Below are 235,537 nucleotides of genomic sequence, written 5' to 3'. Positions count from 1 at the left end.
TGGCTCCCAAGCCTCCTGGGAAGGAAGGGGCCGTGGCAGCATTGCCGTCATCGTGGCCAGCCGTGGGGCTCCACCCAGGGCAGAAGCAGGCTGTGGAATGAGCTGGACCCAGAGGTAGATGCACAGCGGGGCTGCTGAGAGTCCAGGCATGAATGTAGCTTGGGTCTGGTCTTCATGGGGAGAGGGGCCAGGCTGCAGAAGTGTCGGGAGCTGGGAGGCTGAGGGTGGGGCTGGTGTTCACTGCTCACGCCCAGCAGGTGGGAAGGGGCACCCAGTGCAGCAGGAGCCAGGCCCAGCCTGAGTGCAATGGCCCATGTCCATTATGGTGGCTCAGGGACCAGCCATGGCAACTGTTGAGTATTCTCAATGTCCCCGTTGGGGAGTAGGCCATTCAGGACTTGAGCTTTGTGGGGGTTCTCTGAAAATTGCCTTGTTCACCTGCAGCAATGGGGTTCATTCAGCATTTGTGCTGTGTGGTCCCACCTCCCGGTCACAGCTGATTGGGTGAGAGGTGCACAGCTGAGCCAATCAGATCTGTCCTGGGACTGGAGACTGTGTGCTGCCTGTCACCTTGGTGTGAAGACAGAGCCAGCCAGCCCCAGCAGCCAGCCCACATGGCTTTAACTAGGTTCCAGTTAGGTCTCTTGGGAGGCCTGCCAACCCTCCATGCTGCCCTGGATTTTAATGAAGGCAGCTATTCTTCCATGTGTTTGCCTCTTTTGCCTGAAGTGCCCCTGAGTGCTTTCTAGCTCTTCTAACCCAAGGTGCTGTAGTTTAAGCCTGGTCACAAGGGTGGAGCCGTAGGAAGCTGCATTGGTAGAAACAGAGTCTGGGCCGGGTACGGTGGCTCACGCCTGTAATCCCAGGAGTTCAAGACCATCCTAGCCAATGTGGCGAAACCCCATCTCTACTAAAAATACAAAAATTAGCCATGCGTGCTGGCGTGTACCTGTAATCCCATGTACTCGGGAGGCTGAGGCAGGAGAATTACTTGAACCTGTTAGGCGGAGGTTGCAGTGAGCCGAGATCGCACAATGGCATTCCAGCCTGGGTGGCAGAGCAAGACTCTGTCTCAAAAAAAAAAAAAAAAAGTAATTGAAGTAAAGGCTGAGCATGTTGGCCATGCCTCTAATCCCAGCACTTTGGGAGGCCAAGGTAGGAGGATCACTTGAGTCCAGGAGTTAAAGGCTGCAGGGAGCTGTGACAGTGCCACTGTGCTCCAGCCCAGACCAGAGACACAGCGAGACCTTGTCTGGAAAGAAAAGACGCTTTCGGGAGAATGAGTGGACCTGTACCAATGACAAGAAATGGCAGATGGGCAGTGCCCTCAGCTCACCCTCTAGAGCGGCAGTGCTCCCCCAGAAGGAAGGTCCAGCTGCTTCCCAGCAGGGGCAAAGCCCCTTCCTTCCTCCAGGAAGTCAGTATCAATGCTCCTTGATTTTTTTTGTTTGTTTGTTTCTTTGAGATGGAATTTCTCTCTTGTGGCCCAGGCTGGAGGGCAATGGTTTGATCTTGGCTCACTGCAGGCTCCGCCTCCCAGGTTCAAGTGATTCTCCTGCCTCGTCCTCCTGAGTAACTGGGATTACAGGCATGAGCCACCACACCCAGCTGATTTTGTATTTTTAGTAGAGTTGGGGGTCTCTCCATGTTGGCCAGGCTGGTCTTGAACTCCCAGCCTCAGGTGATCTGCCCACCTCAGCCTCCCCAAAGTGCTGGGGTTACAGGCGTGAGCCACGGTGCCCGGTCGATGTTCCTTGACTTCATGACTTTGAAGGCCCTGCTACAAACCAGCGGGAGCTGATGTCTCGAAGGCCCAGGATGAATAAGACGTGACCCTGCATTGAGGGGCTCCTAGCCTGGCAGACATGAAGGTCACCCTAGTGCTCAAGGACTCAGGCTGGAGGAAGATGATCATTCATTCAAGAGCACTAACCGAGCACCTCCTGTGCTCCAGGCACTGTGCTGGGAGCCCAGGGAGTCGTGGTGAGCTTCCAGCAGGGCAGCGCACCCTAAACAGGCTGGCACTGCACCTTTCCAGGGAACTGTGAGCTCAAGTCCCCCGGGCCTGAAGCTGCAGAGTCTGGGAGAGAGACTGGTCCTGGCGGGAGCACGGCTGGGCTGGTTCCTGGGTTTGGGCAGTGAGGAGGAGGTGCAGACACTCCCGTTTCAGGGCTTTCAGCCTCAGGGAACATCTGGTCTTCCCCTAAGGAAAACGGAGACTTACACTCAGGACAGGCAAAACCAGGTTTTGTTTATTTGTTTGTTTTGAGAGCCAGTCTCACTGTCACCCAGGCTGGAGTGCAGCCACACGATCTCAGCTCACTGTAACCTCTGCTTCCTGGGTTCAAGTGATTTTCCTGTGTCAGCCTCCTGAGTAGCTGGGACCACAGGCACCTGCCACCACACGCGGCTAATTTTTATTTTTGGTAGAGACAGGGTTTCACCATGTAGGCCAGGCTGGTCTAGAACTTCTGACCTCAGGTGATCCACCTGCCTCGGCCTCCCAAAGTGCTGGGATTACAGGCATACGCCACCATGTCCTGCTAATTTTTGAATTTTTTTTTTATTTTTAATAGAGACAGGGTTTCACCATGTTGGCCAGGCTGGTCTCGAACTCCTGACCTCAGAAGATGCTCCCACTTTGGCCTCCTAAGGTGCTGGGATCACAGGTGTGAGCCACCACACCTGGCCCCATTTTCATATTTTTTTGTAGAGTCAGGGTCTCACTATGTTCAAGACTGTTGGTCTTGAACTCTTGGGCCCAAGAGATCCTCCCGCCTTGGCCTCCAAAGTGCTGGGACTATAGGCATGAGCCTAAAAAAAATTAGCTGGAGAGGTGGCATGCACCTATAGTCCCAACTACTTGGAAGGCTAAGGTGGGAGGATTGCTTGAGCATGGGAGGCTTAGGCTGCGTGAGTGGTGATGGTGCCACTGCACTCCAGCCCAGCAACAAAGCCAGACCCTATTTTTAAAAAAGGTGGGCTGGGTACAGTGGCTCATGCCTATAATCCCAGCGTTTTGGGAAGCCAAGGCAGGTGGATCCCTTCAGGCCAGAAGTTCAAGACCAGCCTGGCCAACATAGTGAAACCCTGTCTCTACTAAAAATACAAAAATTAGCTGGGTGTGGGGGCAGGTGCCTGTAATTCCAGCTACTCGGGAGGCTGAGGTCGGAGAATCGCTTGACCCTGGAAGGCGGAGGTTTCAGTGAGTCGACATGGCGACACTGCGCTCCAGCCTGAGTGACAGAGGTCGACTTCATCTCAAAATAAATAAATAAACAAACAAATAAAATAGATCATATCAGTTGGCCAGGCGTGATGGCTCATGACTGTAATCCTGGCACTTTGGGAGGCCAAGGCAGGTGGATGGATCATTTGGGGTCAGGAGTTCAAGAGCATCCTGGCCAACATGGTGAAACTTCGTCTGTACTAAAAACTACAAAATCTTACTGAGTGTGGTGGCACACACCTGTAGTCCCAGCTACCCCAAGGTCCAGGCTTGCTGGCGGGAGGCGTTCTGCCTGGGGACGGTGTGGCTCTGCTGCAGGTGTGGAACATTCCCCAGGATGAACTCTGCCGCCAGTAACTGCCAGCTTGGGGACAAGGTCAGCAGGTCAGGTTGGGAAGCTCGAAGGAACCCAAGCGGGAGGTTCTCGGTGGACTTTAGGGTGGTTGGCCCACGTGGCAAACATATCTGTGGGAGCACTACCCTCTGGGGGTGTGGGAGGCCGTCTCTCTGGGGTTGGCCCTGTCCTCAGACCAGCTGCTATTGAGAGTGCCTCGGAAACAACACAGGCTTTCCTGATGGGGCTCTCTCACTCCCGAACGTCCAGAAAGCAGACCCCGAGGCAGAGGCTTCCTGCCAGGACTCCACTGGGGTGGGCAAGGCCAGAGCAGTGTGAGCAGTGGAGAGAGCGAGGCAGGATGGACAGGAGCCCACGGAAGGCGCGTCCTGGAGCTGGCTGTCTCCACGTGCAGCCAACTACACAGCCACACACGAGGTTCCTCCAGGCTGTGGGGGAACTTGCCTTGGGCTGTGCAGGCAGGAGAAGTGTTTCTGCACCAGCTCTCACTGATGGAGGGTCAGCTATGCTCCCCTCTGGATGGCACCCCTGGGTGTGGGTGGGTCCTGAGTGTCTCCGCCTCCCTGACAGTGCAGAAGCCCTGAGCAGAAGGCAGGGGCAGGAGTGGGCAGGGGAAGGACTCGACCAGGGCCAGGGCCCACGTGACGCTGCTGCCTGTGGACACGCTGAGCTGTGGCTCGGTGGCTGTGGTCAGTGGTCAGTCATCTGCAGTGGCCACTGACCTCATGCCCACTCTTCAGGCATGTAGTGAGCCTCCTCGTGGCTCTGGGGGTACAGTCACCTGAGATATAGCTTTAGGGAACCCCAGGCCCAGGGCCACAGATGGTTACACCCCAAGGACATGCTAGGGGGCCTCAGGGGGTCAGAGCAGAGTGAGGTGAGCTCTGCACAATTAGGAAGGGCTCAAGGGTGGGGACTGCTGGAAGGCGGAGGAGGTGTTTGCCAGGTGAGGGACAGCATTCCAAGGGGCTGCAGGACTGAGGCCCTGGGGGATCCCATGCCCTGTGTGGTTGGTGCAGTGCTAGGGGAGTGAGCATTGAGGAGGGGGTGGCCACTGAGCTATGCCGAGAGGAGAGGATGAAGACAGGAGAGCCGTGTCCTGCTCCCTTGGGCCTGAATGCCACTGGACCTCCTGTCTCCCTTCTCTGCTCTCAATTAGAGCCCCAGGGCAGTAGAGGACACTACCCATGCAGGGCTCCATGCCTCGCTGCCCAGAGTGTGGCTGGTAAGGGGCTGCTTTCCGCCTGTCCCTGAGTGCCCGTCCATCTGTGGGATCAGCACGGGGCCGGGGGCTCCAGAGCCAAATGTGCGTGGGAGTGTCAGAGTGTTTGGGCTGGAGGAGGCGGGGCTGACTGTGAAACCCTCCTCTGTCCTGAAAGCCAGGACTCCAAGGGCCCTGCGTTAGCTGCTCCGCCCTCGAGCCGCCCAGAGAGTCTGGACCCAGGAGTGTGGGCAGGAAGGACATGGCAGGCGGCAGGGGCACCCCAGTTGCACTCGGGCCAGTCGGTCCCCTCTCAGCTCTGACCAGGCCCCTAGGAAAGCCAGCCACGGAGTGGGCCACAAGCAGGCAGGTGAGTCAGAGGGCAGAGGTCCCAGCAGGCACCCAGCTGGGGGCCAGGCTGGTTTGTGGGTTCCAGGACTTTCTTCTCGTCATCCATGATGCTCCGCTCATCCCCACTGCAGCCTGGGGCAGCCAGCGATTCTGTGCTCACCTGAGCAGGACCCACGTAGCCACCACCACTTCTCAGAGACCCTACTGGGGCCGAGCTTGGAGGGTGGGTGGATCCCGGTCCCATCCCCCCTGTGCCTGTCTCTGAAGCCCCAGCACTGCACTTACTTCACGAGACCACAAAGGGCCATGAGACCGCAGGGGCTGCTGCAGGAGGGCCCTGGGTTCATCTTCAGTGGGAGCAGAATCCTCACTCAGGCCTGCGCCCTTGGTCTCCAGCCCAGGGTCAGCCCCGTCCTTCCAATCAGCCCATCCAGTTGGGCTCTGGTTTTACTGCCAGGGCGGGGGCAGTGAGAGCCAAGGATGAATCAGTGTCTCACCCCAGCTTCCTTGCTGCCGTTTGGAGCCCTCGGGACCCCCTTTGCTGCTGGTCAGGGTTTGTCACACAGCTTCTGGCCACACTGCAGGGTCCTAATGCCAACCTACTAACCCTCAGCTGCCTGCTGAGGTCAGCAGGCAGGTTCCAGGCCAGACTTCAAGCCGCGGTGCCAGGCAGGTGCGCTGCTGACTCACATGCAGTAGCACCCTGAGCATGGGTGGAGCAAGAATGGAGGCAGGGGCCTGCAGGTCAGCTCCCAGTGGGCAGGTGGGTGGGAGAGGACAGTTACTGAGGACAGCCATGGGGGATGAGAGTGAGGGTTCCCCTCCCCTCTCCCCCTCCCCCCTTCCCCCCTCCCTTCCCTGTGGGATATCACGGCATATCATGGCTGCTGTGTCTGATGCCTGCTAAGTTCCTGAAGTCTGTGTCCTCCCGAAAGGCAGGAGAGAACTTTCTGTTTCCCAGGCCTGCTCCATGAGGGCCTCTTGCTGGACCCCGCTCTGAGCAGCAGCAGGCAGGCCCCTTGCTTTACAGGGAAGAAAGGACTGAGGGCCCTGGGGCTCTGTAGCTTGTCCAAGACCTCAAGGCAATGGCCAGGCGTGGTGGCTCCCGCCTGTAATCTTTGGAGGCCAAGGCGGGCGGATCACCTGAGGTCAGGAGTTCAAGACCAGCCTGACCAACATGGTGAAACCCCGTCTTAAATAAATAAATACATAAAAGACCTAAAAACCCCAAGGGGCACAGCTCAGGACACACTGCCCAGCTTCAGAGCTTCCCTGAGGACCAGGTCTGGCTCCCGCAGAGGCAGGCGGTGACAGCAGTGATCCGAAGGCTTCCTCCCTCCGGTGGGGCTGGGAAAGCGCAGAGGGATGGGGCGGGGGCCGGGAATCAGATGCACGAGCAGTGGGAACCTGTCTGCTGCCTGCCAAGCAAGGGCCTTTTGGAAGAAAGTGCCTTTGGCCTGTGTGGTCTGCAGAGCCCCCAGCTTGGTGCGCCAGCTAGGAGCAGCCCCTTAGAAGAACCAGGGACCCTCGGCAGGAGCAGGTGCGTGCTTGTGCCCTGCTGATCAGTTCCTGTTCTTGGTTTCCAGGAAAGGGAGCCTGAGGAACTCAATGGGAATTCGCTCAAGGAAATAAAACAAGAAGTCCCCAAATCTCGCAGTCCCTGGCCAGGAGTCAGGAAAGCAATAAGCAGAAGACACAGAGACTGTGGCTGCCTCTGGGGAGGGACCCGGCTGCTAGGGAGGCTGCCTCTGGGGAGGGATCCAGGCTGTGAGGGAGGCAGAGAGTTGACTGAAAATTGTTTCTGTATTTTTTTTTTTTGAGACAGAGTTTTACTCTTCTCACCCAGGCTGGAGTGCAATGGTGTGATCTCTGCTCACCACAACCTCCACCTCCCAGTTTCAAGCGATTCTCCTGCCTCAGCCTCCCGAGTAGCTGGGATTACAGGCATTTGCCACCACACCCTGCTACTTTTTGTATTTTTAGTAGAGACGGCGTTTCTCCATGTTAGGCTAGTCTCGAACTCCTGACCTCAGGTGATCCGCCCACCTTGGCTTCCTAAACTGCTGGGATTACAGGCATGAGCCACCGTGCGCAGCCTGAAAACTGTTTTAACCATGTATATATTTCTTAAAATGGTCTATCATGGTAAAAATGCATAATATAAACATGCCTTTTAAATAATTTTTAACTGCCCAATTTAGAGGCATTAAGCGCATTTACAATGTTGTATACCCACCACTATTTCCAGAATCTTTTTCTCACCCCAAAGAGAAACTGTCACCATTAAACAGAAGCTGCCCACTTCCCCCTCTGGCCTGGTAACCACCCTCCATTCTCTGTCTCCATAGACAGTTCATGTATGAAGAGCCACATGATGCGTTCCCTCTGTGCCTGGCTCCCTGCCCTCCGTGTCCTGTGCTCGGGGGCATTCCATCCCTGTGCTGGCACAGTGGCTCACACCTGTGATCCCAGCACCTTGGGAGGCCAGGCAGGAGCATGAGCATGGGAGCTTGAGACCAGCCTGGGCAACATAGCAAGACCCATCTCTAAGAAAAAAAAATTAGCTGAGTGTGATGGTGCATGCTTGTAGTCCCAGTGGCTTGGGAGGCTGAGGTGGGAGGCTTCCTTGAGCCTGAGAGTTCCAGGCTACAATGAGCCATGATTTTACCACTCTAGCTTGGTAGCCTGGGTGACAGAGTGAGACCCTGTCTCACCAAAAAAAAAAAAAAAAAAAAAAAAGCTCCTCTCTGTTGTAGCATACTCCAGAGTTTCATTTCCTTTTCTGGTTTTTATTTCTTTTTAAATAACATTGGATTTTATAACAGATCACTTTTTTTTTTTTTTTTTTGAGACGGAGTTTCGCTCTTGTTACCCAGGCTGGAGTGCAATGGCGTGATCTCGGCTCACCGCAACCTCCACCTCCTGGGTTCAGGCAATTCTCCTGCCTCAGCCTCCTGAGTAGCTGGGATTACAGGCACGCGCCACCATGCCCAGCTAATTTTTTGTATTTTTAGCAGAGACGGGGTTTCACCATGTTGACCAGGATGGTCTCCATCTCTTGACTTCGTGATCCACCTGCCTCGGCCTCCCAAAGTGCTGGGATTACAGGTGTGAGCCACCGTGCCCAGCCCAGTTATTTTTATTTTTTTGAGACAGGGTCTTGATCTACTGGCCAGGCCGGAGTGCAGTGGTACCATCACGGCTCACTGCAGCCTCCATCTCCTAGGCTCTAGCAATCTTCCTACCTCAGCCTCCTAAGTAGCTGGGACCACAGGCAGGCACCACCACACCTGGCTAATGTTTTCTTTTTTGTAGAGACAGGTCTCACTGTGTTGTCCAGGGTGGTCTGCAACTCCTGGCCACAAGCCATCCTGCTTCAGCCTCCAAAGTGCTGGGATTACAGGTGTGAGCCCCCTCACCCAGCCTAAAATTAATTTTTAAGTATAGACAAGTAATGATGGCTATATTATGTTTGGGGGAAAGTTACAACCTGCATGATAAAGCTCAAAGTCCCTCTGACCCCTCTTGTCCTGACTTTTCCTCTCTCCCAAGGGGACGTGACCACTAAATCACCGGCCTGGTGTGGTGGCTCACGCCTGGAATCCCAGCAGTTTGGGAGGCCAAGGAGGCCTGGAGTTCAAGACCAGCCTTGCCAACATGTTGAAAGCTCGTCTTTAATAAAAATACAAAAATTGGCCAGGTGTGGTGCTGCACGCCTGTAGTCCCAGCTACTTGTGAGGCTGAGGCAGGAGAATTGCTTGAACTTGGGAGGTGGAGGCTGCAGTGAGCCAAAATCATGCCACTGCACTCCAGCCTGGGCGACAGAGCGAGACTTCATCTCAAAGAAATAAAATAAAATTTAAATTTAAATTTAAAAAATCACTGCTTTTTTTTTTTTTTTTTTTGAGATGAAGCCTCCCTCTGTTGCCAGGCAGGAGTGCCATGGTGCGATCCTGGCTCGCTGCAACCTCTGCCTCCTGGGTTCAAGCGATTCTCCTGCCTCAGACTTCTGAGTCGTTGGGATTGCAGGTGCTGGCCAGCACACCCAGCTCATTTTTGTATTTTTAGTAGTGATGGGGTTTTGCCATGTTGGTCAGGCTGGTCTTGAACTCCTGACCTCAGGTGATCTGCCGGCCTCAGCCTCCTGAAGTGCTGGGATTACAGGCATGAGCCACCATGCCTGGCCAAATCACTGTTTCAAACAGCAACAAAAATAAAAAGCAACAGCAAGCTGAGAAAGGGCCCCTGTCTGTGGAGCAGTGGGACAGGAGTGACTCGGACTTAGAATCTGGAAGGCTGGGTGCAAGGCTGGGCTATTCCTTTGGCAAGGCTGGGCTATCCCTCTCTGGCGCTAACTCAACCACAGGGGTTGAGTGAGAACACGGTCCAAATTCCTGAATGGGTCATAGACTGGGCACAAGAGGAGATGCAGCCAGACGCACCACAGCTGCGGGAGAGGTGGGCTCCCGTGCCCCTGCCCACCCCACCTCTCCCTGCCCGGCAAGCAGAGATCTTCTTCTGAGTGTTTGTCTCCATTTTGTTAATTTTATTTTGTGAATAAGTGAATTATGTATAAAGCAAAACATTAGAACAGCACCAAAGGGCGGGGAAGACAGGCCTCCCTCCCACCCCAGGTGGGTGACAGTGGCTCTGAGTGCACCCAATTGCTTTTCATTTTCATTGTAACATTTTCATTGTTACAATTTAACATTTTCAATTCAAGATACAATTGTAACACTGTATCTTAGCAATTGTTCTTCCTGCATAATGGAGCATTTGCAGGTTTCTCTCCTACTGCTGCTACACAGTAACACTGTATCTTAGCAATTGTTCCATGTTGTTACAAAACGGCTCAAGGGATTCTCTTTACTACTGTGCAGCCCTCCACTGAGAGATACACTATCATTTATTTCCCAGGCTGCTGTGGGTGGCGGTTTTCCCCGTCTAGAGCACCTACATCCAACACCTCTGCAAAGTCCATCTGCACAGCAAGCCCCCAGACTTCCCCACCTCTGTAGCGACTTTTCAAAGTCAGACCAGAGAGTGAGACTTGGAGAGAAAGCAAATAAGCCTTTAAATACTAAACTTCCCATGAAAAACCCCAATTTCTGGCTTGCTTATTTATTTATTTATTTATTTATTTTTTGGGACGGAGTTTTGTTCTTGTTACCCAGGCTGGAGTGCAATGGTGCGATCTCGGCTCACCGCAACCTCCGCCTCCTGGGTTCAGGCAATTCTCCTGCCTCAGCCTCCTGAGTAGCTGGGATTACAGGCACGCGCCACCATGCCCAGCTAATTTTTTGTATTTTTAGTAGAGACGGGGTTTCACCATGTTGACCAGGATGGTCTCGATCTCTTGACCTCGTGATCCACCCGCCTCGGCCTCCCAAAGTGGGCTTTTTTTTTTTTTTTTTTTTTTTAATGGAGTTTTGCTCGTCTCCCAGGCTGGAGTGCAATGGCATGATCTCGGCTCACTGCAACCTCTACCTCCCAGGTTCAAGTGATTCTTCTGCCACAGCCTCCCGAGTAGCTGGGATTATAGGCATGCACCACCAACCCCGGATAATATTTGAATTTTTGGTAGAGACGGGTTTTCAGCATGTTGGCCAGGCTGGTCTTGAACTCCTGACCTGAAGGGATCCTTCCTCTTTGGCCTCCCAAAGTGCTGGGATGACAGGCCTGAGCCACTGCAACGGCCTCGCGTTCTTTTGTTTTTGTTTTATGAATGAGAGCTTCTTATGTTGCTCAGGTTAGCCTTGAACTCATAGCCTCGTGTCCTCAAGCTCCAGGACAACTGGAGCGGCTCCCGGTTTTTTTTTTTTTAAGGTTGGAGGGTAGGCTTGTGCTGGGCTCTCTTGTGAGTTGCCAGTGTCTTGAGGCTCAGCGGCCACAGCCCCCCAGACCCCAACCCCTCCCTTCTGCAGCTGAGTTTGGGGGCCATCGACTGAGCCCAATTAAACGGTGTAGAGCCCTTCCCCTTTTCCTTTCAGTGCCTCCCGTCAAGGACAGACGAAGGCCAAGCCGAGGTGGCCTGGGTGAGGGCAGGTCTGGGTGAGGGTCCCAGAACACCCTGGGTTCAGACCCCGCCTCTCCGTCGCTGGGCGCCGCGGCAGCAGGTGCACAGGCCGTGGCTCCTCTCACGGTCTCACAGCAGAGCGACCCCGGCAAAGCCGCCTGCGGTGGCCAGCGTGGCTGGGAGCAGCCCCCAGGCCCCCTTCAGACCCTCGCTGACCTGACCGCGGCGCCGTTGGGCCTCAGCATCCCGCGCGCTCCCTCCGGGACCAGCAGGCCCGGCCGCTGCGGGAACTCCGAGCCTCCCCACGGTCCCCAGGGGGCGCTGCGTGCTCGCGCCTCCCGGAGTAAAGCGAAAGTCCCTTGGGCACGCGGGGCGCAGTTGCGCGTGGGGCGCTGCCTGGGGGAGCCAGGCCCGGGGACCCTTTATTTAGCGCCCGGGCCCCAGTCCCGGCCCGGCCCAGAGAGAAGCGCGCCTGCCACCGCCAGGCACACTCGGGGCCGCGGGGCCAAGGCTGCGGGAGGGCGGGGGGTCCGCTTGGGGCCAGCGCGGGTCGGGGGCCCCCAGGCAGCAGCGCAGGCCGGAGGGCGGACGGGCTGCGCGGGGCAGCGGAGGGGGTGCCTGGGCGCGCCGGGCCGTCGGGGCAGCGCGGAGGCGGGCACGCCGGGGAGGGCGGGCGGGGGCCGAGCTTATAAAGGCCCGCGGGCGGGGGAGGGCGGGAGCCGCCGTCCGGCCCAGCTTGGCCCCAGTGAGCCGCGCGCTGCGCTCCGCCGAGGGGCAGGGCGGACGCCTGAGCGAGCGCGGGCCCGGGCCGTCGGCACCGGCGGGGCACAGCGGGCCCGGCCGAGGAGGAGGAGGAAGAGGAGAAGGAGGCGCACGCGGGTCCCCGCGGGTCAGCCATGGCGCGCCAGTCCCGGGGCCCCCGCACCGCCCCATAGCGCCGCGGCGTCCGCACGGACCGGGCCGGGCCCTGGGCCCTCAGGATGGAGCCGCACGTGCTCGGCGCGGTCCTGTACTGGCTGCTGCTGCCCTGCGCGCTCCTGGCGGGTGAGTAGGAGCCGGAGGGGCTGCGTCTAGGCTCCCCACGGCCTGATCACCTGGCGACGCCGGCCGGGGCGGGCAGGAGGGCGGGCGCGGAGATTCCCCGGGACGCGCGGCCCGGGCGCCCGCATTCCTGAAGCATGAGTGCGCCAGGCGGCGGGGCTCGGGTCCCAGAGTCGGGCTGGAAGGGCGGCGGCGGGGGGTGGGGGGGAGACGGCACCGCGCGCCCACGGGGCGGTCGGGCGAACGCCGGGGATAGCGAGGCTGGCGTCTCCGCCGGGGCCTGCGGAGAGGGGGCCCCCGGGCGAGGGGGTGTTTGCCCCGGTGGGAGGTGCCAGAGCGCTGTGGGGTGGGGGGGGGACCGCGAATCTCTTTTTCTCTTTCGTGTTTAAAAAAAAAAAAAGCGCAGACTTGCATCAGGACTTCCTGACCAATCTGGGAGCAGGCGGGCTTCCTGCCTGGAGCTGTTTAATTTGGAGCTTCCCGAGCCCAGCCCCGCTTCCACCGCGGCACCCCCTCTGCCGGACTGAGGCGGTCCCATACTTTGGAAAAAAATAGTGTGGGTTCCTCCCTGCTCCTCCCTTGCCCTACTGGGCTCCGTTTCGCAGGGGCGGGGGCGGCCTCTGCCCTGGTGTGGGGGAGGGGACACCCCGGAGGCTGTGGCCTGGTGTCAGGGCGGGCAGGGGTCCTCAGTCCTGGCCTCTGTGTCCCCTGCTTGCTGGGCAGTGGTGCCCCTTATGGGAACCGCACCCGGGTGGTCTCCACGGCCTGGCACCCCTACCCCTTCCCAACCTGGGTCTACCCAGGACCCAGGGCGGGTCCCCTCCTCCCGGGTGCGCTCCTCGTGTGCCTGAGCGGGAAAGCAATCAGATGAGATTAAACCACGCGAAAGTGGGATGATTTGCAATGGGAGTCCGCTGTGTCCGTCGCAGGTGTGGGGTTTTCATTCTAAAAGCCCTTCCACAGCCGTTGCCAGCTTCAGGTGGGAGCTCGCCCAGCGCTCGTGTTGGGAATCAAGAGCCGCCTGCGTGAGACTCCCAGACAGTGCGTTTGGATCAAGTAGCCCAGAAAGGTGGTGACACTTGGGGACCGTGTTCTAGACAGGAATCACTGGAAACCGTCAAGGTTGGAGAGGAGAGGTTTCGAGCAACTTGCTTCAGTGCCTCAGCCCTGTGTGGCCTGGGTGGCCTGGGACCTGCTGCCAGCACTGGGTCAGATGCGCCGTAAACAGGGCCTGGCCGTGTTCCTTCCTGTGCCTCAGAAACAGGACAGCACAGAGGCAGAGTCTGGAGCTTACGGGCCCTAGAGAGGGAAACAGGAAAGCTTCTTGTGCGGTTCACACGGAGCGTTCGCGTTTCCTCCTGTGTCTGAGGGGACTTGGGGCCCTTCCTGCGGGGAATGTCCCCTCTCAGACAGTGGCTGCTCCTTGGGCAGAGCTGGCAATGTTTTTCTTTAAAGGGCCAGATAGTAAATATTTTCATGTCACAAAATATTCTTCTGGTGTTTTTTCCAGCCATTAAAAAATGTAAAAGCCAGTAGCTCATGGGCTGTACCTAAACAACTGTTGGGTCAGATTCTGTGGCAGTGACCTGACCCCCGAGCGTTGGTCAGGGGCCTGGGTTCCTCTCCCGTCCCCATTGCCGTCCTGGTGGGGGATCCCGGGGAGGGATCACGTTCTTCTTACTGTTGGCTTCCTTGGGGAGGAGGTGGAGGTAACCCAGGGGTCCTCACCCTGGCCATGTGTCAGTTTCCTGTGACAGTTTTAAAAAATCTTGATGACTGGCTCTCTGTATGGTACTTTCTGTAAACCTAAAACTGCCGCTAAATAAAATCTATTAAGGTAGGAGATGCTGAATCCCAGTCCATCCCCCACACTGATTCTGTGTCTGGCATGGGGCGTGGGGCGTGGGGCGAGGGGTCTGGGCTTCAGTGCTTGTCGCGGGCGCCTGCGGGAGGTGGATGTGGAGCCAGCCGAGAGCCCGACCCGCCTGCTGGCTGGGACTCCTGAGTCAGGCTCTCTGGCCCTGGGGTGTGGGCAGCTCCAAGGGACCGTGGATGTGCAGGTTGGGCCGGCCGGGCCGGAGGCGGGACACTGGCGTTGCTGTCTTCTGAGGCCCCCTCCCTCTCCATCTCTGGCCAGCTTTGGCTGGAAGCTGTTAGTTCTACTGTGTTTTGGAAATGAATGAGGCCTTCAGAAGGCGTTAGTCAGTGTGTGCCTGTGCTGGCTCAGACAGTGCCTGGTGAGGGTTTGAGTCATCCTGCGTGCCTCTGGCCCCCACGCCCCTCCCCAAGTACAGGATCATTACCAACAAATCTGACAGAGTGCTGCCCTCACCCACAGGGAGCAGCAGCCTCCTTCGACAGCCTCACCTGCTCTTCCTGGAGGCTTGGGGGATCAGGACCAAGCTCTTCTAGAGAGATGTCAGCGCAGGGCTGGGCGCAGTGGCTCGTACCTGTAGGCCCAGAGCTTCAGGAGGCAAAGGGGGGAGAATTGCTTGAGCCTAAACGTTCGAGACCAGCCTGGGCAACATAGACCCCCATCTCTGAAGGAAAAAATTTTTTTTTTTTTTTTTTTTTTTTGAGATGGAGTTTCACTCTTGTTACCCAGGCTGGAGTGCAATGGCGTGATCTCAGCTCACCGCAACCTCTGCCTCCTGGGTTCAGGCAATTCTCCCTCCTCAGCCTCCTGAGTAGCTGGGATTACAGGCACGTGCCACCATGCCCAGCTAATTTTTTGTATGTTTAGTAGAGGCGGGGTTTCACCATGTTGACCAGGATGGTCTCAATCTCATGACTTCGTGATCCACCCGCCTCGGCCTCCCAAAGTGCTGGGATTACAGGCTTGAGCCACTGTGCCCGGCCTGAAAAATATTTTTAAATGAACTGGGCATGGTGGTGGTGCACCTGTAGTCCCAGCTACTCAGGACGCCAAGGTGGGAGGATGGTTTGAGTCCAGGGGTGGTAAGCCATGACTGTGTCACTGCACTCCAGCCTGGGTGACAGCTGCTGTCTCAAAAAAAAGGGGAGGAGGCAGGACATTTATGATTTGGATAGAACGGGACTGCACCTCCTGCTCTATCAGTGGAATAACTAGACAAGGCTGCGGAAAGCCAGGCGGTGAGAGCGTGGCCGTGGTGGGGCTAACCGTGGGACACGCACGTGGGCTGACAATATGGCTTCTGCTTTTCAGGGTGCCTCGTGGCATGGCCTGGGGGCACACCCACAACCGGCAAGCGGGGCGTCATCTGTTTCAGGCTGATTGTGAAGTGTCGCCAGTTAGCATGGGGGACGCTTCCTCCTCTTTCAGACCATGCTCACCATTGCAGTCTCACCAGCCGTGGGAGGCAGCCCAGAACAGGTCTTTTTCTGCCTCAGGGATGTGAACACGGAGGCCTGGGGGACAGCAGACACTTGGTCACAGCACTTAGCAGTGCAGACCCACCCAGCCCAGGATTGCAGTCACCCCTCAGAGGTCTGTGCTGGGGTCTCAGAGCCTGTGCAGAACCCTGGCCTGTCCCATGCGAGGATTCTGGGAAGAGCATAGCCGTGGCAGAGTGGGGCGGGGGCTGCGTTCCTCTGAGGCTTGGGGACCTCTTCCGAGCATCCGCTTGCTGGCGTGGCAGAGGGGCACGCTCTGTCTTCATGCTGGGCCTGGAGGCTGAGTGAGTCAGCAGGAAGGAGGGGGCCTAGCTCCCAGGGCTGCAGGTGCGAGTGTGCCCATGCGTGAGTGTGCATGTTTGGGGAAGGAGCAGGGACTGCCCAAGAGCTGAGATGGGTCACGGCAGGTGGTCATCATGAAGGGGTTGCTGGTGCCCAGGACACAAAGCTCCAGCCCTAGCTGCAAGGGTCCCACAGAGAGGAAGTGTCCTCTGGGGCGGGCAGGGGTACACCGGCTCTCATCCTGGCCCCAAGGCTGCTTCCTGGGCGGGTTCTCTCTTGCGCTGACTCAGCAGTGCATTTGCTTTCAGTGCTCAGAGACTGCGGGGAACCCTGTGGGTCTCGGACTCCGCCTTCACGGCCTCATCTGCCCTCTGCAGCCTGCTCCTGGGATGGGGCCACCACAGTCTGCAGGGTCCTGTGAGAGCCTTGTCACGCAGGAAGCCATTCCTGGCCACTCTGGCCTCAGAAATCCCCTTTTCAATTCAACAAAATGTTGCTCTTGTCTTTAGCTATTTTTATTTTTCTTTATTTATTTTTATTTATATTTTTGAGACAGAGGTTCACTTGTTACCCAGGCTGGAGTGCAATGGCGCGATCTTGGCTCACCGCAACCTCCGCCTCCTGGGTTCAGGCAATTCTCCTGCCTCAGCCTCCCGAGTAGCTGGGATTACGGGCACGTGCCACCATGCCCAGCTAATTTTTTGTATTTTTAGTAGAGATGGGGTTTCACCATGTTAACCAGGATGGTCTCGATCTCTTGACCTCGTGATCCACCCACCTCGGCCTCCCAAAGTGCTGGGATTACAGGCTTGAGCCACTGCGCCTGGCTTTAGCTATTTTTAGAAATAGACAACTAGATGTTTTTTCCCCCCAAGACAGATGCTCAGTCTGTCGCCCAGGCTGGAGTATAGTGGCATGATTTCAACTCACTGCAACCTCGGCCTCCAGGGCTTGAGCCATCCTCCTGCCTCAGCTCCCTCAGTACCTGGGATTACAAGTGTGCACCACCACACCTGACTCATTTTTGTATTTTTAGTAGAGATGGGGTTTCACCATGTTGGCCACGCTGGCCTTGAACTCCTGACTGTAAGTGATCCACCTGCCTTAGCCTCCCAGAATGCTGGGATTACAGCTGTAAGCCATCATGCCTGATGACAATTAGAGTTTTGCTTCTTTGTTTATATATGCTTTTTCTTCTGGTTCCAAAAAGGCACATTTGCCCTTCCTTGTGGTAGAGGATCCTAGCTCAGAGCAGTTAAGAATCAGCGCAGCATCCCACACACACCTCGGACATGGACAGCCCCTTGCTGGGTGTCTGTCCTGTGTTATTCTGAAACGCAAGCCGTAAGACCAGGCAGCTCTTGTGCCTCTGCCTTAGCCTGCCTTGAGGCCTGAGTCTCCTGGGTGAGTGTGGGGTGGGACCCTTTCCTGGCCCTGCTGGCATCCTCATCCTCACACCTGCCTTCTGTGGGTGTGGCGGGACCCTCTCCCGGCCCCGCTGGCATCCTCGTCCTCACACCTGCCTTCTGTGGGTGTGGCGGGACCCCCTCCCGGCCCCACTGGCATCCTCGTCCTCCCACCTGCCTTCTGTGGGTGTGGCGGGACCCTCTCCCGGCCCCACTGGCATCCTCGTCCTCCCACCTGCCTTCTGTGGGTGTGGCGGGACCCTCTCCCGGCCCCACTGGCATCCTCGTCCTCCCACCTGCCTTCTGTGGGTGTGGCGGGACCCCCTCCCGGCCCCACTGGCATCCTCGTCCTCCCACCTGCCTTCTGTGGGTGTGGCGGGACCCCCTCCCGGCCCCACTGGCATCCTCGTCCTCCCACCTGCCTTCTGTGGGTGTGGCGGGACCCCCTCCCGGCCCCGCTGGCATCCTCGTCCTCCCACCTGCCTTCTGTGGGTGTGGCGGGACCCTCTCCCGGCCCCGCTGGCATCCTCGTCCTCCCACCTGCCTTCTGTGGGTGTGGCGGGACCCTCTCCCGGCCCCGCTGGCATCCTCGTCCTCCCACCTGCCTTCTGTGGGTGTGGCGGGACCCTCTCCCGGCCCCGCTGGCATCCTCGTCCTCCCACCTGCCTTCTGTGGGTGTGGCGGGACCCTCTCCCGGCCCCGCTGGCATCCTCGTCCTCCCACCTGCCTTCTGTGGGTGTGGGGCGGGACCCTCTCCTGGCCCCACTGGCATCCTCGTCCTCCCACCTGCCTTCTGTGGGTGTGGGGCGGGACCCTCTCCCGGCCCCACTGGCATCCTCGTCCTCCCACCTGCCTTCTGTGGGTGTGGCGGGACCCCCTCCCGGCCCCGCTGGCATCCTCGTCCTCTCACCTGCCTTCTGTGGGTGTGGCGGGACCCCCTCCCGGCCCCACTGGCATCCTCGTCCTCCCACCTGCCTTCTGTGGGTGTGGGGCGGGACCCTCTCCCGGCCCCACTGGCATCCTCGTCCTCCCACCTGCCTTCTGTGGGTGTGGCGGGACCCCCTCCCGGCCCCGCTGGCATCCTCGTCCTCTCACCTGCCTTCTGTGGGTGTGGCGGGACCCTCTCCCGGCCCCGCTGGCATCCTCGTCCTCCCACCTGCCTTCTGTGGGTGTGGCGGGACCCTCTCCTGGCCCCGCTGGCATCCTCGTCCTCCCACCTGCCTTCTGTGGGTGTGGGGCGGGACCCCCTCCCGGCCCCGCTGGCATCCTCGTCCTCCCACCTGCCTTCTGTGGGTGTGGTGGCGGGACCCCCTCCCGGCCCCGCTGGCATCCTCGTCCTCCCACCTGCCTTCTGTGGGTGTGGCGGGACCCTCTCCTGGCCCCACTGGCATCCTCGTCCTCCCACCTGCCTTCTGTGGGTGTGGGGCGGGGCCCCCTTCCGGCCCCGCTGGCATCCTCGTCCTCCCACCTGCCTTCTGTGGGTGTGGCGGGACCCTCTCCCGGCCCCGCTGGCATCCTCGTCCTCCCACCTGCCTTCTGTGGGTGTGGGGTGGGACCCTCTCCTGGCCCCGCTGGCATCCTCGTCCTCCCACCTGCCTTCTGTGGGTGTGGGGCGGGACCCCCTTCCGGCCCCGCTGGCATCCTCGTCCTCCCACCTGCCTTCTGTGGGTGTGGCGGGACCCTCTCCCGGCCCCACTGGCATCCTCGTCCTTCCACCTGCCTTCTGTGGGTGTGGCGGGACCCTCTCCTGGCCCCGCTGGCATCCTCGTCCTCCCACCTGCCTTCTGTGGGTGTGGGGTGGGACCCTCTCCTGGCCCCGCTGGCATCCTCGTCCTCCCACCTGCCTTCTGTGGGTGTGGCGGGACCCCCTCCCGGCCCCGCTGGCATCCTCGTCCTCCCACCTGCCTTCTGTGGGTGTGGCGGGACCCTCTCCTGGCCCCACTGGCATCCTCGTCCTCCCACCTGCCTTCTGTGGGTGTGGCGGGACCCTCTCCCGGCCCCACTGGCATCCTCGTCCTCCCACCTGCCTTCTGTGGGTGTGGCGGGACCCTCTCCCGGCCCCGCTGGCATCCTCATCCTCACACCTGCCTTCTGTGGGTGTGGCGGGACCCCCTCCCGGCCCCGCTGGCATCCTCGTCCTCCCACCTGCCTTCTGTGGGTGTGGCGGGACCCTCTCCCGGCCCCACTGGCATCCTCGTCCTCCCACCTGCCTTCTGTGGGTGTGGCGGGACCCTCTCCCGGCCCCGCTGGCATCCTCGTCCTCCCACCTGCCTTCTGTGGGTGTGGCGGGACCCTCTCCCGGCCCCGCTGGCATCCTCGTCCTCCCACCTGCCTTCTGTGGGTGTGGCGGGACCCTCTCCTGGCCCCGCTGGCATCCTCGTCCTCCCACCTGCCTTCTGTGCGTGTGGCGCGGGACCCTCTCCTGGCCCCGCTGGCATCCTCATCCTCCCACCTGCCTTCTGTGGGTGTGGGGCGGGACCCCCTCCCGGCCCCGCTGGCATCCTCGTCCTCCCACCTGCCTTCTGTCCTGCGCTTGAGCTTGGAGCTCCTCTGTCAGCCCCGGTGCGGCTGCTGAGCCTGTTTTTTGGATCAGGACTCAGGGAGAAGGAACTTCATTCACACACCCAAGACCACACTGGTGGGAAGGAACAGGCCCAGGGCGGAGGCTTCTCCTCCCCTTGGTGAGTGAGTTCCACACCTGCTGGCAGAGGCACTGGAGGAGACATTGGGGTGCAGGGTCACTGGGAGGACGGGGCGGGCAGGGGCTTGGCTGACTTGGTGCAGCTTGTTGTCAGTAGCTGCCTCTGTCCTGCTCTGAACGTGCTGGGCCCTCACCCCACTCTCCAGGTCTGGGTTTCCTCCCCTGTAAGTCACACCATCAAAGCTTCACAGCCGCTTCCAAGTCTCGGGTCTCTTGGGTTTTGGATCTCACGCCCAGGCTGGGTGGGAGCACGGGCGGGGCAGCCCTCCCCCAGGAAGGCCGAGACTTCCTCACACAGTCATGGGGCCAGGAGACCCGGAATGCAGGCTTTCCCAGCTGTGCCACAAGCCCCCGTGGCCAGCGGTCCGTTGGGCCTCCATGGAGCCGAGGGGAAGGGGCCACTCACCACCAGGTCCCGGAGCACACAGGGCAGGTCCCAGGAGCAGAGGCAGCTTGGGACCTGCAGGGCTGTCGGTCTCCCTTATGCTCCACACACAGCGTGTCCCCAGGGGTGTCTGCAGCCCGGCTGTCCCCGTCCCCACCCCCCACCCGCCGCAGATTCCTCTGCACACAGTTTCATTCATGCGTCCTCTCATGCAGGTCCTGTGGGACTGAGCTCTGGGCAGCTGCCAGGAGTCTTAAGTTCTGGTTCAGGGCCAGGGAGGTAGATGTTGAGGGGCTGGGGCTCCCTGGTCTCCCTCCCAAGCCAGCCGGGAAAGGAGGCTGTGGGTTCCCGCATAGTTCTGGATGCACCATTGCTGTTTATACACAATTGTAAACAGTGCTGAGCACAGGCAGGGAAAGAAAGGGCAACTGCTGTCAGGAAACGGGGCTCCCGTGACCCAAAATTGGGTCCCCGGCCGGGCACAGTGGCTCACACCTGTAATCCGGCACTTTGGGAGGCTGAGGCAGGTGGATCACCTGAGGTCAGGAGTGTGAGACCAGCCTGGCCAACATAGCAAAACTCCATCTTAACTAAAAATACAAAAATTAGCTGGGCATGGTGGCAGGCACCTGTAATCCCAGCAACTTAGGAGGCTGAGGCAGGAGAATCGCTTGAACCCGGGAGGTAGAGGTTGTAGTGAGCCAAGATCGTGCCAGCCTGGGCAACAGAGCGAGACCCCATCTCAAACAAAACAAAGCAAAAAACAAAACGGGGTCCCCAGGATGAGATCCCCAACACTGCCATCCAGGATGGCACCAAGGCCCTGCCCCAGGTGTGGCCGTGCAGGCAGTGGTGGGCAGAGGAGCCCCTCGAGGGTGTGGGGCTGTGGGAGGTGCACTTGGGGGTGGGCTGGGAACCAGTCTGGCCACAGGTAGTGGAGGAGGGGGCTGTGTGGCAGCTCTGGGACCCCAGACCTGTGGCATGTCCCATACCAGGCCCTCTGCCTCTTGGGAGGAACTGAGCTGGTGGCCTGCTGGCTGGCGTGCTATGGGAGAGGGTGTTTCTGGGGTGATTCTAGGGTCCAGCCCTCCAGGAGGCAGCGAGCTGGAGACCCCTGCAGAGCAGCGCTCCGCAGCTGAGGGGACTCGGGGCCCCGGGGGGAGGGGTGTCTGAGGCTGGATCCTCCCAACCCCCATTTTATTTTGTATTTAGTTTTAATTACACAAGGAATATATAAATACTTTTTAGTTAAACAAGTGGAGTCTTAGATCAGATTAAATTCCCTTTTTAGACCTTTGAATCTCTCCCTTGTTCCCACCAGCGGGAGGCCGCTGCTGGGCTTGTCACGCACCCCCTGTGCTCCCGCTCTCTGCGTCTCTCTGAGCTGGATCGGCCACTCCCCCAGGTGCCTTCCCTGGGCCCCAGCCTTGTGCCTCCGTGGCTGCTGGAGGCCTGGTGTGGGTGGCTGCCGGTGTCTGGGGTGGCACGTGCCCTCTGTGTGGGGTCACGCACTCGCCGCAGGCCATATTTTTGCTCATGTTCGTCTCCACGGTGCACGCTGGGCTGCAGAAACCCTTCCTGTGTGCAGGTGAGGATCTGGGTAGTTGCTGGTGCCGGGCCCATGGAGACATGACCCTCCCAAGTGCCGGCTGAGGTGTGTGGTGGGCAGCCGTCCAGGCCAGGCCAGTCCCTGCTGGGCGCTGCCAGGGCCCCTTCGGCCGACGTGCATGGCCACCCGACTCCCCGCTGTTGTCTCGGGAGCCTTTGCTGAGTGGGGTGGATCAATTTTTCGGGTGTGTTTTAGTAGCATAATTACAGGGAGTATTTCAGGCTCCCTCTGACGGGCTGTTCACCAGGCTCCAATCTGCACGCTATTTTTCTGTGGGTATATATAGCTGGGGCCGCTTCTCCTGCCTCAGCTTCAGGCTAAAGAGGGACAGCGGCCGCCTCAGCCACCCCCTGTGGTTTCCTTTGCCTGTGGATGGGCTGCTAAAATGGGCCAGGAAGAGTGAGGAGCAAGGCTGGCTGTGGGGCCACAGCTCTACCCCCCAATGCAGGGAGGGGCTAGGACCATGCCCATCTGTGAGCCACGCAGGTTGGGGGAGTGGCCTCAGACAGGGGAGTCCTGGACCCCGCAGTGCCTGGCTGTGTTTGTCTGTCCTCCCTCCCGTGCGTCTGGAAGACTCCAGCGTAGGGAAAACAACGAAACCCAACCGTGAGTTAGATTCCCAAGCCCACAGGAGCCCCCGAGGCCCGTGGCTGTGGGCAGACCTGCGGGGCCATACAGGAGGGGCAGGCCGCCTGCCCAGGAGGGACTCGAGGACCCCAGGTCTGGTCTTGGTCTCACTCACCGCCCGGACTCCCCAAGGCCTGCAGTTTGCAGTCTCTCAGCTGGGACCCGCTCCCTGCCTCTGTGCGGGCTCAGCCACCGTGTGGCCCTCCCTCATTCACTTGATTTCTGTTTATGGTTAAGGCACCTTTTAAAACAACGCATCATTACAGCAACTTGAAAGGGAGTTTTGAAAAGGGAAGTGATCATCCTTCCCACCGCCCCTGCCGAAACACGGGTCTGCTTTTCCTTTCCCTCTGGGCGGGTGGCAGTGAGGACCCGACGTCGGCACCTGCAGGGCTCCTGCCCCCACTTCCACGGCCTTTATCTCCCTCCTTGGACGGAGCTCATCCTTGTGCTTTTCCTAAAAGAGCAGGTCCTCCAGGCACAGTGGCTCGTGTTTATAATCCCAGCACTTTGGGAGGCCCAGGCAGGTGGATCCTGAGGTCAGGAGTTCGAGACCAGCTTGGCGAGCATGGTGAAACCCCCTCTCTACTAAAAATACAACAATTAGCTGGCTGGGGCAGCGGGTGCCTGTAATCCCAGCTACTTGGGAGGCTGAGGCAGGAGAATTGCCTGAACCCAGGAGGCAGAGGTTACAGTGAGCCAAGATCGTGCCACTGCACTCCAGCCTGGGCGACAGAGCAAGACTCGGTATCAAAAACAAAAAGCGAGTCCTCACTCCCCTGAGAGAGTGAGGCTGGAGGCAGGGTTGCCGCCTCCCACAGAGTGACCTCCATGATGCAGGCCTTGTCTCTGTCCACTTAGGGAGCTCTGGGCACCGTGGCCAGGGTGCCCTCTCCCTCCGGCTTCTCCAGCTCACCTGTCCCCTGGGCATGGCACTGTGCACCACTGCCCCGGACTCGGTCAGCTGCCCCAGCCCCTGCAGCCTGTGCCTGTTCCCATAGCCATTGCACCCTCTGGCCTAGATGGCCCCAGCCTCTGTGCTGTCCCTGCCCTTGGCTCTGGTTCTGTGTCCAGGCACATCCCGCAGCCACGGGGTCCATCCGAGCCCATCTAAGCTGCTGGTCTCCACATCAGCACCTGAGACTGCTCACCGCCCACCTTGAACAGCCTGACACCTCCGCCTGGTGCAGGCCCTTCTCTCCTTCCCATCCCTGATGAGAAGGGAGCCGGGCTCAGTTCTCCTGCCAGCCGGGGGGTGGCAGGCACCCATGATGCGCATACACATTTCCTCTTGGGACAGACGGCGGCAGCAGCTGCCACATTGCACACACGATGCGCAGGCTCAGGGCCGTGGGTGGCAGAGTGGCTGTCAGCAGCGGACTGGCTCGCCCCAAGCCAGGCTTCGGCCCCACAGTTCTGTCCCAAGCCGTGGCCCTTCCACGGTCAGTCCCATCGCTGAATCCCCTGCTCCGCCCTCCCCCTGTGTGGGGCCCCTCAGTTCCCTCCTGTTTGTTCCCCGCTAACCTCCAGCAGCTTCTCCTCCCCAGACGCCCTGAGCACACACGCTCACCCTTCCCTCCCCTCCCAGATGTGCACAGAGGAGCTTCTCACACCGGTGCAGCCAGCAGAGCCCTCCCAGGGGAGCTGAGCCCCGGCAGTGCCTTAACTGAGCTGCCAGATCCCAGCCCTGCATCTCAGGTCCCCAGTGACACGTGTTTAACCTGAAAGGAAACTGCCCCTGGGTCTGAGGCCCCAACTGCCCCACGGCCGGCCCTGCACGTGCTGGAGTCGGGCTCTGGCCGTGGCCTCCCGTGGCTTTGAGCTGCCTGAACTGGACGCCTCACGAGGGTCTCATCTGTGTGTGCGGTGCCTTCTGAGGAGTCTCAAGTCTCCCAGGGGTTTAAATGACGGGGTCTTTTGTTCTGACCTGTTCGTACTGTCAGCCAGCCTCCTGCGAGTGCTCCCTGCCTGAAGCCGCCTCTCCCTTGTCTTCGCCATGACTTTGTGTGTGTGTGTGTGTGTGTGTGTGTGTGTGTGTCTGTGTCTTTGTGCGTGTGTTGTTGTTGTTTTGTTTTTGAGACACTCGTGCTCTGTCTCCCAGGCTGGAGTGCAGTGTCTTGATGTCTGCTCACTGCAACCCCTGCCTCCCTAGTTCAAGGGATTCTCCTGCCTCAGCCTCCCAAGTAGGTGGGATTACAGGCGCCCACCACCACACTCAGCTAATTTTTTATTTTTAGTAGAGACGGGGTTTCACCCTGTTGGCCAGGCTGGTCTCAAACTCCTGACCTCAGGTAATCCACCCGCCTCAGCCTCCTGCCATGCTGGGATTACAGGTGTGAGCCACTGCGTGGCCCCACCACGTCTTTTTAAAAGCAGGTGTTTTATTCAGATGAATCCCAGACGATCTTGGGGGGTTCTGGTCAGGGGCTCCACCTGCCCCTCAGCGTCCTCTCCCTGCGTGGGCGGCTGTGGCATCTGGCTTGCACTGGGCCTCTTCTGCCTGGCTCCTGGCCACTGGGACTGCCCTGGCATCCTCTGTGTCCCGTGTGGGGGCCTCTGCCTCCTGCAGCAGCCTGTGCCAGGCGCTCCTGCCGGCTGTTGGGCATTCCTGCTCACCGTCCAGCAGCCAGGCCTCTCCCCAGGGCCTGCGGCCTGTCAGGGTCAGGGACAGCCCCTCCGCTGTGCTCCGCAGCCCCGTCCCCTCACTCCCTTCCATCCTGGGTGTCACCAGCACGACCGGGACTCTGTCGTCCCCAGTGACTGGGCCGGGGCCTCCATGGGTGTCTACCAGATGGAGCAGGTTCCTTTGGGTCCTCAGTGGCCGGGCCGGGGCCTCATGGTGTCTGCTGGGTGGAGTGGGTTCCTTTGGGTCCCTGCAGAGTGAGCCTCCTCCCAGCACCGCCCCGTTGTTACGTAGCGACCGTCTTTGTGTCTGTCTTTCCTTCCTTTGAGGGGTTCCCTGGGGTTAATTCCCAGGGCTTGCAGGCCCATGTCCGAGGGACTGGATGGTCTCAGTGCCCCAGAGGCTGTGCTGAGTGGGGTGTTTTAGACTGTGTGGGCACTGCTCCCTCCTGCACAGCTGGCTCTGGGTGCCCCGTTTCTTGTTGAATCCTCCAGGGAGCCCCAGGGGGCCCAGGAGCGCTCTCCCCAGTCCCTGTGGTATGAGACAAGTGGTTCCTTCACCCTGGATTCTGTCCTTGTCTGGTCGGTCACTCCTCAGGGGCTCAGTGTGGCCATTTCCAGCTTCCTTTTCAGTCTTTCTGGAGCCCCACTGAGACCTGCAGCTGGGCCAGTGGCGCCCACCCCTGTTTCTCCTCCACGCAGTGTGCAGAGGTGCCTGGACAGCTGCAGGGCACATGGGCGCCCAGAAGTGAGTCTCCTTGACCCTGAGCTGCCCTGGCTGGGCTGTCACAGCTGGAGGCTGTTTTCCCCCATTCAGCACCCATGGGTGTCTCTCTGCAGTTTATATTACTTTTTATTTATTGAGACAGAGTGTTGCTCTGTCGAGTGCAGTGGCACAGTCTACTCATTGCAAAGTCCGTCTCCCAGGTTCAAGCAGTTCTCATGCCTCAGACTTCCCAGTAGCTGGGATTACAGGAACCTGCCACCACACTGGGCCTCTAGTTTATATTATTACAGCCTGGTCAGGGTGTCACTGGGTGTCGCTGTCCTTGGATGGGAAGGGCGTGCAGGCAGAGAGGCTGGGAGGAGGTGACAAAGGTGCGCTTTGATGCTTGGGTCCCAGGACATGCCCACCCAGCCCTGCCTGGTGACTTGTTCCTGTGGGGCTGGGAGCTGTGTCCCAGACCTTATCGGTGGACACAGACCTTTCTAGCCAGGGGAGAGAGTGGCCTGGAAGGGCCCCAATCTCTGAAGGTCAGCAGTGCCTGGGGGGAGGAGGATTGCGGTGCTGAAGGGACTTGAGGGACCTGCCCGGAGGCATTGGCGATCAGGGATGGTGGCACCTGAGGGGACTTTCAGCAGGGCCAGAAGTGCCCAGAGCAAGCTCCGGTGGGACCCTGCACTGGGGGGCTGAGGTCGAGTGACCCTATTCCTAAGACCACCCAGGAGGACACCGGTGTGGGATGGCCAGACCCTTCTCCCTGCATGGAGAAGCTGCTGTCTACACCCCTGACCTACCTGTCAGCCCTTGCCTATCAGGCTCTGCCCCTAGGAGTCTAGATGCCTCAGGGGTGGCCTTGAGCCCCTGGGGTTTTTTTAGCGGGAAGCACCAGCCGCTGTCTTCTCCCCTCCCCTAGTGAGGCCAGGCTGTGCAGGGCCATGTGGAGGCCGGCTGCCCTGCACTCAGATGCCTGGCTTCCTGCCGACCCTCGGCCCCTGGCCACCTCTGGTCTCAGGCAAGGCCCTTCTCCCTGCCCACCTCCTCTCTGGCCCCCAGGCCGGGTGGACAGACCTCCTCTGCAGTTTCTGTTCAGGGGTCCCTCGTTGGCTTCCCGCTACTGGAGGAAAGTTCTGTCTCCCGGGCCTCCCCTCTACTCCGATCCCCTGAGTGAGAGCCTGGGCTTGAGGCCAGGAGTTACTGGGGGCCGGAGGAGGAGGCTCAGTCTGAATCAGTGAGACCAGAGAGGGAGGAGGCTCGTGGACCTGAGAGCTGGCTGGAGCCGCTGGTGACAGATGGAGGAGTAATTGCTCCTCCAGAGCACAGCCAGCTTGAGCTCCCTGGAGTGCCAGAAGCTTCTGGGTGGACAGACAGGCCGAGTCACATTCCAGAGGCTGACAGAGCCTGCCAGGCACCCCTGGGGCCAGCTGGAAGCCATGTGCCTCCACTCACATGTCCCATGGGCATTTGGAGGGGAGGCTGTCCCTGCCATGGCCCATCCCAGCCTTCGGCCTCAGGAGTATGTGAAGACTGGACCAGGGCTGCTGTGGGCATTCCCCCTCAGAGAATGGGGAGGAGGGGGCACGGGCCTTTTTATGGGGGAGGAAGCCATGCCCTCTGCCACACTCTGGCCATCTCTCTGCCTGTAGACTTGGGGCCTGTAGGGACAGTGTGAGTGAGGGCTGGCAGGGGCCCTGTGAGTGGGGCCTGCCCTGTGGCATGGGTGGGGCCAGCAGGGGCCCTGTGAGTGGGGCCTGCCCTGTGGTGTGGACGGGGCCGGCAGGGCCCTCAGCTCCAGCATGGCTGTTGGTTATTTGTACCTGAGCCTGAGGCCCACATGGAAAGTACGTTCCGAGCGGTCGTTCATGGCGGTGGCTAGGCCACAGGAGCCCGCTTAGCTGTCCCAATCCCCAGCTCACTTGTTGGGGTTCCAGGCCCTCGTTCCCAGCTCAGACACACACTTAGGGCTTCAGCACTGGACGCAGGTGCTGGATCCCGGGGTCTCAGTGGCACCAGAGCTGGTCATTCTGAGAGCTGTGCCCAGAGTCTCAGGAGGGCCTGGGGCCCCAGCTGGATGGGCATCTGGACATCGGCCCCGCTGGTGTCACCTCTGCAGCCTTGTCCCACCCAGGACCTCCGTAGGGCCCTGCTCTGACTGGGCTGAGAGGGACACCCATGGCTGTTTTGGGACTCCCGCTGGACACTGTCACTCCTAGAGTGGCCCCGCCAAGGTTCGACTTGGGCAACCTCGGTGTGGCCCCTGAGCCCAGCAGCGGCTGGAGTCGTGGCAGTGCCCCCTGCTCAGTAAAGCTTCGTGCTCCTCCCTGCCTGCTGGACTTGGAGCCCACGGGTTGGGAGCCCCCGCCTGGCCTGGTTTCTTGTCACTGCTGCCTCAGCTCGCACCTTCGCAAGGGGGTGACATGAAGACTGGACCAGGCTGCCGCACAGGCTGGGAGCTAGTGTCAGACTCGGCGCCAAGTCCTGGCTGTGCTGCTCAGCACTGTTGGGCCAGTAGCCGGGCAAGTCCCTCGGCCTCTCTGAGCCTCTAGCACTTCATCTTTAAGAAGGGGACTGGCCCGGTCCTCCCGAATGGGGTCACTGGGTGCAGAGTTCCTGCATTGCTGGGCCCAGTGCCAGCAGCAGTTGCTGTGTCTGTGGGGCCCTTCACAAGGTTGATTTTTATCTCCCTGTGAGCCGGCACTGGGACAACCTGCCAGGTGGCGGGCCGGAAGGACCTTGCAAAATGCAACAGGATGTGAGGGGTGGAGCCACTCCACCCAGGCCCCGCCTGCAGACGACAGGACCGAGCCTCTTAATCACCTGCACCCAGGGCGTGTGAGGGCAGGGGGTCCGTCCAGTGCCACCCACTGGCTCCCTATGGTTAAGGAGCGCCTCACCCAAGCCCTCAGGGCACCCCAGTGGCCTCCCAGGTGAGGATGTAAGGCCAAGACCTCTGGTGGTGGCCCAGTGGGGGTTGGCTGGCCCGGGCCTGGCTGCTCCATGAGAACTGTGGGGCGTGCTCAGCATGACTTGGTGGGGCTGGGCTGCTGACTGGCCTGGCTGAGTCACTGGCAGAGAAGGCACCATGTGGTGGATGTGCTGGGCAGCCGGCAGGAGAGCACCCCCACCCAGGACCATGTTCAGACAAGGGAAGAGGCAGGGGCCTAGGCAGGCACCATCCATGGTGGGCCCCGGCGCTAACGGCCACCTCTCCTGATGGACTGCAGCTGCAGAGCGCCCCTGAGGAGAATGCCCGGCCCAGTGTCCTGGCAGACTGTCCCCATGTCCCCAGCTTAGATACTCCCAGGGCGGTGGGCTCTACCCTGCTTGAGGTAACAAGCTGCCCCTGGGCCAGGGCTGGGAGCCGCTGACGGAAGGAGTGAGACCTCACCTGCCCTGGACTCTTCACTGTGCCGTCCTCGAAATAGCCTGGCCAGGCAGCCATGGCATCCCCCATCCCACAGGCAGGAGCTGTGGGCTCCTGAAGGTGGAGCTGGCTCCCAAGTCCACAGCCAGAAAGTGATGCAGGCGGGGCCTGGCTGTGGGGCAAGTGTGAGCGGGTCACGGGGAGAGAGCAGGCTGTGCGCGGGCGTCAGGCTCCGAGGTCCCTGGGGCGCGTCCTGGGAGCCGCGTGCTGGAGCCTCGTCCTGAGTCCTGGGAGCCGCGTGCCGGTCGTCCCGTGGGGCTGCCTGCAGGCCTCCTCTGGCTTTGGCAGGTTGTCTGGACAGACTGAGGCTCCGGAGGACTGGATCGTGCACTTTCTGCCGGGAAAGAGGGTGGGGAGGGCTGGGGCGTGCGGGCAGGGAGGGCATCAGTCCCTCTCCCTGGAGACTGGCTATGCGTCTGAAGCTGCTCACTTCCTCCCTTGGGGGCAGAGGTGTGGGGGTCCTGAGGCTCCAGGCTGGAGGGGGTTAGCCCCTAGATCCCCCCGCTGCCCTGCCATCTGGTATTGGAAGGGGTATGACCCCCAGGGGATCTGTTTGCCACACTCTGCCCCATGCTGTCCTCTCTGTCCCCTCTTCCTGCTTAGGAGCAGGGCCAGAGCTGAGCTAGCAGGGGGGGACTTGAGGCCCGTCCTGGCCCCGCCCACACCCAGGCTGCCCTGCCCCCTCCGTTTCCCGCCACACTCTGCCCACCAGAGCCACATGCGCTGTTTGAACCTTGGCCCCAGATCTGGCCCAGGTCCTCAGGAGGAGGCAGTGACAGCCAGGCCTGGGCTCCTCTCCCTGCTGTTGACGGGAGGCTGCAGGTCCCCGGGCTTGGTCCTGACCCTCAGGAGCGGAGGTGGCTGATGTGGGGGGGGGGGCTCTGGTTGGGTGTGGTGGCACAGCTCCGTCACTGCTGAGGGGCTCAGGCCCAGGCTGGGTTCAGGTAGGCGCTCCACAGGTCTGTCTTCATGTTGGAAAGGAAAATGCCAGGACGCTGTAGGTGTTTTATTCATCCCTGTCCCTGAGTCCCAGGTCCAAATCCAAGCAGAAAATTCCACACCTGGCCTCATGCGCCAGGTCACGGTCAAAAGCCAGAGTTACTGAAAATATGCAGCCGGCGCGGTGGCTCACGCCTGTAATCCCAGCACTTTGGGAGGCCAAGTCCGGGCGGACCACCTGAGGTCAGGAGTTTGAGACCAGCCTGACCAACATGAAGAAAACCCATCACTACTAAAAACACAAAATGAGCTGGGCGTGGTGGCAAGCCCTGTAATCCCACTCTGGAGGCTGAGGCAGGAGATTCGTTTGAACCTAAGAGGCGGAGGTTGCCGTGAGCCGAGATCGCACCATTGCACCCCAGCCTGGGCAACAAGAGCCAAACTGCATCTCAAAAGAAAAACAGAAAACTTCGGGCAGTATGGCCATTTTCACGATATTGATTCTTCCTAAAACACACACACACAAAACAGGATCAGGGTATGGTGGCTCACGCCTGCAATCCCAGCACTTTGGGAAACCGAGGCAGGAGGAGCACTTGAGGCCAGGAGTTTGAGAGCAGCCTGGGCAATGTAGTGAGACCCCCGTCACTATTTTCAAAAATAAAATTGTGTGGCTGCCTTTAGGGTATGTGTAGAAGATATATGTGAAATGTAAATAGAATTCTGCGTGGAGACCCATCCCCAAGGTAGCTTATTACGTATGTGCTGATATTACAAAATTCACAACATCCAGAACTGGAGGCACTTCTGGCCCAAGCCTCGCCCTGGACGGTGAGAGTGAGGAGTGTGGGTGCGCTGCTGCGTGCTGGCAGCTTTGCCAGTGCCTCTCGGTGTGTGGCTTTGAAGTGAATGGGGCTGGCATCCTCCCTGTGCAGATGAGGAAACTGAGGCCCAGCTTGCCTTGCCAAAGTGCAACTGGCCATGGCTGTTCTGGCTCCAAGGCCCAGGGTCTGCAGCCCCGACACCGCTGTGCCCCGGGCCACGTCCTGCAGCTAGAGGCGTCTCTCGAGCTTTCTGACCCGCCCATTGTGGGCAGCACCCCCTCCCACCCCGCAGACTGGCCGAGGCCTGGAGGGAGCAGGGCCAGGCTGAGGCTGCAAGGGTGGAGACCACGGCCAGCCAGCCCCTCGCTGCCAGGAAGGGCACATCCATCCCGGCCTCTCCCCAGGGAGGAGGGAGGAGTGGCTGAGAGGGAAGCGCTGATCTTGCCCCGGGGACCGAGGCCTCTTCTGCAGCAACTAGAAAGCCCCCGCCCACAGGCTGCTTGTCAGGGCCGCCCAGGACCCCCGGGAGGTCGGCTGCTTGCTCTGCTGTTCAGAATCAGATTAGTTTTCCATAAAAACAGGATGTGGTGGGTGAGAGGGCAGTGTGTCCACCTTTCTCACTCCCCTTTTCCAGGAACTGAGCGCATGCATAGGCTTTAGTGAGGACAGCCCAGGCCCTGCTGCACCCCCACAGGGAACAGCCAGCTCTCCTCTCTTAAGTGGACACTTAATCAGCTTTTCCTCCTTGCCTGGGGAGCTTCTTGGAGCCAGCCTGCCATGGTGGGGACACCATGCTACAGGGTCCAGGAGCCGAGCTGGGGCATGGGAGGAGGGGCCGTGAGGCCCGGGCAGTGTGCCAGGCTGCAAGAGGGGCTGAGCCACTGCCCCGACCCGCTGGCAACCCTGCATCGAGGTTGGGCCTGTGAGGTTGGCTGGTTCCTGGACCCCTCTCCCCAGGACATGCCCGTGGTGACACATGGCTTTGGGGGCTCGTGGGTCCCACATCACAGGCCTCTGCTCTAGAGGGCCCAGTCCATGGGGTTCTCTGTGGAGGGCCAGGCAGGAATCTCAGGGAGCTGGGGGTGGGAGTGGGAGGAGCATGTGCAGGAGTCTCGTGCTGTCAGGGAGCCGGGAAGTCTGCCAGGGTTTGGGGGTTGTGCTGGGGAGTGTGGGTTTTGCCCTGTGGTGGTGGGAGCTGCCTCCAGTTCCGATTCCCTTGAGGCTCTAGTCCTGAGTCGGGCTGTAGGGCAGGGCAGGGTGGGGTCACCCTGAGGGGAAGGCTCCGTTAGGGAGCGCTTGATAACCTAGGGCTCTGGGGGCCCTGAGAGAGAGGGGAGGGGAGCAGAGGTTTGCAGGGAAGCTGGCGGCTTCCTCCGCAGCCACTTGAAGGCCGTGGTGGAGTTCCGAAGCTGACTGAGGCTCTGACCCTGTAGCTGGTCCCCTTCCCTCCTGCCTCAGCTGTTCTGGTCTCTGGGGGATCAGAGCTGGGTAGGGGGGCTCTGGGCTATGGGGGACTGTTTATGTGACTCCAAGCTCCCTCAGCACAGCCCCCGGAGCTCCTTCCTCATGGGCAGGGCCTGGCACAGCCGCAGGCCAGGGATGCCCTCGCAGATGACCCTGGATGGAATTCCAGAGCTCAGAAACAGCTCTTTCCCGTAAGGCTGTCCCAAAACTCACAAGAGTGTTTCCTTTTGGGGAGATGAGTGAAGAGTGCCTCAGCTTGATCCAGGATGAGGCTGATCGATCAATTAGGGAAGCCAGTCGACCCGACCCGTCAGAGGGCTGATGGAGGAAGCTGTGCTTGGTAAAATAAACATCTTGGGAGGAGCGTGTGGAAGTGCTCACAGGCTGACCGTGGCAACCGTCACTGGGGTGTTACTTTGTACTTCTCTGCATTTTAAACACTTCTGAATATGGAGAGAAGGAAAGTGAATGTTCTGTGAGATTTCATTGAGAGGGGAAACTGAGGCACACTCTGGCCAGTTTGGGCCCAGGGTTCGAGCCTGGGGTGGCCCCGGCCCTCATGGCCCAAGGTAATTGTCCCTGTGGGCTCTCAGAGCAGCTGGGGCAGGGTCCACGTTCTGGGGCTGGTGATCCCAGGGGCAAGCCAGGCAGTGCCCTGCCTGCCTAGGGGTTATGAGCCCAGAATGTTGATTTTTTTTTTTCTTTGCTGGCTTCATGAGCTTGTTGAATTTCCAGATTATGTATGGGGCCCCCGGCATCCCACCTGCCCTAGCCCTGTGGCCACGTGGCCAGCAGTGCAGGCACCTGGGCCCAGAGCCTCAGAGACGGGGGCTGGGGTGGGGGGGGGGTGGTGCCTCAACTTCCCCTTTGAGCCCCTGCCGAGGTGCTGGGAGGGACCACACAGGCGGGAGGAACTCGGGGTCCCCAGGCCTCGGCCACCCCAGCCTGGTGCTTGTTATATATTTATGCCTTTCCGGCTACCTGTGAAATGATGATTTATTTTTGAGATGGAGTTTTGCTCTTGTTGCTCACGCTGGAGTTGGGCATTGCCGTGGTGCAGTCTCGGTTCACCGCAACCTCCCCCTCCAGGGATCAAGCGATTCTCCTGCCTCGGCATCCCGAGTAGCTGGGAGTGGCTGGGATTACAGGCAGGCGCCACCACGCCCGGCTAATTTTGTATTTTTAGTAGAGTCGGAGTTTCACCACGTTGGCCAGGCTGGTCTCAAACTCCCGACCTCAGGTGATCCGCCTGCTTGGCCTCCCAAAGTGCTGGGATCACAGGCGTGAGCCACCGCGCCTGGCCCATGGATTTTATTTTAAGGACATGACGCACGTGATTGTGGGGCTGGCTAGTCCGAGATCCCCAGCTGGGCCAGCTGTCCAGAGCCGCTGTCGCAGTCGGAGTCGCTGAAGGGGGCGGTTCTCTGTTGCAGCCCCGAGAAGTTCTCTTCCGGGGCATTCAGGCTTCTCTCTTCTGCCTTCACCCGATTGGATGAGGCCCTCTTGCTGTCTGCTGATTGGATGAGGCTCTTGTTCCTTCGGCTGATGGGATCAGGACCTCGTGCTGTCTGCTGATTGGATGAGGCTCTTGTTCCTTCAGCTGATAGGATCAGGACCTCGTGCTGGCTGCTGATTGGATGAGGCTCTTGTTCCTTCAGCTGATAGGATCAGGACCTCGTGCTGGCTGCTGATTGGATGAGGCTCTTGTTCCTTCAGCTGATAGGATCAGGACCTCGTGCTGGCTGCTGATTGGATGAGGCTCTTGTGCCTTCAGCTGATGGGATCAGGACCTCTTGCTGTCTGCTGATTGGATGAGGCTCTTCTTCCTTCAGCTGATAGGATCAGAACCTCGTGCTGTCTGCTGATTGGATGAGGCTCTTGTTCCTTCAGCTGATAGGATCAGGACCTCGTGCTGTCTGCTGATTGGATGAGGCTCTTGTTCCTCCAGCTGATGGGATCAGGACCTCTTGCTGTCTGCTGATTGGATGAGGCTCTTCTTCCTTCAGCTGATAGGATCAGGACCTCGTGCTGGCTGCTGATTGGATGAGGACCTCATGCCCTCTGATGATTAAATCAGTCTCACAAAATACCTGCACACCATATTGGGACTGGCATTTGACCAAACGGCAGCATGGCCCGGCTGCACTGACAAATGGATCAAGCCTCACACCGCACCCGCAGGCGTGACCACGGCACCCAAGCTGCTGACCGAGAACACAAGCCGTGTGCTGACTTGCACGTGGCGTCTCTGGTCACACCGCCAAGCTTTTGGGCAGCTCCTCCAACCTCAGCCCCCGCCTGAAATAGAGATAGCGGCCGGGCGTGGTGTTCACACGTGTAGCCCCAGGACCTTGGGAAGCCCAGGGGGCCGGATCACCTGAGGTCAGGAGTTCCAGATCAGCCTGGCCGACTTGGTAAAACCTGATCTTTACTAAAAATAGAAAAATTAGCTGGGTATGGTGGCAGGTGTCTGTAATCCCAGCTACGCAGGCAGCTGAGGCAGGAGAATTGCTTGAACCTGTAAGGCGGAGGTTGCAGCCGAGTCGAGATCGCGCCATTGCTCTCCAGCCTGGTCAACAGACGAGACACCGTCTCAAAAATAAGTAAATAAATTAGAGACAGCGACTTCGGCTCTCTAGGGACCAGGGAGCCAGGCTCCAGGCTGTCCAGCAGTGCTCACCTGGACACGTGTCCAGGCAGTGCTTCTGGGACGGCATCCACTGGGGGCCAAGACTGTCTTGGAGGTGCAGGTACCCAATTCTGTCCCCATTTCACTTACTGGGAACTCAGGGTACAGAGAGGGGAGGGCTGAGCTAGGAGCAGACTCCTGACTCCTGCAGAAATATGCTGACAAGATGTGCATCTGTCCCGGACACCTGCTCTGAGATTCCCCTCCCTCTCCTGCCCTGCCTCAGTGGCCCGAGGGGAAGAGGGGGTAAGGTTCTGAAGGGGGTGTGACCAGACACCTGCCTGTGTCCCCTGGCCTCTATGAACTGCCTCTGAGTGGCTGGTGACTCTGCTTCTACCCTGCCGGCAAGGGAGGTGGCCAGGTGATGTTCCTCCCTGGGGTCTGGGGGAGTTCCCAGAGAGCAGGCCAGCCTGTAACCAGGCCCTGGAGCAGTCTAGACAGGCCAGGGGTGCGGGGTGCCGCTGGGTAAATAACAGGGTGGGGGCTTTGAGTCTGCACCAGCCTCAGTCCTGGGCCCAGCACTGCTGAGGACACAGTGGGCAGGAGGAGGTGCTGCTGGGGGGTTGTAGTGGTCAGGGCTCTTAGGAAGCCCTTGTTGCCTGTCTGGGGTGAGTTGTTGGGGCCATCGTTGGAATGGCTGCCAGTGTCTGCCCCTGACAGGTGTCCAGAGAGCCCAATGGCAGACTCCCCCGCTCTGATGCTGAGGGCGGAGTCCTCATTTTGGGAAGTCCCCGTGTGACACCATGGGCCAAAGGCGGGTCATGGCAGGGATTTTGATGCATGGCCTCTGCCTGGAGAGCACATTCATGCCTCCCTGGGGACCCTTTAGAACATGGGCCACAGCCCTCGCCTGGGTCTGGGTGAGCCTCAGCCTGAGAATCTGCCTTGTTCGGGACCCGGCGACGCTGGTGGTGTGGACCTCAGCTCTGGAGAATGGGTGATGTGGGGTCCGAGCGCCTGGAGGAAGCCAGTAGGGAGGGGTTGCCGCATTCGTGCTGCTGGGGCTTCGAGAGGACCCCGTCTCCTGTGGCCGAGACCCCATGTCTCACAGCATGTCCTGCCTCATCCCCCTGCCCTCCGCAGCTTGCTGACTTCTGATTTTTCCCCCAGGACCTTCAAATCTGGAGTTCCCAGATCCTTCCTGCCTCCGGGTCCTGCTCCGGTGCCCCCCTCCCCACGAGCCTTTCCTGAGGACCCAACTCTGCATCTGGGGCTCACTGTGGCTAATCATGCACTTTGGCCCCCAGGAGGCTGTGGGCTCCTGAAACCCCTCTGAACTGTGGGCTTCCAACCACACCTGACCCATGTTCCTGACCCTGTGTGTGGGTTTGCAGGTATGCCTGGGGCAGGATGGCTTTGAGGGCCTCACAGAGCGCAGAGAACTGCCTCGCAGCTTCCAAAGCCGCCTCCCACCCTTCATTTCAGGTGGATTGGCAGTCTTGGCAGGAATCCTACCCTCTCAATTAGTCTGGAATGCTGGGGGCGGGACGGCTCCAGGTCACAGAGTGACCTTGTTTACTGAGACCTTCACAGCGGCCCATCCATGCCAATCACTGTCATCAGTGTGGTCCCCATGGCCTCTGGATGTGCTGTTCACTGCCCGGGTCAGTCCGAGGTATCAGGGCACACCTGCCAGCTGTTACCAAGGGCTGCCCTGACCAGGCACGTCACTGTGCACATTCGTATCATGGCAGACCCAGGCCAGCAGCTCCAGGTAACGAGGACATGTTGGCGCCTTCCTGTTTTGTTGTAAATAGAGATGGGGTCTTCTTATGTTGCCAGGTTGGTCTGGAACTCCTGGGCTCAAGTGATCCACCTGCCTCAGCCTCTTAAAGGGCTAGGTTATAGGCAGGGGTCAGCACACCTGGCCTACCTGCTTTCTAGATGAAGTGACAGTCCCAGAGAAGAAGCAGGGTTTGCCTGCTGTCCAGGAGCTGATCTGCTCACCTCCGGCATCTGCCTTGGGCCACCCTGTTCACAGAGGAGGCACTCACGTGCAGAGGCAGCGAGGCCCCAGGAAGTGCCCTAACTGAGCCACCAGGAGCTGACCCTGCATCTCATCTCTGTCTCCAGAGGATGTTGGCTGCCAGCTCAGCAGCTGGGCCTTGGGCAGGTGTGAATCATGACCTGGAACGCCAGGCACCACTGGCTCCCCCTGCAGCCCGTGCCCTGTCCAGGTTGCCCAGGGCCAGACTGTTGAGGTTGCACCCTCCAGAGGGGCTCCCCCCATGGAAAGCTGTGGTTCTTAGGGAGCCGCCAGTGCCTGAGTCCTGCAGCCTGGCGCTGCTGGGTGTAAGATGAGGACATGGGTGTGCTGGGGGTTGGGGGTTCCAGGACAGAGCCCATGGGACCTGTGTGCTCGTGGCTGTCTATCCTTCCCAGGCAGGCCTCGTCGGGGCTGGTGTGCAGGCTGGCTGAACATGTGCTGTGTCCACACAGCACCCTGTAAGCCCACCATGCCTCAGTTTCCCCACCTGGCAAGTGTCACAACAGGAGCCGCTTCCTGGCACAGAGCCAGGGTCAGGCCTGACGTGGCACTTGCAGGCTGCCGAGAGACCCAGAGGGTCAGGGGCTACCCCATCCTTCTGTTTTCTGCCTCAGGTGACCTGGCAAGCTGCTCCAGCCATAGCACTGCCAGGGGCCTGCCCTTGGCATCAGGGTTTGCCACTGAGCTGGGAGCCCCTTCTCCCCAGGCACATTCTCTCCTTGAGGCTGGAGGGGGTCCTGCCCTCCCCAGGATTCTGGAGCAGCAGGGATCCAGGAGGGCAGTGTCTGCAGCTTAGGTGGGGGCCAGTGGGCAGGGCCGATCCACTTGGACCATCTGAGAGTGGCAGGAGAGCGCCCTGTGTCCATTGCTGGTGTCAGGTGACTGAGGCCATGGTTTGTGAAGGGAGGACAGCTGAGTTGGAGACTTGACTTTGTCACCAGCCCTCTGAGTGCCTGCTGTGTGCAGAGGCCAGTGGGGGCCCCTTCTTCAGCTCTGGGTGGGCCAAGAGGGAGGCCTTGCTGCTCATAGAGGCAGCTCTGCCTGACCCAGCCCCTTCCCAGGGCACAGTGGGAGCACAGGGTTGGCCCCGTCAGACATCTGGGACCCGCATCCTTCCTGAGGCCCCACCCTCCACCCACCGTCCCCACCTATTTACCTGTATCAGTGCCAGAGATGGCTGCGCAGATAAGCCCTGGTTTCCTCCCTTCGGAGGCTGGAGAGGAACCCACCCTCGAAGAGTGGGGGGGCGGAACTCCAGCCCCACCCATGCCCTGGAATCTGACCTCTTCTCCACTGCAGAGGGGTGAGGGGTGAGGCCCAGAGCTCTGGCCATGCTGGGGAGCCCAACATGGAGAAACGCTGGGGCTTCCACACCCTGGCAGCACTGCCGGTCATCTGTGGGGAGAGTCGGGAGGAAGGCGGGGAAGGGCACCCAGGCCCCACTTGGTGGGGGATGTTTTCATCTCTGCTCAGTCTCCTGCCATGCTGGGGTCATTCACTGATGACCCCAAGTACCAAGAAGATGGGGGTGGGGTGCTGAGCAGCATTGAGAGACCTCAAAGGCACTTCCCAGCTTGCCCTCCGCGTCACACAAGCACAAGGGTTGCCGTGGTGTGGCAGACTTTCTGCCTCGGGCCGTGCCGCTGGGACTCCGGTCGGCATCATCATGCCCTCCGAGTCACTCAGCCTGGCGCCATCCTGGGCAAGGCAGTGCTGCAAGAGCTCAGGCCCAGGAGTGCAGGTCCGCTGTTCTACCCACCACTGGGTCGCCTGGGGCACCCCTCCCCTCCTGCAGCCTCTGTGTGCTCATCTGTGAAACGGGCGCAGTAGAGTCACCCCTGGCTTGTATGAGAACCCTTGCCCCGTTCCCTGGGCAGAGTCTGTTCCCCCAGTCCCACCCATGTGGCTGCACACAGCGGGTGCCTGCTGACCCTCCATTCCTCACAGTCACCTTGTTCACAGATCCCCTCACTGCCCTGCAATCCCCTCCAAGGGCTGTGGGCTGTGTGTGTCTGCGACAGTGGCCTGGCTCTCCACGCCAGCAGGTCTGAGGGCAGATGGCTGTGGCAGGTGCGGGGGTCCCCAGCCCCAAGCAGCCAGCAGGCCTGCAGCACTCTGCCCTGTGCAAGTCAGATATGAGCCATAAAATCGAGTTTCCTGGACACTGAGCTAATTAAACCCGGACATCGAGCTAATTAAACCCAGGCACAGACCTAATTAAATGCTCCAGAAGCTCCTCGGTGCCCCAGGCTGCTGGCTGGCGGCCCAGTAGGTAAGGAACATTCCCTTCACTGCCTCCTGCCTTGCAGCTGAAGGCGGGGCGGCTCCCCTCTCGCCCCTGCCTGTCCTGGGCTCCCTGGGTGCTGCCTGCCCCGTGGCCGTGTCCAGCTGTTGCCTTTGGGCAGAGCTGCTCCCCAGGGCCTTGGGTTCCCCCGTGAGATGGCAGGGATGGTTTGAAGGGCGCGGAGGTTTTCAGAGCTTCGTGACGGGCTCTAGAAGCCATTTTCTGTCATCACTGCACAGCGGTGTGGACAAGGCTTTTGAGTTTCTCTCAACTCTCCTTCGTCCGTGAGGCAGGAAGAGGGGCTTCCTGAGTCCTCAGCTCGGGGCGGGACGGGATGGACAGAGGAGCACACAGGATCTGGCCTGAGACTGTCCAGCGCCCTGGCAAAGTGGAGCCTAGCCAGTGCCAGGGTCACTGAGGGCACAGAGGCCCTGCTGGCGAGGGCTGGGGCGGGCTCGTGGGGCGGTGGGCGCTGGAAGCAGAACTCTGCTTGTGGAGTGGGGGCTGGGTACCACGTCCACTGGGGCCTTCGAGGGGCAGGTGGGGGTTCTCGCAGAGAATGACAAGCAGCTGGTGTTCCAGAGCGTGCGTGGAGCAGGCCCGGAGGCCAGGGTGGCTGGTGAAGGTGGGTCTGGCCTCCAATGGGGGAGCCCCCAGTTCTCTTCCCCACACGGGCTCCACCTCTGTGTGCTCTCAGGCTCCTGTGCTAGAGCTCGGAGGGGTTAGGCCACTTGGCGTGCGTGAACTTCACCATAGGCCTCGTTGTAAAGAGTGGGGGGGGTCTGATGGGGGAGCTGGCTTCCCCCTGTCCCCTAGGCCAACCTTGCCAGCCTTCCTTTCCTAAGAAAGTGGGATCCGTCTGAGCCCTCATGGCCCCTCTGGGTCTGGGCTTGGCTTTCGTGCTTTGCCTGGGGTTGTGGCAGGGAAGTCCCCCAGGCTCCCTTGCAGAGCAGAGCCGAGCAGTGGCTGCCGGGAGTGCCCTGGACCACGCCTGCTCCTTCCTCTTCCTCTCCTCCGCCTGGCCCTGCCCACCAGCATAAGAACTCACACAGAAGTGTTTATGTTTCTCTTCCAAGCCAAATAAGGCAGAGAGCGTGCTCTTGGGAGTTGGAGCAGGCTGGGGAGGGCAGCGGGGGCTTGGACCAGGACCCCGGCTCCCCACAGCTGCCTTGGCCTGGGAGCTGTCATCTGTGAACTCTAATCCTACCCTGCCCTCCCCTGGCCCCTTTTAGAGCTTCCCATGGTCAGCTGGTGGCAAAAGAAGGCAAGACCCAGCAAGGTGCCCGGCCTGGCCAGAAGGCCCAGGGTCTAGCCCTGTGGCGGCTGCTGTGATCTCTGGGACTTAGACCGTTCACATCCTTCCCGGCTTCTGTTCCCTGCAATGGGAGGAAGACTGGACCAGGCGACCTCTCCTGCTTCCAGCCCGTCTGTTTCCTCCAGTCTTTTTTCTTTTTGGCCAGTTCACTTGTTGGTAACTTCAGCAACACATGAGAACATTCCCCTTGTAAAAGAGGGCAGTGGTGTGGCAGGAGGGACCAAGGCCCTCTTCTGCAGAGATAAACACGGCGGCGGCGTGTGGCCATTCCTGGGCCTTGTGATATATCCTAGACATGCAGAATTTCCATTTTTACACAAAAGGAATGGCAGGCGTCCGACTCTCTGTGGCTCGTGTCACTCGGAGTGCCACAGAGCTGGGTGCATGTTGCTCCCTCATGCTGTGTGTCAGGCACCGCTGTCTCTGCAGTCCTGCGAGGACGGAGTTACAGTTCTTGGTTTACAGCTGAACCAACTAAGACAGACAGATCGGGCCCATCTGTGGTCATCTCAGCAGCTGCGAGGGGTCAGGGCCGGAGCCCACCGTGTCACGCTACAGGGCGTGTAGAAACTCGACACACGGGTTCTGCCATGCACCCTGCTGCCCAGTCTGCTCTGCAGGTGGATGCCGAGGCCTTCCGCATCTGCTGTGTCTTGTGGGTCCATGGGCACCTGTGGAGTGGAGGCGGCAGGCTTGCATTTCCCAGCGCTGCCTCTGCCACAGGCAGAGAAGCGGTTATGTGTGAGTTACGGTGTGTTTGGCGTCACAGTAGGAGGATCCCTGGGGACAGCTGAGTGATGATGGGTGGGGACAGAGCTTGCAGAGGCCACGGTTGCCTCCAGGCCAGGGCACTGCTGGGGCCAAGACTGGGATGCAGCAGGGTGTTGGTCTGTTGGGGTGTGGCAGGAATCCTGTAGGGTCACTTGGCACAAGGGGGCCCAAAGTGGTGGGGGCCTTGAATGCCAGACCAAGGAACTCGTCTCAGTGCCACAGGCGGTCTCCATGCACAAGGACGTGAGCTGAGACGGTCGTTGCTCCCTTAGGGCTGTCCCCTTGTGTGGGCAGAGGCCGGGCAGGCCGCAGCCAGGAACGCACCTTGGCTTGGGTGAGTGGGGCTGCAGAGTTGGGGAGGCTCTTGGGGATTCCCCCCGGGATCCCGCTGCTCTGCCCTCAACCCTGGGGCCGCTTGGTCTAGCCCTGTATCCTCTCTGCCAGTGAGGTCTGCGCAGAGAAGTGGAGGCACAGAGGGTGGTTGAGGGGTGTCCCCCAGGCCTTTCTGTGGCACCTTCTGGGGCTGGCATCTGTGAAATCTGCGTTAACAGGCCCAGTGCCTTCCTGCCTCCTGGGGCGTCTGCTGGAGCCGAGGCTGCGGGGGAGTCTGCCTGTGAGTCAAGCCTCTCGCTGGGCTGTGCTGGGCTTGATTTGCCCACCTGTGGGATGGGACAGTGCCACTCTTAGGTTGTTGGGAGGACCCAAGGAGGATGATGCCTCCAGCCATGATAGCTGGCCCAGCTCCACCCCGAAGCCCTGCTCCTTAAGGGCCAGGAACCTCCAGGTTGTGGACTCCAATCCTCGGGCTCTCCTGCTTCTTAGAAGGTCGAGATGGGATCTCAATCCAGCTCATGGCACCACATGCCTTTGGGAACCTCTTTCCGACCTCTCTGCCCTCAGCCCTTGTTCAAGCACCAGTCCCTCTCCTGTCTCGTGCCCACTGGGCCGTCGGTCCCTTTGGAGGCCTGTCCCTCTCCTGTCCCCTGTGCCCACTGGGCCGTCGGTCCCTTTGGAGGCCTGTCCCTCTCCTGTCCCCTGTGCCCACTGGGCCGTCGGTCCCTTTGGAGGCCTGTCCCTCTCCTGTCCCCTGTGCCCACTGGACCTTTGGTCCTTTCGGGAACCTGTCCCCAGCCCACCGCTGCACTTGGAGGCTGCCTATGTCCACACACACTGGCATTGTCACTGGGGCCTTTTAACCACACGAGAAAGCAGGCAGGTCAGGTAACTCTCCCCACCCCCACCCTGTGTGCCCCCCACACACTCAGGGCCTGTGCCCAGTGCTCCTGCACTGCCACCCTCTCACATCCCCCTTCTCACACCCTACAAGCATCCTGTCTTCCAGCGCCCCCACTTCAAGGGCTCAACCCCCTAGTTGGTCTAAGCCGGAGTCTAAACCTGGAATGCCGCCTGCCTGCCTCACCCAGGACCAGTGCAGCTCCCCAGACACCAGTTGTGTGTGTGTGTGTGTGTGTGTGTGTGTGTGTGTGTGTGTGTTTATTTTTCTTTGAGATGGGGTCTCACTCTGTCACCCAGGATGGAGTGCAGTCATGCATCTTGCTCACTGCTCCTGCCTCAGCCTCCTGAATGGCTGGGACTATGGGCACGCACCACCATGCCCAACTGATTTTTGTATTTTTAGTAGAGACAGGGTTTCACCATGTTGGCCAGGCTGGTCTTGAACTCCTGACCTCAAGTGCTCTGCCTGCCTCAGCCTCCCAAAGTGCTAGAAGAACAGGCATGAGTCACTGCGCCCGGCCCCAGCCACCAGTTTGGTATGGCACCCAGGCGGCTGTGGCCCTGAGGACAGGGCCACCCTGGAGATCCTTACAGGGTGTCAGCCCACCCAGCCCCTCAGTGGTCAGAGCTAGTCAGAGCCCAGGGCAGAACAACTGACTCCAGGTTGTGGAGGGGCCCCTTAGGATCCTTCTGGGCACCCGGGGCGGGCGGGGCGGGAGCCTCCGTGCCTGAGACTGAGCTCCCTGTGGACAGCAGGGTGTGTGTGGGCGTCCTGCACAACCCCCTGTGGCCTCGTGCCCGTGCGGAGTGGATGGTCACCCGAGGGCGTGGATCACCCTCAAGGCTTCCAGATGCTGCCTGCAGAGCCACTCCTCCCTGCCTGGTGTGTGACACCGTCCATGGCTGCTCACTCCTGTGACCCTGGACCCACATGCTGGAAAACACCTGGATGCCAGTCCCCAGTCCTGTGCCTTCCCTGCTGTCCTGGCCCCTGGGCGGCCCCCGGGCTCTGCCCTATGTTGGGAACCCGGGAATTGCAGCCCTGCCCCCTGGCCCCAGTTTCTCTTTCATCAGGACCTGCTGGCCAGGTAACTCCTCACCCCCATAGTCTCCTTAGATCTGCTGGTCCCCCCAGTCCCACCTGTCTGCTGCCCGAGGTGCTCCCTCAAGGCCCGCTCTGCAGCTCTTGGCCTGGGGTGCTCCTCTCATGGTGCCGCCTGCACTCTGCCCCCTTTGGAGGTGGGGGCTTTGAGGGTAGGTGGCACTGTTCCGTGAAAAGGCTGTAGAGGCAGGGCACCCCCAAATACTGAAGGAGCCGGGAAATCAAAGGGGAGAGACAGGAAGCGTGTTGGTATCGGGCGATTCACGGGGGGAGTTTCAGACAGACGCGTGGTGTCGGGCAGCCACTAGACAGGTGGAACTTTGCACGGAAAACCCAACCTGGGGCTTGTATTCTGGGGAAAGTATCCATGACCTGGGAGGAATGCACAGGTGACTGGAAATGCCCCGGGCAGGGTGGCCGGGTTCCTCCTGCAGCGTCAGGTTCGTTTAGGAGGAAACTGGGCACTCCTGCTTTTTTTCTCCATGTGAATGCCAGGGAATGGGTGTTCCTACCGAAAGACACTACATCAACTAGACGGTCTCACCATTCCCAGACCTGGGCTTGCTCAGCGTATTCGCATTTAAATAAAGTCACTCTCGCCCCCGTAGCCCGCTAGACCCGTGCCATAAATGGGGTGTGGAGGCAGGGGCCTGGCTATTTGCTGTGTCCTGGACTGGCTCCATCTCATCTGCAAAATGGAGGTGACAGTCATGGTCTTTGCTTTGCAGGTGCCACAGGGTTATACGGGATGGACCACCCAGCCCTGTGCCTGCACAAGGGGCCATGCTGACGTGATGTCTGTGGGTGGGTCCACCCTCTGGTTGGGCTTCCTCCCTCCCTGGGTCTCGTCAAGGCCCCTGCCAGGTATCCTTGGGCGTGAGGCTCCTCCAGCCCCAGCTTTCAGCTCTGTGCAGGTGTGGAGCAGGACACACGCCAGGGCCTTGGCTCACACGGTGCCCCAGCTTGCGTCTGCCCCCTCTGCCACGAAGCCTCAGCCCCTGTGGGTCCCAGTCACCGGCCCGCATTGCCCTCAGCCTTTCTGTGCCACTTCCTGCTCTCCGCCCGCACCCGCCTTCGGCCCAGCAGTGTGGCGTCACACACAGGCTGCTCGGCTGTTTCACGGAGACTCCCTACTCAAGGTGGTCTCAAAATCATGGACTTGGGGTCTCCGTGCGGCTCCTGGAGGGAGCTGGCTTCAACTTGGGGCAGGTCAGAAGCTTGGATCAGGTGTCCACGTGTGAAAGCCCCACCCCGCGGTCCTTCCTGTGACGGTTCTTCAGACCATATTGGGTTTGGTTCAGCCCACATTAGAGGAGGCCAGGCTCGGAGCAGGCGGCTCCTTTTCCATCACCACCAGGATCTAGGGGCCGGCGGGTCCTCCTCCCCCACTATGGATGTGGCCAGCTTCAGGGGTCTCATACCACGAGCTGCATCCTGGCAGGTGGCTTGGACGGCTGACATCCCCTCAGCAGGTCTCCCTGTAGGCCAGGAGTGGGTGGGGTCCAGCCCTCTGTGTGGAATGTTCTAGAATGTTCCAGTTGTGTGGCTTTTGGTTCCGGCTACCACCATGTGGCATTTATGGCATTCCTGGCCAGCACCCACTGAGATCAGAGGCCAACCCATCCCTCAGACACCCAGGGACCCAGCTGCTGCCATGGGGGCTGCCTCTCCCAACCCACCCCGCCCACGCTTCCCTCAGCTGTAGGACAAGGGTCTGTGGATGCGTGACAGCTGGGTGCTCTGCTCCTCGAGGGGCTGGGTGTGGGCCATGAAGAGTCAGACGTGTGCCGGTGGGGCAAGGGGGTCCAGCGGTCGGGAGCCATAGCTCTCTCTGACCCCTTCCCATAGCTGCTGACTCGGGAAAAGGCATGACCCCCACAGAGTCACAGGCCCAGCCTGGGCATCTCCTGATGGGAGTGCCCACCTCCCTCTGGCCGAATTTCTTCCTTCTCTGACTGAGCCTGATTTGAGCTTCTGACCTGCCCTGAGTTGGAGCCAGCCTTGAAGGCCAAAAGAAACGTCACCTCCTCCAGGCAACCTGCTCTGATGCCTCCCCCTCTGGCCTTAGCCTACGACGTCACATTTGAGGACACATCAACACACTTAGAGCAGCAGCAGTTCTGGCCACACAGGCAACACACGACACAGATACAAGGAGTGTTTCAAAAGCCCAGGCCTTGCAGCCAGGAGGCGTGGACCTGGGTCCGGGCCTTGCCCCTCTCCGAAGCTCCTCCCCTCTCAGAGACCATCCCATCTAAAAATGGGGGATTGGAGCACTGGCTGCTCCTCACTCCTTCCCTGCCAGTCAGATACTCCGATGACACGAGGCCAGATAAGGGGAGGAGTGGTGGGCTGGGCTGTGACCCTGAGCTCCTTCTCATCCCACTCCTCAGGCCCTGTCTGCTAGGAGCTGGGAGATCAGCCAGGGCCCGCCTGTGTCAGCCCATCCCAAGTGAATGTGGGTGGCAGATGGGCCTGGGGCTAAGCAGCCTTCTGTCCCCTAAGCTTTTTCTCGTCTCTGCTGGTGGTGACCTCCCACAACCCAGGGCAAGCCTTAGCTGTCCGTCCATCTGTCCACCATGTCCCAGATCCCAGACCAAGCCCTCTGCCTGGGGAGGCCTGCTGGGTATTGAATGAATGAATGAATGAATGAATGAACAAACTCTGGGGAGTGTTGCTGATCAGCCCAGGGCAGGCCTATGGTGGTTATAGACCATGGCGAGTCCTGGTCTCAGTCCAGGGGCTTGCTCTGCTGCTTGCTGGGTGACCCCTGCAAAGTGCCTCCCACACCCTCCTGCGTCCACTGTGACTCTGCTCTGCCCCTCAAGGTTCCCCTCCGCTCGGCCGGGGCAGGGTGGTCAGGGAGGCCTTCAGCTCTGCCCCTCCGTCACCGTCCTCAGTCCCTGCACCTCCCCAGCCCCTGCAGCCTTGGCCTCTGCTTCTGACAATGCTTCGCAGATTTCACAGCTGGCTATGCTTCTACTCTGGCAAAATATACATACAGTTTCCCATTTTACTATTTGTTTCTTTTTTCTTTTCTTTTTGAGAGAGTTTTGCTGGTGTCGCCCAGGCTGGAGTGCAATGGGGCAATCTCAGCTCGCCTGGGTTCAAGTGATTCTCCTGTCTCAGCCTCCCCAGTAGCAGGGATTACAGGCATGCGCCACCACACCCGGCTAATTGTGTATTTTCAGTAGAGACGGGGTTTCTCCATGTTGGTCAGGCTGGTCTCGAACTCCCAACCTCAGGTGATCTGCCCGCCTTGACCTCAAAGTGCTGGGATTACAGGCCTGAGCCACCACACCCGGCCTATCACGTGTCATTTGAGTCACGTTTCAGGACACAGCTCAGGAGCACATTCCCACTGTGCGGCCGTCACTGATGCCCATCTCTAGGATGTCTTTGTTTTCCCAGAGGAAAGTGCACCCGCGGCACCACCTCCTGCTCCCTGCCAGCCTCGGAGTCCTGTGTCCTTCGTCCCTAGACCCACGCCTGGTGTCTGTACCACAGTAGGGCTCCCTACCATGGGCTTCAAACCCATCCCTGTGCTCTTGACCTCATTCAGCATTGAACGTTCCTGGCAGGTCAGAGCAGGGACTGGCAGGGCGGGTCCTCAGGGAAGGGGCTGACGATGCACGGACGAATGCCACCTGGCTGGACAGGTGCAGAGGGGAGGTGCCCCCCACTCTGTGGACAGGGCTGGGGCAGACCCCACCTGGCTGAAAAGCGGAGCTCTGGAGAACAAGAGAGAACTCGAAGAGCCTTTGCTGTGAACGCGTTTTCCTCCCGTCTCTTGGGCCAGCTCATACTGATTTTGTTTTTGAGGAAAATGTATGATGTTTAATGGGAGGAAGAGGCATCTTCACTGCAGGGAGGACTCCTGGGGCAGCTGGGCAGCTGCCGTGTCCTGCAGGGCGGGCGGTGCCCCTGGAGCCCTGCGGTCTGCGACACGTCCCCTAAAGCCTAGGCTGCCTTGAGCCCACAGCAGCGCCGAGAAAGGCTCTTTCGTGCCTGCTTCTGGGGAGGGTGGAAGGCGAAGTCAGTGCCATGGGAAGGGAGGGGCTCTGCTTGCTGAGTTTGCCACGAGCCCCTGGCCCTCTCAGGAGCAAGTGTCAGCCCCATGGTACCGACAGGGAGACAGGCCTGTAGGCCCCATCAGGCTGAAAGGCCAGGCCTCCTGTGCTGGTTGGGTGGTGCTGTCGTGGAGCTCTGGGGTCTTCCTCTGCCTGCGCCTCCTCTAACGTGCCTGCATTTTCCACGCCCCTGGTCTAGGGTGAGGCTTGCGTCCTAGGGACTGAGGGGCAGGCAGGTGTCAAGGTGAGAGCTGGGGCTCTTGTGGCACCAAGGATGGGGCGGATGATGGCACACGTGGCCTGCCCTGGGCACGGAGGCGGACTGTGGAAGGACCCTGTTGCCTACTCCCTGGCTAGGGATTTAGGGGTGTGGTGTGAGCAGCAGCCCGGGGGCTCACTTGGATGTGGGTATGAGCTCACTGTGGCCTCCTGACTCTGCTGCTAGAGGGTGGGCTGGAGGCTGGAGGGTGGAAGGTGGCCTGCTAATGCCTCTCAGGCAGCATGCGACGCCTTTCCAGGGCCGGTGTCCTCCCTGGTGGCCCTGGAAAGGCTGAGGGGTCCCATCGCTCATGTCCTGACAAATCTCATGTTCCTAGGAGGAAGCGGGTCTGGCTAGCCTGTGGCAGGCATGACCTCCTGACTGCAGACCCCATCAGAGCAGTGCAGGTGCCAGGGGAGAGCCCAGAGGGGAGCGAGGAGCTGTGTGGTTGGGGCCACAGATGCAGGCCCCGGCTGGGCTCTCAGGCTGAGGGTGGGAGGCCAGGCCCAGGGACCCTCTGGGAGAGGCAGGCAGCAGACACAGGACACAGCGTGAGGCCCGCCATGTCCCACTGCCCCGTGCCTGTCGGAGAGCTCCCAGATGGGTGCTGGCTGCAGGAATAGCATTTGTTCCTTTGAGACGGAGTCTTGCTCTGTCACCAGGCTGGAGTGCAGTGGCGCAATCTTGGCTCGCTGCAACCTCCACCTCCTGGGTTCGAGCAGTTCTCCTGCCTCAGCCTCTCAAGTAGCTGGGACCACAGGTGCCACCACCATGCCCTGTAGCTGGGACTACAGGTGCCCACCACCATGCCCAGTAGCTGGGACTACAGGCACCTGCCACCATGCCCAGCTAAGTTTTGTATTTTTAGTCAAGATGGGGTTTCGTCATGTCTGCCAGCCTGGTCTTGAACTCTTGACCTCAGGTGATCGTCCTGCCTTGGCCTCCCAAAGTGCTGGGATTACAGGTGTAAGCCACCACACCTGGCCCAAGAATAGCATTTTTAAAGGAAGAAAAGCAAGGTAGGAAGATGGGTCACAACCCCAGCGCCCTGCACGGGAGGCTGGTACCTTTGGCATGGCGTATGTCAGATATGAATGGAGGCACGAGGTGGGTTACATGGGCTCTGGCCCAGGGTGGCACTCACGGGGTACACGGCCTTGAGTGTGTGACGAGCTGGGCCAAGGGTGCGCTGTCCTCTGGGGTGGGGACTGGCTGTCCTCTTGGCGATGAGGCTGACCCCCATCCCATCTCCCCACAGCCTGCCTGCTCCGCTTCAGCGGACTCTCGCTGGTCTACCTGCTCTTCCTGCTGCTGCTGCCCTGGCTGCCGGGCCCCTCCCAGCGCAGCCTCCGAGGTAAGCTAGGGGACCCCACCCATGTTTCCAGGGTGGGAGGGGGCGGGCATTCGTTTGGGGCCAAAATTCATACAGCTTTCCTCATCTTTAACAGCCCGGGATGAAAGATGAGAGGTCTGGACATTTTTTTATTTAGACAGAGCCTGACTATCGCCCAGGCTGGAGTGCAGTGGTGCCATCTCGGCTCACTGCGACCTCTGCCTCCCAGGTTCAGGTAATCCTCATGCCGCAGCCTCCCAAGTAGCTGGGATTACAGGCGTGCGCCACCAGGCCCAGCTACATTTTTTCATATTTTTAGTAGAGGCAGGTTTCGCCATGTTGGCCCGGCTGGTCTTGAACCCCTGACCTCAGGTGATCCGCCCTCCTTGGCCTCCTAAGTGCTGTAATTACAGGTGTGAGCTTCCACGCCCAGCCATCAGAGTTTCTTATTCTCATTTGTAGGCTTCAAGCTAAACTCAGAATCTTTTCTAATCTGTGTTGCAGGACTATGGGGGTCGAGGGGGCTCATGGGGGTGGATGCCCTGTGTCCCTTGAGAGGCCACAGGGAGTGGGTGGGCTCCAAATGTCCCTCAGGAAGCTCAGACCTGTTTCTGTAGGCTCCAGGCATGTTTCCTGGCTGCTGAGGCTCTGGCAGCCTGGGGGGGGATTCAGCCACTTTGACCTCCCTCTACTGCCCTCTGTGGGGTTGGACCTCAGTTGACCTTGACCCACTTGCAGGGCGGGCGCAGGGGCTCCTCTGGGAACCACCACCTGGTCTGAGCTGGGCCAGGACTGTGTTGCTGTCTCGTGTCATCCAAACAGGGGGCAGCCAGGCCAGGCGCCGAGCTGCAGCCTGGGTAACAAGGGTGGCAGCAGACCCTTCGTTCTGTGACATGCCACCTCCCTGCCCTATGGGGCCATGTCCATTACTGTGCCAGCGTTTTAGGAGACCAGGCTGTGGAGCAAATACTCTGAGACCTGTCCCCAAAGGCCACTGGCCAGACATGGTGGGGCTGGGCCCTCTGCTGGCCTTGGGGTTTTGGAGGGTGATGAGTCGCTTGAAAGGGAGGTCCCCAGGGAGGAGCAAGAGACCTTCCCCAGCAGAGGACCGAGTGGGCGTGACTGCGGGACCAGGCAGGGAGACGTGCTCTCGGGCGCTGCCCTTCTGGGAGGTGGTGGATGCAGCAGGCTGGCTGCGTTGGGACTGGGCCGTGGCTGCAAGGTATCCACCTGGCCTGCCTTCCTGGGCTCGGGGTCTCTCCCTCCATCTCCAGAGCCGTGGGCTGGGGTGATTATCATACTCCCCAGTCCTGCTCCCTCTCCTCCTACGGTAACCCTGTGGCTGTATCCTGTCTGCCTGCCTGGCTAATCCAGGCCAGCCTCCCTGGTTAAAGATCAGCTATAGGGCAGCCCCCATTTCCTCTTCTGCCTGGACTCCGCCTCCCCTCTGCCTGCGAGCTCCTGTGTTCAGAGGTTCTGAGGACCGGGAGCTTCTGTGTTCAGAGGTTCTGAGGACCAGGACGCAGGCATCTTTGGGATCCCTTATTCTGCCAGCAGGTGGAAGGTCGCCCTCTGGCCTTTCAGTATCTGGCTCTGAGCATCCCACAGGTTTCCTCCTAGCTCAGGGTGCTTTGCGGTGGGCAGCTTTTTTCTTTTTTCTGAGATGGTTGTAGCCAAGTGAGTTAGAAGGAAAGTACCACACTGAGTTCCAATTGAGAGTCATTTATTGCTAGTGACTGTGAGCGAGCTCGAGCTGAAAATCTCTCGGCCCCGAGGAAGGGGCTTGATTTGTTTTTATACCTTGCTTAAAAAAGGGGAGGGGGAGCCTAGCTGAAGAAGAATTTACAGAAGCAGAACAAGCAAGTTAGATGAGGAGGCTGGTAACTAGGAGGCAGGAGGCTCCACAATTGCTGGTTACTAAGGGGGGTACACACCAGGGGCTCCACGATTGCTGGTTACTAAGCAGGGTACACACCAGGGGCTCCACGATTGCTGGTTACTAAGGGGGGTACACACCAGGGGCTCCACGATTGCTGGTTACTAAGGGGGGTACACACCAGGAGCTCCACGATTGCTGGTTACCAAGGGTGTTTTTCGGTACTTGCCATACAATCAATCAAGAGGGTATTCACAATAGCAAGTAGGTTTGCCAAGCAGGATATGCTTACGATGGTTATATGCCTCTAAAGTTCTAAGCACAGCATGGCCCCATCCCACAGCTCAGCCCTAGCTCAGTAGCTGGCTGGGCCTCATGGCTCAGCCTCAAGGCACCCTGGGTCCCTTGGCTGGTGGATCAGGTTCTGGGGGCTCCCACGAACACCCCACGGAGGGCTGGATGACCCAGGTATGCACTAAAGGGAGAAATGGCGGGAAGGGTAAGGTGGAGGTTAAGATGGAGTCCGTCTCACTTTCAGCAAGGTGGAGACTGTCAGGCTGACACAGGGTAGGTTAGCACAATGGAATCTTGCTCTGTCGCCCAGGCTGCAGTGCACTGGTGTGATCTCAGCTCACTGCAACCTCCACCTCCTGGGTTCAAGCAGTTCTCCCACCTCAGCCTCCCCAGTAGCTGGAATTACAGGTGCCTCTCATCATGCCAAGCTAATTTTTTTATTTTATTTTGTTGCTTGCTGAGATGGAGTCTGACACTGTCGCCCAGGCTGGAGTGCAGTGGTGCAATCTCGGCTCACTGCAACCTCTGCCTCCCAGGTTCAAGCAATACTCCTGCCTCAGCCTCCTGAGTAGTTGGGATTACAGGTGCCTCCCACCAGGCCCAGCTAATTTTTTTGTATTTTGAGTAGAGATGGGGTTTCACTGTGTTGGCCAGTGGTCTCAAATTCCTGACCTCACGATCCATCTGCCTCGGCCTCCCAAAATGTTGGGATTACAGGCATGAGCCACTGTGCCCGGCTAATTTTTGCATTTTTGTACAGATGGGGGTTTCACCATGTTGGCCAGGCTGGTCTTGAACAGCTGACCTCAGGTGATCGGCACTCCTAGGCCTCCCAAAGTGCTGGAATTACAGGCATGAGCCACTGCGCTCAGCGTTTTTTTTTTTTTTTTTTTAAAGGCAGTGGTGCCATCACGGCTCACTGAAGCCTCCACCTCCTGGGCTCAAGCGATCCTCCTGCCTTAGCCTCCCAAAGTGCTGAGATTACAGGTTGAGTCACTGTGCCCAGCACAGGCACTGATCTTGGATCACAGGTACAATTCAGGGGTGCAGAGAAGCATTTTGGGGAGGGGCCTAGTGTGGCTGAGTGCTGGGAGACGCTGGAGCCCTAGGCGTAAACCCCTCCAGGATATGTGGCTGGGGCTGGGTGGGCACCTCCCCATCATGGTCCCCATCCCGGGCCTCCCTTTTGCTCTGTGGAGCTGCTTCTGTGTGTTCCCGGGCCCTTGGCATTGTGTTCTGTAAATATTTCATGCCCCAGGCGCGACGGGAAACAGTTTAATCAGCAGTGGGAGAGAGCAGGTGCCCACCCAGGCCAGGGGAGGATTGGGGGTGGGAAGATGTGGAGAGGCCCAGGAGGACTTCCCCGCTGCCCAGTGTTCCGGGAGGGAGAGGAAAGTGTGAGGCTTGCCCGAGCCTCGTGCCCAGGGCTTTACGATCTGTGCTGCTGCTGGGCTTGGCGTCACCCTGCTGGAAGGTTTGACGCCATCTGGTCCTGGATCCCCTCGCAGGCATCAGCCTGACCCTTGGGGGTCTGGAGGTCGAGCTCAGACTCAGCAGGGAGGAGAGTACAGGGTCTGGGTGGGACTGGGGCTGGGGCAGCAGGCACAGGCCCTGGTGCTCCAGGCAGAGCCATAGGGGTCAACTCCCAGAGACCCACTTATTATTTAAGGACTCGGAGAAGCCCCATCCCTGCCTTAGGATAAAACCCACCTCTTACCATGCCCCCTGCAGGGAGGCCCTGCCACCCTCCCCAGCCTCACTGGTCAACCTTGTGTGGTCTCCATCCTCTGTCTCAAAAGCCCCCTCTTGTGGCCGCATCCCACAGCTCAGCCCTAGCTTAGTAGGTGGCTGGGCCTCAGGGCTCAGCCTCAAGGTACCCTGGGTCCCTTGGCTGGTGGATCAGGTTCTGGGGGGCTCCCATGCACACCTCACGGAGGGCTGCACACTCCCCAGCGATCAGGCCCAGCCCTTGTCCAGCAGGTATGGGGAGCAGGTGTTGTCCAGCAGGTGTGGGGAGCAGGTGTTGTCCAGCAGGTGTGGGGAGCAGGTGTTGTCCAGCAGGTGTGGGGAGCAGGTGTTGTCCAGCAGGTGTGGGGAGCAGGTGTTGTCCAGCAGGTGTGGGAGCAGGTGTTGTCCAGCAGGTGTGGGGAGCAGGTGTTGTCCAGCAGGTGTGGGGAGCAGGTGTTGTCCAGCAGGTGTGGGGAGCAGGTGTTGTCCAGCAGGTGTTGTCCAGCAGGTGTGGGGAGCAGGTGTTGTCCAGCAGGTGTGGGGAGCAGGTGTTGTCCAGCAGGTGTGGGGAGCAGGTGTTGTCCAGCAGGTGTGGGGAGCAGGTGTTGTCCAGCAGGTGTGGGGAGCAGGTGTTGTCCAGCAGGTGTTGTCCAGCAGGTGTGGGGAGCAGGTGTTGTCCAGCAGGTGTGGGGAGCAGGTGTTGTCCAGCAGGTGTGGGGAGCAGGTGTTGTCCAGCAGGTGTTGTCCAGCAGGTGTGGGGAGCAGGTGTTGTCCAGCAGGTGTGGGAGCAGGTGTGGGGAGCAGGTGTTGTCCAGCAGGTGTGGGGAGCAGGTGTTGTCCAGCAGGTGTGGGGAGCAGGTGTTGTCCAGCAGGTGTGGGGAGCAGGTGTTGTCCAGCAGGTGTGGGGAGCAGGTGTTGTCCAGCAGGTGTTGTCCAGCAGGTGTGGGGAGCAGGTGTTGTCCAGCAGGTGTGGGAGCAGGTGTGGGGAGCAGGTGTTGTCCAGCAGGTGTGGGGAGCAGGTGTTGTTCAGCAGGTGTTGTCCAGCAGGTGTTGTCCAGCAGGTGTGGGGAGCAGGTGTTGTCCAGCAGGTGTTGTCCAGCAGGTGTGGGGAGCAGGTGTTGTCCAGCAGGTGTGGGGAGCAGGTGTGGGGAGCAGGTGTTGTCCAGCAGGTGTGGGAGCAGGTGTTGTCCAGCAGGTGTGGGAGCAGGTGTTGTCCAGCAGGTGTGGGGAGCAGGTGTTGTCCAGCAGGTGTGGGAGCAGGTGTTGTCCAGCAGGTGTGGGGAGCAGGTGTGGGGAGCAGGTGTTGTCCAGCAGGTGTGGGAGCAGGTGTTGTCCAGCAGATGTGGGGAGCAGGTGTTGTCCAGCAGGTGTGGGGAGCAGATGTGGGGAGCAGGTGTTGTCCAGCAGGTGTGGCAGCAGGTGTGGGGAGCAGGTGTTGTCCAGCAGGTGTGAGGAGCAGGTGTTGACCAGCAGGTCTGGAAGATGCCTACCGACCACTCCTCAGCACGCTGCATGGCGGGCCCCTGAGCGTTTGCAGGCTGTGCAGGAGTCCCAGGGCTGCAGGTCTGGGGGAGGTACATGCCCTGTCAGCCATCTAGTCCCATGCCCCGGGGCCTCCCACCCCTTCCTGTTTCCTCCTGAGAGCTCTGCAGGCTGGAGCAGCGGGAGCCCCACACTTTCGTTTTTTTGAGATGGTCACCTCTGTCGCCAGGCTGGAGTGCAGTGGCACGATCTCGGCTCACTGCAACTTCTACCCACCAGGTTAAAGTGATTCTCCTGCCTCAGCCTCCCAGAGTCGCTGGGATTACAGGTGCCCATCACCACACCCAGCTAATTTTTGTGTTTTTAGTAGAAACAGTTTCACTATGCTGGCCAGGCTGGCGTTGAACACCTGACCTCAGGTGATCCACCTGCCTCGGCCTCATAAAGGTGTGAGCCACTGCACCTGGCCCCCTGCACCTTTTTCTGCATGGCCAAGGGCCATGCTCAGCACCCCCCCCAGCCGTGGATGGGGGTGGCAAGAACAGCTCCCCACAGGCTCCCTCCAGCAGCGAGCGGATGGGCCGGGGCCACACAGTGGCTCAGGAACAAAGGCTGATGGACGGCTGCCGGCCAGAGCTGGGCGGGTCCCTGGCCCGAGCCTCCTCTCACTCCCTTTCCCAGGATGGAGAGGCCACTGTGAGCTGGGCCGTGGCCTTCGGGGTGTGTCCTGCCAGGAGGGAGTGTGAGTAGGGGAAGGAGACCCCACTGGGCCTCCTAGGCTTCCGGAAGAGAGAGCAGTGGGTCCCTGAGACGGTGGCCTGATCTCCATCCCTGGCCCGGTCTGTCTTTCCCAGCTCTGCATTTGGGGGTGGGACCTGCAGGGGCAGAGTGACAGGGTAGGCAGGGACAGGGGCTTCAGGTGGAAGAATGTGCAATGCCACACGACCCTTGAGGTCACGCTGTTTGCAGACCTGGGCATGCGTCGGAGAAGAGGGCCAGGTCAGGGTGCCCCCTCAGCCTCTGTGTGACTGCCCACCCCATGCAGGTCAGCAGGGCTTCGGTTGCTCTGCAGCTGGCCACCTGGCTCCCTCCCCTCTCCAGCAGCGTCTCTTCTTGGGGACAGGCTTCCCATCCCAGGGTGCCTCGCAGACTCTTAGCGCCCTAGTCTGATCGGGCCCAGCAGTGGTAACCTGTGCAAACCAGGATGTTCTGGCCGCCAGAGAAGTGAACCAGGAAGGAGGTAGGGACAACGGGAGGGAGTGACGTCCGTGGTGGAGCCAGAGACGGACATCCTGGACTGCAGTTGTGCAGGGCAAGGCGGGCGGGCGGGAGCCAGGTGGCCCCAGAGCCCTTCCCTGCTCGGGGATCTCTGGTCAGGCACTTTCCTCCCAGGCTGCTGGTTCGTGTGTGCAGGGAGCCCATCAGCCTGGGCACTCAGGGACCCAGACCTGCTCTCGGTGCCCAGGGTCCTCGCCAGCCCCAGCAGGAGCCCCACGTGCATGAGGGGCAGGTGCACCGTGGGTGTCTGTGTGTAGAACTCAAAATGCCTTCTGCAAATACCACATGCGCTGAGTGTCCAGTGCCACGGGGACCCTGCTGGCGAGGTCGCTTCAGTGTCAGGCTGGAGGGCGCAGTGAGCAGGACTCACAGCCCAGTTTCCCAGGCAGGCCTGGCAGGGGCCCGTTCCCCAGGTCAGTGGTTTCATGTTACCCCATGGTGGCCCTGCCGTACAGAGGCGGGGATGTGGGATGCCACTCTGGTGCCCGTCTGGAGCCCCTGTCTGGCGGCCCCATCTGGTGCCCCGTTTGGTGCCCATCTGGTGCCCCTGTTGTCTGGTGCCCCTGTTGTCTGGTGCCATCTGGTGCCCTTGTTGTCTGGTGGCCCTGTCTGGTGCCCCTGTCATCTGGTGCCCTGTCTGGTGTCCTCTCTGGTGCCCTTCTGTTGCCAGACTTGTGCTCTGCGGAAGCAGGTGTGAGCAGGGCAGTGAGAGGCTGGGCCCCATGGGTTCGGGGCATGGAGGCCCCGGAAGGTCCTGTCCTCTCAGAGTCCTGCTGTGGAGGTGGCGGCTGCATCCCCCCTTCCTGGCCTCTGTTTTCTATTCCTCCTCCCACCTTCCCTCCTGCTCATCCCTTCCATCCTCCACAGGTCAGAGGCCACAGCTGCAGGGTCAGCAGGTCAGGGCCTGGGGCAACCCCAGGAAGGCGTGAGTGTGAGAAGCTAGTCCAAACCTGCCTTGCCTGCGGACAGGGAATCCCGGGCATCTGAGTGCTGTCTGGCCGCCAGGCTGGGCGATGTGCAGGGCAGGTGCCTCGGCCATGGGTCACCAGCCGTCACTCCAGGAAGGGGGCCCGAGGGTCCGAGGCCAATCCCAAGTCTGTCACCTAACACCGATTGTGCCTGAAAAACTGAACAGAGTGGACACAGGCCCTGCGTTTGCACCCCGAGCTGAGAGAGGGCAGATGAGGTGCTGCCACCCCTGCCTGGCCCCCCGTCTCTCTCTCTGTGTACCTGTGCCTGGCAGGAGGTGGCAGCACCATCAGGTTGCCCAGAAGCCTTGTCCTGCTCCCAGCTTCCCAGCTCCCCATGGCCCCACTGGATTCAGGCCCCCAGCAGGGAGGCCTTGGGCTGCAGGGCGGGGGCTGGGCGGGCACGGCCTGTGGCTGGCACTTGGGAGCCCTGGCTTCGTCTTTGCTCTCTGCGTGCATGTGGATAGCTCACTCTCCAGCAGGAGTCAGGACCAAAGTCCTTGGTCCACCAGGGTCTGAGTCCTGACCCCAGGGCTGTGGACAGCTTTCTTCCCACCGCCGCACTTTCCGGCAGGAGCCTCCAAACCCTCACCCTGGGCCAGTGACTCCTGCACCACTGGCTGCTCCCAGCCACAGAAAATGCAGAATAGCCTGGGCCCTTCTCACAGCTTCCTGCAGCTCAGCGACAGCGAGGGTCTGGGTCTGGCTCTGGTCTGGGTCCGAGGTGGCGCACAGCAGGTGGCTGAAATGCCAGGCCGGCTGTAGTCACTGAGTACCATGCATACGGACACAACTTCCTGCAGCCTCTCAGCCCCAGGGAGGCAGCTTCGTGCCCACTTCTCAACAGACAGCCTGGCCCCGCACCCCCCACCACTCTGGCCACGGCTTCTCAGGGGCACTCCCGGTGCCTCAGCCTCCATCCAACTGCAGGCCCTGTGGGATGAGGTGGAGCTGCTCACCTCTCCTTGTGTTTATTTCCTCTGCTTCCAGAGCTGAGCAGTGGCAGGTATTTGCTGGATGAGCCAGGAAAGCTCAGGTGGTAACCCCTGGGCCTGGGCGGCCATTTCCTGCCTGCTTCCCCCAGGAAGGTGCCTGCCTCCTTGTCAGAAGAGTGAAGAGTGACCCCAGGGAGGCGTGGGGAGTGGGGCCGGCCTGCCTGCTGGGGTCCTGAGTCCGTGCCTGGCATGCGTCTCGGGCCTCTGGGCTGTGGCCTGGCTGGGGGCTTCTCCCCATCCCGAGTCCCACCTCACCCACCTGCTTTGCTGCAGGTCACACGGGCCGTCTCCTGCGGGCACTGCTGGGCCTCAGCCTGCTCTTCCTGGCGGCTCATCTCACCCTCCAGATCTGCCTGCACACCGTGCCCCACCTGGACCAGCTCCTGGGACCCAGCTGTGAGTCACTGAGGGCGTGGGGCAGGGATAGCCATCCTGGGTGTCAGGGAGAGGCCCTGCGGTGACCTCTAGTCTCCTGGGTCAGCAGGTCAAGAGGCGGGGTCGACTCAGCCTGATTCATGTCTGAACCAGATTGTGAAGGTGAAATACCTGGGGGTGACCAGGCCATGGCGCTGGCTGAGCAGACCCTGACTTGGGTTCCCCCGTCTTTCTCTGCAGGCAGCCGCTGGGAGACACTCTCGAGACACATAGGGGTCACAAGGTAAGACACCCGTACCGCCCCCCGGCCTGCCACCTGCAAACCTCCCTTGGGGATTTCAGGTCCCTGGAGGGGCGGGGGAGACCCAGAGCCCCATCCGTGCTCCCACCCACCCTGTCCTCCTGGTCTGTGGCCGCTCCCTGCTCTCCGCAGGCTGGACCTGAAGGATGTCCCCAATGCCATCCGGCTGGTCGCCCCTGACCTGGGCATCTTCGTGGTCTCCTCCGTCTGCCTCGGCCTCTGTGGGCGCCTCGCAAGGAACGCCCGGCAGAGCCCACGTACTCAAGAGCTGGTAAGGGGCAGCTGCATCTCCTGTGTGTTAGGGGGGTCATTCGAGAGCCGTGGTCTCAGCCATTTTGAGGGCTATTTTAATCTTTCTTATACAAATGTAGGCTTTTGTAAGTCCGTGTTCAGAGGGGAGGAAGTTGCAAGCCCCCCCACCCGCACCCTGGGCCCAGCCTGCGCTGTCATCCATCCAGACCCTTTCTACCCTCTGGGCTCTGCCTCTGGTCTGAAACGTCCATGCCCAGGATGGCATCTGTGCCCCTAGAAACTCTTCATAGGGGGATGATTTGGGGCCACACATTGGTGGGAACCGGCAGTGCTGAGTGGGTCTGGCTGGAGAGCCCCTGAGGCGGGCTGAGAAGAGGCAGCCTCCGCCAGCCCATGCGTGGACAGGCAAAGAGGGCTGGCAGCCCCCGGAGCCATGGGCCTGAAGCAGGGCCTCTGTCCTCAGAGGGCCAGGCCTTGGAGTGACTTGGAGGACCGGCCCTGGGGAATCTCTCACCTACGGCTGCTTCCCACGGGCAGGGTGTGAGCTGGGGCCGCAACACTCCCATGGACTGCTCAGCCTTCCTGCCCCTGCCCGGCCTCACACTCTCTCCCGCAGCTCAGCCAGGATTTCTGGCCATCTGGGTGTCCTGGCCCAAGAACTCCCTGCCCGCTCCCCCCCAGGGACGCCAGGGCACACAGCCTCCTCCCACCTCCCCTCCCAGCATCCACTCATTGGACAGCTGACGCTTGCCAGGCACGTGGGCCTGGACTTCCAGGAGCCCCAAGAGGGAAAGGGGTCCCCCAGCCTCACAGTGGGTCGGGTGCACCCACTCAGCCTGCAGAGCTGGCCTGCCCTCCTGCCTGTCCTATCCCCACCCCACGGGGCAAGTCTGGCCCCTGAATTTCAGAGGCTGGAATGGGGGCCTGGAGGTCAGGTGGCATTTCCGGGCATTCGTGGGGGTCCGACCATCATCGAGGCTGTGCCGCTGCCTGTCCTTCAGGTGTCCCACCCCTCCCTCAGCAGCCCCTCCATGCTGGCAAGGGCATGGGGCACCAGCTTCCTGGAGCTCAGCTGCCGGGAAGGGGCTGGGTGGCCGGACTCTGGTCATCCTGGTGTGATGGGATCCTGAGTGGGTGGCCAGTTTGGACAGACTTCAGAGTGAGGTGGGGGCCTCACTCAAGGCACCTGCAGGGCACAGTTCCAAATCTAGGAGCCCCCTGCCCCGGCCTGGCAGGGCTCCCGGGCACATGGCCCCAGGCGACCCTCGCTCCCACACATGGGCAACACGCACACATGTGTAGCCATTCGTCAGGTGTGCCAGCCAGCCTGAGGGGCACCGGCCACTGGAGGGGGTAAGGGACATCTGCAGCGTCACTGCAGTGCATGGGGCCCAAATCCGGGCTGGGCGGAGGCCTCACACCTGTCCTTCCACAGCAGCCGCTCTGTTCTCTCCACTCCCAGAATTGCTCATTTTTCACAGCTCTGCTCAGATTTCCCAGGGCCAGGGCCAGGCTGTGGGCGGGGTGAGCTCAGCCCTTCCAGCCCCAGCCCTGGCGCTCCGGGGTCTGGTGGGAGAGCCCTGGGTGTGAGCCATGGTGCCCTTCAGTCCGACCCAGACTTGCTCGGCTGCCATGTGGTCTCTGAGAGGGGTGGGCGCAGGGCCTCAGGCTCTCCTGACCTCATCTCCCCGTTCCCCTGGCCTTGGAGACTCCCAGCACCCCTGAAGCCCTGGATGCCTGTGAGGACGGGATGGGTTTGCTTCATCCGTCCCACCAAGCCCCCGTCCCATTTGACAGAAGGGGAACAACCTCCGAGAGGCTGAGTAACGGGCCTTGGCCTGCACAGCGAGGAGACTGTCAGAGCCAGGATGGGGTCTGTCGTCCAGCCCCACAGCCTGTGCTCTCAGCCTGGGATTCGGTGCCTCAGCCACCAGGAGAGCTCCCGGCTCACAGATGGGGACACTGGGCTGCTGGCAGGCAGAGCTGGGCATCTGACGACAGCCGTGTTCTTTCCACCACACCCTGGCTTTCCCCTCTGGAAACAGCTGTTCTGGGAAGTCTATAGTCAGGACTGGGGAAAACAGGCTGGCAGGTCTCTCCCCCAACCCCGGGCAGGGCTGTCACTTCTAGGCAGCTGGCCACCTCTGTTCCCCCAGATGGTCAGGGAGAGCAGGAGTACCACCCCTCACCTCTATGCATAGCTGGCAGGGGTGCCCAGGAGACTGTGGCGCCTGGCCACATCCCTCAGGCCCCCCTTGCTCTCTAGAGACCCCCCGCACGGGTGTAGACTAGGCCCTGCCACTCCCGGCTGTGTAGTTGGGGCGGTGAAGTGTTCTGGTACAGTCTGCGGTCAGTCTGTACCTGGCCAGGTCATCAGGTGCCAGGGCTTGGCAGCACACACCTGGGTCTTCAGCCAGGGTGGGAGCTGCTACCAGGAAGGCCTGGAGGGCCTGTGAGCTCCAGTGAGGAAGGAGGAAGGTGTTGGGCGGGCTTCAGAGACAGCCGGGGCCCGTGCTCAGAGAGGCTGGCCTGTGGCCCTCAGAGGCTAAGGACGTGGTCGCCACCTGCTCTGCTGGCTGGGCAAGTGTGGGCTGGAGAGGTGGCCTCCATGCCACACACCTGACCTTCCTCCTGCCTGTGACCTTGGCAGGATGATGACGAGAGGGACGTGGATACCCGCCCCCTGGCCGGGCTGCAGGAAACCCTGACGCTGGCCCCTACACGGAGGTCACGGCTGGCCGCTCGGTTCCGGGTCACAGCCCACTGGCTGCTAGTGGCTGCTGGGCGGGCCCTGGCCGTAACACTGCTCGCACTGGCAGGTACCCACTGAGGCAGGGGGCACTGGCAGTCACACTGGGAAGGGTCTCAGAGCTCCCCAAAGGTTGCAGAGACAGTGGGAGACACAGCACTGGCTGGGTACAATCCTGTACACCCCCGCCCCGCCCCGCCTTGCCCCACAGGTATCGCCCACCCCTCGGCCCTGTCCAGCGTCTACCTGCTAGTCTTCCTGGCCATCTGCACCTGGTGGGCCTGCCACTTTCCCATCAGTGCTCTGGGCTTCAGCAGACTCTGCATCGCCGTGGGCTGCTTTGGCGCCGGCCATCTCATCTGCCTCTATTGCTACCAGACGCCCTTTGTACAGGCTCTGCTCCCACCTGCCGGCATCTGGGCCAGGTAAGGACTCGCCACATAGCCCCTTTTCCCTCCTGCCCCAGTCCTGCCCACCTGGCCCGTCCAGCCCGTGTGGCCCCACTGCCTCCAGGGCAGTGGGCACAGTGTGACAGGCCTTCTATGGACAGGGTGCTGGGTCTCAAGGACTTTGTGGGTCCCACCAACTGCTCCAGCCCACACCAGCTGGTCCTTAACACCAGCCTGGACTGGCCCACATATGCCAGCCCCGGGGTCCTGCTGCTGCTGTGCTACGCCACGGCCTCTCTGCGCAAGCTCCGCACACACCACCCCTCCAGCCAGGTGAGCGGCCGCCACCCTCGGAGTGGAGGGGGCTTAGGCCAGGCCACGGGGCCCAAGGGGCTGGTCTCAGGGCCTCCTGCCTCTGGGTGGATCATAGAGCTGATCTGGGCTCAAGGCTCTGGTCTCTGCAGAGGGAGGAGGCGGCCAAGGGGGACGACGCTCGGGAACCGGAGCTGGAGCTGGAGCTGGAGCTGGCAGAGCTGGACCAGTGGCCCCAGGATGGGGAGGCTGTGCAGGTGAGCAGCCGGGTGGCTGGGGGCACGGGGCCAGCCCCTGCACGGCTCACTGCTGCTCGTCCACAGCACATGGTGCCCACCACACCTGACACCGAGGCTGAGAACTGTATCGTGCACGAGCTGACTGGCCAGAGCCCTGTCCGGCAGCGACCCGGTGAGTGCCCGTGCTCCCCCCACCTTCCAGTCCCACCTGCCTGGGGAGGAGGCCGCTGCTGCCCCCTGGTGGCCGTCTGGCGCTCTCCCATGCTGGCAGCACCCTTCTGCTTCCTGTCCCGTCGGGTGCCCAGGCAGCCACGTGATGGTGTCGCTGACCACCCCCCCAAACCCCTAGGGCAGCCATGTGGCTGTGTTGCTGACCCCGTGAGGTCTCCAGGTCCCCCAACCCCACCCCAGAGAACGTGGCTGTGCCATCTTGTTCTGTTTGCTGTGGGAGCTACTCCAGGTGGCCCTGTGGTCCCAGGAGGCCACTTGTTGTGGGCAGGGGCCAGCCAGGGAACTCCATTGGCCATTTCGCCTTGGAAGGGCCTGGGGGCTCTTTCTGGCTGCTTTCTTTCTTTACCGTAACTCCTGATTTTCCATTTTGCAATGTGTTTCCGAATGAAGCAAGTGAAGGCAGGGCCTTGGGGCGGGGATCCCAGGGTCTTCAGGTGCACAGACCTGGAAGGGGGTCAGGCCCACCTTGTGCACCCCACCGTTTCAAGGAAACTGACATCCAGAGAATGGCAGGTGCTGGCTGGGCAATGCCTCACTCTCAAGGGCAGTGTCAGCCCAACCGCTGGACCCCATGTGTTCTGCCCAGAGCCCCCCACGGCTACCATGGGCCTGTCCGTCCTGCTGTGTGCTTGCCCACGGCCCAGATTTTAGGGCATAGTCAGATGGGGGGGCCTGAAGATCACCTTGCTGGAGCTGACCTCTGCCCCCATCTGCAGTGCGGCCCAAGCGGGCTGAACCTAGGGAGGCATCCCCTCTGCACAGCCTGGGTCACCTCATCATGGACCAGAGCTACGTGTGTGCGCTCATCGCTATGATGGTAGGTGGTCCCGGGGGGCGGGCAGGTGTGGGGCACTGCCCAGGTGGGCGGCTCTGCAGCCCCCTCTGCCGCACAGGTGTGGTGGCCCCGGGGGGCAGGCAGGTGTGGGGCACTGCCCAGGTGGGCTGCGCGGGCAGCTCTGCAGCCCCCTCTGCCGCACAGGTGTGGCCACGGGGGGCAGGCAGGTGTGGGGCACTGCCCAGGTGGGCTGCGCGGGCGGCTCTGCAACCCCCTCTGCCGCACAGGTGTGGTGGCCACGGGGGGCGGGCAGGTGTGGGGCACTGCCCAGGTGGGCTGCTCGGGCGGCTCTGCAGCCCCCTCTGCCGCACAGGTGTGGTGGCCCCAGGGGGCAGGCAGGTGTGGGGCACTGCCCAGGTGGGCTGCGCGGGCAGCTCTGCAGCCCCCTCTGCCGCACAGGTGTGGCCACGGGGGGCAGGCAGGTGTGGGGCACTGCCCAGGTGGGCTGCGCGGGCGGCTCTGCAGCCCCCTCTGCCGCACAGGTGTGGTGGCCACGGGGGGCGGGCAGGTGTGGGGCACTGCCCAGGTGGGCTGCTCGGGCGGCTCTGCAGCCCCCTCTGCCGCACAGGTGTGGTGGCCACGGGGGGCGGGCAGGTGTGGGGCACTGCCCAGGTGGGCTGCGCGGGCAGCTCTGCAGCCCCCTCTGCCGCACAGGTGTGGTGGCCACGGGGGGCAGGCAGGTGTGGGGCACCGCCTGGGTGGGCTGCTCGGGCGGCTCTGCAGCCCCCTCTGCCACACAGGTGTGGAGCATCACCTACCACAGCTGGCTGACCTTCGTGCTGCTGCTCTGGGCCTGCCTCATCTGGACGGTGCGCAGCCGCCATCAGCTGGCCATGCTGTGCTCGCCCTGCATCCTGCTGTACGGGATGACGCTATGCTGCCTACGCTACGTGTGGGCCATGGACCTGCGCCCTGAGCTGCCCACCACCCTGGGCCCCGTCAGCCTGCGCCAGCTGGGGCTGGAGCACACCCGCTACCCCTGCCTTGACCTTGGTGCCATGGTGAGTGTGCACCACCACATCTGGGGGGGGTGCCTGAACCCTTGCCTGGGAGAGTGGCAGCGCCAGGGAGGCGGGTTCGTGTCCATCTATCACAATGGGGTCTCCTGCCAGCCCAGCACCAGCCCAGAGTAGCTTCTCAGTGAGCGTTTGTTGGCTGAATACGTGGACAAGCTAGTGTTGCTGTGTCCCTGCCTCTGAGTGTGGGCTCTGCCCATCAGCACCATGCATGACCCTGGGTCTTAGTGACAAGCCGTGCGGGCCATGTGTTCACAGAGTGCCCACCTGTCTGTGTGAGATGGCAGTGCCAGCATTCTGTCTGTCACCTGTTTGCAGGCCAGCGGGTTGTATGTCAGCTGAGGGACTTGTGAGCCTGTGTGTGCAGACATGCGCCTGTGTGTGGGCCTGTGTGCGTATGAGCCTGTGTGTGGGCCTGTGTGCTTGTGAACATGCACGTGCATGGCTCTGTGTGGGCCTGTGTATACAGATGTGTGACTCGTGTGAACATGTATGAACCCATGCACACATGGCCGTGTGAGCATGTGCTCATGTGCCTCTGGGAGGGTGGAGCGAGTGGGTGTTCAGTGCCTGCAGGGAGGCTGGTGTGGATGGGCTGGTAGCAGCTGCCTCCCTGAGGGCTCCCGCCTGCCCCTGGTGATGGGAGAGGCGCTGGCCCCGGCTGACTGGCACCCTGCCCCTGGTGATGGGAGAGGTGCTGGCCCCGACTGACTCTTGGCACCCTGCCCCTGGTGATGGGAGAGGTGCTGGCCCCGGCTGACTGGCACCCTGCCCCTGGTGATGGGAGAGGCGCTGGCCCTGGCTGACTGGCACCCTGCCCCTGGTGATGGGAGAGGTGCTGGCCCCGGCTGACTGGCACCCTGCCCCTGGTGATGGGAGAGGTGCTGGCCCCGGCTGACTGGCACCCCGACTTGTGGCAGTTGCTGTACACACTGACCTTCTGGCTCCTGCTGCGCCAGTTTGTGAAAGAGAAGCTGCTGAAGTCGGCGGAGGCTCTGGCTGTGCTGACCGAGGTCACTGTGGCAGACACGGGTGAGTGTCGGGACAGGGTCGGGGGCTGCCCTCCTGCCGGGCCCGATGCCATTGCCGGCCTCCTGGCTTGGCCCATAGAGCCCACGCGGACGCAGATGCTGCTGCACAGCCTGGGGGAGCTGGTGAAGGACGTCTACGCCAAGTACTGGATCTACGTGTGCGCCGGCATGTTCATCGTGGTCAGCTTCGCCGGCCGCCTCGTGGTCTACAAGATCGTCTACATGTTCCTCTTCCTGCTCTGCCTCACCCTCTTCCAGGTGCCCTCCCCGAGGCCCTCGCGCTAACCCTTACAGTCCGCACAGCCCTCTACCTCCCCAGGGTGCTCACTGCCCCCCCTCGCCTGGCAGGTCTACTACAGCCTGTGGCGGAAGCTCCTCAAGGCCTTCTGGTGGCTCGTGGTGGCCTACACTATGCTGGTGCTCATCGCCGTCTACACCTTCCAGTTCCAGGACTTCCCTGCCTACTGGCGCAACCTCACAGGCTTCACCGACCAGCAGTGAGTCCAGGCCGGGGGGTTGGGGCCGCGGTGCCGACACCGGGGCATGCACTCTCCCCGGGCTGCGGCGGTTCTGCGGGAGCCGGGCCGGTGCTGACGCGGGCCGTCCTGGCACAGGCTGGGGGACCTGGGCCTGGAGCAGTTCAGCGTGTCCGAGCTCTTCTCCAGCATCCTGGTGCCCGGCTTCTTCCTGCTGGCCTGCATCCTGCAGCTGCACTACTTCCACCGACCCTTCATGCAGCTCACCGACATGGAGCACGTGTCCCAGCCCAGCACGCGCCTCCCACACTGGACTCACAGGTGCGGCCCCGGCCTCCCTGGCCGCCTCGGAGGGGTACAGCCTCCTGGGCCAGGGAGGGAGCCGGGGGATTCAGACACGGGCCACAGCCTCCACGTTTGGATCCTGACGGGCATTTGCTCCTGCTCTGGGGCTGGGGTAGCGTGGAGGTCACGGGGACCAAATGTGAGCTGCAATGGAGGCGGTGCAGGTGGGGGCTTCTTCCAGCTGTGGGAGATGAGAGGGGCAGGAACACAGGTGGGAGGTGACACTGTTGGACCCTCTCCCAGGCAGGATGCAGCCAGCGGGACCCCACTGCTGCGGCAGCAGCCACAGGAGGAGGATGAGGGCCCCAGGGATGAGGGGCTGGGCATGGACATGCCCCACCAGGCCATGCAGGTGCCTGAAGGTGAGTCGGGCAGGCACAGCACGGCTTCCCCCCGGTTTGCTGTGCACGTCCCTTCTGAGCCCTAGAGCCTCTTCTGCACAGGGGACCCGGGAACCCCCATTTCAGCTCCTGCTGCTCCCACCATCACAGGCACAGCCAAGTGGGGCCTGGTGGCCGAGCGGCTGCTGGAGCTGGCGGCCGGCTTCTCAGACGTCCTGTCACGCGTGCAAGTGTTCCTGCGGCGGCTGCTGGAGCTGCACGTCTTCAAGCTGGTGGCTCTATACACTGTCTGGGTGGCCCTGAAGGAGGTGTGTGGCAGGCACCTCAGCTTCCCGCCTGGGGTGGGGTGGCCTCCCCGAGCCCGGCCTCACGCCCCCATGCCCCCGTGCCCGCCCACAGGTGTCGGTGATGAACCTGCTGCTGGTGGTGCTGTGGGCCTTTGCCCTGCCGTACCCGCGCTTCCGCCCCATGGCCTCCTGCCTGTCCACCGTGTGGACGTGCGTCATCATCGTGTGTAAGATGTTGTACCAGCTCAAGGTTGTCAACCCCCAGGATTACTCCAGCAACTGCACCGAGGTACCGGCCCCCGCCGGCCGGGTCGGGAGGAAGCTCCAGGCAGCCGTGTTCAAGGTCCCACCCTCCCCGGGCGGCCGCTTCAAGGCAGCGGGGCCAGCAGTGGAGGTGGAGGGCCCTTCCCCGGGGAATCAAGGGGGCTTCTTGGAGGCAGCATCCTTCCACCTGATCTGTGGACTGGGGCCCACTTCCCGCACACAGGGGTGTCCGTCCGGACAGGGCTGTGGCCCAGGGTGTCCCGCGGTGAGGACCAGGCCCCGACAGGGAGAGATGCCCAGGGAGCTGCTGGCAGGCGCTTCCTCACATGTCCCTCCTCCCTGGACCTCTCTCCACTCCCCCAGCCCCTGCTTCCCTTTTCTGCAACACCTGGTCCCCTTCCCTGTGACGGTGGCTCCAAGGCCAGCAGCCCCCGTGTTCCTGGCTGGGGCAGCAGTGGACCTGCCCTGGAGCTGTGGCTGTGGTGGGCTCCAGGCAGGACTGGGGGGCACTGTGGCCTGGGAGGGGGCACTGATGCCCGGACTCTTGCCAGCCCTCCCCCAACAGCACCAACCTGCTGACCACGGAGATCAGCCAGTCCCTGCTGTACCGGGGGCCCGTGGACCCTGCCAACTGGTTTGGAGTGCGGAAGGGGTTCCCCAACCTGGGTTACATCCAGGTGAGTGAGGGGCTGGTGGGCTGGTGGGCTGGTGGGCTGGTGGGCTGACCTGGGTTACATCCAGGTGAGTGAGGGGCTGGTGGGCCAGTGGGCTGACCTGGGTTACATCCAGGTGAGTGAGGGGCTGGTGGGCTGGTGGGCGGCTGAGCACCCGGCTGCCCTCTGACCCTCGCCTCCTGCAGAACCACCTGCAGGTCCTGCTCCTGCTGGTGTTCGAGGCGATCGTGTACCGGCGCCAGGAGTACCACCGCCGGCAGCACCAGCTGGCCCCACTGCCCGCCCAGGCCGTGTTCGCCAGCGGCACCCGCCAGCAGCTGGACCAGGACCTGCTTGGCTGCCTCAAGTACTTCACCAACTTCTTCTTCTACAAATTCGGGCTGGAGGTGAGGAGAGGGTGTTGCCCCTCCTGGGGCAGGGCTGGGTTGAGGGGAGGGAGGGTGACTGCAGGGGCCTGGGCCTGGGCCCCACGTGGGTCTGCTTGGGCCGTGGGGTGCGGGGGCACAGGGCCAGGCAAGGCTTCCCCCGGACCCCTTCGGTGTGTTGGTGCTGACAAGAGGCAGGAGGCCAAGTCAGATTCACTCTGCCATCCAGCCCACGTCTGGGAGCCTCAGTTTCCCCGGCATGATGGCAACCGCCAGCCCCTCCAGCCCTCTAGATGGGGCTGCTGGCCCTGTCCTTGCTCAGTGCCCACAGCCTCCAGGCAGGGCTGCCTGTGTCTGAGGCCCGCCAGGTGGGAGGAGAAAGCCCCCTTCTCCGGACTCAGCCCCGCCCGACCCCGCCCTCTCCCACCCCAGATCTGCTTCCTGATGGCCGTGAACGTGATCGGGCAGCGCATGAACTTCATGGTGACCCTGCACGGCTGCTGGCTGGTGGCCATCCTCACCCGCAGGCGGCGCCAGGCTATCGCCCGCCTCTGGCCCAACTACTGCCTGTTCCTGGCGCTGTTCCTGCTGTACCAGTACCTGCTGTGCCTGGGCATGCCCCCGGCCCTGTGCATCGGTGAGGGGCACGTGGCTGGGGTGGGCGTGGGCTTCATGGCCTTGTGGATGCCTGGAGGATGTTTCTTGCCTGCCCCGGGCTCCTGTCCACCCTCCTGGACTCAGCCTCGGCCTCCCTCAGTCGCTCCTGTGTGTCTCCTGCCCGTCCCGCATGCCACCTGGGCACTGTCACCTGCGTTCCCTCTCGGGGGTGGCCTGGCCCCTCCCGGCTCAGCTGTTCTCGCTTCCTTTTTGCCCCATATTCTCTTTTGAGCTATTTCAACCTTCAGGGAAGTCGTGGGAGTCCTCTCTGGGCCCCACGAGGGGCAGCCGGGATGCCTCACACCCAATGCTGCCTGGAGCATGGGTCTCCTGGGGGCTGACGTCCCTGAGCCCACAGCCCCCACACATGGGCCGTCCACTGACGGTGTCACTGTTCAGCGTGTCCTCTGGATTGAAGCAGCCCCAGCCTCAGCACTTCCTTTGCGGCGGTCTGGTTTTGAGATAGGATCTGGTCTGATGCTTGCCCGTGATCTCTCGTCTCGGGTCACCACCCCCGCCACCCCCCACCACCTCGCTTGTCTCTCGGGAAGCTGTGGAGGGTGCTTGGCGGTGTTGCCGGGGCGCTGAGCCTGGACTTGTGTGGCTGTCCTGGTGTTGAGGGTCTGTTCCAGGCGTATAGCGCCCTGTGGTCTGAGGCAGGGGAGTCACCTTCGTGTGTCCTGTCTGCCCCGAGGTGGCACCCAGCCTGTTGGTGTCGGCGGGCTGTCCGGGGCCGTCCTGCCACAGCTTCAGGAAGGTCTTCTGTTGTCTGTGCGTCTGTCAGCTGGGTTTCCTGCAAGGAGAGCGGCCACTTCTCACTAGCATCAGCAGCCCCTGGGCGTCCCCTCAGCTGCGCGGACCCTGGCCCTTCTGGTGACACGTGGTCACGTTGTCCTGGATCCAGTCCTCGGGCCCTTTGAACCGTGCCCCGGAGCTCCTGCCCTGTCTTCCAGTCAGGCCCACTGAGGCACAGTTCAAACACAGCAGGCGTAACCCTAACCCTCGTGGCCCCAGGCCACCCTCCCCCTGCCGGCCGCTGCTCTGACCATCTCTAGGTCTGCCTTTGCCAGACACCTCAGGGGCAGGCGCACCCAGCTTGGCACCTTCTGTCGCACAGGGAACGGCGGAGATTCACCCATGTCAGTGTGCCAGCAATTCAACTCGATTTTCCACTTCTTATGTGGACTTACCCCAGAGTCACAGGGAGCCCCCAGTGCCGCAGTGCCAGCCTTCCCGAGTGTCAGCCATGAACACAGGCCAAGGAAAATGACCAGAACAAGACGGGCTTCCGTGCTGAGTGGGAATGGAGCTTCCGGCACGTGCCTCCCCCGTCCTGTCCTGGGACCCCGCACGGGAGCCCAGATGGCCTCTGTCCCCTCATGGGTTCCTGTCTCTCCTTGTCTTTCCCGGCCTTGAGACTTCTGACGGAGCACTGGGCTGTATTTTATAGAGTACCCCTCGGTGTGCCTTTCATTAGACCAGCTCTTGCATTTTGGGTACCACCACAGACGTGAGACGTCCCTCCAGTGCCCCTCACTGGGGTCGATGCACCTTCTCCACTCACCTGCAGAGGCCCGCGTCTGCCAGACTTTCTCATGTGACGTTGGCATTCTTTTTGTAATGAATCAATTCTTGGTCAGACAAGGTGGCTCACGCTTGTAATCCCAGCACTTTGGGAGGCCAAGGCAGGTGGATCATGAGGTCAGGAAACCAAGACCATCGTGGCCAACATGGTAAAACCCCATCGCTACTAAAAATACAAAAAATCAGTCAGGCGTGGTGACGGGCACCTGTAGTCCCAGCTACTCGGGAGGCTGAGGCAGGAGAATCGCTCGAACCCGGGAGGCAGAGGTTGCAGTGAGCTGAGATCCCGCCACTGCACTCTGGCCTGGTGACAGAGCGAGACCCCGTTTCTAAGTGAATACTTATATATATACATACGTATTTATTTGGCTGGGCATGGTGGTTCATGCCTATGACCCCAGCACTTTGGGAGGCTGAGGCAGGAGCATTCCTTGAGGCCAGGAGTTTGAAACCACCCTGGTCAACTTGGCAAGAATCCTTTTTTTTTTAGAAGGGAGTCTTTCTCTGTGGACCAGGCTAGGATGCAACCTCTGTCTCCTCGGTTCAAGCAGTCCTCCTGTCTCAGCCCCCGCCCCCAGCAGCTGGGACTAGAGGCACACACCACCATGCCCAGCTAGTTGTTGTGTTTTTAGTAGAGATGGGATTTTACCATGTTGGCCAGGCTGGTCTTGAACTGACCTCAGGTGGTCCACCTGCCTTGGCCTCCCTGAGTGCTGGAATTGCAGCCCCTATGCCTGGCCCTATTTGTTAATGCTGCTTTTCTCTTACCTCATCTCTTCCCCATAGATGAATTGGCATCTTCTGTAAGGAAAAGCTGTGCTTTCTCCTCTGCTGATTTATTTATTCAGTTATTTATATCTGGGTGGATACAGGATGTGGGACCAGCACCATTCACTTTGTCTAGTGTGTGGTCATGGCTTTGGGCCCTGGGAGCTCCGGGCCCTGTGGGCCTGCCCCACCCTTTTCAAGTTCGTCTTTTTTCTTTTGAGATGGAGTCTTGCTCTGTTGCCCAGGCTGGAGTGCAGTGTGGTGATCTCAGCTCCCTGCAACATCTGCCTCCTGGATTCAAGCTATTCTCGTGCCTCAGCCTTCCAAATAGCTGGGATTACAGGCGCACACCTCTACCACACCCAGTTAATTTTTCTATTTTTAGTAGAGATGGGGTTTCACCATGTTGGCCAGGCTGGTCTTGAACTCCTCACCTCAAGTGATCTGCCCGCCTCGGCCTCCCACAGTGCTGGGATGACTGGCATGGGCACCGCACCTGGCCCGTCTTGTTTTCTGCTCCAGGCACGGCTGTCTCATCTTGTGCTTCCCCAGTACAGCCCTGCACGCACAGCCACTGCTCCGGGGAGCGGATCGAGTTCCAGGAGCATGAGGTTTAGAGAGCGACATCTGCAGCAGGTGTGCCTGTCACTACGGGGCTGCCTCTGCCTCTGGTCCCTCCACCTCTTTTTTTTTTTTTTGAGATGGAGTTTTGCTCTTGTTACCCAGGCTGGAGTGCAATGGCGCGATCTCGGCTCACCGCAACCTCCGCCTCCTGGGTTCAGGCAATTCTCCTGCCTCAGCCTCCTGAGTAGCTGGGATTACAGGCACGCGCCACCATGCCCAGCTAATTTTTGTATTTTTAGTAGAGACGGGGTTTCACCATGTTGACCAGGATGGTCTCGATCTCTTGACCTCATGATCCACCTGCCTCAGCCTCCCAAAGTGCTGGGATTACAGGCTTGAGCCACCGTGCCTGGCCCTCATCCACCTCTTTCTTGTTGAAACACCTGCTTTCGAGAGGTGCCGAGGCCAGCTCCTCTTCCCGTCTCCTTCCATGAGGCCGTGCCGTAAGCATCCTGTGAGATCAGTGCGTCCTGGGGTTCCCTCTGTGGCAGATGGTGCTGTGGTTTTTGGAAATGCGCGGAGTCATGCATCCACCCCCACAGTCCTTAGGGACTGACCCTCCCTGCCTCGCATGCCTCCCAGGAAGTGTGGCCAGGGGCTGGTGGTGCCACGGCTCCTCCCCCAGCAGCCCCTGACCCAACCCATCCGTGGCAGATGGTCCTGTCAGGACGTCACGTCAGCAGGCCCTGTGATTGGCAGGCCCCTCGGGGCTGTCTCGTGTGGTCTGCGGGCCCCTCGGGGCTGTCTCGCGTGGTCTGCGGGCCCCTCGGGGCTGTCTCGCGTGGTCTGCGGGCCCCTCGGGGCTGTCTCGCGTGGTCTGCGGGCCCCTCGGGGCTGTCTCGTGTGGTCTGCGGGCCCCTCGGGGCTGTCTCGTGTGGTCTGCGGGCCCCTCGGGGCTGTCTTGTGGATCCCGGGCCGTCGCACTGCGCAGTGTTCTCTGGTGTGGCTGCCACAGGTGGAACCTTTCCCCGCTGCAGGCATCTGGCTGTGTGCGGCTTCCAGCTATTGTTTTCAGAGCTGTCATACCATGTGCACTGTCACGTCAGGGACTGTGACACTGTGTGAGCCCAGCACCCCCACCCCCGTGTCCTCTAGCCTCTCACTTGGTTCCTTTGCCCCCAGGGCTTGGTGCACAGTCTAAGGAATGTGTGGGGACACCCGGTCTCTAAGTTCTCAGGGGCCACATGTGTCTGCAGGGGTGGGCGTGAGATGATACTCATGGACCCTGAGTGTTGGTGATAAAGTCCTGGGGTCTGAGGACACTGGTTAGCAGGTGGGGACGGGTGTCTCAGGCCCCAGGCAGGCCAGGCCCTTCCTGACATGACGCCCCCAACCCCAGATTACCCATGGCGCTGGAGCCGGGCTGTCCCCATGAACTCCGCCCTCATCAAGTGGCTGTACCTGCCTGATTTCTTCAGGGCCCCCAACTCCACCAACCTCATCAGTGAGTGTCCCCCAACGACCCCTGCCTCCACAGAGGACCCCCAGAGCACACACGTACTCCAGTCTGCTCACAAGCGTGCGCCCAGTTGTGCAGTCAGGCACGTGGCAGCCTGCAGGCCCTGCTCTCATACGAATGTGCACAGACACCCACACCGCAGCTCCCCCAGGGGCACCTGGCCACTCCCCTGGGCAGGCATGTGTCTGCTCCCAGTGGCTGTACACCCCACCAGACCCGGGGTGGGAGGCGGGCTACATGCACTGCACCCGCCTTGTGTGGGTCCCCGTGCACTTGGCCCAGCAGCGGCTCCCACGTCCTGCAGGTGACTTCCTCCTGCTGCTCTGCGCCTCCCAGCAGTGGCAGGTGTTCTCGGCCGAGCGCACGGAGGAATGGCAGCGCATGGCTGGCGTCAACACTGACCATCTGGAGCCGCTGTGGGGGGAGCCCAACCCTGTGCCCAACTTCGTCCACTGCAGGTATGTACCATGCCACCCTCCACCGGAGCCTTCTGGGAGGGGTGGCCGGGGCGCCCGCCATGACGCTCCCCCGTGGCAGGTCCTACCTCGACATGCTGAAGGTGGCCGTCTTCCGATACCTGTTCTGGCTGGTGCTGGTGGTGGTGTTCGTGACGGGAGCCACCCGAATCAGCATCTTTGGGCTGGGCTATCTGCTGGCCTGCTTCTACCTGCTGCTCTTCGGCACCGCCCTGCTACAGAGGGACACACAGGCCCGCCTCGTGCTATGGGACTGCCTCATCCTCTACAATGTCACCGTCATCATCTCTAAGAACATGCTGTCGGTGAGCCCCGCCCCGGCCCGCCCGACCTGCCCCAGGGCCTGCCGACGCCGCTGACCCCACTCTCCGCAGCTCCTGGCCTGCGTCTTCGTGGAGCAGATGCAGACGGGATTCTGCTGGGTCATCCAGCTCTTCAGCCTCGTGTGCACCGTCAAGGGCTACTATGACCGTGAGTGGTGGCGACGGTGGCCGCAGGGAGGGCGTGGGGATGCCCCCGGCTCCTGGGCCCCGAGCCTGACCCTTGTTGGTACCTGCCTTGCAGCCAAAGAGATGATGGGCAGAGACCAGGATTGCCTGCTGCCCGTGGAGGAGGCTGGCATCATCTGGGACAGCGTCTGCTTCTTCTTCCTGCTGCTGCAGCGCCGGGTCTTCCTCAGCCACTACTACCTGCATGTCAGGGCTGACCTCCAGGCCACCGCCCTGCTGGCCTCCAGGCAAGCTTTGGCCCGGACACAGCCCAGCGCTCCCGTCTCAGGGCTCGGAAGGGGCAAGGGGAGGCACCTGGCTGCCTCAACTCCTGGACCGTGGAGAGCAGGCTCCACCGCTCTGTGACTTGGGTGTGTCACCTAGAGGGAGAACGAAGGACAGCAGAGCCCTGGCACCATCACCCTGGCCCCTGTGCTGGGTCTGTCGGATACCACAGGCTGCAGCTCAGACGCTGGCTCGTGTCTAACCCCCGGCTGACTTTCCCGCTAAGGGCTAAGTGTCCCCACCAGCGGGAGGACCACCGTGTGGTATTGCCGATACCCAGGGAGGGGCTCTGGCTTAGGGCCAGCTTTGTCTGCTTCCCTGCAGCTCTGGGTGGGTAGGTGCCACCAGATGCCCCCGAATCGGTACAGCATGGGGGTGCTATCCTCTCACCGCACACAGCATGCAGGCTGGGGGCAGCAGCTGCCTCCCAGTGCGTGCCTCTTACCCACCCAGCTGCTCGTGCTGCTCCGGCCAAGTGCCAGGTGCCCATACCCCATCTCCGCCTCTCCCTAGGGGCTTCGCCCTCTATAACGCAGCCAACCTCAAGAGCATCGACTTCCACCGCAGGATAGAGGAGAGGTCCCTGGCCCAGCTGAAAAGACAGTAGGTGACCCCTGGGGCGGGGCCTCCCTGGCCCCTCCTCCTGGTGCTTAGTGTACGCCCACCTCTCCCCCCTGCAGAATGGAGCGCATCCGTGCTAAGCAGGAGAAGCACAGGCAGGGCCGGGTGGACCGCAGTGGCCCCAAGGACCCCAGCCCGGAGCCAGGTGAGCGCAGCTGTAGCCTGGCACACAAGGCCCTGTGTCCAGCATGTCTGTGCCTGCTGGTGTGTGCTGCGTCTGTGCCCACGTGACGTCCCACAGGGCTCCCAGCCCCCCGTCCTCTCCCTGTTACCACCCTCTGTCCGGTAGGCCCGTGATTGTCCATCTACACACATGGACTCTGAGCCCCATGGCCTTACGTGGCCCCCTTTGTCTCCAAACATCTTGTCCCCAAGCCAGGGGCACTCATGGCCCCAGCCCCTCACACTCATCCTGCCCCTTCACAGGGCCCGACAGTCCTGGGGGGTCCTCCCCGCCACGGAGGCAGTGGTGGCGGCCCTGGCTGGACCATGCCACAGGTACCCCCAATTAGCCCAACTGTGGCCACCCTCTCAGGGCCTCTGTGCCACCCCACCTGTCCTCTTCCTAGGCTGCTAACTTCCCCCGACCCCCAGGCCCTGAGCCTCAGGACATGCTGAGGTCTTCTGGGTCCGGGGGTGACTCCCTGGCTGCAGACCCTGGGCTGAACCTGTCCTCCCCTCCCAGCTCTGCTCCAGCCCTTCTGCTGGGAGGAGTCTCAGAGGGTGCTTTTTTGACACAGTCGGGGTGGCTGACCAGCAGTTTCATCTGGGTCCCAGCAGCACCGTGTCGTTTTGCATTTTCCTATTTAATTTTTTTGAGATGGAGTCTCGCTCTGTCACCCCAGCTGGAGTACAGTGATGCGATCTCAGCCCACTGTAACCTCCACCTCCCGCCTTCAAGGGATCCTCCTGCCTCAGCCTCCCGAGTAGCTGAGACTACACGTGTGTGCCCCACTCCTGGCTAAGTTTTGCATTTTTAGTAGAGACAGGGTTTCACCATGTTGGCCAGGCTGGTCTCGAACTCCTGCCCTCAGGTGACCCGCCCGCCTCAGCCGGGCCTGTTGTTTTTCTAATTCTCCCACAGCCTCATGGGTTCCCCCAGTCCTCTGCAGTCAGCCCACTCTGCACCCCAGCCCGTGCTGGCTCGGCTGCCTTGCCTTCACTGCTGGTCTCGTCCCACCGCACTGGCTCTGCTCCTCAGCTGTCCTGCCTGCCCCTCTGGTCTCGTCCCACCGCGCTGGCCTGTGTCCTGTGCATGCACTGCTCCTGCCTGCCCTGCTGCTCCCCAAGGGAGGACGGCTCTTGGGCCTTGGCCCTTCGGGTGTGGGGGTCCAAGGGAGCCTGGCTGCACAGCATTCGGGTCTGTTACTGGCCCATCCACCCTGAAGTGGACCAAAAGGCCTGCCAGGGTCTTGCTGGGGTCCCCTGGGGGGAAGGCTGGCTCTCAGCCCTGCCTGCCCGCAGTCATCCACTCTGGAGACTACTTCCTATTTGAGTCGGACAGCGAGGAAGAGGAGGAGGCTGCACCTGAAGGTCCCAGGCCTTCCACCCAGAGCGCCTTCCAGGTTCGGGGAGGGCCGTGTCTGTCCCGCTTGGGGCCCTAGGCCAGGGCAGCATAGGGTATGACAGATGCCCTCAGGGCCTAGCAGCCCAGCTCATATACTATACCTCTCGGAAGCCCACCCAGGCCTCCCAAGTCCCATGGGAAACCAGGTTGTGGGGCTGTGGGTCCTGTGTAGCCTGTTCCCCCTCTGCCTGCAGTCCTGGCGCTGACCACCCAACTTCTGGTGGCTGCCACGGTCTGACCTGTGAGATGGGCCCGACACCTGTGTGCTGGCCACCTGCCTGTCCTGGCTCTTGTTCCTGGCCCAGGAGCCAGGTGGGCTGCATGTGTGGGTGTTCTCCCCCACAGCCCTTTAGGGTCCCCCTCCCAGAGGGGCTCAGGGACACAGAAGTCCCAGTAAACAGACAGATCTGGTGCCAGGCTTGCCCAACCCCGGTTACTCCTCCCCTTCCCAACTGGGTCTGATGGCACAGAAGGCCAGGTCCTGACCCAGAGGCTGGCCCGCAGATGGCGTACCAGGCATGGGTGACCAACGCCCAGACAGTGCTGAGGCGACGGCGGCAGGAGCAGACAGGACAGCTGCCCACAGGTGAGCTGGGGGGCATGGAGACTGAGGGGAGGTGGCAGGGCCTCCCATCACTGACCAGTGTCCTGTGCCCAGGAGGTGGACCCAGCCAGGAGGCAGAGCCGGCAGAGGGCCCCGAGGAGGTGGCCGCAGGTGCGTGGGCCCCCGGGGCTAGGGAGTCGGAGGTCTTTCCTGGCCCCACAAGCTGCCCCTCCAGCGCCCCTCCCACCCTCCTGCAGGCCGGAGCCACCTGGTGCAGCGGGTGCTGAGCACGGTGCAGTTTCTGTGGGTGCTGGGGCAGGCACTGGTGGACGGGTTGACGCGCTGGCTGCAGGAGCTCACCCGGCACCACAGCACCATGAGTGACGTGCTGCGCGCAGAGCGCTACCTCCTCACGCAGGAGCTCCTCCGGGTGAGCCTTCCCGCACACCACGCTCGTCCCTGCTGCGCCCGGCCACACCCCTGCCCGCTTAACCTCCCGGTCCCGCGCCCACTCCATCCCCTAAACTGCCTGCAGACACTAGAGCTGGGACACAGTCCGTGCAGCCCTGAACCCCATCCTGTACCCTGCAGGGTGGAGAAGTGGACCGGGGCGTGTTGTTCCAGCTGTACACAAGCCAGGCCGAGGCCACGCTGCCAGGCCCCACTGAGGCCCCCAACGCACCAAGTACAGTGTCCAGGTAGGGGCTGGGGTGACCCAGTTGCTACCACGGGAGGGTGGCAGTGCCCAGCCATCCCAGACCCTTGCCCTTCCCTTGTGCACCCAAGGACTATGGGGGTTCTGCCCTTACCCTCCTTGCAGCCTGAGGTCAGGCAGCACAGGCTTCCCTGTGACTCGGTTTCACTTCCCAGTGGGCTGGGGGCAGAGGAGCCTCTTAGTAGCGTGACGGACGACACGGGCAGCCCCCTGAGCACCGGCTACCACACGCGCAGTGGCAGCGAGGAGGTGGTCACCGATCCCGGGGAGCGTGAGGCTGGTGCCTCCCTGCCCCAGGTGCGGATGCGGACGGCCAGCGAGCTGCTCCTGGACAGGTACGGGTGGGACACGGAGGCACGGCCCTGCATGTAGGAGAGCAGCCTGCCTGGGACTGGCAGCAGGTACGGCCATTGTGCCTGAGCAGTCCCGGGCTCCCCCAAACTCGCGTGCCTCCCCGCAGGCGCCTGCGCATCCCTGAGCTGGAGGAGGCGGAGCTGTTCGCGGAGGGGCAGGGCCGGGCCCTGAGGCTGCTGCGGGCGGTGTACCAGTGTGTGGCCGCCCACTCGGAGCTGCTGTGCTACTTTATCATCATCCTCAACCACATGGTCACCGCCTCCGCCGGCTCGCTGGTGCTGCCTGTGCTCGTCTTCCTCTGGGCCATGCTGTCCATCCCGCGGCCCAGCAAGCGCTTCTGGATGACCGCCATCGTCTTCACCGAGGTGGGTGTGGGTGTGGGTGTGGGTGTGGGTGCGGCCGCGGGGGAGGGGTGCCTGGCCCGGCACGGCCCCCTGCATGCTGAATCCCCGCCCCTGCAGGTCACCATGCCCCCCTGCATGCTGCATCCCCGCCTCTGTGGCCCCCTACAGGCTGAATCCCCGCCCCCGCAGGTTGCCACGCCCGCTACCTGCGGAATCCACGCCCCCCCGCATGCTGAATCCTCGCCCCTGCAGGTTGCCACGTTCCCCTACATGCTGAATCCCCGCCCTTGCAGGTCGCCACGTCCCCCTGCATGCTGAATTTCCGCCCCTACAGGTCGCTGTGGTCGTCAAGTACCTGTTCCAGTTTGGCTTCTTCCCCTGGAACAGCCACGCGGTGCTGCGGCGCTACGAGAACAAGCCCTACTTCCCGCCGCGCATCCTGGGCCTGGAGAAGACGGACAGCTACATCAAGTACGACCTGGTGCAGCTCATGGCCCTCTTCTTCCACCGCTCCCAGCTGTTGGTGAGTGTGATCCGTGGCACTGAGGGGTTGGGTGGGCCCGCGGGGCACCTGCACTCTCCACCCGGGAGCCCAGGCCTTCTCACCACACCCTCCCGCCCCGCAGTGCTACGGCCTCTGGGACCACGAGGAGGACTCACCATCCCAGGAGCGAGACAGGAGCAGCGGGAAGGAGCAGGGGGCTGAGGAAGGGCCAGACGCCCTGCTGGGACCCCAGGCCGAGGCAGGCACAGGGCTCCAGGAGGAACCGGCGGTGCCCAGGGCCACTACCGAGGACCATGTTCAGGTGGAAGAGAGGGTCGGAGCTACAGATGGGACCCCAGAACCCCAAGTGGAGATCAGGCCCCAAGACACAAGGCGCATCAGTCTACGTTTTAGGAGGAGGCAGAAGGAGAGCCCAGCACGGAAAGGACCGGCAGCCATCGGTATAACCGCCCTGACCCCTGGCTTCCTGGCTACCCTATTCTGCCCATGGGGCTGCCACAGGGAGGGTCTTTCTCGAATAAGATGGCCAAGCCCAGTGCAGGGCCCACCTGGATACCAGGAAGGTGCTTCTGAGCCACAGCTCCTGGCTCTGCCCCCAGGGATGGCCCCCCACCCCGTGCAGGGATACGCTTGGCCCAGGGTGGCCCCTGAAGTCTGCCCCATAGGACACAGCCCCAGCTGTCCCCTTGCCGGTGACACTGGAAGGTTTCTGTGCTCAGTGTGCTGGTCTCTCACATGGGAAGAATGCCGGCCTCTTAGGGTGGCCACAAGCCATGAGCCAGACCCAGTCCCCAGGGGGCACAGACAGAAGTCAGCTCTTCCCCTGCAGAAGCTGAGGACAGGGAGAAGGAAGAGAAAGAGGCCCCCACTGGGAGAAAGCAGCCAAGCAGCTCCAGACAAAGAGTGCGGGCGGCCGGGCGGCGGCTGCAGGGCTTCTGCCTGTCCCTGTGAGTGAGGGCAGCCGGGGGCAGCTGTGCAGTGGGGGCGGGGAGGCAGGCACTGGCACCAGGCTGAGCCCCCACTTCCGCAGGGCCCAGGGCATGTACCGGCCACTGCGGCGCTTCTTCCACGACATTCTGCACACCAAGTACCGTGCAGCCACCGACGTCTACGCCCTCATGTTCCTGGCTGATGTCGTCGACTTCATCATCATCATTTTTGGCTTCTGGGCCTTTGGGGTGAGCCAGACCCGGGACCCCCCAGTGGACGCAGAGCCCAGCAGCAGCCACCCACGTCCCCTGGGGCCTGGCTCCCCCTGACCTGTGCTCTCCCGGCCACAGAAGCACTCAGCGGCCACGGACATCACGTCCTCCCTGTCGGATGACCAGGTCCCTGAGGCCTTTCTGGTCATGCTGCTGATCCAGTTCAGTACCATGGTGGTCGACCGCGCCCTCTACCTGCGCAAGACTGTGCTGGGCAAGCTGGCATTCCAGGTGGTGCTGGTGCTGGCCATCCACCTGTGGATGTTCTTCATCCTGCCCGCCGTCACCGAGAGGTGGGCCCATGTGCGGGGGAGGACTGCGCAGTCCCTGGGGCCGGGGCTCCACTTCCGATGGGGTCTTTGACCTGACCATCCCACCCCAGGATGTTCAGCCAGAACGCGGTGGCGCAGCTGTGGTACTTCGTGAAATGCATCTACTTTGCCCTGTCCGCCTACCAGATCCGCTGCGGCTACCCCACCCGCATCCTTGGCAACTTCCTCACCAAGAAATACAATCACCTCAACCTCTTCCTTTTCCAGGGGTGAGTGAGGGGCCCGCCGGGGTAGGGGTCGTGAGAAGTGAGATCCTCCCGTCATGGCCCAGGCAGGAGGAACCCCACCTGAAGGGATCCCTGGCTGTGGGCAGGTTCCGGCTGGTGCCATTCCTGGTGGAGCTCCGGGCAGTGATGGACTGGGTGTGGACAGACACCACACTGTCCCTGTCCAACTGGATGTGCGTGGAGGACATCTACGCCAACATCTTCATCATCAAGTGCAGCCGGGAGACAGAAAAGGTGCCTGGGCCAGGGCGGGGGCCTGAACAAGGGGCCAGGAATGTGCCATCTCCCTGGGACAGAGGCACTGCTGCTATGGGAACCAGGGGTGCTGGTAGTCCCCCCCAGGGCTCGCAGGCAATGGGGAGGGACACGAGGCAAGCCCACAACTCACTGACCCCGAGGCCAGTGATCTTGGCAGCTGCAAGTGGGTGCTGGGGGCAGGACTTGGCCCTGTTCCAGGTAGGTGGCAGTAGAGCAGCCCCCAAGCTGAGCCTGGTGCAGTGGGGACCAGTCAAACAGTTACCTGAGTTCTTGTTTAATGGCTTTATTGGGAGAAAATTCATGCATCAGCCCATTCGGCCATTTAAAATGTACAATTCAGGTGTTTTTAGTATATTCACAGATGGCCATCTGCCACTAACATCAACTTCAGAGTATTTTCACCACTTTAAAAAGAAACGCAGGGCCAAACACAGTGGCTCACACCTGTAATCCCAGCACTTTAAGAGATGGAGGAGGGAAGACTGCTCAAGGCCAGGAGTTCAAGACCTGCCTGGACAACGCAGTGAGACCCACCTCAGCAAATGTAAAAATAAAATCAGCCGGCTGTGGTGTTCATGCCTGTGGTCCCAGCAGTCTGGGAGGCCAGGAGGTTAAGACCAACCTGGGCAACAGAGCCAGACCTCCCCTACAAAAAAACCAACAGCTGGGTGTGACGGTGCACACTTGTGCTCCCAGGTACTCTGGAGGCTCAGGTAGGAGGGCTTGAGGCCAGGTGGTGACGCTGCATGAAGCCTCATCACACTTGGACAACAGTGTGAGACTCTGTCTCTAGAAAGTCAAAAGAAACCAAGTGCCCACTGGCTCTCACTCCGTTCCCCTCCCCGGACCCTGGTAACCCCTCATCTACTTCCTGTTTCTACATGGATTTGCCTGTTACGGATATTTCATGAAAACACGATCAGCTAGCCTTTGTCCTTCTGTGACCGGCTCTCCCCATTCTGCAGTTTTTGAGGTTCACCCCGTGGCAGCACGGCCTTCCCTTTCATGGGCAAATGACATTCCGAGGTAGGGATGCACTACAACCTGTTCATCTGTGGATGGACTGAGGGGCTGTTTCCCATGCTGCTGGCAGGCACCGCGGTGTACACGTGTGCGCCCGTGCCCTTGGTGCTGTGTGGCGGCGTCTTACATCACGAGCAGCTGCTGCTCCGCACTGTTCCAGCTGTGCCATGCCGAAGTCAGGCTGTGGCCTTGTGGGCTGCTGGGAGAGCTGGAGACTGGTCTGTGATCTGCAGGAAGGGCGGAACTCAGTGGATGTCCTGTGTCGTCCCCTCCAGAAATACCCGCAGCCCAAAGGGCAGAAGAAGAAGAAGATCGTCAAGTACGGCATGGGCGGCCTCATCATCCTCTTCCTCATCGCCATCATCTGGTTCCCCCTGCTCTTCATGTCGCTGGTACGCTCGGTGGTGGGCGTGGTGAACCAGCCCATCGATGTCACCGTCACCCTCAAGCTGGGCGGCTATGAGGTGAGCCTGCACTCGCCCGCCTGTCCATTCCCATGCCCCAGGGGTTCTGGCCAAGGCGGTGCCAGCCCTCGCTGCCCATTCGTTCATCTTCACGGCCCTGTGCCTCCAGCCACTGTTCACCATGAGTGCCCAGCAGCCGTCCATCATCCCCTTCACACCCCAGGCCTATGAGGAACTGTCCCGGCAGTTTGACCCCTACCCGGTAAGTGGCCTCTGCCCTGTGACAGCCTGGTGGGGTGGGGGAGGAGGCTGCAGTCACTGAGGGTGGCACCTGCACCCAGCTGGCCATGCAGTTCATCAGCCAGTACAGCCCCGAGGACATAGTCACGGCGCAGATCGAGGGCAGTTCCGGGGCCCTGTGGCGGATCAGCCCACCAAGCCGCACCCAGATGAAGCGGGAACTGTACGATGGCACGGCCGACATCACCCTGCGCTTCACCTGGAACTTCCAGAGGTGTGGCCCGGGCTGGGGGCATGGCCTGGGGGGCTGGACCCACGGCCCTGGGTCATGCTGTGTTTCTGCCCACAGGGATCTGGCTAAGGGAGGCACCGTGGAATACGCCAATGAGAAGCACATGCTGGCCCTGGCCCCCAACAGCACTGAGCGGCACCAGCTGGCCAGCCTGCTGGAGGGCACCTCGGACAAGTCTGTGTGAGTCAAGGGCCCCGGGTGGTCACTGGACAGAAAGGCAGGGCCAGGCCTGACCTGTTCCCACCTCCCTGCAGGGTCATCCCCAACCTCTTCCCCAAGTACATCCGTGCCCCCAACGGGCCCGAAGCCAACCCCGTGAAGCAGCTGCAGCCCAGTGAGTGGGGGCACGGGGCTGGGGGGGGACAGGGAAGGGGGCACAGCCCAGTGAGTAGGGGCACAGGGCTGGGGGGGGACAGGGAGTGGGACTGCAGCCCAGCCGTCTCCCGGCTCCACTCCAGATGAGGAGGCCGATTACCTCGGCGTGCGTCTCCAGCTGCGGAGGGAGCGGGGCCCAGGGGCCACTGGCTTCCTCGAGTGGTGGGTCATTGAGCTGGAGGACTGCCAGGCCGGCTGCAACCTGCTGCCCATGGTCATCTTCAGTGACAAGGTCAGCCCACCGAGCCTCGGCTTCCTGGCTGGCTATGGGTGAGTGTAGGGCTGGGGGGCGCCCTGCAGCTCTGGAGGGCTCCGGGTGGCCCTGGCACTCACCGGCTCCCCCCACAGGATAATGGGGCTGTACGTGTCCATCGTGCTGGTCATCGGCAAGTTCGTGCGTGGCTTCTTCAGTGAGATCTCGCACTCCATCATGTTTGAGGAGCTGCCCTGCGTGGACCGCATCCTCAAGCTCTGCCAGGACATCTTCCTGGTGCGTGAGACCCGGGAGCTGGAGCTGGAGGAGGAGCTGTACGCCAAGCTCATCTTCCTCTACCGCTCGCCAGAGACCATGATCAAGTGGACTCGTGAGAAGGAGTAGGAGCTGCTGCTGGCCCGCACGGCCCCACAGCGGGTGGCACTCCTAGGGCCGGGGGAGCTGCTGCCCCGTCCATGGCTGCCAGCTGTGACACATCCTCCCGGCCTGCCTGAGCCCTGATGCTGCTGTCAGAGGACACTGCGTCCCCATGGCCTGCGTGGCACTGCTGTCCCCCACGCATACTGTAGAGTTTTTTAATTAAAAAGGTTTTATTTATACAAAGGGACACTCAGAGGCAGACCCCGTCCTTGCCTTCCGGCCGCAGCATGGTGGACCCTGCACCTGGCGCCTGCTGTCCCAGCGAGCATGTCCTCAGCTCTGGCCCACCTCATCCTCACTGTCCTCAATCAGACAGTCCCGGAGCTCTGCCAAAACCCAGGCCCTAGAGAGGAAGCTGCAGTGGGTACCAGCCCCCAGGCACCTGCCCCCCCAGGCCACAGCAGGATGGGCCCCAGTACCTCTGGGTTCGGAGCTGGGCCTCGGCCAGGATATACGGCGGCAGGGGCTCCAGCGAGGGCTGCGACAAGAGGCCGGGGTTGGAAAGGGATGCAGGAAGGCCATCCTGTTCCCTCTCCACGCCCAGACAGGCGGGCAGCAACTCACCAAGTCCTTCATGTTCACACGGCAGCCGTAGCACAGCTGCTCCGCAATGCAGGCTTGGGGGTCCTCCCTGTCGGAGCAGAGCTGGGTGGTGCTCACCTTGGCACCTCAGCACCATGGGTGAGGGCAGGTCCCCCTCCCCCCAGGCAGCTGGCCAGGGGTGGTAGGGACAGGGACTCACCTCCTGGAGGCCCCCCCGGGAGAACAGCAGAGCCCCTGGGGTGTCCCGGTCTCAGTTAGGGGGGTGGGCGACTGGATCTGAGAGAGATGTGAGGCGGTCTGAACCCCAAAAGCCGTGGCACTGTCTGCAAGCAGAGAGGGGCTGAGGGGACCCTGGTGCTGCTGAGCCCCCACGCCCACTCCCCCATCACAAGAGCAGGATGCACAGACCAGCGGTGTCCACATCCAGGGTGCACATGCACAGCAGACAGCGAGGGCCACAGGTGCCGGCGGCAGGGCCGTCCCGGGGGGCCTTTGCCAGCTTCTCACTTGTCCTGTGGCCGGGGGCGGGAGGAACAGGTGAAACCGCGCAGCTCCACCGTAAGCCCTGGCCCGAGCACGAGCGGTGCACTCGGCACACACCTGCACACACAGGTGAAACACACAGGGCACAGCTCCACAGTAAGCCCTGGCCCGAGCACAAGCGGTGCACTCGGCACACACCTGCACACACAGGTGAAACACACAGGGCGCAGCTCCACAGTAAGCCCTGGCCCGAGCACAAGCGGTGCACTTGGCACACACCTGCACACACAGGTGAAACACAGGGCGCAGCTCCACAGTAAGCCCTGGCCCGAGCACAAGCGGTGCACTCGGCACACACCTGCACATACCCGCACACACCCGCACACACCTGTACACAGTGCTGACGGTGGAGGGAAACTGGATCTGCAACCGGAGGATGAAGGCCTCCATCAGCCGGTGGATGCTGGCCTTTTCAGGGGCCTAGGGAACAATCAGATTCAGGGCTAAGGGAGAGCCCAGGGCCAGCACCAGGCTGGGGCAGAGACTCGTGAGGGCAGATGCTTTGGGTTCCACACCACGGGCCCCCATGGCTCTGGCCTCGCTGCCACAGCTCAAGCCAGAGGACCAGCTTCAGCAGTGTACCTGTGGGGCCCTGTCACCCCCACGCCCTCAGGGACAGGGCAGACTCAGAGGACCCTAGGGACGTGGCACTGCTGGGGGACACGGCAGGAGTCACTGAAGGTCTGCATGACCTCTGAGCCTGTGTGAGAAAGGCCACCCAGCCCACACAGCCTGCCTTGGTGAACCCACCTTGGTGTCGACGGCTGGCGTGAAGACAGAAGGGACGGAGAACAGCCGGTTGTAGAAGGCGACCTCCTTCAGGGTGTGCTCCCGCATGGGGCGTACCACCACCACGTCCCCGTGCCGCTCATCGGAGAAGCCCTGGGGAGGTGAGGGCTGTAGAGTCAAGGTCAAGCAAGGCCTGTATGTCCCCACTCCTTCCCTGCTGGGTGTGAGGGGTCACAGACCCCACCTCCATCCGCAGGACTGATAGCGAGTACTCTCAAGTGAAGGTGGCCGATGGGTGAGGGTGGGGACGGGCCTCCTGGGCACCCAGGCCCCTGCCTACCGTGTCCCAAGCCAGGAAGGCCCCTCTACCCAGCGCCAGGTTGGTCATGAGCTTGATGGCCAGGCGGGTGCAGCTGTCCCCAGTCATGACCTTGGAGTAGCCGTGAGCTCGGGCCACGTGCAGGATCAGGTGGACCCTGCAGGACACAGACTCTCAGGGTCGGGCGGGGCTGGCCCGGGGAAGGGGCTCTGGGGGCTTGGGGACTGTGGGGCCTCACCGCAGGGTCTGCAGAAGCTCCTCCTTGGCCGTCAGTGTCCTCACTGAGCAGAACAGGTGGGAAAGAGCCTCAGTCTGGGCAGCAGCAGGTGGTCTCACCAGACTCTGGAGGTCCCACGCGGACTGGGCACGGGGCTGGGGCAGCGGTTCCTCCCCATGAGCCAGGCCAGGCCCGCCCCCTGCCCCCAGCACATGCTGCTGCTGGAGGAAGTTGTCCACGGCTGCCTTGTAGGCCCCGTCGGGAGCCGCTGGCTCCTGGGAAGAACACCGCAGCACCGACGGTGGCAGGCTGAACACCTTCCAGGAGGCAGGAGAGGGCAGTGAGGCTCAGGACGGCCCCAGAGGTCGCCTCTGGGACCCCTACCCAGGGCCAGCCCTCCCACCTCCTCTAAGGCCACCACGTGCCACGGGAACCCAATAGCCTGCAGGATAGGTTTCACTTCAGCCAGGGTCTTCGCTCTCTCCTCTGGGCTCCGGCCACAGGCTGCTCCTTCTGAAAAACCCAGGTGGAGTCACGGCTCACAGAAGAGCCAGGCAGGGTGTAGGGCCACCTCCCCCCCCCAGGGAAATCCTTCCAGGCCTCGCTCTGCAGGGCAGTGCTTCCTGGAGGAGCTGTGGGATATCTGCTGTTTTCCTTCACAGAAGGGGATACTCCCTGGGGCTGACCTCAGTGCTAGGGTGAACACCCCAGGAGTCCGTCCCACAGGAGCAAGGCTCAGGGAGGCGGCCTCTGGGTCCCCCTCACCACCCGAGCTTCACACGCCCTTCTCTGTCCCCAGAGCCCATGGTGGGGGCTGGGCAGCCGCTGCTCCTGCTCCCCACCCCCAACTTTCGGAGGATGTTCTCAGGTTCCAGGAACACTGGTGCCTCCTAACGCCGGACACATCCACTGCCTCCTTCAGGGGAATGTCCCCACCAGGGCCTGAGTGCAGGGGCGGCAGCAGCAGCTCCACACGCCCTACCAGAGGAGGGTCTGCAGGGCACACCCCAAGCGGCCGGGGAGGCGGCGGCAGTGGCTACACATACCATCAATGAAGATGACGCCCGGCACGAAACGCAGTCTCTTGGCAGAATCTTGGCTCAGGCCCTGGAGGCAGAAGCATCAGGGACTCAGCCCCAGCCGCAAACTAGAGGACACTTCAGCTCAGAACATCCTTCATCTGGATTGAACACCCTCCTGGAAGGGAAAGTGACCCTTCCCCTGCCATTGCTTTTAGTAGACAAAGCCATTCAGACTTGGGGGCCAGGCAGGCCCAGCAGGTGAGGCTGCATGCCCGACGTGTTTTCCACAGAATCCTGGGTGTCTTCACCCCTTGGTAAAATGTGCTGGTCCTGGATGGCTCAACAACGCCCCAGGAGAGGAGGCTGGGGCTATGGGGCCACCGTGACCACACCTCACATGCTTCTGGCCACTCACAAAGCAAGGCCTGCTAGAGGCTGGAGCACCTCTAGGCACAGGAAAGGCAGCACCAGGGTGGCACAGAGGGCTGAGCCAGTTATCTCACACCACCCTCCTGGAGGGTAACTTCGGCAGTGCCGTGCAGCGCGCCCATCCCGAGACCAACAGCACAGCCATTACCCAGAAACAGCCTCCCCCAGACTGCACCCCTCACTGGGAGTGCGGAGAAGCCAGGCACATCCTGCTCCTGTGCCCTCCTGAGAAGCCCTACCTGCCTCGGACTTCCTGAGCTGGCCTTGAACACGCGAGGGGCACGGCCCACCACCCTGAGCCGAGCCCTGCGTGCAGCCTGGGCCTCTGCCTCCGCCTCCCTGCCACGTGCCACGCCCTCCACCTCAAACGCTGCTCCCTTTGCTTCTCCTGACAATCCCCCACTCCCGCTTCCTGATCTTCCCTTCACACAGCCGAGCCGAGACGCCACTTTCCACCAACTGTGTTAATGTGCAGGTTGAGTAAAGGGACAGAGGGCAAGTGGGACACACACAGGTGCTCTGGACACAGCTTCTGATTGGTGCGCTGCTGGAAACACATCTGAGAACCCTCCTGGTGTCCAGTCCGGGGGGCGGGCTGCTCTCTAGCCCCAGCCAACAGCCCCCCAGCCTCAGCCCAGCAGCCGGGGCCAAGTGGGTGGTGAACACGCACCTCAAGGACCTGCCGGACCATGGAGCTGGACGAAGGCCCCCCAGACCACGCCAAGAGCACCTGGGAGAGAAGAAACAGTACTGAGGGTGCCGCACCTCCGACACAAGCAGATACCCCGCCCCGTGGATGTCCAGGACATCGAGGCAGCCCTCAAATCCCAGGGTGGGGCCAGACCCCCTGTGGGAGGGAGGAGCAGGGGCTCAAGGGGCCAGGCTGCTCAGTCAGACCCCCAGGACCCAGCTGCTACCTTCTCGCCTGGAAAGATGAGCCGGTTCTTGCCCAGCATGGCTCTGAACTTGTGGATGTAGAAGGCCTTGAAACAGTCCCTGCAACACAGACCTGAGATGACAGAGCCACCTGGCCCCCAGACGGTGGGCAGCATCCTGAGCCACTGCAGCTGCCCGCCTCCTTCACCGACCGCCGTCTTCAAGAGCAGCGTCTTTGAATCCAGGCTCTGCCCAGAGACTGGTGAAAGGGGAGAGGCTGGGGGCCCCTACGGCAGAGGCTTCCCCAGGGTGAGCATGAGGCTCCCTGACGCTTCCCACAACCCCAGCAGGTATGAACTGCACTGCATCCAATAAATGAGGGGGCCGGAGCCCAGGCATCCCTGCCCACAGGCATTCAGAAGGGCCCAGCTGGCAGAGTGGACGGACTTAGGCATGAACAGGGCAAGGCCAACCCAGAGCCCATAAGAAAATTCCCACCACACAGAGATACTACCTCTCTGGGGTGCAGTGGGGAAACTCAGCAGGCCCACGGCGAGGGCCCAGCATCCTCGCTGGGTTGAATGGGCCGGAAATGGCTAAGCGGCTCACTCACAGGGTGCCTGCGCGTCTCCAACCCCCAGAATCACAACTTCTAGGGCTGGGAACTGCATTTCTGTTTTTCTTTTGAGACAAAGTTTCACTCTCGTTGCCCAGGCTGAAGTGCGACGGCGCAGTCGTGGCTCACCGTGCGTCCTGGAATCAGGCAATTCTCCTTCGTCACCCTCTGGAGCAGCTGGGATTACAGGCCTGTGCCATCACACCCAGCTAATTTTGTATTTTTAGTAGACACAGGGTGTCTCCATGTTGGTCAGGCTGGCCTCAAACTCCCGACCTCAGGCGATCTGCCCGCCTCAGCCTCCTAAAGTGCTGGGATTACAGGTGTGAGCCATCATGCCCAGCAGGGAACTGCATTTTTAAAAGACAGGGTCTCAATCTGTCACCCAGGCTGGAGTGCAGTGACAGCTCACTGCAGTGTTAAACTCGTGGGCTCATGTGATCCTTCTGCCTTGACCACCCAGGTAGACAGGACTACAGGTTACGGGCACATGCCACCAAACCTGGCTAATTTTTGTATTTTTTGTAGTGATAAGGTCTCGTTATATTGTCCAAACTGGTCTCAAACTCCTGGCCCCTAGTGATCCTCCTGCCTGGGCCTCCCAAAGTGCTGAGATTACAGGTGTGAGCCACCGTGCCCAGCTGTAATCCTCGTTCCTAATAAACTTTCCAGCCATCCGACTCTGGCTTAGAGGTTCTTGGCCCTGGCTATATGTTAGAACCACAGAAACCAATTGAGCCAAAGTGTCTAGGCGTGAGGCCTGGGAATCTGCATTTTAAAGCTCTCCTGCAACCCCCCAGGATGTAGCTTTGGCGTAGGAAGCATCACACAAGGAGAACAGATGCTGGGCTTCACCTCCTTGCTGTGGGCCGGGAGGGCCTGTGTGCCCCACACCACCAGCTGGGATTCAAGCGTGGTGGGTCTGCACGGACATGCCGTGTCTGGGCTCCTGAAACCTCGCTGTCCCCTCTGTGTCAGGCAAGGCCAGGGTTCCCCTGCATGCTGAACTGAATCATCACTGGGGAGCCCAGCTGGACCGACTCCTAAGGCCTTCACCTGGAGACCCGGCTCCCCACTCGGCCCTAGCGAGCACAGCACAGTAAAACTCTGGCCTCGGCAGGAGCCCTGCTGGCCAAAGGCCTTGCATGAAGCCACCGCAGCCTCTCTCTGTGACTCCTCCCAGCAGCCTAGTGTACTCGGCAATTTCAGATGCTCCTGAGTGGTTAAAGTACTACGCTGGCCGGGCACAGTGGCTCCTGCCTGTAATCCCAGCACTTTGGGAGGCTGAGGTGGGTGGTTCACCTGAGGTCAGGAGTTAGAGACCAGCCTGGGCAACATGGTGAAACCCCATCTCTACTAAAAATACAAAAACTTAGCTGGGCCTGATGGCAGGCGCCTTAGTCCCAGCTACTTGAGAGGCTGAGGCAGGAGAATCTGCTTGAACTTGGGAAGTGGAGGTTGCAGTGAGCTGAGATCGCACCACTGCACTCTAGCCTGGGCAACAAGAGCGAACTCCCTCTCAAAAAGAAAAAAAAAAAAAAAAAAAAGGAGTGCCCACCTTGTCCAAAATGTAACTCCCGGTCCCCAAACCTCATTCTCCAAATCTAACAGGCTCTCAAAAGATGGTCAAGGATAAGAAAAGTTTTGGAAAACAATCTCCTCAGTTCTCCCACCCCAGTCTTTTTTTGAAACATTTTAGAAAACAGAGCCCAGGACTCCTGGAGACCATTAAAAAGTGTGAGGTTGCCAGCCCCAGTGGTTCACACCTGTAATCCCAGCACTTTGGGAGGCCAAGGTGGGCAGATCAGGAGGTCACGAGTTCAAGACCAGCCTGGCCAATATGGTGAAACCCTATCTCTACTAACAATATAAAAAAATTAGCTGGGAGCAGTGGCGCTCACCTGTTGCCCCAGTTACTTGGGAAGCTGAGGCAGAACCGCTTGAACCTGGGAGGCCAAGGTTGCAGTAAGCCAGATTCATGCCACTGCACTCGATTATGGGTGAGAGCGAAACTCCATTTCAAAATAAATAAATAAATGTTATCACTCGTTCTGCAGACATGCGATGCAAAAAAGCACATGTTGGGCAAGTCTGGTGGCTCAGGCCTATAATCCCAGCACTTTGGGAGGCCAGGGCAGGCAGATCCCTTGAGATCACAAGCTCGAAACCAGCATGGCCAACATGGTGAAACCCCACCTCTACCGAAAATACAAAAATTAGCCAGCCATGGCGGTGGGTGCCTGTAACCCCAGCTACTTGGGAGGCTGAGGCTGAAGAATCGCTTGAACCTTGAAGAGGTTGCAGTGGGCCAGGATCAAGCAACAGCACTCCAGCGTGAGCGACAGAGCGAGACTCTGTCAAAAAAAAAAAAAAAAAATTATCTAACACCACTAAGCATTAAAGAGCTGAAATGAGAGGGGCCTGAGCCTGCCTCCGGGAGCTATGATTCCAGTGGAAACAATCAAACAATACAATGGTTACAAACCAAGAAAAACGTGGCAAGGGCCATAAAACAGTTACAGATAAAACGGAACATCCTCACACCCTGGCGCCTCTGGGAATTAGCCTCTGCTCCTGTCCAAAGCCTCACCTCTCCCTCAGACCCGGAGGAAGGCTGGAGGTCCCCTTCCAAGCCTCGAGCCAGTCACTGATGAACCAAGCATCTCACATGAGATAAACTTTCACCCAGAGGATCTGCCAAGTTCCCAGAATGCTCTAATCCGCCCCTAGATGTGTTCCAGCTGCCCCCAAATGCCCATTCCTCCTCCACCTAATCCCAGTCTAGACACCACGGCCCCACTTCAACTGTCCTCATCAGCTCCATTAGAAACCTCGCCAGCTGATCTGTGGCCAGCTGATGGTAACTTGTTTGCCAAGCAGCAAACGAACGCTTTCGCCTCCACTTCCACGCCAGGGGCACCGGGGACAACGTCAGACGCAGGAAGAAAAGAAACGTTTATATAAAGAAGAAATAAAGCCTCAGAAGTTGGGACTGCCCTGTCTGCCGAGCGAGGCTGTTTGCCAGGGTCTCGGCACGTCCAGGCCTCACCTGCAGAAGGCATCTCCAGCTCGTATCACCACCACCGGCTGGGCTTCCTTGCACTTCACACACTTGTGCTCACGGCTGTGGACATGTGAGGGGGGAGAAGGGAGGAACACAGATTTGGGGAACTCCTGTTTCTGAACCTGAGCTGGGTCAGAGCAAAGCATCTTGTGACACACACAAACCAAGGCTTGTGTTTTGTCCAAACTTAAAAAGGCTCTTAGGGGGATGTTTAGCCTAAAACACGAGGCTCACGAGGCACATAAAGACCACTATTCAATCTTCCAACCAAGGCTGGCACAGGGAGGAGAGACAGCTTCACTGAACCAGTTCCATACGAATAAGGGTGGCAGTGTCAGCGGCAGAGACGTCCCCAGTGGCTGCCAGGATGATGGGAGGTGCGAGCCAGTGGAATGAGCCCCCTTCCTGGGTGCTCGTCACGGCTGGACAGTCACTCCCCGAGTGCTGAGGAGGGAGGCCCGCCCTCCACGCGGTGCTCAGAAGTGACGGCAAAGCCCGACCAGGACCCTCGGGTGCAGGAGTGCAGCGGGAAGGCGAGGGTCGGCCCCGCCGGTCTGGCCGCCAGCTCTTACCTAGGCCGCGGCGCCGGGGGCGGCTCCCGGGGAGCTGGCTCTCCGTAGTCCTCTCCCACCTGACACATGCTCACGCCAGGTCCCGTCGCAGATTGCGGCTACTACAGCGCGAAGGCGCGCCCTTATGACGCCAGCGCGGCGCCGTCAGGGCCGCGAAGCGCGGCTGGGGGCGGCGCTCTCCGATGACGTCAGCGCGGCGCAGTCGCGGCCGTGACGCTCTGGCCGGGCCGGGCCGGGCCTGGACAGCGGGCGGCGGGCGGCGCGGGCCTGGCCCCGGGATGGCGATGTTCCGCAGCCTGGTGGCCTCGGCTCAGCAGCGGCAGCCGCCGGCCGGGCCCGCGGGCGGCGACAGCGGCCTGGAGGCGCAGTACACCTGCCCCATCTGCCTGGAGGTCTATCACCGGCCCGTGGCCATCGGCAGCTGCGGTCACACGTGAGCGCACCCGCCGGGGGCCTCGGGGAGGGGGCCGCGCCCCGCCGCGGGAGGGATCGCTGGGCCGGCGGCCGCTCCGGTGCAGTCCCGGACTGGGCGCGCGGGGACTCAGGGGCGCGCGGGGTCCGGGCTCCCCTGCGCGGCGCCGCCGCTGTCCTCGGGGCGCGTTCGTCCTCCGCCCGGGCGCCCGGTCCGCTGCTCCTGCGGTCCCCGGGGGCTGCGGCGGGCGCTCGGGTACTCAGAGGGCAGCAGGTGCCACCGCTCCGCCGGTGGCGGCGGCTTTGGTCTTGTGGGGCTGGAGTGGGCAGTTGTGAATAAATGACTTGTGGCTTTTGCTATCAACTCTTGTTCGGACCCGCTGTTTGCCTGTTTTGATGACGGAGGAAAGGAGTTCCCTGAAGTTTAGAGGGGCTTGTTTGGAGTCTGATGTTACGATTTCTTTGAAGGAGAACTTGGGTCACAGCAATCACTGGCTAGCCAGGCAGCCCGGTCCACAGGGGAGCAGACACTGACCCCCTTGCTGGGGTTTCCAGCGGCACCAGGGCTCAAAGCTGCTTCCTGAAGGGTGTTTCAGGAACAGAAACTCGAGGACGTGGCTTTCCTCCCGGCGGGGGCCTGCGCTCAAGTATTATGGAGCTGCCAGCCCCGTTGGGAGGAAGCCGAGATCAGAGTGTCTGCTCCACACCCTCTCCTAAGAGCTGAATAATACAGCTCTTGAGCAAAATGAGCAGTGGCAGGGTAGAGAGAGAGCAGGGCTTCCCCACAGACATCCAAGCTGCTGAGGTGCTGGAGTCTAGAGGGGTGCACCCAGGCTGGTAGGAGGCTCTAGAACATTTTGCAAGCAAAGGCAGCTGACTTCAGAGGCTCCTACCACAGAGGGAGCTGGTGGCTGTGTGCTGGGCACCCACGGAGGTGGCAGGGCCAGTGTCAGGAAGCAGAGCTGAGAGCTGGTTGGTCACCTGTGTCAGGTGGCACAGGTCCCTGCCCACGCTGGGATAGCTCTACCGACTTCTCCTGGAGCTGCTAAAGGCCCTGCTCCCGCTCCTCCATCTCACTTTGCTGTGACATTTTCGTGTGGCAGCCTCTGAAGAGGACTTTTTTTTGGAGACGGAATCTTTTCACCCAGGCTGGAGTGCAAGGGGTGCTATCTGGGCTCACTGCAACCTCCACCTCCTGGCTTCAAGCGGCTTTCCTGCCTCAGCCTCCTGAGAAGCTGGAGTGCCCCCCACCATGCCTGGCTTATTTTGTATTTTTATTAGAGATGAGGCTTGACCAAGCTGGTCTTGAACTCCACACCTCGTGATCCCCCCACCTGAGCCTCCCGAAATGCTGGGATTACAGGCGTGAGCCACCGCTCCCTGGGGGACTTCTTGTGAGCAGGTAGTAACGGGTATTTCATGTGTGTTCTGCACCTTCTCCTCTGTTACCGAGGGCTGCAAGGCTTGACCTTGGCCTGGTTTTAGAAAGCCTCCCATGGCTTTTGGGTGTCAGCACCTTCACCTTGTGGTGACCACAGCATTTCCACCTTCCTGTCTGCACAGATCCGTATTTCCCTGTTTTCCAAATGCGTGCTTCTAAAATGTGGTTTTCATCACACAGAATCCAGGACTGCATGGAATCGTGGAGCATCTTTCCTGTGAACTTCTCTCCCACATGCTTCTCTTGGTAGAATCTGATAGCCCTCCTGGCCTCACTGTGGGTCCTGCCGGAGCTTTGCCCACAGCCTTTGCCTTTCAAAGACTTTTCTCCCTGACTTTCCCTGGCAGCTTTGTTTTCTGGCCCTACCTTTCTGTTTCTTGCTGGCGTTCCTAAGGCATGCATGCAAACGAGCACGGACAGTTGAAAGACTCTCCGGGTCCCCTCCACAGGCTCCCAGCCAGAACAGCTTCCTCCTCCAGGGTAGAGTTCTTTCGGCAGGTGTACCCTGTGTGGGGCGAGCACCTTGCTCTAGCCTTGGGCAGGAGGCCCCCTGGGGGCCCGCAGGAACTGTTGTCACTCGGGACAGTATGAGCATTAAGCCACCTCTAGAACCAGAGGCCTGTGGCCAGGACCCGTGAGCATGACCCCGCCTGGAAGGCCTGTGTGAGCAGCCTCCACCTGTGCAGGGCAGCTGTTGGCAGCTGAGGGCCGGCCAGGCAGATCGCTGAAACATGGGCTGTCCAGCTCCTCAGCTTGTGCAGCAGCCAGTGTGGGGGCGACACCCCATTGGCAGTCCCCAGTGCCTGCTGGGAGGACTGGTGTGCGGTCCCCCTCCCACTTTGCAAGGCTGTCACACCCCCACACCCATTGCCCTCAGCTACTTCCTTCAGCCGAGAAGCTGCTCAGCACCAGCCCCTGGGTGGGTGCAGACAGGAACTTCCTGTGGGGGCAGTGGGCACTGCTCCCGGCTGCTGGCTCTCCAGGTACCGGGGTGGCCATCACTGGAAACTAGGCCAAGGGCTGCACCCACCTTCTGGATACCTCATTCTGCCTACTGCTCCTCAGAGGCCCGGCTCCCCCGCCTGCCAGCCTGGGTTCCCTCTCGGGTCTTCCTTGGGCCTGGCTCCCCCGCCTGCCAGGCTGGGTTCCCTCTGGTGTCTTCCTCGGGCCTGGCTCCCCCGCCTGCCAGGCTGCGTTCCCTCTCGTGTTTTCTGAGTCCTTCAGGGTGCGGATGAGGCTGTCTTCCTCCTGTCTTTTCTCTCTTCTTCCCCAGCTTTGCCTGGGACGCTTCTTCTTCCATTGAAGTAGCTGCCACTCGGCCCGTGGCCATGCAGTGCAGCTGGGCTTCCGCCTGGCCTCTGGCAGCTTAGGGTTTGCTCAGCAGTCAGTGCGAGGTTAGAAGATTCTTACCGCCCCAGAAGGAAGCAGGGCCCTCCCCAGCAGCTGCCGTTCTGCTTTCTGTGGCCATTTAGTGAGTGGATTCCTGCCACGTGGTCGGCCGTGCTTGCTGTCTGCCCTGCGCCGTTTCCCAGGCCTCCCGGCGCATGGTGAGGCTTCACGCCTCTTCTCAGTTGAATACCCTTTCCGTGTGTGTCACGCCACACACCTTCTTCATCCATCTGCTGGTGGGCACCAGGATTGTTTCCACCTCTCCCTGCCATGAGAGCCTGAGCAGGGGTCCCCGGGGCCTCCCCACATGGATCATCTTGCCAGCACCTTCCTCCCGGAATCGGTGGAATAGGTGGCCTCCACGGCTTGAGTCCAGGGGCCAGTGCCAGGGATGCCCCAGGAAATACCTGCTGGGGTGCTCAGGTGTGGGAGCGTGGGTGTCTCCTCCGCAGACCTGCCGGGACACCTGCTGAGACCTCAGGCAAGGCGGGGGAAGTGAGCAACCTCTGTACTCTGCAGGAGAAGGCTCACGGGGGCTGTTCACTTTGACAGGTTCACAAAGGTTAATGTGGGAGCCACCGCCGGGTGGGGCTCCGTCGGAATCCAGTGGTGGGGAAAGAGGGCATGGGGGACAGCGGGAGGGACATAAGACGCTCCCTTGGCCTTCCTCCTCGCAGATAGGGCCTTTTCTTGGGAAGGACGTGGAAATCTCTTGATGGCAAACAGGACTTTGGCCCTTAATTCAGCGGAGTGGTTGTGAACTCGGGAACTGCCCGCAGTCCCGGCCAGTGGGGCTCCTACACCAGCGCCTTGACCTGTCCCACCGCGACCCCCGGTCCCACAGGTTTCCCACGGCTGAGGGGCTCCGCCCTTCTCCCAGCTCCTCGCTGGGGCTCAGCTGTCCCCACCCCCAGCAGGATGTGGCCCCGGGGTCAGGCTCCTTCTCTGTGTTTGCAATGGGGGCTCTCACTGGCTGGCTGTGCTCCCCTCCAAGGCCTGTGTGCGTCTACAGAGTGTGATGTGGCTGTAGATACCAGCGGGAGGGTGTGTGGCCATGGAGTGCACCCAGGGCCGCCGGACTTTCATTCTGGCCTCACGACACAATGTCTCCAGGCAGTGCCAAGAGACAGGGCCCATGGGAGCCTCAGGTGCCCCACAGTGGCCAGGACCTGAGCCTCTGCTCCTGCCTGCTAAGCTGTCCCAAGCCCGGTGACTGCTACCTGGCCTCAGAGCGTGCTGCCATGGCCGGCTTTGGCCCTTCCCTGTCCAGTGCTTCTGGAGGCTCTGGGGCCTGGCAGTTTCCTTTCCCACGATTGTCTGAGATTTGATCCCCTAGAGCCTGGCACTAGAAGAGTTTCCAGAGTCCCTGGGTTATCTCTGTGCCCCACGGCCCACCCAGGTGTTGTCCCCATGTGAGCATGAGCCTGGTGGGCCGAGCCTGGGGCTCCTGCTTATGGGAGCTCCTCTGGCCCACACGTGGTGGATGGCCATCGCTACGGCTCTGCCCCTAGGCAGAAAACCACAGGGGCCCTACTGTCAGGAGGGACTGGGGCCACCCTTTAGCCAGATGGGGCCCATCCAGTTGGTGGGCCTTGGATGTAAGAGTGACTGTCTCTGGAAATGGCGACAGCAGTTGTGAGAGCTGTCCCTGCAGACCCCACAAGTGCTGGGTCCTGAGAAGGGGCTCAGGTGAGGCTCAAGGTACAGTTTGGGAGACCCGAGTGGCGTGCTGGCGCTCAGGCCCCTGTCCCTTGCAGGTTCTGCGGGGAGTGCCTCCAACCATGCCTGCAGGTGCCATCCCCGCTGTGCCCACTCTGCCGCCTGCCCTTCGACCCCAAGAAGGTGGACAAGGCCACCCACGTGGAGAAGCAGCTCTCATCCTACAAAGCGCCCTGTCGAGGCTGCAACAAAAAGGTACCGCCTGCTCGGGCAGTCCTGGGAGGCGGGGGCACTCGATGGGCAGCCTCAGCCCACGGGTTCCGCAGAGGGCGGGGCTGGGGCCGTCTCACTTTCCTGTTGAGTAACCGCAGCTCCTGCACCAGGAAGCCGGCCCAGGCGCCTCCCTCCCCTCCGTCTTCATCTCTCCCTTCCCATCGTGATGACTGATGGGGGCCAGCCGGTGGGTGCAGCACCATTAGGGCCGCCTGGCCTGGGCCAAGGGAACCCATGTGGGTGGTGGCCAGTGAAGGGATGGGGCCTGAGCTGAAACCTTCCCATGCAGCCTTCCCCTGCCAGCTGATACCGGGACAGCACTGGGGACTCCAAGGTCACCAGGGCCACAGGCAGAGTCAAGGACATATAAGGGCCGAGCACCATCCAGCTGCCAGCAGTGCCAGAGCTGGGCAGGTGGGCGCCGCCACACCACATCAGAGCAGCCCAAGGGCCTGCCACTTGTCATGGGCCTCGGTGGCCCCCCTTCTCCGTCCTGCCCTGGAGCCTGGCCTGTGCCCCACAGCCCTCCCTGGCACACTCACCTCAGGGTGGGGAGGCCCCAGCTAGTGGCTGTTTCTTTCAGCGGCTTCCGAGGGACTGAGCGGTTATAATTGGTTTTGAATTATTTCTCACACTGCCGCGTCTCAGGTTATTAAGCTCTACAAAGTACTCACACTGGAACGCGGCCACTCGGGGCCTTATCCTCAAGGTCAGAGGTCCAGACGTCCAGAGGGTGCCCCAGATTCCAGAGTGGCGAGGCTGAGCAGGCTGTGGTCTCAGGTGCTTGGGTACCCCGTCTCCTCCCTGCTCAGCGTTCCTCTCTCCTGGGCAGACAGACAGGATCAGAACGGGTCACATGCAGAGCGGCCTCCCCACACCACAGCGGTCGATTCTCTAACCTGGGTCTTCTCGCGCAGCTGTGTCTCCCGGAACCTTGCCGGGAGGATGTGGCGCACCCCTCAGAGTCCAGCAGCCCTGGGCAGAGCTGGGTGTCAGGCTTGTGTCCACGAGGACCTCGGGCACCTGCAGTCTGGCAGCCTGTTGCCCTGGATGTCAGGTGGGCTGTTGGTGGAGGATGGTGCCGTGTCCCATGGAAGGATTCTCAGCCTGCCTCTCAGTTCCACGGAGTGTCTGCCCCAGCTTGGGGCATGTGCTGAGTGGCAAGGCTTCGTGGCCTCCACTTGGCTGCTTCCTTTTTCTGGAGCATGTATGTGAACCACGCCGAGCTCTGCCTCCCCCAGGTGCCAGAGACAGCCTTGCCTGCCTCCCGCCGCCTTCTCAGGCCAGGTTCTGCCCTCGGCCAGACCATCCTCCGGTGACCTGCTTTTGGCCATGGAGTAGCGACTGCTCCGTGCCTGTGATCTAGCAGGGAAGGACCGGGTCCCCTCTGCTGGCAACACAGCTGCTTGCTTGCAGTTTTCTGGTCCTGGACACCTGAGGTCTCGGCCTTCCCAGGACAGCTCTTCCATATCCTCAGGACTGCCTTGCCCTCCTGCCCTGTCTCCTAGGTGACCCTGGCAAAGATGAGAGGGCACATTTCCTCCTGCCTGAAGGTCCAGGAGCAGATGGCCAACTGCCCCAAGTTCGTCCCCGTGGTGCCCACATCCCAGCCCATCCCCAGGTAGGCCACCCTGCTGGGGCAGGGGAGAGGGACAGAGCCCTCAGCTGTTTCCTCACTCCAGGAGCAAGTGCAGTGCCCTGTCCCAGCGAGGCTGGGGAGTCGCCCGGGGTCCGTCCACTCTGGGGTGGTAGACCTGTCCCTGCCACCCTGCAGGAAGGCACCTGTGCTTCCCTCCCTGGCACACTCACCAGACTCCCTGGGGTACGGACACCTCAGGTGTGGGGTGCAGAAGGAGGGTGTAGGCCAGACCCACAGGTCACCTCCCAGCGGGTGGATGGGCCAAGAGATGGCTCTTCCAGGGCTGCACCAGCAGACTCCAGCCTGTGGCTGGCCTGGTTGTGTGAGGAGGCCATGGCGTGTAGAGGCACAGAGGGCACACAGTTCTACAGAGGGTGGCCTGGGGCCACACCTGCGTTTGAGAGAAGCAGGTGGCAGGGCCCCTAGGCCCCCAGCCGTGCTGCTCACACTACCCCGCCCCGCCAGCAACATCCCCAACAGGTCCACCTTCGCCTGCCCGTACTGTGGTGCCCGCAACCTGGACCAGCAGGAGCTGGTGAAGCACTGTGTGGAAAGCCACCGCAGCGACCCCAACCGTGTGGTGAGCAGCGTCTGCCCGGCCCGGGAGAGAACCACCTGTGCTGGGGGGTCCGTGGTGCTGAGGCCTCAAAGGCCTCCGGGGACCCGTGGTGGGGACCTGGCTGCCCCAGCAGCACCTGGCAGGAACTGGGGAGCATCCCTAAGTCTTCAGGGTGATGCTCACTGATTAATTCATTCGTCACCCAGGCATGTTCCTCTGGGTCTGGGGTGCCTTCCCAGGCTGGGGCACTGATAGGGGCTCGGGAGGGCACCCCAGAGGCTGGAAGGACCCCCAGTCCTGTGAGGCTGTGCCACCTCGTCCTGGTCCAGCTTGGCCTGATCCCGCTGCCCCTTCCAGGTATGCCCCATCTGCTCGGCGATGCCCTGGGGGGACCCCAGCTACAAGAGCGCCAACTTTCTGCAGCACCTGCTGCACCGGCACAAGTTCTCCTACGACACCTTTGTGGTAGGCGCCCTGCCGGCCCGGCCCGGCCCCGCCCTTCCTCGGCCACCCTCCTCCTGCGCGGGCCCCTAGCCAGCCTCAGGGTCACAGGGCTCCGAGGAAGCCGCAAGTAAAAGCCATTGCAGGTGGCTACGCTCCTCCAGGTTCCGAGGGGCAGGGGAGGGCCGTGAGCAGGTGGGGAGCGATGGTGGCTGAGCCCAAGTGGCCACTAGAGGGTGCCCAGGCCTCTTAGGGACGTGGACCACACTGGGCAGGTCCCTGCCTGCCCACCCCACAGAGCCCCTTGAGAATGAGCGGGGCTTCCTTCCTCAAGCTTTCTGGAGGGAGCTGGAAGGACTCCCATCGCCATTGGCCCCTCCGGCTTTGTCTCCTTCTCCCAGCCGCCGTGGGTCAGGCGTGCACCCAGGCCGGCAGACCCTCATGCAAACTCTTCACTCCTGGTGCGGCCCCTCCCTGCCCAGCCCTGTGTATTCCTGGCGCTGGCTTACAATCCTGTTGACAGCTGTCACTCCCGCTGCCAGCCGCCCAGGACCCATGCTCCTGACAGCCTCAGGATGGAAAGTGTCGGAGGTCAGGGAGCCCTGGCCTGCCTGCTCACCTCGGACACCTCAGGGCTTAGAGTCTGAGCTGAAGCAGCAGCCCCCAGTCCCCCCACAAACCCACTGGCACCCAGTCACCTGGTGCACAGTGTCCCTGGGCCCCCTCAGGGAACTAGCTGAAGAACAGAACTCCGGGGAGCAGGTGACGGTCACACATTCTCAACCCCGCAGGCCCCATGCCTGCTGGGACGACAGAGCCGGGTCCTTCCTGTGTCCTGCTGGAGGGAGGCACGAAGGGTGGACACGACTGTGTGGGTGGGGGGCAGAGGGGCGGCCCTCACACCCAGCGCTTCTCTCCTCCCTGTCTCCAGGACTACAGCATTGATGAGGAGGCTGCCTTCCAGGCTGCCCTGGCCCTGTCTCTCTCTGAGAACTGAAGGGGGCAGCACAGCCACCTGCCCCTGTCTGGGGTCAAGGATGCCCCTGCTCGAGGGACAGGGCTGGGCTCCTGTGTCACACCTGGCATCTCCTCAGGAGCACGCCTCACCGGCCCAGGAGGAGCCTGCACCTGTGCAGGAGGGGAGACGGGCCAGCCGCCTAGACCGCCAGAGCAGGGCCACCTGGTCCCGCCAGCGTCGCTGGCTCATTCGGTGCTTCTGGCCAAGCAGGCGGCCTCCTTGGGCAGGGCTGGCCGCTGGGACCTGGAGCAGTCGCTGTCTCTTCAAAGCCATGATGCCCCCGCGTGGGAAGAAGGGACCAGTGGTGTCTGAGCTGCACCCGGCAGTAGAGCCAGGAGGAACCCCAGCTGCCGCCCTGCCCGCCCCGGCCCCGCTTCCACCTTGCGCATTTGGTACTGGCTTTTGTGATACTTAGGAATCCTGGCATCTTTTCTATACGATCCGGTGTGATAATCTTTTCACATTTTATAGAGCAAAGACAGAGCAGTGACTCTTCATACTGCAATATCTGTGTTTGACTAGGGATAATAGTATTTTTATGGAACATTTACAAAATTATATTTTTTAAAAGAAACAAAACAAGCATTGTGGGATTGGGGCAAGGAGGAAAGGAGCAGCGGGGCCTGCTGGAGCTCAGGCGAGCCTCAGGCCTGCCCGGGCCACCCAGCCTGTCTGGGTCCTTGAGGTTTGCGTGTTTCTCTTTGATAACCGGAAGAAATCCCAGCACCCCAGGCACCTGCAGCGGCTGCTCCCAGGAGAGGCAGGGCCGGCAGAGCAGGGGCCCCTCCTGACCTCAGCCCACTGTCACCTTCCCAGCTGACTGTGCCCCACTGCCCGAGGGGACTTGGCCCTAGCGGTGCGGCGCTCCAGGGCCTGGTCGGGGCCTGCGTGGTGGGCCGGGCAACGCGTCAGCACTCTTTTCTGTTCTTGGCATTAATTGTTGCTGTCTTTTTTTAAAATAAAAGTTTAAATAAAATGTCTCAGAGCATCTCTAGCAGCCCTGACTGGGCTTATCCTCCACGGTGTGGCATCGCCAGCTGCTCTGTACGTGGGAGGCTGCCGTGCCTTCCCAGGCAGCTCATGCTGGGGTGCAGCCTGCAGCCCTTGCGTGCCCTGGCCCAAGCCTCACTCAGCCATGGAGGGTCGCACAGAGCCATGCCGACATGGGCACTGGGCACTGGGCCCTCCTCCTTCTAAGGGACCACATGCTTCTGTCCCCACAGGGCTCCTGTTTCCCCCTTGCCTGGGCTTCGAACTCCCAGCTGCTTTCTTTGCCCTTTTTGGTTTTTTTTAAGAGCTGGGGTCTCACTCTGTCGACCAGGCTGGAGGGCAGTGGTGTGATCATAGCTCACTACAATCTCCGTCTCCTGGGCTCAAGTGATCCCCCTGCCCTGACCTCCCGTGTCACTGGGACCACAGGTGTGCCTGACCTGGATTGCTTTCTGAGCACACTGAGTGTATGAAAGCGCTTGTAGCTCTGCGACGGGTCACCGTCAGGGGCAGGGGGTCCCCTGTTCTACCATCTCTGAGGGCCTCAGGCTGACGAGAATCACCTGCTCGCCAACCCCAGAGCAGCCAGCCATCCGAGATCAGCCACTGTTTCCTGCCTCCTCCCTCCCCTCTCAGTTAAGGGGTGTTTTCAGTCTCTGTTCTGGATTTTTTTTTTTTTTTAGATGGAGTTTCGCTGTTGTTGCCCAGGCTGGAGTGCAGTGGTGTGATCTCGGCTCACTGCAACCTCCGCCTCCTGGCTTCAAGCCATTCTCCTGCCTCAGCCTCCAGAGTAGCTGGGACTACAGGCACGCACCACCACGCCTAGCTAATTGTTCTGGATTCTTTACTAGAATGGGAGGTGGCTGTCCTGACCCTGAAGGCCACAGCTTGGGCTGGACATGCAGGAGCCTCCACCAGCCTTCAACCCAGGGGAGACACCCCTTAGGGAGCATGGCTGACTTCAGATTGCACTCGCCAAGGGCCACCGGAGACCCCACCTTCCCTTCCCACTACTCTTTGACCCCTGGTGACATGGCCCTGTGTCTGGGAGGCCCTCACCAGCCAGCACCAAACTTTGGGGAACAGCAGAGCCAGCTGCCAGCCTGCCTTTCCCTGTGCCCCTCCAGGAGGAGGCTCGAGACACAGTGTCCCCAGGAACCATGTGGGCCTCTGACTGATGCCCAGAGAGGCCAATAGCCTGCAGAGCAGGGCCAGTCCCAGCCACGTGTGGCTGTGTGTTCACCTACTCCACAGCTGACCGGAGGGTGACATGGAGCAGTCACGAGGGCATGACCCGGGGTGTCCAAGAAGCCCGGAGGCAGCTCCGGGGCCCTGTCTGGACAGATCGTGGCCTCAACTACAGCCCTTGGGGAGGTGCCCAAGTCTCTGTGCCTCACCGGGGGAGGCGGAATCACCTACAGGTCACTGAGTGGCTCCCCGACGCCTCGGGAATGGGGAGGGGCTGTCAGGGTTGGCATGGACAGGCTGGGAACTGCCTGGACTCCCAGGCTTTGCTCTGCCCCAGGCCCCCTGCTTCCATGCAGGCAGGTGCGTCGGGGGTGAATTCTGTGTCACTCTCAGCTCTGAAGGTCCCTCCTGGGACCACGCTGTGACCGCTGGTGCTGGGGACTCAGCAAGGCCGGGGCTGGGGCGGGGGCACCGGGCCCAGGTGGGGCAGGAGAAGGAAAGGCTCCTGCACCCACTGTCACTCATGCTGTGGATGGGAATGGTTTTAACCAACTGTAGCCTCTGAAAGGCACATGAGAAGCCCGTCCCCATGTGCTTGTCCCACTGGGCGGCCCTCGTCCTCAGGCAGCCCTCCCTGACCGAACCACAGCCACGCGCCTCCTACAAGCCAGCATCGCCCAGAGTCGAGGACAGAGAACGGAGCCCAGACAAGGAGACCACCCTGTCACACTCCACCAGCCCTGCTCCCAAACCCTGGGCTGCCTCTGGACGCTCAGCCCCATGGAGGAAGCTGAACCCTGTCCCCTCCCAGTTGGACCCAGGCCTTCCGCTACTTCGGCTCCTGGGCGCTGTGAGAGGAAGCCCAGGGCCCCTCCTCAGGGCACCCCCTGTCCCTGCACGTGGGTCTGGAAGCAGCAGACCCATCCCCTCCAGGTCCCCTCATGGAGGCCACAGGAGAGCTGAGAGCCGCAGGCCGGTGTCCAGGTGAAGATGCCGCCTCAGCCTTCCTCATGGGTGACCTGGTGTCTGGGAGAATCTGCCGAGTCCAGGGTAGGACTTCAGAATGACAGGAAGTGGCGACTTGGGGTCCCTCGGAACTCAGCAGACCCTGCCGTGTGGGGAGGAGGCCTCAGGCTGGGAGCAAGGCCCCCGGCTCCATCTTTCTACTTATCAAAGCCCTGGGTAGAGCCGGACGACTGCACTGGGATACAGTGGGGCTGTCCCAGTGACAGCGGGGAGGCCGGGCCCCTCCTACGGCCACGCGAGGAGATAAGCTGAAGCGCCTCGTGTCGTGGGGTGGGGGCGTGCACAGCACCGGAGCCAGAGTGCGGCCCACTCAGACCACACGAGCCTCGGGAGCTGGGATGTGGGCCCACCGCTCTCAGGCAGGGCCCTGGAAGCCTGGGTGTCCCTCCCACCCTGGGGTACAGCAGGACCTGACTGCAAGGCGCCAAGCCACGGAGGGCTCCTGCCCTGTGGGGTCCAGGCCCTTCCCAGACCAGCAGTAGCATGGGGAGCGCGAACCCTGCCGTCCAGAGGGTGCCGCCAGGTCCTAGGGACCAGGGAACTTCCCCATTAGAAAGCGGTCAGGTGGGAATGGAGATTCCCTGGCCCCAGGCTGGACCCCACAAGAAACTGCCCGTAATTCTCATACCTGGGTCTCAGGAGCCATGACCAGCGCTCTGGGCCCTCACAGGCGGCGGCAGCAGCAGAACCACAGGTGTGCGTGAGGGAGGGGGTGTTTCCTCCAACTGAGGGCCTCCCAGCTGCAGCTCCTCTATCCCGAGGCCCAGCGCACGGGCTGCAGCAGCCTGACCCTCCCAGGATCCTCTGGGTGCATCTGGGTGGTGCCTTGGCATTCCTCTAATTTGGGGCCACCTGTTTTTATGCTCATGTGGCCCTAGGGAAGGAGGCAGAGGCCAGTGCTCCTGTTTTGTAGATGAAAAAAGATACTCAGAAAACCTGCCCCAAATCCTCTGCTAACAAGAGGCACGCAGGGCTGGCATTCCACTGTGGGCCCAGCCGGGACACCTACTTGGCAGCTCACCTGAAAAACCCCGGAGGCCTCCACGGGGACCCTAACGCCCTGCGCCAGGACGTGATGCAGGGAGAAGGAGGGAGGGGAGGGAGGGCGCCCTCATCTATGTCAGCCTCCCAGCGCGGAACAGCTGGAGGGCCCGGCCCCATTGAGGGATGGCCTGAAGAGGCCGCCTCCGGTGGCCCTGTCCTCCCATAAGTGCATCCCGGGGTTCTCTAAACACACTCATGGAAAAAGAGGCTTGAATTCACTCAGCAAAGCATGGCAAGGTCAAAGGCACTGACACAAAGGTAGCCTAAGGGATGCATCTCTAACACTGGGCTCTCGGCACAAGCAGAGACTTTTTTTTTTTTTTTGAGACAGAGTCTCCCAGGTTCAGGCAATTCTCCTGCCTCAGCCTTCTGAGTAGCTGGGATTACAGGCACGTGCCACCACTAGCATGTGCCCAGCTGATTTTTGTATTTTTAGTAGAGACGGGGTTTCACCACATTGGCCAGGCTGGTCTCAAACTCCTGATCACATGATCCGCCCGCCTTGGGCTCCCAAAGTGCTGGGATTACAGGCGTGAGCCACTGCGCTCGGCCAACTCTATTTTCAATAAGGCCCCATGCCCAGAGGTGGGGGTGGAACCCCAACATCTTTTAGGGAGACACAGTTCAGTCACCATGCTGTCCGTCAGCACTCTGTCGATGCTGTCCCTGGCATTTCTGGAGGCACGGGGGCTCCAAGGACCGTGCAACTTTTGCCCGCAGCCCTGACCCTGCCAATGCGGTAACCCAGGGTGCAGGCCATGGAGAAAGCGCCGTGCTGACCTGCAGCCGGAAGGGACGCCAGCTTCCCCACCCCAGGCCCTCCTGCCCCAGGCCCACCCCCGTTCGCAGGAGCCCTGGACAGTCCTCATCCGGATCCCAGGCATGGTGCAGCCCCAGCCCCTTACGCAGCGGGCTTTGTCCTCCTTGTGGCTGGGAGGGAGAATGCACTCAGCAGGTCACCAGTTCCTCCATGGCAGCTGCCCAGTGGCCCCGCAACCTCCCCACTGCCTGCCTCCCAGGCAGGTGTCAGCTCTAACATGGCAGGTGGGAAGCTCAAAGGACACTGGCAGAGAGCAGGTGGCACAGCTGGCACCAGAGGAACCTCCAGGCATCCAACTCTGCAGGACGACGCTGGGGACCCCACAGACCCCTCTCCTGGTGCCTGGCGCTTACCTGCTGATGCCCAGCCTCCATGCCACCTCAGAGAAGGTACTGCCACTTCCCACATGCATATGCCCATGGACACACACACAAACACCCCTGTGACCTGCAGACACACATGCACACTGCCTCGGTACTTGAAGGTTCAATTCTCACCTCATGTGCCCCAAGTCCGAGGGCCACCGTTGCTCTCCCTGGTCTGTGCTAAGGCATCTGCTCCTGCAGTGTCCTGTGTGTGACAGGTGGTATCGGTAGGGACCGTTGTAGCGGGCAGCACAGCCAAGCCCGTAGCCTGGGCACCAGGAGGACACCATGCCCAGACGCCCATGCCACCTACCAGAGATGAGCACTCAGAGGCGTCTCTCCTGCTGGGAGCCTGGGCCCCCATGCTCCCTGCACTTCCTTTCATCAGACCATTCAGGCATTTGCCCGTGAACCTGCGCTGACCGCTCCCCACTCCCTGTGCAAACGGCTCATTGCCACACCCTCTTCTCTCTGCCCGAACCTTCACTTCTGCCACATGGGATCTGGGGATGGACGATGGCTGTCCCCACTCCTGGTGCCCTCCCTGCCCAGGATCTGCGACTAGTAAGTCTTTGAACCTGTTTCCCATTGCAGTGGGGACTGAATTTGTACCTGCCACAAGGAAGAACCAGGGGCTGCCCAGGCTGGGTTTTCTCGGGGACGCGGGGGACACAGGGCAGGCTTCCAGCACCAGAGTGATGGTCAGGCAGGCATAACCTGGACGCGAATCAGACAAGAGGCGCAGGGCGTCTGCCAATGTGAGCAAGTTTCCGGGAGGGACTCCTGGGTGCAGGCCAGACAACCGGGCATTACACCATTTGCCAGGCGAAAGACACATCCTGTGAAAGGCACACGGCGAATACCACGTCCGTCCCCTTCATCTCCAGCGCACAGGGCTGCCAGCCACCGGGCACTGCCACTGAAAGCCAGTGTAGCCGGGGCTCTGACAACAAGCATGTCTGCCTCTCGGGACCCCCATACCACACAGAACGTGTCCACTGGACCCCAGCTTAACAACCACCCTTCAGGCCAGGAGCAGTGGCGCACATCTGTGATCCTAGCACTTTGGGAGGCTGAGGCTGGCAGATCAGCTGAGGTCAGGAGTTCAAGACCAGCCTAACCAACATGGTGAAACGCTGTGTCTACTGAAAATACAAAAATTAGCCAGCTGTGGTGGCGGGCGCTTGTAATCCCAGCTACTCTGGAGGCTGAGGCAGGAGACTTGCTTGAACCCGGGAGGCAGAGGTTGCGGTGAGCCGAGATCGCACCATTGCACTCCAGCCTGGGTGACAGAGCAAGAGTCTGACTCAAAAACAAAACAAAACCCATCCTCTCTCTGACCGTCCAGCCCTCAGTGGGGGTGTGAGCAGCCGCAAACAGTGGTGAGTCCCCTTCCCGGAGGGTGACCAAGCACACAGCCGCTCCCGGTCTGGCTGAACATTGAGATTTCAAGATTGGGTTCACACTTCCATGGGCCCATGACCTTGGGCAGCATGGAGTTGTCCCGAGTCGGGACTTCGGCCTGCATGAACTGCCTCTGCTCCCACAGGAGGGGCCATGTCTCTGAGTGTGGGGACAACCAAGGCCCAGCTGCCAGGCTCTCCTTTGGGGGCCTGGGTCTTCACCTGTGTGTCTCCACTCGAGACACAGGCAGGACCTAAGTGCCCCCAGGGCATGGGGCAGGGCCTCTAGAAAGGCCAGGCTGCCTGCAAGCTCCTGCTTCCCTTCCATCCAGTTCAACAAGCCCTGCTGACCCCCCAGCATGCACCTGACCACAGGTGGGCATTGTGTGGGGAGCAAGAGCTGAGCCCCCACCCCAGTCTAGCTCTCAGGGGCTGCGGTTCAATTCAAGGTGAGGGTTTCCGAGGTTTGCGTCATGAAGTCTTATCAGTAAAAAATGCGCACTGGCTCACACCTGTGATCCCAGCACTTTGGGAGGCTGAGACAGGAGCTCAAGACCAGCCTGGCCAACATGGTGAAACTCCATCTCTACTAAAAATACAAAAAAAAAAAAAATAGCTGGGTGTGGTGGCAGGCACCTGTAATCCTAGCTACTTGGGAGGCTGAGGCAGGAGAATCATTTGGTCCAGGGAGGCAGAGGTTGCAGTGAGCTGAGATCGTGCCACTGCACTCCAGCCTGGCAACAGATCGAAACTCTATCTCAAAAAAAAAAAAAAAAAAAAAAAAAGCCTCCACAAAAATCTCTGGGTGTGGTAGTGCACACCTGTAATCCCAGCTACGCAGGGGGCTGAGGCAGGAGAATCACTTGAACTCAGGAGGTGGGGGTTGCAGTGAGCTGAGATCACCAAGATCACTCCACTGCACTCCAGCCTGGGTGACAGAGTGAGATTCCCTCTCAAAACAAATAAGGCTGGGTGTGGAGGCTCACACCTGTCATCCCAGCACTTTGGGAGGCCAAGATGGGCTAATCACCTGAGGTCAGGAGTTTGAGACCAACCTGGCCAACATGGTGAAATCCCATCTTTTAAAAAATTAAATTAAGTGGCCGGGCGCGGTGGCTCATGCCTGTAACCAAGCACTTTGGAGGCCAAGGCGGGCAGATCACCTGTAGTAGGGAGTTCAACACCAGCCTGACCAACATGGTGAAAGCCCGTCTTTAAAAAGAAAAATTAGCCCAGCGCGGTGGCTCAAGCCTGTAATCCCAGCACTTTGGGAGGCCAAGGCGGGTGGATCACGAGGTCAAGAGATCGAGACCATCCTGGTCAACAAGATGAAACCCCATCTCTACTAAAAATACAAAAAATTAGCTGGGCATGGTGGCACGTGCCTGTAATCCCAGCTACTCAGGAGGCTGAGGCAGGAGAACTGCTTGAACTCAGGAGGCGGAGGTTGCCGTGAGCTGAAATCGCGCCATTGCACTCCAGCCTGGGTAACAACAGCGAAACTTTGTCTCAAAAAAAAAAAAATTAAAAAGCAAAACGAGGTCAATGGTGACAGAGATGCATACCCAGATGGATACACATCTCCAGGCACTATGTATTTACATCCACGGAAAACCAGAAAAGCAGGAGGACATACGCATGGGATGAAAACGTCAACATAAATGGAACTGTGACCATTTTTGCCCCCATCGGCAGTTCCTGGGGTGGGCTCCCTGCTGGAAAACTGCTGTTGGGCTTCTGATGCAGGCAGATAGGAGGGGCCGGGCTGCCAGGCCCACCACAAGTCATCATCCCGAGGTGGCCCTGGATGTCCAGGGAAGAGGGCGAGGGCGGGTCTAACAGGCTGTAGGCCAGGGGTTTCCCACACAGGGGCACGTAAGGTTAACCCCCAGAGCCAAGCAGCCAGCACTGATGACCAGAGGACAAGGAAGGGATAGAGACGGCTGCCCTCTGTCCCCGAGGCAGCACACGTGGGAAGGGAGACGCTGAAGTTTCCCTCTGTGGGGCCTCCTTGGGTCCAGCCTGGACACTGCCCTGTACGTCACAGCTGGAGTGAGTCTGAAATGGATTCAAGCGTCCCTGGCCGGGGGTTGGGAGAGTTGCTGGGGGAGCCCTAGTACCTGACCCCAAAGGTGCTCTGAAGCCTCAAACCCTCTGGGGCGTTCCCAGGGTAAGATCAGCCACTCTCCACGGGGAGGCTGCGGCTGCCCTGGACAGCACGAGGCTCTAGCTGGATTAGGACATAAGCTTGCTGGGGCTTGGCGGATGGCCACACAATGGGTAGGTGGGCGGGGAGGGACAGTGTGGGTGGAGGCTTGGCTCAGGTATCTGCAAGCATTATCTGTGTCTGTGAGGGGGAGAGAGAAGGAAGGGAGGCTATAAATAGAACCCTTTCAAGGCAAGGAACAGGTGAGCAAGCAGAAGGCAGGCACGTGTCTGAAATCCACACTCCCGCCAGGGTGGTGCCAGGCCGTGGTTGTGGGAGAGGCGGGAACCTTCTTCCAGGGTCGCCCCCACCTGTTCTTCCACTCCCCCCTGCCAAGTGGCAGACAAGCTGGAGTGGGGCTGGGTCCCACTCCCACTGCGTCCTAACCTCTCACAGCCTTGGTCCTCTCTTTTTCTTTCTCTTTCTTTTTTTTTTTTTTTTTAATTTTTTGAGACAGGGTCTGTTTCTGTTGCCCAGACTGGAGTGCAGTGGGGTGATCACAGCTCCCTGCAGCCTCCACCTTCGGGAGGCTAGTCCAACAAGCCATCTTCCCTCCTTAGCCTCTTGAGTAGCTGGGACTGAAGAGGGGCATTGCCACTTCTGGCTAGTTAAAAAAAACTTTTTGTAGAGATGGGGTCTCATCTTGTTTTTCAGGCTGCTCTCAAACTCCTGGGCTCAAGCATTCCTCTGTGTCAGCCTCCCACAGTGCCGGATCACAGGTGTGAGCTGCTGAGCCCACTCTCAGACCCTTGGTTTTTTCACTGGCAAAGCGGGGCTGATACTACCCCAGCTTCTCACACCCTGGACGTGGGATGTGGGACGCCCCTCCTCTCCAATGTCTCTCCCTCAGTGCTTCCATGGACTCACCACTCCCCACCTTCCCCACCCCTGGCCCACAGAAGGCAAAGGGCACCCAGCTCTTAGGTGGAAGCCACGGTGGGGAGGCAGGCCTTCGGCACCAACGTGGACATGCCTATGTTCACCCCAGCCCAGAGATGCCCCACCTGGCCCCCAACTTTATGAAACATCAAAAGGGACCCAGACACTGGACACAAGGGTTCCCAGCTCTTTATGGCACAGAGGATTCTACAGGTTGACAAAGGTGGGAAATGGCTGGCCCAGGTCACTCTACAGCTGTTGCAGAATTCATGTGATTTGCCAGTTTTATTAAACTTCCCATAACCATTCTGACCCCTTGGGAATTCCAGAATTCCAGAATTCCAGGTCCAGTCCTGAGTCCCCCCTGCCCCCCAAAAAGTGCTTTCTGGCGGCACTAGGCAAACTCCTAAAGGGCTGTCTCCAGCGACGGAGCCTTGAGAGACTGCAGCCCACCCAGAAAGGGCCACTGTCCCCAGGCCACCGGTCCCTGCGGGTTCCAGGGCACCAACCCTGGGCCGCCACTAGGGCTGGTCAGTCGGGTCAGCTTTGGACTTCCAGGGCTCTGCCCATGAATCCTGCCGTGTGGGTTTGCAGAAGGGATGGGAAGGCGCGGCCGGGGGGAGGGCGTCATCCGCCGCAGCAAGGGTTCCCGAGGACTGGGCTCGGCCGGCGCTTCCACGCTCTGTGGACAGGAGCCCAGCTCGGTTTCCACTCAACCTTGAACTCTGCCCTTTAATTCACGGCGAGTGGGCGGCCAGGCCCGAGGGGTCGGTGTGTGACTCGGCGGCGCGCGCGCCAGGGAAGTCCCGTGGGGAGGACACCGACGGCCACGCGCTCCCCGCCCCGCCCCGCCCGCGCACCTGTCCCGGGCGTGGCGCCCGCGGCTGCTGCCCCGCCCCGCCCAGCTCGCACCGGGCGCTGGTTGGCGGAGGCGGCGCGCTATGCTAATAAGCCTGACCCCTTCCGCACCTGCCTGGGCCGGGCGGCCGGGCCCGCGGACACCGCAGTCGCGACCTGCGCTCGCCCCTCCCGCCCCGGCCCGCCCCGGCCCGCCCCGGCCCGCCGCCCGGGAGGGACCATGCCGCGCTCCTTCCTGGTGAAAACGCACTCCAGCCACAGGGTCCCCAACTACGGGCGGCTGGAGACACAGAGAGGTACTGGCTGCCCGACCTCCTGACGGGACTAGAGCCTGCGGGGCGGGAGAGAGGCCCCTGGGAGCCGGGGGTGTGGGGACATCTGTCCCAGGTGGGAGGAGAAGGTGCCAGCACTTCTGCGCGGTGGCTGCGGCTCCAGGGAGGTAGGTGGCCCACGGGCGCCTCCACTTAAGGAACTGAGCCCCAACTCTGGCAGGGCGGGCGGATTCTCTCCGCTCTTGGAGTTTTCTAAGCCTCCATGTCTCCCTGGAATTCACCTCTTATATACGGCCTCCCGTCCCCACCACTTCAGCCCCAGCGAAAGGGACCCTGGGGTCATCTTACTGGCACACGGGTTTGGGAGGCGTTGCAGGGTAGTGGGAGGGAAGGAGGGCCGTCTGGGACTGCCCTGCTGAGGGACCCGTGGAGCATGCTGACCAGGGGTGGTAAGCACAGGGAATGGGAAGAAGGGGGACCCCTGAGCTCTTCCTGCTGCAAAGGCACTGCCCCTCCTGCCTCAGTTCGGGTGAGCCTCCTCCCCCAACCTCCCCTCACCCCAGAAGCCCTCTTGCTCACGCTGTCAGGCTTGCCTGGGCAGGCTGGGCTAAGGGGCTGCAACACACTGGCTGGGCTGGGGAGATGCGTGCTCAGCAATCAGGATGTCCACTCATTCCCACTGCCTGCTAGACACAGGGACACTACAGGAGAGGACTCTGTCCTTCAGAGGACAGCCCGCCACATGGGCAGTCAGAGCAGTCCTCACCTGGCTTGGCAGCTTCTTGGGACAAAGCCCACTGAGGGGCCCCAGTGGACGCAGCAGTCGGGACTCACGCTCTGCGGCTGGGGGGAGAGGGCAGGAAGAGCACTGCTGAGGCTGGGGCCTCCAGAAACACCCCCAACAGATCTTTATCCCAGCTCAGAACTGGAGCTGGGGGCAGGAGGGTCCCACCTGGATCCCCTCGAGGCCCAGGCTGCCACCAGGGGGTGCCAGCTAGGACTGTGCTTTTAAAATGTACATTTTGAAATCAGTTTCATGAGTCACAACGAGCAATTCTATAAAATAAAATAGAACAGAAACTATTGGAGTGCCGTGCTCTAGGCGAAGGACGCTGGCTTGTTATGTGGATGTGGATGTGCGTGAGTTCAGACGTGATGGAAAACGGAATTTACATGGGTCGTAGTCCCAAGTTTCAAAGTGCAGCTGAAGGTCCAGCCATACAGCGACCGCACCTCACCATCCGAGTGTGCCAGGCTGGGTAGCTGAGCGGGGCCCAGAGGGTGACTGTCCTGAGCAGCCTTGCTGCCCCACAGCACTCTCGGGTCCTCTCCTCACTGCAGCCCCAGCCACCTGGCTTTCTAATAGCCAGGGGGCCCTGGTGACTTTCTGCCAAGATGTTACCCCAGGATACATCTGAGGTGCTGGGGTTTGGGGCCCCTCAATCTCTCCTTTTAAATAAGTGGCTCCTATGGCTCCCCAGGGAACCCCTGAAGCCAGCAGGATACTTAACAGTCTCTTTGTCAGGGCACAGTGGCTCACGCCTGTAATTCCAGCAGTTTGGGAGGCTGAGGTGAACATCTGAGGTCAGGAGTTCGAGACCAGCCTGACTAACATGGAGAAACCCCATCTCTACTAGAAATACAAAAGTTAGCCAGGTGTAATGGCAGGTGCCTGTAATCCCAGCTACTTGGGAGGCTGAGGTAAGACAATTGCTTCAACCCGGGAGGCAGAGGTTGCAGTGAGCCGAGATCGTGCCACTGTCTCCAGCCTGGGAGACAGAGTGAGTCTCCACCTGGAAACAAAACCAAACAGTCTCCTCCCCAGGATCTGGACAGCAGAAGGAATAAAAAAGCAAGTAAACCCAGCGATTATGGGGAAATCGTGCAAAATCCCAGCAGAAACACACAGTCAGCCTGACTGGGAGAGGCTGTCTCCTGGCCCGTCTGCCTCTCGGCTCAGCCACTGGGCCCACAAACAGGGTCCCAGCTCTGTGATGATGCCTGGAGCCAGAAAGGTTGCCAAGTCTTAGAGATGGAGACAAGAAACGGTGACTGTCTCCTGCAGAGGCCCCAGTGAAGCCGGGCAACCCTGGGCTCCCCAGTGCCGTCTCCCCAGGATTCCCTTGGATGTTCCCTCTTACCCTGTCATTGCCCCACTTCTGGGTGGGCAGAAACCTGATGACCCTGTAACTAGGAGAACTGAGGGTGGGAGGAGGTCAAGTCAGGAAGGAGTAGCAGACAGGAAACGTTGCTTTGAATTCCGTTTCCCTTATCCTCACAGCACTTGTGATGGTCTATTTTTCCAGTCCTACTGGGTGTGAGCGTCTCACTGTGGTTGCAATTTGTGCTTCCCTGGCGGATAAGGGTGTTGAGCATCTTTGCATATGTTCATTGGCCATTTATGTATCGCCTTTGGAAAAATAGCTATTCAAATCCCTTGCCCAGGTGGGGCACAGTGGCTCACGCCTTGTAATCTCAGCACTTTGGGAGGCCCAGGTGGGCAGATCGCTTGAGGCTAGGAGTTCGAGACCAGTCTGGCCAATGTGGCAAAACCCCACCTCTAAGAAAAATATGAAAATTACCTGGACATGGTGGCAGGCGCCTGTCATCCCAGCTATCAGGAGGCTGAGGCAGGAGAATCACTCGAACCCGGGAGGCAGAGGTTGCAGTGAGCTGAGATAGTGCCACAGCACTCCAGCCTGGGTGACACCGAAAGACTCTGTCTCGAAAAAAAGAAAAAAAATTAGCCAGGCGTGGTGGCACACAACTGTAGTCCAGCTACTGAGGAGTCTGAGGCAGCAGAATCATTTGAACCTGGGAGGTGGAGGTTGCAGGTTGCAATGAGCTGAGTTCATGCCACTGCACTCCAGCCTGAGCGAAAGTGAGAGACTGTCTCAAAAAAAAAAAAAAAAAAAAGGCTGGGCACGGTGGCTCACGCCTATAATCCCAACACTTTGGAAGCTGAGTTGAGTGAATCATGAGGTCAGGAGTTCAGGAGTTCAAGACCAGCCTGATCAACATGGTGAAACCTTGTCTCTACTAAAAATACAAAAAAAAAAAAAAAAAAAAAAAAAGGCCGGGCGCAGTGGCTCACGCCTGTAATCCCAGCACTTTGGGAGGCTGAGGCGGGTGGATCACGAGGTCAAGAGATCGAGACCATCCTGGTCAACATAGTGAAACCCCATCTCTACTAAAAATACAAAAAATTAGCTGGGCATGGTGGCGTGTGCCTGTAATCCCAGCTACTCGGGAGGCTGAAGCAGGAGAATTGCCTGAACCCAGGAGGCGGAGGTTGCGGTGAGCCGAGATCGCGCCATTGCACTCCAGCCTGGGTAACAAGAGCGAAACTCCATCTCAAAAAAAAAAAAAAAAATTAGCCGGGCATGGTGGCATATGCCTGTAATCCCAGCTACTTGGGAGGCTGAGACAGGAGAATTGATTGAACCCGGGAGGCGGAAGTTACTGTGAGCCGAGATTGTGCCACTGCACTCCGGCGCTTGCCCATATTAAAATTGTATTATGTCTTTTTATTGTTGATGTGCAAAATCCTTAATATGTTCTAGTGTTCTAGATGCTATTCCTGACCAGAAGTCTGACTTGCAAATATTTTCTCCTATTCTATGGGTTGTCTTTCTCTACCCAAAGCCTCAGCGTGGAGGTAGAAACAGAGCCAGAAATCTATTTTAACACATACAGAGTAAGAAAGGATTGAGGGCTGTTGGGAGCGTTTGGCCTTGGGGAAATCCAGAATTAATTTAACTCTTACCTGCAGACTAACCTGTTTATCTGGGGGCTGCTTCCCTTGAATGGATGAACCACGTGGTGTGTGGGGTGCCAGCCCCCAAACACAGGGACCACCATCCCAGGGAGGAGCCCAGCCAGGGGTAATTCTGAAAGCCCGGGTCAGAGCACCCCAGCCATGTGGCTCGGCTGTGTTAAGAGAGCAGCAGAGTGGCCATGAGCCAGCGCCAGGGAGGCTTCTGAGCTCACTGGCTTCTCTGCCTAATTATCCCCAAAAGGAGATGCCTTGAGGGGTGACTAGAAGCTGATGAGTTGTGAGGGGGCTGATTTTACACTCAGCCGGCACCTTGCTGCCAAGGATCTGACTTACGGCTGCCTTGTGGACGCCTGGAGGATGCTGGGCCAGGCTGGTGCCCCTCCAGAGGTGGGTGGGGGCTTATTGGAGGTGCCACCCAGCTGAGGCCTAAAGGGCCCTCCTTTGTCCCACGAGGTCTGTTTCATGTTGCTGAACCCCAGGGGTCCCATGAGATGTTTCTCTTCTTCGCGTTTAAAGAGGAAGTGAGATTCACTCTCTAGACCGCAGGGCCTTCTAGTTCTAGATGCCTGCGCTCCTGGCCACGCCGTGACTTCCCTGCACAGCAGCGTCAGCTCCTTTGCAAGCTGGGTCTGCGCTCGGGCTCCCCGCCACTCCTCCCGCGCTGCTGGGCTGCTGATAGGCTGGGATATCAGGTTCATGGATCGGAATTGGAAAACACCAAGTGCTGGGCACTCGGTCTTCATCTTTATATTTATCTCCCTCCACCCTTCTAGAAATTGATGGCGCCTGCTCTGCCTGTCGGGGGCTAGTGGTGCCCCTTCTCCCCCAAGACAGGGAGGCCCCTTCTGTGCCTGCTGACCTTCCCCAGCCCTGGGACCGCTCCTCGGCCTTCGCCTGCATCTCCCTGCCCCTCCTGCCACAGCTCAAGGAAGCTCTGGGGGCCTCTGGACCAGATGCTCTGGAAGTCAGTGGGGTTGACCCTCGGGGCAGCTGGGCCCCCAGTGTACCCCTCAAAGACAGTCTGAATCACCTCGACCTGCCCCCACTGCTGGTGCTGCCCACGCGGTGGTCCCCAATCCTGGGCCCAGACCAGGACGGGGCTCCAGAAAAACTGCTTGGGGCTGAGCGGATGCCGCGAACCCCAGGCGTCTTTGAGTGCTTCCACTGCCACAAGCCCTACCACACGCCGGCCGGGCTGGCCCGGCACCGGCAGCTGCACTGCCACCTGCAGGCAGGGCGCGTGTTCACCTGCAGGTACTGCGACAAGGAGTACACCAGCCTGGGCGCCCTCAAGATGCACATCCGCACCCACACGCTGCCCTGCGCCTGCACAATCTGCGGCAAGGCCTTCTCCAGGCCCTGGCTGCTGCAGGGCCACGTCCGCACCCACACAGGTAGGACGGGCCAAGGTCTGCAAGGACGGTCTGGGCTGGGGGTAAGGAGGAGGGTGATTTTAGAAACACTAGCACTGGATTCACATTTGGCCTCTGCCTCCTGACTTATCTGCTCCCTGGCCTGCTATACAAAGTCCCACAGACCAGAGGCCAGAAGTCCAAAATCCAGGTGTTAGGAGGGGCCAGTGTGGGAGCCATGCCTGTAATCCCAGCATTCTGGGAGGTTGAGGCGGGAGGATCACTTCAGGCCAGGAGTTCGGGACCAGCCTGGCCAACATAGCAAGACCCCAATCTCTACTAAAAATAGAAACTTAGCTAAGTGTGGTGGCACGTGCTGGTAGTCCCAGCCACTTGGGAGGCTGAGGCAGGAGGATGACAGAAGCCCAGGAGGCTGAGGCTGAGGCTGCAGTGAGCTGTGGTCATGCCACTACACTCCAGCCTGGGCAACAGAGCGAGACCCCAACTCAAAACAAAAAACAAAACACGGCCGGGCACGGTGGCTCAAGCCTGTAATCCCAGCACTTTGGATGGCTGAGGTGGGTGGATCACGAGGTCAAGAGATCGAGACCATCCTGGCCAACATAGTGAAATCCCATCTCTACTAAAAATACAGAAATTAGCTGGGCATGGTGGTGGACACCTGTAATCCCAGGTACTCGGGAGGCTGAGGCAGGAGAATCGCTTGAACCCAGGAGGCGGAGGTTGTGGTGAGCCGAGATTGCGCCATTGCACTCCAGCCTGGGTAACAACAGTGAAACTCTGTCTCAAAAAAAAAAAAAAAGAATAAACACAGAAAGGAAGAATGAGCTCCGGGAATCAGCTCCAGTCTCCACATCAGGCCCAGAGGCCCCCTTTTCTCTGTGGGCTGAGACGGGGTCTGGCTCTGTTGCTCAGGAAGAATGAGCTCCGGGAATCAGCTCCAGTCTCCACATCAGGCCCAGAGGCCCCCTTTTCTCTGTGGGCTGAGACGGGGTCTGGCTCTGTTGCTCAGGCTGAGTGCAGTGGTTTGATCACAGCTTGCTAGAGCTCTGACTGCCCGGGTTCAAGTGATTCTCCTGCCGCAGCCACCTGAGTAGCTGGGACCACAGATGTGCATCACCATGCTCAGCCAATTTTTAAATTATTTGTAGACACAGGGGTCTTGCTGTGTTGCCCAGGCTGGTCTTGAACTCCTGGGCTCAATCTTTCTTCCCACCCTGGCCTCCCAAAGTGCTGGGATTACAGGCGTGAGCCACTGCACCCGACTAGTTCACACTTCTTTTCTTTTGAGATGGAGTCTCGTTTTGTTGCCCAAGCTAGAGGGCAGTGGCACAATCTCAGCTCACTGCAACCTCTGCCTCTGGGGTTCAAGTGATTCTCTGCCTCAGCCTCCTGGGTAGCTGGGATTACAGGTGTCCGCCAACATGCCTGGCTAATTTTTGTATTTTTAGTAGAGACGGGGTTTCCCCATCTTGGCCAGGCTGGTCTTGAACTCCTGACCTTGTGATCTACCTGTCTCAGCCTCCCAAAGTGCTGTGATTATAGGCGTGAGCTGCACCCAGCTCTAGTTAACACTTTTCCTAACTGGAGGTTCCCTAGCCCTTAAGTCATGACTCTCGTGACTAGGACCTTCAGTCACACCTGGGTATAGGCCAGAGGGAAGGCTTTTTCCAGGGCTCTGAAATCCATTATGGTTTTCCCAACCCTTTGATGAGAACACCTCCCAAACACCTGCTTTCCAGGCCAAAGGACCCCAGGCCACATCCAGGTGGAAGCCTGTTGGAGCTTGGTGCCCTCAGCCTGGGAGTGAGAATTGTGGGAGGTCCCGCAGGACCTGGCCAGGAGCATGCCCAGTGTCCCACCAGCAGGAATGCAGGTGCTCTGGGCCCCTCAGGGGCTACAGGCTGTGGTCTTTTAGGACTCTATGGGGCTACAGGACTGAATAGATGATTCCCAGTCACCCTTCCCTTTATATGTGTTGGACCACGGTCCCAACAGGACTTTGTCTAGGTCCCCTGTTGTCCTGATGGGAGGTGGTTCCTAAAAGCTGCCTCCTCAAGAACCATGTCTCCACCCCTGCTCTGGATTCTGCTGGAGGGGGCCACCCCCCTCCACCTGCCTGTCAGTGGCCAGAAACAGCTGCCAGAGGCCCCTAGGACTTCCCCCGTCCTCTCCCAGTGGCCAAGGTCCCCAGGACTTCCACCATCCTCTCCCAGTGGCTGCCAGAGGCCCCTAGGACTTCCCCCATCCTCTCCCAGTGGCCAAGGCCCCTAGGACTTCCCCCGTCCTCTCCCAGTGGCCAAGGCCCCCAGGACTTCCACCATCCTCTCCCAGTGGCTGCCAAAGGCCCCTAGGACTTCCCCCATCCTCTCCCAGTGGCCAAGGCCCCTAGGACTTCCCCCATCCTCTCCCAGTGGTCAAGGCCCCTAGGACTTCCCCCGTCCTCTCCCAGTGGCCAAGGCCCCCAGGAGGGCTCTTGCAGCAACAATGGCAGATCCAGCGCCTGTGGCTGCCTGTGCTCCTGGGAGGGGCTTCAGGCAGTGTGGTCTCACCCAGGTGTGCCACCCCGTCCCCACACAGTTCAGCCTTGGGTGCTCAGGCTGTGAGCATTTGTAGGGAAGGGATGGGATCATCCACTGATGGTCAGGGTGGGCGCTGTAGCCTTCAAGCCCCCTTCCGTGGTGTCACCACCCCGAGGGCCACTCACTGACCCCCTTCTTCCTCCCACAGGGGAGAAGCCTTATGCCTGCTCGCACTGCAGCAGGGCCTTTGCCGACCGTTCCAACCTTCGGGCCCATCTGCAAACGCACTCTGACACCAAGAGGTACCAATGCCGGCGCTGCACCAAGACCTTCTCCCGTATGTCCCTCCTGGCACGGCACGAGGAGTCTGGCTGCTGCCCGGGCCCCTGAGAGGCGCGTGGTTGGCGCAGGTAGGAGGGATGGCCCTCACCCTGAGAGCTGGCGTCCCTCCTGCTGCCAGAGGAGCCTCGAGTCTGGGAGGACAGGGCTCAGCCTCACACCTGGTGCATCTGCCACATCTGTGTCCAATCAGAACCAAAGAAGTCCATCAGGGACCACTGGGGCGGAGAACACTCACCCACGCAGCCCACTCCGCTGAGCCCCACTCAGAGGAGACTCCTCTCCCAGGGAAGACTTTCATCAGAACAAGAGCCCTGGTTCCACCGCATCGTGGTCACGGCTCTGGGTCTGCCTTCCGAGAGTCAGAGCCTGTGGGGGTGGTCACCTGCATGGGTTGGCAGTGCCGCCTGCTGACTCGAGAGGCTGCCTCGTTCCCTGGCAGCAGAAACGAACAGTTCTGACTTGTGGTGAGCACAGCTGTGCGGTCCATCCTCAGAAGGCGCAACTACCTCTCAGCTGGCCCCCACCAGCCTTTGGTGTGGGGTCTGGACAAGCTGTCCTGTGTCACACGCCTACACGCATGTGCACACACGCTCACACATGTACACACACGTGCCCTCCCCACCTCACTAGACTCTCCTGAAGATGGAGCAGGAATGGTGTTCTGGGTGCGTTGGGATGGGGTGGAATGCCCTGGACCTGTGCCTTTGGGATTTGTCCTGCTCAGAGCCTCAGGGCACTCAGCTTCCCAGGCAAGAACAGCTGTCGGGTAATAAAAGGTCTCTGCACACCTGCTTGTTCCATTCTTCAAAGCTTTGAGTACTGCCCAATCCTCTGGTTCTGTGGAGGATGTGGGACTCTGAGAAATTCCTCAAGGTAGCAGGATTCGGGGATTGCCTGGGCCCTTTAGACACTGAGTAGGTGGGAGACTCTGGGTCAGAGCCTGCCACTGTGAAACACTCTTCTGAGAGGTGGGGAAGCTGCCATCTGGAGAGCAGGGGCACTGTTATGGGCAGAAACCACGCAGAGGCGGGAAAGCATCCCATGGCACAGAGGAAAGGCTGAGAGGCTCTATCCTGGGCTAGGAAGAGGGCTCTCTTAGGGCACTAGGTGGAGACCAAAGCTGGGCAGACAGCGGGCGGCTAGGTGCAGGGGCAGCAAGTCCTCCTGGCTGCCTGGTCAGAAGAGAGGACTCGGGGCTCCTGCTGCAGTCCTCAACTGCTACTAGGGTCTGACGTGATCACTGCCATCTTGCGGAGGGTCTGCGCTTCTGTCCACCCATGGTACCTGAGGCAGCTTTACCTACCTACGTGCTGGGCTGAGACACTGCCAAATCCGCAAGGCTACCTACACACAAGACCCCCTCCCTGGAGTTCTGCTCCCATTGTCCAGTGGGGTGATGACATTTCTTTCTTACGCGTGGCCTCTTCTCACCGCTGAGCTGCTAGGCAGCTGCCCACTGGGCTGGTCCTCCTCAGCATGTCTTCACCTCTCCAGCTCAACCCCAGGGGACATCCAGGAAGGAGCAAAGAGGCCCCTCCCAGTCCCTGACACCTTTGCTGATGAGGATGGTGGGAGGGAGGTTTCTGGGACGGGACACTTGTTCCTCGGGAGGGCTGGCCTGCTGTGAGCTCCTCTGCCTCTGGCCCCAGCCAGACTTCTTCATCCTGGCCCTGGGATGGAGCCACATGGAGAGCAGCAAGGGCTCCCCTCGATCCTGAGCCCACTGAGCCTCCTGTCCATCCGTCCATCCATGGGAACATTCAGGAGGACTCACAGGGAGCACTCACTAGGCACCTCGTCACTTGGCTGCTCCATTCCATCCTGGGCCATCCTCACCTGCAGATCAGCCTGGCTAACGCTGACCAGGTGTTGACGGGCCCTCGTACATCCAGAGGAAATCTGACCTAGACTTTGGGCTCCTCTCAGCTCCAGCCGCTACCGGCCTCCATGTGAGCTGGCGGAATGAAGATGCTCTCTGAGAAAGCCTCTGTTGCATTCCTGGATGGGGACCACTGCCTCCCCTACAGGGATTGGCCGTCCCCAGCGGGAAGCACCCACTCTGCTCCCGTAACAAAGGACCCCAACCTGAGTGGCTGAAACAGCAGTGTCTCATCCTCCCCCAGTTCTAGAGGCTGGATGCCCCAGGTCCAAGTGCTAGCAGGCCTGGTTCCTTTGGGGGGGCGGGGCTGCTCCAGGCTTTCTGAAGGCTTTGGGAGTCGCTAGTGAGCCTTGGCTTCTGGTGGCGTCTCCCTGTGTGTGTCTTTCTGTGTCCCCTCTTACGAGGGTGCAGTCACACTGCCCTGCTCCTGTAAGCCCCCATCTCAACTCATCCCACCTGCAAAGACTCTATTTCCAGGTCTGGTCAGGCTTGGAGGTCCTGAGAATTAGAACTTCAACATAGGAAGTGGGGGTCACCCCTCAATCTCCACGGGGGGAACACAGGGCTTTGCCAAGAGCTGCCTTGAGGGTACCTGCATTCAGTGCTGAGGAGAGGGGCTCCTCACCCTCCTTTTTCCCTCAGTCTACAAACAATCATGAGGGCCAGGGGCTGGGGTTCACACCTGTAATCCCAGCACTGTGGGAGGCCAAGGCAGGCAGATCACTTGAGCCCAGGAGTTTGAGACCAGCCGGGGCAACATGGCAAAACTCTGTCTCTAACAACACAACAAAATTAGCTGAGTCTGGTGGCACAAGCCTGTAGTCTGAGCTAATCAGGAGGCTGATGCAGGAGGTGGAGGTTGCTGTGAGCCAAGATCATACCACTGCACTCCAGCCTGGCCACAGACCGAGACCCAGTGCAAAACACACACACACACACACACACACACACACACAAATACAAAGGATCATGGGGGACGGTGGTTCTTAACCAATGGGATTTACTAAAACCATCTCCTTCAAATGCTGCATCCAAGTCACCTTCCCCAACGGCTGCAAATTGCTCCCTGACCCAACCTCCTCTCCCTCATCCCCATCACGGCAAAGGCAGGGGACAGGCCAACGCCCAGGTCTTGAGGAGGAGTGAAGCTAGGAGCCTGTCCTCCAGGGCCCCCTCCCTCCCTCCCATCTCCTGGAGCTCTGGCCTCCTCTGCTTCAGGGTCAGGCTGCCAGCTCTGAGGGGCTCCACCAGCCGGGAAAAAGGCAAGAGCACCAGCCAAGGTTTGTGCTGTCTCAGCATCTCACAGGAGGGCTTTTTTTTTAAGTAGCATCCAGATGCCTAAAGGAAGCTATATTGTAAATTGTGTTCTATTTCTGGGCCCCAATATCTAAATGAGGCTGTTGCACCTGTTGGGAATGAAGGACAGGAATTTCACAAGCCGAAAATAAAGCCGAATGTTTTCCCTTCTGTATCAGCCCATGGAAAATGCTCTTATATTTATATCTGGGCAGGCAGGGGCTGGGAGGGAGAGGATGGGTTGGCAGAGAGAGGGGCAGGGGAAAGGCAGGATACATGCCGGGGGGCTGGGGTGTAATGAATGGAGGAGCCACTCCACTTAGGTCTGGCCCAAGTCAGAAGCAGTGCGGCGGCCAGCCCCACCCCGGACACCCCTGGCCACTGCCCACTAGCCCCGCCCTGCCCTGCTTCCCACCTGGCCTCTCCTTGTTCTGCCTCACCATCCTCAGGTTAACCTGTGGCGGTCACTTAAAATCCGGGCTTCTGGGGCCCTCTCCAACACCTGCAGCTTGACTACCAGGAAGTGTCTCAGCTTTGCTCACAGTTGCCAGGGGCTTGAGGCCTGGCCAGCTGTTCCTCCCTGGCCAGCTTTTCCTCCCTACTAAAGAAAAGTAGGGCCCAGGCCTACTCTTCCCACCCTAACCTTCACTGGGCACATTTCCACTCTCCTCCCTAGGGAAGGCCTTCCCAGCAAACGCGTCCAGGTACACTGTCAGTCTTTCTCCCAGGTGGGAGGCGGGGGAAGGACAGGAGGCTGCAGGACCTGAGCACTGGAAGTAGGTGTTTCGTTATGACCCAGTGACGTCTGGCTGACTGGAAGCCCAGGACATGTCTGAGGGTCTTGGACAGGAGTAAGAGGGTGTCCGAAGCTCTGAAGGGCAGGGGCTGCACCCTCCTCACAGCAGGAAGTCCCCCGATGATGCCTTCCCTGATAGCACATGGCAGGCCTCAGACAGGACCCACACCAGGGTGTGCGGGAAGGAAAGTCAGTGGGGCACCTCGTGCCTCATGTGGTTCTCTGACTCATAATGGAAATGCAAAGAGGACGCCTGGCCTCCTTAAAACAGGTGTTGAGGGACAGCGGGCCTCTGGGTGACCAGGTCCCTCACCCCACTCGCTGTTGAAAGAAGCTTCTCTCCTGAACGCCAAAAGGCACTAAGGTTATTGCGTTTGTGTCCAAGAGCCCAGAGCTTTCTATAAATACCATTTTGGCCCAGAATAATCGGGGAGATTCTCTAAGTGTTTGAAAATAGCCTGCTTGTTACTATGTATATTCAGAGGACCCACTCCTGGCCTCCCCTCGCGTGGCTAAGTATAGCTCCCTGGCAGAGTTCAATGGAACAAAAGCTTCCAGGCCTGTGCTACCTCGTGGAGAGCGGAACATTCCCGGAGGAGCACCTCAGCTGCCCAGACTCAGAGGAGCTCAGAGAAAGGCTAGCACTGACCTGGTCACCGTCCATCTCCCATTCTTGAGCTGGATAAATATGTGGACTTCTCAGCAAACCAGAGGCATTCTTGCCAGATCCGGGAGCAAGGTGCTCTGGGGCCAGTTTTGTCCTTTTTGCGGGGTTGAGTTAGTTACAAAGCCTTGGTTTCTTCATCTACAAAAGAGGGATTGTATGAGCTTCTTTATTTATTTATTTTTTTTGAGACAGTCTCACTTCGTCGCCAGGCACCAGGCTGGAGTGCAATGGCGCGATCTTGGCTCACTGCAATCTCCGCCTCCTGGCTTCAAGCAATTCTCCTGCCTCAGCCTCCCGAGTAGCTGGGACTAAAGGTGTGCACCACCGTGCCCAGCTAATTTTTGTATTTTTAGTAGAGATGGGGTTTCACCTTGTTGGCCAGGATGTTCTTGATCTCTTGACCTTGTGATCCGCCCGCCTTGGCCTCCCAAAGTGCTGGGATTACAGGCGTGAGCCATCGCACCCGGCCTAGGATTGTGTGAACTTCTGCATCTTCATCTACAAAAAAGGGATTGTGCAAACTTCTATGTCAGAACTAAAGAGAACACCAGGTAAACAACAGAAGAACCAAAGACCGGCTGGGCGCAGTGGCGGCTCATACCTGCAATCCCAGCACTTTGGGAGGCTGAGGTGGGTAGATCACCTAAGGCCAACTTGAGGCCAACCTAGCCAACATAGTGAAACTCTGTCTCTACTAAAAATACAAAAATTAGCCAGGCGTGGTGGAGCACATCTGCAATCCCAGCTACTCAGGAGGCTGAGCAGACAATCGCTTGAACCAAGGAGGCGGAGGTTGCCGTGAACTGAGAATGCCCCACTGCACTCCAACCTGCATGACAGAGCGAGACCCTGCTCCCTCCCACCCAAAAGAAAAGAAAAACCAAAGACCTTTAGGACACCTAAAATAAACTGCCAACTTAAGGAACACCCTCAGCTTCGACTCCTCTTAGAATCAGCGGTGAATCTCCTCGAAGCCACCCATGGCCTGGCCCACGGCACTGCCTGAGAGCTGCCTGGTACCTGTCCTGGGTTTGGGTAGAGCTGCATCATGCAAATGGGCAAAGGCAGCAGTTTCAGACCTGGGGCCCAGCCTAACAGGGTAGATAGATGCTTCCCATCTTGCCCAGGGTCAGGTGCCATCTCTGGGAATCCCAAGGAAATGCAGGGGCCACTTTCCCATAGGACGCCAATCGGCCCTGTTGCCCCCAGCTCCTTCCCAGAAACTCCCACCTCAGAGCCAAATCTGGGGTCTTAAGGTGGGCCCCTTCTCTTCCGCAGCTCCCCTGCTTCTCCCTCCTCCCCCGACTTCTGTGCTTGTTCTCTGTATGAGGGTAAGCCTGGGAGGCATCCGTAGGAAGATGGATTACTGCAGTATTGCTTATTAGCCCCAGATACCAGCCCCCTTTCCCTCCCCCTGTGAACAGGCACGGGGAGGCCCCGGAAACTTCCGAAATGAAGCTGAGAAGTGAGAGAAGGTGGGCAGTGAGATCACACAGCTCTTCTCATCCACACAAGGCCCCTGTGAAACTCAACTGTTTTACACTGGCCAAAAGAGGGGCTGGACAGAGACAGAGCCCAGCCAGCAGGGCCAGGTCCTGTGACCGTCCTGTCCACCGAGGATATCTGCAGTGCAGTGGACATGTGGACATGGTGTGCCCCCATTCCCCCACTCCAGCTGGGCTCTGCTCAGTACATCGCAGAATATGCCGCTCTCACAGGGGGTCTGCAGGCCCCTTGAGACCCAATAAACGGCTTCTGCTGGGCAGAGCTGCTCTGCTGTTTGTTGCACGCACCAAGGGTGCAAAAGCAGCCGGGGCCACACGACTACTGGCACATGCCCACCACACGGCGCAGGAAACAATCACAGTTCTGTGATGGCTCTCACATTCATGGCTCAGCCCGGGGTCCACACTGCTCATGTGTAGGGACCCAACGGTGGGGCACGCAGCTCCTGCACATGCCAAGGTCCACTCTCTGCAGGGCACAGTCCCACACAGAGGAAAGATGGGCAGAACTTTAAGTACACAGACCTGGGTCGTGGCAGGAATGAGGTGAGCCCGCCACTCCAAGGGGAACAATGGAAAGAACTTCCTGACAATGGTAAAACTTAGTCTAATGGAAAGTAAAATGTGGAAACTTTCATCTTCCACTAAAAGCCTGACAGCTTCCCACATTTACCTTCCAAGGAGAAAGTGATTTCCTAATACTGTAAAGTGAAGCGGGTCAACATTTGGGAGCCCTGAGTAAAGCAGGACACCAAAACCAGGGCAGTCCGAATGACTGACGTTAGGAACTCCTGCCTGGGTCAAAGGCCAGTGAGACAGATCAGTGGATTCTGTGAATACCAGGAGAAAATGTACTGATGGGTGGACCTCAGATTCCACCTTGCAGCTCACCTTGAAGAAAGACTGGTGGAGTTTTGGTCCAGCACGGAAGAACAGCCACACTGATCCCGAGAGGCCACAAAAGCATGCTCCCCTGTAGGTCTGGAGAGGACAGATTCTCTCCAAATGCTTCAACCAAACCACCTAAGGCAGAGGTACCCAGGAGGGCCCGGCTATCCACACCCGCCACACCAGATGTGAAAAACCATCTGAAAACCAAACTTTTTTGGTTTTGCTTTTTCTGAGACAGGGTCTTTGTCGCCCAGGATGGAGTGCAGTGGCACAATCTTGGCTCACTGCAGCCTCGACCTTCCAGGCTCAAGGGATCCTCCCGCAGCCTCCCACATAGCTGGGACTAGAGGTGCAGGCCACCAGGCCCAGCTAATAGTGTGTACTTTTTGTAGATACTGGGTCTCATTTTGTTGCCCACGCTGGTCTCAAACTTCCGAGCTCAAGGATTCTGCTGACCTCGGCCTCCCAAAAGTGCAGGGATTACAGGTATGAGCTACACCATGTCCCTGGTCTAGTTTCATTTCTTTTTTCTTTTCTTTCTCTTTGAGACAGGATCGTGCTCTGTTGCCCAGGCTGCAGTGCAGTGATACGATCATGGCTCACTGAAGACTCAACCTCCTGGGCTCAAGCGATCCTCCTACCTCAGCCTCATGAGTAGCTGGGTATGTGCCACATGCCTGGCTAATTTCGTATTTTTTGTAGAGACAGGTTCTCGCTGTATTGTACAGGCTGGTCTCAAACTCCTGAGTTCAAGCAATCCTCCGGCCTGGGCCTCCCCACGTGCTGGGATCACAGATGTGTGCCCTGTCCCCGGCTGATCCTAATTTCTAGTGAGGGTAAATACAGATTTGTCCCCCTACTCCAGAAAGGGATGTGCTTATTCTTTGGCAACAAATTTCACCCGATTATCAGTCCTGGGAGGCTTGGGCAAGCTGGCCTTTCCGTCCACCCTGGGAGACTTGGGCAAGCTGGCCTCTCCGTCCACCCTGGGAGGCTTGGGCAAGCTGGCCTCTCCGTCCACCCTGGGAGACTTGGGCAAGCTGGCCTCTCCGTCCACCCTGGGAGGCTTGGGCAAGCTGGCCTCTCCGTCCACCCTGGGAGACTTGGGCAAGCTTGCCTCTCTGTCCACCCAGGCAGAGTGAATCAAGCCCCAAATATTCCCACCCAGAATCACCACAGTGTGGGAAACCAAGGTGGAAAACGGGTGAGCTGGGTGCCGTGTCCCTGCAGGGAAATTCTGCGGTGAGTGGCTCGAGCACAGAGACGGCAAGGCCATCTGAGCCACCAGCCCAGCTGGCCAGGTTTCCAGCCACGTCCATACAGTAAGTGATGGTGCGTTTGCAGCTCTTTTTTGGAAAACTGGAAGCTACAGAAGAAGCCGTATTTACTCAATGATTTAACCGAATGCACATTCTGTTATTTCTGAAAGGTGACCACACTCACCCAAGAGCTTCTCTGGGGATCAATAATACTACGGCAAGGCCGGGTGTGGTGGCTCACACCTGTAATCGCAGCACTCTGGGAGGCCGAGGTGGGTGGATTACAAGGCCAGGAGTTCCAAACCAGCCTGGCCAACGAGGTGAAACCCCATCCCTACTAAAAATACAAAAATTAGCCAGGAGAGGTGGCACATGCCTGTAATCCCAGCTGCTCAGGAGACCAAGGCAAGAGAATTGCTTGAACCCAGGAGGCAGAGGTTGCAGTGAGCCAAGATTGCGCCACTGTACTCTAGCCAGGGTGAGTTGACAAAGCAAGACTTAATCTCAAAAGAAATAGTAGTAATAATAACACTCACTGCAGATAAACATGTGTGCGTCCCTTCAAAGGGCTCTGTCAGCTACAAGAAACCATCCTTATCCCCACAGGTGAGGAAACAGGCACAGAAAAGTTAAGTAGCTTGCCTGAAGTCCCAGAGTGAATCAGTGGCAGAGCTGTCCTTTAAACTCAGGCAATTTAGACATAAAGTCTGTAATTTTTTTTCAGACGGAGTCTCACTCTGTCGTCAGGCTTGGGGTGCAGTGGTGCATTCTCAGCTCACTGCAACCTCTGCCTCCCGAGTTCAAGCAGGTCTCCTGCCTCAGTCTCCCAAGTAGCAGGGACTACAGACATGCACCATCACGTGTGGCTAATTTTCATATTTTTAATGAGACGGAGTTTTGCCATGTTGGCCAGGCTGGTCTCGAACTCCTGACCTCCAGTGATCCATCCACCTTGGCCTCTCAAAGTGCTGAGATTAGAACCATGGGTCACTATACCCAGCCAATGTATAATTTCTGTCTCTAATTTATATTGTCATTCGGTAAGAAATTCTGAGATTTCCTTTTACTTTTTTTGGACAAACTCTCTGTTGCCCAGGCTGGAATATGGTGGCATGATCACCACCACTTGGCTCACTACAATCTCTACCTCTGGGTTCAAGCGATTCTCCTGCCCCAGCCTCTCAAGTACCTAGGACTACAGGTGCATGCCACCACACCCAGCTAATTTTTTTTATTTTTAAATAGACACAGGGTTTCACCATATTGACCAGGCTGGTCTCAAACTCCTAACCTCAGGTGATCTGCCCGCTTCAGCCTCCCAAAGTGCTGGGATTATGTGAGCCACTGCAAACAGTTGTATTTTTTTGAGACAGAGTCACTCTTGTCAGCCCAGGCTGGAGTACAGAGGAGCAATCGCAGCTCACTGCAACCTCTGCCTCCCAGGTTCAAGCCATTCTCCTGCCTCAGCCTCCTGAGCAGCTGGGACTACAGGTACCTGTCATGACTGGCTAATTTTCATAGATTTAGTCGACACAGGGTTTCATCACGTTGGCCGGGCTGGTCCCAAACTCCTGACCTCAAGCGATTCGCCTACCTCGGCTTCCCAAAGTGCTAGGATTACAGGCGTTGAGCCTCCAAGCCCGGCCTCCTTTCACTGTGAAGTCAGAGTGGGGCATCGCATCAGGCCAGCAAACATGGTGCTGTTTTTCATGCTGGGGCCAGCGTGTAGGGTGAGATGGTGGGAGGATCTGCAGTGCAGGAAGACAGTGGATCGAGAGCTGGACTCAAGCAGCCCTGTGGGAAAGCAAAGTCTCTCTACTGACTACTGTTTAGAGGGAAAGAGAAGGCTGGGCGTGGCGTGCATGCCTGTAATCCCAACACTTCGGGAGGTGGAGGTGGGAGGATCCCTTGAGCCCAGGACTTCAAGACAAGCCCGGGTAACACAGTGAGACCCTGTTTCTACAAAAAACAGAAAATTAAAATTAGCTGGGTGTGGTGGCTAAGGCTGCAATCCCAGCACCTCACGTCTCTTTTTTCCCCTCTTTGTTGTGTCCTGGAATCCCGGCACTTTACAGACCAAGGCAGAAGGACTGCCTGAGCCCAGGAAGTCAAGTTTGCAATGAGCCGTGATCTTGACACTGCACTCCAGTCTGGGCCAGAGTGAGACCCTGTCTCAAGATAAATACACGAAAAATAAAAAGTATCTAATGTAGGAATAGAAGAGCAAATACTGTTATCCTCTCACTTACAAGTGGGAGCTAATCGATAAGAACCAATGAACACAAAGAAGGAAACACCGGACACGGGGGTCCACTGGAGGGTGGAGGGTGGGAGGAGGGAGAGGAGCAGAAAGGTAACCACTGGGTACTGGGCTCAGTCCCTGGGTGATAAAATAACTTATACAACAAACCCCCGTGATATGTGTTTACTTATGTAGTAAACCTTCAAATATACCCCCAAACCTAAAAGTTAAAAAAAAAAAAAAGGATCGAACTGTAAACCCCTCTGGAAGAAACATTTCCTTGTCAACTTAAATTTTTATTTCTAAAATGCCCATACTCCCCGAGTCCTCGCTTCTTTCTACCTCTCCAATTGCCTGGCTTGATGGTGTTTCACATTTGCTGATTGCTTCCAGAAAAAACATTCCCACTGAAGACCTCCCAAATGCAAGCGGGATGGAGCAAGCTAGACACATGCCTTCCTTCCCCGTCCCTTTCTTTTCAATGTCCCAGATGCCCCGGCTTGGGCAAAGGACAGGAAATGCCAGGCAGCAGAAAGCCCGGGAATCAGCCACAGGAGGCCGTGCAGGCTGCACTCGGGGGCCCTCTGCTGGCCCGTCCGGGCCAATCCCCCAGGGCTGCAGGTCCAGAGCCGGCCAGGACACTCAGCCTTGACCGGGGTTCCCCTCCTTGCCCTAACGTGAGTCGGGGCCCACCCATGGGCTCCAGCTGCCTGGGCTCCCACTCATCTCCCAGACCCTCTCTCGTCATGAATCTGGGCCATACACAACCTCTCCATACCATACTTAGTGAGCACCCACACCTGTGGCTGGAGTCCAGTGGTGTCATCATGGCTCACTCCAGCTTTGAACTCCTGGGTTCAAGTGATCATCCTGCTTTAGCCTCTTTAGCAGCTGGGGCTACCAGTGTGCGCCACCATGGCCAGCTCATTTTTTAAAACATTTTTTTGTAGAGATGGTAGGGTCTCACTATGTTGCCCAAGCTGGTCTTGAACTCCTGGCCTCAAGCAATCCTCAATCCTCCCAAATCCCAAAGTGCTGCTGGGATTACAGGCCTGAACCTCTGTGCCTGGCCTATCTTGGACAAACAGGTAAGCTGAGGGTTCAGGAGAGCCTGGGCTAAAGGCGTCAGTGTGCGGACCTGAGTGTGACATCTTTCAGGGAAGTCGTTCAGCCTCGGTTCTCCACTAAATAAGGGAGTCTGCCTACAAGCACACTGGCGGCACCTGCTGCCAGATGGCTCAACTCTGAGTATGGCTTAGAAAACTGCAACAATGAAAACAAATGATGATTTAGCCACCAGGAGGAAGAGGACAACAAGGTATGTGATTGGGAGATGGAAGATAATTTCTTATTTCTATTTACTAATAATCAATAGGCTAGGCATGGTGGCTCACACCTATAATCCCAGCGGGTTGGGAGGCAGGCAGTTCACTTGAGGCCAGGAGTTTAAGACCAGCCTGGCTGATATGGTGAAACCCTGTCTCTACTAAAAATACAAAACTTTGGCCAGGCACGGTGGCTCACGCCTGTAATCCCAGCACTTTGGGAGGCTGAGGCGGGTGGATCACGAGGTCAAGAGATCGAAACCATCCTGGCCAACATGGTGAAAACCCCGTCTCTACTAAAAATACAAAAAAAAAATTAGCTGGGCTTGGTGGTGCGTGCCTGTAATCCCAGCTATTCAGGAGGCTGAGGCAGAAGAATTGCCTGAACCCAGGAGGCAGAGGTTGTGGTGAGCCAAGATCACGCCATTGCACTCCAGCCTGGGTAACAAGAGCGAAACTCCGTCTCAAAAAAAAAATAATAATAATTGTTGGGTCTAGTGGTACACACTTGTAATCCCAGCTACTTGGGAAGCTGAAGCACAATCACTTGAAACCAGGAGGTGGAGGTTGCAGTGAGTTGTGATCAGGCCACTGAACTCCAGCCTGGGTGACTCAGTCAGACTCTGTCTCAAAACAAAACAAAGAAAAAATCCCAGCACTCTGGGAGGCCAAGGTGTGTGGATCACTAAGTCAAGAGATGAAAACCAGCCGGGCGCGGTGGCTCATGCCTGTAATCCCAGCACTTTGGGAGGCCGAGGCGGGTGGATCACGAGGTCGAGATCGAGAGCATCCTGGTCAACATGGTGAAACCCCGTCTCTGCTAAAAATACCAAAAATTAGCTGGGCATGGTGGCGCGTGCCTGTAATCCCAGCTACTCGGGAGGCTGAGGCAGGAGAATTGCCTGAACCCAGGAGGCGGAGGTTGCGGTGAGCCGAGATCGCGCCATTGCACTCCAGCCTGGGCAACAAGAGCGAAACTCCGTCTCGAAAAAAAAAAAAAAAAAAAAGAGATCAAAACCATCCTGGCCAATATGGTGAAACCCTGATTCTACTCAAAATACAAAAATTAGCCTGGCATGGTGACAGATGCCTGTAGTCTCAGCTACCCAGGAGGCTGAGGCAGGAGAATCGCTTGAACCCGGGAGGTAGAGGTTGCAGTGAGCTAAGATCCTGCCACTGCACTCCAGCCTGGTGACAGGAGATATCACCTCAAAAAAAAAAAAAAGAGGCTGTAATCCCAGCACTTTGAGAGGCTGAGGCAGGTGGATCACCTGAGGTTGGGAGTTCAAGATCAGCCTGATCAACATGGAGAAACCTCGTCTCTTAAAAAAAAAAAAAAAAGAGCACCCTGGGCAATACAGTAAGACCTCCATGTTTACAAAATAAAAAACAGCCAGGAGTGGTGGCATGCATCTGTATCACAGCCACTCAGGAGGCTAAAGTGGGAGGATCACCTGAGTCCAGGAGGTTGAGGCTGCTGTGGGCTGAGGGTGCCACTGTACTCCAGCCTGGACAACAGAGTGAGACCCTGCATTTTTGTTTTTTCTACTGGACTTAAGCAATCTGCCCTCCTTGGCCTCCCAAAGTGCCAGGACTGTGTCTTCTTTTTCATCACGGCCGTGACAGAATATAAATGGAGGTGACCGGAAGCCCCCCTCTCTCTGTGTAGCTGAGTGAATACATCCTGTCCACATCAGCTCTTTAACAGGAAGTGGTGGCTTTGCATAAAACAGAAAAGTGACTGTAACTGCAAGATAAGTTAAAAATAACTGGCCAGGCGCGGTGGCTCACACCTGTAATCCCAGCACTTTGGGAGGCCGAGGCAGGTGGATCATGACGTCAGAATTTCGAGACCAGGCTGACCAACATGGTAAAACCCCGTCTCTACTAAAAATACAAAAACTAGCCAGGTGTGGCGATGTGTGGCTATAGTCCCAGCTACTGAGGAGGCTGAGGCAGAATTTCTTGAACCCAGGAGGCGGAGGCCGCAGTAAGCTGGGATCATGCCACCTTCACTCCAGACTGGGTGACAGTGGCTCTATCTCAAAAAATAAAAATAACCACCATCTGCAACACAAATTTAAAACAGTGAGACAACGTGTCGCACTCTGACAGGTGACCCACTGTACTGATGAAGACGTGCAGGCACTCTGAGACTTCGGCAGAGACCTGAGCAATCGACTGACTTCCACAAAGGGCGACTTGGCCTCGCAATTCCACTTCCAGAAATTTCTCCTGCAGAAATACATGTGCACGCACAACTGCGTGGAAGGGCACTCTTTACAGTAACAATCCAACGTCCGTCAGCCCCGACCAGGAATATTTGGACCACAAGCAAGCAAGCGTTTGCTGAATCAGGGTATCTCGTGGGAGGACACGCTGCGTGCCTGTACTGTGCCTGTCAATGAAAAACTACACACAGACCTCACAGGCCAGGTGGAACAGCTCACACCTAATCCCAGTACTCTGGAAGACTGAGATTAGAGGGTCCCCTGAGGCCAGGAGTTCAAACCAGCCTGGGCAACATAGCAAGACACCCCCACCTCTACAAGAAATGAAGAAAAAAATCAGCTGGGTGTGGTGGAGCGCACCTGCAATCCCAGCTACTCAGGAGGCCGGGGTGGGAGGATCCCTTGAGCCAGGTCAAGGCTGCAGTGGGCTTTGATAGCACCACTGTCCTGCAGCCTGGGCGACAGGGCGAGATCCTATTTCCAGCAAGAAATCAATTTATAAGTAGGATGGTTCCGGTAACAACCAGGTAGCCGGGCAGAGCGGACACCTCACAATGCACGCTGCTGTTTTCTGAAACCTGAGCTTTTAGTTTAAAAACTGGAAGCAAAATTTTAAAAGGAGACAGGGAAAATGGGAAGTTACTGTTTAGAGAGGACAGTTTCTGTTTGGGGTGATGGGACAATTCTGGAAACAGCGGGGACGTTGCAACATGAATGCTGACTGGCGGGCTGCGCGCTGAAACGTGGCATTATGCTTCCCTAGAGAAGTGAACGCTCACACCAGCACGCTGTGAGCCATGGCTGGCTTGCCCGTGCGGGGCCACCTTAGCGCGGGCTGCAGGCTTCCCAACCCCGGGGTCTTCTGTGCGAGCACCGTGGGGGGACCCTGGCCCGGGAGACGGCTGTGGGCTGCGGGACACGGCGGATCCTGACACTTCCTCCAGGGCCTGACCACCGGCCTGTGCGCGCCGCCTACCCAGCAGGGCCGTCCTAAAGCTTCATGGATCTCAGAGACCCGCCTTCCCTCAGCCCCGCACAGAGCCTCGCCCGGACCTCACCATGGGCCTCAAGCCCGCCCCCCGCACCCCCCCACCCGCAGTGGCGGCTCATGGACCCACACAGCCCCCCTCACAGAGCCTCACGCGACCCCCCCGCACACACACAGCCTCACACGGGCCCCCCCGCACACACACAGCCTCACACGGGCCCCCCCGCACACACACAGCCTCACACGGCCCCCCCGCACACACACACACACACACAGCCTCACACGGGCCCCCCCGCACACACACAGCCTCACACGGCCCCCCCGCACACACACACACACACACAGCCTCACACGGGCCCCCCCCGCACACACACACACAGCCTCACACGGCCCCCCCGCACACACACACACAGCCTCACACGGCCCCCCCGCACACACACACACAGCCTCACACGGGCCCCCGCACACACACACACAGCCTCACACGGGCCCCCGCACACACACACACAGCCTCACACGGGCCCCCGCACACACACACACAGCCTCACACGGCCCCCCCGCACACACACACACAGCCTCACACGGGCCCCCGCACACACACACACAGCCTCACACGGGCCCCCGCACACACACACACAGCCTCACACGGGCCCCCGCACACACACACACAGCCTCACACGGGCCCCCGCACACACACACACAGCCTCACACGGGCCCCCGCACACACACACACAGCCTCACACGGGCCCCCGCACACACACACACACAGCCTCACACGGCCCCCCCGCACACACACACACAGCCTCACACGGGCCCCCGCACACACACACACACAGCCTCACACGGGCCCCCGCACACACACACACAGCCTCACACGGGCCCCCGCACACACACACACACAGCCTCACACGGGCCCCCCCGCACACACACACAGCCTCACACGGCCCCCGCACACACAGCCTCACACGGGCCCCCGCACACACACACACAGCCTCACACGGCCCCCCGCACACACAGCCTCACACGGCCCCCCGCACACACACACACACAGCCTCACACGGCCCCCCGCACACACACAGCCTCACACGGCCCCCCGCACACACACACACAGCCTCACACGGGCCCCCGCACACACACACAGCCTCACACGGCCCCCCGCACACACACACAGCCTCATACGGCCCCCCGCAAACACACACACAGCCTCACACGGGCCCCCGCACACACACACACAGCCTCACACGGCCCCCCGCACACACACACAGCCTCATACGGGCCCCCGCACACACACACAGCCTCATACGGGCCCCCGCACACACACACACACAGCCTCACACGGGCCCCCCCGCACACACACACACAGCCTCACACGGGCCCCGCACACACACACACACACACAGCCTCACACGGCCCCCGCACACACACACACACACACACACACAGCCTCACACGGGCCCCCGCACACACACACACACAGCCTCACACGGCCCCCCCGCACACACACACACACAGCCTCACACGGGCCCCCGCACACACACACACACACACAGCCTCACACGGCCCCCGCACACACACACACACACACAGCCTCACACGGCCCCCGCACACACACACACACACACAGCCTCACACGGCCCCCCCGCACACACACACACACAGCCTCACACGGGCCCCCGCACACACACACACACAGCCTCACACGGTCCCCCGCACACACACACACACAGCCTCACACGGGCCCCCGCACACACACACACACAGCCTCACACGGGCCCCCCCGCACACACACACACAGCCTCACACGGGCCCCGCACACACACACACACACACAGCCTCACACGGCCCCCGCACACACACACACACACACAGCCTCACACGGCCCCCCCGCACACACACACACACAGCCTCACACGGGCCCCCGCACACACACACACACAGCCTCACACGGCCCCCCCGCACACACACACACACAGCCTCACACGGGCCCCCGCACACACACACACACACACACAGCCTCACACGGCCCCCGCACACACACACACACACACAGCCTCACACGGCCCCCGCACACACACACACACAGCCTCACACGGCCCCCCGCACACACACACACAGCCTCACACGGCCCCCGCACACACACACACAGCCTCACACGGCCCCCCGCACACACACACACACAGCCTCACACGGCCCCCGCACACACACACACACACAGCCTCACACGGCCCCCGCACACACACACACACAGCCTCACACGGCCCCCGCACACACACACACAGCCTCACACGGCCCCCGCACACACACACACACAGCCTCACGGCCCCCGCACACACACACAGCCTCACGGCCCCCGCACACACACACACACACACAGCCTCACACGGCCCCCGCACACACACACACACACACACAGCCTCACACGGCCCCCGCACACACACACACACACACAGCCTCACACGGCCCCCGCACACACACACACACAGCCTCACGGCCCCCGCACACACACACAGCCTCACGGCCCCCGCACACACACACACACACACACAGCCTCACACGGGCCCCGCACACACACACACACACACAGCCTCACACGGCCCCCCCGCACACACACACACACACACAGCCTCACACGGGCCCCCCGCACACACACACACACACACACAGCCTCACGGCCCCCGCACACACACACACACACACACAGCCTCACACGGCCCCCGCACACACACACACACACACACAGCCTCACACGGCCCCCCCGCACACACACACACACACACAGCCTCACACGGGCCCCCCGCACACACACACACACACACAGCCTCACACGGCCCCCGCACACACACACACACACACACACAGCCTCACGGCCCCCGCACACACACACACACACACACAGCCTCACACGGCCCCCGCACACACACACACACACACACAGCCTCACACGGCCCCCCCGCACACACACACACACACACAGCCTCACACGGGCCCCCCGCACACACACACACACACACAGCCTCACACGGCCCCCGCACACACACACACACACACACACAGCCTCACGGCCCCCGCACACACACACACACACACACAGCCTCACACGGCCCCCGCACACACACACACACACACAGCCTCACACGGGCCCCCCGCACACACACACACACAGCCTCACACGGGCCCCCCGCACACACACACACACAGCCTCACACGGGCCCCCCGCACACACACACACACAGCCTCACACGGCCCCCCCGCACACACACACACACACACAGCCTCACACGGGCCCCCCGCACACACACACACACACACAGCCTCACACGGCCCCCGCACACACACACACACACACACACACAGCCTCACGGCCCCCGCACACACACACACACACACACAGCCTCACACGGCCCCCGCACACACACACACACACACACAGCCTCACACGGCCCCCCCGCACACACACACACACACACAGCCTCACACGGGCCCCCCGCACACACACACACACACACAGCCTCACACGGCCCCCCCGCACACAAACACACAGCCTCATACGGCCCCCCGCACACACACACAGACAGCCTCACACGGCCCCCGCACACACACACAGCCTCACACGGCCCCCCCATGACCCTACATACAGCCCCCCACACAGCGCCTCACGGACCCCGCACAGCCCAGCAAAGACGGGCGCAGCGCGTAAGAAACAAGAGCGCCCGCCCAGTCGCGCCCAGACCCAGCGGCGCCGACGCCACGCACCTGCGCACACTGCGCCCGCAGACCCCGCCCCGCGCACATGGCGCCTGCGCAGACACCACCCCCACAGGCCCCGGCGAGCGCGCTCGGGGGTTGGGGCGGGCTCAACGTCAGCGGCACATCGTCCGATCCTGCCCATTGGTTGAGAGATAAAGCATGCGCCCGACCCGCCGCTGATTGGTCGGCACAGGAACAGCCGGACTCGCAGCGACCAATACTGTGGCAGCGCGTGAGGCGGCGGAGTTCCCTGGGTAGGATCGCGCGTAGTGCCGGGCTGTGGGGCTGGGGACGCCGCGCGGTGGGACCATGGCCTCTGAGAAACCGCTGGCCGTAGTCACCTGTACCGCGCCGGTCAACATCGCGGTCATCAAGTACTGTGAGTGCCGCGGGCCGGCCTGGGACGGGGATGGCCGGGAGCGAGGCCGGGCCCGTGGGGGTCGCGCGCTGACTCGGCGACGCGCTCCGTCCCGCCCTCCCAGGGCCGCGACAGAAGGGGAAACTGAGGCTCAGGGCGGGGCGCGCCCCTTCCCCGCGGGACCGGGCGCCACCTGTTTCCCCGCGACGGCCGCCGCCCTGCAGGGTTGCCGGGCTCCCGCCCTTTAGCGATGATGGAACTTTCACTGTCGAAGTCCTCAATCACGATTCCCATGGATCGTGAGAACCCGCCGTGGCGGCTGCAGCTGCTCGGGAGGCGGAGGCGGGAGGGGCCGGAGCCCGCGAGGCAGCCGTGGCTGAGATCGGCCCACTGGCCTCCAGCCCGAGACCCCCTGTCCCTCCCTCGCCGCCCTTCTCCCAGTGGTGACCCCCAAGGAACGGAGACGGGGTGGCCCCGCAGGCGGACCTCGCGCCTGTGCGTTCGCAGCCACAGCCCTTCCCTTCCCCGCGCGGGCCCGGCAGCCACTGAGCCACTGACCACTGCAAACGTTCTGGAACTGGAATCACACTATGTGGCCCACCCGCTATCTTTTGAGTGCGGCTTCCTTCTTTTTCTTTCTTTTTTCTTTTTTTTTTCTTTTTTTTTTCTTTTGAGACGGAGTCTCTGTCTCCAGGCTGGAGCGCAGTGGCGCAGTCTCCGCTCACCGCAGCCTCCACCTCCCGGTTCAAGTGATCCTTCCCTCTCAGCCTCCCGAGTAGCTGGGACCACGAGCGCGCACCACCACGCCCAGCTAGTTTCTGTGTTTTTTAGTAGAGACGGGGTTTCACCGTGTTGGGCAGGATGGTCTCGATCTCTTGACCTCGTGATCCACCCGCCTCGGCCTCCCAAAGTGCTGGGATTACAGGCGTGAGCCACCGCGCCCGGCCAGTGTTTTTTATTTTATTTTAAATTTATTTATTTATTTAGAGACAGAGGAGTCTTGGATACGTTGCCCAGGCTGGAGTACAGTGACACAATCTCGGCTCACCGCAACCTCTGCCTCCCAGGTTCAAGCAGTTTTCCTGCCTCAGCCTCCCAAGTAGCTGGGAGGCTGCCAAGCACAGCTAATTTTTTTGTGTTTTAGCAGAGATGGGCTTCCACCATGTTGGTCAGGCTGGTCTCGAGCTCTGGAGACCAGATGGGTGCTGCCCCATCCCCACCAGGCCCTCGGAATTCCTGAGTGTCCACTTGGCTTCCTCTGACAAGAGCTGGCAGGTCAGGGGAGTCCAGTCTCCTGCATGCTGTCCTTCCTGGGGAGGTGAAAGTCCCTGCTCCTTCAGGGAAGGGAAGCGGTAGAGCACCTGATCCATCCTGGAGTGTGGGAGGAGTTTCTTTTCTTTTCTTTCTTTTTTTTTTTTTGACAAGGTCTCCCTCTTGTCACCCACGCTGGAGTCAGGCTGGAGTACAGTGGTGCGATCCCGGCTCACCGCAACCTCCGCCTCCCAGGTTCAAGCAATTCTCCCGCCTCAGCCTCCTGAGTAGCTGGGATAACAGACGCGCATCACTCCAGCCCGGCTAATTTATTTTTTATTTTTTATTTTGGTGCCGTGACTCGGATCAGCCCGGCTAATTTTTATATTTTTAGGAGAGACGGGGTTTCACCATGTTAGTCAGGTTGGTCTTGAACTCCTAACCTCAACTGATCCACCCACCTCGGCCTCCCAAAGTGCTGGGATTCCAGGCGTGAGTCACCACGCCCAGCCAGGAATCTGACTCTGTGTTGCTAGGCTGGCCTTCCTGACCCTGCTGGAGAAGGCTGGCTTTGGTTGGTAGGTCCAGCTTCTGCAGGACTAGGTCTGGGGCAGGCAGGAAAGAAGACCTGGGGCTTCCCCTTGCACTGTCTCATGGCCGCTTTCTGTCACCCCGAAGAGTCTCACCTGTGACGTCCAGGCTCTTAGTTGTCCTTAGTGGGAGGAAGAAGGAGAAGTCCCCCAGCCCACCTTCCTGAAAGCAGAAGTCCGCCGGGTCTACCAGGGCAGCCGTGTCTGCCTGTAAGGAGGCCGCTCGGTGCTGTGTGAAAGAGCCTTGTGAACTTAAGGCGCGGTTCTCTGCCAGCTGTCTGCCATCCCGAGACCTGCCTCCACAAATCCCAGCACTGTGTGTGCTTACAGGGACCTTGTCAAACGAGGCTTCAGCTGAGGCGCGGCGCGGCACAGCACAGCACTCTGGGGCAAACCTTTCATTTCTGGCTTTCCAGAGGTTGATTTCATTTGCTGTTCCGTGCCTGGCTGGGCAGAAGGTTCCCAGGGAATTTGAGCAGTGAGATTTGAGACATTATCAGGAGCTGGGTTCCTTTTGTTTGGGAAGATGGAGGGGAGGCAGGCGATGGTGGGAGTGCTCTGCACCTGTGCACTCACATATGCTGGAGCAGAAGTATGAAGGAGGGGGAGTGGGGAGGATGTTGGCTGGCCTCCAGCTCTGCTCTGGGAGCCTAAGCTCAGTGGGGCGAGGAGCAGTTCTTGGGGGCAAGGGTCTAGCAGGAGGAGGGCCAGGCAGGTTGAGCAGTGAGAGACAGGATTGAGGTGGATGGCAGCCGTGGGTCACTGGTGGGCACAGCTGTGGGGGAACGCTGCAGGAGGGTGGGCCAGGAAGCCCACCGGCCTGGCCCTGGCTGTTCACTGCAGGGGGCAAGCGTGATGAAGAGCTGGTCCTGCCCATCAACTCCTCCCTGAGCGTCACTCTGCACCAGGACCAGGTAAGCGTCGACTGACGACAAATGCCACAGTGCCATTTACAAATGTTTGTAGAACAGCTGGTACCAGCTGGGCTTGGTGGCTCACATCTGCAATCCCAGCATTTTGCGAGGTTGACATGGGAGGATCTCTTGAGCCCAGGAGCTGGAGGCCACAGTGAGCTGAGATCATGCCACTGTGCTCCTGCCTGGTGACAGAGTGAGAGCTTGTCTCTGAAACAAAACAAAACAATTGGTACCTTTTTACCTAAAGGCTAGGATGATGGCTTAGCAACGACTCCCAGCCAGCACGTAGCAGCTGTTCAGTGAGTGTTAGGAGAGCTTCCCACAGCACAGCACACACCTGCCCCAGGTCTCCACACACACGTGCACACCGTGCCCCAGGGGCTCCTTTAGGAGTCCCTGTCCATTCAGGACAAGGCCTGGTTGCTACACAGCACATGGCCTGTGCTTTCTGCTCCCATGGGCTTCCCCAGCTAAGGCCATCTTTGCTCGAGTGGGCAGCCAAGAGGCTGTCTCGGCGGAAGGGGGCACCTGGCTGGCATTGGTCCTCAGTGCTGGCCTCTGAGGTGGGCCCCGGGTTTCCTTTTCAGTTAAAAACCACCACAACGGCTGCCATCAGCAAGGACTTCACCGAGGACCGGGTTTGGCTGAACGGCCGGGAGGAGGACGTGGGGCAGCCGCGCCTACAGGCCTGCCTGCAGGAGAGTGAGTTGGGGTTCCCGCAAGCCCATCCCTCCCTGTTGTCAGCAGGGTCCAAGTGTCCAGAAAATGCTTCTGCCTCTGGGCCCCTCCTGAGGCTGCAGAGCATAGCTGGGAACCAGACCTCTGGACTTCCCAGCTCTGGGGCTGTGGCCCACCTCCAGGACCAGCTGAGTCTGGGCCTGCGGTCTGCGGTTTTTCCCGGGAAAGAGGTCTCATGACAAGTTTGGCAGGCAGAGGCCTGGTGTTCAGCCGTGAGTCCTGGGCAGGTGGGCAGGAGCAGGTCGGACAGGGTGCTGACAGCTGGGCCACATGCCGTCTCATTCTCTGCAGTCCGCCGCCTGGCCCGGAAGCGGAGGAACACCTGGGACGGGGACCTGCCGCCCTCCAGCCTTAACTGCAAGGTGCACGTGGCTTCGGAGAACAACTTCCCCACGGCTGCTGGTCTGGCCTCCTCGGCGGCGGGCTATGCCTGCCTAGGTGGGTGCCTGCAGAGACCTGCTGGGGTTCCAGGCTATGGGCACAGGAGCTGCTGCGCTCTGCCCGTGTCAGGGAGCCCACTGCCGGGCAGGCTGAACGAGCACCTACCTCTCAGGCCTCCCTGGTCTCCGGAGTTGTTTGGGCTCTTCCCAGAGCACATCTGAGCCAGGCGTCTTCCAGCTGCAGCAGGCGCAGGCTCACGCCTGTGATCTTAGCACTTCAGAGGCTGATGGGGAGACTCACTTGAGGCCAGAAGTTCAGGACCAGCCTGGGCAACATAGGGAGACCCCATCTATACAGGAAATATTACAGTCTTCCAGTTGCTCCATGTGGGGCCTTCGAGGTTGTCAGTGATAGAAACCACTTCAGACTGGCTCAGACCTACAATGTGATGACTTTGCGGCCCACATAGCTTAGGATTCCAGCGGGCACAGCTGGTTGCAGGCCCCACTGGATCCAGCCGGCATCAGGCCACGCTGGCGGCTTCCCACCCAGTGGCAGAGCCCATCCCCACAGCGGTGGTCTCACACCATCTTCACCCCTCAACTCCAGGGATGATGCTTCCTGGCCCCCCTGGGCTCTAGTACCTTCCCTGAACCAGCCTCAGTGAGGTGGGGTTGCCCTGCTGGAGCCCTATGGACTGAGGGGAGACAGTGGCTACAGTGCTGGGTGGGCAGGGGCATGATATAGTGGAGTCCTGCTCTGTCCTGGCATCCATCCCTGCCCCACATGACCTTGCCAACTCCTTCCCACCCTTAAAGCCCAGCTTGGGAGTCCTGGGGGCCTCTCTCCAGCCCGTGGTGGGTCGGAATCCCCCAGGCGGCTTCCTGCTCTGCTGCAGGTGCCTTCGTCACCCTTGTCTCAGGCTGCAAGCTCCGCAAGGCTCAGAACAGCGAGTGCAAGGAGCCGCATTAGTGGAGGGGTGGACGGCTGAGCCAGTGAATGCTGGCCTCAAAGGCTGATGGCTCAGAAGCCCTGTCATCTGGAAATCCCCGTTTGCCATGGGGCGCGGGGTGTTCCGGGGTGGTGAGCTGGCAGGGAGCACAGTACAGGCAGCTCTGAGGAACCCCCTATTCCCCTGTGCCTACAGCCTACACCCTGGCCTGCGTCTATGGCGTGGAGAGTGACCTCTCAGAAGTGGCTCGCCGGGGCTCAGGCAGCGCCTGCCGGAGCCTGTATGGGGGCTTTGTGGAGTGGCAGATGGGAGAGCAGGCTGATGGGAAGGACAGCATCGCCCGGCAAGTGGCCCCCGAGTCCCACTGGCCTGAACTCCGCGTCCTTATCCTGGTGGTGAGTGGGGTGGCGTGTAGCACCAGTTGGCGGCTTCTGCCCCTAGTCAGGGCTGCTGCTGGGAACGGAAGGGAAGGCATCCCATCCAGGCATCGCTTGGCTCCTGGTGTCAGTGGGGGCTGAAGCAGCCACTGTTCAGCTGTGTGTTCAGGAAGTGCTCCCATGTGGCGCCCCTGCTGTGGCTGGGAGGCCTCCGTGGTCATGCACGAGGCACTGACTCCCACCCCCGCTGCCTGCATCAGCCAGGGAGGGCCAAGTGTCGGGAACTGCAGTCCCTGGGGCTGGTCCCTGCAGGCTGTAGCCCAGGTTGTCTCCCCATGCAGGTGAGCGCTGAGAAGAAGCTGATGGGCAGCACTGTGGGCATGCAGGCCAGCGTGAAGACCAGCCCCCTGCTGCGGGTGAGGCCGGGAGCAGGTGGCCCTGGGGCTGGGGGGTCATGCTTGTGCCCTGCTCTGCCTTCAACCTCTTGCCAAGACCAGGTGGAGGAGCCAAACACAGAGAAAGGGCTTGAGCCGGGCCTCCAAGCCCGGAGCCTTGCCTGGATCCCGGTGCCCTCGAGACCCCCAGCGGCTCCATGGAAAACACCTGTGCCTTGCAGTTCCGGGCCGAGTCCGTGGTGCCTGCACGTATGGCGGAGATGACCCGCTGCATCCAGGAGCGAGACTTCCGGGGCTTCGCGCAGCTGACCATGCAGGACAGCAACCAGTTCCACGCCACCTGCCTCGACACCTTCCCGCCCATCTCCTACCTCAGCCACATCTCCTGGCGCATCATCCACCTGGTGCACCGCTTCAACGCCCACCATGGGGACACCAAGGTGACTCAGGCTGGGAGGGCAGCGGCTGCGCTCTCATGCTGAGGGCTGTAGCACGTGTCTAGCCGTGTGCTGCCGTGGAGGCGGTCCTGAGACCTGCGTGCATGGGGATCTGTCTGAAGGCTCTGCCCTGCTGTGTGCCAAGTTCACTGACCATGTGGATTCTTGGGTTTCATTTCTTGGCTTGCTTGGCTCACAGCCCCACTGCCTTTGTCCTGGGTTCACAGGCAGAGGTGTCAAGTAACAGGCCCTTGGGGCCACAGCTCCGCTCCAGTGTGGCCCTGAGCGCCCAGACTGAGCCCTTGGAGACCCCAGAGCCCCCAGGCAGGCCAGAGGGTTGGGGGTACAAGGCCAGGCACCACGCACACAGCCAGGGTGACTGCCATGGGTTCCAGGTGGCGTACACCTTTGACGCGGGCCCCAATGCTGTGATCTTCACCCTGGAGGATACCATGGCTGACTTTGTGGCTGCAGTAAGGCACACCTTTCCCCCAGGGTCCAATGGAGACACGTGAGTGTGGACCCTCCCCTCCTCCTTTTTGGGAGATGGTGCCCAGAACATCCTTCCCGAGGGGACGGAGGCAGCTGAAGGTTGTGACGCTGACTGGGCGTCCCATGGCTAGTGTCCATCCCCCCAAATGTGGGATCTACACAGTGTGTCCCCATGGAGCCATCCCACAGCCCACGTCCACAAGGAAAAAAGCGAAGCCACACACGTGTGTGTGAGCGACGTGACACCCAGGGTCTCCACCTCCTGAGAGACGGTGTCCCCTACAGCTCGGGAGCCTGCAGGCCTCTAGTCCATAGAAGAGTGGCTTCTTGGGAAACATGCCTGCATTCCCAGGAGCACGTACACGTGTCTGACATTTGGAAGGAAAGGGTTCAAAGCCTCCGACTTCCTCCTCACTGAAATGAGTCAGAGCCAGTCCAGGCAGCCAGTGTTGTCGCTTCCCTGCAGTTGGGTGTTCTTTCTGGGGCAGGGTCCAGCAGCTGCCTTCTGGCCCCACGGAGCCCCCATGTACGCCCTCCTCAGTTTGTAGCTCGGCCCTGACTCCTTAGGCCACGGGCAGTTTCTTCGTCCCGTGGCTGTCACGGTCTCATTCTCAGTGTGAGGGGCGCCTCCTGCCGAAGGGGGTCTGCAGGCGTGTGGGGGATGTGTGTCTGCCCTGGGTGGAGGCAATATTGACTTCCATTGATTGGGGGCCTGCCCTGTGAGACGACGGACTGAGACCCACACCGTAGGACTGCCTTCCTGGGCAGTGCCAGGCCCGTGCCCCTGCTCCGGGTGGGGTGTGCAGGCTTTCGCTGTTCCATGGAACACCGTGACAAATGCACAAGCTCGAACTGGGCACTTCCCTAAGCTGTGACCCCAGGGGGCTGGGCAGCAGCCTTGGTCAGACACGGGCCCAGGCCTCTTGAAGGTCCCTTCAGAGCAGCCCCAGCCTGGACATAGCTGTTTACCACATAACCTCAAACTTACTGTCTCCAGCCAGGCGTGGTGACTGACACCTATGATTCCAGCACTTTGGGAGGCTGAGGCAGGTGGATCACCTGAGGTCAGGAGTTCAAGACCAGCCTGGCCCATATGGTGAAACTCCATCTCTACAAAAAATTCAAAAATTAACTGGACAAGGTGGTGGGCACCTATAGTCCTAGCTTCTCCAGAAGCTGAGGCAGGAGAATTGCTTGAACTTGGGAGGTAGAGGTTGCAGTGAGCCAAGGTCATGCCACTGCACTCCAGCCTGGGCAACGGAGTGAGACTCCGTCTCGAGAGCATAGGATCCCGCATCCCATGGGTGGAGACATTCACAGGGTTGTGAAGCCACCTCCTTCACTTTTCCATCCCTGTCTCCATAGCAGCCACCTGCCATCTCCCCTCCCTGGGCCCTGCCAGCTAGGAATACCTTCCTGTCTCTGGCCTTGCCTGTCCTAGACGCTTAGAGAAATGCACATGTGTACCATGCCCCTGCCCTGCTTTTCCAGGTTTCTGAGGGGGCTGCAGGTGAGGCCAGCCTCTCTCCCCGCTGAACTTAAGGCTGCGCTGGCCATGGAGCCGACTCCTGGTGGGGTCAAGTACATCATCGCCACTCAGGTGAGGCCCAGTACCCTGTGGGGTTTCCTTTCCTGCCAGAGGGGCCCGCCCAGGCTCAGCCCTGCTCCCTGTCCCTACCGTGTTTCAGGCCAGAATGCCTTTGGCACTTGCATTTCATTCATTTGCTCTCAAACAGGAGGCTGCAGGCCACTAGCGAGGCCAGAGCAGCAGGACTGGGCCAGGCTGGGGTGGAAGGATGAGTCTGATGCAGGCTCCCAGGGAGACAGGAGGGGAGTGCCTGGGATGGGTGCTGCTGGGGCTCCCCCCACCCCAACTGGCCCAGTAGACCAGGACTCCTGCTTCTGACCTGCTCAGGGGGCCAAGCCCTTGTCAGCGATCACACCCGCCCGAGCCATTGCCTTCAACTTCCTCTCAAGGGCCGCGGGCACAGGGCTGTGTGCTTCCAGGCACTGTGGTCCTCTGTCTACCCAGTGACAGGCAGTGCCCCAGGCAGAGGGCCCCCAGCTGGCAGGGGCATCTGTGCCTGCAGGAGCTGGGTGTGGGTGTCACTTGGGTGGCATAGCTTCTGACCAGGACCCACTGCTGCTCTCCTGTGTCCAGCCCCTACACATGCTGGGGCACAGGGCAGTGTGCTGCCATTGCTGGTGACCTGACATGGATCTCTACCTCCAGGTGGGGCCGGGGCCTCAAATCCTGGATGACCCCTACACCCACCTCCTGGGTCCTGATGGCCTGCCGAAGCCAGCTGCCTGACCGCCTCCGCAGGACTGCACGCCACCTGGAGAAGGGGTGTCCTCACCAGAGCTAGAAAGCGGGTGTGGTGGACTGGCTGGACCGCTGGGACTTGTGTGTGGTGGCCTGGCTTCGGGCCCATGGGCAGCGTGCTATGGGGCAGTGCGGGGAGACCTGCGGCTGCCGGATGTCAGGAGAGGCCCCCACCGAGTGCCTCAGCTACACCAGCACTTCGCCAGGATGGATGGGGTTGGGGCATGAAAGCTGGCAGAGCCAGGTGCGGCAGGGCTGAAGGGCTTTCTCACCGCGCTCCGGCCGTTCCCACTGCTCCAAGACGGGAGTTCGGCAGGAAGTTGGCATCCCTCAGGGCCAGGGAAGGGGTCGCTGTGCTGCAGCAGCCACCTTGGGCCTCAGGAAGCCACCAAGTGTCTCCGATGAGACCCCCAGGCCCAGGTGTTACGGGAATGGTGGCAGGAGTGGGCAGCAGCATGGCCCTCGTGGCCGTGGGAATAAAGTGGCATTGCGGCCTCTGTCTCCTGCTGTTTTCCTTCTTTTGTTGTTTAGATTCAGTGAGGTCCTCCTGTTTTCCTGTTTCCTAAACCAGCATTCCTGGGCTCCTGCTCAGAGTGGCCTGGGACTTGCAGGGAGTCCAGGTGTGCCCTGTGAGGGCCTGGGGAGCCAGGTAGAGGCATGGGAGGCTCCCCTGAAACCCCACAGTGCCTCAGGCCGCCCCTAAAGTCTTCCCATGGGCACTGGGCCCACCTCCCACTTATCACCTCTGCTGCCCTCTCCTCACCCTTACACCAACCCTTGCCTCCCATCCGCAGGCTGGACATGACAGGGCAGCTGTCCCTGTCCCCTCCCCCTGAGTCACAGTCACAGTGCAGTGATGGCGAGGGGAGGCCCACAGTGTCAGACTCAGGCCACGCCTGTGCCAGCCTAGAGTCAGGGTGAAGAAATGGGGGCAGGGCCTCAGGCTGCCACGGGGAGGCCACCCTTGGCCCCTGTAGCATCAGGGTGCAGAGGTGTCCTGAGCTGTAGGGGTGGCCCCCAACCCCCAAGGCTCGGGAGAGGCGGATCTGCTCAGGAAGCTGACCCTTCACACCTTTCTCTGCTGTTCCTAGAAGGCTTGTTGACACAGGACAACAAGGACACAGTGGTACTTTGGAAGTCCTGCGCTGGGCAGGGGCACTAGTCAGTGCGGGAGAGCAGAAGCTGGGAAACGCAGACGCCCCGCCTGGCCTGGGGCTGCCACGCTGAGCCCCTCCTGAGCCTCGGTCGCGTCTGGAGAGGGCGAGGGCAGAAGGCTCCGGGACAGCCCCGCACCCTAGAGGCGGGTCTCCGCCCACCCGCGGTCACCTGGGGGGCTGGGGGCGGGGCCGGGGCGGGGCGGGGCGGGACTGGGCCGGGAGCGCAGGGGCGGCAGTGCGCGCCTAGCAGTGTCCCAGCCGGGTCTGCGCAGCCATGGGGCAGATCGAGTGGGCCATGTGGGCCAACGAGCAGGCGCTGGCGTCCGGCCTGAGTGAGTGCGCGGCAGGGGCGGTGGAGGCTGCAGCCTGGGGGTGTCCCGAGACCCCAGCCGGGGACCTCAGACTACTTACCGGGCGGGGAAGTGGGGCACCAGGCGGCTGGGCTGTGATGGGATCAGGCCCGGAGGGTGCGGGGAACGGGGGCTGGAAGGAGGAGTTCCGAGACCCCGAACAGTCCGCTTGCAGACCCAGCGGAGCGGCGCCTCCTCCCCCATTCGCTTCCCTCAGTCCCCGACTCCGCGAAGGAGGAAGTTGCAGCGCAGGGAAAGAGGCGGTTCAGCCCCGGTGGTTTCCGGGGTGATCGCCGCCGCCCCCCCCCCAGGCCCCTGAGTGGGGGCTCTGGCCTGGACATCGGGAGAAGCTCCCCTCCCTTCGGTAGCCAGCTGGGCTGGGGATCAGGCCCCCCTGGGCTTGGGGTGGGAAGGTGGGCTCCTCATGCTGTGGGGCTCAGCCCTCCTCATCTGGAGTCGCCTGGGATTTCACAAGGCACGGAAACCACCGGGTGACCGCCCTGCCCAGCCCAGTCCAACATCCCACCCTGCTGCACATTTGCCCTGATCTGCCCACCCCAGCCTCCCCACCCCCTCCTCCAGCTGCCGGGGCTTCCTTTCTGTTCTGTATGTTCTAAGCATGCCCAGGGCCTTGGCACAAGCTGCTGCCTCTGCAGAGCCTCATGGCTGTCCCATTTCTTTCTCAAATGCCACCTGCTTGGGGAGGTCTCCAGAACGTGGAGCCCCAGGAGGCAGCTGGCCCTGAGAGAGTGGGGCCCTTGACAGAGTCCCTGTACACAGCAGGTGCTCTATAAGTGTGGCTGGGTGCCACAGTATGTCCTCAGGCCTCCCTGGTGGCACCAGCAGCAGCCTTGCACCCTCTTTCGGAGGGCAGGCTCAGGACTGGGACACTTCCCCAAAGATGCACGGATGACAGGCTGAGTGGACTGAAGGACACTGCCCTGCCTTCCTCCAAGGCAGATGGGCAAGGTCAGGGAGTTAATGTGTAGCTGAGCTCAAACCACGGATAGGAAATCTTCAGGGAAGAACAAGGGGTGACAAGAGCAATGCTGGCAGGGTGAGGCGGCCACACCTGTAATCCCAGCACTTCGGGAGGCTGAGGTGGGAGGACTGCTTTAGCCCAGCGGGTTGTGACTGTGACTGTGGCACAATGAGCTGTGTTTGTGCCACTGCACTGCAGTCTGGGTAACAGCAAGATCCTGTCTAGAAAACAGTAAGCAGGGCCAGGCACCATGGCTCACGCCTGTAATCCCCGCACTTTGGGAGGCCAAGGCAGGTGGATCACCTGAGGTCAGGAGTTCAAGACTAGCCTGGCCAATGTGGTGAAACCCCGTTTCTGCTAAAAATACAAAAATTATCCAGGCATGATGGTGCACGCCTGTAGTCCCAGCTCCTGGGAGGCTGAGGCAGGAGAACTGCTGGAACCCAGGAGGTTGCAGTGAGTTGCGATTAGGAGAGCCACTGAACTCCAGCCTGGGTGACAGAGGGAGACTCTGTCCCCCCCCCAAAAAGAAACCAGTAAGAGGGAGTATCAGAAAATAAGCAAAAGAAAGGGGCAGAAATGGCCCCATCAGTCGGAACCAAAAGTAAGACCGACAGCTGCCGGGTTTGGAGAAGCTCTGCGCCAGGGACACTCCCAGATGCAGAAACCACACTGGGCATATAGGCTTTCATGCATCAAACAAAGACACGGTGACAAGTATGTCCATTCGGGGGTCCCAGAGCCCAGGAGCACAGGCCCACTGGTGCCTGCAGGTCAGGCCGTCCCTTGGCCGCTCCTGGGCCTCGGAGCCCAGGCACGTCACACACTCCACTCCGCCAGGCCATGCGCCACCAGCTCTGCTCTTCACCAGCGCAGGGGGCTGCCTCCTGGGGTGTCCCCGACTCTGTCACTGTGCTGTGGGGATCCGTAGGGACAAACACATGGACTGCAGAAGACAGTTCTTGGTGGCCTGGTGGCCCATGGTAGAGAAAGGGGGTGGCCCAGGCCTCCAGGATGGGAGCCACTCAGTGCCTGACCCACTTCTCCCCGCAGTCCTCATCACCGGGGGCATTGTGGCCACTGCCGGGCACTTCACCCAGTGGTACTTTGGAGCCTACTCCATGTATCCTTCCACCTGAGGCGGGGGTGGGCAGGGAATGCCCAGGGCAGAGCCTGGGAGCCACTTCACAGGGAGCACTTTGCTTCCGCTCCCCAGCACTGCAGCCAGGCTGGAAGACAGGGCGGGCTGTCCAGGGGTTGGGCAGCCCAGGCCCCTAGCCTGGGCCATGTGGTGGTCAGTGGCAGACCTGCCAGCCTGAGTCCTAGCGAGGGGTGGGCAGGTGGTGTCCCCTGAGGGCCAGGGCCAGGGCCAGCACTGGGGCCTCCCTAGGACTGCTGGGATCCCCATTAGTCATCCACCTTGGCCAGCCCCTCCACCTCCTCTGCCCCATCTCAGCCCTGCTGCCCTACCAGACCTCCCAACAAGGAGCAATGGGCAGGGTGGTATGAGGGCAGGTGTGGGCCAGCCTCAGGTGCACCTCCTGTGGCTGTTTCCTGCCCTGTGACCTCAGGCAGTGGCTGCCTCACCCCACTTTTTTTTGAGACAGGGTCTCGCTCTGTCCCCTAGGCTAGAGTGCATCGGTGCCATCATGACGCATAGCAGCCTCCACCTGGGCTCAAGCAATCCTCTCACCTCCGCCTCTGGAGTGTCTGGGACCACAGGCGCATGACACCGCACCTGGCTAATTTTTAAATGTTTTGTAGAGATGAGGGCCTCACTATGTTGCCCAGGCTGGTCTCAAACCCCTGGGCTCTAGTAATCCTCCCGCCTCAGCCTCCCACAGTGCTGGGATTCCAAGCGTGAGCCGCCATGCCCGGCCCCTCTTCATGCTGTCTTAGTAAAGAGGGCTCACCGTGTGGCCCCTCAGGCTGAACTGGGCTGTTCCTTAACCACATGGCTTCAGTGTGGCGGGCGTGTTTGTCTGCCTGCTGGAGTACCCCCGCGGAAAGAGGAAGAAGGGTTCCACCATGGAGCGCTGGTGAGTCACCTCCTGCATGCTCTGGGGTCTGTCCCAGGGCTGTGGGGCCCAAGCAGGGCCCACAGGGTCTGGTATGTGGAGTCTGGTTCCTCGCTCGGAGGCTCTGGAACCAACCATTCGGTCCTTGTGGGCAAACCCAGGCCCGTGCCTGCCTGGCATGTTGCCTGGGAGGAAAGAGGCCCGGGTGCCCTGGAGCGGTCCGGAGTGGGAGAGGCCCACCTCACTGTCCCCCTTCCTCCCTCCCACAGTGGGCAGAAGTACATGACCGCCGTGGTGAAGCTGTTCGGGCCCCTCACCAGGAATTACTACATTCGGGCCATCCTGCACCTCCTGTGAGTCCCGCCCCACCCCACCCCACCCCCTCTGGGGCTCAGGACGGCTTGGAGCACTGTCCCACCTGCCGGGCTGCCTGGCCTGGAGCCACTGCCACTTACCTGGACATTTTTCTAAACCAAAATTCGGGTCCCCAGGTGTGTCAGGGCCCCTGGAGCCTGTATCTGCTGTCCAGTGTGTGGGATTCCTAAGGATCCTCCCCAGACCTGAGCAGCTCCGATCACAGCAGAGTGGACTGGGCCCACAGGCCCTGCTGGGGGGTCTTGCCTGGGCTTCCTGGTAGCGTGGAAGTTCCCACGCTGTGTGTCTGGTGGTCGCTGCCGGCCAAGGCCGGGACACCTGCGTGTGGCTGCCCTACAGCTGCGGGGGCTTCCTTCCAAGTGTGCAGAGCTGCTCATGTCCCCATCAAGGCTGAGAACACTTAGGACCCAAACAAGCCCCTGGCTCCACATGTCCCCTTGGTCTGTGGTCTGTCTTGTCCTGAGACCTCATGGCCTTGGCCCCCATACCTGGGGCTCCGTTCCCTTTTCTGAGTGCCCTTCTGTGTCCCTCCCCCCCAGGCTGTCGGTGCCTGCCGGCTTCCTGCTGGCTACCATCCTCGGGACCGCCTGCCTGGCCATTGCCAGTGGCATCTACCTGCTGGTGAGTAGTGCTCTCTGAGGTCGGCTCCGGCCACCCCCAGCCCAGCCCTGCCCTGACACCCTCAGACAAGCATGGTCCTTGAAGCTGGCTCTGAGCCAGCCTGGAAGCAAGTGCGAGCTGCGGCATGAACTCACAGTGTGGCAGGACATGACTGCTGCAGCGGCTGCTCTGCACATCTTGTGTGTCTGCTCATTTCTCTGCTCATTCCCCGCAGCACAGCCCTGGGAGGGGTACTGGGGTCCCCGCTCTACAGACAAAGATCAGGAGGCTCAGAGGTGCCGGAGCTGGCCTGGAATCACACCACTGCTGCAGGCCCTACGTGGGCTTGGGTCCACTTATCAGGCTTTTCTCACCTGAACCCTGTCTGAGCTGATTGATGGGCGGTGCCAGGATGCACGCTGCCACGCATTTTTTTAAACTGCCGACACCTGGGTTAGCTTTGTGACACTAGCACCCTGTTAGAAGGCTGCTCGTGGGACACAGTGGTCCTTCTAAGAGGGTAGGGATGGGCAGGAGGACAGGTCACAGCAGGACAGGCCTTGGGTGCAGTGCCCTGCCTGCCCTGGGCTCCGGAGCAGATGGCTGCAGGCTGCCCCTCACGCGGGGTCTGTGGGCGGACAGAGCCCTTGGACTTTGCTCATTCATTTCCTTTTGTCCCCAGTGCAAGTTCCTCCCGCCCGCAGAGAGAGCTGCTTCCCCCGGGTGTGCACCTTCTAGTGTGTGTGCAGGATTCTGTGTATACCTTCCTCGTGTAATGTGACATATTTTCCTGCTGTGTTTTTTATGGGATAGGAGATGAACAGCACACACTCCCAGGAGTCTGTGTTTCTAGGAAGCCCGTTAAATCCCTGTTCTTCAGTCTCTCCCCAAACCCCCGCGTGCAGAAATGCCTGGGAACTCTTGGGGGGCTGCCGCCCACGGTGGGTGAGTGGGTGGCGCCCACCAGACAGCAGGGCCTTCTCTTCTGGGCCACCCTCCTGCCCCCCCCCAGCCCTGGGCGCCTTGGGAGAATTTGGGTGCTGGAATTTGCATCTGGGAGCGGCCACCAGGAGGCTCTTCCAGAAGCCCAGGGGTTCCGCCGCGCTCCTGGCGTGAAGCAATAGCTTGGGTTGATGTCAGGCCGACCCAGGTCCTGGCTGTGTGTCCTCGGGCGCGTCACTTAACCTCTCTGAGCGGCACTCGCACCGTCCCGCCTGGGATTCAGACTGAAGCCTGTCCGGGACCCCTGGCGGGGTGGGCCTCCAGGGAGGGAGGGACGGCGCTGGGCGCGGCCCAACCTCTCAGTGCCCCGCAGGCGGCAGTGCGCGGCGAGCAGTGGACGCCCATCGAGCCCAAGCCCCGGGAGCGGCCGCACGTCGGAGGCACCATCAAGCAGCCGCCCAGCAACCCCCCGCCGCGGCCTCCGGCCGAGGCCCGCAAGAAGCCCAGCGAGGAGGCGGAGGCGGCGGAGGGCCCCTCGGCAGGCCCCCAGGACAACCCCATCCCGGTGACCGACGAGATCGTGTGACCGCGCCCCGGGCCTGCCCGTTCGCCCCGCGCGCCCACCAAGGGGGCGCCCGCCCGCAATAAACGCAGCGAAGCCCGGAGCGTCTGAGCCTGTGGGGGCGGGGCCGGGGGCGGGGCCAGGCTGCTTCGTGGTCCGGGGGCGGGGCCGGGGGCGGGGCCAGGGTGCCGCGGGGACGGGGGGTGGGGCCAGGCTGCCTCGGGGACGGGGGGCGGGGCCAGGCTGCCTCAGTACCGCAAGGCACCCCCTTTCCCGCCCGGCGGGACGCGGTGCCGTGTTCCAGTTTTATTAGCATCAGCATCGCCTTCCTTCCCAGCAGCACGAAATCCCGGGGTACCGTGTAGTCCACGACCCACGGTACCTGGATTCCAGGTGTGTGCTTCCCTAGAAAGGTCGTCCCGGGCCTGCAGGAGGCCGCCGTGGAGTCGTCTCTCGACAGTCCCCCAGGCCCCGCAGCCCATCCGCTTCTCTGGACACACTCAACGCCTCCTTAAGGGGGTTGGATTCCAGAGGAGGCCGCTGGCATTGAGTGAAGAGGGAACAGGGTGGGAGCCTCTTCTGTAGAAGGTGCGGTGAGGCTGGTGGCAGATGCGCCCTTGTTTGCCCCCACATTGGTGTTGGGGTCCCTGCAGCTGCCCGGGACACTCAGGCCAAGTTGCAGGGGGCTTCTGGCCACCCCTGCCCGTCACTCGTGCTGGGCCTGTGGCTGTGGCTGGCTGCACATAATCCTGCCCCGGCCCACTGATCTCACCACCTCCCCAGCACCGTGCCCCCAAAGCTTTGCCGGGCATCAGCCACCCCCCCACCCTTGGGCTCTCTCCGAGGCACCCACTCCCCCGAGGTCAGAGAAGCCCTTGCCTCCTGCTGTCCCTCCTGCCTCCCAGCAACTCACACTTCAGAGCCAGGGTCCTCTCCTGTTCCCAACTCACCCCCCAGCAGCCTGCACCCAGCACCATATAGACGGCTCAACCCAGCCTCAGCACAGTGAGCCGTCCCCCAAGGTCAGCAAGCTTCAGGTCACCCTTGATGCCACCACACCCCCACATCCATCCTGGCCCAAGTCCAGACCCCAGGCCTGTGGGCCATCCCCACCCATGTCACCTGCTGCCGCAGACTCCTCTGCCCTCATCCGCTCTGCCCTCACCTGAAATCTGCTGCTGCTGTTCAAACCCAAAGCCTCACCCCATGCTGCCAGCTCAGTCCACAGCCTCAGAACCCACAGGCTCAGCTGCCTCCAGTGATAGTCACAAGCTTCTCAGGGCCCCAGGGCAGACATGAGCTGCACCCCCACTGCCCTGCCCTGCCCCCATGGTCCCTCGTGCTGCCCATCTGGTGTCGGCCACACTGGCCACTCGGACCCTTGGACACGCCCAGCATGCGCCTTCTCAGGCCCTTCCTGCTACCTGGTTCCGCCCTCCTCCCCTTCAGGTCTCCAGGCCTCCCTGACCCTCTGCTTGGAACTGCAGCCTCCCCCAGAGCCTCTGTCCTGGACTCACTCGAAGACTAAATGCCACTGGCTTCGTCAGTCACTGTGGGGGTAGGAGGGGTCTTGTCCCTTTCGTTCTCGCCCTGTTCCCAGTGCCAGGCGCTTAGTAGAAACTCAATATGGCTGGGCTTGGGGGCTCACGCCTGTAATCCCAGCACTGTGGGAGGCTGAGGCAGGAGGATCATGTGAGCTTGGGAGTTCGAGACCAGCCTGGCCAACATGGTGAAGCCCCGTCTCTAACTAAAAATACAAAAATTAGTTGGGTGTGGTGGTGCACACCTGTACTGGGCGGGTGAGGTGGGAGAATCGCATGAACCCAGAGCTGGGGTTGCAGTGAGCTGAAGTCACACCACTGTACTCCTGCCTGGGCAACGGAGTGAGACCCTGTCTCGAAAAATGAAAGAAAATAAATATATTGAATGAAAATTTCACCTCCTGGACAAAGGCCACCACCTCCAGGAAGTCTTCCCCGAGGCCTCCTCCTCTGGGGGACTGAATGGAGTCCTTGTTCTTCTGTGCAGCACCCCTGCCCCCATCCCCAGGCCCCTGTACACAGTAGGTGGGTGAGCCAGGGGGTCAGGCAGGGGAGAGGCTGACAACTTCCCAGTGGCCCAACGGCAATGTCAGCCCTCAGCGCTGGAGGCCTAGAGACTGAGGCCTGAGACTGCCACAGGCCTGGGCCCCATTTCCACGACTGAGGCTGCTCACTCTGGGAACCGGTAACTAAAATCTCCAACAGACGGCCTGGCGCATGGTGCTCACGCCTATAATCCCAGCACTTTGGGAGGCCGAGGCAGGTGGATTGCAAGGTCAGGAGTTCGAGACCAGCCTAGCCAAGTTGTTGAAACCCCATCTCTACTAAAAATACAAAAATTAGCTGGGCGTGGTGGCAGGTGCCTGTAATCCCAGCTACTCGGGAGGCTGAGGCAGAGAATTGCTTGAACCTGGGAGGCGGAGTTTGCAGCGAGCCGAGATCGTGCCACTGCACTCCAGCCTGGGCAACACAGTGAGACTCCGTCTTAAAAAAACAAAAAAAGTCTTCAACAGACCCTGGGCCCTGCGAGGTTAGTTCTCCCTCAGGGAGGGCGTGTTGGCTTGGGCTGTTGATCTACACCAGGAAGCCTTGGGCCCATGGCCTTGGGCTCCGGAGCCAACAGCGCTGGTAGCTCATCCTCAGAGACTCTTGCTGTGGAGGCCGAGATTGTGCCCCTAGGCGCTCCCCGTCATTACAAAGGATGGGGCGGGGCTCAAGGCTTGGCTTGGGGGAAGGAGGCTCATCCCGGTTCCTGGAGTATCCTCGGGAGACAATGCCTGGGCAGAGCAGGGACACCGTGTTCGAGCTCAGTCCCACCTGCATGCACCGCTCGCTGCTGAAGAGGCCTTTCTGGAAGAATGCCCCAGAACTGGGTCAGTGGCTGGCCTGGGCCAGGGTGAGCAGAATGTCCCACTGAATGAGGATGGGTTCATCAGTTTAATAATACATGTACACTTAAATAACTGTTGAAGAGACGGAGGTACTTTCAGGGAGGTTGGGAAGAGGGAGCCGGGGGGCCTGAGGCCAGTGGTGGGTGAGGGAAGTCCGGGGGGTGGGCCACGGTACAGGCAGCCATGACACAGCTTTCTGTGGCTGTGGTTTTAAGGGCCAGAAGAGGCGCCGAGCTCCTTCTAGTCCCAACCACTGAGACTGGAGATGGGGAGAATGGTGGGGGCCCCCCTCCAGACCCGGAGGATGCCCGTCTCCCTGATCTGCCAGCTGCCGAGAGCTCTGTCCCTGCCCAGGACCCCAAGGGCAGTGTGGGGGGAGCATAGCCTCCCCCGCAGGCCCAGGGTATAAATAACAGTAAATACACATAAATAGGGGGTGCCCTCTGGGGAGCCCACGTGTCCAGTCTGGGGGCTCCACGGCCTGGGCGGTCACACTGACCGAGGAAGCACGCAGGTGCAGCCGACGGGCACGCGGATGAACTCAGCACGGAAGGCGAAGGCCCCGGGGGTGGGGGGCCCCACGCCGTGGATGGAGCATGGCTGGCGGCGCAGCACCAGCAGGCTCTGGAGAAGGTGCACGGAGTTGAGCGCGGCCGTCTCCCGGCCCGTCCGTGCATCGATGCAGCCTCCGCACAGGCACTCCGCGAAGGCCAGCTTCTGCGGGTAGCGGTCCCCGTCCGTGTCCACGCTGTAGGATTGGGGGCACAGTGAGTCTCTGACCCTACCCTCACCACCTCAGCCCCCTCTCCCCTCAGGGCCCCTTCCCGTGTGCTCCGGATGGGACCCAAGGCAGTGAGGGCCGAGCCACACCGGTTAGGAGGGCCTGGCGTGCAGTCCAGCTCATACGTGGTGGTGACCCATGTCTTCCCAGGGCCCTCCAACAGCACACCGCAGAGGCTGGAGGCCTCCAGGAACCTCTCTTCCACTTCATCGCCCAGCCCCACTTCCACAGGAGCTCAGGTGGGGGGCCCAGAATTTTCCCAGGGGACCCTGGTCACCAAGGACAGTGGCAGGCAGAGGATGGCGGAAAGCAGCAGCAGCCACCCAGGTCAGCAGAGCTGGAGGGATGAGCTCAGGTGAGAACCACCGAGGTGCAGAGAGCTCTCCAGGCAGCCAGTGCCCCGCCAGGGAGGGGTGGCCCTGTGCCACAGCAGGACCTCCAGGCCCTCACCGGTATCTCCAGGGTGAGATGGAGCGCTGGTGGGTATCTGCCTCCAACAGCTCCTCCGGACGCAGCACTGGGCACTGGGTTGCAGCCGAGGACCCCTCGTACTTCCTCTTGTGGCCTGCTGCCTCCAGGCTGGACACCAGGGCTACAGGCAAAGCCTGCCCCCACTTGGCACCTCGAGCCAGCAGGTGGGGGGGTGCCTGGCCGAGGGGCAGTTCCTCGGCCGAGTAGCAGCGTGGAGTCCCATGAGTGTGGGGGTGCCCCCTGAGGGAGGGGTTGTGGTGGGCCGGGCATGTGTGCAGCCAGGTCAGAAACAGGAGGCCAGGGAGGAGCTGGGGAAACAGGCAGGTGGGTGGTTAGGGGTGCCCAGGGCAGGGGTACCTCACTTCCACCCCAGCTTTCCTTGTTCCTTGGGGAAAGATGGTGTACGGTCCTCCCTCTGTAGAGGGGGAAACTGAAGCCCAGAGAGGCTAGCCCTTCAGCCAAGACACCCATGCCAGAGCTCTGAGGAGCCGGGTGCAGCTGCCGACCCCACCCCCAGTTTTAGGGGCTTCCTAGACCCCATCCCCACATCCCCATCCCAGGGCTCAGCTGCTTCCAGCCCAGGCTGCGCCACCCAAGTGGCATCCCTCCAAGTGGTGCGTGGAGGGGCAACAGGCTCACCATCATGGTGGTGGCAGCAGGACAGGCTGGGCTTGGCGGCAATCCCACAGGTGCACCTGACCACGAACCTGGCAGTGGCCGCTCTTATACCTGAGGCCGGCCACACCTGGGGGAAATTCCGGTGCCACTTCCTCCTCGGGAAGTGCCGAGCTGGAGCATTTCCTCCTCCAGTCCCCACTGTCCCATCTGTGGCATCAGGACACAACGTGTGAGGAGCCCCTCCCCGAAGAGAGACTCTGCCCAGCCTGAGCGTCTGCTCAGGGTGCCGCCTTGTCTGACACTCTCAAACCTTTAGTTTTTTTGAGACAGCGTCTCGCCGTGTCACCCATGCTGGAGTGCAGCGGCGCAATGTCGACTCACCGCAACCTCTGTCTCCCGGGTTCAAGCGATTCTCCTGCCTCAGCCTCCTGAGTAGCTGGGATTACAGGCACGCACCACCACGCCCAGCTAATTTTGTGTTTTTAATAGATACAGGGTTTCACCATGTTGGCCAGGATGGTCTCGATCTCCTGATTTCATGACCCACCCGCCTTGGCCTCCCAAAGTGCTGGGATTACAGGCGTGAGCCACCGCGCCCGGCCTCGAACCTCCTATAAGAGGGTCTCTTCTTGTGTCTCCGATGTCAGCACCCTGCTGATTCAGCTTGAGTGTTTTGCATTTGGACGTGATGGTGATGGGGGCTTCTGCACCCTCTGCAGTTTTCCTCTGTCCTCTGCTAGGGGGTCGAGGGTGGTTCAGTGTTTTAGCTGAGATGACCGAGATTAGGTGGGCCCACGTGTCCCCTTCCCCCAGCAGGGAGAGGTCCCTGAGGAGACTGGGGAGGTGGCCTGGTCTTCACGTCTCTGTTGGGCTTCTGTGGTTTCACTGGGGAAAAGTTCAAGCTAAAAAGTCTCGGCTGGAGTGTGAGGACTCTGCGAACGGAGGAGCAGAGCATACAGGAAGCGTTTTCTCAGTGGGGCCAGGAGCCGCTCTTGGCCCCCTTGCTCAGTGAGGCTGGCTGGGGCTGGGGAGCCAGGCGTGCCTTTGTTTCCCTGGAAAGGGGACAGCTGGGGCCAGATCTCAGGAAGTTTTGAATGCTGGGGGTTTGAGGTCATCTGAGGAGGGTTCCCCTGGGGTCCCCAGGGCCCCTGAAGGTGTGGGGATCTCTCTGCTGTGGTCCCCTCAGCTGCAGGGTGAGGATGGGAGGGAGGGGACTCATGTGCCCCAGTCTTTCCTCCCCTGCCATGGTGCAGGTATGTCCCACAGAGGCATCCTCTAAGCTTAAAACCTCAGTGTCTCCGAACACAAAAGCCTGCAAGTGGGGAGGGCTGAGTTGGCACTGGGACCCCTCTCTGTGGCAGGAGAAGGACCCCTGGGCCCTCCAGCACCTCCTCTTGGCTGGTATGTGCCTTTGGGCTTGTCTGCCCTGGGCCTTCAGGGGTGAAGAAGGCCAAGGTCATGCCCCAGGGCTAACGGTCTGGGAAGAATCAAAGACGGACTGCTGGAGTCCCCAGGGCTGCTCCTTCTACAGTGCCCCTGCCCGTCCACTCTCTGCTTGCATACCTCCTATGACAGGGAGCTCACTATCTGTTGCTTTTCTAGGGCTGTGCTAACCATGTACCACAGACAGTGGGGGGTGAAACGGCAGAAGTTTACTCCACAAGGCTCTGGAGCCAGGGGTCTGATATCAAGGTGTGTGCAGCTTGGGTCCTCAGCGCCTGCCGGCTGGAGGCTAACAAGCACTCTTACTTTTGTGAGACACGGTGGAGGCAGTACAGTGGCGGGGGGTTGTCTTTTCTCCAGGGTCCACTCAGCCTATTGTTCTGGGGACAAAAATTCAAGACCCCTCAACCTCTCTGCATGCCAAGCACAGCCCCGGGGAGGGGGTGTCAGGACCCCCAACCTCTGCATGCCAAGCACAGCCCCGGGGAGGGGGTGTCAGGACCCCCAACCTCTGCATGCCAAGCACAGCCCCGGCCCCTCCCTGGCTCTGGTGTCTTCAGGGGCCTCGACTTGGCTGAGACCTTCGAAGCAGCCCCTGGGCTCTTCTGCAATAGAGCGGGGCCCAGGGAAGCCTCTTGGGAAACATCCTGAGGGGCCTGCAGCTGGGGCCCAAGACATTTTGTGCAAACCCTGACAAGTTACCATGCTCAGCCCGGCCAGGCCTGGTCTTCCCAGCGCTCGGTGCTTCCGCCCGACCTGCCCAGGTGTGGCTTGGGGCTTGCCAGATGGGGGGATCTTGAGGAGGAAGGGCTGGAGCTCCTACGGTCCATGACCCCTGGGGTGCCTTCATGCAGGGTTAGGGGGAAGCACAAGCTGATGTCAGTCCTTGTCCTCTGCCGGGAGCCCTTGTGCAGCCCAAGACCTGCTCAACCATACCCAAGAAAGAGACGAAGCGGGAGGGGAGGAGCCAGTGGGAATGGAGGAAGAGGCCAGGAAAAGATGGGAAGAGGGAGATGCCCTCCATCTCGGCCTGCTACCCTCGCTCCCATTCCCAGGTGGAGCTGGTCACCCTCCCTCCTGGCATGGGGCACAGGTCTGTGCCACATGGCCACTCAGTTTCCTGGGGTAGGACCTGGTCTGCCTGAGGAGGTAAATGGCTGGGTGGATTAAGTTCGGCAGGAGGGATCCGGTGGGTGGGGGCGGAGGGAGGGAATGAGTGAGCAGAGGGAGAGGAGTGTCCTCCCTGTCCCCTGACCCTCAGCTGCTGTCCCCCATCCTACACCGTGCCCAGGGAGCAAGAAGGCAGACTCCCAGTGGACTCACTCCAGGCAACATTCCTCCTCTGACCTGGGCGGCTTTCTTCCCAGCGGCCGTCACCCCATTCACGCTCTGCTCTGGCTCTGAGGTGGGACGGCCAGACCCTGAGGCACGAGCTGCACCATGGGATGGCACCAGAGAGCCGCCTCCCCACCTTCTGCCGGCTCCTAGCACTGTCCTGGGGGTTGGAGGGCCTGGAAGCGACGCCTAGGGAACTGGAGGGACCTGCAGGCTGGGTGGGGCAAGGGGGTCCCAAGGGCACAGAGGATGGGAGGACCCAGGGCAGCCGGTCTCCTGCGGGTGGCTGAGGCAAGGGCAGAAATACCAGGTTGGGCAAGACTGGAAAAGCGGCAGCAGGAAGGCTGGAGGGCGGCCCAGAGGTGGAGACCCAGACAGGCCGGCTCTCAAACCACATCCCGGCCCGCCCCCAGCAGACCACGCCCCGGGACCGTAGTCGGGCTATGCAGAGTGAGGGGCCTCAGACAAACGCAGAGCTAGAACCGGGTGGGTCAGCTGAGACCCCAGGACCTGCATCGAGGGACATGCCCTCTAGATGCAGGTAAGGAGGGACCCACGGCTGGGAGCTCTTTTTATTTTTGAGACGGAGTTTCGCTCTTGTTACCCAGGCTGGAGTGCAATGGCGCGATCTCGGCTCACCGCAACCTCCGCCTCCTGGGTCCAGGCAATTCTCCTGCCTCAGCCTCCTGAGTAGCTGGGATTACAGGCACGCGCCACCATGCCCAGCTAATTTTTGTATATTTAGTAGAGACGGGGTTTCACCATGTTGACCAGGATGGTCTTGATCTCTTGACCTCGTGATCCACCCGCCTCGGCCTCCCACAGTGCTGGGATTACAGGCGTGAGCCACCACACCCGGCTGGCTGGGAGCTCTTTAGCTGTCCTGAGGGGCTGGAGGGAGGAGGGGTGAGGCGGCGGCAGCGGGGGCAGGAGCACTGGGCAGAGAGGAAGCAGCCAGGCTCTGCAGGGCCTTCCTGGAACATCAAGGTGCAGGTGCACAGCAGGTCACGCGAAGCCAGCTCCTACAACACAGGTGTGTCCACCTGGGTAGGCAGGGTGGGGGCACTGCTGGCCCAGCGGGGGTGCAAAATCATCTTGAGATGCTGGCTGGGAGAGCAGAGGGCTCCTCCCTGTGGCACGGCCACCCTTCCCATGGGTTTTCCCAGCAGGAGTGGCCTCATGAGCCGCAGCCTTCCCGCCACCCCCGACGTGTGTGAGCTGTCTGTCTACATCCTCCTGCCCACCCAAAGCCCCACCAAACAGGTGGGTGGGAGTGTGGCTGTGGAGAAGGGGCTGTGGGCAGAGGCCCTGGGGCACCCCCTGGGAAGGGCTGGAGGGCGGGTGCCATCGTTGCCAGAACCCCCACAGGCTTTCTAGGCACTGTGTGGGGAGCGAGGATGTGCGCACCAACCACCTGGAGGAGGATGTCCCTGGAGGACACAGCAAGGCTGTCCTTCCCAGCTGCCTGGCTGAACACCCTCTCCACTAGACCCCATGGGGGCAGAGTCCCCCTCCTGGAACAGGCCCCTCTGTACCGGTGTCCAAGAGCTCTGGAGCCCCGGGTCTGCTGCCACCTGCTGCGAGTTAAAAACCCAGATCCAGACTCAGGTGCCCAGGGCTGTGGCCGGAGGCTGACCAGCCGCAGAGGGGCCTCGCCTGGTACCAGTCCACAGGGGGGCTGTGGTGGGCTCACCTGTCCGCTCCTGGACTTCAGAGACGCAGTCACTGCAGGTGCTGGCTCGAGGTGCCCCACACTGGGGGCAGAGTGCATTTCCTGGCCTCCAGCCCTGGTGGTGCAGCCCACAGAAGACAGGCGGGCACCCAGGGTGGCCTGGCCTCCAGCTCTGTGGCCTTGAAGAGAACGGGAATTCCCTTTGCACCTGGCTTTGACCTGACAGCAAATCGGGTAAGCCTCAAAAAATTGCCCCAACACAGGATCCAGGCCGCTGGGACACGATGAATTGCGTGGCCTGCGATGTGGGAGGGACACAGACACCAAATGGGAAGCAGTCCCCTCAGGAACACTGCAGGCGGTCTGCAGTGTTCGCTCACGTGCGGCTCCTCTGCCCACACTCGAATTGCCATTTAATCCAAGGGAAGGGCAGCTGGGACGCAGGTCACGCCGGCAACAGAAGTGCAGGTGGCTGCCTCCCTGGGGCTCAGCTTGCGGCCCTGGGGGAGGGAGGGAGCTCGCTCTCGGGGCCTTTGTCCCGAACCTCATGTCAGGCAGCAGATGAGGGACATGGGTGGGCGGCAGGCCTGGGCACCACACCGTGGCTACTTGAATCTGATTAAAGGAGGCCTTGGAGTGTGCTTGGGAGGCCTCTGCTGGGCACAGGCCCGTGGCTCTCAAGGTGGAGAGCAGGGGGCTGCAGCGGGTGTCCTGGGGGCTGTGCCTGTGGCTCCTGCTGTGGAATGGGGCATCACACTGGGGGCTGGCAGCTGGCCCTGAACTCTTGGCCTCCAGCACCATGGCCTGTGCAGGGAAGGTGCCTCCTCCTCACAGACCAAGGAAGTCCCAGCACAGCCCAGGGGGAGCAGCATGGGTGCCAGCCCCCCCCCCCCCCCCCCCCCCGCCGCCAACATCTCCGGCTCCAGGGTGGGTCCTTGGGGCAGGTGGTGGGGGATGAGCGTGGCCACACCCTCACCCTCCAGTGGCTCCCGAGCGCAGGGCTGAGCGCAGCGTGCAGCAGAGGCGGCGCCGGCTGCTCGTAGGCAGAGGGCACACACAGCACGAGGGCAAGGACAGCTGCTTATCAAAATATTTTATTTTAGGAGACCCCTCAAAAAAAGACCCTCCACATTAGACAGATGCCCCAACAATACCCTTGGTCTTTTTTTGGTCTTTTCTGTATTTTTTCCTTTTTAAATCAACTAAAACAATTTGATGCTTAAAATAAAAGACAGGAAGTATTTCCTGATCAGACTTTAGTTGAGAATATATATATATTTTTGATCCAGGGGCGGGTGAGGAGGAGGAGGTGCCACCAGTGGTTCACGAGGTGTTCCGTTTCTCGGCTCAGGAGGGAGCCTGGCTGCCTGGACCTGGAGCCAGGGACCCAGAGTGGGGGCTCCTCGGGCCTGACTGGGGCCAGGGAAGAAGACGGTGGAGGAGGAAGAGACGGCGGGGCTGGCGGCTGGGGCTTGTAATTTACATGAGAACCGTGCTGGTCACTAGCGCTGTCGGTGTCTGTCCAGCGGGACTTCTGCTCTGAGGAGGGAGGCGGGGATTCAGCGGCATCATTTCCTCTGTGGCTTCTTTTCCAGCTGAGAAACTTTTTTTTCTTTTTTACTTTTTAAAAAGAATCACAGCCAAAATAAGATATTAACTGCAAAATCCGAAATGGCTGTGCTTACCCTATGTATAAAAACACGTCCAGCCCGGTGGGGCACGGCCTACGCTTTCCCAGGGATCTTGGCCCGCTTGCGCGCGATAGCGTCCTCCACGGCCTTCAGCTGCTTCAGCAGCTCCTCCCGCCGTGACAGTGTACTGGCCTTCCCTGATTTGGTGCTGGCGGTGGCGCCGGGATCCGAGGCTTTGCCAGGCACGCTGGTGACCTTGCTGGAACTCTTAGCCTGCGGTGACAGCTGGCGCTTCCTGGAAGCGGGTGGGGAAGACTGTGAGCCTCGTCTGCAGGCAGACAGGGCAGCGAGGTTGTCCTCCCTGCAGGGGAGCTTCCACTGCGCCCTCAGTGGCCACCAAGACAGGCAGGGGCTGATGCTGTCACAAGCAGGCCTGGTCCTACCCACGGGCTCCCGGGCTTTGTGGACCAGAGACTGGGAGGGGCCTGGGCCGGCCCCGCACAACCTCCTGCTCTTCTTCCCACCTCTGTGCCCAGGGCAGCCTCGACCAGGGCAGGAGTGTGTTTGTGGGGATGGAGCTGGCCTTCCCTGCCCCTCACCCTGTCTGCCTAGCAGAAGCTGGAGTGACACCTCCAGCCTGGGCTGCCCTTCTGCCTTCTGAACTAAGCGGAGCCTCTGGCCTGGCTCAGGGCTGGCCCTGATGCTGCTGGCCTCCCCGAGGGACGGGCTTGGTCTAGCCCCCGAGGTGCGCCCAGGGCACGTGCTGGGTGGGACTCACCTGTCAGATGGGGCTGCAGGGGCTTTGGAGTTCTGGCCTCTCTGCCGCTCTGGCTTCGGGGAGCCCAGTCTCCCACCTGACTTCCTGTCCCGAGAACCTGTGTGATAGGTACAGAGTGAGACCACCTTCCTGGTTTACAGGGGATGCCAGGGACCCACTTCTAAAGCCTGAGGCTGCTCAGTTCACTTCCTTCCTTTTTATAAAGAGATGAAAAGGCAAGAGCCAAGCAGAAGAGAAGAGAGATGTGGGCCCCAAGGCATCTGGAAACGAGGCTGAGCCAAACCTGGGCTCCAGGTTCCACTGAGCAGCCACTATCTCACAGGAAGGCAAAACTCCTTCCTAGCTCTGAAGAAATGGGTCAAGTGGGTCTTCATATATGGAACAAGAAGAAAGGCTGGCAGTAGAGAAATACAAGCGAAGCCGAGACCAGGAGTGTTTCACTGACGCTGTCGGGATGAGAGAGGCAGGGAGGGACCACTGGCCAGCACAGGCCCGAGGCTCGAGAGTGAAGCTAGGTCAGCAGGACCCCAGTGGCCCTGGCTCTGACCCCAGGCAAAAACAGCAAGGCTGTTCCAGGCCAGCTGCACGGGGCACAGGCCCTGGGCTTAGGGACAAAGGAGAGCAATTCCCCTTCCTGCCCCCGACAAGCCTAAAGGACGACTTGGGGAGGGGTCTGGAAGCCCCTGCCTATTCCCTGGTCTGGGAGCGTCTGTGCCGGTGGCCAGGCCCTTGGCCTGTTTGGTTTGCGCTCCACCCATCAAAGCCAGCCAGGACAATCTCTATCTTTCCATCTGGGCCTCCGCTCTCGGGGTGAGGTCAGGATGGCTGGGGGTGCCGGAGATCCTTTCAGATCTACGTGGCTCACATGATCACGGACACCGTCTGCCCTGTCACTCAGTCCTCAGGAGGCTGGGAGGGTTTCCAGAGCGCACAAAGCATGAAGGTCCAGCGGTCTTCTGTCAGCCAGACTTTAAAACAATTTGCAAAAATAGAAAAACCAACACCATTCCTGCTCATTTGTTCTGGAAAATGTTTTTTGCAAAAATGGCATGCGTGTAAAAAAATACAGTGGTTTATTACTGTTATTTTTATTGGGTTTAGTTATTTTGTTTTGAGATAGAGTCTCACATGATCTCGGCTCACAGCAACCTCCGCCTTCCAGCTTCAAGTGATTCTCCTGCCTCAGCCTCCCAAGTAGCTGGGATTACAGGCACCCACCACCACACCTGGCTACTTTTTGTGTTTTTAGTAGAGATGGGGTTTCACCATGTTGGCCAGGCTGGTCTCGAACTCCTGATCTCAAATGATCTGCCCATGCTGGCCTCCCACAGTGCTGGGATTACAGGTGTGAGCCACTGTGCCCAGCCTATTACTGTTATTATTATTATTATTATTTATTTTTTTTTTTTTGAGACAGGGTCTTGCTCTGTCGCCCAGGCCGGAGTGGAGTCATGCAATCTCGGCTCATTGAAACGTCCACCTCCCGGGTTCAAGCCATTCTCCGGGCTCAGCATCTGAGTAGCTGCAGTCACAGGCACCCACCAACACGCCTGGCTAATTGTTGTATTTTACTAGAGACCACGTTGCAACATGCTGGCCAGGCTGGTCTTGAACTCAAGACCTCAAGTGATCTGCCTGCCTCGGCCTCCCAAAGTGCTGGGATTACAGGAATGAGCCACCATGCCCGGCCCTGTTATTTTTAAACAAGTATTAAAAATTTTTCTTAGTTTTAGTTTTCAGTACTGTAAATATTGACAGATACAATCTGTAAGTCAGACGTTTCCTGGGCCCTCCCCATACTTGTTAAGAGCGATGGGGTCTGAGACCAGCTCCTCCGCATGGCCAGGCTCCCATCTGCCTGCTCCCTAGGGCTGGCAGGCTCACCTCGGTCTGGGGATGTGTTGGCCCGCTTGGCTGGAGGAGGGCTCTGCCTGTCCTTGTCTGATGGTTCATAGCGCTTCCTGCTTCCTTTATCAGCAGCCTGGGACAAAAGAGAGGTCAGTGAGGATGACCGGGCCAGCAGCCGTGTCCTCGCCGGCAACATGCTCTGCCCCCAAGGATCCCCTCACACGCCTGTGAGACCCTGTGGCCCTGACTGAGGCCTCCATAACCCGGACCAAGGGCACCCCCACTGTGAACTTGGGGCCTATCGTGTTCCATAGGAAGCACCCAGTGGGCCTTTCTGCTCCCATGGGGGCCACTCTAGGAGGAAATGGGATCCCTGCAAGCCAGGCCTCTCGCCCTTCCAGCAGAGACTAAGGCTTCCTGTATTGTATTGAGACCGCCTGGCAGGGAATGGCAGCCACAAACACGGAGAGAACCCCCTCTCTGTCCACAGACACGGAGAGAACATGCTCCCTGTTCATAGAGGCGCCAGCAGCACCCGACCCTCCCAGGACGCTTCCACTTCCCGGCCCAGGCCCACACGATAGGCTGTGCTAACACCCGTAAGGCCCACTGGCCCTCACTCAGGCTCCGTTCCCCAGGAGGAAGCTGTCTCAGGAGGAAGGACCCCGACCTAAACGCTGGGGCAGCCACCAGTAGGGCCAGTTCCCTCACCTTATTCAACAGTGTCAACTTGATCTCCTTGTGGGCAACAAATGTGCCCTGCTGGGGCTGCCCGGAGGGGGCCTGCTGGGGCGTCGGCGGCTGCTGGGAGGACTTCCCCCCTGCTGGAGCTTTTGCAGATTTGGGTGGCTGTGTGGACGAGTCCCTCTTCCGCTTTTCCTCTTTAACACCGTCCTCTTTCTTAGACTTTCCTGCCAATGACCAATCCGGAGTCATGTGGGTGCTGGCGACTTTCCCGTGGCCACACCCACAGCCAGACAGAGTCTGTGCCCAGTCGTCCTCCCCCTCCCCAAGCTGCTCCCCAAAGGCACCAGGGCCCCGAGTACCTTTCTCCTTCCTGGTCTGGGCTGGGGCCGGGGACCGAGAGCTGGCTGAGGACACGGGGCTGGCCAGGTCTGCGTACATGTCCTCCGAGTCCACGCTGTGTGCAGAGCTGCTGCTGGACGTGGCGCTGGACACTGAGGAGACGCTGCTTATGCTCAGGGACCTGGGTATACAAGAACATCTCGCACAGTCCAAACAGACTGGAGGGAGGGGCCAGCAGGGGCCGCATGGTCCCTTTTACCCAGTGTCCATTTATGGGCCATGTACCCATGGAGTGTGTGATACCGGGGGCACTCTGGGCAGTCTCAGGGCTACACAGTAAGGGACATCCCCAAGGCTGTCAGGCTGCCTGTTGGGAAGGGGAACAGGACTGAGCCCAGCCAACAGTGGCAAGGGTGGAACTGAAGCAGAGTCCCTGGCTTAGACACCTGCGACTAAAGGGGAGGCTGCTTCAGCCCACAGGGCAATTAAAACACAATGAGCGATTCCATGGTCTCAGGGAATGCCTTAGGAGAACACGGCAGACGGACAGAAACAGCAGGTCTGTGGCTCCTCCAGTGCACACTCAACGTGGACACAGAGCACACAGGACGGGCACCTGAGTCCGCCCTGCTCATCTGCTGCTCAGGAAAACACTACCACGTCTCCCGAGGGTGTTGAGAATACATGGGTGAGATTTGTGGGCCAGGCGAGGGGTTTCCCAAGGGGAGGGATAAGAGAAACAATGCATTTTTTTTCTTTTACAAAAGTCAGGTCTTTAAAACATTTCAAACCTATTAAGAAACATTTTAGGCCCGGCGCGGCGGCTGACGCCTGTAATCCCAGCACTTTGGGAGGCCGAGGCGGGTGGATCACGAGGTCAAGAGATTGAGACCAGTCTGGCCAACGTGGTGAAACCCCATCTCTACTAAAAATCCAAAAATTAGCTGGGCATGGTGGTGCGTGCCTGTAGTTCCAGCTACTCAGGAAGCTGAGGCAGGAGAATTGCTTGAAGCCAGCAGGCGGAGACTGCAGTGAGTTAAGGTTGTGCCACTGTACTCCAGCCTGGGCAGCAGAGCAAGACTCTATCTTGAAAAAAGAAAAACATTTTAGGCCAGGCATGGTGGCTCACGCCTATAATCCCAGGACTTTAGGAGACCAAGGGAGGAGGATCACTTGAGCCCCCAGGAGTTTGAGACCAGCCTGAACAACATACCAAGACCATGTCTCTCCAAAAACAATTTAAACAAACACACAAAGTCTGACAACTACTCAGTAAGGAATCTAAAGACAGATTCAACACTGTCTTCTTTTAAAACGAAACCTCGGAAATCCTTTTTCGGTTTTCCTGTTTTGGGAGGGCCTCACTCCATCGTCCAGGCTAGAATGCAGTGGTGTGATCATAGCGCATGGCAACCTTGACCTCCCAAGTAGCTGGGACCGTAGGCACACACCACTATACCCAGCTAATTACAGAACATTTCTGGGCTGGGCACAGTGCCTCACACCTATAAGCCCAGCAGTTTGGGAAGCCAAGGAGGGCGGATCACCTGAGGTCAGGAGTTTGAGACCAGCCACCAACATGATGAAACCCCATGTCCACTAAAAATACAAAATTAGCTGGGTGTGGTGGTGTGCGCCTGTAGTCCCAGCTACTTGGGAGCCTGAGGCAGGAGAATCGCTTGAACCCAGGAGGCAGAGGTTGCAGTGAGCCGAGATTGCATCATTGCACTCCGGCCTGGGCAGTAAGAATGAAACTGTCTCAAAAAAAAAAAAAAACTTTTTCTGTGGAGATGGTCTCACCATGTTGCTCAGGCCGGTCTTCACGTCCTAGGCTCCAGCAACCCTCCTGCCCAAAGCGCTGGGATCACAGGCATGAGCCCCACGTCTGGTCCCAAATCTTTCCCGTGTATTCTCTTACATGTTTTTTACTGGCTTCCTCGGTCCCTCAGGGGTGTGACAGGCCCCGCAGGCCCAGCCTCCGCCTCTGCTGGGCCGGAAGCTGCCGGCTCCTCCCCAGGTGCAGGTGCTCTCTTAGGGAGATGGGGCATCAAGTCAGCAGGGTGGAGGCCCCTCCTCCTTACCTGAGCACCCTCGAGTTCACAAGCTGTGTGTGTGGGGGGGTCTCCCTATCACATGAGTCCTGGCCCATTTTATCATCTGCATCAGTTCCAACCACAGCCTTCCATGGCACCAGGGTGACTCAGACCCAGAGGAGCCCCAGAGCTGGCCCCAGCCGGCCTGTGGGAGACTCCCCATCCCACAGGCTGGCCTCTTCTGGGGACTTCCTGTCCCTGATGGGGAGGGAGACAGAGGCACAGGGTGACAGGAATGACCTGGATCGGGAGCTGGAGCCGCTGTAGCTGCTGCCACTGCCGCTGCCGCTGCCGCTGATCGTCCGCCTGTAACACAAGCAACAGCTGGGCTCACCGGGCACGGCCTCCCCTTCCCACCAGCAGCCCTGCGAGGTGAGGCTCCAGACTGGCCTTGCCACCGACTTATAAAAGGGCCTGGGGCTATTTTCCTTTAGGCAGTGTTTCTCAAAAATGCACTCTCTCAGGGACAGCACCTCTCAGTGCAGACAGGGGCTGTGGATGGACAGCCGGTGATCCCTACCATGCTGTCCTTTCCCCATCAGGCTCCAGAAAAACAGGCTTAGAGAGGGAGCGGGACAGGTTCCCAGGTCAGGGCTCACTGGCTGCTGCTGCTCTGCTGGGGGGCGCCTCTTACGACCTGGCTCCGGACCCCCCCACACCAGATTTCCACCAGTGCCATCATCATGGTTGCACCAAGGACACAGACGCCGGAATGCTCACCTCCTCGGGGGGGTCCTGGCTTGCCGCTCCTTCCTCCTGGCTTCCCGGGGGTCTCCTGGTTTGGTGGGCTCGGGGACAGGAGCAGTGGTTTTGGTGGCCTGTGGTGGGGCTGGAGGCGGGGCTGGCTTCTTCACTGACTTCTCTCTGTGAAACAGGGAAGCTTGGGCAGGGCAGGGCTGGTGGACGAGGCCCCACTGGCCCATGTCCCCTTTAAATGCACCTGAACCTCAGGGTACAACACTGCATGCCTGTGACGCTAAGTAAGAGGCTCGTGTCTGGATATGGTTCCCCATCGATCAGTGACAGAGTACTTGGGAATGGCTTCAAAGCCCCCAGCAGCCCTTCCAGCCTCCCCTCTAACAGGCAAGAGCTGCAGGCACCAGGGGGTGACGGAGCAGGCTGAGAGACAGACCCCGTGAGAATACCCGGGGCTGCTGCCGTGTCCCCAGGGGTCTGGGGGGAACACTGTAGTGCAAGGGCAGCTTGAGAACAGGGGCTGTGCCCAGTGATCCCCAGCCTATTCACCCTCCGGGGACAGACCCCTGAAGCAACCTCATCTCTTTGGTCCCAAACGCAATTGACAGACAGAGATGGAAGGAAGAAGCTGCAGCCTCTGGAGGCTGGGCTGCCAGGACCTCCCCACAGGCCGGGGACTCACCCTGCTTTCCCAGGCGGTGGGGCCGGCTCCCCCTTGGTTCTGATGGAAGGTCTATGTGGGGAAGGTGTTGGGGACGGGGACGGGGACGAAGAGAAGGACCGGGACCTGGGGGAGTGAACAAAGGTGTGAGGAAGGGCCTGGGGGTGTTTCTTCACCAGCCCAAGGCCACTGAGGACCCACCCAGATCCATGGAACAGGCCACAAATTTCCGAGTATGGGCCTCAGATTGAACTTCAGTTCTGGACCTATTCTGTCATCTGCCCAGAGCAGACTGGAGTGTGGAAGGTGTCAGCACCCACTGGCGGGTCCTCTGGGAGGCATGTGTCATGTTCACGTGTGTGCAGGACGGCTGGGGACAGGTTTCTTGGCAGCGGGGCATCAGCATGGCTCCCACAGAAACACCTGCAGGACAGGGCTGCATCTGGCCCCTTCCTTGGCCTGTCAGGATCTCAGACTGTGGTCCTCAGTGACAGCACCATCTGCACCAGGACGAGGGCCCACAAGGCTAGTGTTTGGTGGGGGGACACAGGACCTGACCCTCTGGCCACTCTAGTTCAGCTGCCAGAAGGGGCTTTACCCCAAGGGGCTACTGGTACCACTCCAGCCACATCCACAGGCGCCCACGCTCAATGCACCTGCTGAGGGCCCCGAATGGGCCCCGGGGACGAACCTGGACCGGCTTCCTGAGAACGAGCTGTGTCTGGAAGAGCGGCTGGAGTAGGAGCTGTAGGATGAAGACCGGGATCGCGACCGGGATGAGCCGGAGCCAGAGTAGGACGATGACCGAGAAGATGACCTGGGGTGGGCGTGAGGGAGCGCGGTGGGAGGTGAGAGGCCCCCTGCCATGCACGCCCTGTGCTGAGCTGCTGCCCTCCAGTGCAGACCTGGACACACAGCCGCAGAGACATGCACAGCGTTTCCCAGACACTTCAGCCCATCCCTCCTCAGTGGAGAACAGGGTTTAGAAATCAAGACCTGGGCATGGCGTGGGCCCACTGTCACTGGGTGACTGCCTGAGTGGACAGGGCCAGAGTATGTGCACTGACGCAGCTCACGTGTGTGTATATCTGTCCATCTGTACCCGCTGGGAAGCCTGGCCTCCCACCCACACCTCCTGCTCTGATGGAGTACCGCAGGGTCCACCCCGGGCCCCTGCTTTCTGGGAGCCAGGCTCTCATGGCCCGAACCCACTTCCTGTGTGCTGAGACCAGGGCTGCACACGGAGGAGCAGAACTTCAGGCCCACAGTCTGTGAGGAACAGATGGACTTGCCGGCCCAGGTCTGTGCATCCACCTGCACCCAGGTGCCCCTCCCTGCAGTGTAGCCTGCCACTCCCTGGGAGCAGCTGGGCTCAGTCGCCAGGGTCCATGCCCCATGTGGGGTCGCCGTGTCAGTCCTGCTTGGCACTGATGCTCTTTGCTGAATGTATAAACGCTGGGTTAGTCCCACTGACTGGTCTTCAGGCAACAACGCCACAGCAACAGCAGGGCCAGGGTGTTCCCAACCTGACCCAGTGAGGTACACAGTGTTCAGCTGACAGTGCCGAGGAGCTGACACACCACGAGCCCTCCTTACCTAGAGGAATTGGAGGCAGAGGCTGACGAGGCCGATGTTTTCCGACGCCTTCGAGCCCGGCTTGGGGAGACCGACACCCCAAGTTTCTTCTTGGGAGACTTGGATCGGCGCCAAGGGTCCTTCCACTCATCTGCTCGCTTCACCTGTGGCCCCGCAGTGGTGGCCTCCTTCTTTGGTGGCTCAGCTTGGCGGCTGAAAGCACAGAGGCGTTACCAACTCTCGGGCCACCGCCCTGCTGTGTGGGTGACAGCAGTGGGGGAGACTAACCCATACCTGGCTTATTTAAGGATCATCAGATAAACAGGGTCATACAGCGGAAACCAGACCACTTGCAAAAGTCATCATCACATGCACGAGACGAGCAGAGCCCCCTCCACAAACAGTCTCGGCTCAGGGTCTTTCTCCTGAACCAGAATGGCAGTTCCTTTTTTTGGGTGTCATCACTCACTTAGTTTCTGTCTTCCCAGCTATACTGTCAGCTCTGGGATGGACAGGGATGGAGCCCATCTCGTCTGATACTGTCTCTAGTGCTGGCATACTAGTAGGTACATAATACATATTGATGAAATTAGGCTGGGCACGGTGGCTCATGCCTGTAATCCCAGCACTTTGGGAGGCCGAGGTAGGTGGATCACTTGAGGTCAGGAATTCAAGACCAGCCTGGGTAACATGGTAAAATCCCATCTCTACTAAAAATACAAAAATTAGCCAGTGTGGTAGTGGTAGGTGCCTGTAATCCCAGCTACTCAGGAGGCTGAGGCATGAGAATCGCTTGAACCCAGAAGGCAGAGGTTGCAGTGAGCCAAGATCACACCACTGCACTTCCAGCCTGAGAAACAGAGTGAGACTCTGTCTCAAAAAAAAAGGCCGGCATGGTGACTCACACCTGTAATCCCAGCACTTTGGGAGGCTGAGGCGGGTGCATCACAAGGTCAGGAGATAGAGACCATCCTGACCAACATGGTGAAACTCCGTCTCTGCTAAAATACAAAAAATGAGCCAGGCATAGTGGCACTAGCCTGTAGTCCCAGCTACTCAGGAGGCTGAGGCAGAGGTTGCAGTGAGCCAAGACTGCACCACTGCACTCCAGCCTGGCAACAGACACTCATCTCAAAAAAAAAAAAAAAAAAGAAATTAGTGAATGAATCAGCCGGAGCCTTAAACGTCTTCTTTGTTCACTGCTTTACGTTTAAAGAGACCAATTAATCGCAGCTAGAGAACGTCCTGATTTAATCACCATGAAGAGCTGAGACCACCACTGGCCTCCTACAGAGCAGTGCTGATCTCAGAGCGGCAGGTGAGGGACTGAGAGCAGCTGCTTCCTGACACCAGAAGGGCTGCTAAGTGGTAACTATACGTGAGCACAGAGACGAACAACAGGAAGCAAATCACAGACCTAAACGTGAAAGTCAAGCTCTATGGAGCACAGCAGGTCACGCATGGTGCACAGTGAGGTACTGACCAGAGATCTGTCCTGAGAAGCCAGGAGACCTCCTTGCCCACACCTGGCGGGCAGGGAAATGAACAGAGGCAGAGCATGCTGTGCAGCCCAGACCCGCGATCTGCCTCGAGGAGGGGCTCTTTGCCTCTGAAGCACTCCACAAACCCAATACACTCTGCAAGCAAAAGCAACCCCAAACTCACAAGCCCAGGACTGATGATAAAGCAGTTTAATTTCAATACTAACTAGAGAGGAGCAAAATGTAAATGCCTCATATGAAGGCATCTGCTGAACCCATAAAATCTGTATTTTTAGTGATTACCAATCCATAAAAGTTCACTTACAAACTTTGGGCTGGGTCTGGGTACAGTGGGTCAAGCCTGTAATCCCAGCACTTTGGGAGGCCAAGGCAGGTGGATCATTTGAGGCCAGGAGTTCAAGACCAACCTGGCCACCATGGCAAAACTCCGTTTCCACTAAAAATTCAAAAATTAGCCGGGTGTGGTGACGGGCGCCTGTGGTCCCAGCTACTTGGAGGACTGAGGCAGGAGAATTGCTTGAACCTGGGAGGCAGAGGTTGCAGTGAGCTGAGACTGCACCATTGTACTGTAGCCTGGGTGACAGAGCCAGACTGTCTCTAAATAAATAAAGATTTTGGGCCCGCTGCGGTGGCTCACACCTGTACCCTCAGCACTCTGGGAGAGGCTGAGGTGCACAGAAAGCCTGATGCCAGCAATCTGAGAGCAGCCTGGGTAACGTGGTGAAATCCTATCTCCAAAAATAAAAAAAATACAAAAATTAGCTGGACATTATTATGGGTGCCTGGAATCTCAGCTACTTCAACAGGCTGAGGTGAGAGACTGCTGGATATCGCGAGGCGCAGGTTGCAGTGAGCTAAGGCTGTGCCACTGCACTCTTGCCTGGGCGAGAGAGTGAGACCCTGCCAAAAAGAAAAAAAAAAAAAAAGGTAGCTGGGCTGCTGGGAAGGCTGAGGCAGGAGAACTGCTGCAACCCGGGAGGTAGAGGTTGCAGTGAACCCAGAATCACTGCACTCTAGCCTGGGCAACAGAGCGAGATTCGCTCTAAAAAAAAAAAAAATTAGCCAGGCATGGTGGCGGGCGCATGTAATCCCAGCTACTTGGGAGGCTGAGGCAGGAGAGTCGCTTGAACCTGGGAGACGGAGGTTGCAATGAGCCAAGATCACGCCACTGCACTCCAGCCTGGACAACAGACGGAGACTCTGTCTCAAAAAACAAACAAAAAATCAAACACAAATAATATTCAAGTGGCCCCGTATACATAAGTATCTGATTTTTTAAAGGGTAAACTCTTCAGAAATGAAATTAATGGGTCAAAGAAGATACACATTTTACAGGTTCTTGGTAGACTGTCAAACACTTTCTCTGAAAATAAACCAGTTTTACTTACCCGCCATTAACAAGCACAAGCACCGCCCACACACAAACCAACACAAAATCCTGGTAACTGTGTAAACAGAACACGGCTTTTTCCCCGTTTTTCAGAAATAGGGTCCTGCTCTGTTGCCCACACTGGAGAGCAGTGGTGCAATCACAGCTCACGGCAGCCTTGAACTTCCAGACTGAAGGGCTCCTCTCACTAAGCCTCCCGAGCAGCCAGGACTACAGGCATGCACCACAACCAGGTAATAAAAAAATTTTTTTTGAGGTCTCCCTATGTTGCCCAGGCTGGTCTCGAATTCCTGGCCTCAAGCAGTCCTCCCGATCTGGCCTCCCAAAGTGCTGGAATTACAGGCTTGAGCCACCATGCCCGGCCTACGAACACTTTGTAAAAAGCTGTTTTAGGCTGGGCGCGGTGGGTGGCTCACGTCTGTAATTCCAGCACTCGGGAGGCCAACGTGGGCAGATCACAAGGTCAGGAGATCGAGACCATCCTGGCCAACATGGTGAAACCCTGTCTCTACTAAAATACAGAATATTTGCTGGGCATGCGTAGTGGTGTGCACCTATAGTCCCGGCTACTCGGGAGGAGGCTGAGGCAGGGGAACTGCTTGAACCCGGGAGGTGGAGGTGGCAGTGAGCTGAGATCATGCCACTGCATTCCGGCCGGGTCACAGAGCAAGACTCAGTCTCAAAAAAAAAGAAAAAAAGAAAAAAAGCTGTTTAGTTCCTGTGTTACGACTCTCTGCCTTCTGGCTCTGCTGTGGTGGCATCTGCTTACGTCACACAACACATGAAACCATCGATGTTTATGTTTTCAGAGCCTGTCTAGTCAACCCGCTGGCTGGCAAACACGCCTACCACCTGCTGAGCGGGCAGTATGCGGCAGCTTCCCCCACTTAACACTGTCCTAAGGACATGGGCACATGACATCAGGGCTTCGGCTCCTGCTACGTCAGCCCAAAACCCAAAGAGCTATTGCCACATCTGGGTGTCCCCTGGAAAAGTCATCCAGGAAGGAAGTAAACACCTGTCTGATGGCCCTCCCTGTCACAGGCTACTTTCACCTTTACACTTCCTGTACATGCTCATCCTACAAACACAAGAGGAAACGGAGCAGCGATTAGTCACCAGAACGGTGCGGCCCTTCATACAGGGTGAGGGAAAGGGCAGAAGTCAAGGCGTGGCCGGGGCCACCTCTTCTTCGGGTGAAGCTGCAGCACTATGTAATGAGGGAGAAGGAAAAAAGCGTCTGCCTGTCCCCCGCCATGGCATGGAAATAAAACCAGCTGAGGTCCAGAGAGGCAGGCGGTGCAGGCCTCCACTGGTGTTTGCCCCCCAGGAAGCGTTGCCCATTCCCTCTGGAGACAAGGCTACTGAATTTCAAAATAAAAACAGCCAGAGGCAGGCCTAGGAGGGATCAGAAAGGGCTCTCCTCTGGGCCAGGGTTATAGACCGGCCTGCACTCTCTCGTCACTGCAGGAGCCCTCCCCTGCCACCAGCGGCACCACCTTCCTTCTGAAGCAGCTGCCTCTAGGCCCATGGAGCAAGGAGGCCCTGTGTGCAAGCCCACGTTCCCACGTGTGGGATGTGGTGGTGCTGATTTTAACCAGGATGCAGATAACCTTTTTTTGTTTTTAAACGGAGTCTTACTCTGTCACCCAGGCTGGAGTGCAGAGGCATGATCTTGGCTCACTGAAACCTCAGCCTCCTGAGTAGCTGGGATTACAGACACCCACCACCATGACCAGCTAAGTTTTGTATTTTTAGTGAAGACCGGGTTTCACTGTGTGGCCAGGCTGGTCTCAAACTCCTGACCTTAAGTGATCTGCCCACAGTGCTGGGATTACAGGCGTGAGCCACTGTGCCCGGCCCAGATAACCACTTTTATTTTTGACTTTGTTACTACAGTGACTCATACAGACAAATGATCTGGGATGGCTTTACAGTAATGATACAAAATTTCCTTTCAAAATGTATTTAAGTTTAAAAAGTGGGCCAGGTGCACTGGCTCATGCCTGTAATCCCAGCATTGTGGGAGGCTGAGGTGGGAGTGTCTCTTGAGGCCAGAGGTTTGAGACCAGCCTGGGCAACAAGGCAAAACGCTGTCTCTACAAAAAAAAAAACCAAAAATTAGCCAGGTGTGGTGGTGTGTACCTGTGGTCAGTGGGGGGCTGAAGCAGAAGAACTGCTTGAGCCTGGGAGGTCAAGACTATAGTAGCCTGTGATCGGGCCACTGTATTCCAGCCTGGGCAAGAGGGTAAGACTCCATTAAAAAAAAAAAAAGTAAAAGTATTTAAAATATGCAAACACGTAACAGGCAGTATCTGAATACAAAAAACTGTGCAAGTTGGGGCTGGGTATAGTGGCTTATGCCTGTAATCCCAGCACTTTGGGAGGCTGAGGCAGGCTGATCACCTGAGGCCAGGAGCTCGAGACCAAACTGGGCAAAATGGTGAAACCCCGTCTCTAGCGGAGGTTGCAGTGAGCTGAGATTGCACCACTGCATTCCAGACTGGGCGACAGAGCAGGACTCCATCTCAAAATTAAAAAAAAAAAAAAATTATGCAAGTGCCACCAAGAATTGGGTGAGTCTGGGAATCGCCAGGTCGTAGTCACATCTGTGGATTCTGAGAACCAAATATAAATGAACTACACCCCAGCTGTTGTCTTTCCTCAGACCTAGGGTGGGGGGCCCGAACCGTGAAAGATGGCTTTAGTGGTGTGTGCACTGCTCCGGGGGTCAGTTCCCGCGGGAGGTGTCCTGGGAGGCATGGCTGAGCGAGGGCTCATCGAGAAAGCTCCACGTGAGAAATATTCACGTGATGCTGGGGGAGGCACAGCCGGAGCTGGGAAACGGGAAACCGCTCCAAGCCGGCCACCGTCCTCAGGCTCCCTCTACTGCTTAGAAAGCTTCTCAAACGTTCCAAAATCACTATGTCTCGCATTTATTACAGAACACATCTCAAACGTTATTTAGGGATTTTTCTAATTCTGTAAACAAAACCATTTAATGCTGTTAACTCCGACGTGCCCTCAGGAATCTTCTAATTTTCTTTTCTTCTCTGAGACAGAGTCTGGCTCTGTCACCCAGGCTGGAGCATAGTGTCAGCTCACTGCAACCTACGTCTCCTGGGATCAAGAGATTTTCCTGCCTCAGCTTCCTGAGTAGTTGGAATTATAGGTGCACGCCACCACGCCTGGCTCATTTTTGCATTTTTAGTACAGACTAGATTTCAGCATGTTGGCTGAAAACCTCAGGTGACCCACGTTGGCCAGGATCTCCAACTCAGCCTGCATAAGGGCTGGGATTAAGGCATCAGCTGCCACGCCCAGCCAAAGGACATGGCTGCGATGGAACCACAAAGAGAGAGCTGGGCTCAGGCTGTGGTGCCCTGGAGTCCTGGTGCCAGCCGGCACCTCTGACCACTGTCCTCGTGACCTTACTCCTATGGTGCTAACAGGCTGTAATGGGGGCCAAGGGGCTGAACAACTGGGCACTGTCTCCGCTGCACTTTGATGGCGAGTCTCCAGGCCCCAAGGCTGCGGTAGAAAGCAAGGCTGAGCAAAGGCAGCCCAGGGACCTGGGGCATGTGGCCTTCTCTTAGCAAAGGACGCCACCCCAGGGGACATCCTGATGAGACTTGGAAAAACCAGGCAGATACAAAAGAAACAATGGCAAAACACACAACACAGATGCCCCAGCACAGCCCACCATGTGCGGCTCAGCTGCTTCACAACTGGGGGCCTGCATGGAGGGAACCAGTGTGGGCTGAGAAGGCTCTTCAGGGATGGCCCAGTCAGGAAGGCCCGCTTCCAAGCTGGGCTAGGACAGATGGGGAATGTGCACGAACACTTCTAACCAGAGGGAAAAACTCTCCCAGCAACCTCTGACTGAGGAAGTGGCCTTTCCTGCAGCACATGGCACCACAGTATCATCTGGCCCCCATTCCTCATTCAAGGCTGCAAGAGACTCTCTAAGGGGCAAAGGTCAGCTGTACCACCAATGCAAACATGCCAGAGGCAGAAAAAACCAAGGGCAGCCCAGACAGCTCCGGCTGGAAGGCCCTGATCAGTGTTCACCTTTCTGAGGACACTGACTGGCTAAAGAACATGGTCGTGACGTGCCTCGGCGGTGACGTTGGCAGACCCACTGGCCTGGCTAGAAAGATGAGAAGCAGGTTTCACACAACGGACCTCCCCCTACCTTTGCAGATGCACCTGATAGAACTGGTTGAAAGGTTCTCCTCTAATCATTTTAAAATAGCCCTGAAGGAGGAGTGGGCAAGCCTCAAAGGCACGCCAGGACAAAGAGAGCGACACAAGATCCAAACGCCGCAACCCGGCCTCCAGCCACAGGTCCGGGGAAGCTGGTCAGGAAGGCCTGCCAGAGCTCCCCACAGGGCTGAGCTCACCCGTGACTCCCACAGGCAAACAGCTCAGGCAGGTGAGAGGGAACCTAAGGAAAGAGGGGTGTTAGGCTGGAGTAAGTAAAGAAAGGGCTCCCCAAAGGACAGAGTGCCGGCCGTCAGGGCGCAGGGAGGCATTTCCTGTCCGGGCTCAGAATTCTTCTTCCTGGGGGAGGCCCTCACCTCTACCCAGGACACCCACCGCACCAGACGGTGGCCTGCTCTCGCTCCTCCCACTGCACAACTGCACTCCGTCTGCTGAGGGTGGTGAAGTGCCTGGTGTAACGAGCTCGTGGTGTGCTGTAGAATCAACAGAAAAGCGACTGCCCTTCATGAAGGTGCAGCTCCGCAAGGCCCAGCCCCAGTGCAGACGCGCCGGACACTGCCGAGCCCCTCACTGCTGTTCTGCTTGGTAGCTGAAGGCAGAGTCCTCCCAAGAGGCTCTCTGGGTAAAATCCTGTCGCTTTCCTCCTATTTTAGGTGAGAAAAGTTCTATCCACCTGGCGATTAAAAATTCCCAACAAGGCTGGGCACGGTGGCTCACGCCTGTAATCCCAGTACCTTGGGAGGCTGAGGCAGGTGGATCACCTGAAGTCAAGAGTTCGAGAACAGCCTGGCCAACATGGTGAAGCCCTCTCTCTGCTAAAAATAGAAAAATTAGCTGGGCATGGTGGCACGCACCTGCAATCCTAGCTACTCGAGAGGCTGAGGCAGGAGAACTGCTTGAACCTGGACCCGGAAGGCGGAGTTTGCAGTGGGTCGTGATCGCGCCCCTGCACTCTAGCCTGGGCGACAGAGCGAGACTCCCTCCCCGCAAGAAAATAAAAACATCCCAACCTGTCAAAAGCCCACCCATTCAATATGTACATTACTGCAAGGGAAATCTGGCTGCTCCTGAAGAAGCAGCCAGGCCAGTTCTGGCTGATAAGGGAGAAGGAAGCAGGAGCACTGGCTGGAAATTCTGCTCTGGGGAAATCCTTGTCCTCCAGGCAGGCAGCAGGCTTGGCAAGGCTCCCGAGAAGGTGATGGAGTCAATGCTGGAAACTCCCCAGCAGCCGGAAGCCGGGCCGAATCCACACAGAGAACTTCAGCCCTGCTGCCGGCAGCTGGGAGAGGGGTTGAGGGCAGCCACAGGAGCACAAGCTAGTGCTTCAGGAAGGAAAGAAAGGGGATGTGAACTTAACAGAGGGGAAATAAACCAGATCAGAAACAGGTGGGACAGTGGCTGGGCTCAGTTTGGTGAGACAGGCTGTGTTTAATTTTAGGAAGAACTCATTTACTACAGAGCTTCCTGACCACTAGCTATGAGCCCAGATCACGCCAGAGTGCCTGAGCACCTCCCAGTCACATCCCGACAGTGAGATTCCTGTCTGTGAAGCCGAGGACTTGGGGGCTGGCGATGGCCACCTGCTGCCCAACAGCTGTGCTCGCAGAGCTACCTGCTTTCCCCTGGGGAGGCCTAGCATACTGGATACAGAGCACGGCAGGCGGGATTCTGCCCTCGAATCTGAGTCACTAACACGCGGACCACAGCGAGGAACACGGTCACTTTAGGCATGGCTTCCTTCTAACACGTACCCCAAAAGCACATCCTTGTACACAGAAAACATCCCTCAGTTGGAAGTACAGACACCTGACTGAGAAGAGTCCCCTGGCTCCTTGGAAACAAGCAGGATGTGTGACCAGGGGCCAGAGAGGGGGGTCTGTGGCCAACCACGTGTGCCCGTAAGCCACCAAAGTGGATGTGTTGACTGACTCATGAACCCAGAACCACACAGCGGAGTGCCCCTTCCATCTGGTTATCACGGCCTTTCCGAGTCTCTGCTTCTAAAACCAAGGGTCTGGGCCGGCGTGAAAATCCCCACTTTGTGAATCTGGAGAGCAGACTGAGCTGGTTGTCTGTAGAAATCAATCTGCAATTTTATCAACCCTGTAACAATCAATTATGAAATGTAGGTGAAAATGCAGGCTGCCACCAAATCCAAAACTCACTGACAGCACCCCCAAATGTGAGTGAGCAGCAGCCTGCGTGCGGCTCTGTGATAGACACGGAGACTGCATCGGGAGCAGGGCAGACGGGGTGCCCCAGGGCACCTGCTAGGGCTCCAGATGACCACCGGTAAGGACATGCTAACATGGTGGTTGTGGAACCTCGGGCCATGAGCAACAAGGAAGCAGGCTGGCAAGCAGGAGGGCATGGGCAGACCTCCCTGTACAGAGGAATCTGAGCAAAACCCTGGAGGAGGTGGGAGGTAGCCAGTCTAGGCAGAGGAACAGCTCAAGGTGTGTGCACGGGGTGCCAGGCCTCACCTTGGCACTGGGGCCCCAGTGGGGAACACAGCCTTGGGCTGAGTCCACACTGGAAATGCTGTGTGCTGCAGGGCAACGGCTTCTATCCAAAAAGGGCTTGAAAGGCCGAAGAAGACAGAGCACAGTATGAAGGCCAATGCCAGGTTCCCGGCTTGGCTGACCACATAAACTTCAAAATCACTTAAAGATTACTATAACGTAAAAGGATTAAGAACATCTGAAATGTGTCACTTATTCTGAATGTTCTTTAAGAATATGACTTTGCCTGACGTTAGGGAAGCATGACAAAACGCAGCACATGTGAGGAAGTCAATTCATTGTGAGCTGGACAGTGCCAACACACCAGCTCAGCACCCAGCTACGACCACGAATGACCTTGAAACAAACGACTGCAAGGCCCTGCCTGACAGCTGACATTCAGAAAAGTGTTTCCGACCTGTGTACTACTGTACACAAGAGACGGTATCATCCAGTCACATGGACAAGACGATGAGGACGAGGGACTTGTTTCTGTCCCGTGGTGGACAGCAAATCCTTCCAGAGCCACAGTCGCAGGTCCTGACGGCTGCCAGGTCTCTGAAGGGGAGCGTGAGAACTGTAGCCCTGCTAAGTGTGGCCGCCGCGTGGCTCCAGCCATGAGGCTGCCCACACCTGCAGGTCTAGCAGAGTCCAGCGTTACCAGAAGGTGTAGGTCCAAATGTGGATTTTTATGAGAGCCAAGTCAGACCAGATGTGCCTGCAGTCTAGGGGCCTTGGAAGGAACTGCCTTGATCCCTCCCTGCATCCATCGCCCTATGGAGACGCTGACAGGAGCCAACCCGATGACCGAGCGATACTGATGCATCCTCGCCCCCACTCCACCCTCCCTTTTTGAGACAGCGTCTCTCTCTGTCACCTAGGCTGGATCAAAGACCTAACTGTAAGAGCTAAATAAAACTCTTAGAAAAAAACACAGCATTAAATCTGTATGACCATGGATTAGGCAATGGTACCTCACATGACACCAAAAGCATAAGCAACAAAATTCTTACCGCTCAGTCATAAAAAACAAATTAAGACACGAGCAAAGGATCTGAATAGGCGTTTCTCCAAAGAAGGTACACAAATGGCCGTAAGCACAGGAAAAGACGCTCTCACTATCATTGTCATCAGAGAAATGCACATCTCCACAGCAGGAGACACCACACCTGCCAAAACAGCCGTCCTCAAGAAGACAAGTGTAGACACGGATGTGGAGAAATGGAGCCCTTATCCACCACCAGCGGGAGTGTAAAAGGTGAGCTGCTGTGCACGACAGTCTGGGGGTTTCTCAGCGAGTTAAACATAGAGTGACCACAGGATCTAGCAATTCCACACAAGGCAAATGCCCAAGAAAAATGAAAACCTATGCCCACACAAAAACTTGCACACAAATTCATATTCACAACAGCTGGAAGGTACAAACAACCCAATGGCCATCAGCAGACAAAGGGATCAACACAGCGCAGTGTATCCGTATAGGAATGAAGCACTCGGCCAGGCTGCAGCCTGGATGGACGCTGGAGACGCTCTCAGTAAAGGAGGCGGTGGGTTGCGTACTTGTGTGTCTACAAAAGGTGCCGAGGGAGCAGGTCCCTGGAGACGCAAAGCAGGCTGGTGGCTGCTAAGCCTGGAAGTGTGGGGAACATGGAGAGTGGCTGCTGCTGCTTCTTCTGAGACAGTCTCACTCTTGTCACCCAGGCTGCAGTGCAGTGGTGCGACCTCAACCTCCTGGGCTCAAGCGATCCTCCCACATCAGCCTCCTGAGTAGCTGGGACCACAGGTGCACGCCACCATGCCCAGCTAATTTTTTGTATTTTTGTAGAGACAGGGTTTTGCCATGTTGGCCAGATTGGTCTCCAACTCTTGAGCTCAAGCAATCTGTCCACCTTGTCCTCCCAAAGTTCTGGGATTACAAGTGTGAGTCACCGTGCCCAGCCTTGATTTTTTTTTTTTTTTTTTTTAAAACTAGCCAGGAGCGGTGACTCACACCTGTAATCCTAGCTCTTTGGGAGGCCGAGGTGGGAGGATCATGAGGTCAGGAGTTCAAGACTAGCCTGACCAACATGGTGAAACCCTGTCTCTACTAAAAACAGAAAAATCAGCAGGGCCTGTTGGTGGTGCATGCCTGTAATCCCAGCTACTCAGGAGGCTAAGGCAGGAGACGCCTGGGTGACAGAGTGAGACTCTATCTCAAAAAAAAAGAGAGAAATTATTTTATTGTTATTTTGTTAGACAAGGGGTCTTGCTCTGTCAACCAGGCTGGAGTACAGTGGCACGACTGTAGCTCAGGGCGGTTTGCAACACCCGTGTGACCCGGTAATCCTCCTGCCTTGGCCTCCTGAGTAGCTGGGAGCAAAGGCTCACGCCACCACGTCCAGCTAGTTTTTAAATAGAGACGGGGTCTTGCTTTGCTTTGCTGCCCATGCTGGTCTCAAACTCCCGGCTTCAAGCAATCCACTCGTCTCAGCCTCCCAAAGTGGAGGGGTAGTGGAGGGGTATGTGCGTGAGCCACCACAAGGTTTCATTCTGGGAGGCAAAAGTGTTCTCAAATTGATAGTCACAATGGCTGCACAACTCTGTGAATATTCTAAAAACCACTGAACTGTGCACTTTAAATGGGTATGTTGCATGGTACGTGAATTATATTGCAACAAAGTGGTAAAAAACACACAAAAAACATCATCCAGTTCTCTAATGTCCACTAAGGCCCATCCATTCAGCTAATAGTCAAGTGTATCTGAAGGGAAAAAGAGGGCTGTCCTGAGCTCCAGTGCCTGCCTGTCTCGAGTCTTGGCTGTGCCCCCAGCAGCTGGCAGCAAGCATCATTCTGCACCCAAGGCATGCACTCTGTGAAGGGAGCGGCAGTGGGCCGGCCCTCCTCTGCGTTCAGGCTGCTGAGCGCCTCACCCCGGCCAGCAACAGGGATGTTCTGCAGCACTTGAGCGCAGTCCCAAGCTCTGGGGCCAGGCGCGCTTTGCCAATTCAGAACGCTCCCGAGGACAGGAACATGGTGCCCAGGTGTGCGTTATGAAATGTGCACGCTACAGAAGGGCAGTGCCAACTAATCAAAACACACTGATGTTTGGATCGTATGCATTTTCACATCAGTGAGATCACCTGGAATGAGAACAGCCTCTCAGGAGCTCAGGGCGGATGTCACCGCCTTGGGAGTTTTACCGCAAGGCCCTGAGTTGGAGACTATGGGCTCGGGGCATGGGACTGCACTGGTCCCCTGGGATCTAGAGCTGTGGGCAGCAGAGGGGAAGTGTGGGCTGAGGGGACCAGGTACAGAGCTGCAGGAAGGACCTCCCCAACACCCCTGGACTTCAGGAACCGGGGTCTACCTTGGTGGCTGCGGGGAGCGGGGCTTGGGCTTCCCCTTCTCCTTCTCCCGCTCCTTCTCCCGGTCGCGGTCCCCGCGGTGCTGCCGGTCCTTCTCATCCCGCTTGGCTCGCTCGCGCTCCCACTCCTCCTTCCTCCGCTGCCGCTCCTTGTCGCGCTCGCGCTCCCGCTCGCGCTCGCGTTCCCTCTGCCGGCGCTCCCGCTCGCGGTCCCGCTCCCGCTCCCGTTCGCGTTCACGCTGTCTGTTCTCTCTCTCTCGCTCTCGCTCCCTTTCCTTTGTTAAAAAGCCAAACACATGAGGATGCAGTGTGTTATTCAGGTGGCAGAAGCACTGAAAGCCCTGCCTCCACCACCACGAGTTCCGTCCATGTAACAGAATCACACCTGCACCCCACAGACCTACACACAAAACGCCAAGTGCACAGAACCGCGAGGTCACTCTGCGGTGGAGGACAGAGGCAGGCTCAGGAGCACCCTCCGGTGGGGACCTTGCTCCCAACTCTCTCCTTAAAACACAGTGTTAAAACCGAGTCAGATGTCAAACCAGAGCGAGCATGAACTAGGAGTGAAATCATTCCAACCGCCAATTCTAGACTAACTCAAGGCAACAATTCTGCAGTCACAGGCCAGCATGCATTGGGACAGACAGCATTCTGCTCTCTGGAGAGATGGGGCATCCACAGACAGGAGTTGCAGGCTTGTCCTGGGTGGGTGCAGCCAAGCAGTGTGCATGCTCTGCCTCTAACAGCTTTTCGTCTGCTCTTATTCATTCATTTGCTCTAATATTTGAAGTTAAAACTGAATAGAGTCCAATCACAGTGCACCTGACAGGTTTCAGGCTTGAGGCCACTTCTGGGGACATGCAGAGTACACCCCTGGCCTCCCTGCTCCCTATCCCTTAGACACAGCAGAGAGGAACCCAGTGGAAAGGGACTCCTGGGGCTTCCAGGGTGCCCTGCCCAGGGGTAGGGAACAGGACCCTGTAGCCCACCTGCAATGAGGAAGCTGCTCTCCGGAGAGATGGGGCAAGAGAGGATTGAGCAGGGGGACTCTTCTGGCACTATGGGGCCCTCTCTGTGAGAGCTCACCCTGATGGGCTCCTGAGGAGACAGCTGCACCTGGTCCTGAAAGCTCATGACTGTCCCCACAGTCACAGCACAGGAACTACTCAGCTGCTTCTAACTGACCTTTCTCTGAAGCAACTTCATGAAATCACCCTAATGGCTGAGATGAGGAACTCACAGTCTGAAGCACATAATTCATCAATATGCTAAACTCTGAGGCTCAGATCAACTAGGGAGGCAATCTCAATATAGACCAGTCTTCAATGAGAGCAGTGAGGTGCAGAAGGCCCGTGAGAACACACTTAACGAGCTGCCGGAGAAGACGAGCACAGGCGTCACATCCTAAACAGGATCACTCAGGGCGGAGAAGAGCGATGCGCCTGAGCGGGGGGACACACGCCCGTGGAAACAGCCATCAGTAGGAGACACACACCCGTGGAAACAGCCATCAGTAGGAGACACACGCCGGTGGAAACGGCCATCAGTAAGGACTGGCAAATCTCATTTTAAAGACCAGGCTGAGCCACATGCAGTGGCTCACGGCTGTAATCCCAGCAGTTTGGGAGGCCAAGGCGGGTAGATCACAAGGTCAGGAGTTCGAGACCAGCCTGGTCAACACAGTGAAACCCTGTCTCTACTAAAAATACAAAAAATCAGCTGGGTGTGGTGGCTGGACACCTGTAATCCCAGCTACTTGGGAGGCTGAGGCAGGAGAGTCGCTTGAACCCAGGAGGAGGTTGCAGTGAGCCGATTTCACGAGATCACTGCACTCCAGCCCAGGCGACAATGTCTCAAGAAAAAAAAAAAAAATTATACCAAACAAAAAACAAACCAGGCTGGGCACGGTGGCTCACGTCTGTAATTCTAGTACTCTGGGAGGCCGAGGTGGGTGGATCGCTTGAGTCAGAAGTTTAAGACCAGCCTGGGCAACATGGTAGAACCCCATCTCTACAAAATACAAAAAATTAGCTGGGCGCGGTGGTGCACGCCGGTGGTTCCAGCTATTTGGGAGGCTGAGGTTGGAGGATTGCTTGAGCCCACAAGTAGAGGTTGCATTGAGCCAAGACTGAACCGCTGCACTACGGCCTGGGTGACAGAATGAGAACCTGTCTCAAAAACAAACAAACAAACAAAAAAACAACAAAACAAAATAAAACGAAAACCCCCCAAACCATAGCAAGAACCAGATTTCAGGCGAGTCCTTGTTGGCCATTAATTCAATCACTGGCTCTGAATTCGTTCTCCGTAACAACCAGTTAGGTTTTGAAACTGGTACGTTGTGCTGGCCATATGAGCTCATATGAAGTCCTACGGCAAAAAGGGTCACTTGAGTGAAGAGCTCGTGAAGTTCACAGCTGGACACTGAGGTCATACTCACTCGGTAGTTATGGTACGGCTCTGTTTCTGTGTACTGCACCCTGAAGTTCTCATACTGTCCGCCACGCCAGAACCGCTCGACGTCATAGTCGTAATAAGGATCCGCATAAGGCTCGAGTCTGGAAAGAGCCAAGGAAAGACAACTCTCGTCACTTAGGAGCACGGGTGCAAAACACCACACGACACGCTGGGGCAGAAAGTAGCAGACCATGACTCAGCGGGACTTACTCCAGGAGAGCAAGGTTACCCATGAGGAGGAAATCCGTTCACAAACTCATGTAGTAGCAGACTTGAAGAGAAAGTCACAGGATTCTATTCATGAGTGACAAAAACATGTTTGACAAAAATAGCCTTTCTGAAAAAAAACTTAAGAGGAATTGATACTTAAGTATGATAAAAACGTATTTACACACTTTAGAGTGAAAACTAGCACCTTACTCTGGGGAAACAGAAGAAGCTCCCCGAGGAGTCTCCATGACTGCCTCCCCTGTGCAGAGGCACCAGCTGACTGGACAAGGGGAGCCCACCAGAGGCACAAGAACATGAAACGAGGAGCAAAGCGACCTCAGATTTGCGAAATGATACGATACTGTACCTGAAGAACCCAGAGACTCGATAAAGCCAATTCAAACAAACAAAAAGGAACTTGGAAAGGGAGAGAATAGAAAATCAACATGGAAATCAAATGTCTTCATAGATACAGATTATAACCAGTTAGGAGGCAGATGGAGAAAACCACACTTACAATAACAAGAAAGAAGAAAAATCACTTAGGAATAAAATATTAACACATTTCATGAGAAATGTGCAGAGCTGAATCCTGAGAGACATAAGCATGTGTGAATGAATTGGGAGGCACCTCTGGCACTTGGAGAGGGCAGCCTGGTATCGCCCACAAGTCAGTCCTTCCTACGCTGACTCAGAAACATAACACAATCCCAGGAAAATTCACCGCTGAGCTTTTTTTTTTTGAGACAGAGTGTCATTCTGTTGCCAGGCTGGAGTGCAATGGCACGATCTCGGCTCACTGCAACCTCTGCCTCCCGGATTCAAGCGATTCTCCTGCCTCAGCCTCCCGAGTAGCTGTGATTACAGGCGCACACCACCACGCCCAGCTAATTTTTGTATTTTTAGTAGAGACGGGTTTTCACTATGTTGGCCAGGATGGTCTCGATCTCTCGACTTCGTGATCCGCCCGCCTTGGCCTCCCAAAGTGCTGAGCTTCTTTACGGAGCCAGACAAGCTGACACCCAAGTTCACATGAAAAACTGGACCCTAAGACCAGCCAAGAAAACCCTGGAAATGAAAAGACATGCCCTCTGAGACATGGAGCATCCTAAAAAGCCCACATAACTCATCCAGTGCCATCACAGCACATGAACACCGGCGGCCGGAGGAAGGGGGAAGGAGGAAGGTCCGGACAGGGATCCAGGCACACCTGGGGGGTGGCATCTCAGGGGCAAAGGGGATTCTTCACTCAACAGGGAGGGGACAACTGCCCAGCTGCTGGGAAGGTCAGGCTCTTTTCCTGCCTGTGCACAGGGTGATGGGTCCTGCTCTAAATTCCTGGTGGGGCCCATTACTCTGCACCTCCTTTTCTGCAGAGCTGAGAAAACAAAGTAAACACTAGTAATGGAAGGTCCCTGGATGCTGTCCAGAGGACGTCTCAGCCCCAGGCCAACTCTCTGCTTTGGGCAGACTGGGTGGGAACCTGAGGCATCATGGCTTGAAGTGGTTCCAGCCATGGTTGGTCACTAACACCCTTGAGGCCACCTCAACTGTCCACATGGCCTAAAACTGGCTCTCCCCAAGGACAAGGCTGCAGCCAGACAGTGTTCAAACAGTCTAATGTGCACACTACTCAAATAACATTATAACTTCAGTAAACTTTTGTAGAGACCTGTGGTGATGTGACATCATGCTATATAAAAACAAACAGGAAGCCTGGACAACATGTGAGACCCCATCTCTACAGAAGGTAGGAAAATCAGGCAGGTCTGGTGGCACATGCCTGTGGTGCCAGCTACTTGGAAGGCTGAGGCAGGAGGATCGTGTGAAGCCAGGAGGTTGAGAATGAAGGGAGCCGTGACTGCACCCCCAGACTCCAGCCTGAGCAACAGAGCCAGATGCTGTCTCAGAAAAACAAAAAACAAGGCTGGGCGCGGTGGCTCACACCCGCGATCCCAGCACTCTGAGAGGCCGACAAGGCCGGGCGCGGTAGCTCACACCCACGATCTCAGCACTCTGAGAGGCAGACAAGGCCGGGCGCGGTGGCTCACACCCGTGATCCCAGCACTCTGAGAGGCCGACAAGGCCGGGCGCGGTGGTTCACACCCGCGATCCCAGCACTCTGAGAGGCCGACAAGGCCGGGCGCGGTGGCTCACACCCGTGATCCCAGCACTCTGAGAGGCCGACAAGGCCGGGCGTGGTGGCTCACACCCGCGATCTCAGCACTCTGAGAAGCCAAGGCGGGCAATCACCTGAGGTCAGGAGTTTGAGACCAGCCTGGCCAACACGGTGAAACCCCGTCTCTACTTAAATTAGCCAGGTGTGGTGGCAGGCGCCTGCAATCTCAGCTACTTGGGAGGCTGAGGGAGGAGAATCACTTAAACCCAGGAGCTGGAGGCCAAAATGGTGCCACTGCATTCCAGGCAACAATAGTGAAACTCTGTCTCAAAAACAAAAACAAAAGAAAACCCACACACACGCAAGAAAACAAAAGAAAAGAAAAGAAAAGAAAAGAGAAAATGAGCTCCTCGAAACAGACTTCTCCTTTGACGGTGAAAAAATAAACGGCAGAAAAGCCTTTCCCAAATCGAGTGTGAGGGTGTGTGCTCTGACAGGGCTGTGCCAGCCAATCTGATTTTGGGAAACGGCTTGAGCCGAATGACAGGCCTCTTTCCTGCAGGCTTTCCGGAAGTTCAGGTGAGCGGTCAGGAACGAGGCACACAGCACTTCCTCGGCCCGGCTGCCTCAGAACCACGTGCTCAGCAGCACGTGTTCCAGAGAGCGCGTCAAACACAGCACGCCACCGGCACCTGCGAACATGCTGACAGATCCTTCAGTGCCACCTCAAGAAATCCTGAAACACTCTGGAAATGAATTTGGAAGGGTATTTGTTCAATTCAATTTAAAAATAAATACTACGGAGCAGTCCCATGGTCTGCATGAACACTCCCAAACTATGTTTTAGGGAACCGAAATGTGAATGAGCCTTCTGAAGAAAGGGTTCTGGGGTCAAGCAAGATTGGGTAAAGCTGGCTCGCAGCAGGAGGGGGGCTCACGCCTCCTTCAGCCGTCACCGCTTCACCAACCAGCACCAACAGCGTCCCGTGCACACATACGCACGCTGCTCTCCAGAGGCCCCGTGTCCCCAGAGGTCTGAGCAGTGCCAGACTCAGCAGTGGCACGTGGAGTGGAGCTACTCCACGCTGCAGAGGAGGGTACAAGTTCCTGGCTGAGAGGGGCTACCGGACATACCCACCAGGTGCAGGAGGCAGCTTCTGCCCACAGTCCCGCCCAGGGAGAGGCATGGCAGGTGAAAAGTCTAGCAAATAGAGAACTGTAAGAATTACAAGTTTGGAGCTTAGAGATCACTTCGTTTAACCATTTCATTTCAATGGCAAGGAAACCGGGTTCAAAAAGTACTAGGAAAAGTGCTTAAATGTCTAATGCCACTTGTGATTGAAGTGCAATATTACACAATGAAATGCAACTCGCACAGTTCAGGTTGAAATTGCACAGACCTCAACCCAGGTGGAGGGTTGCAAAGGCGGGAGTCAGATGCTCATATGCCCCTGCCCACTGCAGAGATCCAAGGTGAGGAAGAGGGTCCCAGGCAGCTTGAAAAGGGAGCAGCGATGTAGCCCCCTGCTGCCTCTTGTCACCACCCAAACCCAGCGTGGTCTGGCTGGTGCCCACCTGCCAGTTGCAATGCTCTTCACTGAAAGTGAAGGCAGGGGATGAGGTCCTCAAGGCATGCAGAGGCCACGGGCACCTGGGCACCCACACAGCCATCTGCCCTTGGAGTCTGTGGGGCTGTGGGCTCACCCATGTGGAGTACTCCCTGTGTCACTCCCCAGGGAGCCCAACCCTTCCTCCCTGCTCACTCAGGGGACTTCCCTGCAGGGCACCAGCAGATCCAGGTGGAATCCACTGGCACTCTCTCAGTTAAGGGTCTGGGATGAGGGAGGTGCTCACCCACTCCCTTTCTGAAAGTTACTGTTCTGGTTTCCCTGTACCCACCCTGACATCAGACTCCAAAGAACAGTAGCCTGCACCCCACCTCTATCACACCGGCACCATACCACTTTCGGTGCTGGGGACGTTTGGGGATTTGGCAGGGGCCCAGTCCATGGCCCTGGCTGTGGCCTCACAGGCTGACTCTGATCTGATCAGAAACTCTGTTCACAGTGGAGCCACTACGGATGACATTTCTCACAGGTGTACCCCAGAGGGCCCTTGTATCTTTTGGGCCACATGTCCCTGTTAGACTGGTAGACTATGCTGGGCACAGCGGCCCTATGCAGAGATGACATTTCTTAATGTCTTACATGTGTGAGGATTTTTTGGAGAAAGAGTCTCTCTCTGCTGTCCAGGCTGGAGTGCAGTGGCGCCATCTGTCGCGGCAACCTCCACCTCTCAGGCTCAGGAGATTCTCCCACCTCAGCCTCTTGAGCAGCTGGAACTACAGGTGCGTGCCACCACACCCACCTAATGTTCGTATATGTTGTAGAGATAGGGTTTGGCCGTGCTGCTCAGGCTGGTCTCCAACTCCTGAGCTCAGTCAATCTGAATTGATCTGCTCACCTCGACCTCCCATAACACTAGGATTACGGGAATGAGCCACTATGCCCAGCCAATATGTGAGGTTTTATAAGTCAGATGGCACCTGAACAAAGTCCCGAGGTGGTAGAAAAGGAACATTTTAAGCTGTGAATCAGGATGCATCTGTCTAGCCAAGTATTATTATCCTTCTTCTTAAGAGACAGAGTCTCGCGCTGTCCCCCAGGCTGGAGAGCAGTGGTGCGATCCCAGTTCACTACAACCTCTGCCTCCCAGGTTCAAGCAATTCTCCTGCCTCAGCCTCCCAAGCTACTGTGACTACAGGTACATGCTGCCATGCTTGGCTAATTTCTTTTGTATTTTAGCAGAGACCGGGTTTCACTGTGCTGCCCAGGCTGGTCTTGAACTCCTGAGCTCGGCAATCCGCCTGCCTCGGCCTCCCGAAGTGCTAGGATTACAGGCGTGAGCTACTGTGCCCGGCTGCAAAGTATTATTTTTACTAAGTGATCTTGCTAATTGAATTTTTTAATTCCAAAAAAGATATAGAGAAAAAAGCATTTTCTTGTCCGTATACCATGTCACAGGCTGTTTCTCCAAGACTGCCTGAACAGGTGTCAGATTCCACTGTTCTACAATGCAGTGTGGGGAGCGCCTTCCTGCAACAGCCCGAGCCTGCCTGTGTGAAGCTGCCTCTATGTGACAAGTACTTGCAAAACTCCACAGCAGGTGGCTAACATCTGTATTCCCAGCAACTTAGGAGGTTCAGGCGGGAGGAACCGTTGAGTCCAGGAGTTCGAGATGAGCCTGACAAACACAGCAAACCTCACCTCAAAAAGCCAACAAACAGAAAACCCTCAGCATTAGGGAAGAAAATAATGTGGTACCTTTAGGGCTCTGTGTCCCTAGAATTACTGCAAATCAGTGACTCTCAAACTTAATATGCAGGACAGGGCTTGTTAAAAAACCACCGGCCCGGCTCTCCCTGGAGCTTCAGACTCAGTCTGTCTGGGGTAGGACCTAAGAACCTGACCTCTAACACGCTGCTGGGGGCACAGGCGGCCGGGGTCGAGGCACCACACGAAGAGGTCACAGATATCAATCCAGGCTGCACTCTCCTCACCTGTGCGGCAGGGACACGGCCCTGACCTCGGCCTGCCATGACCCAAAACAGGTCAGGAGCACCAGACGCGAAGCCTGTCACGCAGGATCCCAACACACGGGTGCTGTTGGTTTGGCCTTCTGTGCCGTGAAGGCCCTGGAGCCCAACTGCTAACTGCGCTGCGAGCCACCCTCCTGCACACCCTACAAGGTGCGGGCATGGGCAGGACTGAGAAGGCAGGTGACAAGGGGACCCACTCCTGCCAAAGGCAGGCACCAAGACGCCTGCACTTGCAGCGTAGCTCCTTCTCTCCCTCGGGGTCCTGGCAGCCCAGCCGCACTGGGTCCCTCCACTCACTGTGTCTTCCTCCGCAGCCACCTGGAGGACTGACCTTTCCCGTAGAGGTTCTTTGTGACAGTATTTAAAGACTTGGTTAAAACATGTACATTTTCTAATTAAATATGTGGGTGGCCTTCACCCTCCTGGCAGGACCCTGGTTGACAGTTCTTCCCACCGTGTCTATCAGAAACAGCCAGGGCACCTCGCCACTGTGACACATGCACCCTAATCCTGTTCCCAGAGGTCTTGACTCACCAGATCTGGGATGAGGCCTGGCACAAAAGGCCCCAGGCTAACTGTAACATGCACAGAGACCGTTATATAAAAACAAACGAAACACAAACATAAGCAGAAACCCGGCTCTAAGACGCCAATGAAACCTTTTGGCCCTGACTGCTGAGGCTTTAAAATTCAGGGGCCCTGCAGTGTAGACACCAGCTCCTGGGAGAGAAGCTGGGGGGCCAAGAGCCAGCTTCTGTCACCTGGTGCCAGGATGGGAGCTGCCAGTTGGTTGTTTCTGCCACCAACACTGACATGTGAAACACACACAGAGGCACAAAACCTCAGAGACCTGCTGAACCATTCCCAAGCAGGCAGTTTTCAGGTCCCTGCTGCAGCCAGGGACACTGAAATAGAGTGTCAGGGATCACGCCCAGGCTCTGAAATCCATCCTTCCCCACATATTTACAGAGTGTTCTGTGCGCAAGAGCTGTGAGGCAGGAAAGATGATATCCACAGCGAAATAAACAAGCAAAAAACAAAGGCCTCTAGAGCTTCGGGAGGCCCCGACGACCCTACAGAGTTCTGACCCAAACGCTTCCTCCTTTCTGTGATCTGACATTCCACACGCAATTTAATTAGAAAATGTACATTTAACCAAGTCTGTAAATACCTATCCCTTCAATCTCGAGTTGTCACTGCTGGGGCAGGTGGGGGCCGCTGGAGCTTCCTCCCCCAACTTCTGCAGGCAGAAAGCCCAGGGGAGTCTGCTCAGCAAGGACTGAGAAGGGCCTTGCAGGGCCAAGTCAACAGGACCGAATCCTGGAGTGCAAGCACTGCCCGCCTTCCTTTCTGGTGCGCCTTTTATTCTCCTTCCAGACAGAAATCAGTCATCACGATTCCCCGCTAGGAACCAGGAATGTACAGGGTTGCTCGAGCCCAGCAAAATGCTGCTCCAATGCAGATCTGACAGAATGATAACCCAGCTCCCTGCCTGAAGCTCACGCCCATCCATCCGGCAGAGGAGAGCAGCATTCTGAAGCCACGCAAAGATGTGACTTCCACCCTCCAACCTCAGGCACTTCTTCTGTAAGGGAGTTAAAGACCAACCATAAATGGGCCCAGCTCGGAGGCGCACGCCATAGTCCCAGCTCCTCGGGAGGCAGAGGTTGCAGTGAGCGGGGATTGCACCACTGCACTCCAGCCTGGGCAAAAGAACAAGACTCCATCTCGAAAAAAGGTACCGGCCCTAAACGCCTCGGAGGAGGAGCGGTGAAGACAGCACGGCCAGTGAAGAGAAGCACTGCTGTGTTCCCAGCTCCCAGGGAATGTGGGGTGGGGAGAGGAGACAGGAACACAGACTTGTGGGGCTCCCGAGGCCTCAAGGACAGCTGCGAGAACTCCCAGAGCTCAGAGCCGTAACGCTTCCTTCCTAGGAGCAAAAACCTGGGATCAGCTGACTGTGAGAACCGTGCCTGACTGATCCTGGGAGTGTAGTTAACATGACCCCAGTGAGAGGCGCTGGGCCCCGAGGAGCACACCCTGGGCCCTGCGCACGGCCACCCTCTCCGGAGCACAGCCACACCCGGGGAGGAAAGGGAGAGGCAGGCAAGGTCATTCCTTACACTGTGTCTCTGACATCTCTCGGGAGCCGAGAATTCCAATCCCGAAAAACTTCATTTTCTTTGTCAAATTCCCGTTCGTCTTCGCCAATGGTCACCGTAAACCTTTTCTCTTCAAAATCGGGCTCCTGTTCTTTTCGGATAGTTGCTTTTTTTAAAACCTACCGTTGTAAGAAGAAAGAAGTCAACGTGGAGGTGGATACTGACGCTGCTGTTGGTAGACACAGAAGGAGCCGCCCACCGGATGCAGCAGCCCTGTAAGAGCAGGAGCTCCACGCTGCAGTGCTCGCGGTGAGGGGCGGACACAGTGCAGGCATCTTTCTGGGGAGGAGGGCAGTCTGTGCCCGTCTCTTCACCAACAGCTGCCCCGGCCTCCATGTGAGGTTCTCATCACTTCCTTCAACTACCCTCGGGGCTGAACCAGGAAGACCCAGTTACTCAGTGATAAGCGGCACGTGGAGTGGCTAGAATCTCAGAGAGAAGGAGGTGACGTGCCGAGGAAGTGAGGAGGAGCATCTTGTCTGTCATCTCCCAGCAGAGAAGCCGGCCAGGAAAATGAGGGAGCAGGGCTGGGTGCCGGGAGACTGGGTTCCCAGAGCTTAAGCTCATACACTGGGGCCAAAGTGGGCCTAGAGGGAGGGAATGTGCAGTGACGGGGCCAGAAAGCCCCAGGTTCTGTCCAAAAGAGCAGACAGAGTCTCAGGAGCCTGGGGCACAGATCCTGGGGGGCAGCATGGGCAGCCTCACCAGGCTTTCTCGGAGTGGTTACAGACTGCCTCTGTGCTCGTGGGCAGCGCCAGCCAGGGTGTGGTGCAGTGCTGATCCCGCCACATGAAGACAGAGGGTATGTCCTGGATGGGACTCCCAGGCCTACTGGGCTGCTGCCTCTGAGGCAGACATAACTTTTTATCCTTCCAGGCCTGGTGGCGCATGCCTGTAATCCCAGCTATTTGGGAGGCTGAGGCAGGAGAGAATTGCATGAACCTGGGAGGCGGAGGCTGCAGTAAGCTGAGACTGGGCCACTGTACTCCAGCCTGGGCAATAAGAGCAATACTCCATCTCAAAAACAAACAAGGAAGCAAAAAAACCAAAAAACCCCAAAGAAACGACAGAAACAGCCCCGTAACTTCAGAGGCTTTACTGAGCCTCCCGTGACTGCCTCTGCACCCAGGAAATACTAGTTTTGTGCAAGGACCACTCTTGTGGTCTTTCTTGTCGGGTTTTCTGCTGAGTTCTGTTACCTCCTTTGCATGCCGGAGTCCTCGTTCCCAGGCGCTCTCTGTCGGGGGCTCTGGGGGGGGTGGAGGCAAAATTTCATCAGCTACTGGCCCACCCTATTGAAAAATGAGAAGGGAGAAGGTGAGAAAGTAAAACGTTCAAGTGTACAGAGAAATCAGACGGTGAAAACATCAACAGCACAGAGCTCTGAGTGGGCACCCTCCTTCCAGCAAGCCTCACCCGTCCCCGGAAAGCTGAGGCCTGCTTCCACTTGGGACCACGGAAGCATCTGACCGGGGCTGAGCCTGTGCTGAAGCTTTTCCACAAGGCACAGACACTTGTCTTAAGCTTGGGATTCACACAGAAGCTCAGCTGGCTGATGTGCTCACAATGAAAGAAGAGGCATCACGCACCCAAGGGTTGGCGGGCATCAGCGGGTGAGGTCCGAGAGGCGGGGCACCGTTGGGCGGGAAGGGGTCGGCTTTGGTGATTAGGGAGTAGTTTCCCTTGTCGTTCACTCCAGGGTGTATAAACCTACAATTCATTCCCCAGGTACAGTTCCCTATGGAAACAAAAGTGAGATCAGAAAGGGTCCACAAGAGCCTAACTGCACAAGGGCAGCAGCTGGGGTGGGGGTGGGGGTGGGGGACTAGCAGCCATGTTTACCCAGGCCTGGCCTGGCCACTCGTGGGTACTGAAAGGGTGGGCAGGACGAGCCCAGGCGGCGGCACCTGCCCAGACATAGCAGTTCCCCAGAGGCTGCCAGGCCCCCGGGGCACCTTGCTCAGAGGAAACAGCCTGTTTCAAAGTCCCTTTGTAGAGAGTTCAAGCGTTATCAACCGTCTGAGTATTCACTTTCCCCTTAAACCAGAAAAGCCCCACAGCCTTGCTCCCAGCCCCGGCCCAGGCTCCTCTAGGTGCAACTGGATGTAACTATGCTCGAGCTGAAACAGACGTCAGTGAGGAGCCTTAACACCGACCGGAAGGTGGCGGTGCAGGCAGGACGCCCTTGGCCTCCTCTCAACCTTCTCAGAACTCTCACAGAGCATTTCAAGATCTTTCTGGAACTTAAATGGGCTTTTACACTTTGCTCACAAGTAACCATCACAAGCCTTCATTTTCAACAGAACATCAGGGTTAGTAGAGGAAACCTCGACTTCTCGGTGCAGAACAGAAGACATCTAAGTGTTTAAGTCCATCAGTGAGTGAATCGCTTCTTAAAAATGTCCTTTTCTGAACAGACAGTAGTGTGTCATGCAGTACCCAAGCGGTTTTAAAGAACGTGTTCAGCGGGTTAACGTGCAGTTAGCTTCGACGTCATTCAAAATTGTAACCCTGAACATCACCAACACTTAAGCTTGAATTAAAACCAACTCAATACAACATAACAACAATGTTAACCTAAATTAAGCACGAAAGAAAGTAAAACTGCCTCTCTGGGAATGCAAAAATGACAAAGCAATGTTTAAGATGTCTAGGCCGGGCACAATGGCTCACGTCTGTAATCCCAGCACTTTGGGAGGCCAACGTTGGGGGGATCAAGGAGGTGTTCAAGGTGAGGAGTTCAAGACCAGCCTGACCAACATGGTGAAACGTCGTCTCTACTAAAAATACAAAAATTAGCTGGGGGTGGTGGCGCACACTGTAATCCCAGCTACTTGGGAGGCTGAGGCAGGAGAATCACTTGAACTCAAGAGGCAGAGGTTGCAGTGAGCTGAGATCGTGCCATTGCACTCCAGCCTCGGCAACAAGTGTGAAACACTGTCTCCAAAAAAAAAAAAAATTCTAAAAGCGTTTAAAAGATCACACATGAGGAGTGAGGTAAAAAAAATAACAGATCACACCTAAGTCAAAAGAGGCTGGGAAATGTTATTCTATAGGGTATTCAAAAATCCAGAACCTCAGAGAGATTTAAAGAAAAACAGACTATGCAGTCATACATCTCCCAAAGACTCAACACACTACGGAGCTTGTCATGGTTTGCCTCTTCAAATACTCAGACAATATTCAGAATCGCCTGTGTAACAAACAGTAAAAGCAGCTCAGTGTAAAAAACGTCCAAGTGCAGAGAAGTGCTGAAACATAAGCCACAGCTTTTCTATACTCCTTTTTCATCTCAAGTACGTATCTGGGCGGTGGCTAAGTGTGTTATTCTTTGCCCTTTTCGGTATTTACAAAAATTTTTAGGACATCGTCTACGAACCCACTGTCAAAACAGACCCTTTCTCACCGATATTGGCAGGCGGAGGAAGGAGGAACAGGGCAGAAGAGAACAAACCAGTGAGCATCGAAGGGCAAGGTGAGAAGGTGAGCATGGGGCTGTCCCTAGAGACCAGACACAGGTGGGTGACAGTGTTCAGCTCTCGGGGACCACCTGCCTGGGGAGTGCTAAGCGCTGCCCTGACCCCTGGCCACCAGAGTAAAGAGGAAGATGGCTCTGGAAAGCAGCACAGTCTGTCTGTAGGCAGAGTCGGGACACTACGTGTACAAAGTATAACACCCAGCAGACGTCAGGCAAAAGGAATACCGCTGTCCCATCCACCCTTTTAAAACGTGAACTTTTATCTGTGTAGAAACACACCCAACTGTCGGGAAAGTGGACAGAGGCTTTATCTTTTACTCTCTTGACCTCTGCCAGCCCATATTACTTTTTTTTTTGAGATGGAGTCTGGCTCTATTACCCAGGCTGGAGTGCAGTAGCATGATCTTGGCTCACTGCCAAGCTCCACCTCATGGGTCCAAGCCATTCTCCTGCCTCAGCCTCCCAAGTAGCTGGGATTACAGGCCTGCACCACCACACCTGGCTAATTTTTGTATTTTCAATAGAAATGGGGTTTTGCCATGTTAGCCAGGCTGGTCTCAAACTCCTGATCTCAGGTGATCCGCTGCCCAGCCTTCTAAACTGCTGGGATTACAGGCGTCAGCCACTGTGCCCAGCCTTACTTTCATAATTTAAAAAGCATTTTTTTTTTTTGAGACAGAGTTTCGCTCTTGTTACCCAGGCTGGAGTGCAATGGTGCGATCTTGGCTCATCACAACCTCTACCTCCTGGATTCAGGCAATTCTCCTGCCTCAGCCTCCTGAGTAGCTGGGATTACAGGCGCACACCACCATGCCCAGCTAATTTTTTGTATTTTTAGTAGAGGCAGGGTTTCACCATGTTGAGGAGGATGGTCTCGATCTCTTGACCTCGTGATCCACCTGCCTCGGCCTCCCAAAGTGCTGGGATTACAGGCATGAGCCACCATGCCCGGCAAAAGCATTTTTTGCTTTGAGATGGAGTTTTCCTGTTGCTGCCCAGGCTGGAGTGCAATGGCATGCTCTTGGCTCACTGCAACCTCACCTCCCGGGTTCAAGTGATTCCCCTCCCTCAGCCTCCCAAGTAGCTGAGATTACAGGCATGCGCCACCATGCCCAGCTGATTTTGTATTTTCAGTGCTAAGAGATGGGGTTTCTCCACTTTGGTCAGGCTGGTGTTGAACTCCTGACCTCAGGTGATCCACCCACCTCAGCCTCTCAAAGTGCTGGGATTACAGGCATGAGCCACCACACCCGGCTTAAAGAGCATTTGTTGAAAGAAAAGACAAGAAAGAAAATTCTCCAGAAAATAGAAGGAAAAATGAAGATATTCTGGTTTACAAAGTGTACTGTCTTCTGTTTCTAACTGGAACTTCAAACCCAAAATTCGCGTGGACTGTGATTCTAGCAGTATAAGACAATTGTGCGGAGACTGTGTACACAGACACGGCCTCAGGCCAGAAGAGGGCGAGACGGAAGCCCCTGGAGCGGGGCGGGAACGCCTAAGTGCTGTTTCTGACACACGGGGCCTCAGGGCAGGACGAACACCTTTTTACAACTGGAACGCCAGCAACTGCTTTGTTCTCTTACTCATCTTTATCCCTGTGTAAACACTGTTATTTTACTCATATAAAACATTTCATAACAAACTGAGATACCTGTAAATAAAGAATCCCCACATACTCTATAGGGTACGCGGTGAAGTCGACCTCCTGCCCCGTGCCTCCAGGGCCACTGCCAGAGGCAGTCACCAATTTCCAGGGGCTCAATCCATCAATCTTCCCGGCTTTTTTCTGAGCATGTTATGTTCTGTGTTGAACCACACAATATAACCACAAAAAGGGAACCTGCAAGCTTGGCAGCAACAGATCCGCCACGTGGAAATCTGGAAACTCACAGAGATGCCAGGGACTAAAGCTCATGCTGCAGTACAGCCTGCACATGAAACAGCTGTACATGTCTCTTTTAATTCTGAGCACAGTAAATATCCATTTACTCTACTTACTTGGTTTATGGGTCATTTCTATTGATGTGTATGGTATTAAAAATTAAGAGACTTTAAGGCCGGGTGCGGTGGCTCACGCCTGTAATCCCAGCACTGTGGGAGGCCGGGGCGGGCAGATCATGAGGTCAAGAGATCAAGATCATCCTGGTCAACATGGTGAAACCCCGTCTCTACTAAAAATACAAAAAATTAGTCGGGCACGGTGGCATGTGCCTGTAATCCCAGCTACTCAGTCAGGAGGCTGAGGCAGGAGAATTGCCTGAACCCAGGAGGCGGAGGTTGAGATGAGCCGAGATCGCGCCATTGCACTCCAGCCTGGGTAACAAGAGCGAAACTCCGTCTCAAAAAAAAAAAAAAAAAAAATTAAGACACATTTAAAGATATCTCACTATTTAACAATAACAAGAAATCCAATATATGGTAACAAATATTTAAGAAGGTATTTTTAAAGTATTTGGTGAGAAGAGTAGAATTCTTTGCCTTTTTGCCCGTCTCTTCAATGCTGAACCTGGAAGACACGTGGGCTCACATCTGCATCTGGCCATGATGGGCTGCCGGGGCTGAAGCTGGAGAGGACGCTACAGCCCCACACAGAGAGGCAGCTGGAGAGAGGGGCGTCGCAAGAGCCTTTTCCGACGTGCTGGGAGGTTCTTCCTGACACCGCACTCAACAAGGGAAGGCTCCTTACAGTGAGCTGCGATCGAACCCCATGGCCAAACTTTTCTAACCCGGTTCCTCTGAAGTCCACTGGTCTATCCCGAACTTTGAGTGGGTCTTTTGCCCATGCACGATTCTGTGACATCCTGCAACGGTCACCTGAAAAAGTCCTTTCCCACCGAGAATCTGTAGAGCACACAGTGACTGTATTTTTCAAAAGTCCAGTTTTCAATGGAAAGTTCCCATTTTAATTTTCTTTATTTTTGAGACAGACTTTCGCTCTTGTTGCCAGGCTGGAGTTCAATGGTGTGATTTCATCTCATCGCAACCTCCACCTTCCGGGCTCCAGCGATTCTCCTGCCTCAGCCTCCTCAGCCGCCTGCTGGCATCACAGGTACTCGCCACATGCCTCACTAATTTTTGTTTGGTATTTTCAGTAGAGACAAGGTTTTTCCATGTTGCTCTGGAACTCCCAACCTCTGGTGATCCGCCCACCTTGGCCTCCCAAAGTGTTGGGGTGACAGGCGTGAGCCACCGCACCCAGCCCGATTTTAATTTTAATATTGCTAACACTGTCCGTTGTTTGCCTTGAAGCTGTGGGCCTCCTTTGTTCCTGCTAAAACCCGGATCTGCATTCCCTGGCGTGTCTGCCAGTCTTCCTCGTGCACGTGTGCTCCACGGACAGCACACAGGGTCAGCTGCAGCTCAAACCCTTCGCATGCTGCCCCTTGAGACTGCGGGACTGGAGTGCTGGCAGGGGACTCCACCTGCGCTGCCACTCCGCCATGCTGAGTGCTGAAAGACATGTACAGTATTACCCCTCCTCTGCTTTCTGCAAACTCAGTTACCTGTGGTCTGAAAATATTAAATGGAAAATTCCAGAAATAACTCCTAAGTTTTAAATGACGTTCTGTGCTGACTAGTGTGAGGAAATCTTGTGCCGTCCTCCCCTGTTCCACCTGGGACACGAGCATCCCTTGGTCCAACAGATCCATGCTGTCCACAGCGCTAACCGTCTACTAGTGGCTTAGCAGCCCTCTCAGCCAACAACTGCTGGGGGCTTGGCAGTGCTGTCCTCACCGTGGCTCCGTGCTCCAGGATCACTGGGGCAGACGACCTTCCTCCTAACACATCGTCAGAAAGTCAAGAGTGGCCCAATGCTACATGGCCGAGCATCTGTCTCGGCCTCACATCATGAGAAGGCTGACTACAGCAAAGCGAGCTCTTCGGAGAGACCACACTCCCATTATTACAGTGTATTGTCCCAAACTGCTCTGTTTTATGACTGGTGATTGTGGTTAACCTCTTACTGTGTCCAATTTAGAAATTAAACTTTATCGTAGGAATGTACCCATAAAAAACCCACAGCATACTGGAGGGCTTGTTACCATCTGACGTTTTGGGCACCCATGGGAGTGTGGGGTGGGTGGTGTCGTGGAACACTGCGCCCTGTGGATACGGGGAATACCTGCATTGCGGGGTCTACTGGGGTGATGAAAATACTCTAAAAACGGGCTGCACAACGGGGAGAATATATTAAAAATCACAGAACTGTGTCCTTAAAATGGGTCAGTTTGATGGCACATAAATTATACTATTATTATAATAAAGTTGTATTTTTAAAAAGACTTTACAAATAAAAATAAATAAAAGATCATACTGAAGTGTAAGATTTAAATTGTCTGGGTGCGATGGCTCACGCCTGTAACCCCAGCACTCTGGGAGGCCAAGTCAGGTGGATCATCAGGTCAGAAGACAGAGACCATCCTCACCAACGTGGTGAAACCCTGTCTCTACTAAACCACAGCCGGGCGTGGTGGTGTGTGCATGCAGTCCCAGTTACTCGGGAGCCTGAAGTGGGGGAATTGCTTGAACCTGGGGGTCAGAGGTTGTAGTGAGCTGAGATCGTGCCACTGCACTCCAGCCTGGCGACAGAATGAGACTGCGTCTTATGGGAAAAAAAAAAAAAAAAAAGATGTGATTAAATCACAATTGTTACTACAGCATAGACATGAAGTAAAGTGGCATTTGAAATGCCAGTGCTCAGTGAGCATCCGGCACAGTCTTACTATTAATATAAATACAGTTTCAATTTGGGAGGCTGAGGCGGGTGGATCATTTGAGGTCAGGAGGTCGAGATGAGCCTGACCAACATGGTGAAACCCCATCTCTACTAAAACACAAAAATTAGCTGGGCGTCGTGGCACATGCCTGTAATCCCAGCTACTCGGGAGGCTGAGGCAGGGGAATCACTTGAATCCGGGAGGTGGAGGTTGCGGTGAGCTGAGATCGTGCCACTGCACTCCAGCCTGGGTGACAGGGAGACGCTCTGTCTCAAAAAAGTAAAATAAAATAGAAAACAAATAAATAAATATAACTTTGACCTCAGGGTCCCCTGAAAGGGTCTCAGTGACTCCCAGGGGTTCACAGACAACACTGAGACCTACTGCTTCAAACACAAAAGAAAATGCAAGGATTCAATACTGAACAGAAGACATTTCTCCAAGGAAGATACACAAATGGCCAACAGGCAAATGAAAAAACTACACACACCTCTAATCTTCAGGGAAATGCAAATCAAACCCCATAAGACACTGCTTCACACCCAATGGAACAGCTGCAGTCAGAACAGAGCACAGAGTACTGCTGAGGATGTGGAGGGACCGGAAGCCTTCTGCGCTGCAACTGAGAACACGGCTGGGTGGTTCCTCGAGAGGTGACATGGAGAATGACCACGTCATCAGCAATTCCATTGTCAGGCATGAGCCAAAGAACTGAAAGCAGGGTCGGAAGAGACATTTTTGACATCCATGTTCATAGCAGCTCTATTCACAATAGCCTAGAGGTAGAAGCCACCCAGGTGTCCATCCACAGATGGGGATAACCCAATGCAGCCACTCCACACGAAGAAATATTAATCTTTTTTTTTTTTTGAGACAGAGTCTCTTTCTGTTGCCCAGGCTGGAGTGCAATGGCACGATCTCAGCTCACTGAAACCTCCACCTCCCAGGTTTAAGCAATTCTCCTGCCTCAGCCTCCCCGGTAGCTGGGATTACAGGTGCGCGCTACCACGCCCAATTAACTTTTGTATTTTAAGTAGAGACGGGGTTTCACCATGTTGGTCAGGCTGGTCTCGAACTCCCGACCTCGTGATCCATCAGCCTTGGCCTCCCACAGTGCTGGGATTACACTGTGAGCCATGGGTGATGGTTGCTACACGACAACGTGAATGTATTTAATATGAACTGTACACTTAAAAAGTGGTTTCTAGGCCGGGCGCGATGGCTCATGCCTGTAATCCCAGCACTTTGGGAGGGCAAGGCGGGCGGATCACGAGGTCAGGAGATCGAGACCATCCTGGTCAACATGGTGAAACCCCATCTCTACTAAAAATACAAACATTACCTGGGCATGGTGGTCTGCACCTGTGGTCCCAGCTATTTGGGAGGCTGATGCAGAAGTAGTGCTTGAACCCAGGAGGCGAAGGTTGCAGTGAGCCGAGATCGCACCACTGAACTCCAGCCTGGGCAACACAGCAAGACTCTGTCTCAAAAAAAAAAACCCAAAAGAAACCCAAAGTGGGACACAGTTTAAAGAAAACGCTCCTTACTCCTCTGGGGCTAGAACTCTGTGTCCTGATGATCCAACACAGGCCCACGAGAGGTGAAAACATCCCATGAACGACTACAGCCCCACCCGCAGGGTATGTGCTGTGGAGGCAGGCAGGCACACGAAGCTCTGGCACTTTAAAGTGTTCACAAGTTGTGTTCCCAGTGCATTTTGCTGTCCACTGTCACAAATGTCAATGTGTCCACTAGGTGATAGCTGATTAATCTATACACCACAACTTGTCACAGAGATAAAGCTAAGAGAGGCCAGGTCAATGGCTCATGCCTGTCATTCCCATACTTTGGGAGGATCACTTGAGCCTAGTATTTGAGACCAGCCTGAGCAATATAGTGAGACCCTGTCTCTACAAGTAATTTAAAAAAGAAAGACGGGCTCTTCTCATGTTGCCCAGGCTGGTCTTGCACTCCTGGGATCAAGCAATCCTCCCAGCTCAGCTTCCCAGAGTCCTAAGATTACAGGTGTGAACTACCACGCCCAGCTACCAAGTTTCTTTTAAGAAAAGAATTTTCTACTTTTTATAATATTCACAGACCATAAAATACCCCCATTCAATGTGTATAATTCACTGGTTTTTAGTATATTCACAAAGTTGTGTAAGAATCACCACTAGCTAGTTCTAGAACATTCCATCACCCCAAATGGGAAATCCTGTTCTCAGTAGCTATCGCTGTCCACCCTCAGCCCAGGCAATGGCTAATCAATCTCCTTTCTGTCTCTGTGGATCTGTCTGTTCTGGACATGCCATAAACAAGTGGCCTCTGCGCTGCCTCTGTCACTCAGCACGTTTCCAAGGTTCGTCCACACTGCAGCTTGTGTCAGTGCTTCACGCGTTTTATGGCCATGTCGTATTCCACTGTACATGGACAGACCACACCTGTTCATCAGTTTTCGGACACCTGGGATGTTCCTTCTCTCAGGCTGCTGAAGATTATGCTGCTGTGACCATTCACATTCACATCGAAGCTTTTGTATAAACGCACCCACTTCTCCTGGATGCAGACGTGCAGCTGAACTCCCGGGTCGCACCTGTGAGTGAGTACCTGGAAGCTTTCGAGACACTGGCTTCCAAAGGAGCTGCATCATTTTACCTTCTCGACAGCAGTGAATGAGGGTTCCGACGTCTCCACATCCTTGGCAACACAACAAACTTTGTTTTTAAATAACTTGTGCTCGAGGGATCATAAACCAATGAATTTCAATTTCACACCAAGCTTACAAACTGCAGGTAGGCAAAAACATTTACATCCAAATTTCTCATAACTAAGAAGCACCGGGAGACGAGATCTAGAAAATGGTAAGAATCAGCCACTTTCTCTGTACAGTATCACCTCACTCGAAAGAATGAAAGTACTCCTGAAATGAGTTATTGATAACACTCGATTGAGCTGCAAAAATACCTCCTGATCTAGCTTCTGATTTCTTTTTTTTTAGAGGCAGGGTCTCACTGTCACCCAGGCTGGAGTACAATGGCACGATCACGGCTGAACTGCAGTCTCAACTTCCCAGGCTCAAGTGATCCACCCACCTCAGCCCCCACCTACCACCTACCACATAGCTCGGATGACATGTGCGTGCCACCAGGCCCTGCTAATTTTTCATTTTCTGTAGAGACAAGGTCTCATTACGTTGCCCAGGCTGGTCTCAAATTGATATCTTGAGTGTAAGAAACCCTTCCACATGGTCTCACTCACAGAAACCCACTCGGTACTCAGTCTAACCTTGGGGGCACCACCTGCCAATTCTGACCAACCATGTGACACTGATGTCCAGGGAGACGGGATCCTGTCTGTGTTCATCCAGGCAGCTCCCAGTGACACGCATGAAGAGCTCCAGGAATGATCTCTTTATCTGTTTTGTGCCTCTGTTGTTAAATCCTGGAACCAGTTCAGCAGTGAGCCCTGAGCTCCTGGTCCAAAGTCTCCCTGTCCTGGCGGATGCTGCCTCCTGCTGTTGGAACCATCAGGCCAGCGCTGACTGGCCACGCTTCTGAGTCACACTGCCACCCAGAGACCGGAGCACTGCACTGTGACTGGTGCTGATTTGAAATGACTGCCAGTGTGTACACGTGTACAGCTTTTCCTCCAGCACTTTCATAAAGAAATTTGAGACGCTGATGCCATTTATTCCCACACCATGATGGAAAAGAGATCTTCTGCTTAAATGTGAATTTTCTGACATACTAACACTGCAAATACCAAAGCTTTTAAAGAACTGTAACAGTTTCCTTTCTAAAGTGTACTGCATATTTCTCTGCATTCTGAAGAATGTGACAATCTATGGCTCTAAGTCTACCGCCCACGCAGGCTCTCCCCCATGGGGGCCCCTCACATGCACGTGTGACTTGGGCACATCAACTGTGCTTGGCAAAAGCAAGCATGCAGACAGTGCAGGCCAAGATCACACGCCCACGGGAGCGAGCCTGGCCTGGGTTACCGTGGGCCTCACACTGGCTGGCCACCTCCTGCACAGGGCATTCATGGCTACTCTAAGCGCACATACAGCCTGCCTCCCTGAAATGGGACTCCACCGCACCCCAAGGGTGCCGTCTCCTGCCTGTCCCTGATGCTCAACCAGCTCTCGTGCCTCTAAGGAGGAGGTTCCAAACAGCTCTCTGCCCCTCAAGGACCCCCTTTCCTTCTGGCTTCACAGCTGTGTCCTGGATCCAGGAGAAGGAAGTCTGGCCTCTGGAGTAGGGGGACTTTAAGGTACTGAAGAGAGTGAATATAGCGTATTTGGTACCTTTAACCTGGCCTCTGAATGGTATGGAATTGGATATTGGTGGAAGAGTGGATAATGGAGTCACAACATCTGGAAAAGAAGTACAGGAAGCTCTCGTGAGCTTTAGACGGCACACACAGGCTGGCAGTGACAGTCATCTATAGGCTTACAGCAAAATTCAGAGAAGGAGAAAAACATCTTCCCACCTATCCAAGGGGAATGCCGAATTACCAGAAATATGTCAAAACTATTGCTGTTCATCAAAGATATTCTTACAAGGTGGAAGTTCCCATTTCCATCTCCGAATCCCCCCAGACGCTAAGCAGCAAAACAAAAGGCCACAGCATCATCATGCGACAGAGTCCCGCCCAGCTTAACATGGGTGAGCCCAGAGTTTTCAGACTAGACTTTCTTACACTGCTCCCTGCTGCAGCAGCTGAGCTCACACCGCCCCTCTACGGGAGCCCTGCTGCCTCTGCAGCCATCCCTGCCACTTTGAAATCCATTCCGCACAAACACGCGCTTTTGGTGCATCACGCAGGCAAAGGGGCCGTCTCCACAGAGTTGGGAGAGATGCTAATCCTGGTGCCTAGAACATTCGGCCTTGTGAAAAGGATCACTTTGAAAAATGACTGATGCCATCTGCACTACAGACGTGGGTCTGCTGTCATCGGAAGGGCCTGGGACCACCAGCGTGAGAATGAGAATGACCAGGCTGCTCCCACAAGGCAGTCACTAAAGTGACCAAAGCACCAATAAAAGGGCCTATTGTTCACCGTAAACAACGCCATTGCCACCGCTGCCGCCACCACCGCCGCCACCACCTATCCAGTCTGGCCCAGAGAACTGCCTTGAGCAGCACAGGGCCTGCCAAGGTGAGCCAGGGCCCCAGCTGGCTGTGAGAAGGCCCCACATGCAGAGTTACCTTTCATGAAGAACCGGCAGGTGGGACGGGGCCTCACCTTCCTGTCACTGGGGTCCTTCACTTCACCTTCTTCCAGGTCATCGTCCTGAAACAGAGAACACCGTCTTAACGTGAGGGAAGCATTTATCAATCAGCACCGCTTTCTCCAAACCAGAAGGGGCAGGAAGCTGGGTGTGGGACCTAGATATTGCCATGGGAATTGAATTCACGTCCATTTTCCAAATCTGAGGTCCCAGATCTGCAAGGCAGAGACGATCAGCACACACCCAGCAGCTCCAAGGGTCCCACTGGAGTGCGCTAAAGCGCCAGGGCACTGGACAGAGCAGGCTTTCACGATGTTTCTTTTAACAACTCTGGGCAGGAAATGGTAATACTTCAGGTTTTAAAATTTTGAGCATTTAAATAAAATTTGGAGAACAAAAAAAACACAAAAACTTCCTCTACTTTAAAAGTCTTGGGTAGAGGAGGAGTTTGGTGCCTCAGGGTAGTGATGCCAGCAGCCAGGAGTGGCCCGCCTTGCTGCTCACCCTCAGCCAGCTCCTTACCCTGGCTGTCAAGTCTTGGAACCCAGGAGCTCTAAGCTGGGCCTCACCCACAGGGATTTGGATGCGCGGCCAAACTTGACCCTTGCTTGGTCCTCTCCCCAAGCTACCCACTCTCCCAGGGCCTGTTCCCACCAACCCACAGCTGAGACCCCTCTTTACACCACCCTAGCTCATATGGGCACCAGCTGCCCACCTGACATCCCTGATACAGGACCGTCCAGGATGGAGTACTCATTGCTCTGATCCCAGCCTCTTCCAGCGAGCCCTAGCACAACCCATCTCACCGGTCCCATGCCACCCCTCTTGATCCCTCTCCCCATCGCCTGCACACCACACTCAGCTGCCCCACTGCCCATCACTCTCAGCCTGGTAAAGCACTTTCTAAGTGGCCTCCCTCATCCCTCCTCCACTCGCCCAGCCTTGCTTCACAGGGCAAAGAGCCCTTTGTGGATCCCAGGCCTGGTCGTGTCCTTCCCTCTTCTCTTCTGGACTGTTCAACTCAGCTCAGTTTCAGATGGAAGCTTGTGCCCCTTCCTAGGGGTGGCCTTCCCTGAGCTCTGTCCACGACAGGCCCTGCAGTGCTGCGGCCACACCTGAGCATCCTTGTGTCGACACCACCACCACATGCTGGCTGAGCCCTGTGCCCCCCGGGACAGGCCCATGTCTGCCTACTCACCACCAAGGTGCTGGGTCCAGGCAGTGTCTGGCTCACAGTCAACAGTCCATAATTAGTTGTTGAATGAAAAAATGCTGAAACCAAACCCTGGATTTATAATAGCCCAAACGTTTACAGCTTAAATATTTAAAGGTTTTGCCTCAAAGATATTTGGTTACCAAAAAATATTTTAAGAGGAACAGAAAGGATTCATGAGAGTTATATCCCTTAAGCAATCCAGCAAAATCACTTTTTAAAGAAATGATGAAAATAATAATAATAAAGAAATGATCAGAGAAGGCATACTGAATTTATGCCAAGTGACAGGAGCCTCTGTTCTCTGGTCTTTAGCTTGTGTCTTTTCACTACTCTTGCAGTAATGAGCACTACAGGAAATGTGACCGTGGTATTCTACGTCAGCTCAAATCGAAGCAGAGAACACACTCTTTGTTTCCACTAGGAAAACAAAACAAGACTCATTTGGAAAGCTCAAATCCACTCAGATCCTCCTGCCTCACTTGGACGTGAATATACAGGAGCTGAGATGATAAGAGCTTTTCAGCATCAGGATTTATAGCAAACACACTAGATCAGATACAGCCTTGTTTCTGCAAAGATGCAACCATCAACATTCACAGAAGCAAAAAAGGAGAACAATGTCACCACCTGATGACTGGAGGAGGGCCGTGTAGCCACTAAAAGCGATCAGGGCACGACACAGACTAGAGGTGCTTAGCAAAGGCACAACCCCAAGAATGGAGACTTGCGTCCACATGCCAACCCTGCCACCCAGCCTCTACACCTGCAAGGACCAGGGGCTGTACATATTGGTGTGCTGGGCTTATGGTCCCCCTTTCAGTTAAAAAACAAACACAAATAATCCATCGATCACTCAGTAATACAATATTGTGAATATGTAACTAACCATCATTTAGCACAGTGGCCTTTTAAATAACGGATGATCACCATGCTACTTTTTTTTTTTTTTTTTTTTTTTGAGACAGAGTCCCACTCTGTCACCCAGGCTGGAGTTGCAATGGCATGACTCTGGCTCACTGCAACCTCCGCCTCTGTGGTTCAAGCAATACTCCTGCCTCAGCCTCCCAAGTAGCTGGGATTAAAGGTACCCGCCACCACGCCCATCTATAATTTTTGTACTCTTAGTAGAGATGAGGTTTCATCATGTTAGTCATGGTCTTGAACCCCTGACCTCAGGTGACCTGACCGCCTGGGCCTCCCAAAGTGCTGGGATTACAGGCATGAGCCACCGCGCCTGGCCTCCATGCCCATTTTTTATTCTTACTTTATGTGTGTAAACAATAAAATATTCAACATTCCAAAATGAATAAATAAATCACTAAATAATGGATGATTAAGGTAAGTTCTTAAATCTTAGAGTATCGTGCAAAAACAACTCAGGAGAGGGATACGGAGCTGAAGTCATCTGAGGCTGACACACTGAGCGTGTGGCACTCAGAAACGTTTCCTTCATGCCCATGGCCTTCTGCTCATGTGACCCGAGCCACAGGGAGTAGGCAACAGAGGACGAGGGGCCTGAGTGACTAGCTAGCAGCAAATTGGCAGGCCCAAAGAAAAATGACATCCATGAGGCTCTCGGCACACACCACCTGTGACAGGCCAAGTTGGCATAGACACTGAGGGTGAGTATGGGGAGACACACAGGACTTGGTGTACCCAACTGAAGCTAAGTCTCCATGCTGGTACTCTCCAGCTGGTGCTTCCTCACCACAGAGTAAATACGCACGTGGATCAAGGACACCAGGTTGAGGGCATCAGCTACTGCAATTGTAAGAGCCTTTAAACAATTCATATGCCGTGGGGGAAAAGGCCCAGGTTCAAATCCTGGGTCCAGGTTGTCGTGACTGTGAGTATGGACAAGTCACCCGACCTGCTAAGCTCGCCTTCCCCTTTGCAGAACAAGGCAGGTGACCCTGGCAGGCTGCTGTAAACGCTGCACCGAGAGCCTCTGTGCGCCATGCCTTGCTTAAAATACGAGCAGCAGGTACACAACACGTGAGTGTGAGTACCAGACTTCAGAGGAAACACCTCACTGGTAACGTGCCAACAAGGATGGACTCTGAGCAATGATACAGGTGACTTCCGCTTTCTTCTTTGCACAGCCTCTTCTTTTCCCTTCTTAAATAAGAAGGAAAAAACTCTGTGAATATACATTACTTACAAAGGCACATAAGGAAAGGGGGCTACTGTGTGGAGCTGCTGTACTAGAGGAAGGCAAGCTGTGGGGCCGGGCACAACCTGGCACTGCCACCCCGGCCACCACAACCTCCTGGATCCTGGGCGTCTCGCCTGTAAGACAGGGGTGAAAATACAGATCTGTCATCCCTCATCTGAACCCTGTGCGGCCAGGTGTCTTTCGAGTATTCAGAAATATTTTGGCTTTAGAAAGGTGACATCACCGGGTCTAAACAGTAGCCTATGAGGGACCCAGCAACCCTGTGCAGAAGTCCAGGACCCCTCCCACAAGAGGGGAGGCACAAGGCTATGAGCAACCTCAGCCAGCCCAGGCCAGGTCTGCCACCAGGTCAGGGGAAGGTTTCAGTTTCGAGAGCCTGAGGTCTCATGGCTGTGAGTAAGGATGGTGGCCTGCGCTTTTTCACGTGGCTGGGCGGAACGCTAACGAAGCGAACTGGCACAGGAGGCCTCTGAGCCTGCTACTGATGCTACAGGGTCCCTTTCCCCAAGTGTGGCAAGGCCGCTGCTGCCTGGGTTCTGGTGGTGGGATGGCTGCACTTGGATTCTTATCAGTGACACAGAAGAGAACCACACTTAAGAGAGGAAACCCACAGCCATAAGGCTCAATCACTGAAGAAGCTCTTCTGCAGAAGAGCTCATGTATCCAGACATAAGAGGAAAGGTAGGTGGGTGCGGTGGCTCATGCCTGTAATCCCAGCACTTTGGGAGGCCAAGGCAGGTGGATCACAAGGTCAGGAGTTCGACACCACCCTGGCCAAGATGGCGAAACCCCATCTCTACTAAAAATACAGAATTTAGCTGGGCGTGGTGGCAGGTGCCTGTAATTCCAGCTACTTGGGAGGTCGAGGAAGGAAAATCGCTTGAACTTGGGAGATGGAGGCTGCAGTGAGCGGAGATAGTACCACTGCACCCTAGCCTGGGTGACAGAGCAAAACCCTGCCTCAAAAAAAAAAAAAAAAAAAAAAAAGAAAAAGGAAAAGTGATTTGAAAAGAAGAAAATATTGAAGACCACGTGCAAATAAAATGCTCTAAAGTATTTTTGACACAAGTGAACTGAAAGCCACCAATTATGACAGGAGTCATGTGGCCTGCCCACTCGGGACAGGGCCCGCTGTGCTGCTGGCTGGCCAAGAGGCTACCCTACAAATGTAGCAGTCCTCAAAAAGATGAGAATGGAATGACATGTGCACCCTACCCTTTCCAAGGGCCAGTGTACTCCAGCAGACAGGAGGCTGGCTAACCAAATGACAAGTCAGATATGAACACGGACCACAGAGTGAGCAAAGGAGCGGGCAGGCAGACCCAGGCCAGGCCTCTTGACCGGAACAGCAAATCTGAGCCCTGCCAGGCTGGAAGGCGCTTGTCATCTCAAAGCAGGAAACACAGTTCTGGGGAAAGACTAACTAGACATGTAGAAGAAAGGCAGGAGAGGCCGCCACAGGGCACAAATGGGCCGGGGTAGGCTCTACACGCTCTGAAGGGGGAAGGCAGGAGCAGAAATAAGGCCTGTTGCCCCTGGCCCTGTTCCATCCTGCTTCCTGAACAGGCAGAGACAGTGACTGACAGTCAGGAGGCGTCAGAGACACCCTCGCCCACACCGCACATGAGCCAGGTGCTGCAAACAGCGGGCCCAGCCCTGTGTGGGACTTTTCCTCCCGCCACGCCAGCCAGCAGCTCTTCCAGAAGACACCTGAATCTAAGGGTGTTCTGGCAGCACACTAACACAGATTCAAGGCCTTAGGCACAAGTTATTCGGTTTAGACAAAGAATTTCAAGGCCTTATTGGACAAATTCATGTCTCAATCAAGGGAACTACCCCATAATCAGTTCACCTGTCCCCGTGTCCCAAAACCTAAAAGGGACACGTGCCCTGAGAGAAGAGAAAGCGCTTCTGAAAAAGAATGATCAATCAGGCCAGGCACAGTGGCTTGGCACAGTGACTTGGGAGGCCCAGGTGGGAGGATCACTTGAGGCCAAGAGTTCAAGATCAGCCTGGGCACAATGAGACTGCGTCTCTATTTTTTAAATTAAAAGCAATAAAAATTAAAAATAAAAATCAAGGAAAAAGGAAGAGTGCTAAATCAAATGGCTCTCTAGACTGTGCCACTCAGCTGCTCCCAGCATCTAGCAGGCCAGGGTGCCAAAGCGCAAGCCGTGAGGCTGCAGGCAGCAGGGAGAGCTCTGGGCCGGGAAGACCCTGCTGGGATCTGGGCAGCAGGGAGAGCTCTGGGCTGGGAAGACCCTGCTGGGATCTGGAACGCTGTGGGGCCTCAGAAACATCCATTTGTGAGGTACAGACCCAAGGACACTTCTTCCACAGAGAAACGAGCAGGCAGCTGACCTGCCACCAGGGCTCTGTTTGAAGGCAATGAGGAAAAGTGCCTTCTAGAATGGACACTTTGCATCACATGCAGAGGCTGTTCTCCAGGTACTGAAAGGAAAGGGGACCTGGCCAAAGGCCTGGTGGGAAGCAGACTGCTCACGGACCTGGCATACCCCAGGGCTCCCAGTCCATCAGAGCAACAGCCAGAGACAGGGAGTGGGGTGTGGTGCTGGAAAGCAGCATGGCCTCTGAGAGAGAGGCAGGCACAGGAGGGGTGCTTGGTGCAGACGCGGCAGAGATGCAAGAGCACACAACAGGCTTGGAGCTGGGCCTGAGAGGAGAAAAAGCTGAAAGCAGCCGAGTGACAGCTCTTCATGCACAGGATGCACGCACCTCTGTTGGGTCCTTCCTGCAAGGGTGGAGGGCTGGTGGTGGTCACATGATCTCCCCTCCATCTGTGACTGGCTTTTGAGTGCGACCTTCCACTCACTGCCACTTCACATTACAAATGCTCTCACCTTCAACGTGCCCTGGGCAAGTGGGATTCCTCTACTGATGAGCTGCACACCATGTATCTCCCTTGGGAGACAGGGGAACCAGCCAGGTAGGCCCCAGTCTTAGGAAAAATGTTCTTGGGAGTAGGGGAAGCAGCAGGTGCACACACACATGCATGCGCACGCACACACACGAGCCTATGTCATGACAGAGAGGGAGGTGCAACAGAGAAACAGCCTACCCAAATGTTGAGGTCAACACATAAAGGACGGAGGAGGCTGGGATGCCGCTGGGCGTGAGAACAAGAGGGGGAACCACAGGAGCTCCCCAGGCAGGCAGCCCAGGGGCCTGAAGTACAATGTGCTCTCGTGGGGGCTCAGCCCACCATTCACAGCTCTGCCTGCCTTGCTTGAGGCCTGCTGCCTTAAGCAGCCCTGCTCTGCCCGGTCACACTTAGCATGGGACAGAGCAAGGTCCCCATTGCTGGTGTCCAGGAGCACCGACCAGTCGGGAGGCAGGGCACCAGAGGCAGTCTGTGCTGTGGGAAGAAACCTGCCTCCCGGTTGCTGAGGGAGCTGTGCTGGGGTTTCTGCAGCAGCAACCCATTTGCAACTGTGGGTCCCCTCACAAGACAGAGCCAAGCAGGGCAGGCAGGGTCTAGATGGGCAAGAATAGCATTTTTCTGCCAGGAGCTGTGTCTAGAAGAAACCAGCACACCCAGGCCCTGGGCAACCATGGCCACTCTCTAGGCTAGCTGGACTCAGGCTCAGCCCATGTACTGCAACACCTGCACCGACAGCCATGGCCTTTCAGGACCAGTACGGGGACCCTGGACCTGACTCATCCATCTCCCTCAAGACTTATGAGTTGGCAGTGAGACCTCGTGAGAGGAACTGCAGCACGCCAGAGCCCTGGGTGCATGGCTTGCTGCACTCCCAGTGGCGGTGTGCATACAGGGCTATTATCCCCAGGACACCGAAAACTCAAACTTGTGGGCAACCTCAACCGAACCTGTTCACCCAAATTGACGAACCTGAGTCTCACTGCATCTCCTTCCCCTCTGCCAGCCCTGGGTAGGTCTCCTCTTGCAAAAAGCACCAGCTGAGGAGGGCACTTCCTACACTTCGTTGTGAAAAGATGAAACGTCTAAAATTGTAAGCCTTTAAGCACATACCTGTCCCATAGTTAGAGGAACAGTATTTCCAACCCTGTAAATTACTGAGCACTGTCACAGCCATCAGCTACGGCCAGGAACATGCGAACGTGGACTGCGTGTGCAAAGCAACGTGCTACTACAGAAGCGCTGCACTCGCCAGGCGCGGCGGCTCATGCCTGTGACCCAGCACCGTGGAGGCTGAGATGGGCGGATCACCCCAGGTCAGGAGTTGGAAACAAGTCTGGCCAATATGGCAAAACCCCGTCTCTACTAAAAATACAGAAGTTAGCCAGGCATGGTGGCAGGCGAATTGCTTGAACCTGGGGGATGGAGGCTGCGGGGAGCTGAGATGGCACCACAGCTCTCCAGCCTGGTTGACAGAGCAGACTCAGTCTCAAAAAAAACCCCAAAAACATGGCACTAAAGGCAAACCAGTGGTTACACATCTAACTGACAACCTTTACCTGCCTCAACCCAGAACATCAAACTGCACCTTTCACTGCAATGACTCCCCTTCCCTGCGATCCTTAAATAAAAAACAACAAAACCAGCTCAGTCCAGCTGCTCTGTCCCTTGCTCAGTTCCTTTCAGTTCAATAGCTCTGGAAACTATCGCTCAGGAGGACTTTGGGCTGTTTCTCCCAAAACACTCATAACTTTTCCAACGGGATCAACTGCGAGGAGAACCCCACCTACCCATATCTCAGATCACAGGTAACAGTACCTTCCCCTCAACCTGAAAGCCAGATTACTTCAATGTACAAAGACGTGTGCTGGCTTTGTCAGAAACGGAGGCGCTATGACACACAGTCCCATGGACCCGCCTCCACCAGTCTTTTCAGGAATGCGCCCAAAGAGCCGTGGTCCGGCAGGTGCCCTCACCAGAGGACAGGCTCTAGGGCCAACACTAAAATGCCGACAAGAACATCCAGAACAGATGGAAACTTTCCTCATTCTTTTCGGTCCAAACACATGACAAGGGGGGAAACCCATGCCGTTTCTGGTTGAACACTCACTTGAGTATCACTCAAAGACAGCAGAGACGGGGAAAACATTACCTCTCCACCCCGGAACCGAAAAACACTGGGCACTTGGCCTTTTACTGCGGCCCAAGCCATGCCAGCAGCCGGCCAGCCAGGGGCCACGGAAACCCCGCTGCCGGTTTCTGGAGCTGCCGACGCTCAGACTTCATTTCCGGGTCTTCCTTTCCCATCACTTTGGGACCGGCCCCCAAACAAGCCTCTCATTCTCCTGCACACCTGTCCCGCCACCATCTCTAGTAAGAAATCACCACGTCAGTCCCATGCAGAGTCCCTCCTTCCCCGCAACGGCCGGCGTCAGGCTGCCGGGCAGACACCCTGCGACGCTCTGCTCCATCATACTCACGTCTATTTCCCCGTCATCAATTTCTCCGTCGTCATCCTCTTTTTTTTTCTCCTTGGCAGCCTCCAGGGATTCCTTTTCTCCCAGACTCTGAACACCAGCCTGCCCCGCCTCCCCAGGAGCACCTTCACCCTTCTCTTCATCATCCTCGGCCCCAGCTTTCTCGGCCTCATCCTCCTGGACGGTGGGAGCCGGCTCCTCGGGGACCTCCTCGTCGTAGTCTAACTCATGCTCATCCAGTTCCCTGGTGACTGACGAGGCCTCATCCCTAAGGTCGCTTGTCCGGTCTTCCTCCCCTTCGTCCCCCTCCTCCTCGCATGGGGAGCTGGTCGGGCCCTGGCTCAGCTCATTCACCTCTGAGTCCTGGTCTTGAGATTTAGGTTCACTTGTCTGGTCCTCCTCGTCGGAGCGATTCTCTTCCTCCTCCTGGCCTGGCCCCCTGGCTGCACTTTCCTCATCCTCCAAATCAGAAGCCCGCACCCCCACTCCGTCCAAATCCTGATCGGACCCGCTGTCCCTCAGAATGTCATCATCCGAGAGCCCCTGTGGCTGCTCTTCATCCTCTGGAGAGCGAGGATCCCGTTCAGGGCTCTCGGCCACATCCATCAGTACCCACGGTTCTGTAAAAGAGAGAGAACACAGATTTACAGCCTTTAGCAAAACGGTAAACGAACCCTGTCCTCACTTTTCTGGCCTTGCTCGGCCCCACATGACCCTGCCCCAAGTCCCACACTCCACTCTACAGAGAAACACAGGTCACAACTCCACTCCATGAGGTGAGACTCTGCTGGGCTAACCTGGATGTTAAGTGCCTCCCGTTTTTAGCAATCACACAAAACGAGAAGTGGCAGAATGAGACACGGCCCGGCCTAGCCCTTCCCCACTCAAGGGCAGCACACACAAGTTCACATAAAGTGAGCAACAAGATACGGACTGCAAGGGACAGCTGTCTGAATTCTTAAGAGTATTTACTTTTGAAATTCAAGATAAACTGTCTCATGGAATGAGAGAGCAAAACTGCAGGCCCATGTCTGACCATTTTTCTGGAGTCACTCTGAAGCAGGAAGCTAGGCCAGCTTTTGCCAGTTTCCAGGTCTGGAGCCTGTTCTGTTACTGAACATACTTCTCACAGGCTGGGCTCTGACGGCCTCTCAGAATCCCCTTTGGTGCCCTTTAAACATAAACATATGCACCTTTTACATTTACATTTTTAATAGGACAACCTGTTTAAAGACACATAGTATCAAGAGTTGGTATCTAAACCTACAGTTAAACATGTTTTTTCTTTTCTGCTGTTAATGGAAATCACTACAATTAAGTACACATTAGGACAAAACTGGCCAGGTGCAGTGGCTCATGCCTGTTATCTCAGCACTTTGGGAGGCTGAGGTGGACAGATCACTTGAGTCCAGGAGTTCCTGAACAGCGAAACCCCGTCGCTACAAAAAAATACAAAAATTAGCTTGGTGTGATAGGAAGGCACCTGTATGTAGTCGTAGCTACCTGGGAGGCTGAGGTGGGAGGATCACTGGAGCCTAGGAGGTCGAGGCTGCACTTCAGCCTGGGAGACAGGGTGAGACCCTGTGTCAAATAAAAACCAAAAAACCCCTCCAAAAACCCCAAATAATTAAAAAGTAATCACTTTATAAAAACTAAATGGGCCGGGCATGGTGGCTCATGCCTGTAATCCCAGCACTGGCAGGCCAAGGCGGGTGGATCACCTGAGGTTAGGAGTTCAAGATCAGCCTGGTCAACATTGTGAAACCCTGTCTCTACCAAAAATACAAAAAATTAGATGGGCGTGGTGCTGGGTGCCTGTAATCCCAGCTGTTTGAGAAGCTGAAGCAGGAGAATCGCTTGAAACCAGGAGGCAGAGGTTTCAGTGAGCCAAGATTGTGCCACTGCACTCTGGCCTGGGCAACAGGAGTGAAACTCTGTGTCAAAAGTAAAAAAAAATTAAAAACCCTAAATGGCTAGCAACATAGATTTACAAACCAACCAATCCATTTTAATTCACTTGAAAGGAGACAGTTCTGAAACGACTCACTTTTCAGTTTTCTACACTATCCAGTTACTATCCAGACTGCTGGGCAGAATTATGAAAAAGTGAGTCCTAAGCCAGGGGTGGTGGCATGTGCCTGTAATCCCAGCTACTTGGGAGGCTGAGGTGGGAGGATCATTTGAGCCCAAGAGTTGGAGTGTAGCCTGGAAAACATGTGAAACCCTCCCCTCTCTTTTTATTTTATTTTATTTTTTGAGACGGAGTTTCGCTCGTTACCCAGGCTGGAGTGCAGTGGCGCGATCTCGGCTCACCGCAACCTCCACCTCCTGGGTTCAGGCAATTCTCCTGCCTCAGCCTCCTGAGTAGCTGGGATGACAGGCACGCACCACCATGCCCAGCTAATTTTTTGTATTTTTAGTAGAGATGGGGTTTCACCATGTTGACCAGGATGGTCTCCATCTATTGACCCTGTGATCCACCCACCTTGGCCTCCCAAAGTGCTGGGATTACAGGCGTGAGCCACCGCGCCCGGCCTCCTCTCTCTTTTATTAAAGGTAGTCCCAAACTGGTAAACACTGCTGAAAATGGGAAAGGCCGATCCCCAAACAGTACCATGGGGCGCTTGCTGCACGGAGCATTTCTGCAGCCCAAGGCAACAAAAGCAAGGATGAAAAGCACCAGGGCTGCTAAGGCCTCTACGCTTTCGCTGTTGAAGACTGGGACTCTGTGTGGAGTTGTAGCGTAAGTCACCAGTGGCAAACTCTCAATTCCCTCTTGCCTAGGGAATGACACTAGTAACATCGTGTACGACCTTCCCACACGTTTTATTACAATGTATACTCAAACATCTTCCCTACAGAAGGGCAGCTACTTTACATCTCCTCAGCTGCCTAAGTGGAGTACCTGGTTCCCAGTAGGATGTCCCAAGCTGAACGGAGTTTCACCTACGGATATCTGAAATGTGACAAATTCTGATTCACGTTTTATAGTCTAATGTTAACCTTGGAAACAAAGTTATCTCTTAAACCAACTTTTATGCAAAACTAAATGTCCCCTCAAACTAGTTTTTTTTTTTTTTTTTTTTTTTCCTGGAAAGAAGTTTTGCTCTTGTTGCCCAGGTTGGAGTGCAGTGGCGCAATCTCGGCTCACCACAACCTCCACCTTCTGGATTCAAAGGATTCTCCTGCCTCAGCCTCCCAGGTAGCTGGGATTAGAGGCATGCGCCACCACATTCAGCTAATTTTGTATTTCTAGTTGAGATGGAGTTTCTCCATGTTGGCCAGGCTGGTCTCAAACTCCTGACCTAAAGTGATCCGTCTGCCTCAGACTCCCAAAGTGCTGGGATTACAGGCGTGAGCCACTGTATTTAAAAATCACACAATTGGTCTGGCACAGTGGCTCACGCCTGTAATCCCAGCACTTTGGGAGGCCGAGGTGGGTGGATCACAAGGTCAGGAGTTCAAGACCAGCCTGGCCAAGATGGTGAAACTCCGTCTCTACTAAAAAATTACAAAAAATTTATCGGGGCATGGTGGCATGCGCCTGTAATCCCAGCTACCCAGAAGGCTGAGGCAGGAGAATTGTGAGAATTGTTTGAACCTGGAGGTGGAGGTTGCAGTGAGCCAAGATCGTGCCACTGTACTGCAGGCTGGGTAACAGAGTGAGACTCCGTCTCAAAACAAAACAAAACAAAAAACCACACAGTTGATACTCTGCAGACAGAAAACACACACCTGTGCCTGCCACTGGCTTTGCAACAGGCTTCCCCCCTACAAAGCAGTGCTTTGTACAGACTCAAACTCCAGACGGCCCTTCCCAAGGCTCAGGCACAGACCGCCATGCACTTTGGCTTCACTGTGATGACTGGGCCCAATCAAACGCTTTGTTGATATTTTGACAAGCTTGAAATGAAATGGAGGGATAAGAAATGGAAGGGCAGGAAATGGAATAGGGTAAGAAAGGAAAGAAAAAGAGCGCTTAACCTCAAATATCTGAACTAACACAAGTGGTCCCAGGCAGCAGGAAGGCTGCCTTCGGAGTACAGTTTCCCTCCTGAGACAAGAGGACCAAGCAAAGTGTGGGCTTCTGAGTCAAACCCAATGCCCCACTCTACTGCTTCCGAGGTCACATATACTTGCCACACCAGTTTCTTCATGTGAAATACGGGACATCATCGTCCACTTTCGGAAGTTGTTACAATGATGTGATGAGACTCCTCTGACCGTGTGCCTGGAACGTGTGCGATACGTGCTCACTGAAACTGAACTGACGTGAGGGTGAGCAGCAGCCGTCAGCTTAGAACCACACTCCCATCACGCCCGTCGGATTCTGCTCAAGTCTCTCCAGGCACTAAGGAGTCATTTACTGTTCCAACAACCACCTGAGCACCTACTCCATACACGATGACACAATGACAATGCTGAAGCCACTTCTGCAGCACAACCAACAGCCACCACCATCTCCTCAGACTAGTCAGGCACGTGAATACCTTATTTCTGCACGTTATTCTGATTCCTCACACTGATCTTCTAACTATGCGACGGTCCCTTTTAAAAATGGGGAAACCAAGGCCCTAACACAACTGAGTGGATATCCAGGGATGCAGCTCAGAGCAACTTCCCAAGCCTGTGCTTCAGCACAGCACTCTAGACGAGGGAGAGAATCCACTGCTCCCTGTGTGGGAAGCAACCCCCGCGTTTAACCACTGTTTCTAGAGGAAAGGGGGCCCAAGTTCCAAAATGACTTTCTAAATATTTCTGGAACACAGCCCATGCATAAGTTGGTATCTTCTACTGAACTAGCAGATTTTGCCACTTTTTTTTTCCCTCTAAAGTTCCGTGCTGCTTCACCCACATTCCTATCCCAGTCCTTTCAAATGCCCGAACTGCACATTTTCATCAAGGCGGGAATGTTACTGTATCATCTGTACAGACTACTAGTTTAAAAAGAATGAGTTTGGCTGGGCACAGGGGCTCACGCCTGCAATCCCAACACTTTGGAAGGCCAGGCAGGTGGATCACTTGAAGTCGGTAGTTCGAGACCAGCCTGACCAACATGGAAAAATGCGTCTCTACTAAAAATACAAAATTAGATGGGTGTGGTGGCTCACGCATGTAATCCCAGCTACTCTGGAGGCTGAGACAGCAGAATCGCTTGAACCTGGGAGGCGGAGGTTGCGGTGAGCCGAGATCGTGCCATTGCACCCCAGCCTGGGCAACAAGAGCAAAACCCCGTCTCAAAAATAAATAAATAAATAAATAAATAAAACAAGTTTATAGAGATCCAAGCGGTGACACCAAAGAATTTTAAACTTGTCTGAAATTCAAACATTAGGCCCATAAACTAGACATGATCCAATAACTTCTATGTCACTGGTGTCTTCTGGGGATCATAAAATGCTCTGAGATGAAGGGTAGGGCTCCTCTCCCTAGAAAAGCCAGAATATACACAATTTATCTTCCATTTTGGGGAGTTCAAACCCTCCAAGGCCCACCCATGGGCTCAGCCTAAGGACTCCTGCCTTGGTCCACTAAACATTCTTCTTCTGCATCTGCACACATACCACACTGTATTGCAGCTACTGACTCTCAAGTCTGCTGGGAAACCCTTCCATCTCTCCCTAGCAGAGGGCCTAAGTGGGAGGGCTCAGATTAGGCAAAGGGCTAGCATTTGGCAACACTGCTACCACTGAAAGGGGGCACCATTAACAATTACAACAGGCACAAACAGGGGCTTTGCTAGGCACATGGGGGCCCTTAGGAGGCTCTGACAAGCTCCTGAGTAAAAGAGTCAGTGTCTTCTTTCTCATGGAACCTCCTAGAGTTTCACTATCAGAGGCTACGCAAAAGTGAACACCTTTTAGAGAAAAACATGCTGATGAATCTATCTGTTTATGAGATGCAACCTGAGCCACACCTAGTGGCACAGGAGAGAAAAAATGTCACCGGAAATCAGGAGAAATACGATCAATTTGGCAGGTCTCTGACTGCACATCCTATGCCTGCTGCTAGGAAAGGAAACGTAGCCTCTTTTTTTTTTTTGAGACGGAGTTTCGCTCTTGTTACCCAGGCTGGAGTGCAATGGTGCGATCTCGGCTCACCGCAACCTCCGCCTCCTGGGTTCAGGCAATTCTCCTGCCTCAGCCTCCCGAGTAGCTGGGATTACAGGCACGCGCCACCATGCCCAGCTAATTTTTTGTATTTTTAGTAGAGATGGGGTTTCACCATGTTGACCAGGTTGGTCTCGATCTCTTGACCTCATGATCCACCTGCCTCGGCCTCCCAAAGTGCTGGGATTACAGGCGTGAGCCAAACGTAGCCTCTTAAGTGTACACAATGATATAGAGGGTCCTCTGGCCAAGTCTCAAGTGACACCATGTTTGCAATTTGTGCTCAGTTTGCTCTTACACTATCACTCTGTAACGGAAGATTCTCAGCATGATTTAGAACTAAATCCCCAGTCCTCTGATCACAAGATGGGTGAACTTGCCTGAGGAGCGAAATAACAAGTGCCCACGGTCCCACCTCTGCTGCTTTCCGCATCTGGCAGATGATACTTGATAAATGTTTGTTGAATACATAACAAAAATCTCGTTACTTGAGGAACTACCTGTTGCATACCATGAAAGAATTTAAAATAAGTGCCTAATTTGTAAAAGATGATACCAGAATTGAGACACAAGAAAGAGTAGGTGCTACTGGCCAGGCACGGCGGCTCACGCCTGTAATCCCAGCACTGTGGGAGGACGAGGTGCGCGGATCACTTGAGGTCAGGAGTTTGCCACCAACCTGGCCAATGTGGTGAAATTCTGCCTGTACTAAAAAAAATACAAAAGTTAGCTGGGCACTGCACTCCAACCTGGGCAACAGCAAGGCACGGTCTCTAAATAATAATAAAGAATAGGTGCTACCTCCCTTCCCAGCAGCCCCTCTGGGAGGATGCATAGATTCCAATGGTACCGAGCATTTGGGGACCTTCTCATTTCGAATGACCTTCCAACCCCGCAGAAGTCTTCTGGCATTCTCAGTGGTGGCAAATCTTCCTCCTCTCAAGCTGGTCCCTCTGAGAAGTGCTGCAAGTCAGAGCCTCACCTGACAAGGTGAGCTGCCAACCACGTATCAACTTGTGGTCAAACTGGAGTGTGACTACTGAGCAAACCCGAGTTTCCCACATGACTCCATTTTTACCACCGAAACAGGAGTTCTGCAGAGGTTTTGGCAAAGAAGCGCCAATGAAATACAAGCTTAATATTTTGGGACAATTACTTTAAATAGGGCAGTCCCTATTTGAATGCCTGCGTCTGGTACATCTGGTTAAAATTCTGACTCATAACCTCAGGAACTAACAATTCCTAAATGGAGGTTATCCAGGTTGGTGACAGACCCCACTCGCAAAGTGACCAAGCTTGACCACAAAGTGCTTGATAAGGAGGTACTCACCGTAAGACGCTCTGCGGCTATGATGAAATACCAATCTCTAAACACGCCCTGGGCCACGGGTTGACCTACCGTTTGCTTTCTGGAGTGACTCCACAAAGCTTTCTTACAGCATTTGAGCATGTCCCATCTAAAACCGGAGAAGAGTTTCCAGCTGTGGGACACATTTGACTGGTTCCAGGGCAGGCTGGGCTCTGTACTGCCCTCAGATAGTAAAAACATCACGAAAAGACTCTCCTCCCAAGGCTTGGAAGTGGGATTGAGCCTAGGTCCAGGCCCATCCAGAGAATCCCAACTAGTGAACGGGAAAGAACGACTCTACAGACAACCCAGGCTGGAGGTGAGCGTCACAGGAGAAATGATGAGCGCCCTCCGTACCCCAGACGGTACTTCAGACGCCAAATGCCCTCTTTTTCCATTTTCCCAAATGGGTCTGAAGAATGACCTACGTTTGCCAATAAGTTAGCGGAACAAAGCCCATTTAAAAAGGTCAGTCGCTCTACCCGGCAAACTCACTGTCATAAAGTGCTCAGGAAAACTTAATTTTTGGCAGGAGCAAGGCTGGAAGCCTCGGTTCTTCCAGCCTCAGAGCTGCAATTAGTTTATGTCAAGGACCTGGCACCTCTGCTCTCCTAATCCAAGGCGCAAGGAAGCCACACATTCCTAAGAGACGGGCGCGCGTCTCGCGGCAACCAGTGCTTCCAACCTGTGCACACTTTGAAGCTGCGGAGCAAGTTGCGAGAGGCTCACGAAGAGCTCAAAGTTCCCCGAAGAGCCCATCAACGGCCCGGGCTGACCTACTCCGGCGGTGAACCTGGGCGCCTCTCGCCGCCCCTTGGCGGGCGGCACACATGTGCCACGCGAGTGGCCCGGAAGAGAAATGACAGCTCCAGGAAAATAAACTCCGCCGCGGGGCGCGGAGGCAGCGCGCGAGGACCGCGGACGCCGTGGGCGCCCCAGGACCGCGAGGCCAGTTTGAGGACGGAACGCGGGGCGGTACCTGTCTCGGCGTCCCCCTCCTTGGGCCCGAGGGCCACGCCTCGGTCCGCGGCCGGGTACGACCGGAGGCGCACCGGGCTCCCGGGCCTCACTCCCGCCGCCGCCGCCGCCTCGGCGGCCTCCTCCTCCCGCCGCCGCTAGCCCGGCCTCCCGCCTCCCGCCTCCCGCCCGGCCCTACCTTACCTCAGCGCTTGGGCGGAGAGGGGGCCACGGCTCCGCTGGAGTCGGAGCGGCGTGGAGAAGACGTCCCTTGGCCCTTCCGCTTCTCACAGGCTCTGGCTTCAGTCTCGACGCGGGCGGAACAAACGGGCTCCACTACCCGCGGGGGCCGGCCATTGTACGACGTCATCAGGCCGCGACGGTCGTCCTGCGGCCGGCGGGCTTCCCTCCCTCGCCCCGCCCCCTCCAGCTTCCTTCCGGCCTCCGCGCGGCTCCGCCCCCGCGGCGCGCGCTCGGGCGGGCGCGCACCCGCCGAGCCCCCGCCTACAGCGCAGGCGCCACAGGCGGTCTGCTCCTCCCGCGGCTGGTGTCAGGGCACTGACGCCTGCGCGCTGGGCTACCCGCGCCTGCGCACTGGGCTACCCGCGCCCGCCTGGTCACGTGACGAGGCTCTGGCTCGGCCGGCGGGTTCTTCGTTAGGAACGATCGAGTTCATCAAAGTGGAAACGTGAACGCGGTTTTCGTCGGGCTGGTATCTCCTGCTTTGTTGAGTGTTGATATTAAATGCTTAGCTCCGGAATCATTTTTTGAGATGCTGACTTTAGAGAAAAAGCCTAACAATTCTTAGCTTTTCCCTTGGGCTGCGTGGCTCTCCGCGCGGTTCCACGCGAGCAGCGCCGGCGAGGGCGCCTGTCCTGCGTCCCGCTCAGCGCGGCGTCCCCGGGGGCGTCCGGGGCTGTAGCGGTGCGAGCTGCTCTAGGGACGGAGGGCCGGCCCGAGACCAGGCCCGCGGTTTCATTCTGCCCTGGCCCCTGCCGACGATGTGGCTGGTCCTGGGGATCACAGGCCTTCGCTCCCCCATTTTCCTCCAGGTCCCTAAGGTGGAAGCGAGAGGGCGAGATGTCCGCGCCGCGGAGTGTGAGCCAGCACGAAGAGTGATGTCCGGACCCATGCGACGACATGGGCGAACCTTGGAAACTGAGTAAAAGGACAAATACTGTGCGATTCCGGGCTATGGACCGAATTCTGCCCCCAACATCTGTCTGTGAAGCCTTAATCTCCAGCACGACTGCGTTTGGAGACAGGGCCTTTAGGGAAGTAATTAGGCTAAATGAGGTTATAAGGGTGGGGTCCTGATCTGATAGAAGCACCAGACGCCCGGCACTGTGGCTCACACCTGTAATCCTAGCACTCTGGGAGGCCAAGGTGGGAAGACCACCTCGGTCTAAGAGTTTGAGACTAGCCTGGGCAACAAAGCAAGACCCCTGTCTCTACAAAAAAAAAAAAAAAAAAAAAAAAAAAAATTAGCAGAGGATGGTGGCACGTGCCTGTAGTTCCTGGAACTTGGGAGGATGAGACGAGAAGATTGCTTGAACCCAGGATGTTCAGTGAGTGCAGTGAGCTGTGATTGCACCACTGTTCTCCAGCAGCCTGGGTGACAGTGAGACCCGGGCTAAGAGACACCGAAGAGCTCTCTGTTACCCCTGTGCTCTCTCCCTCTCTGCCCACCACATGAGGACACAGCGAGAAGGCAGGCATCTACGGGAACAGTGTCTCACGGGAACCTGACCACGTGTGCCCAGGATCACCAGACTTCCAGCCTGCAGAGCTAGGAGGAAATGTGTCTTGTTTGAGCCACAAAGTCTATGGTATTTTGTTAAGGCAGCTCAAGTTAACCAATACATTCCTTTTTTTTCTTTTTGAAATGAAGTCTTGCTCTGTTGCCCAAGCACACAGTGGCCACAGCTGGGCATGATGCCCCTCTGTGTACCCACAGCACTTACCCCATCAAGGGGTGTCTTGTCCATCAGCTGAGAGATCCTGGCGGTCAGGCCAAGCCAACATTTGCAAACTATGGGGGTGGAAGGATGGAGAAAATGGCTGACATGGGATTCGGACCCAGACTTTTCTGAATCTAAGCTTAAGCCACTGAACTTTGAGCAAGAGGTCCCAGGTGTGAAGATGCAGCCAGTGTTCCCTTAAACTTCTGCTTTGCTGCTCTGCCAAGTGGGGCTGTTCGCACCTGCTGCCTCCCTCCAGAAGTGGTTGGAGAGACAAGCAGGGGCCCACGCAAAGATTTTCCCAGGATTTACGAAGCCTCTCTGCTCATAGCAGGCCCCTGGCCCAGGTGTTCCAAAACAACCCCTGAGAGGCACTGCCACCATGATCTCCAGCCTACAGCTGGGAATAGAAGCTGGAGAGTCAGGGCTGGGTTTTAACCCAGACACTTGGACCTCAAAACCCCATAATGAACGAGCTGTGCCCAGGTTATAGGATGCTGGTTGTTAGGGTTATGTAAAAAGAATGAGAATTCGACCCTGGGGACTTCAGGTCACGTCGGGAGCAGCCCTGACACACCAGTTGGCGCCTTCTGCTCCCTCTGTGTGTTGACAAGACAGGGTCCCAGCCAGCAAGGGCCCCTTGGTCAGTTGAGGAACGTAAGTCTGCATGGTGATCACCATCCACGTAAAGGAGCGGCCAGCGCTGGCTCTGACAGTCACGTGCCTGGCTGATCTGAATTTCATGAACAGTCAACTCTGCTGGTCACAGCCTCTTTGGAAAACAATGTGACTTTAAAAGAAGAAGTGCCCCGTGGCCAGCAGTGCCACCCACAACAGGTTCTCAAAGCGGGGCCTGGGGCGAGCAGCTTCAGTATCACGGCGGGGTTGTTATGAATGCATCTTCCTGGGCCCTGCCCCAGAATGGCTGCACCCCCGACTCTGGGACTAGGGCCCTGTGGTCCATGAACAGCTCTCAGGGGATTTTGATACCTGGTGGCACAGGTGGGCCATTGGACAGGGGTGTCATCTGCCCATGGGCACCAGAGACACGGGCACAGCGGGTCTGTGAGTCATAACTGAAAGAACGAAGGGAAAAACCGGAAATGACCCAGATGCTGATCAACAGATGATTGTAATATTGTAGTAGTAATGGCGTGTTTGCAACACTGTAGTGAAAAATGCTAGTACACGAACCTCCAGTGTGTATAGTAAACCTGAATAAATGAGTGGGAAGTAGATGCTCGGTACTGCAAAGAAAAATCATGGTGAAACCCCGTCTCTACTAAAAATACAAAAATTAGCTGGGCATGGTGGTGCGTGCCTGTAATCCCAGCTACTCAGGAGGCTGAGGCAGGAGAATTGCCTGAGCCCGGGAGGCGGAGGTTGCGAGATCGCGCCATTGCACTCCAGCCTGGGTAACAAGAGCGAAACTTCGTCTCAAATAAAAGAAAAGCACCGAGAAAAAGGATCTTTCAGTAACAGAAGTTTCACCTCCTGGGCTGCAGGAAGGGGACCCTCACCGGCCTTCGTGCCAGGAGAGTACAATGAACAAAGGAAAACAGACAAATGTATCCCTTACGCACGGGGGTCATCCTTGCTGCTGTGTCTGATCTCCGTTGGCTGGAGCCAGACCTCACGTTCTAAACTAAAACCCGATTGGCTAACAACTTAAAACTCTCTAAACAGGTAAAAGCAGTGGAGAGCTGGGGCATGCCTGTGAGCACGTCCAGCACAGGTATCTTGGTTAAAGTACAGGACACAGAATGTACCACGTGCCTGTAAGCACGGCGTGTCTAACAGCTACATAGCACAGGGCTTAACAAAGTTATCAGCACACTTACTCTAACATAAAAGGAAACTTTATTTTTTTTTCTTTTTATATATGTGTATATATATATATTTTTGTAAAGAAAGGGTTTCACCATGTTGGTCAGGCTGGTCTTGAACTCCTGACCTCAGGTGATCTGCCTGCCTTGGCCTCCAAAGTGCTTGGATTACAGGCGTGAGCCACCTTGCCTGGCCAAAGGAAACTTTAAAAGGAACTTTTCTAATTCTCACATGGGTAAAGACCGTTGATAGTGTTGAAGGAAAAAGTCAGGTGTGACAGAAGCAGATAGGGTGGTCACACTTCTATAAAATTAAAATCATGAGCATTTTTGGTGAGGATGTGGGGCACGCAGAGCATGCGCCTATAATCCCAGCTACTCAAGAGGCTGAGCAGAAGCACTGCTCGAAGCTGGGAGGCAGAGGTTGCAGTGAGCTGAGATTGTGCCACTGCACTCCAGCCTGGGCAACAAGAGTGAGACTGTCTCGAAAAAAAAGAAAAAAAAAAAAAAGAAAAAGAGACTTGGGCTGGCATGCTCTTGCCCTGTCACTGTGTGACGCCCTCTGCTGTGTTACGGGGCGAGGAGAAGCTCTCCAGACGCCAGCACTGTGCCCTGGACCCAGACTCCAGAACTGCAAGAACCAAACCTCTCTTCTCTACAAGTTACGCAGTCTTAGTGACAGCAACAGAAAACAGACTAAGACACCTTGTAATTTTTTTTTTTGAGAGTCTCGCTCTGTGACCCCACTCCGGAAGCCTGTGACCGTGCTCACCGAACTGTAGCCTGTGTGCAGCCAGAACTGGACCGTGCTGCTCCTCTGTGACTTCCTGGAAGAGATGAGCTCCAAGGTCTAGCAAGAGGCAGGTCCGAGATCGCTCACAGCAGTGTGACTCATTACACTCAGACTGGCAGGAACCCCACGGTGCTTCAGTGATAGAAGGACAACCAGCCGTGGTGCAACCCCCAGGCGATGGAATATCATACGGAAACAAAAGGGACACACCGCACCTGCATACAACGTGGATCTCGGAAGCAGGACACAAGTGTGTCGGCTGGCGTTGGTACGACTCCATGATCGGCAGCCAGATCTGCGATGATGGGGGCCCCAGGAGCAATGACCGAGAGGCAGTGCCCAGAGCCTGCAGTGGGGGCTGACGTCAGTAGCTGGACCTGGTTGGGATGTTTTATTTTTAAGCTGGAGTCCATTATGTTTGTTTATTTATTTCATAGAGATGGGGGGTCTCAAACGCTGGGCCTCAAGCGATCCTCCCACCTTGGCCTTCCAAAGTGCTGGGATTACAGGTGTGAGCCACTGCATCAGGCCATTATTAGTGCTTAAAAATATTTAGTAAACATTTTTTTTTGCCTAAAACCACTTCATTTGGAGAAGAGAAGCGGGGCGGAATGTGGCGTGTCAGGGCTGTGGGAGAGCTACCCGTCTTCTTCCAGAGTAGGAAGTGCATACATGACTTTTAAGCCTAATTTCTGGGGTGGTAAGACTTCTGCATAAAGAA

The 235,537-nt window shown here is 58.1% G+C and overlaps 9 protein-coding genes and 2 long non-coding RNA genes across 30 annotated transcripts; 5 read left to right on the top strand and 6 right to left on the bottom strand.

Annotated features, from left to right (window-relative positions):
- Window positions 1-11,866: 11,866 nt before the first annotated feature.
- Window positions 11,867-84,882, top strand: PIEZO1 (piezo type mechanosensitive ion channel component 1 (Er blood group)). 9 transcript variants are annotated; one of them, XM_035282075.3, is made up of 51 exons: window positions 11,867-12,196; window positions 49,544-49,639; window positions 58,513-58,635; window positions 58,855-58,897; window positions 59,048-59,186; window positions 61,818-61,986; window positions 62,128-62,341; window positions 62,467-62,638; window positions 62,770-62,874; window positions 62,941-63,028; window positions 63,804-63,904; window positions 64,663-64,923; window positions 65,859-65,970; window positions 66,049-66,227; window positions 66,318-66,466; window positions 66,584-66,766; window positions 67,034-67,152; window positions 67,282-67,439; window positions 67,531-67,707; window positions 68,234-68,359; window positions 68,542-68,742; window positions 69,154-69,358; window positions 73,694-73,798; window positions 74,118-74,271; window positions 74,351-74,594; window positions 74,664-74,760; window positions 74,854-75,025; window positions 75,576-75,665; window positions 75,743-75,828; window positions 76,110-76,181; window positions 77,148-77,248; window positions 77,755-77,836; window positions 77,909-77,965; window positions 78,052-78,224; window positions 78,386-78,492; window positions 78,665-78,844; window positions 78,970-79,228; window positions 79,542-79,730; window positions 79,834-80,152; window positions 80,542-80,659; window positions 80,743-80,890; window positions 80,993-81,207; window positions 81,297-81,455; window positions 81,560-81,707; window positions 83,030-83,218; window positions 83,328-83,420; window positions 83,500-83,672; window positions 83,748-83,870; window positions 83,945-84,024; window positions 84,149-84,335; window positions 84,414-84,882. In XM_035282075.3, exons 1-51 carry the CDS (start codon window positions 12,133-12,135, stop codon window positions 84,661-84,663), a joined length of 7,554 nt encoding a protein of 2,517 aa, XP_035137966.3. In that variant the 5' UTR covers window positions 11,867-12,132; the 3' UTR covers window positions 84,664-84,882. The 9 variants fall into 9 exon arrangements, with proteins under 9 accessions (XP_035137966.3, XP_078214100.1, XP_035137962.3 ...); XM_078357974.1 differs by lacking the exon at window positions 76,110-76,181; XM_035282071.3 differs by having other exon boundaries at window positions 83,500-83,870.
- On the bottom strand, window positions 26,038-34,009 carry LOC118149722 (uncharacterized). The gene is made up of 3 exons (XR_004737376.3): window positions 33,554-34,009; window positions 32,786-33,015; window positions 26,038-29,679 (listed from the first exon to the last, which is right to left on the bottom strand). It is a non-coding gene; the product is annotated as an uncharacterized LOC118149722 (long non-coding RNA).
- LOC144580559 (uncharacterized) lies at window positions 59,247-68,567 on the bottom strand. Its single transcript, XR_013530290.1, has 3 exons — window positions 67,546-68,567; window positions 65,876-67,430; window positions 59,247-60,353 (listed from the first exon to the last, which is right to left on the bottom strand). It is a non-coding gene; the product is annotated as an uncharacterized LOC144580559 (long non-coding RNA).
- CTU2 (cytosolic thiouridylase subunit 2) lies at window positions 81,999-93,725 on the bottom strand. 4 transcript variants are annotated; one of them, XM_035282077.3, is made up of 16 exons: window positions 93,630-93,725; window positions 93,043-93,117; window positions 92,250-92,347; window positions 89,419-89,497; window positions 89,172-89,231; window positions 88,097-88,157; window positions 87,454-87,563; window positions 87,072-87,367; window positions 86,855-86,990; window positions 86,536-86,667; window positions 86,114-86,205; window positions 85,651-85,754; window positions 85,442-85,565; window positions 85,264-85,330; window positions 85,119-85,177; window positions 81,999-85,042 (listed from the first exon to the last, which is right to left on the bottom strand). In XM_035282077.3, exons 4-16 carry the CDS (start codon window positions 89,455-89,457, stop codon window positions 84,973-84,975), a joined length of 1,350 nt encoding a protein of 449 aa, XP_035137968.1. In that variant the 5' UTR covers window positions 89,458-89,497; window positions 92,250-92,347; window positions 93,043-93,117; window positions 93,630-93,725; the 3' UTR covers window positions 81,999-84,972. The 4 variants fall into 4 exon arrangements, with proteins under 4 accessions (XP_035137968.1, XP_078214101.1, XP_003735400.2 ...); XM_078357975.1 differs by lacking the exon at window positions 92,250-92,347 and having other exon boundaries at window positions 89,419-89,636; XM_003735352.6 differs by lacking the exon at window positions 92,250-92,347.
- Window positions 93,726-93,839: 114 nt separating this feature from the next.
- RNF166 (ring finger protein 166) lies at window positions 93,840-103,435 on the top strand. Of its 3 annotated transcripts, none has more exons than XM_035282081.3 (6): window positions 93,840-94,062; window positions 98,628-98,784; window positions 100,311-100,423; window positions 100,922-101,021; window positions 101,358-101,465; window positions 102,373-103,435. In XM_035282081.3, the coding sequence occupies exons 1-6, from the start codon at window positions 93,908-93,910 to the stop codon at window positions 102,436-102,438; spliced, it is 699 nt and encodes a 232-aa protein (XP_035137972.3). In that variant the 5' UTR covers window positions 93,840-93,907; the 3' UTR covers window positions 102,439-103,435. The 3 variants fall into 3 exon arrangements, with proteins under 3 accessions (XP_035137972.3, XP_035137969.3, XP_078214104.1); XM_035282078.3 differs by having other exon boundaries at window positions 100,907-101,021; XM_078357978.1 differs by lacking the exons at window positions 93,840-94,062; window positions 98,628-98,784 and adding an exon at window positions 98,928-98,989 and having other exon boundaries at window positions 99,092-100,423; window positions 100,907-101,021.
- Window positions 103,436-104,276: 841 nt separating this feature from the next.
- On the bottom strand, window positions 104,277-140,396 carry LOC128930292 (uncharacterized). Of its 4 annotated transcripts, XM_078357981.1 has the most exons (7): window positions 140,358-140,396; window positions 126,146-126,301; window positions 116,093-116,229; window positions 108,505-108,731; window positions 108,025-108,097; window positions 106,292-106,565; window positions 104,277-105,745 (listed from the first exon to the last, which is right to left on the bottom strand). In XM_078357981.1, exons 3-6 carry the CDS (start codon window positions 116,098-116,100, stop codon window positions 106,538-106,540), a joined length of 336 nt encoding a protein of 111 aa, XP_078214107.1. In that variant the 5' UTR covers window positions 116,101-116,229; window positions 126,146-126,301; window positions 140,358-140,396; the 3' UTR covers window positions 104,277-105,745; window positions 106,292-106,537. The 4 variants fall into 4 exon arrangements, 3 of the variants coding, with proteins under 3 accessions (XP_078214107.1, XP_078214105.1, XP_078214106.1); XR_013530289.1 differs by lacking the exon at window positions 116,093-116,229; XM_078357979.1 differs by lacking the exons at window positions 126,146-126,301; window positions 140,358-140,396 and having other exon boundaries at window positions 108,025-108,201; window positions 116,093-116,220.
- SNAI3 (snail family transcriptional repressor 3) lies at window positions 113,356-122,312 on the top strand. Its single transcript, XM_002761255.5, has 3 exons — window positions 113,356-113,534; window positions 118,062-118,682; window positions 121,392-122,312. Exons 1-3 carry the CDS (start codon window positions 113,459-113,461, stop codon window positions 121,571-121,573), a joined length of 879 nt encoding a protein of 292 aa, XP_002761301.1. The 5' UTR covers window positions 113,356-113,458; the 3' UTR covers window positions 121,574-122,312.
- Window positions 140,397-140,593: 197 nt separating the features above from the next.
- On the top strand, window positions 140,594-150,066 carry MVD (mevalonate diphosphate decarboxylase). 2 transcript variants are annotated; one of them, XM_002761254.6, is made up of 10 exons: window positions 140,594-140,730; window positions 143,394-143,464; window positions 144,055-144,169; window positions 144,497-144,643; window positions 145,734-145,933; window positions 146,257-146,331; window positions 146,532-146,750; window positions 147,143-147,258; window positions 148,731-148,839; window positions 149,473-150,066. In XM_002761254.6, the coding sequence occupies exons 1-10, from the start codon at window positions 140,661-140,663 to the stop codon at window positions 149,551-149,553; spliced, it is 1,203 nt and encodes a 400-aa protein (XP_002761300.3). In that variant the 5' UTR covers window positions 140,594-140,660; the 3' UTR covers window positions 149,554-150,066. The 2 variants fall into 2 exon arrangements, 1 of the variants encoding a protein (XP_002761300.3); XR_013530287.1 differs by lacking the exon at window positions 147,143-147,258.
- An 890-nt stretch (window positions 150,067-150,956) lies between these two features.
- CYBA (cytochrome b-245 alpha chain) lies at window positions 150,957-156,654 on the top strand. 2 transcript variants are annotated; one of them, XM_008986370.5, is made up of 7 exons: window positions 150,957-151,054; window positions 153,108-153,177; window positions 154,019-154,093; window positions 154,342-154,425; window positions 154,987-155,068; window positions 155,730-155,819; window positions 156,363-156,654. In XM_008986370.5, exons 1-7 carry the CDS (start codon window positions 150,997-150,999, stop codon window positions 156,573-156,575), a joined length of 672 nt encoding a protein of 223 aa, XP_008984618.3. In that variant the 5' UTR covers window positions 150,957-150,996; the 3' UTR covers window positions 156,576-156,654. The 2 variants fall into 2 exon arrangements, with proteins under 2 accessions (XP_008984618.3, XP_002761299.3); XM_002761253.6 differs by lacking the exon at window positions 155,730-155,819.
- A 3,220-nt stretch (window positions 156,655-159,874) lies between these two features.
- Window positions 159,875-161,496, bottom strand: IL17C (interleukin 17C). Its single transcript, XM_008986369.5, has 3 exons — window positions 161,375-161,496; window positions 160,715-161,043; window positions 159,875-160,231 (listed from the first exon to the last, which is right to left on the bottom strand). The coding sequence occupies exons 1-3, from the start codon at window positions 161,378-161,380 to the stop codon at window positions 159,973-159,975; spliced, it is 594 nt and encodes a 197-aa protein (XP_008984617.1). The 5' UTR covers window positions 161,381-161,496; the 3' UTR covers window positions 159,875-159,972.
- A 5,385-nt stretch (window positions 161,497-166,881) lies between these two features.
- ZC3H18 (zinc finger CCCH-type containing 18) lies at window positions 166,882-230,604 on the bottom strand. 2 transcript variants are annotated; one of them, XM_035282752.3, is made up of 19 exons: window positions 230,441-230,604; window positions 221,825-222,441; window positions 213,031-213,115; window positions 212,127-212,195; window positions 201,211-201,359; window positions 200,821-200,913; window positions 199,583-199,740; window positions 191,516-191,633; window positions 189,076-189,347; window positions 176,133-176,324; window positions 175,228-175,353; window positions 174,558-174,662; window positions 173,900-174,043; window positions 173,420-173,485; window positions 171,107-171,267; window positions 170,772-170,971; window positions 170,097-170,193; window positions 168,213-168,309; window positions 166,882-167,729 (listed from the first exon to the last, which is right to left on the bottom strand). In XM_035282752.3, exons 2-19 carry the CDS (start codon window positions 222,425-222,427, stop codon window positions 167,528-167,530), a joined length of 2,937 nt encoding a protein of 978 aa, XP_035138643.1. In that variant the 5' UTR covers window positions 222,428-222,441; window positions 230,441-230,604; the 3' UTR covers window positions 166,882-167,527. The 2 variants fall into 2 exon arrangements, with proteins under 2 accessions (XP_035138643.1, XP_002761297.1); XM_002761251.7 differs by lacking the exon at window positions 212,127-212,195.
- Between the last annotated feature and the right edge of the window lie 4,933 nt (window positions 230,605-235,537).

The sequence above is a fragment of the Callithrix jacchus genome, chromosome 20, assembly GCF_049354715.1.
Source record: "Callithrix jacchus isolate 240 chromosome 20, calJac240_pri, whole genome shotgun sequence".
NCBI classification, from domain to species: Eukaryota; Metazoa; Chordata; class Mammalia; order Primates; family Cebidae; genus Callithrix; species Callithrix jacchus.
This window is presented reverse-complemented; position numbering and strand designations above follow the sequence as displayed.

What these genes read in the sequence shown, in the direction of transcription:
- PIEZO1 (XM_035282070.3), top strand. Translation starts at nt 12,133, where the DNA reads ATGGAGCCGCACGTGCTCGGCGCGGTCCTGTACTGGCTGCTGCTGCCC. An exon ending in GTGCGCTCATCGCTATGATG is followed by an intron (nt 63,905 to 64,662) that starts GTAGGTGGTCCC and finishes TCTGCCACACAG; the next exon opens with GTGTGGAGCATCACCTACCA. An exon ending in TTGGCTTCTGGGCCTTTGGG is followed by an intron (nt 80,891 to 80,992) that starts GTGAGCCAGACC and finishes TCCCGGCCACAG; the next exon opens with AAGCACTCAGCGGCCACGGA.
- CTU2 (XM_078357975.1), bottom strand. An exon ending in CCTGGATGTGGACACCGCTG is followed by an intron (nt 85,566 to 85,650) that starts GTCTGTGCATCC and finishes CTCTGCTTGCAG; the next exon opens with ACAGTGCCACGGCTTTTGGG. An exon ending in GCCCAGCTCCGAACCCAGAG is followed by an intron (nt 85,043 to 85,118) that starts GTACTGGGGCCC and finishes CTTCCTCTCTAG; the next exon opens with GGCCTGGGTTTTGGCAGAGC.
- RNF166 (XM_035282078.3), top strand. Translation starts at nt 93,908, where the DNA reads ATGGCGATGTTCCGCAGCCTGGTGGCCTCGGCTCAGCAGCGGCAGCCG. An exon ending in ACATCCCAGCCCATCCCCAG is followed by an intron (nt 100,424 to 100,906) that starts GTAGGCCACCCT and finishes CCGCCCCGCCAG; the next exon opens with CAACATCCCCAACAGGTCCA. An exon ending in GCAGCGACCCCAACCGTGTG is followed by an intron (nt 101,022 to 101,357) that starts GTGAGCAGCGTC and finishes TGCCCCTTCCAG; the next exon opens with GTATGCCCCATCTGCTCGGC.
- SNAI3 (XM_002761255.5), top strand. Translation starts at nt 113,459, where the DNA reads ATGCCGCGCTCCTTCCTGGTGAAAACGCACTCCAGCCACAGGGTCCCC. An exon ending in GCGGCTGGAGACACAGAGAG is followed by an intron (nt 113,535 to 118,061) that starts GTACTGGCTGCC and finishes CCACCCTTCTAG; the next exon opens with AAATTGATGGCGCCTGCTCT. An exon ending in CCACGTCCGCACCCACACAG is followed by an intron (nt 118,683 to 121,391) that starts GTAGGACGGGCC and finishes TTCCTCCCACAG; the next exon opens with GGGAGAAGCCTTATGCCTGC.
- LOC128930292 (XM_078357979.1), bottom strand. An exon ending in CTGGTTCTTCCTTGTGGCAG is followed by an intron (nt 108,202 to 108,504) that starts GTACAAATTCAG and finishes CATCTCTGGTAG; the next exon opens with GTGGCATGGGCGTCTGGGCA.
- MVD (XM_002761254.6), top strand. Translation starts at nt 140,661, where the DNA reads ATGGCCTCTGAGAAACCGCTGGCCGTAGTCACCTGTACCGCGCCGGTC. An exon ending in CATCGCGGTCATCAAGTACT is followed by an intron (nt 140,731 to 143,393) that starts GTGAGTGCCGCG and finishes TGTTCACTGCAG; the next exon opens with GGGGCAAGCGTGATGAAGAG. An exon ending in CCAGGGTCCAATGGAGACAC is followed by an intron (nt 147,259 to 148,730) that starts GTGAGTGTGGAC and finishes CTGCTTTTCCAG; the next exon opens with GTTTCTGAGGGGGCTGCAGG.
- CYBA (XM_008986370.5), top strand. Translation starts at nt 150,997, where the DNA reads ATGGGGCAGATCGAGTGGGCCATGTGGGCCAACGAGCAGGCGCTGGCG. An exon ending in CCAGTGGCATCTACCTGCTG is followed by an intron (nt 155,069 to 155,729) that starts GTGAGTAGTGCT and finishes TTTTGTCCCCAG; the next exon opens with TGCAAGTTCCTCCCGCCCGC. An exon ending in TCTGTGTATACCTTCCTCGT is followed by an intron (nt 155,820 to 156,362) that starts GTAATGTGACAT and finishes AGTGCCCCGCAG; the next exon opens with GCGGCAGTGCGCGGCGAGCA.
- IL17C (XM_008986369.5), bottom strand. An exon ending in ATCTCACCCTGGAGATACCG is followed by an intron (nt 160,232 to 160,714) that starts GTGAGGGCCTGG and finishes CCAATCCTACAG; the next exon opens with CGTGGACACGGACGGGGACC.
- ZC3H18 (XM_035282752.3), bottom strand. Translation starts at nt 222,427, where the DNA reads ATGGATGTGGCCGAGAGCCCTGAACGGGATCCTCGCTCTCCAGAGGAT. An exon ending in TTGATGACGGGGAAATAGAC is followed by an intron (nt 213,116 to 221,824) that starts GTGAGTATGATG and finishes TCTCTGTTTCAG; the next exon opens with GACGATGACCTGGAAGAAGG. An exon ending in TGATGCCCGCCAACCCTTGG is followed by an intron (nt 200,914 to 201,210) that starts GTGCGTGATGCC and finishes ATTTTTCAATAG; the next exon opens with GGTGGGCCAGTAGCTGATGA.